The sequence below is a fragment of the Phoenix dactylifera genome, chromosome 1 (genome assembly GCF_051530095.1).
Source record: "Phoenix dactylifera cultivar Ajwa chromosome 1, Ajwa_hap1_PhDact_Kaust_v1.1, whole genome shotgun sequence".
NCBI classification, from domain to species: Eukaryota; Viridiplantae; Streptophyta; class Magnoliopsida; order Arecales; family Arecaceae; genus Phoenix; species Phoenix dactylifera.
Genome location: NC_143190.1, coordinates 47,032,246 through 47,303,169, shown reverse-complemented (window position 1 = coordinate 47,303,169; position 270,924 = coordinate 47,032,246). Strand labels below are relative to the sequence as shown.

Genomic DNA, 270,924 nt, shown 5'->3' with positions numbered 1-270,924 from the left:
CGTGGAGGCAAGTATATAAAGCAAAGGATTTCCAAATGGAACACCATACCTGGTGGCTTTATATCGTGGAGAGTTGTATATCTCTCAATAGCCGCCACAACATCTATGGAGACAGATGGTTGTCCGATATCTAAAAGCGATGTGCCGTTTAAGCTATGCCCAGGGCTGGTGCAGCGGATTTAGGATAGGGCTGGAGGGTGTCATCTCTTTCTATGTTAGACATGTCGGTATTGTGCTTTATGCTAGTCTACCTCATGTCCAATACTGTTATTCTTAAAATAGTGCTGATGGGGGTTGAGCAGTTTTTTTGGAATTTTATGGGATTCGTACGGTGGTGGCCACGGGGTGCACTTGTTAACTTGAGAGAGAGTTTGCATGCCGACCCGCGAGGAAGGATTGGGGGTGCAATCTCTCCTAGAGATATCATGGTGGCTTAGGCTGGCTTGAGCCACGCACTACGAAATCTACCGGTCAGCTCGATTATATTGAAGAGTGACTCGGCCGCCGTGATCAGCTGGATCCAGGATGGCCTGAGTGGCGGTGGAGGGGGACACCACTTGCTTTAGGATATTTGGGCGATGGTGAGTGATTGGGTGGTCTTTCAGGCTAAGCATATATTCAAAGAGGCTAATGGGGCAGCGGATTAGGTGGCTTCTTATGTGACCTGCCATTTTGGGGACGTTCTATGGGTTGGAGAGGCCGAGTTGCCTAAGACACTTTAAGAATTGTTGTTTTCTAAATTTATTGGATATATCCATTCTTAAAATTTATGAAATGCCCTTTTTTTAAAAAAAAAATCATCTTTATAATTAGATGACCATTCCAATGCTTCTTTTCGCCATGCATAAACTGAACCAACAATTGGGATAAGCACGAAAATGAAAGCTTCGATAAATACAGATATACCCAATACATCGAAACTCATTGCCCATGGATAAAGAAAGACCGTTTCAATATCAAAAGCAACAAAAACTAGAGCAAAGGTGGTATCCACATATTGGCATGGGAGATGGTGTGTCAGCCGACCAGGTTCGGGGGCTTGGGGGTGCAGTCCCTGTTGGCGAGGCGGGAGGCCCTAGCAGCTCGCCATGTTGCTAGATTTGTGATGGAGCCCGACAGTATGTGGTCTTCATTGATGAGGGCCAAGTATGGTGGACTCTTTTAGGATAGTCTTGGCATTAGTAGCTCATTTTGACTTAGAGCTACATCAGATAGATGTGAAAACGGCTTTCTTGAATGGTGATCTCAAGGAAATAGTATACATGGATCAGCCTAAAGGATTTTCATCTAAGGATAGTCATCTGGTTTGCAAATTAAGGAAATCCATATATGGACTTAAGCAGGCTTCTCGCCAATGGTATATCAAGTGTCATAATATTGTTACTTCGAATGGTTTTACGGAGAACATTGTTGATCAGTGTATATACCTTAAGGTCAGTGGGAGTAAATATATCTTTCTAGTCCTATATATGGATGATATTTTAATTACAACCAGTGACTTGGGTTTGCTACGTGGAACTAATGATTTTCTTTCTAAACTTTTTGAGATAAAGGATTTGGGTGAAGCCTCATACGTCATTGGCATAGAGATTCATAGAGATAGATCTCGAAGGATATTGGGATTGTCTTAAAAGGCCTACATCGAAGAGTTTTAGAAAGATTTAATATGAAGATTTGTTCACCTTCAGTAGCACCCATTATCAAAGGAGACAAATTTAGTTTAAGACAATTACCACAAAACAGTTTGGAATTGGAGCATATAAAAGACATACCTTATGCTTCTATAGTTGGTAGTTTGATGTATGCTCAAGTATGTACTCATTTAGACATTACATTTGTAGTAGGAATATTGGAAAGATACCGAAGCAATCCAAGGCAGGAACATTGGAAAGTTGCTAATAAAGTGCTGCGGTGTTTATAAGGAACCAAGAACTTCAACCTTACTTATAGATATACGGATTCCTTGGAGGTTGTCGGATATCCAGATTCAGATTTTGCTGGATGTTCGGATACAAGGAAGTTTATAACTGCTTCATCAATTACAGAAGCAGAATTTGTTGCATGCTATGAAGCAACTTCACCGGCTAGCAGGACTAAAGGTCCTTGATTCTATATTAAGGCCAATAAAGATCTATTATGATAATTTGGCTGCAATTTTCTTTTCTAAGAATAACAAAAGTGGCAACCATAATAAGCACATAGATATAAATTTATTTGGTTTTGAGAGATAAAGTAAGATCTGGAGATGTGTTCATTGAACATATCCATATTGAGCTGATGATTGCTGATCCCATGACTAAAGCACTGCCGGCTAAAGTTTATATTGATCATGTGAATCATATGGGACTTATTAGCTCATTTGATGTATGATCTTTTCCTCTCATTTTTCCATTCGCATTTTGTGCAAAATGCTTACAGCTTTGATATATGACTATGGTTGTGTACATAAAGTTTATTTTTGTCATGTATGGTATCTTTTGATACATAAAGAAAGGACCCTAAGGGATTATTATTTAGTCATTCGGTAAGATATGGATATATCTTATAAAGTATACATCAATAAATACCTTAAATTGTAATACATGGAAGAAAATATCTTCATAATAAAATATAACCGCTATGATTTATGTAATAGTATTTGTTGATTAAGTTACATGATTGGATAAATTTAATTTATGGCCATACTACAGTTTTATCACCATTATATCACGTGGACCAAGTAGGAGAATATTAGCACGTCTCTTAATTCTAGGAGACTTGATGTGGCCCACTTGATCGAGCTTATCCCACATCAAGATAAACCTCGTTTAATTGGTGATTAAGTCCAATCAAGAAAGAGGTTATATGGAGTTTATCTTATATGGTAGTTTCTGTGATGGATGGAAACTAATTAGAGATAAACCTTAAAGATAAAGATCTGGATCCCTAATCTAGCACTATAAATAGCCTGTGGATACTCAAGTCTTCCATAGGTTGTAAGCTCCGGATCTCCTCTCTCTTCTGCAGGTCTCTTCTTTCTCATGAGGTCTTCTCTCTTTGTGGTATGACAACTACGTGCTTAAACAACGTAGGCGGAGGCCAGTAAAAAATTATTTATTTATTATTCTGCTACAGTTAATCCAACAAAACATCCTTCAATCTCCTCACGTTTCTTTCCCTCTCATCACCGACAGGGGCAGAGATGGAAACCGAAGCGTTTCCTTATAGGTTCTATAGGGGCATAAGGCTGTACTGGCGCAGGAGGAAGTATCAAAGGGTGGATGGTTCGGGCTCGGGCTCCGGGAAGAAGGCTGCGAGGGCGACGAGATTTGGGTCGAGTCGGGGAGCGAACCGCCGGTTCTGGAGGATCCGCCGAGTTTTCAGGATCCGGATTAAGATCCCGTCGCCGGTCCGGCTGATGGCCCGGCTCAGGGACGCGTACGTTAACGTCATGCTGGGGCTGGCCGGGAAGGAGTCGGCCTGGGCGCTCCCCAACGGACCGGAGGCTCTCTGGGCCAAACGGATCCCCAAGCGCCGGCCGGTCCGACTCGAGCCGGGCACCTACTTTGAGCAGAGGCTCATACTGGAGATCTACAAGTCCTTAGCGGCTTCCGGGGAGCTGGCCGCCTTTTGATGCTGGAAATCTCTCAACATTTGAAGTCGGGGAAAACCTCTCCACAGTTAGGGGTTGCTTATTTTTCTCTTTTTCCTGCCTTTTTTGTTCTCTCTCATGTTTAGGTAACTAATTAAGCCTGCGAGGCTGGGGGAATAAAGCTAGAGAACGCAGTTAATGTTGGGTTATGATGGACCATTTTAAGGTGATAAGGTCCTTCTATGTAGAGAATGTATAAATTAAGCATCCTTTTGCTGATGCCCGAGCTTAAAGGAAGTTGAGTTTGGCAAGAAGGCTGAGTCGTTCCAATTTGACTGGTGAAGTGCACCAAAATGGAGTAAACGTAATGATGTTTTCGTAAACAAACTCTTGCGAGAGCTCCTTTCCTAGTTGGAAAATAAGCTAGAATTGTATTTTTCAGGTTTTGATTAATATTTTCTTTTCCGAGATTTTGCTGGGTTATACCTGTCAAGATGTAATTGTTTATATAAAACACTTTAATATTCTTTTTGTTACTTCCAAATAAAAAAAAGGGGGAGGGACGCAGTCGCTCAGGATGCCATTTTTTTCTTTTTATTTTTGTTGATTAGTCAGCTAATGTAGCCACACTGTCACATTAGCTGCATTATCTCTTAGTTGAGAAATAAATAGTAATTCTTTATCCACTCGAATTTTGAACTGTTATTTTCTCCGGCTAATGTCCTGAGCACACGATGAGGGAAAGAGCAGCGTCATATAAATGTTATATCTATAGTTTCCAAAATTGCTTTTACTAGCTTGTAACCCGTGCGATATGTGGATATGATTTTTTTTTTTCTTAAACTGATTTTGTAGTATGATGTAAGATATATTTAAACTTGGTATATTTATTTAAAGCATATCAGAAAATAAAATTATTTTAGATGTATTTTACATATTTTCCCAAAAAAAAATGGTTAGATTAGTTTTCATATAATTGGTTTGTATTTTTTTCCTACATAGAAGATTCCAAAGGTTAGCGATCAAAAAACAAAACAAAAAAAAACATCAACATCACCATTATCATAGTGGCAATACTTTAAATTTGCCTTGTCATTTTGGTTAATATCATTTTACTTCCACGCTGGAGATTTTGTAACTTATTTCCATGCTTTCTAGGTTATCATTTTATTTACCATATATTCAAATTTGCTTCATGTATCCGACATATTTCTTGTAAATATATACTCTTTGATGTAATCTAAATTAAATATAGGATTTGTTATTAACAATGACTTTATGGAGAATTCTTTATGACGTGTACTCTTGAGTACCGAAAAGCAGGACTCTCCTCTCATCATCTCATTGCGTTTCAGCCGTCCAAACAAGCTAAGAAATGGAGCTCTTTACCTCTCAAGTATATCGAAGCATCCAGCACTACTGGCGCAGAAGAGCCCGTAGAGGGTTGAAGGTTTCATCGTCGCCGAGCAAGAAGGTGAGGTTGGTGGCAATGCTTGGCAAAATTAGACAGCGAGCATGGAAACTGAAGGCGGTGGCGCGGCCGATTCGAAGGCTGCAGCCTGCAGGTTAAGGTGTTTTCGCCACTCCGGCTTCTGGCTCGGATGAGGGATGCATATGTGGATGCGATGCTGGCGTTGGCTGGTGGAGAAGGTCCGCCGAGTGTTTCGGATGGGCTACGGGAGAGGACGATCCCATGGGCTCGTCAAATGAGTGCAAGAAGAAGAGGAGAGTTCGACCGGAGGTTGATGATTCATATATACAATTCACTGGTTGCTCCTCCGGAGGTGCCTCGTAATCATTGTGTCAACTAAGTGTCCGCACCAAGTTGTGTGAAGTGAAACTCATGTACCATTTGAGACCTCAGGAAAGCACCAAGTTGTGTCATCCTTCTCATGTAAATTATTAGGTGTGTTTGTTTGCATGTAATTTTATCACACCTAAGTTGAGTTACTGTAATTTTCTTTTTTCAATGTAATGTTCTGCTCGATTTGTGTCTTATGCTTAAAAGCCGTGGTGAGAAACGTTGCAAGGGTTCTCCCAATTGATTTTTTTTTTTTATATGCTAATCATACAGGTTTTCATCTTTTCTCTTTTTCTATACTTGGAACGCTATCATGTCGCTGGATGTTGGTAAGGTCTTGATGACCTAAGCACGCGGATCTAAGATGAGGGTTGGTCTCTTTTTCCACCCGGATGACGGGATTTGTCACTATTCAGTTACCCGGGCCAAGGGCCCAATACGCAATGGCCATGACATTCGTCGCAGGCCCGCTCGTTCCGTCGTTCGCCGCAGGCCTGGGGATCCGATCGGAAAGGGCCTCACCGAGTTCAAATCGCCCGTTCGCCCTTCTTCTTCCTCAGACCCTCAGACCCCGCTTCTTCTTATTCCTCTTTCCTCCGAGTTCGTCCGTTTCGTGATTCTTCGAGTCTTCATCATCTTCAAGCCTTCAGACGCCTTGAGCTCCGGGTTTCGTCCCTTTTTCCACCCGGCGACGGCCGTGAGACGCCTTGGAGGCGGCATTGTGAGGTGGTCGATGGCGTCAACCAAAGTACCAAAACCATCTACTTCCAAATCTAGGTAGGAGATTGTAAAATTCTTGGTTTATTCTTTAAACATTCGCCTTTACCACATTTGATCGGGTGTTTGATTTGGGAAACAGGTTCCTTTGCTTCAATCGAAGAAAACCGTAGCTTTGCGGATCAACGCCTCTTCAAGTTCCTGTATTCCGTTTATTCTTCCACCTGATTTGGCTTTTGATTTCTCTGTTCTTCTCCATTCCTTTCTTGTTTAGTCTTTTTTCTAGTTGAACTCTCATCTTTGCATGTTTCTATTATTTCTTTAGAAGTCTTTAGTTTTTAATGCTGCATCTTGTTGTTTAGTTGTGAGAAACCAATTAATCTTCTGAAGGTCAGTCTAAATGATTCTATTCTTTTTTTGTACTTGATTGCTGGGGTCAAATGAGTGCACTGTAAATAGGAATGTTTGACATTACTCTGCTATTTTTTCAGTCAAATGCTAGGTATAACTATTGTTATGTAAAACTGTTCGTGAAGTTGTTGGTTCAAATGTGCATGAACACCAGGTCTTATGTGTATTCATATTACCAATTTATTTTCACTTACAACGCCGCATTATCAAAGTCTTTTCACTACGGGAGGTCAATTTAGAGGATACATACAGTTCTGCTGCTTAGTCTGCAGACTTTCGTCTAACGGCATTTTGGGTCAGCCACAACGCCATGTTTTTCAGATAACCATCTAAATTTATGCTTGCATATAAATTTATTCCTCCCATATAATTATTCTGCAGACTTTTGTTAGACACAGCTATTTTTCAGATGCTTGCATATAAATTTTTGTTTGGTGGTATAGATTAACCATCTGAATTGCCCTTCAAGCCATGTATGGCTGTTGTTCTTGATCATCAATTTTCTCCGATGACAAGCTCGATCAATGAAGATTGCAGTTTTAGAGACAAGTTAGAAATTTACGTCTGCTTAGCTCGAAGATGTTCTTGTAAATTCTTATGCCTCATTTCTTGCAATTTGAATGCAGTTGTTATACATCATGTCTTCTAGTGGGACTATTGAAGATGCAAATAGTAAATCAGATGAGCCTACAAATCAAACAAATGGGCAAAGAAAAAAGAAAAAAGCGAACATCTAAAATTTGGGATGATTTTGCAAAGTATGAAGTAGAAAAGAAAATAAGTAGGATAATTATAAAAAGAGAAGAAGCAAGATGTAATCATTGCAAAAGAACATTTAATGGAGCCAACAGTTGAGGAACAACACATTTGAAAAATCATCTTGCTAGTTGTCATCGATTTTTGAATAATGTTGATGCTAAAGGCCAACAAATATTGCAAACATCATTAACACGAGAGGATGGTACTTATTCTTTGGACATATATAAATATGACGAGAGGTTAGCCAATATTTGTTATACATGAATATCTATTTTCTATGGTTGAGCATGAAGGATTTATGGATTTTATTAAATTTTGCGGTCATCTTTTGAATTACAGAGTGGCAGAACTCTTAGAAAGGGGATTATGGAGACATATTTAGAGGAGAGAAAAAAAGGTCTATGTATGTTTGGTCCACTTTCTTTCTGGATAAGTGCAACTATGGATTTATGGACTTCTAGACAAAATAAGTTTTATTTGTGTGTGACATCACATTTTATTGATGATGATTGGATTTTGAAAAAGAAAATAATTAATCTTATGCATGTGGGAGGAATACATATGGGAGCCAATTTGTGCAACACATTTATTGAAAATATGATTGATTGGAACATTGATCGTAAGTTATTTGTATTCACCTTGGACACTGATTGTGCCAATGGTGTTTGTGTTAGGAAAATTGTGGAAAGACTTTAAGAAACACATGTATGTAATGGCCAATTCTTTCATGTGAGATGTGCTGCATATATTATTAATTTAGTTGTGCAAGATGAACTGAAAAGATTAATGTGGCAATTGAAAATATCCAAAAAATGGTGAAGATCATTCGAAGCTCTCCACACAGTTTGAGGAGTTTAAGAAAAGGGCTAAAGAATGTAATTTGGAGACATGCAGAGGTTTGCCCTTTGATGTCCCTACATGGTGGAACTCTACATATATGATGCTTAGGGATACTTGTCACTACAAGAAGGCCTTCAAGAGATTACAGTGCTTTGATCCTTATAGATTCGATATGCGTCCAACATATGATCAATGAAAAGAGGCAAAAGTACTCTGTCAAGCTTTCAAAAATTTCTATAACATCACTGAGCTCCTTTCGGCCACAACATATCCAATTGCAAATCTCTTTTTTCAAAAATTTTATGAAATCCAGTTGCAAATTGTTGAATGGTGCACAACTTCTAAAGATCACCTTTTTCTTTCTATGGTATTATCTATGAAGGAAAAGTTTAACAAATATTGGCAGGAATCTAATCTTGTGGTAGCGGTGGGTTCATTCTTATGTCTTCGCTATAAAATGAAGATGGTGAAATTTTATTACTCACATATCTATCCTTTGAATGGAGAAAAAGATGTCAGTGATATTCATAATATCATTTGGAGGCTTTATAGTGAGTATGAAAGAAAATTTTCTTCCTTTTCTATTCCACTTATGCATGATATTGGTTCATCAAGAGATAGTGGATATATTTTTGATGAGTTTGATGAGATGGAAGAACGAAAAAGAAGGTTCACACAATTTATGAAGGAGAATGCACAGCAGGAACAAGTTAAAATAGATTTGGATATATATATGGAGGAACCTGTATGGCCATGGGTTGAAGGTGATGTCTTTGATATTTTAGCCTGGTGGAAATCTAGTGGCTCAAAGTATCCTATCTTAGCTTGGATTGCAAAAGATATTTTGGCAATTTCAGTATCTATGGTAGCATCGGAATCAGCATTTAGCATAGGTGGACGAGTGACAAATGTATTCCGAAGTTCATTAAATCTTGATATTGTTGAAGCTGTGATCTGTCTTCAAGAGTGGCTAACATCGGAGAAAAAAGTTAATTTGTTGTATTTTGCATAACATTTTTATAAAATTTAATTTATTTATAGTACTTTATTAGTTATTTTTTCATTTTGTTTTACGTACTATTGCTTCTATTATTTGTGATCTTGATTCTCCTGCTGTGTCGGATAGCTATTCTATCTCTGTTGAAGACTCAAACAAATGAACATCAATTCATATACTATGTTAAGGTAAATGTTTATGATACAAAGTTTTAAAAAAATAGTTATTATTTTTGTTTATATATGTTGAAACTTTTATACTAAGATCATCATTTTTATTGTAGGGTGATTGGAGCATTGAAGATTGTCACACGATGTCATTCAATTAAATGGAACTATTCTACTTATTAGTTTATAAAAATTTGCTAAAGATATTTGTGTTGGGATGTATTTGAAGTTTATCTTTGAATGAGATTAACTTTTTCTTTAAAGCTTGTGAAACTTTTGGTGATGAGTATGTTGTAAGTTATCAAGGGTTAATGTGTTATGGAACTTGTTTTTGATGATATGGAGGTATTTTTTTATGACAAATGACCGGCCCTCTCCCACGAATATGACAAATGCCCGTGTCTTCTGATAGAGAAAGGTCAGTTCCATCGCCTTTTCAATATATTCTTGGTTTTCTTGATGTGGGTATTGGAGTTCTTGATTTTGGGTTTGATAGGGCATGTGTTTTCTTGCATAATTTAAGCATAAAAATTGGTGGCTTTAGCGGTCGGGCTGATTTTATTTGCTCATGTTTGCAGAATTTGCCGTTTTTAGGTTGATTTTTGATTGTTTTTTTCTTTTCTTGGGGTTTGATTTAGTGTATAAGCTGTTGAAATTTTTGGGGGTTTAGGGTTTTTGGTGATTAGTTGTTGCCTTTTGTGTATGCTAATTTTAGGGTGGCTTGAATTTATTTGCTTGTCTGTCACTTGTTTGGTGTGTGTGGATGCTGGCTTGCATATGTATATTGACACAAATAATGTTGTTCTTATCTCCTCTGGTATGCTGTAGTCTATAAAGCAAAGAATAGACTCATTCATAATTTCATGGTGTATTTGCCTACGTGTGCATGCCTTTATGATTTTGTGTGAATACACACACTTAAAATAATGTGAGTTCTAATATACTTCCGAGTGTGTGCCATAATAGTCCACTATAGGACATGTTATCAGGTTATTCTGTTCAACCGATATCATCTTAGACATTATTATTTCAGATATCAATGAAAATTTTTGAATTAGACTGTTTTCATGTGCAGCATGCATTTATAATTTTGTATAGTGAGCACCACTGAAGGTCCCATGGCTTTTGTATTCTCTCTCTCTCTCTCTATATATATATATACAGGAATTAGATTGTAATTTAACAAAATAGGTGGCTGAAGAGTGCACCAAGTATCTCTCATTACCTCTTGAGCTTTCCATTCAATGAATGCCCTCCGCTGTTAAAGTTCATACATGTATATCCAGATTGATTGCTTGCATTCACAGATTAGCAGAACTTATTTTTTAGTTTGTCAAATTCTAGAAATATGCCCCTATTTGATTAATATGTTGTCCACCCTGTTATCAGTATTGTGCTGGTCCATTTGCTGTCAGTCCTCGTTAAGTGCCCCTCATCACGAGTTATTTGGTTTGATGCTAACAGATATTTAGCCGAACTGCTGGCTATAGACAGAAATTGGTACCATTTACTCAAGTGCTGCCATTTTGCAGCAGGCTTTTAGATCGAGGTATGTGGTTCCTTTGCTTCTGCCAGTTACATAAAGTCCACTAGCTTAATTGGTCATTATATTGCCTTGCGATTTCCTATGTTGTTGTTTGGTGAAATGGTGGGTCAACATTGTTGCATTATGGGTCATACTTGTCATTATTTGTGGGATTCTCCCTTTGCTTCTGCCTGTTACATGAAGTGCACTTGGTTAATTGGCCATTATATTGGTTTGTGATTTCCTTTTTTCTTATTTGGTGAAATGATGAGTCAACATTGTCGCATTGAGTATGGGCCATGCTTGCCATTATTGCGGGATTCTCACTAAAATAGTATTTGTAGCCATTTTGTTTACAAGTCTTTGAATTTTTACCTTCCATGCTCATTCCATCAGTCAGGTTTTTGGCAAATTGCTTTTAATGTGATTTTACTTTGATTACTTCTTCCTCCTCTACTTTATATTATGTGCCAATAAAATATTCAAATTTGGATGCAAAAAAAAGAAGATTCATATTATCTTTTCTTTATGATCATGTCCTTATTATTAGCTCTCATCATTAAATTTTGCTCAAAAATTGGTTAATATTTAAAAAAATATCTAATTTATATCCATACTCGGATAAAAAAATATGGATATGTTTAATATTTGATTCGTATCCGTAATCATGTATGACAAATATGAATATACTTAATATCCGATTTATATTCGTATCCATTTAGAACAAATATAGATATCAATTTTGATATATCTGTATCTGTATTTTTATTCGTTGAAAAATATGGATATATCAATATCCGATCCATTTTCGGCCCTATTTGATCATAGTGCAATTCAAAATAGGAAAATTCAAATTAGGTTTAGCAATAGCAAGGGTTGAATTGCCAAAAGTAATAATTGTACCACTGAGTTTTATCCTTTTCCAGCCTCATTGAGAAATAGGTCGCAAAAGCTCGACATCCCTGTTTGGCTTTCCATCATTAATGATGCTCTTTTAACCTTTAATTTGGATATTTGCTCTAAAATTTTGCTAATTGATAGTTAAATGGGATTTGCATAATTTTCTTTACTTGCTATTGCATTTAGGAAGAGAGGAGAACAACCATATTTTCTCTTTTACCGCTGAATCACACACGCTTGCTTCTCAGCACGTTCTCTTTTTGTCTCAGGATTGATCAACTACCAAAGTAGTGTTGCAAATGGATTGGGCGTTGGATTGAGGTATGTATGATCCCAACTTGAGGTCTTGATTTTGGAGCTAGACCCCCCTTACTAGTTAATTAGGTCAGGTCATATTAGGTCCATAGAAAAGATTTTAGATCCAAGAGGTTATTAGGGTCGAATTGGGGACAAGCATCATCCAGGCCTAATCCAAGATTAGACGTACTGAACATATAAATTTATGAACTATAACTTAAAAAGATCTATTAATATTCTTGAGAATAGGATAAATAATAATTCATTATAACAATTAATAAATCCTTAAATATAATTGAATGAATGTCGGTTGGAGGAAATGTGTTGTTGAGATAAACATAGAGCGATTGATTAAATAAGATTTCATTAATTCAGTGAATTTGGGAAATCATTTAGAGTAACAAAGAAAGGGGGTTTATATAATTGAAGTTCTTGGGCCGGGCTGAATCGGATCTAGGCCAAGTTAAATCCATTGTTTCTTAACTAAACTAATCCTGGATGATACACGGGCTAGGCAGCATTGGATTGGGTTGAAAAATACAAAATCTAGATCCGATCTGGTTCTCAAGTTGGATCTATATTTTTGACACCAATCCGAACCAAGGATCTTCAAATATGGATAGGGCCAAGTGGCAGGTGTACCCATTTTATTTGCAACCCTACTGCTATACCTCGCCAACAGCATAGTTTTCTAATTTTCCTTTGTCGGTTGTCTCCACCTTAGTCCTCTCTCACCTCTGAATTGAGTTGCAGCAGCTACGGTCAGTTGTTAACTAGCTGTGGGATATGCTGCTGGAGCTCTTGTAGGATAGCCGTGATTCTAATTCTACCTCATCTTCGCCATGGAATATGGTGGACGTGTGCTGCAGGTCGAGCTCATTTCGTTCTCACTTTGCAGTCAAAGTTGATTTTTTTGGTTAGCATTCTAAAATTCATTCTTTTTTCTCAGTACATGAGCCAAATATATCATGTTCAAAGCGGGGGAAAAGGTATTCAAAACCATACAAGGTACAAAGTAGTTGTCATGCTACTAACTTCCAACCACACTATATTAAACCCGATCGCCTTATGCAGGCAGCAAACTTTATTACCAAGGTCAGGTCAAAGATTAGCTTGATTCATGGTTCCAGTCCGGTTGATTGCTTCTCGGGACGGGCCGTGACTTGACACCCGAAAACTAGGGAGGTTATGATCAGGCCTCACAGCTTTGTTTCAATTTTAAACAATTCAAGCCTTGAAGTGTTGAGCAATACTAAATATGGTCTACGCACAGGAAGCAGTCAAAAAGTCGGATATAGACTATTGACCAGTCTGGCCATTCGCAATGCATGAACCCCAGCACAAGTATAAACACTCACCAGGCACAAAAATCCCCACCATGGTTAGTCTCTTCTAATCTCGGTAGTAGAAGAAGAACAAAAAATGGAGGCTGTGTCTCGGATCATTCAGTCCTACTGGCGCCGGAGGACGTATCAGAGACTCGAGGGGATGTCTGTGCTGAGGCAAAAGAACGTCGGAGCAATCAGGCTCAGAAGGCGACGACGTCGACGATCGAAGACAGGGCAGCTTTTTGTCGGGCTGAGACTCAAGGTCTGGTCACCGCCCGGCCTGCTGACCTGGTTGAAGGATGCCCATGTGGACGCCATTCTTCGGTTGGTAGGGCGGGACGGGGTGGTCAGGATGGGCTATGGGGGAGGAGGATTCCTAAGGCCCGTCGGTCGGGTGTAAGGCCCGGGGATTTCGAGAGAAGCAAGGCAGTCCATACATACAACTCCGTTACTGCTGCTTCATAGAAATTATAAATGTTTGCTTATGCCTTGGATTTTATTTCTTATGCTTCTTTTCTCTTATGATTTTCGTTTTGAAACTAATCTTGTTAATTAAGGAGATTCAACTGGTCTTTTTAGTGGATCTCTATATGCTTACTGCCGGGGAATTGAAAGGTTGATACCCCATTTAATTGGGGTTTTTTTTTTTAAACCTCCCCGTAATGCTGGGAACAGCCTTCTGGGCTGTTGGATTTAGAATGAAATTAGATTCTCCGATTGGCCTTCATTTCTCGATGACCATGAAGAAATCGTGTTGTAAGGTGGGAATTGGTTGAGTTGGTAAAGTCTCTCATGATAGATTAAAGTCCTTCGTTTGAAAATGAGTTTCATTTTTTTTTGCTTTTTTGGTTTTGGCTTTTGTTCTTCTCGTATGTAAGCACAGGCATATATTTATGGTTGCATACTTGTTTTTGGCAATCGAACTTGAGAGGCACCACATAAAAAAGATTACGATCGCATGTAAGATAAGGGCGCAATTTAGGATCCATCATGCAGTGAATAGTATGGAGCTTTTACTAGATGCGATCCACAAAGGACTTTGAGATTCATGTCTTGGACATGACCACTTTGGCTTGCCAATAACGTCATCTGCATTATTTACCAGGCATGAATATTGAACTTTGTCGTGCGTTTCACCTACTCTAATGTGACCTCATTGTTATGCAGCAAGAACGTCCAAAACATGCATGAATAAGTTTTGTTTGTTTGCACCCTACTCTAACATAAACTCAATTTTTATGCAGCAAGAACCTGAACAGCATGAATAATATACAACATATATAATTTTTTGTCTACCTACCTTAAAACATGAAGGATATGCTTACATGTTTAGATCAGCTAGAGTTCAAACATTTGGAAATGTTGGTAAGGTTAAAGTGGCCATTTTTCTCTGGATCATTGGATGGGTACTAGCAAAGATATAGAGGTTAAGGCTCAAAGGAAGCATGCTAGCTTGTTTCTGAGGTAAGGCCCGAATTGGGATCATGTTAGATGGCAGATAGAAATGCTACAAGTACACTAGCTTGTTTCTTGAGGTATGGCACAAAGAATTGGAGCCATGCTAAATAACATTTCTGAACTCTGTTCTAATTTGTTTGCAAATCAAACCTTGCCCAAGTAATAATAATCAAACCTTGCAAATCAGACAGAATCACGGGGTGGGTCCTCGCATCTTTTTCTTTATAAAGAAATCGAATCTTTTTCTATCAAGATAACTTTAGCCTTGCCTCTCCGTTAACACGTGGTGTTTCAGACAGAATCAAATGAATCGAAAAGTAAGCGACCCGTACCCACTTCTCCACCAAAATGGCGTGATTTTGTTGGTTGCTTAAAATTACGGACTTAACCTCCCCCACGCGTAGAAGCGCCAAATAAAAAAATCCCCAAAAGAGAATCACCCCCTCTTCCACTTTCGTTCCCCGGTCACCGGAACTCACCTCCCGCTCCGTTCCGCCCAACCCTTTAAACTTCTACTATAAAACTATATCTAAGTCTCCTCTCCCTCTCTCTCTCTCTCTCTCGCTCTCTCTCATATCTTCCTCTTCTCCTCCTCCGTTGGATGGTCTCTTACCGACGGTTCGTGTTATTTGTCTAATCCGAGAGCAAAAGAAGGGGGGAGAAAGAGAGGAGAGATGGGGATGGAAAGTGGAGATGCGGGAGAAGGAGCTCCGTATCTCCTCCTCCTGGAAGACCAGATCAGAGACAACGCCGATTCCGACGATTCTCGGCTTCGGCAGCTCGGTTACAAGCAGGAACTCAGTCGCCGCCTCTCGTACGTTTACCAGCCTCCATTATTCCCATCCTATTCTCTCTCTCTCTCTCTTCAATTTCTTCATTTAATTGCTATAAAACACATTCTATAGATCTTCCCCCTTATTTTTTTTTTTAAAAAAAAACATTCATAAACTCTAGATTTTTTTTCCCCCAATTTTTCCTCATATGAGGTTCAATCACCTTACTAGAAGGTTCACGACGTAGCTGTCGTGCCACGTGACAGGATGAAATTGGTGGTTTATGCTGCTTTCTGTAAACCTGACCAATCCGTCGTGCCACGTAGCGCCCCGGTGGCAAGGGGAAAAAGCTCGATATTTGAGGTCGAGGTCGGATCTCGCACCCGCATGCAAATCTCCATGCGACCGAGCCGGGGTAGCATTGATTTCTTGCACACGAATTGTGTCGCCCTGTGCTGAGCATCAGATTGGGTCAGTATGAGTAAGTCAATAGTTGGAGCCGTGCCCGCAATGTCAGCCGTCCTATAGCGATGGGACGAAGTAGATAGAAAAGGAGAACCCCTTGCGTTCGCGTACACTTCTCATTAGGGCTGGAAGTGGGCCGGGCCGGGTCGGGCCAAACCCCTACCCAAGCCCGGCCCGAATTTTTTTCCCGGGCTTCGGGCCGGGCCGGGGCCCGAAAAATTTTTAAGGAACAAGGCCTGAGCCCGGCCCGAGCCCGGCCCGAGCCCATTTGGGCCGGCCCAGTTGGGCCCTGACCTGGGCCGGCCCGTTTGGGCCAGCTCGTTTGGGCCAGCCCGATCCCGAGCCCGGCCCGATCAAAGTTCATGTGCACAGGTATGAGTTTTTGAATCTAACCGGACAATCTCAGAACATGAACAAGGATTTTCTGGTATATATTGACTTTCACCATTTGTTCATATAAACATTTAAATGACGATCAGTTCAACCAGCAAGGCACATAATCTACCTTGAAGACTACAGATTTAATGACATGATTCAAGTATAAATTAATTAAAAAGTATAGAAGATCAAGTAGATATGGAGATTAGTAAAAAAATAATATTTTAGGCACCACAGTCCACAGAGGAAGGAGGAGAAGAGGATAAGTAATTACCTCTTTCTCGGCAGGTCGGTCAGCGCCACAGAGGAAGGAGGAGAAGAGGATCGGGGCCGGTCGGTCAGCGCCGGAGAGGAGGGAGAAGGAAAGGAGAAACGCCTGGTCGAATGGTCGATCTGTTTTTTTTAAATACCCTTATATCAATAGATTATCAAGGAGAAGGACCGTTGATTCCTATCAAGACTCAAGAGAGAATAGAACAAGGTAAAGCACCAAGAGAGAATAGATTATCCAAAAAACCCTAATCTGAGAGCCGACTAGAGCCGATGCACCTCAAGTGACGATCAATTTTGGCGGTGAGGGGGTTGAGCCTGGAGGAGAAGGGAGATGAGGGCGACGATCCGAGACGATTGGCACTCGGTGAGTCGGCGACGACGACGATCCGAGAAGGGAGCGGAGAAACCCTAGCCGACGACGACGAGCCTCCACCGCTCTCGTCTCGCCTCTGCACTCGACAAGCCGCTGCCGACGACGACGACTGGTGAGAAACCCTAGACGACGATGAGCCTCCACGCCTCCACTGGACCACCGTCTCCGGCTCTCCGCGTCTCGGTCTCGCGGCTCTCCGCTCTCGCCTCTGCAAATCACGACTCGTCAAACAAAACCCCAAAAATCCCCCTAAGTCGCGACTCGCGACTGGCTCGGGCCGTCTGCCCGTCTTCGATCTTGTTCGGGCTGGCATTGGGCCCGGGCTCGGGCTGGGCCCGGGCCGGGCCAATGGAAAACCCGAGCCCGGCCCGAAATAGAATTGGGCTTAAGTTTTCAGCCCGAGCCCGGCCTGAAATTCATTGGGTTTAACCCATAGCCCGGCCCGCAGGCAGCCCGATCCGATGGGCTTCGGGCCGGCCCGAGCCCACTTCCAGCCCTACTTCTCATGGATGTGATAGAGATCATAGTCGTCCAACTGCGCTGGGATGCTGATTGGTATATGGTGGGCGCGCACATGGGAATTGGGTTCGTTGGCCGACGTTGCCGCAAAGTGCGCCTGTTAGTTGAGGGTGCAGGTGGGTCAAGGCGGGATCTGAATTGATATAGAGTTGGGATCTAAGATTTAGACGAAATTGGTGTGTCTAGACTGGGCAAATAAAGTCCCATTAGGCTATCACGATTGGAATAGAGTGAGCTTATCTTGGATTACTCAGTCCAACACTACCTCTTTAGGGTATGTTGGGATAATCCAGTGAGGATCATGAAACTACAAATCAAGACAAACGTATATTTAGGAGTATCATGCGGGTTTGTGTTTAGTCTCACATCGGTTATTTATTGGATAAATATTGGGTACTCATACAGGATCAAGAAGCCTAAATAATACCTTCCGATTAGCTATTTTGGGTGAGGTCCTGAGTTGTTACAAATAGTATCAGAAGAGATCAGGCTTATAATCTATATGGACTAGAGGACACTGTAGCACAGATCCATTGGGGCTGACCACAGGCCGGTCGTGGTGCTTCTGATTAGATTTGAATGGATTTGAACCTTTAGTCTGACGAGGACGTCAAGACTTAAAATGGAGGAGTATATGAGGACCCGTGCGAGCGTGTATTTAATCCCACATTGGTCATTCGTTGGGTAGATCTTGGATTTTCATATAGGATTAAGAAACCCAAATAATACCTTTCGGCTCGATTTTTTTGGTGAGGTCCTAGGTTGTTACAATATTCGTAGAATTCTCAGGAATAGCATCAGAGTGGGCTGGCCCGAATCCTATAGAAAGAAAAAAAAAATCTCTCATCAGACTTCTCGTCCACATCAACCGGATCTCTTTTAGTCCATTCATATAAAATGGGGAAAAAAATTAATGAGGTCTTTTTTCTTCATATAGGAATCGGACCAGCCCACTCTAAAATTTTTTTTATGAATTCTGTGAATATAGGTCTGGCCCGGTCTGTGTTCCTGCGAATCATATAGAATCGCACGGGATTATCCAAATAGGCCCTTATTTGGATTATTAGTCAATTGGTTTTAGCACTTACCTAGGCCATATAGCTGACCCTGGCTTGGACTCAAGGCACTTAAATATAATCCACAAGCCAAACTCTGGCCATGTACGGCCGTATGAGAAAAGGGCCTAAACCCACACTTCAAAATGTCAGGTTTACGCCATAAATTACCAGCAAGGCAATGGAAATTCCTCATCTCAACCGTCAATGATCCAAGCGACTGCGACTACACTTTTCAAAAGTGGATTACCGAGGGGAGAATTAATATATTTTCTGGAGTTGCCAAATTATAATCTGTTACGTTGCAAATTCTTAAATTAGTGATGCGCAGCAAGGCAGTCTTATCCTGAACTTTCATGAATAAAAGGTCAGACCAGTGTAGAACCCAAAACTAAATTAGGCTGACTAGGGTTGTTTGATGGTTACAAGGCCTTGTAACAAAATATGCTAGGTTATTTGCAAGAGTTCTACTCCTTTATATATGTCAATTGCATGCATTTAATCTAAAATGCGTCACATAGTTGTGTGGTTTCCACCTTGGAGCTGAGTTGAAACCCCTAATCCCTCCTTTTTTGGTTGCAACAGGGTCAGCATTGCATGCCTTGTGTCTTTAATCCAAGCAATACGAACAATGCATTTGGTCCTGTGGTCTTCAAATTAGATTGATTGAAGAAAATTCTAGCTACTTATAGAATGCTGTGGAATGAAGATAGCAAGAATTTTCAGACTCTGAAATTTTACTCCACGAATCCATATTGAAGTCGTGGAAGAGACCCCTTGATGAGCAGTATTCTTAGACCTTAGCCTATTGGATGACTATTAGATCCAAAAGCTTAAAACGTTAGAAAAGGGGTCAACAATATATATCAGGCCTTAATTAATCTCTAAACTACACCTTGTATTCCACCACGGTCCTCTCGAACGCGCGTTCCCTGTAGAAAATAGCTAGTATCAGTCATTAGTTCTTGGAGAAGCTGGTAGATTAAATGTAAACTTTGCATTTACTATTAGAGGCTGTGATGTTGAATAATGTTTGTGCAGGGCGATATCCAATTTTTCTGTCACATTTTCCATAATATCAATCCTCACGGGCATAACAACACTGTTTAACACTGGCCTCGCATTTGGAGGACCAGCGACCATGATCTATGGATGGCCCATAGCTGGTGGATTCACTCTGGTGGTTGGCCTTGCTATGGCTGAGATCTGCTCTGCCTATCCTACCTCTGGTGGACTCTATTTTTGGAGTGCTAAGCTCTGTGGAGACCAGTGGGGACCTTTTGCTTCATGGATCACTGGCTGGTGAGTCTGCATATTTCCCTTTATCCAGCTTTGAAAATTTTCTTTGAAGTTTGGTTGGTGAAATTTTGCTACGCGATGAGAGTTAGTTCTTTGCATCAATACACATTTTCAGAGAACAAGTAGTCTAGGTTCACCATAGGTTTAATCATCTATGCACCTGTTATTTTATATTTACACATAAATCATCTAATATTTATTGGTGCTTATATACCAACATTTCCAAGTGCTAAAATTATGATTGTACATCTGATTTATGTAGATGGAAATTCATGTCTTGAATCTATAGACTGCATCTTGAGTATGGTGACAGATCTTTTTTTTCTTTTTGAATAAAAAGTGTCTTGTGACACTATTTTATAGATTAATGAATTTTATATAATATTGCAAATAAGCTGATATTTGTGCATATGGAATCAAAGCAACAGCCTTTTTCAAGGGGCTATTACGGATCTATGGTTATTGTATTTGATCTCATAAATGGGTGCAGTGTTAGCTGAGTTAAAAGGGGGACAGGTTAGGTCTAAAGCTACTTTTCAGCTTGGGATGTGCATAGTTCCCTGGAATGTATAGAGCTTAACAACAATTCTTCTGCCGCACAGTTGAGGACCTCATGGTTGGATGATCTCCATGCCTCTCTCAGGGGATCACAGCCCTTCAGAGAGGTAATAAGAAAGTTCATATCCTTAAGGATGCATCCACTGGAATGGCGTCCCTTGGAATCCAGATGTAACTCTTTGGCCATCCTAAGAGAATATACATGTATATCTACCCACCCACATACATACATACATACCTACATATACGTATGTATATGTGTGTGCATGTATGTGTGTATATTAGGTTTGGATGCCTCTAGATACTTTCTAGTCAAAACCAACAAAGAAGCTGTCAAAATAAAAATCAGCACCGTGACCTGGGTTATAAAAATACTTCGAGAATAAAAACTTTTTACTTTTCAAGATCTCTTGCCTATACATTGAGCCATGAAAAAAAAATGAATAGTAAAAATTAGCTAGTGATCAAAAACATAGTATAAATCATATAAATTGCTAAATTTAAAACATTGATCTTGATCTAAATATTTTAAAATATATTAGATTTCATTCAACTTGAATATGTTTAAACTAGATCGAATTGGAACATGATATCAAATATATTAAATTTCATTCAACTTGAATATGTTTAAACTAGATCAAATTGGAACATGATATCACGATTTTGAAATTGTCAATTTAATTTTCATTTAATGCATGGGTAGAAGATCTCAAAATACATGATCTTTGGTTTTTAGTCAAATATAAATGTCATAAATCATAATCAACAGTGCTGATTTTATTTGGAAAGGTCAAAACTTTTGGAGCCAAATCCTCTCATTAACATCCTAGCTTAACTCTCTCTCCATCTAAATATATAATGTCTAATGTGGATATGTTCTACTATGTCATCCGTCAGGGAATTAAGTAGTTGCACATGCTAACTGTCAGATTGGGTAAGACTGCTCATCGGCAAGGGCTCCAAATTAGTCAAAACTTCACTAGATAATACATCGCATGAATCTTTTAGGCACTCGTGCTAGTATAGCTGATTTTGTAGCAACTCGAGACCTCATCCAAAAAGACTAGCTGAAAAGTATTATTTGGGTTCCTTAATTTTGTGTAAATATTCAAGATTTATCCAGCGAATAACCGATATAAGACTAAACACACACTTGCACGGGTTCTCACATACTTCTTTCCTTGCATTTAAGTCCTGACGTTCTTGTCAGGATTCAAATTTAATCATAAGCATCACGATCGGTCTGTAGTCAGGCTCAATGAATTTATGTTGCAGTGTCTCTTAGTCCACATAGGTTATGGGCCAAATTCGCTCTGATACTATTTGTAATAATTCAGGACTCCACCTAAAAAAGTTAACCAAAAGATATTATTTGGGTTTCTTAATCTTGTACAAGTATTGAAGATATATCCAACGAATAACAACTAAACACTTCCTCACAAATTTTCTTTCTAGTTTAGGTCCTCACCGCTTCCCGGAATAAAAATGAAGCTTTTGTTAAGCTTTCAACTAGTTAGTCTGGTTTCTTGTCATCTTTCATTAAATCTTTTGTGGTCACTGATGCATGCTACTGCTGCAAGTTCTTATATCATCCCCCAAGTCGAGCGTTTCCATATATATGTTATCCATGTTTATAATTTGTTGACATACTGACATCTACTAGCCAAACTATTCTTCATCATTAGTATGCTGTAACTAGCTTTTGTTCTCAGATGTCTCTGATACCCTTTGGCTGAGGAAAAGGACTTGTAGGTTCCATCATGCTGAAAACTTTCTTAATCCTCAAAATTTTGCCAGTCCAATCTTCAATTGCTTGTGGTGGACATTTTCCTTGGATTTAAATTTTTTTTATTCCAATTTCAGAATTGACTGTAATGGTATTTTGAACAATGAACGGACCATAATAGTCGTCCTCATAAGCTGATTGTTTCTCTTCTATGCCTGACCTCATCTTCTTGGAACTGTCTGTCTAGTCCAAGTGTTGTTAAATTAATGAAACATTAGGAATATAATACCATGCAGACTTTTCAAGTGCAGTATTTTAGTCATTACTCTAGATCATAGAGATATTATCGCCCTTATCAACAAAAGAAGTCTTACTCATGTCACATGGATGATTGTTACCTTAAGACTTTTATAACATCGATCTTGGATCGTCACAAAACCATGCCCACCAAACTCTTTGGGGCATTTGGTGACCTAAATGGGACCGTCATGGTGATCATGGTGATCTATGATCACAGATGATTAGAGATGCTATTTAAGATAATTTATAATACGATTATATATCGGCAATGATCTATCGTGCATGAATTCTAAAAAGGTCACATGCAAAACAAAGTGATCGGAACGAACTTAGTTTAGAAAAATCATTATATCAAAAATGGGTATGATCACATATGATTAAAGATGCTATTTAAGATAATTTATAATACGATTATATATCGGCAATGATCTATCGTGCATGAATTCTAAAAAGGTCACATGCAAAACAAAGTGATCGGAATGAACTTAGTTTAGAAAAATCATCATATCAAAATGGGCATCGCCAAAGAGAAACCTCCACAAGCTATGACTTTATATGAACTTGGTTATCAAACATAGGAATTGCATGTTTCTTGCCTGCGCTGCAAGAAAGTAGGAGCAAATTGCAGGTTCATTTTTTATTTGAGAAACTCATAAAAATTGGCTCATAGTGGCTGGTGGCTAAACCTCACTCTTATGATTCAGGCCGTGGCAGTCCAAATTTGAACTGGTCTTGCAGAAGACCGCATTAGAAAAAGGCCCTTTACAATTTCTGGTAGAAAAACAAGGCACGTGGGAGATTCTACTACCTGTCACGTTTCCTCCTAGTTATCATAAAGTCAATATATCTCGCTCCTGTGGCGCCCAAAATCTGGCGGCCTATCTTCTTAGGCGATCAATATCATCAAACATACCTTCGATGGCTCTGATCCCTTAACCTAAATTGGGGACCTCACATGTGGGCATATCCTTGGTGGCCCGATAATAAAAGCAGTGCCATTGGGATTTGGGGCAGCCGATTAAAGCCCATGCTATCTGGATCACTCTGGACCCGGCTATCGCAATCTCATTCCCCGAGCTCAGGTCCTTTACCATATATAATTCCCGTCAATGTCTCTCGACACCCTATAAAAAATCCACGACTTTGTGCCAGCCTTTCAAAGATTCTCCTATCAATCAATCTAGGCCTCCACGTTTCGGCCCCTCATTGCTTGCTTCGATTGGCCCGAGAAAACCTCCAAATAGGAATACTGTAGATGGAGGAAAAGATACAGTGGTGAGAAATGAAAGAGAGGCCGGTCAGAGTCTTCGGCTGTATTTGGATTCCTAAATGATACTTGTCAACAACCCTCCCGCTTGGATTATTGGAGTTCTGGGAGGCGGAAAGAGCTCAGGGAAGCGTAGGTTGGTCTCTTCCCTTCTTTTACCCCTAACCATCTCTCGTTCTTCGAAGGGAGCGTCCTTCTGGTGGTCATAGAGAGATGGTCTGGGGAAAGGATGCGACAAATGGCTCCACAAGGAGTGATGTCGACTCCTCCATGGATACCGGGCATTCTCGCCTCCACGAGCTTGGTTACAAGCAGGAGCTCAAACGCGATCTCTCGTAATTATCTCGACTCAAATGCTCGGTTCCTTGCTTGGGTTGCATTCTTTTTTGTGGGTGTGTGTGTGTCTTTTGGATTCATGGGTAGTGTTGGGGAATTGCAGGGTGTTGTCCAACTTCGCCTTCTCATTTTCGATCATATCAGTGCTCACTGGTATCACCACCCTTTACAACACCGGTCTGAAGTTTGGAGGGCCTGTAGCCATGACATACGGGTGGTTTATCGCTGGGTTCTTTACAATGATTGTTGGCCTTTCGATGGCGGAAATCTGCTCATCATACCCGACATCTGGCGGCCTGTACTACTGGAGTGCTAAGCTCTCGGGGAACGAGTGGGCACCCTTTGCTTCCTGGATGACTGGCTGGTACTACTATTGGATCTGGCTGTTTGGTCTCTCTTTCTTTGTTGAACTGCTTGTTTTTGTATTGAATTGCCATTCCTCTGGGAGGATTTCTGCTTCTTGTTTCCCCCCCCCCCCCCACCTATAATACCATTCCTTTCCTTGGAATTGTTTGGGGTGTAGAAAACTCTTTGTGCTATATAGGATGTGTTGCACAGAAGCCCGCAACTAGAACCTGGATAGTGTTTTAATTGAATAATTTTCTACCAAAGAGCCTGCAATTTTAGTTGCTGATATTGCTTGATGATCCTGAAGAATACTGATTTTATTACCAATTAGAGCTATTAACCAGTCATTCTTGTGGAGAACTTGGTCTCCAATTGATCCAATGAGCATTAACATAGAGTGGACAAACAAACACCTGTCAACAATGGGAATCAATATATCAAATTGCTAGTTTCTTTCAGGAAATACCATGACTTCCCTGGTTGCGTAGGAGTGGTGGAACCATTTGCTGCTTAATTCAATCTTTTCAGTTATCCAAAGTACACAGGCAAGAGTATAGGATAAATAATTTAGTTATTGGATGTTCGACATTCCACCACTGGATAAGAAGTTTGATTCATGTTACAACAAAAGTTAAGATTGTGCATATCTGGCAAAATAATTTTTTATCTCTTTTTAGTTCTCATTTTAAAATCTCTCTATATCTATGTTTTATTTCCTTGCATGAAAAGAGGTTCGTGAATTTTACAATTTAGATGCCTGTCTAAAGTGCATGTGACTCCCAACTTTTGTACTTACTCCATGCAACAAAGGCAGTTGAGACTTGTCAGTCATTAGATTCTCTGCAAAGCTTATATTGACAGATGGATGTAATATTTTTAGTATACTAGTTCCACCACCACCTCTTTTTCGAGAGATCAGTGGAACCAGACCCTCTATCTGCTGCATCTTAGTGGTTATCTTTGTCCGCCTGTTAGATTCCCTTTCACCTTTTATATTTGGTAGGACTGGTAATGGAGTATATAAAGCAAAATAGTTGTCATGCATCGATCTTAAAACTTGAACTGAAAATGCTGCATGATATGAGCAAAATTGGTCTCTTTTAGGCCAAAAATACATTTGACTGTGTTCTTGTAGGCTAGAGGCTTGCTTAAGCAATAGATTCTGAGAATGATGCAAAATTGTATCATTTTGTAACAGATGTTACAATATAAAATCTGCTACTAGAAATGTTTCAAGTGAAAAGGTGACTTAGAGCTTTTGGTATATCTAACAAAATTGAGTTTGCAAAGGCTTGAAAGATAAGCCATTTTTATGTGTTTATTTTGAAATGGAAAATAATTTTTTTTTGTTGGCATATGACCATGTAATCCATTAGATTAGTGCTCTCTCTGTGAGATAATAATTTCTATTGATTTTCATGCAGGTTTAACATTGTTGGACAGGTAATACCAGAAGTTATTGGGTTTGAAGTTCAAAGCCTTTATTGTCCAGTGGAGAGCATACCTCAACTGGAGCTAAACAATCCTTTTATATTCTTCTGAGCAGTTAAAGAAATTTCTGTTTTGCAGTGGGCAGTCACTACTAGTATAGATTTCTCACTTGCACAACTATTGCAAGTAATTATCCTACTTAGCACTGGTGGAAACAATGGAGGAGGATACCTGGCTTCTAAATATGTGGTCATCGGGTTTCATGGGGGAATTCTGCTGATTCATGCCATAATAAACAGTCTATCAATTACCTGGTTATCTTTCTTTGGACAGCTTGCGGCTATCTGGAATGTCTTAGGTAGGATTATACTTTCCATTTTTCATTTTTTTAAGGTCATCAGAGAGATTGAAACAATCTTCCACTTGGTTACCAAATGAAGTTGTTCTCTTCAGGTGTCTTTGTCCTTATGATCCTTATACCAACTGTTGCTACTGAGAGGGCCAGTGCAGATTTTGTGTTTTCTCATTTCAACACTGAAAATGATGCTGGAATCCACAGCAAGCTATACATTTTTGTCTTGGGACTCTTGATGAGTCAATACACACTGACAGGATATGATGCATCTGCTCATATGGTAAGAATTATTCCTGTAGTGTTTTACTATGCTCATGTTAGATATTCGATTTATCACCTAGTTAATGACTATACCTTCATAATTGACACATCCTACTAGATTTACCATACTTTGGCATTATTTCCACCGAATCCCCTTTCTTCTGTCGTAAGGAGATAGTCCTTTTTCATCACTTCCATCTTAAATCTTCTCAAATCATTTCTTCTCAAAGCATCTAACTTCAGATCTAAGTTCTCTTACTTTGACATAAATTAATTTAAAGCCCAAAATTTGTTTTTCTTTTCCTTCATCTACTATCATATACTCATGTACTTATGTTATATTAATCTTGGCTGTTTCATAAAGATCTTATGCAAATGTTAAATTGGTTCTTTAGCATATATCTTTTTTCCCCAGACAGAGGAAACTAAAAACGCAGATAAGAATGGACCAAAAGGAATAATCAGTGCCATTGGCGTATCAATCATTGCAGGCTGGGGTTATCTGCTTGGCATCACATTTGCAGTTAACAACATTCCATATCTTTTGAGCACCGACAATGATGCTGGAGGTTATGCAATTGCAGAAGTTTTCTACCTTGCCTTTAAGAGTAGATATGGAAATGGTGTAGGTGGCATCATTTGCTTGGGAGTTGTTGCTGTTGCTATATTTTTTTGTGGTATGAGCTCAGTAACAAGCAACTCTAGGTAAACATGACTTATATGCTAATTAATATCTGAAATGTTTATCTATTATTTCTCTCTTAAAAGGGGTTAATCCGAGTCGATTTATTTTTGTTTGTTGGCTCTAATTTTTAATTATTAGATGCCAAAAAATTATTGTTTGACTGTTTCCTCAAATTTAGGATGGCGTATGCATTCTCAAGAGATGGAGCAATGCCGCTATCGTCATTGTGGCATAAAGTGAACAAGCAAGATGTACCATTAAATGCAGTTTGGCTCTCAGCATTTATATCTTTCTGTATGGCTTTGACGGTAATGACTTTTCTCTTGATCTGCCTTGTTTGTTTAAGGTCGCCCACTTTCTGGTTTCATCATGCATGTATTAGGACTACGATTGAAATATTATTTGGATATAGCTTGTGTTTCATGCACATGCAATCATGGAATAACCTAGCCCCCAGATGCTAAGAGGTTGCATGTTACTGGTGCTTAATTCTTCCAACAGAATCATATCAAAATTGTAGGTATCGTAACATTTGAAAAAACAAAGACCTGCACGAGTTACAGTGTCAAATTTGGATTCTTGGAGATCAATGCCTTGTTAATTTCGCTGCAATAATGCTTGCAAATATTTAAGGTGATTGCCTGAATCTTTTATTTCTAGCATCAGATTTTTTGCCCCTAAATATGTATTCAAGTTTCGATACTCTGTTTGGAACAATCATCACCTGCATTTGCATAAATTGACATTGGCATTTTGTCAAATGAAGTGTTCTTTCTTCCATAACTCACCTAGTTTCCCAATCTCAGTCTCCTAAATTGTGAACCTGTAGGCCTGGACTTTGCACTAACTGTTTAGCAACAGAGCCCTCCAAATGTGACATGCAGTAAAAGAACCCCCTCAAATTTTGCTTAGCTTATTACTTAACGAGTATCCAAAATCACCTTATTTAGAAGTCATCTGCTGTTAATGGACTGGCTAAACTGGCGAGGGTTCAGATCCATGGTGAGAATGTGCCTTCAAATAGTACTTGCATACAAAACTACACATGCAAACACAGACCAGTCTCATGAAATTTTCAGTTAATGACTGAAAGCAACAGAAGAGAACCAAAGGTTATATCTGATTCAACTGCCCTAGCCCCCTCAAAGAGAGGAAAAGGGGGTAAGGTGGAGAAAGAAAGAAGAGGGTTATGCGAGAATTATCGATTATTTACGTAGATGTTTGCATGGTATAAGTTCTATTATTTGTTTTCTTGATTTTGTTATGGAATTCCTGCAAGTCTCATGATTTCTTTTGGATGCGCATTCTCACTACTTGTAAGTGTAAGAATCCCTGCTCAATGACTTATCTCTTTTCTCATATCCTTTTTTTACAGTCTCTTGGAAGCTTAGTAGCATTCCAGGCTATGGTGTCAATAGCTACAATTGGACTCTACATTGCTTATGCTTTGCCTATCTTCTTCCGGGTGACCCTAGCACGCAAATCTTTTGTTCCAGGCCCCTTCAACCTTGGCAGGTATGGGATACTAGTGGGTTGGGTTGCTGTCCTCTGGGTTGCAACAATCACAGTACTATTTTCGCTTCCTGTTGCGTATCCCATAACAAAGGATACTCTCAATTACACTCCAGTTGCTGTGGGTGGCCTATTCATCCTCTCAGTGTCATCATGGATTCTGAGTGCAAGACACTGGTTCAAAGGCCCTATAACAAATATAGATACATGAATAGAGAAGTGGTGTTATTATGTATTTGTGAAGCACATGAATGAAGAATTAATTGCTTAAATTGTCTTTTCCTTTGATGTACCTGATTGTGTGTTTGGTGTTCCAAATTAGGATTTCCATGATCTTATTTTGCTTTTCATGGTTCCTAAGCAGCAGCTGTCTCAGGGACAGGAAACCTCAAATGTGAATTATATCTACATTAGGGAGAGTTTTCTCCAATGGTTTACTTATGCTTTTATGCACTTGGCTAGGTCCAAATCTTCTAATTTGACACACTAATACTAATCTGATTGCATTTTTACATATAGTTTTCAATATCATCATGCTTAATTTGACTTATGATATAATGATAGAAGGCTATCTTAATCCTACCCAGAGTATACCTCCTGATCTTGGAAATGATATGCCACAGCTTCTTCTTTAGAAAAGAGAGAGAGAGAAGCTAGAAGGTAGGTTTCCTAACCTTTTTCTAAAAGTAATTTGTTGATTTTTTCTTCTTGTAAAAGCATTTTTTAGATACCAAGCATGCCGTATAAGACTTTTTAACTTGAACTATTTTTAAGTTCAATTTAGATCTATGTTGGTATGGGCTGCACAACAGTAACATTACCTTTTTCGTAACATTATATTTGGTGGATGGTTGTAATCTCACGTTAGAAAGGAGTTTGGGAAGATTGTTGTGATTTCTATGCAATTTATTGTTATGATACATAACTGTAATAATGCTTAACAAACAAATATAGTCATGAATGTTGTCCGAGTTGCAGAAGATGATGGATGTATATATTATCCTATAATAAGGAGGATTGAGAAGGGATAGGTGGATTTTCTTAGGAACTAACAACGAAACAAAAGGTTACACTCTGAAAAGAACAAAATCGCTATAGTTTTCTCAAGTACGATGCAAATTACGATGCTGCCTCCATTGCTTAGAAAATAGCAGAATGATCTCGTGAAAATCACCGTCAATCTTCATCCGAAAAAAAAAAAACACAATACATACCACCTCAAACAACATGCAATGGTGACCTCTGTTTCACATTTAATTTTGGCTGATTCTTGGCTCTGGGCTTCTCAATTTGGGATCATGAGGGAAGCTATTGACTGCTGGTTCTATTCCTATAACCATGACCTCTGCTCCGGATACAGAGCGGCAGCTCGGTGGTGTGTTCAAGCTCTACATCACTTTACAATCTCTTCTATATGGCTCAAAGGCGTCTCAAAGACAAATTATCTCTTGGCTAACAAGAGCACAAAGCATGTGACGCTTTCGACCATAACCTTGAGAATCTGATCCATCTATGCTTCCAGGAATAAAAATGAAGTTTTTATTAAGCTTACAACTAGTTAGTCTGGTTTCTTCTCATCTTTCTTCAAATCTTTTGTGGGCACTGATGCTTGCTACTGCTGCAAGTTTTTATATCATCCCCCAAGTCGAGCATTTCCATATATATGTTATCCATGCTTATAATTTGTTGACCATCTACCAGCCAAACTATTCTTCATCATTAGTAAACTGTAACTAGCTTTTGTTCTCAGATGTCTCTGGTACCCTTTGGCTGAGGAAAAGGACTCGTAGGTTCCATCATGCTGAAAACAGACTTATTCCTCAAAATTTTGCCAGTCCAATCTTCAATTACTTGTGGTGGACATTTTCCTTGGATTTAATTTTTTTTATTCTAATTTCAGAATTGACTGTAATGGTATTTTGAACTATGAACGGACCACAATAGTTATTCTCATAAGCTGATTGTTTCTCTTCTCTGCCTGACCTCATCTTCTTGGAGCTCTCTCGCTGTCTTGTCCAAGTATTGTTAAATTAATGAAACATTAGGAATATAATACCATGCAGGCTTTTCAAGTGCAGTATTTTACTCAACCAAAAAAAAGTCTTCCTCATGTCATATGGACGATCATCACCTTAGACTTTCATAACATCGAACTCCTTATCTTTGGATGGTCACAAAATCATGCCCACCAAAATCATTGGGGCATTTGGTGACCTAAATGGGACCATCAGGGTGATCTCAGATCGTAGATGATTAGAGATGCTATTTAAATCACTTATAATACGATTATGTATTGGCAATGAAGTATCGTGCGTGAATTGTGATCGAAAGAAAAATCATTATATCAAAAAGGGTTATCGGAACCTGCACATCCGGGTATCGAGAGAGAACAAACCCTCCCCGCAAGGTGCTCCCCGAAAAGCTGACCCAGCTTAGCCTCATCCCACTCACCCCCTCCGAGGACAAGGAGATCACAAACACACAGGCCCTCTGCTACCTCGACACTAACCATAGTCGGCCAAAGCCGCAAGGGGAGGGCATCCACCCACGGATCACCAGCCACATCAATGCTCCGCTCATCGCCTATCAGCCATCTAGTATACGCAAGGGCAGTGGGCAAGTACCTCGCTATCTCTCGCTACAGGAAAGAGCATCTCCGCCCTCCACAGGCCGATGTCTCGGGACCCATTCCCCCATAACGGGCTACCATGGTCTGACTCCAGAAGCCCTGCGGCTCTAACAAGAAACGACCAACATGCCGGGCAATGAGCACTTCCCGCTGCTCCAGGAGAGAGAGTACCCCAAGATCACCCTCGCTGGAAGGAAGGCAAACACTCTTCCAAGCCACTAGGTGCATCCCATGACCACCTCCATGCGAGCCCCATAGAAAGCTCCGAAGTAATCACTTAATCTTCAACAACACTGTCTTTGGCACCACCATGTTCGCCATGTGATAGATGGGCATGGAGCCTAGAACAGATCTAATCAACGTCAATCTTTCCATCATCTATAGAGATGCTGCCCGCCATCCCTCCAGCCTATTCTGGACCCGTTGCACCAAACCAGTGCACTCAGAAACTCTCAACCTCCTACCAGTGATGATACCCAGATAGCTCTAGGTCCCGGCCTGCTCCGGCATCTCCAGAATCCTCCGGATCTCCCGTCTAACTCCAAGTGATGTGCTAGGGCTAAAGAAAATGGTAGACTTTTGGAAGTTCACTCTCTACCCAGACGCAACACAGTAGTCGGCCAGTACTCTACTGAAAGCCTGTGCGTCCGCCACCCGCACTCTAGTCAAGAGAAAACAGTCATCGGCAAAGAGTAAGTGAGATATCGGCTGGGCTCCTAGAGCTGCGACGTAGGCCGCCAGCTCCTGATCAGCACACGCAACCTGCAGTGCTCGAGACATGACATCAGAGCAAATGATGAACAAGTACGGAGATAACGGGCATCCCTATCGAAGCTCTATGGCGGACTTGAAAAAGGAGGATGGTGGGCCGTTGACCAAGATAGAAAACTTCGGTCCCCAAACATACTCCAGCATCCAATCAATCTAGATGTCATGAAAACCAAAACTCTCCAAAGCTCGTCTAAGGAAGCTCCACTTGATTCTGTTATAAGCTCGCTCTATGTCCAGCTTGATTTGAAGATCTCACATTCTTCATTATTAATATACTGTAATTAGCTTTTGTTCTCAGATATCTTTGATGAGGAAAAGGACTTGTAGGTTCCGTCATGCTGAAAACAGACTTATTCCTCAAAATTTTGCCAGTCCAATCTTCAATTACTTGTGGTGGACATTTTCCTTGGATTTATTTTTTTTATTCTAATTTCAGAATTGATTGTGATGGTATTTTGAACGATGAACGGACCATAATAGTCGTCCTCAGAAGCTGATTGTTTTTCTTCTATGCCCGACCTCATCTTCTTGGAACTGTCTCGTTGTCTAGTCCAAGTGTTGTTAAATTAATGAAACATTAGGAATATAATACCATGCAGGCTTTTCAAGTGCAGTATTTTACTCAACCAAGAAAAAGTCTTCCTCGTGTCACATGGACGATCGTCACCTTAGACTTTCATAACATCGAACTCCTTATCTTTGGATGGCCACAAAATCATGCCCACCAAAATCGTTGGGGCATTTGGTGACCTAAATGGGACCATCAGGGCGATCTAAGATCATACATGATTAGAGATGCTATTTAAATCATTTATAATATGATTATGTATCGGCAATAAAGTATCGTGCGTGAATTGTGATCGAAAGAAAAATCATTATTATCGCGAAAGAGAAACCTCCACAAGCGCTGACTTTATATGAGCTTGGTTATCAAGCATAGGAATTGCACGGTTTTTGCATGCGCTGCAAGAATGTAGGAGCAAATTGCAGGTCCATTTTTGATTGGAGAAACTCATAGAAATATAGCCATCTTATAGAATTGTTCATTGGCTCATAGTGGTTGGTGGTTAAACCTCTCTCTTATGATTTAGGCCATGGCAGTCCAAATTTCAACAGGTATTGCAGAACGCCGCATTAGAAAAAGGCGTAGAGCATGATTGCATCCAATCCAAAGGGCCATCTATGCCAACATTGTTCCATAGCTGAACCCCTAGAAATTCTTAGGCCCTCTACAATTTCGGGTAGAAAAACAAGGCATGTTCGAGACTCTACTACCTCACACGTTTCCTCCTAGCTATCATAAAGTCAATATATCTCGCTCTTGTACTGCCCAATATCTGGTGAACTGGTTGAACTATGGCCGATCTTCTTAGGAGATCAGTATCATCAAACATACCTTCGATGGCTCTGATCCCTTAACCTAAATTTAGGACCTCACATGGGGGCGTATCCTTGGTGGCCGATAATAAAACCAGTGTCATTTGCATTTGGGGCAGCCAATTAAAGCCCATGCTATCAGGATCACTCTGGACCCGGCTAGACGAATCTCATTCCCCAATCCCCACCCAAACTGGCGAGCTTATATCATTTACCATAAATTATAATTCCCGTCAATATCTCTCGACACCATATAAAAAATCCATGGCTTTGTGCCGGCCATACAACAGCCACAGGGATCCGTTTGCTTGGGGATTCCTAACGTATTCTCCTACCATATTCTACTCACTGCCATAATTCAAAGATTCTCCTATCAATCAATATAGCCCTCCATGTTTCGGCCCATCATTACTTGCTTCGGTTGGCTTCTCGTCTGACCGGAGCCCGATGCGACAGGAGGGTGAGTGCGTCAAACTTCGTGTGACTCCTGGACCTTTCATCAAACAACTCGGATCCACGGGAGATGGGTGACCATAACACCAATGTGACAAGGGAGACGATGGTGGATGAGGGTCGCAGAGCAAGATCGACGGAGGGGTCGTCTGGAAGCGAAGATCGGCTGCTCCTGAGGGTGGCCAGATGCTTCCTTCGTAGTCGACGGTGGCTCAACAATCGGCACGAACCAATCACCGAATTTTAGAGGCAGAACTCGAGATCCTCCAACAGCACTTCATAGAGGTACTCAAGTTGCCGTTGAAGCTGATGGAGAAGTCCAGAAGGGTGTGGTCTTCAAAGGTGGTGATTGTTCGTAGTCTGGGGCGGCGAGTCCTGGTGGAGTGGGTCGCCTGAGAGCTGTGCCTCAGGGGCAAGCTCGACTACTAGGTGAAGGTGTTTTCGATGACGGAGGAGCACCATACCTTCCGATTCAAGAGCAAGGGAGACCGAGACTTGGCACTAGCCAGCGGCCCGTAGCTAGTGGCGGGCCAGCTATCGGCCATGGAGAGGCGGGTGCCGAACTTCATTCCTGGCATCAACTCGGTGAACCGGGTGGTGGTGTGGATCCAGCTCCCTTGTCTTCCTCTAGAATACTGGGAGAAGAACTCGATCCTAGATATCGCGGCGGTGGCAACCAGCCGTTGGCCCTAGACAGCTTCACCAACCAGCTTCAGAAGCTCGGGTATGCTAGGGTTAAGGTGGAATTTAATACCCTAGACTCCTTCATACCGAGCATCTTCATCAAAAGAGAGTCACAGAACTTCTGGCAAGCTTTCGTCTACAAGAACCTGGCGGCATTCTACTATGGATGTGCCCGAATTGGCCATGTGGAATGCAAGTGTCGGCATTCTTTCCTCGTGCCGACTTTGATGGAGGGAGCTAGAGCCAAGTTGTCTCTGGTGCCCATGGTCATGGAGGCCCCTTTGGAGATGCTGGCTCAAGTGGAGATGAAGGGGTCTGTGGAGTGATTGATCATAACACTATTTGATTTTGATGAGATCAAAGCATTTGAGTATATCTTATGCTTACTAATGAATTCAATCTAGTGTTTCAGTGAAAATCTTATAAATTTATGGTTAAGTGCGTCTAGACTTGGTTCAAGATATTTTGGATAAGTTAAGAAGTCAAGTTGAACCAAAGTCTGAGACTCGAGTCGACTCCGGGATATTACGAGTCGACTCCAAGCGTATCAGAAGCACTGGCACAGGCTCGAGTCGACTCCGGAACATTACGAGTCGACTCCGACTGAGAACAGACAGATGAACAGAAAGACTCAATTCAAAACCTGTCAACGAGTCGACTCCTGAAGAGCGCGAGTCGACTCCGAAGCTTGCCGAGTCGACTCTGGAGTAGTATGAGTCGACTCCAGGGAGTTACAGACAAAAAGTCAGAGAGCAATTTTCGACCCTGAGAGCCGAGTCGACTCCTGAGGAACGCGAGTCGACTCCGATGGTTGGCAGGTCGACTCCAAAGAAAGCTAGAGTCGACTCTCAGTGTTATACTAGGCAAAAGTCAGAGAGCAGTTTTCGGACACTGAGATCCGAGTCGACTCCCGCAATGCCCGAGTCGACTTCGAGACAGCGCGACCCCAAAAAGACAGAAGACCGAATTGTTGTCTCTGAGACGCGAGTCGACTCCAAGACAGCTCGAGTCGACTCCAAGGCAGCGCTACACCAAAAAGACAGAAGGCTGTGTTTCGGAAACTGAGAGCCGAGTCGACTCCGGAACAGCTCGAGTCGACTCCAAGACTGGACGAGCCAAAAGACAGAAGATCGGGAGTTCGGGCTCTGAGCGCCGAGTCGACTCCCAGTATTTCCAAGTCGACTCGAGTGGGCCAAGTTGAAGAATAGCTCTGTGGATTTCATGGGATGAGCCGACTCCAAAAATGCCAAGTCAGCTCCAGATTTTGGCGAGTCGACTCCGGGTTAAGTCGAGTCGACTCCCAGTCGAGAAGCTCACTTTAATTCAAATCCGGAACAGTTGTCGAGCCGACTCCAGAAAAGCATGAGTCGACTCCCGCTACAGCCGAGTCGACTCCAGATCGCGCGAGTCGACTCCGACCCCAACGGACACATTGTCAGGATGTGCAGAGTGTGCAGAACGGCTAGTAAAGTGAGTCTAATGGCTAGTTTCCGTGGAAAATGGCTTAAATAGCCACAGAGGACTGTAGCAAAGTAGAGAAGCAACATTCCACTCAAAGAAAACAAGAATCCTTCATCTGCAAACGATTTTTCAACGGAAAAGAAGGAAGAGCACCATTAACTCCATTCAACCGACTCTTTCCAGCATTAAAGAAGTCTCCTCCAGCCTTCAAGTCTTCCAGACATTCAAGAGGAGATAGAAAGTTCAAGAAGCCCTTCTCTACTCCAACTCAAACGTGTTTGAGGGCTCTAAACTTCTCTCTTAGTTATATCGCTGTATATCTGCTTTTTAGAAGCTCTATTTTTCTGTTTGTCTTTGTTCTTTCCATTTGGTCTTTACTTGATTCAATCAGGGGATTGAATCAAGGGTGTATAGGTTTGTTGGTGAGCCTAGGTTGAAACCAACGGTGTAAGGGTTCGATTGTGATTTCGAGAAAACAATCGGGGTGGTTCTAGTCGGTGAGCCTGGAAAAACCGACCGAGTTCGTTGTGACCTCGTAAAACAACAAGTTTGGTTGTGAGCTTGTAAAACAACCGGCTGTAATCCGAAGGGTTATAGTGAATTCCCAAGTGAGGTTTGGGGAGTGGACGTAGGAGCAAGGGTTAGCTCCGAACCACTATAAAATCCTTGTGTTTGTGATTGTTTGTGTATCTCCTTTACTTTCATTTCATTCACAGCACATAGCATCTAATTAATCAACTTGCAAAAAGTGTTAATTAGTATTTCGCAAATCAAATAATTGTAATAATTATTTTAAAACCTAATTCACCCCCCCTCTTGGGTTGTTTATCTGGGTAACAAGTGGTATCAGAGCAGGAACTCTTTTACCCAAAGAGTAAAAGATCAAAATGACAACCCCATTTGGATCTTCCCACATTGAGGGCCAATCCACCCAAAGACCCCCATTCTTTAATGGATCCGACTACTCATATTGGAAGGCTAGGATGAGAATATTTATCCAAGCCCAAGACTATGAGATGTGGATCATTATATTAAATGGACCATACATCCCATCCATCTATGTAGAGGGTGTCACTGTACCCAAACTTGAAAAGGATTGGGATGACCATGACATGAGGAAGGCACAACTCAATGCCAAAGCAATGAATATGCTTTACTGTGCATTAGATAGGAATGAATTCAATAGGGTCTCTACTTGCAATTCTGCAAAAGAGATTTGGGATAGACTTGAGGTGACCCATAAGGGCACGAATCAAGTCAAAGAATCCAAAATAAATATATTGGTTCATAAGTATGAACTATTTAAGATGAATTCTAATGAAACAATCACTTGCATGTTCACTAGATTTACTGACATTGTCAATGGCCTAAAAAGCCTTGGCAAAAATTATACTAACAGTGAGCTTGTCAGGAAGATTCTTCGCTGTCTACCAAGGTCATGGGAAGCCAAAGTGACAGCTATCCAAGAAGCCAAGGACTTGAACAAGCTTCCACTTGAGGAGCTTCTTGGATCTCTAATGACGCACGAGCTCACCATGAAACAACATAATGAAGAGGAGTCCTCTCACAAGAAAAAGGTAATAGCATTAAAATCGGTGTCTACTAACAAAGACTTGTCTTGCAGCAGTAGCAGTGAAGAGGAAGATAATGAGGGAGATGATGATGAGGCTCTCCTTGTAAGAAAATTCAGAAGATTCATCAACCGAAAGAAATCTTCACATCAAAGGAGAGGCCCCTCAAGTTCCTATCACAAGGATAAAAGTAAGGAAAGGAAAAATGAGGGGATCGGATGTTATGAGTGTAAGAAGCCGGGGCACTTCAGAGCTGAGTGTCCTTTGCTGAAGAAGGGGAGCAAGCACAAGAAAAAAAAAGTCCTCGTCTCCACCCTATCGGACTCCGATACATCTTCATCATCATCAAATGAGGAGCAAGAAGAAAAGGCCAATATTTGTTTTATGGCTAACGACAATGAGGTAATATCCGGAACACATTTAGATTTTACTTTCGATGAATTATATGATGCTTTCAATGAATTAATGGATGAATACAAGACAATAAACCTTAAAAACAAAGAATTAAAAGTAACTAACCAAACACATCTCCGTAAGTATGATACATTAGTTAAGGATAAAGATGTTCTTATTAAAAAAAATGCGGAACTTAAAACAAGCAACCAAATCTTGATACAAAAGAATAATACCTTAACTAAAGATAATGAAAGGCTGAACAAAGAAATATTAGAACTTAAAAACAATAAATATATCTTAAATGAGAGTCTCACAAAAGAACTAAATGATCTAAAAACAGAAAAACAAAAATTGACACTAGATCTTGAAAAATACAAGCTTTTTGTAGAACGATTTACATATAGCTCAGAAAAATTAGAGATGATACTTAGTAGTCAATGAGCTGTATTCAATAGAGCTGGTTTAGGGTATAAACCTAACAATAGGCAAAAACTCCTTAGTAATTTCTTTGTTAAAGCAGGAGAAAACAAAACTAAGAAAATAACATGTTTTTGCTGTGGAACATTAGGACACAAAGCAAATGTATGTGATTTTAGAAAATGAAAAACCAAAAGAAAAATTAAAAGGGTTTGGGTTCCAAAAGGAACCAACATTACTAACCATGAAGGACCCAAGAAAACTTGGGTACCTAAAACTGTATGATTTGCTTGTGTAGGAGTGTCTTGCAGCCAAGGACAACAAAAATTGTTGGTACTTGGATAGTGGCTGCTCAAGACACATGACGGGTGACAAAGATCAATTCTTCACCCTTGAAGCTAAGAAGGGAGGTGCTGTGATGTTTAGAGACAATAACCAAGGTCACATCATTGGTATAGGTAAGGTACAAATTATCCCTTCAACCTTTATTGATAATGTTCGATATGTTGATGGTCTTAAGCATAATTTACTTAGCATTAGTCAATTGTGTGATAAAGGTTTTGATGTTTTGTTCAAACCATCACTATGCATCATAACCAACTCAAGTGACAATAGTTTAGTTTTTAAAGGAATAAGACGTGGAAATGTGTATGTTGTAGACCTTGAGGATCTTGCCAAACATAACCCATGTTTAGTTGTTAATGAAACTAAGGATAATGATGCTAGTTGGTTATGGCACCGTAAGTTAGGGCATGCAAACATGGACACAATATCTAAACTAGTTAAAAGAGATTCCGTGATAGGTTTGCCAAAACTAAAGTTTGAAAAGAATAAAATATGTGAAGCTTGTCAATATGGCAAACAATCAAGGAACTCCTTTAAATTCATAAAGTGTGTCTCTACCCCTAGACCTCTAGAACTACTACACATGGATCTATTCGGACCAACTAGAACCACAAGTCTAGGTGGAAATAAATTTGGTCTAGTTATTGTAGATGATTTTTCTAGATACACTTGGGTCATGTTCTTAGCTCATAAAGATCAAGCATTTTCAGTGTTTAAGAAATTTCATAAGGAAGTAACCAATGCTAGAGATACTTCAGTCATAGCTATTAGAAGTGACCATGGTACCGAATTTGAAAATCATTTATTTGATGAGTTTTGTAGTAAAAAGGGAATAACTCATAATTTTTCTGCACCTAGGACACCACAACAAAATGGAGTTGTGGAGAGGAAAAATAGAACTCTAGAGAAAATGGCTAGAACTATGTTGTGTGAAAGTAACCTCCCTAAGTACTTCTGGGGAGAAGCCATCAATACTTCATGTCATATATTAAATAGAGTTTTATTGAGACCCATTATAAAGAAAACACCTTATGAATTTTGGAAAAACAGAAAACCAAAGGTAAATTACTTTCATGTTTTTGGATGTAGGTGTTTTGTTCATAATAATGGGAAAGATAATCTAGAAAAATTTGACTCTAAATCTGATGAGGGTATATTCTTGGGGTACTCTACAACTAGTAAAGCCTATAGAGTCTTTAATAAAAGAACCCTAGTTATAGAAGAATCCATACATGTTGTTTTTGATGATTCTAGTGATACCTCATCTAGTAAGAGAGTTAATCTTGATGATGATGCTGAAATTTTTGAAGAAAAGATAGATGAGATGACATTACAAGATGATAATCAAAAATTAATTGGAGGTGCATCATCAAGCCAAGAGGCTATTATGGATCATGGGCTGACTAAGGCTTGGAGGTTTGCTCACGGGCATCTTAAGGAATTAATTCTAGATGATCCATCTCAACCTGTTAGGACTAGAGCATCTCTTAGGAACTTAAACAATCATCTAGCTTTCGTCTCACATTTTGAGCCCAAACACATAGAAGAAGCTGAAAAAGATGTAAATTGGATAAATGCAATGCAAGAAGAATTAAATCAATTTACTAGAAACAAGGTATGGAATCTAATTGAAAGACCTTCTGAATATTCAATCATAGGTACCAAATGGATATATAAAAACAAACTTGATGAAAATAGAATTGTAATAAGGAATAAGGCTAGACTAGTAGCAAAGGGGTATAATCAAGAAGAAGGTATAGATTTTGATGAAACCTTTGCACCTGTAACTAGACTCGAGGCAATTAGATTATTATTAGCATTTGCATGCTCTAAGGATTTCAAATTATTTCAAATGGATGTAAAAAGTGCATTTTTAAATGGGTATATTAATGAGGAGGTATATGTAGAACAACCTCCTGGTTTTAAAAATCATCAATACCCTAATCATGTGTATAAACTGAATAAAGCACCTTATGGTTTGAAACAAGCACCTAGAGCATGGTATGAGAGGCTTAGCAAATTCTTACTAGAACATGAGTTCTCTAGGGGAAATGTAGATACAACATTGTTTCTAAAGAAGAAAAACAAAGATATGTTATTAGTGCAGATTTATGTTGATGATATTATTTTCGGTGCTACTAACAATCGCCTATGCGAAGAATTTGCTGACTTGATGCAGAGTGAGTTTGAGATGAGCATGATGGGAGAGCTAAACTATTTTCTCGGGCTTCAAATCAAACAATCTGAAGAAGGCATCTTCATCAATCAAGCCAAATACATCAAGGAGATGCTTAAGAAGTTTGATATGGAAGGAAACAAGTCAATCAGCACACCCATGAGCTCATCATGCAAATTAGATCAAGATGAATCAGGTAAATCTGTAGATCAAAAGTTATATAGAGGTATGATAGGATCTTTATTGTATCTCACTGCAAGTAGACCTGATATCATGTTTAGTGTTTGCATGTGTGCTAGATATCAGTCTAATCCTAAGGAATCTCATCTAATTGCAGTCAAGAGAATCTTTAAATACCTAATAGGAACAAAAAATATAGGTCTATGGTATTCTAAAGAATCTAGTCTGGACTTAATAGGATATACAAATTCAGACTTTGCTGGATGTAAACTTGATAGAAAAAGCACCAGCGGGTCATGTCAATTTCTAGGAGAAAACTTAATCTCATGGTTTAGCAAGAAACAAAACTCGATTGCATTATCTACTGCTGAAGCTGAATATGTTGCAGCCGGGAGTTGTTGTGCTCAAATCATATGGATCAAACAACAATTGGAAAATTATGGCATTAAACAAGATAAAATTCCCATTAATTGTGATAATACAAGTGCCATTAATCTAACTAAAAATCCAATTCAGCATTCAAGAACTAAACATATTGAGATAAGACATCACTTCATAAGAGATCATGTAATGAATGGTGATGTGACACTTCAATTTGTTTGCACTGATGATCAATTAGCTGATATCTTCACAAAACTCTTGAGTGAAGAGAGATTTAGTGTGCTTAGGAGAGGATTAGGAGTGATTGATCCATCCTAGTGATATTTTCTTCTAGCTCATTGATTTTGATGATTAGATTGTGCTAAATATAGTGTTTCTTATCTATGATCATCAAATCAGATCATAACTTAGTGATTTTCCCTCATTCGGCACGAAAATAGCATGATTTTTAGGTGCGTGCCAGAGTTCGAGACGACTCGAGTAAGTTTTAGAGTCGGCTCGTAAGGGGGAGTCGACTCGCACATATACGGGAGTCGACTCGAGATCAATGGCAGCATAAGGGAGTCGACTCGCATATAGTCGGGAGTCGACTCGAGGTCAATAGGCGCATAAGGGGAGTCGACTTGCGCATATTTTGGAGTCGACTCGAGGTCGAGTCGACTCGAGACTTACAGGAGTCGACTCGCGGTCGGGATCCGAGTTTTTAACCCTAATCCAAGCGTTTAATCAATACTTCTATTCACCGCCGCCACTGTTCACAAACCCTAGAGCCGACTCCGACAACATCTCCGACCGTCCTTAGGGCTTTTCCGTCGACCTTCTTCCGTCCCTTAGGTGTTTTCCTCATCCCTAGGTCAACCATGCCCCGTAAGTCAGTTGTCCCGAGCCGGAAGAGGCCCCAACCCGCGACCGGTGCCGAGCGATGTTCCAAAGCTCGGAACGATCCCGTGAGGCCACAACCTCCGGCTCGTTCCCCGCCGAGGGCGGTTCCCTCGCGACCGTGCGCCGGAAAGGCGGTCTCCACCGGGAGATACGTCGACTTTGACTATCTCTCCCGGGAGGGCTTCACCATAGGGGAGAGGTTGAGGGCCCAGGATTTAGAGTTCTTTTGTTCCTTAGATCTCCCCACATACCCAGGTCTAGTTAGGAAGTTTTATGGAACTGTGCGTAGGGGCAATGGTGGGATAGAGGGAACCGTAGCCGGTGTCCCATTATTTATTTTCGAGGATTTCATAGCTCAAATCCTCCATCTTCCCCAAGTAGGGGTATCTCCTACACACCCTGAGGATAGGACTGAGGCCCTTACGGCCATTTTAGGGAGTCCACCCCAGTCCCCCTTAGATGAGGTGTCCGCTAGCTCACTTTCTGTTGAGATGCGGCTCCTCCTGAGCATCATTTCTAGGTCATTGTTCCCTAAGACCGGCCGATTTGATTTTGTGTCTGAGAAGGACCTAGCCCTCATGTACTACATTCTCCAGGACACCCCTATCAACTTCCCCAAGATGATCTATAGATACTTATGTGAGCCACTAGATAGACCTAGGCTCACCCTCCCTTATGGGATGATGTACACACTTATGTTTAGGGAGTCCGAGATTCCTATTCCTGAGGGGGAACCCTCTTGCGCATTGCGATGGACAGATCGCATGCGTGAGGGAACCCTACACAGGATGGAGTTTCGTAAGGTAGAGGAAACTTGGGTCAGGAAACCATCTTCCTCCACACCTACTACCAGACATTCCCCCAGTCCAGATTTTAATTCAGACTTCCCTACCTTTCCCTCCACCTCAGCTCCCACCACCTCAGCCGGACCCTCCTCCTCAGCTCCACCTACTCAGCCCATGGAGGTTCGGATTTCTCCTGAGCAGCTCCGAGAGTTGCGGCAGGAGATTGTTAGAGATCTTCGGGACGACCTGCTGAGGGAGCTCCGAGGTCCAGCCCCTGCACCCTCCTCTGCGTTGGTTCCCACCTTATCAGCCGTGACCGAGATGACGGCTCATCTGAGGGAGGAGATCTTCAACGTAAGGAGCCTGATACAAGCCCAGTTCTCCAACATGAGCGATGTCACGAGCAACACTCGGAAGATGCGCGATGACATCCGACACGATATGAGGACTACTAGTCAGGGGGCCGAGTGCTTGGCGAATGTGCTGATCGCCAAGCTGGACACACTTCAGGAGACTCTGACCGAGCTCTCCACGACACATAGCAGGGCCACCTCGGCCATTATCTCCCAGCTAGGGAATGTTGTGGACGGGGTCGATCTCCTCATGGAGCAAAACAGATTGAGAGGAGGAGCCACATCCTCGAGGAGACCCTAGCTGATTTGGTTTTATTTTGACATGTATTTTCTGCTTTACTTATTGTATTCACAAATGTACTTACATATACATCAATACAATGAGTAGACAAATTCTCTTCAATATTGTGCAAATTGATCTCTGCTTGCTTGTGTGTTCTACTCACTTCCTTTTTGATACGATGACAAAAAGGGGGAGAATATATTTAATAGATATGTAAAAGGAAAAAGAAAATCAATAAAAAGGAAAACTTTTAAAACACACAATAATTTGTTCTAAGTGGATTCAATACCTCGAGGCTCATTATCTGTCTGTTGGGGCTCCTAATGGAGTAATCTCCAGAATCTATTCAAGGGATATTCGGAGATTAGTTGAATCCTACTCAAGAACAAAGTGACAGATTTTTCCTCTAAAAACCAAAAATTTAAGTTCAAAAGCTTCAATGCATTAAAAGAAAATTCAGAGAATCAAAACAAGTTGAATGCATATGTTGAGGGGGAGAATCTGAACTTTTAAGAAAGCAAAATCATTAAAGACATATAAGCCAAACAATTGATTGCATGACATGAAGGCTTATATAATTCCAAATGAAAGGGGGAGCTTTAACTCCAAAATTTATTGTTTCACACCTTTCAAGTTTGGATAAATTAAATAACCAGACACTTGAATTCATTTCAAAATTTTATCAATAAATTTCCTTGTGTGTTGCGCAATTCACTGTACATATACTCAATGTTTTGTCATCATCAAAAAGGGGGAGATTGTGGAGTGATTGATCATAACCCTATTTGATTTTGATGAGATCAAAGCATTTGAGTATATCTTATGCTTACTAATGAATTCAATCTAGTGTTTCAGCGAAAATCTTATAAATTTATGGTTAAGTGCGTCTAGACTTGGTTCAAGATATTTTGGATAAGTTAAGAAGTTAAGTTGAACCAAAGTCTGAGACTCGAGTCGACTCCGGGATATTACGAGTCGACTCCAAGCGTATCAGAAGCACTGGCACAGGCTCGAGTCGACTCCGGAACATTACGAGTCGACTCCGACTGAGAACAGACAGATGAACAGAAAGACTCAATTCAAAACCTGTCAACGAGTCGACTCCTGAAGAGCGCGAGTCGACTCCGAAGCTTGCCGAGTCGACTCTGGAGTAGTAAGAGTCGACTCCAAGGAGTTACAGACAAAAAGTCAGAGAGCAATTTTCGACCCTGAGAGCCGAGTCGACTCCTGAGGAACGCGAGTCGACTCCGATGGTTGGCAGGTCGACTCCAAAGAAAGCTAGAGTCGACTCTCAGTGTTATACTAGGCAAAAGTCAGAGAGCAGTTTTCGGACACTGAGATCCGAGTCAACTCCCGCAATGCCCGAGTCGACTCCGAGACAGCGCGACCTCAAAAAGATAGAAGACCGAATTATTGTCTCTGAGACGCGAGTCGACTCCAAGACAGCTCGAGTCGACTCCAAGGCAGCGCTACACCAAAAAGACAGAAGGCTGTGTTTCGGAAACTGAGAGCCGAGTCAACTCCGGAACAGCTCGAGTCGACTCCAAGACTGGACGAGCCAAAAGACAGAAGATCGGGAGTTCGGGCTCTGAGCGCCGAGTCGACTCCCAGTATTTCCGAGTCGACTCGAGTGGGCCAAGTTGAAGAATAGCTCTGTGGATTTCATGGGATGAGCCGACTCCAAAAATGCCAGGTTAGCTCCAGGTTTTGGCGAGTCGACTCCGGGTTAAGTCGAGTCGACTCCCAGTCGAGAAGCTCACTTTAATTCAAATCCGGAACAGTTGTCGAGCCGACTCCAGAAAAGCATGAGTCGACTCCCGCTACAGCCGAGTCGACTCCAGATCGTGCGAGTCGACTCCGACCCCAACGGACACATTGTCAGGATGTGCAGAGTGTGCAGAACGGCTAGTAAAGTGAGTCTAACGGCTAGTTTCCGTGGGGAATGGCTTAAATAGCCACAGAGGACTGTAGCAAAGTAGAGAAGCAACATTCCACTCAAAGAAAACAAGAATCCTTCATCTGCAAATGATTTTTCAACGGAAAAGAAGGAAGAGCACCATTAACTCCATTCAACCGACTCTTCCCAGCATTAAAGAAGTCTCCTCCAGCCTTCAAGTCTTCCAGACATTCAAGAGGAGACAGAAAGTTCAAGAAGCCCTTCTCTACTCCAACTCAAACGTGTTTGAGGGCTCTAAACTTCTCTCTTAGTTATATCGCTGTATATCTGCTTTTTAGAAGCTCTATTTTTCTGTTTGTCTTTGTTCTTTCCATTTGGTCTTTACTTGATTCAATCAGGGGATTGAATCAAGGGTGTATAGGTTTGTTGGTGAGCCTAGGTTGAAACCAACGGTGTAAGGGTTCGATTGTGATCCCGGAAAAACAATCGGGGTAGTTCTAGTCGGTGAGCCTGGGAAAACCGACCGAGTTCGTTGTGACCTCGTAAAACAACAAGTTTGGTTGTGAGCTTGTAAAACAACCGGCTGTAATCCGAGGGGTTATGGTGAATTCCCAAGTGAGGTTTGGGGAGTGGACGTAGGAGCAAGGGTTAGCTCCGAACCACTATAAAATCCTTGTGTTTGTGATTGTTTGTGTATCTCTCTTACTTTCATTTCATTCACAGCACATAGCATCTAATTAATCAACTTGCAAAAAGTGTTAATTAGTATTTCGCAAATCAAATAATTGTAATAATTATTTTAAAACCTAATTCACCCCCCTCTTGGGTTGTTTATCTGGGCAACAGGGTCCGATTAGGCTGTTGCCCAGTCTTCAGGCCATGGTTATCCACCAACCAAATCCGATAATCGAGGGCAACCAATGCTTGGATCCGACCGGGGAGGATGACCATTTCCTCCTCCAAGTCAGCCTCGGGTTCATCCTCCACCTACTCTAGGCCCAGTTCCCTTAGGAATCGACCGAGTTCTCCCGAGTCACCACCGAATTTGGATGGGTGGTAGAAGCCCACCAAGGTGGCTCAGAGGAGATCACTGGAGAAGGGGGTCCCGGCCGGAGGCTCGGTGACTTCAAGCGATGAGGTGAGTCAGCTCACTTTGGGTACTGAGTCCCGTCCAATTCAAGGCAGTGGTACGGGTCGGGCCCAAGCATTGGGCTTGCTGGGTTGGGCTGAGGCCGTTAGGCCGGCACTGTTATGGTGGAGGCTGGTTCTGGGCTAGGCCTGATTCGAAAGGAGAGTCGAACGGTGGAGTTTGGGCTAGGCCTTCTGCAGCACATATCCCTTGGCTAAGGTGAGGGATTTTGGGTTCCTAGAGCCAACTTCGATCGCCAACGGAGCAAGAGCCCCCTCCCTCTTCTTAAGCGGTGTTCGCCTGGACCACCGGGGCCGAGGCAGTGGGCGGCAGTGAGGCCAAGCAAGGCAGGATCGATAGCTCTTCCCCATGACTTTTGGAGGCGGACCTAATGGCGGTGCACGGGGGAGGGCTCGCAACTTTGGCCGATGGTGCCTCCGATGCCGACAGTGCCAACTGTGGATCGGAGAAAGGTGTCTATGGAGGCACCCAACCTTGGGGGGATGATGGAAGCCGAGACGGCTGTGGTGGAGCGGGAGGGCAAAAATGAGAGCACAGTGCCCTCCCGGGCCCAGATCGGGCCAATCATGGCTAGGTGGTTATTCAGTTGAAGTGGGCCTTGTAGCGGCCAGACGGGAGGCGGAGTCGGAAGAAGAAGTGCCTGGGGCTACGGTGGAGGCGGGGCCTAAGAGAGAGGGCCACCCCCCCCCCACCCAATATACTGAATAAAGATTCTACTGTAGAATTATCGCGGGGGGGGGGGGGGGGGGCAGGAAGTTTTCTTTTAGCTCGGCCTTTCATAGACTAGTGCACCTACATGGCCCAGAGGTGTGCATGCTATTTGAAACATGGCTGTCAGGAAGGAGTCTCCAGCGTGCAAGGCAAGCCCTACCTAGATCTTGGAGATTTTATGCAGTGAAATCCCAAGGGTTGTCAAGTGGAATTATTATGACTTGGAGACAAAGAAGTTGTAATTTTGACATTTTCCATAAGTGTAACCAACGGGTTATTATGGTAATTTCAGAAGAAAATGGGCTTCCATGGATCTTATATGCAGTCTATACCAGCACTGGCTACAGGGAGAAGAGGGCGCTATGGGGTGAGGTAGCTAGTCTGATTCAGCAGAGATACCCAACAGTGGTCGCAAAGGACTTCAATAGTATTGATGACCCTCAAGAGAAGCGAAGAGATAAAGCCTTCACCAACAAGATTGAAATCAGAGAGTTCTAGAATTGCATCAAGGTCAATGGCTTCGTTGACCTTTGGTTCACCGGACCGAGATTTATCTGGTGCAACAACATGTCGGGCCAAGCGAGAGTATGGAAGAGGATCGACATAGTGTTTACCATAGCCGGCTGGATCCAGAGATGTCCGGACTATCGGATGAGCCACTTGCCCCAAATAGCATCGGATCGCTACCCTGTCCTAGTTAGTTCTTTGACCTTTACCCCTTATTGCAGTCCGTGGTGAGAGATTTTAGCGACTAGGCATGCGGCAAGGAATCTCCTATAACTTGAGAGTTTTTGGTGCATCTTGATGAGGGCCAAGTACGAAAATCTGGCTGTTGGGCCTGACTTTCGCACCGGGCGTCGTGGCTCTTTCATTTGGAGGGAGATTTTTGTCTGTGCTCTAATGGTGCACCCTTCGATCATATGGGCGATTGAGGATGGGCGAGCTATTGATGATCTGGAGGACAGATGGATGACAGAGTAGCCACTCGGCTGGTGGCCTATCATGATCGACCCGAGGTGCCTGACCGGATGTAGAGTCTGTGATATGATCATCCCAGGGGAAAGAAGGTGGAATGAGGGCCTTGTTCATTGTGCCTTTGGGGAGTAGTTGGCCAAGAGAGTCATGGCACTACCGATGCCCACAGGGGAGACCGTAGATATGAGGGTATGGAGAGCGACTGGGAGGTCGAAGGTAAGTGTCCAACACCTACATGACCTAGTCAGAGGGGGGATGACTCGATGGATTGATGGGGGTTGGATCTGGAGGGTGCATATCCACCCCTGTGTCGCATTGTTTATTTGGAAGGTGGCAGGGTGATGTTTGCCAACTAGGGGCATGCTGGCTAGGAGGGGAGTGAGAGTCAATTCAGTTTGCGAGGGGTGCCCTGATGTGGAAGAGTCTATTAGTCATGTTATTTTTAGATGCTCACGAGCGGCTCAGATTTAGGGGTACGCTATAGCTTCACCCAGTACGTTGCAGGTTACAGCATCGACTGAGAACTTTTTAGGCCATCTGAAAGAGTCCTTGCGGAGGCCCAGTATTGTGAAGTGCAGTATCAGATGTGCCTACATGGCCTATCACATATGACTGGACAGAAATATCTAGATCTTTAAGGACAGAAGGGTGCATCCGAGGACAATGGTAGACAGAGCATTACTTGATGCGGTTGAGATCACTAGTACTACTATGGTGGTTTTACCTGGGTCAGCTAGGGATATCTAGGACTCTCACTCAACTTTTATAGCGACCATAATTACTTTTGTCTCTTAGGAGTTTCTACCCCCTCGCTTTCTTAAGGTAAACTTTGATGGCAATATTTCTGAGAGTGGAGGCAGAGAAGAAGTGGGTTTTGTGATCAGAGATAATGACTTCAGACTCATCGCAGCCAGAGGTCGGCGTATTTTCGATGTGACTGTCATTAGAGCAGGCCTGAGAGCTGCATGGAAAGGTATCACCCATGCGAGACAAGTTCTCGATGCAGACAACATCTACCTTGAATGAGACTCGGCTATGGAGAGGGTCGACAGAGTGTTTACCATAGCCGGCTGGATTTAGAGATGCTCGGACTATCGGGGGAGCCACTTGCCCCGGATAGCATCGGACTGCTATCCTGTCCTAGTTAGTTCCTCGACCTTTACCCCTTATTACAGTCCGTAGTGAGAGATTTTAGCGACTAGGCATGCAGCAAGGTATCTCCTAGAACTCGAGAGTTTTTGGTGCATCTTGATAAGGGCCAAGTACAGAATCCAGCTGTTGGGCCTGACTTCCACACCAGGCGTCATGGCTCTTTCATTTAGAGGAAGATTTGTGCATGTGCTCCAACGGTGCACCCTTCGATCATATGGGCGATTGGGGACGGGCAGGCTATTGATGATCTGGAGGACAGATGGATGACAGAGCAGCCACTCGGCTGGTAGCCTATCATGATCGACCCGAGGTGCCTGATCGGATGCAGAGTCTGTGATATGATCATCCCAAGGGAAAGAAGATGGAATGAGGGCCTTATTCATTGTGCCTTTAGGGAGTAGCTAGCTGAGAGGGTCTTGGCACTACCGATGCCCACAGGGGAGACCACAGATATGAGGGTATGGAGAGCATCTGGGAGGTCGAAGGTAAGTATCCAAGACCTACATGACCTAGTCAGAGGCGGGATGAATCGACGGATTGATGGGGGTTGGATCCGGAGGGTGCATATCCACCCCTGTGTTACCTTGTTTATTTGAAAGGCATGGGGATGTTTGCCAACTAGGGGCATGCCGGCTAGGAGGGGAGTGAGAGCTAGTTCAATTTGCGAGGGGTGCCCTGATGTGGAAGAGTCTATCAGTCATATTATTTTTAGATGCCCACGGGCGGCTTAGATTTAGGGGTACGCTATGGCTTCACTCAGTACGTTGCAGGTTACAGCATCAATGGAGGACTTTTTAGGCCATCTGAATGAGTCCTTGCAAAGGCCTAGTATTGTGGAGTGCGGTATCAGATGTGCCTATATGGCCTATCACATATGGCTGGACAGAAATGTCTAGATTTTCAAGGACAGAAGGGTGCACCCGAGGACAATGGTAGACAAAGCATTACTTTATGCTGTTGAGATCACCAGTACTACTATGGTGGTTTTACCTGGGTTGGCTAGGCATATCTAGGACTCTCAGTGAACTTTTGCAGCGACCAGAATTGCTTTTGTCTCTTGGGAGTTTCTACCCCCTCGCTTTCTTAAGATAAACTTTGATGGCAATATTGCTAAGAGTGGAGGCAGAGGAAAAGTGGGCTTTGTGATCAGAGATAATGACTCTAAACTCGTCGCAGTCGAGGGTCGGCGTATTTTCGATGTGACTGTCATTAGAGCAGACCTGAGAGCTGCATGGAAGAGTATCATTCATGCGAAACTAGTTTTCGGTACAAATAATATCTACTTTGAATGAGATTTGACTATGATGATTGAGTGAATTCAAGACAAGTATAATAACGATGATCGTCGTGCCTCCAAATATGTGTAGGCCTCCGAGTGGGTTTGGGCGCTTATTGCTGCTGACTGGTCACGTTTCTTTTCTTCTCCGTCAACTTCTCTGATGGAGGAAAAGATACGGTGGTGAGAAACAAGAGAGGCCGGTCGGAGTTTTTGGCTGTATTTGGAGTTCGCACCACTGGGCAAAAGATTCCTATATGATACAAATATCTTTTGAGCAGGTTGCAACCTACTTGTCAACACCCCTTTTACTTGGATTATTGGAGTTCTGGGAGACGGAAAGAGCTCGGGGAAGCATAGGTTGGTCTCTTATTTTACCCCTAACCATCTCTTGTTCCTCGAAGGGAGCGTCCTTCTGGTGGTCATAGAGAGATGGTCAGGGGAAAGGATGGGACCAATGGCTCCACAAGGAGTGATGTCAACTCCTCCATGGATACCGGGCATGCTCGCCTCCAGGAGCTTGGTTACAAGCAGGAGCTCAAGCGCGATCTCTCGTAATTATCTCGACTCAAATGCTCGGTTCCTTGCTTGGGTTGCATTTTTGTGTGTGTGTGTGTGTGTTTTGGATTCATGGGTAGTGTTGGGGAATTGCAGGGTGTTGTCCAACTTCGCCTTCTCACTTTCGATCATATCAGTGCTCACTGGTATCACCACCCTTTACAACACCGGTCTGAAGTTTGGAGGGACTGTAGCCATGACATTCGGGTGGTTTATCGCTGGGTTCTTTACAATGATTGTTGGCCTTTCGATGGCGGAAATCTGCTCATCATACCCGACATCTGGCGGTCTGTACTACTGGAGTGCTAAGCTCTCGGGGAACGAGTGGGCACCATTTGCTTCCTGGATGACTGGCTGGTACTACTATTGGTTATGGCTGTTTGGTCTCTGTTTCTTCGTTGAACTGCTTGTTTTTGTATTGAATTGCCATTCCTTTGGGAGGATTGCTGCTTGTGTTATTTCCTTGCATGAAAAGAGGTTCGTGAATTTTACAATTTAGATGCCTGTCCAAAGTGCATGTGACTCCCAACTTTTATACTTACTCCATTCAATAGATTCTTGTTCTTGTAGGCTAGAGGCTTGCTTAAGCAATAGATTCTGAGAATGATGCAAAACTGTATCATTTTGTAGCAGATGTTACAATATAATATCTGCTACCAGAAATGTTTCAAGTGAAAAGGTGACTTAGAGCTTTTGGTATAACTAAAAAAATTGAGTCTGCAAAGGCTTGAAAGATAAGCCATTTTTATGCATTTATTTTGAAATGAATTTTTTTTTTTTTTTGGGTTAGCATATGACCATATAATCCATTAGATTAGTGCTCTCTCTGTGAGCTAATAATTTCTATTGATTTTCATGCAGGTTTAACATTGTTGGACTGGTAATACCAGAAATTATTTGGTTTGAAGTTCAAAGCCTCTATGGTCCAGTGGAGAGCATACCTCAACTGGAGCTAAACAATCATTTTATAATCTTCTGAGCAGTTAAAGAAATTTCTGTTTTGCAGTGGGCAGGCACTACTAGTGTAGATTTCTCACTTGCACAACTATTGCAAGTAATTATCTTACTTAGCACTGGTGGAAACAATGGAGGAGGATACCTGGCTTCCAAATATGTCGTCATTGGGTTTCATGGTGGAATTCTGCTGATTCATGCCATAATAAACAGTCTGTCAATTACCTGGTTATCTTTCTTTGGACAGCTTGCAGCTATCTGGAATGTCTTAGGTAGGACTATACTTCCCATTTTTCAATTTTTCTAAGGTCATCAGAGAGATTGAAACAATATTCCACTTGGTTACCTAATAAAGTTGTTCTCTTCAGGTGTCTTTGTCCTTATGATACTTATACCAACTGTTGCTACTGAGAGGGCCAGTGCAGATTTTGTGTTTTCTCATTTCACACCGAAAAAGATGCTGGAATCCACAGCAAGCTATACATTTTTGTTTTGGGACTCTTGATGAGTCAATACACACTGACAGGATATGATGCATCTGCTCATATGGTAAGAATTATTCCTGTAGTGTTTTACTTTGCTCACGTTAGATATTATTAGATTTATCAACTAGTTAATGACTATACCTTCATAATTGACACATATCCAACTAGATTTACCATACTCTGGCATTATTTCCACCGTGTCCCCTTTCTTCTGTCGTAAGGAGATAGTCCTTTTTCATCACTTCCATCTTAAACCTTCTCAAAGCATCTAACTTCAGATCCAAGTTCTCTTACTTTGACATAAATTAATTTAAAGCCCAAAATTTGTTTTTCGTTTCCTTCATCTACTATCATATGTTCATGTCTATTAATTTTGGTTGTTTCGTAAAGATCTTATGCAAATGTTAATTGGTTCTTTATCATATATCTTTTTTTGCCAGACAGAGGAAACTAAAAATGCAGATAAGAATGGACCAAAAGGAATAATCAGTGCCATTGGCGTATCAATCATTGCAGGCTGGGGCTATCTGCTTGGCATCACATTTGCAGTTAAGAACATTCCATATCTTTTGAGCACCGACAATGATGCTGGAGGCTATGCAATTGCAGAAGTTTTCTACCTTGCCTTTAAGAGTAGATATGGCAGTGGTGTAGGTGGCATCATTTGCTTGGGAATTGTTGCTGTTGCTATATTTTTTTGTGGTATAAGCTTAGTGACAAGCAACTCTAGGTAAACATGACTTTTATTCTAATTAATATCTGAAATGTTTATCTATTATTTCTCTCTTAAAAGGGATTAAATCCGAGTCGATTTATTTTTGTTTTTTGCCTTTAGATTTTAATCATTAGATGCCAAAAAATTATTGTTTGACTGTTTCCTCAAATTTAGGATGGCATATGCATTCTCAAGAGATGGAGCAATGCCGCTATCATCATTGTGGCATAAAGTGAACAAGCAAGAAGTACCATTAAATGCAGTTTGGCTCTCAGCATTTATATCTTTCTGTATGGCTTTTACGGTAATGAATTTTCTGTTGATCTGCCTTGTTTGTTTAAGGTCGCCCACTTTCTAGTTTCATCATGCATATATTTTGACTACGATTGAAATATTATTTGGATATAGCTTGTGTATCATGCACATGCAATTATGGAATAACCTAGCCCCTAGATGCTAAGAAGTCACAAGTTACTGGTGCTTAATTCTTCCAACGGAATCATATCAAAATTTTAGGTATTGTAACATATGAAAAAACAAAGACCAGCACGAGTTACAGTGTCAAATTTGGATCCTTGAAGATCGATGCCTTGTTAATTTCGCTGCAATAATGCTTGCAAATATTTAAGGGGATTACCTGTATCTTTTATTTCTAGCATCAGATTTTTCGCCCCTAAATATGTGTTCAAGTTTTGCTACTCTGTTTGGCACAATGATCACCTGCATTTGCGTAAACTGACATTGGCATTTTGTCAAATGAAGTGTTTCTTTCTTCCATAACTCAGTTTCCCAATCTCAGTCTCCTAAATTGTGAACCTATAGCCCTGGACTCTGGACTAACAGTCATTGTTTAGCAACAGAGCACTCTAAATGTGACATGCAGCAAAAGAACCCCCTCAAATTTTGCTTAGCTTATTACCTAACGGGTATACAAAATCACCTTATTTAGAAGTCATCTGCTGCTAATGGACTGGCTAAACTGGCCAGGGAATCAGGTTCAGATCCATGGTGAGAATGTGCCTTCAAACAGTACTTGCATACAAAACTACACATGCAAACGCAGACCGGTCTCATGAAATTTTCAGTAAATGACTGAAAGCAACAGAACAGAATCAAAGGTTATATCCGATTCAACCACCCTTGCTCCCTCAAAGAGAGGAAAAGGGGGTAGGTGGAGAAAGAAAGAAGAGCGTTATACGAGAATCATCAATTATTTACGTAGATGTTTGCATGGTATAAGTTATATTATTTGTTTTCTCGATTTTGTTATGGAATTCCTGCAAGTCCCATGATTTTGCATGGTATAAGTTCTATTATTTGTTTTCTCGATTTTGTTATGGAATTCCTGCAAGTCCCATGATTTCTTTTGGATGCGCATTCTCACTCCTTGTAAGTGTAAGAATCCCTGCTCAATGGCTTATCTCTTTTCTCATATCCTTTCTTAACACTCTTGGAAGCTTAGTAGCATTCCAGGCTATGGCGTCAATAGCTACAATTGCACTCTACATTGCTTATGCTTTGCCCATCTTCTTCCGGGTGACCGTAGCACGCAAATCCTTTGTTCCAGGCCCCTTCAACCTCGGCAGGTATGGGATACTAGTGGGTTGGGTTGCTGTCCTCTGGATTGCAACAATCACGGTACTATTTTCGCTTCCTGTTGCTTATCCCATAACAAAGGATACTCTCAATTACACTCCAGTTGCTGTGGGTGGCCTATTCATCCTCACTGTGTCGTCATGGATTCTGAGTGCAAGACACTGGTTCAAAGGCCCCATAACAAATATAGATACATGAATAGAGAAGAGGTGTTATTTTGTATTTGTGAAGCACAAGAATGAAGTATTAATTGCTTAAATTGTCTCCTCCTTTGATGTACCTGATTGTGTATTTGGTGTTCCAAGTTAGGATTTCCATGATCTTATTTTGCTTTTCATGGTTCCTAAGCAGCAGCTGTTTCAGGGACAGGGCACCTCAAATGTGAATTATACCTACATTAGAAAGAGAGTTTTCTCCAATGGTTTACTTGTGCTTTTATGCACTTGGCTAGGTCCATGTCTTCTAATTTGACACACTAGTACTAATCTGATTGCATTTTTACATTTATTTTTCAATATCATCATGATTAATTTGACTTATGATATAATGATAAAAAGGCTATCTTAATCCTACCCAGAATATACCTCCTTATCTTGGAAATGATGTGCCACAGCTTCTGCTTTAGAAAAGAGAGAGAGAGAAGCTAGAAGGTAGATTTCCTAACCTTTCTTTAAAAGAAATTTGTTGACTTTTTCTTCTTGTAAAATCACTTTTTAGATGATTTTACCAAACACTTTTTGTTGAATCAGGAAGAACTCTAGTATTTGGAACTGGTCTTGAAGCATGAATTAACACTGTCCTTAAGCAAATTTTGCCCCACTATGTTGCTGTTGGTGATCCAGCAAATTCGCTCTAGGATACAACAAAACCAAAATAGAATCCTAGCCAGCAAAACTAGGATTCCCCATAACAACGAAATGAAATATTTATGTAGAAGAAGTTATATAATTCTGTGAAGGATATTGGCAATTTATAACCCTGTTATTTTGTGCAAAACGGATAAAAAACTGCCAATATAAATTTTATTGCCTCCACAACTTAGTGCCAAGTGCCAATCTTTGATAATATAATATTGGCTTTCCCTCCACAACTTCCCACCAAAAAGTTACTTTAACATGTGTAGGATATGAATGCTTATAAAGCTATCTAAAAAATTCTACACAAGCAATGTGGGACTAAAACCCCTCTCAACATTACAAATTATTAAAGGAAGGAGACTTCCAACACTTTTTTCCCTTGAAAGTGCTTTCTTTCTTTTAAAGTCAATAAAAAAACTATTTTTTAAGCAATACCAAGCATGCCTATAAGACTTTTTTTTGAACTATTTTTAAGTTCAATTTAGATCAATGTTTGATGGAGAACAGCTGCAAGAAGGAGAGTGACAAGAACCCACCAGGAGACCTGCCCTAGGAACCCTTGAATCAATTTGCTATACTTGCCCCGAGATTGCTAGAAAAACAAGTTGTAGGAGATCAGATTAGAACTCTAAGGAAACTAAGTCCTTAAAACCCTAATCCTTGAAGACGCCACAAAGGTTGATCACTCCCTTTGATAAGTCAGAATTTTGTATTCTAATCCAAGAACACAAAAGAGCATAGCAAAGCTTGCCAACACTTTAATTCATTCATAATAATCCCTTGGTTACATATGGCAGCCTTTATATAGGCTTCAAACTAAGCTATTGGAAAGGACACCATCCCCTTTCCAAGGCAATAAGTAAAAAACATTTTCCAAGTCACAACTTCCAAGTTACAACTTCAAAATAATAAATGACACAACTTTCAAGGTTCCTAACTACGAAGTACATGAATAACTTAGGAAAAACGAGTTGACAAGTCAAAACTTCATGTACAGGTAATTAGGAACACAACAAGACTCAAGCCCAAAAGTACCCACGAAAAATGGGCCTAAATAGCATCTCCACGTGGATCAGCCTTGTTTAATGGCTCCAAGCTTTGTTCTTCAGCATTTACTATGTAAAGATAAGTGATCAATCTTGGTGAAGCCTTAGAGTCTTCTAGAGCAGCCTCCTTCTCTTGAATTTCCATGACTAGTCCATATAAAGCTTCTTTCATTTGTTTTGCCCTTGCTCTAGTCATTGGACCTCCAATTCCTTGTAATGGATCTTTGGAATTAGCTTGAACCATTCGGCCAGCCCCTTGATCTCTATCATTCCCTCCCTCCTCGAAAGGATTCGTCCTCGAATCACCTACATCAAATAAGGATAAATCAGCAACATTAAAAGTAGCACTAATATTACTATAGTTGCTTGGCAAATCCAGCTTGTAGGCGTTGTCATTGATCCTCTCTAAGACTTGAAAAGGTCCATCTCCTCTAGGCTGTAGTTTGGATTTTCGTTGTGTTAGAAACCGTTCTTTCCTCATATGCACCCAGACCCAATCACCAGGTTCAAAAACAATCTTCACACGTCCTTTGTTGGCTTGCTTAGCATATTGCTCATTCTTCTTTTCAATGTTAGCCCGAACCTTGGCATGTAAATCCTTCACAAATTCTGCCTTTTGCTTTCCATTAAGATTAGCACGTTCTTTAGTAGGCAAAGATAGAATATCCAAGGGAGTTAAAGGATTAAAGCCATAGACAACTTCAAAAGGTGAAAATGAAGTAGAAGAATGAACAGTTCTGTTGTATGCAAACTCAATGTGTGGTAAACATTTTTCCCATTGCCTTAAGTTCTTTTGAATGATGGTACGTAACAAAGTAGTGAGTGTCCTATTAACTACTTCAGTTTGTCCATCCGTTTGAGGATGTGCAACAGTAGAAAATAAGAGTTTAGTTCCTAATTTATTCCACAAGGTGCGCCAAAAATGACTTAGGAACTTCACATCTCTATCACTAACAATTGTCTTAGGCAAACCATGCAAACGAACTATGTCTTTAAAGAACAAGTCAGCAATATGTATTGCATCATTGGTTTTAGAACATGCAATGAAATGAGCCATTTTGCTAAATCTATCAACAACAACAAATATGCTGTCCTTTCCACTTTGAGACCTTGGTAATCCTAAAACAAAATCCATAGAAATATCAATCCAAGGTTGGTTAGGCACGGGTAAAGGTGTATACAAGCCATGTGGTAAAACTTTAGATTTCGCTTGTCTACATGTAATGCATTTATCATAAACAGCTTGCACATCATGCTTCATGTTAGGCCAATAAAAATGTTCATGCAAGATATCTAAAGTCTTTTGCACACCAAAATGTCCCATCAGACCACCCCCATGAGTTTCTCTGACAAGCAATTCACGGATAGAACAAATAGGCACACACAACTGATTTTTCTTAAATAGAAATCCGTCATGCCTATAATACTCACCAGATGCACTCTTTTTGCATGTATTCCATGTTTGGCAGAAATCAGAATCATTGGCATACAAGTCCTTAATCAATTCAAAACCAAGTAACTTAGTTTGCAAGGTAGTAAGTAAAGCATACCTTCGAGACAACGCGTCAGCAACGATATTTTCTTTTCCATGTTTGTACTTGATGAAATAAGGAAATGTTTCTATGAACTCCAGCCACTTAGCATGCCTCTTATTAAGCTTACCCTGGGATTTCAAGAACTTCAAGCTCTCATGATCAGAATGAATGATGAATTCCCTCGGCCACAAGTAATGCTGCCATGTTTGAAGAGTTCTCACTAATGCATAAAGTTCTTTGTCATATGTTGGATAATTCAAGGCTGCCCCACTTAGCTTTTCACTAAAATAAGCAATTGGTTTGGAATCTTGCATCAAAACAGCTCCTATTCCAATTCCGGATGCATCACATTCAACTTCAAAAGCTTTATCAAAGTTAGGCAAACTTAACAAAGGTGCATTAGTTAGCTTATCTTTCAAATCAGTGAAAGCTTGTTCATGCTGATCATTCCACTTAAAAACAACATTCTTTTTAACAAGTTCATTTAAAGGTGCAGCAATAGAACTGAAATTTTTAACAAACCTTCGATAAAAACTTGCTAAACCATGAAAACTTCTTACCTCGTTCGCATTCTTAGGTGTAGGCCAGTCCCTAATTGCCTTCACCTTCTCCTCATCCATGCTAATACCTTGAGAACTAACAACAAAACCAAGAAATACAACAGATTCCATGCAAAATGTACACTTCTTAAGATTAGCATATAATTGGTGTTCTCTCAATTTGCTAAAAACAGCATGCAAATGTTGTTCATGTTCATCCAAGTTCTTACTATAGACTAAAATATCATCAAAGTAAACTACCACAAATTGACCTATGAAAGCACGCAAAACATGATTCATCAATCTCATGAAAGTACTAGGTGCATTAGTTAAACCAAAAGGCATCACTAACCACTCATACAATCCATATTTAGTTTTGAATGATGTCTTCCATTCATCTCCCTCTTTCATACGAATTTGATAGTAGCCATTTCTCAAATCAATTTTAGAAAACAAACAAGAGCCATGTAATTCATCAAGCATATCATCTAATCTTGGGATAGGATGTCTATACTTAACTGTTATTTTGTTGATGGCTCGGCAATCCACACACATGCGCCATGTTCCATCTTTCTTTGGGACTAGGATGACAGGAACCGAACATGGGCTAAGACTTTCTCTGACAATTCCCTTTTTCACCAGCTCATCCACTTGTCTTTGGATTTCCTTTGTTTCTTCGGGATTAGCTCTATATGCAGGTCTGTTTGGAATGGTAGAACCGGGCATGAAGTCTATTTGATGCTCAATGCCTCTTAAGGGTGGTAGTCCATTAGGAATCTCTTTTGGAAATATGTCCTCAAATTCCTGCAATAAAGTCACAACAACACTAGGCAAGGAGGGGTTAAGATCGTTAGTAGAAAGATAAACATCCTTGTACATAAGTACAAGTAGTTGCTGTCTTGAGAACATAACACTTTTAACCTCATTTTTTTCAGCAAACACACTCATTTTTTTACTTTTCTCTTTTTTTTGAATACTTTTCTCTCTGCTCTCAATCTCACTCCTTTCATTTGCATTTTTTCTCTCGGACTCACCTTCTCTCTTTTTACACTCTCTCGCTATCCGAATCTGATCTTCATAAGCTTGCAAAGGTTTGAGAGGGGTTAGGACTACAGTGCGGTTGTTCATCATAAAAGAATAATGGTTTTTGTATCCATTGTGTGTAACCTTCCTATCAAACTGCCATGGTCGTCCAAGCAAAATATGACTAGCATGCATTGGTGCCACATCACAAAGAATCTCATCTGTGTATTTGCCAATTGAAAATGAAACGAGCACTTGCTTGTTTACCCTCACTTCTCCACATTCATTTAACCATTGCAACTTGTATGGATTAGGATGCTTCATGGTGGGTAACTCCAGCTTATCTACTAACAAAGTACTAGCAACATTAGTGCAGCTTCCGCTATCAATAATCATGGTACATACCTTTTCCTTCACATGACATCTAGTATGGAAAATATGTTCACGTTGCTCCTTATCACCATCATCCTTAGGCTGGATGCTTAGTGCTCTTCTTGTCACCAACATATCTCCATGTACAGGTTCTTCAATGTCAATATCACTGCAATTTTCTAAGGGTGGCATCTCATCCTCACTTGAACTAGCACTTTCAATGTCACCATTCTCCAACATAATCATAATCCTCTTGTTTGGGCATTGGGAAGCAATATGCCCAAATCCTTGGCACCTAAAACACTTAACATTACGTGATTTAGAAGAAGTGTTAGTTTTGGTTTTACCTTTTGAAATAGCAACCGAATCTTTTGGCTTTGCATCTTCTTTTGTTTTTGAGGCAGATTTGTTATCCTTCCAATTAGACTTCCATGTGGAACTAGAAGCCAAACCCGATTTGGATCCTTTGGACTTGATTTGCTTTTCTATTTTGATGGCCTTGTGCAACAGCTCCTCCATCTCCACATAGTGTTGCAATTCAACCACATCAGCAACCTCTTTGTTTAAGCGTCCAATAAATCTTGCCATGGTAGCCTCTCGATCTTCCTCTATATTAGCTTTAATCATTGCCATCTCCATTTCTTTATAATAGTCTTCCACACTCATGGAGCCTTGAACCAGCCCTTGTAACTTTCTATGTAAATCTCTATAGTAATGGCTAGGTACAAATCTCTTGCGCATTACCAATTTCATATCTTCCCATGACCGAATTGCCCTTGATCCCACCATATGCTTGCATAATCCGTGAACTCAACGGCTGCCAATTTCACCTTTTTCTCATTTGAATAGTTGTGACAATCAAACACATGTTCAACTTTTCTCTCCCATTCCAAGTAAAGTTCGGGATCATTCTTTCCTTGAAAGATAGGAATCTTCATCTTGATGCTGCCCAGATTATTATCTTTTGAATCATCGGCCTTCTTTCCCCTTCTAGAGTAAGATTCATAATCTAAATCTTCTTCATCATCTTCAAACATCTGCCCCCTCAAAGGTTTGATTCTGCTTGGTGATTCCAAATCATCCATTCGTGCACCAAGCTTAGTAAGTTGATCAGCAATGGCTTTCATCCATAACTTCATATCAACATCTGGTTGTTCACTACCTCCACTACTCATCTTTGTATGCTGCAATCAAAAGATTAGTATAAACAGAATAGGTCCTCACACACTCCTCTCTCGGGTGGACACTCTTTTATGGCTTTTTCTTGATGATGAACTCACACTCTTGCCTTTTACCACTCAAGCCAGCCCTCTTTATGTTCTTGAAAGAATCAAAATCAACAAATCACAAGAGCGATCAGATGGATGGTGGCAAATCTCCAAGAAAATCAGAATTTTAAGGACTTCGATGAGGCAAATGGTACTCACAAGAAAAATTGTCTTAAAGCATCAAGAACATAAGAAGACTTCAAAAGAAAGTAAAGGATATGTAATAGAAACAACTAGAAAGCAAGGAGAAATAAGAACAAGCTAAGCAGCCTTGTAATACGTAAAACGGTCTTGTAACAAGTGAAACAACCTTGCAACAAGGGGTCTTCAGCTTTGCAACAAGTGAAACAGCCTTGTAATTAATGCCCCTTAATCAATAACCTTCTTTCTTTCTTTCTTTCTTTCTTTCTTTTCTTTTCTTTTTTTTTTCGTTTTTTTTTTCGTCTTTTTTTTTTTTTTTTTGAATCAAACTAAGTAACAGAAGATTAAAGAACAAAACAGATTAGAGGAAACAAGAAACACAAGGAACTGAAAAAAAAAAACAGAAATAAGAGAACGAACAAAGAAACTTAAAGAAATAAAATAAGAACAAAGGAACAAAGATGATAAAGGATAAGTAACCTGATTTCAAGAACCAAAGCTCTGATACCAAATGACAAGAACCCACCAGGAGACCTGCCCTAGGAACCCTTGAATCAATTTGCTATACTTGCCCCGAGATTGCTAAAAAACAAGTTGTAGGAGATCAGATTAGAACTCTAAGGAAACTAAGTCCTTAAAACCCTAATCCTTGAAGACGCCACAAAGGTTGATCACTCCCTTTGATAAGTCAGAATTTTGTATTCTAATCCAAGAACACAAAAGAGCATAGCAAAGCTTGCCAACACTTTAATTCATTCATAATAATCCCTTGGTTACATATGGCAGCCTTTATATAGGCTTCAAACTAAGCTATTGGAAAGGACACCATCCCCTTTCCAAGGCAATAAGTAAAAAATGTTTTCCAAGTCACAACTTCCAAGTTACAACTTCAAAATAATAAATGACACAACTTTCAAGGTTCCTAACTACGAAGTACATGAATAACTTAGGAAAAACGAGTTGACAAGTCAAAACTTCATGTACAAGTAATTAGGAACACAAGAAGACTCAAGCCCAAAAGTACCCACGAAAAATGGGCCTAAATAGCATCTCCACGTGGATCAGCCTTGTTTAATGGCTCCAAGCTTTGTTCTTCAGCATTTACTATGTAAAGATAAGTGATCAATCTTGGTGAAGCCTTAGAGTCTTCTAGAGCAGCCTCCTTCTCTTGAATTTCCATGACTAGTCCATATAAAGCTTCTTTCATTTGTTTTGCCCTTGCTCTAGTCATTGGACCTCCAATTCCTTGTAATGGATCTTTGGAATTAGCTTGAACCATTCGGCCAGCCCCTTGATCTCTATCAGAGAGGGAAGGGGAAGAAGAGGTGGAGGAGGAAGAAGAGGAGAAGAAGAGGAGGGGGAAGAAGAAAACCAGAAGGCTAATTTTCATTCATCATTCATCAAAATCCTAAACATGAGGATGGACCCATATATATAGGGTCACAAAATAACAAATCAACCCCTACCAATAAAACAATTCCAAAAAGATCCTATGACATTATGCAAATAAACCCAAATGACAATATGCAAACAAACCCAATCAACATAAAATAAATCCAACTAAAATAAATCAATCTAAAATAAAATCAGGCTGGCTGAATCGGCTGAGACCCGCTGAGCTGGCTGGATCCTGTGGCGACTGGCTGACCTGGCACTGGTGTCCGCACCAACTCTCTCCGGGTGGAAAGAAGTCGACCTCGACGAAAGCGGCCCAGTAAAGCTCCGGTAATACTCCAACAAGTCCGGGTCAATCGGCGGTCTCTCTTTGTGCTGGATCCAAGTATAACCGGACTTTGGTCGTCCACGCCAACGAACCAAAAAATGCTGAATGCCTCCATCACTATCAAAAACTATTTGCTCGGCTAAAATAAAATCAATATACTCTTTTTGTGCTCGATGGAGGAGAAAAGGAAACGAAAATGGCATGCAATCAATAATAGGATGAACATCGGGCGCAGGAGAGTGTGCAGCAAAAGAGTCAACAGGGATTGCAACCAAATCTTTAATATTAAGAGTAAGGCTATGACCAAAATCAAATGGAAAGTCAATGGCATAGGCGTCAGTGCCATTCTTATGCAACACCCTCAATGGTCCAATACTAAGAGACTGCAGTTCCTTAAGACGGATCATTACGTAACCCCAAATTTGAAATTCTTTAGCATGGAAATCAGCTTGCATCTTATATTGAGCAGTACATGCATTAATGTCCTTATGGATTTCCTGATGCAACTTATGAATATGTTGTGCAAATGCATATGCAGGCTCAGAAATCCTAACATCAGTTTTGATGGGTTGTGCGAGGGCATATCCAACTACACTCATGGTGGACTAGTCAGACTCGCTATTTGACTGTGCAAGCGAGCTAGGCATAGTGTGGGTGCATCCTAGGGTTTCAAGTTTGTCATCACACTCTTCCTCAATGTCCTGAATATCATCGAAGTTCGATTCATAGACTTGCTCCTCTAAGTCATATGCGTCACCTGCCAGCTCTTGCTGAGCAATAACGAAAAAATTGTTAGCGCATTGGGAGACAACGTGACCAAAACCTTGACATTTGTAACACCGAATTTTGGAATGTGGTTTGGAAGATTCACCAAGAATTTCCTTGCCGTTAGTGTCTCGGCTTGGGACATGGGCAGTAGGAGGGGGCCTAGGAGTAGTGGACCCTACAGAAGGTTTGGGCCTTGAGGAATTAGGGCATGCGGAAGTGCTCCGTGTGTCAGGGCACCTTACAAATGTGGATTTAGTGTTCCATCGATTAAGGAGATCATCTTGGTAGTTACGGGGTAGGTATTTTTCTTTAAGTCTCTCTTTCATCTCTACCCAATTAGTTATTATATATTGATATCTCCTAGTTAACAGTTGTTCAATGTCTTGCTAGAAAAGCTTAGCTTGACCAATGAGCTTCATTCTGGCAAATCAGACCTTCTTGTTGTCAGACAAATTATACCACTCAAAGAAATGGTCCATTTCATGTAACCAGTCTGAAAAAAAATTTGGGTCAAGACGACCGTCAAAAGTGGGGGCTTCAACCGTAATGCCTCTCATTACATATTCTTTAGGGTCACGAGATTCTCTGAGCTCTATGTTATGTCGGTAACCTCTATCAATATTATGGAAGGGACCAGGTCCTCTAGGATGAGGGTAGGCATGATGACGACCTGAAACAGACCTATTCCCAAAATTGCCCTGCTGAACAGAGCCTTGTTGTTTTAAGATATGTTCTAGGGTCTCGTCCCCTTCAAGACCCGGTAAATGGGAGGCACTGGGTTCCTTGGGTTCAATAACCCTCTGAATTGAAGCCTTAATTGAATCAAGTCGGGCATTATTGGCTTGGACTTGAATATTAGTGTCTTAGATAGCTTTTAATAGAGCTTTGATTTTGGAATCCATATCTAATTGGGACTCAGAATGAGATGCGACACGACCACTACGTAGATGCATGAAAGTAATTTGAAATTGCAAAGTATATGCTCAATATAATCAAAAGCTAACTCTAGCAATTGAAATTGGCTTTAAATTACGTAACAAATTCAGGTAAGTAGTTGCAGTCAAATAGTACTAGTTTTCAGTGTGTTGCAGGACTGCACAGAGCCTCAAAGAACTCCCAAAGATTAGGTAGTTCTATAATTAATAACAAAGATAGGCCACTACTAGGGTTTTGGTGTTGTCTGTAGTGGATGTTGTGAAATTTTCAAGGAGTAATATCAATAGAGCACTTAAGAGTTAATTGATACTAAATTTAGAGAAACAAATAGAATTTCCAGCAAGAGAAGAACCTGACTTGGGTTGGGGCGACGATCAGGGGCGTGGTTGCAGTTGATGGACTCTCCAATTGGCGAATCGAATATGACTTCAGCAATTTACAAACTTGACAATTTAATTGGTGGGTCTGTAGGAAATTGGCCTGATGGCCTATTGGGCCTAATGGTGTGGGTTTGTATAAGAAAAGGCCTGTTGGGCCCTTAAATTGAATAAGGGGGGAGAAGGAATTGGTGAAGGGCTTGATGGTTGTGGGCCTGATAATTTGGGCCCGAGTAGTGCGGTCGATGGAGGGCTACAGGCCTGATGGATTAGAAGAGGGGGAATTTTGGTGTGATGGGCCCGAGGGCCTGGTGTGAAGCAAAGGAGTGGGAGGATGGGGGTGGTGGTGGTGATGGCCGGCGGAAGCAAGGGCGATAGAGGAGGCGGGGGCGGCAGCGGTGCTGCGGGGAGGCGGAGCTCGGACGGCGACGGCGGAGGCAGGTGCGGCTGGAGACGGAGACGGCAAGGGCGAGCGATGCTGCGGGCGGTCGCGAAGGGTGGAGCGGCGCTGCAGACGGCCGCGGAAGAAGGGCGGCGCAGCGTGCGAGCGGAGGAAGGGGATCCGAAGGGAGGACTCAGCGGCGGCGGGAGATGGAGTGGCAGAGCGGCAAAGGGGAGGCGGCGCTCGGGCGGTGATGGTGGAGGTAGAACAGCGAGGTGGCGTTGGCGGGCGAAGCGACGCCGGGGGAAGGTCAGGGACGAAGAAAATGATCGGTATGTTTGTTTTTGTTTTTTTTCTCTCTTTTTTTTTCCTTTTTCTTTCTTCTTTTTTTTTCTTTTTTTTTCTTTTTTTCCTTTTTTCTTTTCTCAACAAGCACGTGCAGTCACCTACACTTTTTTTTTTTTGAAACGGATTCAGGTTGAGGATGGCAGGTTAGTGGATCTTACCTGTGAAGCTGTCCGTCTTCAACCTCCGATGAACCCGATGGATCGCGCCTGATTTCGCGGCGATGGTTGGGGGGAGGTTTGCGCCGGTGGAGGAGCGTGCTGGGACGGCATCGAGTGGAGCAGCGGCGTTGTTCTCCTGGATCCGGCCACGGACGGTGGCAGCAGGATGCGGCCGAGGGCTTCTGTGGAGACGGGGTGGTTTCCGATGGCGAACCGGCGGCGCTGCGAGGTGGAGGCGGTGGTTGGCACACACGGGGAGCAGGGCTTTGGAATTCTGCTTTGGAAGAAGAAAGGATCGGGACCCCTTTTCAGATGGGGAGCAGTCTGAGAGAGGAAGAGACAGCAGTCCAAGATGTTTTATTGCTCCAATAAACTGGGTCGGGGCTTTGGCAACAGGGGCAAAGCCAACCTGGCTCTGATACCAAAGCTGATGTAGAACAACTGCAGGAAGGAGAGGGAAGGGGAAGAAGAGGAGGAAGAGGAGGAGGAAGAAGAAGAGGAGAAGAAGAAGACAAGGAGGCTAATTTTCATTCATCATTCATCAAAACCCTAAACATGAGGATGGACCCATATATATAGGGTCACAAAATAAAAAATAAACCCCTACCAATAAAACAATTCCAAAAAGACCCTATGACATTATGCAAATAAACCCAAATGACAATATGCAAACAAACTCAATCAACATAAAATAAATCCAACTAAAATAAATCAATCTAAAATAAAATCAGACTGGGACCAGCTGAGTTGGCTGGATCCCGTGGCGACTGACTGACCTGGCACTGGTGTCCGCACCAATGTTGGTATGGGCTGCACAACAGTAACATTACATTTTTCATAATATTATATTTGGCGGATGGTTGTAATCTCACGTTAGGAAGGAGTTTGGGAAGATTGTTGTGATTTCTATGCATTTTATTGTTATGATACATAACTGTAATAATGCTTAGCAAACAAATATAGTCATGAATGTTGTCCGAGTTGCAGAAGAAGTTGGATGTATATATTATCCTATAATAAGGAGAATTGAGAAGAGATTAGGTGGATTTTGTTATGAACTAACAACCAAAAAGGTTCCACTGAAAAGAGCAAAATCACTGTAGTGTTCTCAAGTATGATGCAATTTAAGATGCTGCCTCCATTGCTTAGAAAATGGCAGAATGATCTCGCGAAAAAGACCATCGATCTTCATCAAAAAAAAAAAAAAAACAACTCAATACATACCACCTCAAACAACTTGCAATGGCGACCTCTGTTTCATATTTAATTTTGGCTGATTCTTGGCTCTGGGCTTCTTCTTCTATAACCATGCGTATCGTCGCTTAAAAGTTTTAACTTTTAACGGATTTGTGTGCCGGCTTCTCAATTTGGGATCATGAGGGCTGGTTCCATTCCTATAACCATGACCTCTGCTCCGGATACAGAGCGGCAGCTCGGTGGTGTGTTCAAGGTCTACATCACTCTACAGTCTCTTCTATATGGCTCAAAGGCGTCTCAAAGACAAATTATCTCTTGGCTAACAAGAGCACAAAGCATGTGACGCTTTCGACCATAACCTTGAGAATCTGATCCATCTCTACTTCCAGGAATAAGAATGAAGCTTTTGTTAAGCTTACAACTAGTTAGTCTGGTTTCTTGTCATCTTTCTTTAAATCTTTTGTGGTCACTGATGCTTGCTACTGCTGCAAGTTTTTATATCATCCCCCAAGTCGAGCATTTCCATATATATGTCATCCATGTTTATAATTTGTTGACATACTGACATCTACGAGCCAAACTATTCTTCATCATTAGTATACTGTAACTAGCTTTTGTTCTCAGACGTCTTTGATACCCTTTGGCCGAGGAAAAGGTCTTGTAGGTTCCATCATGCTGAAAACTTTCTTATTCCTCAAAATTTTGCCGGTCCAGTCTTCAATTACTTGTGGCGGACATTTTCCTTGGATTTAACTTTTTTTTATTCTAATTTCAGAGTTGACTGGAATGGTATTTTGAACAATGAACGGACCATAATAGTCGTCTCATAAGCTGATTGTTTGTCTTTTATGCCTGACCTCATCTTCTTGGAACTGTCTCTCTGTCTGGTCCAAGTGTTGTTAAATTAAAGAAACATTGGGAATATCCATGCAGGCTTTTCAAGTGCAGTATTTTAGGCATTACTCAACATATTGCCCTTATCAACAAAAAAAGTCTTCCTCCTGTCACATGGATGATTGTCACCTTAGACTTTCATAACATCAAACTCCTTATCTTTGGATAGCCAGAATATCATGTTCACCAAACTCTCTGGGGCATTTGGTGACCTAAATGGGACCATCATGATGATCTAAAATCAAGGATGATTAGAGATGCTATTTAAGATAATTTATAATATGATTATGTATCAGCAATAATCTATTGTGCATGAATTCTAAAAAAGTCGCATGCAAAACAAAGTGATTGAAACAAAGTAAGTTTAGAAAAATCATTATATCAAAAATGGGCATCGCCAAAGAGAAACCTCCACAAGTGCCGACTTTATATGAGCTTGGTTATCAAACATAGGAATTGCACGGTTTTTGCATGCGCTGCAAGAAAGTAGGAGCAAATTGCAGGTAAATTTTTGATTTGAGAAACTCATAAAAATATGGCCATCTTATAGAATTGTTCATTGGCTCATAGTGGTTGGTGGTTAAACCTCATTCTTATGATTCAGGCCATGGCAGTCCAAATTTAAACAGGTCTTGCAGAACGCCGCATTAGAAAAAGGCGAAGAGCATGATTGTCTCCAATCTAAAGGGCCAACTATGGCACATTGCTCCATAGCTGGACCCTTAGAAAATCTGGTGAACTGGTTGACCTATGGTCCACCTTCTTAGGCGATCAATATCATCAAACATACATTTGATGACTCTGATCCCTTAAACTAAATTTGGGACCTCATATGTGGGCATATCCTTGGTGGCCGATAATAAAACCAGTGCCATTTGGATTTGGGGCAGCCAATTAAAGCCCATGCTATAAGGATTTCTACGAAACTGGCGAGCTTATGTCCTTTACCATACGTAATTCCCATTGATATCACTCGACACCCTATAAAAAATCCACAGCTTTATGCCGGCCATACAACAGCGATAGGGATCCATTTGCTTGGGGATTCCTAATATATTATCTTACCATATTCTACTCACTACCATAATTCAAAGATTCTCTTATCAATCAATCTAGCCCTCCACATTTCGGTCCATCAGTACTTGCTTCGATTGGCTTCTCGTTTGATTGGAGCCTAGTGCGACCGAATGGTGAGTGCGTCAAACTTCGTGCGACTTCTAGGACCTTTCATCAAACACCTAGGGATCCATTGTAGATGGGTGATCGGAACACCAATGATGAGGAAGACGGTGGTGGACGAGGGTTGCAGAGCGAGATCGGCGAAGGGGCCGTTTGGAAGCGAAGATCGGCCGCTCCCAAGGGTGGCCGAGATGCTTTCCTCGTGGTCGATGGTGGTGCAGCAACCGGCATGGACCAACCACCAGATATCAGAGAAGGAGCTTGAGATCCTCCAGCATCACTTCACGGAGGTACTCGAGTTGCCGTCGGAGCGGGTGGAGAAGTCTAGAAGGGTGTGGTCTTCAATGACGTTGATTGTTCGCAGTCTGGGGTGGTGAGTCCCGGCGAAGTGAGTAGCTTGGGAGCTACGTCTCGGGGCAAGCTCGACTATGAGGTTGAGGCACTCCCGATGGCAGAGGTGCACCATACCTTCTAATTCAAGAGCGAGGACGACCAGGACTCGGTACTGGCCAATGACCCATGGCTAGTGGTGTGCCAGCTACTGGCCATGGATATGTGGGTGCCGGACTTCGTTTCCGGCATCAACTCAGTGAACCGGGTGGTGGTGTGGATCCAGCTCCATTGTCTCCCTCTAGAAAACTAGGAGGACACTCGATCCTGGATATCGTGGCGGCGGCTGGCCAGCTGCTGGCCCTATATTGCTTCACCGACCAGCTTCAGAAACTCAGGTATGCCAGGGTTAAGGTAGAACTCAATGCCCTAAACCCCCTCAAAATAGGCGTCTTCATCAAAAGGGAGTCGCAGAACTTCTAGTGGACTTTCGTATATGAGAACCTGTCGGCTTTCTGCTATGGATGTGCCCGGATCGACCATGTGGAAGGCTAGTGTCGGAATTCTTCCCCCGTGCCAACTTTGATGGAGGAAGCTGAGCCAGGTCGTCTCCGGTGCCCATGGTCGTGGAGACCACCACGGAGATGCTGACTCAACTAGAGATGGAGAGGTCCGACCGGGGCCGCCACCCGGTCTTTAGGCTATGGTTGGTCACCAACCGAATCTAGCAATTGAGGGCAGCCAATGCTAGGATCCGACCAAGGAGGATGACTGTTTCCGCCCATGAGTCGACCTCAGGTCCGTCTTCCACCCACTCTAGGCCGAGTTTCCGTAGGAACCGACCGAGTTATCCCGAGTCGCCATCGAATTCAGATGGATGACAGAAGCCCACCAAGGTGGCTCAGAGAAGATCGCCAGAGAAGGGGGTTCTGGCCGATGATTCGGCGACTTCAAGCGATGAGGTGAGTCAGCTCGCTCTGGGCATTGAGTCTGATCTGATTCAAAGCAATGGTATGGTCGAGCCTAAGCATTGGGCCTGCTAGGTTTAGCTGAGGCAGTCCAGGCCGACACCGTTATGGTAGAGGCTGGTTTCGGGCTCGACCCAATGAAGTGAGCCAGGAGCCCACCCAAGGCTTGGTCGGAGGACGGGCTGCCGGAGGTTGGGTTGGGCCTTTAAAGCACACCCAAGGCCCGTGCAAAGGGCAGGCCGGTGGAGGTTGGGCTAGGCCTCCAACAGCCTTCATCTTCTTCTTCAAACGAAGGGCCCTCATTTTCTACAGGAGGGCGCGATCTCTAGCAGCACGGGAGCCCTCCGCCCGCTCGTAAGGCTTTGGCTGTTGGGACCATCAGGGGAAAAGGATCGAATGGTGGTGAGGTCGAACGGGCTGGGGTCGGTGGTCGACCGAAGAACCAGAAGAAGAGTCAGACGATGGAGTCTGGGCCGAACCTTCTGCGGCCCGTGTCTCCTAGCTCAAGCGAGGGAGTTTGGGTTCCTGGAGGCGATAGTGATCGCCAACAAATCAGGAGCCCCCTCCCTCTTCTCAAGCAGTGTTCGCCTAGACCACTGGGGCTGAGGCGGTGGGCAGTGGCGAGGCTAAGCAAAGTGGGATCGGCGACTCTTCCCCACGGCTTCCAGAGGTGAACCTAGTGGTGATGTACGAGGGAGGGCTAGCAGCTTCGGCGGGTGGCGCTGCCGATGCTGGTGCCGAGGGCCGGCAATGCCAATTGTGGCCCGAGAAAAGGTGGCTATGGAGGTGCCCGACCTTGGGGGGATGACAGAAGCCGAGACGACTGTGGTAGAGAGGGAGGGCAAATATGAGAGCATAGTGCCCTCTCAGGATGGGTTAGGCCCAATACGGGCCGATCATGGGAGGTGGTTCTTCAGCTGATGCGGGCCTTACATGGGCCAGACAGGAGGTGGGGGTCGAAAGAAGGAGTGGCTGGGGCTACGGTGAAGGCGGGACCTGAGGGAGAGAGTCAGAGATAGGTGCTATGGGGTGAGGTAATCAGCAGAGATACCCAACGGTGGTCGCGGGGGACTTCAATTGTATTGATGGCCCTCAGGAGAAGCGAGGGGTAAGGCCTTCACCAACAAGATTGAAGTCAGAGAGTTCCATAATTTCATTATGGCCAATAGCTTGGTTGACCTTGGGTTCATCGGGCCGAGATTTACCTAGTGCAACAATAGGTTGGGCCAAGTGAGAGTATGGGAGAGGATCGATAGATTGTTTGACACAGCCAGCTGGATCTAGAGATACTCGGATTATCGGGTGAGCCACCTGCCTCAGATAGCATCGGACAATTGCCCTATCCTAGTTAGTACCTCGACCTTTACCTCTTATCGCAGTCCATTTCGATTTGAGAAGATTTGGATCTCTTATCCTCGGTCATGGTATGTTGTGCGGAAGGCATGACAGATGTCAGTACGGGGGGATGTAATGTACAGGGTGACCCGCAAACAGAGATGACCAAATGCCGGCTACGTAGGTGGAATCGGAAAGAGGTGGGGAACATTTTCAAAATGGTGGAGGAGGCAGAAGCCTCTATAGCTAATCTCCAGTCTCGAGAAGAATAGAGGGGGAGCTTGACTGAAGAAAAATAGGAGAGGCTCATGGTGCAGTTATTCATACACCACTTACTCCTTCGACAGCAAGAGATCCTTTGGAGACAGAAATCGAGGATATCGTGGATTATGGAGAGGGACCAAAATACTAGATTCTTCCACCAATCGACAATCATCTAGAGACAAAGAAATAAAATTAACAACATTAGGGATAGTAGTGGGCAGATGATAGATGACTGGTCTGTTCTTTCAATTTTAAAAATAAACCATGCAATAGCACGTATCCTGTAGGATAGTGATTATGGGTGTCGGTCCATAGGGATTGAAGAATAAGTTATTTTTCTTTTAAAAATAAATCAAGAAGAAGGATTTGCTAACTTGATTTAACTAAATTAAACTATGAGTACGAATTAGAATTTATCAGAGTAAATAGATCTAGAATTTGGAATCCACCACATAGCATTACATCAGGGACTGTGTTCTTAATTTTTGTCTTTTGGAGAGGCATGCAATTTGGCTACAAGCCTTTTAAAATAAAAACATAAAGAGTTTTAGGAAGATCAATCTTCGGTATAGCATGAAGTGTCTACCTAAGTGTGCTAATCTAGGGTGCAGTTGTTGACCCCCTAATGGATTTTGATGAATACAAAATACTAGAGTATAATTTCATTTATCTTAATAATTTACTTGAGAATTTTAGGTGTTTAATTAAGAATATTGTTAAGAAATGTCTAGGCAAGTTTCCATAATTTTTATGAATTTATTGAAGAATTTTTTAAGTTGAAGAAAACAGATCAGGGACAGCCGAGACGTCTCCGGTTTGTCCCAGAGACGTCTCTGGCACAAACAGAAAGAATTGGCACGTCGGAAGACGTCCCCGGCACCTGGCGAGGCGTCTCGCAGGGTCGGAGTCGACTCTCTCAGTAGCGGAGTCGACTCTCTCAGTGGCGGCAGAAAGGCTGATTTCAAGAGATGCACGCGAGCCGTCTCCACAGGACGAGGAGTCGTCCCCGCAAGTAAAAAGCAGACTTCCCGAGTCGTCCCCGAGGTAGCGGAGTCGGCTCTCTCAGGGTATTCCAGAGGATGTCTTTTTCAGTGATAAGGCAGCGGAGACGTCCCCTGAAAGAGCGGAGTCGACTCTCTCAGAGAATTCCAGAAGACATGTTTTTCGGAGATATAACGGCGGAGTCGTCTCCAAGGCAGCGGAGTCGTCCCCATGCAAAAAGCGCAAACAAGCCGAGACATCCCCGTAAAGCGCCGAGGCGACCCTCTCAGAAAAACAGAAAAACAAGGATTCAAACCGTTCATCATCGGAGTCGCCCCCGTAAAGCGCCGAGTCGACCCCAAACATCGTCAAAAGTAAAATCTTACAGCCGAGACGTCTCGCGATGAAGCGGAGACGTCTCCGGAGCGCTTGGGACGCGACTGACAACTTTTGCAGGTTTGGTTTGAATTTCAAATCTCTTTAACTTTATCTCTAACGGCTATATTTGCTTTTTGGGTTATAAAAGGGAGCTCTTAAGTGCTTTCCAACAACTTCTCAAAAACCCAACACAAGATCATTCAAGAGAGAAGAAAGAAAAAGAGGTTCAAGGGAGTTAGTGCATTCAAGTGAAGAAATCAAGTGCCTTCAAGCTTCCCAAGTGATTTCGTGCTCAACTACTCTCTTCCGCTAGGCATTCAAAGCTCACATTCAAGCCAACGCGATCCACATCGGAAGAACCACCATTTCCCACGCTTCCAACGGCTAAAAGGGTTCTTCCGGGTTTCATTGTTTATCATTGTTATATTTGCTTATTTAGAGCTTTCAAATCTTTTGTAAAACTTTTTCAATATTGTGCTTGTTCCAGTCAAGGGACTTGGAACAAGGGAAAGGCGTCCCAAGCCTAGGTGAAATTGGGGGTTTTAGGGTTCGTTGTTAGCCCGGTGTAAAACAACGAGTTGGGTAGTGCATTCGCAAAACTACCGTACTGTAATGTTGGATTATAGTGGAAATTCCCAAAGGTGCTTTGGGGAGTGGATGTAGGAGCAGTGGAAGCTCCGAACCACTATAAAAGCTTGTGTTTGCGATTGTCTGTTTTCATACCTTTATTTTTACTTTAGCTTATACATTTGTGTGTTTTATTAGACAAAAAGTTTTAAAACACCCAATTCACCCCCCTCTTGGGTGACCATCTCTGGGCAACAAGTGGTATCAGAGCGGGTGCTCTGTATATTTCTTGAAGACCTAACCGTCTTAGCTAAAGATCTAGATGGCAACACCCTTCAACAATGTTCCTGCTGAGGGGCAGGCAACCAATAGACCTCCACTCTTCAATGGGACAAATTATACCTATTGGAAGACTAGAATGAGGATCTTTATTCAAGCACAAGATTATGCCTTGTGGAGGGTTATAGTTAAGGGACCACAAGAACCATCTCACATGGTTAATGGCATTCAAGTTCCCAAACCTGAGGAGGATTGGGATGAGAATGATAATAGGATGGTTCAACTCAACTCTAGAGCCATGAACTCATTATTTTGTGCTCTAGATGTGAATGAGTTCAATAGAGTTTCAACCTGTACTTCTGCCAAGGAAATATGGGATAGACTTGAAGTTACCCACGAGGGTACAAATCAAGTCAAAGAATCTAAAGTGAACATTCTAGTTCACAAATATGAGCTATTTAAGATGGAACCCAATGAAACCATCACATGCATGTTCACACGTTTCACCGACATAATAAATGGTTTAAAGAGTTTGGGTAAATCTTATACTAATCAAGAACTTGTGAGCAAAATTCTCAGGTCTTTGCCGAAAGCTTGGGAAGCGAAGGTCACGGCGATTGTAGAAGCCAAAGACCTCAACACATTGGCACTCGAACAGCTATTGGGCTCATTGATGACGCATGAGCTGACAATGAAGCAACATGAAGAAGATGCGCCAAAGAAGAAGACAATCGCACTCAAGGCTACTTCGAGTGTGTGTGAAGAAGAAAGTAGTGAGAGTAAAGAAGAAAGCGAAGATGAGGACTTGGGTTTAATAGTAAGGAAATTTAAGAAATTCATGAGAAGAAAGAAACCCTTCCCAAGAAAGAAGTTTGGAGGGAGAAATGATTGGGAAAAGGAAAAAGAAAAAGAAAGAGACCCAATCATATGCTATGATTGCAAGAGACCGGGACACATTCGTTCCGAATGCCCTCAACAAAAGAAGCACTTTGGAAAGAAGAAGAAGAAGGCATTGAAAGCAACGTGGGATGATAGTGACACATCCTCCTCCGAGGAAGAGAAGGAAGAAACCGCCAACTTGTGCTTCATGGCATTCGAAGATGACGAGGTATGTCAAAACTCAACTATAAATTTTACTTTAGAAGAATTGTATGAAGCTTTTCAAGAACTTATGAGTGATTGTAGTATGTTAGGAGCAAAGAATAAAGAATTAAAAGCCTCCAATCTAAAACTAAAGGATGATATTAAAAATCTATTAATTGAGAAAGAGAGCGTTGAAAATGTTAACACCATTGATCTAGAAAATAAAAATTCAAAACTTAGCATTGAAAATGAAACGGCAAAAATACTAATTAAGGAATTAAATCTAAAAGTAAAATCCCTACTCGATAATAATACCTCACTTGCACGACATGTTGAATCCCTTAAAAAGGATAAGGAAGAACTAGTTAAAGAAAATTTGAATCTTAAGAATGAGGTACATAAGTACAAACCAATTGTTGAAAAATTTACACAAAGCTCTGAAAAATTAAGTCTTATTCTTTCAAATCAAAGAGCTGTTTTTAATAAAGCCGGATTAGGATATAAAACTAACAAGCAACAAAAGTATCTAAAGAATTTCTTTGTGAAAGCAAAAGATGTCAAAACTGAAAAACCTACATGCTTTCATTGTGGAAAAAGTGGACATAAAGCTTACTCTTGTATTCAAAGAAAGATCCAAACAAACAAGAGTACATTTGTAAAAGCTAAAAACATAACTAAAGTATGGGTGCCTAAGGGAACCAACTACACTAACCACGAAGGACCCAAGAAAACTTGGGTACCTAAGAGCTTCACATGATCATTTTGCAGGTATGCCTTGCAGCCGAGAATAAAAAGAGAATGTGGTATCTTGATAGTGGTTGCTCAAGGCATATGACCGGTGACAAGAGTCTCTTCGTCACCTTGAAATCAAAAGAAGGAGGAGTAGTCACATTTGGAGACAATGCAAAAGGTCAAATCATTGGTGTTGGTAAAATCTCCATATCACCCTCCTCATTTATTGACAATGTATTGTTAGTTAATGGACTAAAACATAATTTATTAAGTATAAGTCAATTTTGTGACAAGGGTTTTAAAGTGTCATTTGAATCTTCACTATGCATAATTAGTAGTCCAGTTGACAATGAGATCATACTTACGGGACATAGGCATGGAAATGTTTATATGGTAGATCTTGATGATCTCACCATGAAGGATGGCCAATGTCTTGTAGCCATGGATCCCAAAGTTAATGAGACTAGTTGGTTATGGCATCGTAGGTTAGGGCATGCTAGCATGGATTTAATTTCTAAATTGATTACCAAAGATCTAGTCAAAGGACTACCAAAAATAGACTTTGAAAAGAACAAAATTTGTGCTGCATGCCAATTAGGGAAACAAACAAGAAGTTCTTTCAAGTCTAAGAACATAGTCTCAACATCAAAACCCCTAGAACTAATTCACATGGATTTGTTTGGACCCACTAGAACTGCTAGTCTAGGGGGTAAGAAATTTGGTCTTGTAATTGTTGATGATTTTTCACGTTTTACATGGGTTTCATTTCTTGCACATAAAGATGAGTCCTTTCCCGCTTTTATCAAGTTTCATAATAGAATTTCGAATGAACTCAATCTTAAACTAAAAGCAATTAGGAGTGATCATGGTACCGAGTTTGAAAATCAGCACTTTGAAAAGTTTTGTGACGAAAATGGTATCAATCACAATTTCTCGGCCCCTAGAACACCCCAACAAAATGGGGTGGTAGAAAGGAAGAATCGCACACTAGCAGATATGGCTCGTACCATGTTGTGCGAATCGGATCTACCAAAATACTTTTGGGCTGAAGCAATAAATACTGCATGTCACATTTTAAACCGTGCATTAGTTAGATCTATTTTAAAGAAAACACCCTATGAGTTAATGAAAAATAAGAAGCCCAATATAAGCTACTTTCATGTGTTCGGTTGTAGGTGTTTTATTTTAAACAATGGAAAGGACAATCTAAGTAAATTTAGTGCCAAATCAGATGAGGGGATCTTCTTAGGTTATTCCTCATCTAGTAGAGCATACAGGGTCTTCAACAAGAGAACTCTCGTTGTTGAAGAATCCATACATGTTGTCTTTGATGAAGCTAATGGAGATTCTTCTAGAAAAGAAGAAGATAATGATGCAGGTATACTTGAAGACAGAATGAAGGAGTTCTCCATACAAGACAAACAACTTGAGGATGAAGTCAAGAAAGATACAATTCAGCAAGATGAAGAAGATCAACCCCAAGCAACAAATCAAGATCTTCCGAGGGAATGGAGGTATGCACATGGTCATCCAAGGGATCTAATCCTTGGTGATCCCTCGCAAGGGGTAAGAACAAGATCCTCTCTAAGAAATACTAGTAATTATCTTGCTTTCGTTTCACAAATAGAGCCTAAATCACTAGAAGAAGCCGAAAAAGATGATAATTGGATGAATGCTATGCAAGAGGAATTAAATCAATTTGAAAGAAATCAAGTTTGGACTTTGATGAAAAGACCCCCTAATGTTTCAATTATAGGCACCAAATGGGTATATAGAAATAAACTAGATGAAGATGGAGTAGTAATAAGAAACAAAGCTAGGCTAGTGGCCAAAGGCTATAATCAGGAGGAAGGAATAGATTTTGATGAAACTTTTGCTCCTGTTGCTAGGTTAGAGGCTATTAGACTACTTTTGGCATATGCATGCTTCATGGACTTTAAACTCTATCAAATGGATGTAAAAAGTGCATTTCTAAATGGTTATATAATGGAGGAAGTTTATGTAGGACAACCTCCAGGCTTTGAAAACCACTTACATCCAGATTACGTTTATAAATTGCATAAAGCATTGTATGGGCTTAAGCAAGCTCCTAGGGCATGGTATGAAAGATTAAGTAATTTTCTAATTGAAAATAAATTTAAGAGAGGAAATGTAGACAAAACCCTCTTCATTAAAAGAAAAGGAAATGACTTATTGCTTATGCAAATTTATGTGGATGATATAATTTTTGGTGCTACTAATGATAGTCTTTGTCAAGAGTTTGCCAAGCTTATGCAGGGAGAATTTGAAATGAGCATGATGGGTGAGCTCAACTTCTTCCTTGGGCTACAAATAAAACAATCAGAGGAAGGCATCTTCATCAGTCAATCCAAATATATCAAGGAAATGTTGGAAAAATTCAAGATGAAGGATGCAAAGAAAATTAGCACACCCATGGGCTCAAGTTGCAAGCTTGACAAAGATGAAAAAGGTAAAAGTATAGACTGCAAATTGTACAGAGGTATGATAGGCTCTTTACTTTATCTTACTGCTAGTAGGCCAGATATATTATTCAGTGTTTGCATGTGTGCTAGATACCAAGCATGTCCTAAGGAATCACACTTGCAAGCTGTTAAAAGAATTTTTAGATATCTAGTAGGGACATCTAATGTAGGCTTATGGTATTCTAAACAATCTGACATAAATTTAATTGCTTATTCCGATGCTGATTTTGCCGGGTGCAAACTCGACAGAAAAAGCACAAGTGGCACATGTCAATTCTTGGGTGCTAATTTGGTTTCTTGGTTTAGCAAGAAACAGAATTCAGTCACCTTGTCCACAGCTGAGGTTGAATACATTGCAGCTGGAAGCTGTTGTGCCCAAGTTCTTTGGATTAAGCAACAACTTGAAGACTTCGGTATCAAAATGGACAACATACCAATTAAATGTGATAATACAAGTGCAATCAATTTAACAAAAAATCCTGTCCAACACTCTAAATCAAAGCATATAGAAATTAGGCATCACTTTATTAGGGATCATGTGCTGAAAAATGATGTGATGATTGAATATGTATGTACTGAAAATCAATTGGCCGATATCTTTACAAAGCTCCTTTGTAAAGATAGGTTCAACTTCTTAAGGAATGCTTTGAGCTTGTATGATCCTAGCAAATAAATTCAACTTGTATTGCAATGCTTTGCTACTCAAGCTAGTAATCCACCTCAAGGTCAACATAAGTGAAAGCATAATCCATCTAAGCTAAATGACGAACTGTTTGACTTTCCGGAGGATGGTTACCCTCCCTTGGACTCTTCATAGAGATATTTTCAGAGCCTATTTCATAGGTATTCGAAATTTGGTCAAACATTCCTCATTTCAACATTAATAATTCAAAAATCATTATCAAACCTCTATAGGATGTATTATTAAGGGGGAGGATCACAAACAAACTCATTCTGTATTCACCAAAAGAAATCATATTGATTAGTGTGATTAAATGAAACAAATTAGGAAAAGATAAAAATCAGTCTGAAATTTTTCAGTGCCGGAGACGTCTCTGGCAAATCGCAGAGACGTCCCCCCGGCGAGACGTCTCGCCTTAGTCGCGGAGACGTCTCGGGGACCGAACGAGGGTTTTTAAAATAGGTCGAAACAGCTCGAGCCGACCCGAGCTATCCCCTTCATCCCCAACAAAAACAAAAACAAAAACCCTAGCCTCCATTTTCTCTCCAACACAAACCCTAGCCTCTTTCTCCTCATTTTCCTAGGTTTTCCATTCAATGGCACCTAAAAGAGCTAGGAGGACTGGTGGGAGGCGTCCTAGGGCAGCGACCGACGGTGAGGAACGGAGGGAAGAGCCTTCCGCGCCGTCTCCTCCGGTTGCTCCGCCAACCGCGACCATTTCCTGTGCGAATCGCACAGTAACCACTGGAAGGTACATAGATTTTCATTTTCTAGATAGTGAGGGGTTCTCTATTGGAGAGAGACTCCGTGCCCAAGGTTGGGAACACCTTTGTACACTCAATACATCGACCTACCCCGGCCTGGTTAGAGAACTATTTAGCAATATGGCCTTAGGGGACTTAGGGTACACTGCATATGTCCGGGGGACATTGGTAGAAATTAATGAGGATGTCCTATCTAGTGTCTTGCAAATTCCTAAAGACGGTGAGGCTCCGACCTCACATCCCCAAAGGGAAATAGCCCTAAACTTGCTTTTAGGACGAGAGGACTGCGGCCCTCTCGATGTAGTTAACTCCCAAGACCTGAATGCCGAGATGAGACTCCTTTTGAGTATTGTCAACCGAGTCTTATTTCCTAAAACCGGCCGCTTTGATTTTGTTTCGGAGCGAGACCTAGTTATCATGCACCACATCCTACTAGGGATTCCCCTAAACCTCCCTAGACTTATGTTGAACTACATTGCTACATGTCATAGGTATTCTAGGTTTAGCATACCTTATGGGATGATCCTTACCCTACTCTTCAAACATTTCAAAGTACCCATTCCAGAAAATGAGCCTGCAAAACCCTTGAGAAACACCGACTATTATAATGAGAGCACAATGCGAAGAATGGAGTTTCACAAGGTAGATGGGTCATGGGTCAAGGTACCAAAGAGAAAAGCTCAAACCCTAGAGCCTGAGATCCCACTTCAGGAGCCTGATCACCACTCTCCTCCACATAGCCACATGGACTTTCCTGATGTACCCTCCAGCTCAGCTGGACCTTCCACATACATACCACCACCTCCTCCAGTCAGTGGGCCCTACTCCCTATCAGAAGACCAGATGCGCACTTTAGCATCTGTTATTTGCCAGCAGATGAGGGAGGAGATGAGATCGATGATCTCTACTGAGTTGGCCCCCATCAGAGCCTCACATGAAGGGATTCTACAAGAGCTGAAGGAAATTAGAGCTCAGATAGAAGCTACAGCGCAAGAACTAGTTAGTGTGAATGCCACCCAAGCCTTCAGATCAATTGAGCTACAAGACAGCTTGAGGACCATTTCAAATAGCCTTCAAGAACTGACAAGCCCTGGAGGTAATGTGGGCACTGTGGTTGCCCAACTTCGAGGAAGAATTGAAAGGGCAAGCATTGAATTTGAAGCACTAGTGGCAGCCTTTCATCAGTCCCAGGGAGAGCAGTTCAAAACATTACTAGATTCCATCAATGCATTTATAGATGCAGCTTGTAGGGCTTATAAGCAATGTCGCCGATGAGGGACATTTTGTAGACATCTAGGGTTCTTCTTTTGTAAACCCTAGGCTCATTTTGAAATACTTTTTGTATTAGAAATGAATACTTGTAATGATCTCCTCTTTTAACTTTGTAATGACTTCAAAGGTTTACAATGATATATGAATGACATACAATTTCTTTTGAAACCTTGTGTACATTTCTGACTCTGTGTATGTGATTCTATGATGTGCCTTAAAGATCTCATAACATACTTTAAGTGCTCAAATTTGACACAATTTATGAATGCATACAAAACAGGGGGAGCACATCTTGTGGTAACTATTTTAAACAAAAAGAGGAGTCTGAAATGAATTCCAGAACAAAGGGGGAGTGGTATGAATGACTGAATTCATTAATAAAAATAACTTGGACAGGGGGAGCAATAACTTGAATACCCTTGAGTGGTTCATGGTACTATGCTGAATTTTACTAGAAAGTATGCTTTAAGCACCTAAGGATAATTTGTCCCCTTCATTGTTGATGACAAAAAAGGGGAGTAGAAAAACACATTTGTAGAACCAATATATGAAATGCAAAATACAAAATTTACAATCATACTCGAAAGTTGAATTAGAAGAGTTAAAATTGAAGAATATTGGCTTTAAGATAATTGCCCTTCTGGAAAAGAAAGGGGGAGTCAAAAAGAAACTTAGCTCTCAATTGTCTTTAGCATCCATCTACATTTTAACTTGATTGAAATTCAGTAGATATGCTAAAATTGCCTAAGAGCTATTAAGATCAATTTTATGCATAAGGATAGAACTGAAAATTGACTATTTTGAATTATGCACATTGTATCTAGCTCTAATCAAAACATTAGACTTGTACATCTGATCAAATACTGTGTATATGTTTAAATTTCGAATTTTGCATATACTCAGTGTTTTGTCATCATCAAAAAGGGAAAGATTGTTGACCTCCTAATGGATTTTGATGAATACAAAACACTAGAGTATAATTCCATTTATCTTAACAATTTACTTGAGAATTTTAGGTGTTTAATTAAGAATATTGTTAAGAAATGTCTAGGCAAGTTTCCATAATTTTTATGAATTTATTGAAGAATTTTTTAAGTTGAAGAAAACAGATCAGGGACAGCCGAGACGTCTCCGGTTTGTCCCAGAGACGTCTCTGGCACAAACAGGAAGAACTGGCACGTCGGGAGACGTCCCCGGCACCTGGCGAGGCGTCTCGCAGGGTCGGAGTCGACTCTCTCAGTAGCGGAGTCGACTCTCTCAGTGGCGGCAGAAAGGCTGATTTCAAGAGATGCGCGCGAGCCGTCTCCACAGGACGAGGAGTCGTCCCCGCAAGTAAAAAGCAGACTTCCCGAGTCGTCCCCGAGGTAGCGGAGTCGGCTCTCTCAGGGTATTCCAGAGGATGTCTTTTTCAGTGATAAGGCAGCGGAGACGTCCCCTGAAAGAGCGGAGTCGACTCTCTCAGAGAATTCCAGAAGACATATTTTTCGGAGATATAACGGCGGAGTCGTCCCCAAGGCAGCGGAGTCGTCCCCATGCAAAAAGCGCAAACAAGCCGAGACGTCCCCGTAAAGCGCCGAGGCGACCCTCTCAGAAAAACAGAAAAACAAGAATTCAAACCGTTCATCATCGGAGTCGCCCCCGTAAAGTGCCGAGTCGACCCCAAACATCGTCAAAAGTAAAATCTTACAGCCGAGACGTCTCGCGATGAAGCGGAGACGTCTCCGGAGCGCCTGGGACGCGACTGACAACTTTTGCAAGTTTGGTTTGAATTTCAAATCTCTTTAACTTTATCTCTAACGGCTATATTTGCTTTTTGGGCTATAAAAGGGAGCTCTTAAGTGCTTTCCAACAACTTCTCAAAAATCCAACACAAGATCATTCAAGAGAGAAGAAAGAAAAAGAGGTTCAAGGGAGTTAGTGCATTCAAGTGAAGAAATCAAGTGCCTTCAAGCTTCCCAAGTGATTTCGTGCTCAACTACTCTCTTCCGCTAGGCATTCAAAGCTCACATTCAAGCCAACGCGATCCACATCGGAAGAACCACCATTTCCCACGCTTCCAACGGCTAAAACGGTTCTTCCGGGTTTCATTGTTTATCATTGTTATATTTGCTTATTTAGAGCTTTCAAATCTTTTGTAAAACTTTTTCAATATTGTGCTTGTTCCAGTCAAGGGACTTGGAACAAGGGAAAGGCGTCCCAAGCCTAGATGAAATTGGGGGTTTTAGGGTTCGTTGTTAGCCCGGTGTAAAACAACGAGTTGGGTAGTGCACTCGCAAAACTACCGTACTGTAATCTTGGATTATAGTGGAAATTTCCAAAGGTGCTTTGGGGAGTGGATGTAGGAGCAGTGAAAGCTCCGAACCACTATAAAAGCTTGTGTTTGCGATTGTCTGTTTTCATACCTTTATTTTTACTTTAGCTCATACATTTGTGTGTTTTATTAGACAAAAAGTTTTAAAACACCCAATTCACCCCCCCTCTTGGGTGACCATCTCTGGGCAACAGCAGCACACCTCATCTTTCTAGGTATGGATCATCTTAGACTACTTTAGCAAACATGAATAGTAAATGGCATGCTCAAGGTTTAAACATCATAAAAGAAATATTTTATTGAAGATAAGAATTTAAACAAGCTCCAAAATAATAAAAAAAAGTAAGAACTACAATGCCCTGATACATTGCTAGAGCTTCATCCAGCCCTAGATTGGACGTTTAGCCGAGCATGGCTTCCGGACGACCTCCCATCTTCAAATGAAAGTCTTCCGCTCCCATTCGGCTCCCTCTATTCCCAAAATATCCAAAATACTCTCTCTCCCCCCTCCTTTCTTTTTTTTTATTTCTTTTCTCTGGTTCTCGGCTCTCTTCTTCTCTTCACCAAAACAGGGTCTCCCCTGTTTCTTTCGAACCGAGCTTCCCCCCCCTCCTCTAAACCGAGCTCTCCCCTCTCTTATATAGGTCTCTCCTCTCTTGGTGAAGCCAGCCATGAATCCAAAGGGAGCGGACGTTTGATCCTTGGGCGAAATGCACATCATCGGCTGGATCACGGGAGCTAGTCGTGGAGGAGTGATCCATGGAAGATGAATACGGACGGGAGAAGGGGCTGAATGCTAGGCTGCTATGATTCTGGGGCGTGATGCTGGAGGGTAGATTGCGGACGAAAAGGATGAAGGGCTGGATTTTGGGCTTGATTTGCAGATGCTGGTGAGTGCGGACTGGATCCGGGATTTGGGGATTTTGAATCCGGAGGAGACGCGGACGGTGATGGCGAAAAACAGGATGCTGGTCGCTGGTGTGGATCCGTGGAAGGAATCATGCTTCATTGCTTTCCTTCTTTGGACCATTGGCTGCTGGGAAGAGGGCTGGCCGCGGGATCGATGGAGGAGTGGTCGCAGGCGGAACACCCGGGGATGAAGACGATGCCGTGGCTACCTGGATGCGGAAGACGCTTGGCTGGATGCATCGCGGGAGAAGAGGAATGGAAGGCTGGTGGGAGCCGATCACGGCTTGGAGCTGGGAATCGATCGCGGAGGATTTGGGAGCGTTGCTTTGAAACGAGGATCTGGGTGTGCTGGGGAGGATTTGAAATCAACGGCATAAAGGTCTCCCCTGTTTCAGCTAGTAAAGAAAGGATGGCAAGTCCGTTGGATGGCTGCTGATCTGGGAAGGATAGGAGAATTGGCTTTAGATTTGAGGTGGGTCATGATCATTGACTTGTCCTCGAGTCCAACATCATTTAAATTTAATTCTCGCTAAACTGCTTTAGACTGAACTCGACCAGATAAAATAAACAAGACCGTGACTTAATAAGAAGGGTTAATCAAACATTTTTCCCATACAAAAATAATTAATTATAACTTTCAATCTACTCAGGACCAAAACCCATTTAATTATAACCTTAGCTTGATTACAACTCTATCAGGTTACCAAACTAGGTCAAAACAAGATTGCAACCAAGAGAGAGACAAGTTCAGAGTCTGGTTTAAGAAAAGAATTATCTACTTCTTACTATATTTTAAATTTATTTAAATGATTATTCAATTTTATGGTAAAATACGTATTTATCAGTTTAAGAACATTGATAAGTGCTATGAAAAGATAACTAAATTATAAATTATTCAGCACTTATCAATGACTCAGATACCATTAGGAGGATACTGGAGTAGTTTTTCATATCCAGGTGGACGGACCAGTTAGGTAGCAGGGGGTCACCTAACGAGCCTGCACCACTGATGAGGGTATCAGAGGAAGAGAATGCATTGTTGGTCAGGCCGATCTCAGCAATAAAAGTCCAAGAGGCTCTCTGGTCTTTAATCGAAGACAAGACCCCGGGGTCGGACGGTTTTCCTCAAGTCTTCTTCAGAAGGTAGTGGCATATTATCAGGCAGGATGTGGCCATGGCTATCCAGCAATTCTTTATTTCTACAAAGATGCCTCATGACTGAAAGCATACCTTCATCACTCTGATTTTGAAGAGGTAGGGCGCCATAGAACCAAGCCACTACTAACAGATCAGCCTATGCACTACTTTGTATAAAACCATTGCGAAGATCTTGGTGAAGAGGTTGAGGGGTATCTTGCCCAGGCTCACCAGTCCTGAGCAGGGGGCTTTTGTTGGTGGACGAAGCATCATCGACGATGTTCTTATAGCCCATGAGTTCATGTTCGACCTCGGGAGAGCTTTAGGTTAGAGGAGTCTAATGGGTATCAAACTTAACAAACAGAGGCTATGATAGAATGAGCTGGAATTTTTTGACTCACTCCTTGGAGAGCTTCGGATTTTAGTGGATCAGATGGATTTTGAGGTGCATTCGGGCTCCTTCCTTTGCCATTCTGGTGAATGCATGCCCATGCAGTTTTTTGAGTCCTCCGTCGATCTGCGTCAGGGTTGTCCGCTCTCGCCCCTTTTTCATCATCTGTGTAGATGCACTGCCCAAATCGCTCTGGTATGCTTTTGAGATTCAGGTTGTGGAGGTTTATAGGCTGATGGCTGATTCTATCCAGATCTCGCATCTGTTGTTTGCCGATAATTGTATGCTTCTGGCCCGAGCGACAAGACAGTCAACATAGGCAATTCGAAGGATTTTAGAGGAGTACTATGGGGCTTTCGAGCAATAAGTTAATCTGGCCAAGTAAGCTATTTGCTTCAGCCTGAGGATCAAGCCACGGTTGAAGGCAACTATCATGGAGATTCTAAGTGTGGGTGAGCAGGGGCACCATGAGATATCTTAGGGTTCCCGTTACTGGTCGTCGCCTTCGTGGAGGGGTATTCTCAACCATCGAGCAAAGCATCAGACACAGGCTGGAGGAGTGGCAGACAAGCGCTCTATCTATGATGAGTAGAGTCACTCTTGTTCGGTTAGTACTCAACTCGATCCTGGTTTATATGCTGTCCAACACCGTCGTGCCTCTGGAACCACTAAGGACTCTAGAGCAGTTGTTCAAGAGTTCTATCTAGGAAAGATGAGAGGGAAGGAGCAGTATTCACCTACTAGCATGGGATGTGATCTGTCAGCCAACTAGTAGTGGAGGGATGGGCATTCACTCCTTGATTGCGAGGCGAGAGATTCTGGCAACCAGGTATCTCCTAGAACCTGAGAGTTTTTTGTGCATCTTGATGAGGGCCAAGTACGAGGGATCCGGTCGTTGGACCTGACTTTCGCATTGGGCGTCACAGCTCTTTCATTTAGAGGAGATTTGTGCCCATGCTCCGACGGTGCACATTTCTATTAGATGGGCAATTGGGGATGGGTGGACTATTAATGTTCTGGAGGACATATGGCTGACAGAGCAACCATTTGGCTGGTGGCCTACCATGATCGACCCGGGGTGCCTTGCTAGTTGTAAGTCTGTGATCTGATTTTCCTAAAGGAGAGAAGATGGAATGAGGGTCTTGTTCGTCGTGCCTTTGGGGATCCGTTGGCTGAGAGGATTTTGGCAACATATATACCCACAAAGGAGACTGCAGATAAGAGGGTATGGAGAGCGACTGGGAGGTCGAACATAAGTGCCCAAGACCTATATGACCTGGTTAGAGGAGGGACGACTCCACGAATTGATGGGGGTTGGATCTGGAGAATGCGTATCCACCCCTGTGTTGCCTTGTTCATTTGGAAGGTGACATAGGAATGCTTGCCGACCAGAGGCGTGCTGGCTAAAAGAGGAATGAGAGTCACTTCACTTTATGAGGGGTGCCTTGACATATAGGAGTCTATCAGTCATGTTCTTTTTAGATGCCCACAGGCGGCTCAGATTTAAGGATGCGCTATAGCTTCACATAGTACGTTATAGGTTACGACCTTGATGAAGGAATTCTTAGGCCATCTGAAGGAGTCCTTGCGGAGGCCCAGCACTGTGGAGTGGGATATCAAATATGCCTACGTGGTCTATCACATATAGCCGGACAAAAATGCCTAAATCTTTGAGGACAGAAGAGTGCACCCGAGGACCGTGGTGGATAAAGCACCCACTTCATGTTGTTGAAATCACTAGTACTACTACAGTGGTTTTACTTAGGTTGGCTAGGGATATCTAGGACTACCACTCAACTTTTGCAGTGACCATGATTACTTTTGTCTCCTATAGGCCTCACCCCAACTTTTTTAAGGTAAACTTTGATGGCAATATTTCTAAGGGCGGAGGCAGAGGAGGGTGGGCTTTGTGATCCGAGATCATGACTTTAGACTTGTCGCAGCCGCGGGTCCGCGTATTTTTCATGCGACTGTCATCGAAGCAGAGTTAAGAGTTGCATTGGAGGGCATCACCCATGCAAGGCTAGTTCTCGGTGCATATAGCATTTACTTGAAGGAGACTCGGCTATCGTGATCGAGTGGATTCAAGGTCAGTACAGCAATGACGACCGGCACTTGCTGCTTCAAGACATATGCAGGCTTTCGAGAGGATTTGGCTCCTTTCGGGCCACTTTTTCTTTCAGAAGGCGAACAATGTTGTTGGCTGGGTCGCCTTCTATACTGCACATTATCGAGGAGAGATTCTCTAAGGAAGTCATAAGTCTATTTCTTTTCTTCTTCGTCAAATTTTTTTAATTTTATTAATTATACTCGCGCTCAATCAATCGGTGTGAGCCGCCATTGTGGAAATAAATAATAATAATAATAATAATAAAGTCAAAAGGAAGTGTAGACGGAGTAAAAGATACGGTGGTGAGAAACCGACGAGAGGTTGGTCAGAGTCTTCGGCTATATCTGGAGTTCGCACCGGTGGGCAAGAGATTCCTATATGATAGAAAGATCTTTTGAGCGGGTTGCAATCTACTTGTCAACACCCCTCCCACCTGGATTATTGGAGTTCTGGGAGACGGAGCGAGCTCAGGGAAGCGCAGGTTGGTCTCTTCTTTTACCCCTAACCATCTCTCGTTCTTCGAAGGAAGCGTCCTTATTCTGGTGGTCATATAGAGAGATGGTCTGGGGAAAGGATGGGACCAATGGCTCCACAAGGAGTGATGTCGACTCCTCCATGGATACCGGGCATGCTCGCCTCCACGAGCTTGGCTACAAGCAGGAGCTCAAACGCGATCTCTCGTAATTATCTCGACTCAAATGCTCGGTTCCTTGCTTGGGTTGCATTTGTGTGTGTGCGTGCGTGTGTGTTTTGGATTCATGGGTAGCGTTGGGGAATTGCAGGGTGTTGTCCAACTTCGCCTTCTCATTTTCGATCTTATCAGTGCTCACTGGTATCACCACCCTTTACAACACCGGTCTGAAGTTTGGAGGGCCTGTAGCCATGACATACGGGTGGTTTATCGCTGGGTTCTTTACAATGATTGTTGGCCTTTCGATGGCGGAAATCTGCTCATCATACCCGACATCTGGCGGTCTGTACTACTGGAGTGCTAAGCTCTCGGGGAACAAGTGGGGCCCATTTGCTTCCTGGATTACTGGCTGGTACTACTATTGGTTATGGCTGTTTGGTCTCTGTTTCTTTGTTTTATTGCTGTTTGTTGTTTGGGGTGTAGAAAACTCTTTGTGCTATATAGGATGTGTTGCACAGAAGCCAGCAATTAGAACCTGGATAGTTTTTGAATTGAATAATTTTCTTCCAAAGAGCTTGCAATTTTAGTTGCTGATATTGCTTGTTGATCCTAAAGACTACTGATTTTATTACCAAGTAGAGCTATTAGCCAGTCATTCTTAGGGGGAACTTGGTCTCCAATTGATCCAATGAGCATTAGCATAGAGTGGACAAACAAATACCTGTCAACAATGGGAATCAATATATCAAATTGCTAGTTTCTTTCAGGAAATACCATGACTTCCCTGGTTGCGTAGGAGTGGTGTAACCATTTGCTGCTTAATTCAATCTCTTCAGTTATCGGATCTATGACATTCCAAAGTACACAGGCAATAAAATAAGATAAATAATTTAGTTATTGGATGTTTGACATTCCACCACTGGATAAGAAGTTTGATTCATGTTGCAGCAAAAGTTAAGATTTTTGGTTCTCGTTTTAAAATCTCTATATCTACGTGTTATTGCCTTGCATGAAAAGAGGTTCTTGATTTTTACAGTTTAGACGCCTGTCTAAAGTGCATGTGACTCCCAACTTTTATACTTACTCCATCCAACAAAGGCAGTTGAGACTTGTCAGTCATGAGATTCTCTCCAAAGCTTATATTGAAAGATGGATGTAATAGTTTTAGTATACTAGTTTGGATGTGACTTGTGAGTGATTCAATGTGGACATTTACAGGGCGTACCAATTCGGTACTGGTACCCAATACGGATGGCGTATAAACACTCGGTATAACAAAAAAATTTCGTACTGTACCATACCGATACTATGCTAGCGTTGCACCGATACGGGGTCCGGTACCGAGATGGCGAACTTTGCTTTCAACTTTAAATTTGGTAGGACCGGTAAAGGAGTATACAAAGCAGAATAGTTGTCATGCATTGATCTTAAAGCTTGAACTGAAACTGCTGCATGATATGAGCAAATTGGTCTCTTTTAGGCCAAAAATTCATTTGGACTGTATTCTTGTAGGCTAGAGGCTTGCTTAAGCAATAGATTCTGAGAATGATGCAAAACTGTATCATTTTGTAACAGATGTTACAATATAATATCTGCTACTAGAAATGTTTCAGGTGAAAAGGTGACTTAGAGCTTTTGGTTTATCTAAAAAAATTGAGTTTGCAAAGGCTTGAAAGATAAGCCATTTTTATGCATTTATTTTGAAATGAAATAAATTAAAAAAAATTGTTAGCATATGACCATATAATCCATTAGATTAGTGCTCTCTCTGTGAGCTAATAATTTCTATTGATTTTCATGCAGGTTTAACATTGTTGGACAGGTAATACCAGAAGTTATTTGGTTTGAAGTTCAAAGCCTCTATTGTCCAGTGGAGAGCATACCTCAACTGGAGCTAAACAACCCTTTTATATTCTTCTGAGCAGTTAAAAAATTTCTGTTTTGCAGTGGGCAGGCACTACTAGTATAGATTTCTCACTTGCACAACTATTGCAAGTAATTATCTTACTTAGCACTGGTGGAAACCATGGAGGAGGATACCTGGCTTCCAAGTATGTGGTCATCGGGTTTCATGGGGGGATTCTGCTGATTCATGCCATAATAAACAGTCTGTCAATTACCTGGTTATCTTTCTTTGGACAGCTTGCAGCTATCTGGAATGTCTTAGGTAGGACCATACTTCCCATTTTTAAATTTTTCTAAGGTCATCAGAGAGATTGAAACAATATTCCACTTGGTTACCTAATGAAGTTGTTCTCTTCAGGTGTCTTTGTCCTTATGATCCTTATACCAGCTGTTGCTACTGAGAGGGCCAGTGCAGATTTTGTGTTTTCTCATTTCAACACCGAAAATGATGCTGGAATCCACAGCAAACTATACATTTTTGTTTTGGGACTCTTGTTAAGTATATACACATTGGCAGGATATGATGCATCTGCTCATATGGTAAGAATTATTCCTGTAGGGCTCGTTTGGTTCGCAGGAAAACGAGGGGGGAAAGTGTGGTCAACGGGAAAGTAATGAAATGCCTCTTGTTTGGTTGGAGTTTTCAAAGGAGAGAGATGGAAAAGTTGTATTCCCATGGGAATATGATTCCCACATTTCATGGGAAAGTCTTTCCCATGAGAAACATGGGAAAGTTACTTTCCCATGAGGTGGGAATCACTCCTTTTTTTATTTTTTCCCAAAAAGACCCTTCAGCATTAAAGAAGCATTAAAGAGGCATTAAAGACCTAATTTTTATTAAGGGCATAATAGGAATTATACATAACTTTCCTAGGAAAGTGGATGGTCAACCAAATATAAGCACTTTGGAAATTAGTCACTTTCCCATGGTTAACCAAACATGTCAAAAGTACTTTCCTAGGTATCCTCTTTCTAGGAATCTGATTCCCAGGAATCATATTCCTAGGAGGGAAAATACTTCCCGCGAACCAAACGAGCCCGTAGTGTTTTACTTTGCTCATGTTAGATATTAGATTTATCAAGAAGTTAATGACTATACCTTCATAATTGATACATATCCAACTAGATTTGCCATACTTTGGCATTATTTCCACTGAATCCTCTTTCTTCTGTCGTAAGGAGATAGTCCTTCTTCATCACTTCCATCTTAAATCTTCTCAAAGCATCTAACTTCAGATATAAGTTCTCTTACTTTGACATAAATTAATCTAAAGCCCAAAATTTGGTTTTCTTTTCCTTCATCTACTATCATATCCTCATGTTCTATTAATCTTGGTTGTTTCATAAAGATCTTATGCAAATGTTAAATTGGTTCTTTAGCATATATCTTTTTTTCCCAGACGGAGGAAACTAAAAACGCAGATAAGAATGGACCAAAAGGAATAATCAGTGCCATTGGCATATCAATCATTACAGGCTGGGGTTATCTGCTTGGCATCACATTTGCAGTTAAGAACATTCCATATCTTTTGAGCACTGACAATGATGCTGGAGGTTATGCAATTGCAGAAGTTTTCTACCTTGCCTTTAAGAGTAGATATGGCAGTGGTGTAGGTGGCATCATTTGCTTGGGAATTGTTGCTGTTGCTATATTTTTTTGTGGTATAAGCGCAGTGACAAGCAACTCTAGGTAAACATGACTTTTATTCTAATTAATATCTGAAATGTTTATCTATTATTTCTCTCTTAAAAGGGATTAAATCCGAGTCGATTTATTTTTGTTTTTTGCCTTTAGATTTTAATCATTAGATGCCAAAAAATTATTGTTTGACTGTTTCCTCAAATTTAGGATGGCATATGCATTCTCAAGAGATGGAGCAATGCCGCTATCATCATTGTGGCATAAAGTGAACAAGCAAGAAGTACCATTAAATGCAGTTTGGCTCTCAGCATTTATATCTTTCTGTATGGCTTTGACGGTAATGAATTTTCTGTTGATCTGCCTTGTTTGTTTAAGCTCGCCCACTTTCTGGTTTCATCATGCATATATTATGACTATGATTGAAATATTACTTGGATATAGCTTGTGTATCATGCACATGCAATCATGGAATAACCTAGCCCCTAGATGATAAGAGGTCACAAGTTACTGGTGCTTAATTCTTCCAACGGAATCATATCAAAATTTTAGGTGTTGTAACATATGAAAAAACAAATACCTGCACGAGTTACAGTGTCAAATTTGGATCCTTGGAGATTGATGCCTTGTTAACTTCCCTGCTATAATGCTTGCAATTATTTAAGGGGATTACCTGTATCTTTTATTTCTAGCATCAGATTTTTCGCCCCTAAATATGTGTTCAAGTTTTGCTACTCTGTTTGGCACAATGGTCACCTGCATTTGCGTAAATTGACATTGGCATTTTGTCAAATGAAGTGTTTCTTTCTTCCATAACTCAGTTTCCCAATGTCAGTCTCCTAAATTGTGAACCTGTAGCCCTGGACTCTGGACTAACAGTCATTGTTTAGCAACAGAGCACTCTAAATGTGACATGCAGCAAAAGAACCCCCTCAAATTTTGCTTAGCTTATTACCTAACGGGTATACAAAATCACCTTATTTAGAAGTCATCTGCTGCTAATGGACTGGCTAAACTGGCCAGGGAATCAGGTTCAGATCCATGGTGAGAATGTGCCTTCAAACAGTACTTGCATACAAAACTACACATGCAAACGCAGACCGGTCTCATGAAATTTTCAGTAAATGACTGAAAGCAACAGAACAGAATCAAAGGTTATATCCGATTCAACCACCCTTGCTCCCTCAAAGAGAGGAAAAGGGGGTAGGTGGAGAAAGAAAGAAGAGCGTTATACGAGAATCATCAATTATTTACGTAGATGTTTGCATGGTATAAGTTATATTATTTGTTTTCTCGATTTTGTTATGGAATTCCTGCAAGTCCCATGATTTTGCATGGTATAAGTTCTATTATTTGTTTTCTCGATTTTGTTATGGAATTCCTGCAAGTCCCATGATTTCTTTTGGATGCGCATTCTCACTCCTTGTAAGTGTAAGAATCCCTGCTCAATGGCTTATCTCTTTTCTCATATCCTTTCTTAACAGTCTCTTGGAAGCTTAGTAGCATTCCAGGCTATGGCGTCAATAGCTACAATTGCACTCTACATTGCTTATGCTTTGCCCATCTTCTTCCGGGTGACCGTAGCACGCAAATCTTTTGTTCCAGGCCCCTTCAACCTCGGCAGGTATGGGATACTAGTGGGTTGGGTTGCTGTCCTCTGGGTTGCAACAATCACGGTACTATTTTCGCTTCCTGTTGCTTATCCCATAACCAAGGATACTCTCAATTACACTCCAGTTGCTGTGGGTGGCCTAGTCATCCTCACAGTGTCATCATGGATTCTGAGTGCAAGACACTGGTTCAAAGGCCCCATAACAAATATAGATACATGAATGGAGAAGAGGTGTTATTTTGTATTTGTGAAGCACATGAATGAAGTATTAATTGCTTAAATTGTCTCCTCCTTTGATGTACCTGATTGTGTATTTGGTGTTCCAAGTTAGGATTTCCATGATCTTATTTTGCTTTTCATGGTTCCTAAGCAGCAGCTGTTTCAGGGACAGGAAACCTCAAATGTGAATTATATCCACATCAGAGAGAGTTTTCTCTAATGGTTTACTTATGCTTTTATGCACTTGGCTAGGTCCATATCTTCTAATTTGACACACTAATACTAATCTGATTGCTTAACAAACAAATATAGTCATGAATGTTGTCCGAGTTGCAGAAGATGACGGATGTATATATGATCCTATAATAAGGAGGATTGAGAAGGAATAGGTGAATTTTGTTACGAACTAACAACGAAACAAAAGGTTCCACTCTGAAAAGAACAAAATCGCTATAGTGTTCTCAACTATGATGCAAATTAAGATGCTGCCTCCATTGCTTAGAAAATGGCAGAATGATCTCACGAAAAAGACCGTCAATCTTCATCAAAAAATAAATAAATAAATAAATCACGTCTATGCTTAACAGGACCCTCGCGGAAGGTTACTCACATCCAGTCTGAAGGAAAAATCACATGGCAGATGCTACAGCAAACATGGCTTGTAATCTTCACTCAACTACTTTCTGGACTCAAATCGCTTAGAAAGAGCAGATACACCATGCAGTATCACAAGTTCCAAACCTTCTTATTTGAGCAAGTCTTACATGTATTTCATGCATGATAACATCTTGAGTGAAAAGGCTATGCTTCATCCCGTTATTTATACCAAAAGAGGAGGAGAAGAAAAAAAAAAAGCACAAGCCTATGCTTCATGTTGATACAATTTATCTGCATAAAAGTGGTCCAAGTATCACAAGGTGCACATCTCCTGAGGCTCTATTTTTTTTTTGTTTTTTGCTAAACCAAAAGGAGAAGGGGGGAGGAAGGGACGAGCCTAGCCCCGCATAGCAGTCCCCATTGGGCCTCCATCCTACCAGGAGAATGTTCGATGCAGACAGAAATGACCGTGTGTTGCGCACCCCGACCGGTTTTACTCATATCCTTCCCATCCGTGGGCCTAGCTCAGATACCCTTTTGGGCTCCGACATGAACTCTCTGTGTGAGTACGTTACATCTGACACCACCGAGGCTACCAGCGGATCAGTAGCCCTTCCAAACTCCGTTTCTGAGCAGGCAGCATTCGGTCTCTACAATTTAATCGACGTCCGTGCATTTCGAATTCGGAATCACTTGAAAGTAAGGCCTTGTTCCAATGGGCTACCACCTCAGTGGCCCTGAGGCATTGTTAATCCGCCAGCATCTTGAATGGGATATGTTAACCCGCCAGCATGCATTTTTAAGGATCTGCTCAAGAATGTAAATCTTAGCGTGTGGGCATCCAGCATTGACATGACTTATTCTTAAATATACGATTCAATCCACGAATCCAGCATAAATTCACGATTCTATTACCCTGGTCAAAGAAGAATCTTTATGAGATTCATGCTCCGTCACTTGCATCGTTGCATCATCGCAAGTGCATTGCACTTCCCTCACGTTCGATATGAAATTAGGAAAACATTCCTTGTTTCTTCCCCCCAAATCGTCGGCCGCGAGCGCGCAGCCACCTCCCGCCGCCACCACCGCTTCGGTTCAGCGAACGTTTCGACGCCAAATAGCCGTCTCCCCCTTGGAACGCTATCAATTCGTCGCCAGTGGTTTGCGAATTACTGTGCTCTCTGCTTCCCTTGTGGCTAAATTTTCTAGGTTTTTTCCCCTCCCTCAGTTTTCCATCTCTTTCTCCTTTGATTCGTTCGGCAGGATGAGCCTGGAAAAGAGCTCGAGCCTCTCTTCGATTACAGCCGTGTCCAGCCCACGGATTTCCCCTCCTTCGATGGTCTTTTCTCTTCCTCTCCCTCTTCTCTCGTCGAAGATTTCTTTTTTCTTTTTAGTTTTTCTGGTGTTTTCTCACTTCTAGGGTTTGATTGGCAGATGACGATCTGGATTCGGTTCCAATTTTTCCTGGGATGAAGAGGAAGAAGACCGCCGATCGTACACTGAGTTGCATCTTGTTCAGATTAGGGTTTTTTGTCGTTTTGTGGAAGTTTTGGGTCCGTTAGATTCTTCTTTTTTTTGATTTTTTTGAATTTTTAGGATGGGAAGGTGAACCAAACCGAAAGGATGTTGTTGTTTTAGATGATGATGATAATGATGAGAAGGGTGGAAAGGAGAGAAAAGATGAGGATTGGTTGCCTCCACCACCGAGGATCCCCAGTTCAAGATTGGCATTGCAAGAGGATAAGACTCTTCGCGAACTGAGGTATACTTGGAACCACACTTATTTTTGCTCTTCAAGAACTTTTCATTTTGTCTAAATATTTAATCTTGGACCTTTTGATAGCTTCATACATTATCTTGCTCGGCCTGTTTCACCTGTTTCTTTGGCTTCTTTGTACCTTGGTGATGAAACCAGCTTCCTGTATCAATAGTAGTTCATATTCCTTCTTCGAGTCTTCTTGCATGTCTAGAGTTTTGCTTTGAGTAGAATGTCATTTACAGAGTGTCTTTTCTTCACATTATCTAACCCTCTGTCATTCCATCTTAGAATCTTCATGAAACCTCATTCTTCAACCCTGTTCTTGCTCCCATTAGGTTCTTTTTACTGTTAGATTTTGAAGCCCCTAAAGCTTCATATTTTATGCCTGACTTCAAGTTCTTAAGCTCTCTGATCCCTTTCTTGGTTCTGCTAGGATTGATAGTAGGCTTTTTTTTATCCCCATCTCTCTACCTTACCAGTTGCAGTATAATCCCAGGCAAAAGGAACATAGGAGTGGACGATTCAACCATCAGATGCCCGATTCAAGGGGATGGGACTTTATAGGTGGGGCTAGTTTATTTAAAAGATGGTAATCTTTCAGAGATGAATAAGGCAAAATTGTGCACATATTGGAGGGTTGATATCAAACTAACTGCTGGTAGTCAAATTTGCTTATTCCTTAATGGAGCTTTCTCAACTTTGAGTAGCCTTGTAGTTTTCTGGACTGATTGTTTGGTCTTTAATATTTAACATTCGCAGACCTTAAAGATCTTAGTTTATAGTAAAACTGCAATCTTCATGATAGTTATTATGACAAAAGAGGATTTGCAGAATTTTTTTAACAACTAAATTAAAGATCTTCTTTTCCCTTTCCTATGTAATTCCTTCTCCTGCAGTATGCGGACTGTTGTGCCTAGGGTGATTTAGTTGCTTGTATCGTTCCCTTTTTTGGGGGATCTGAAGAATTTTCACCCTATAGTTCTAAGAATTTGCACAAATTTTTTGGAAGCTCAATGAGTGGCTTTGTATTTCTAATATCAGATGGTCTTCAGCAAGCTATTAATAGTGGCTTTCAAGTAATCAATGAACATTGATTATTGGCATATTTGATTGTTGAATCGGGAAAATGCGAGCACCTAGAATCATCTTTTTCTTGTTATCAGTATCCGGCTTCAATAACTAAACAGTGTTTCAAAACCTTTTAATCAAATTTGGTCAAAGTTGGTCATTGATGTGGTGGGAATTGCAAACATTATAGCTGGCAAATATTTACAAGAATGTAAATAGTCCATTTGAAGACCATGTGAACATCAAGCTAGATGAACCTGCTTTCTGAAATAGCATTGACAAAAGTGACCTAATCATTTGTGATTGATTGAAACAGTGTGACAGTGATCTGAATTCAGGTTGAAGGAGAATGATACACCAAATTATAGACTGGAACCATGACAATAAGAAAGAAGAGACCTATAAGAAAGATCTTGTTCACCTATTGATGGCTTAAATTCATTTCCGTTTTTATGTATACAGAAATTTCATAGTTGAAATACATTATGAATGTTGTTGCTCATACTAACATCCTATGAAGTAACATGTCTTTATAAACCCAACATGGTGAATCATTCAACTTAATTCAGTACTCTGGCAAGTATATCGTATTATAACCTGGGTACTGTTAGGTTTCTTACAAAACTACAAAATTTTTGATGATGTGTTGCTAAAAATTTATGTTTCTATTGGAGCCATGATATCCTGGGTCAAAGAGATGCCATAGTTTTACAATTTGAAGTGTAAGAAGTTCTATACAATATTGTTGTCTTTCTTAAGTGTCATGCGAGGGTAAGCCTTGGGAGTCACAAGTCTAAAAGATGGAAATAGCTTCTCTGCATGCAATGTAAGGCTGCGTACATCTGACCCTTCCCAGATCCTGCAGTGGCGAGAACCTCATGCATTGGAGTGCCCTTTTTTCATAAGTATCATGTGTAAGTCAGAAATACTGGTGTTATAGACACCCCTGGCAGTACCACTTTTTATTTTTGAGCACTGCTAAACAACCTCCAGAATGCATGTGGAATGGGTGCAATTTTTTTTCTTTTTTTCTTGTGTTTGTATGTGTTGGTGAGGGATTACATGGGGGATCGTGGTGTTTTCTGGTGCCAAAATGCTTATTGTGCTCTCAGCAGTTCAAAGCAGAACCAGTTGATGCCCATTCAGTTTACATGCTGGGGTCCGATCTAAATAAGTGAGGATGTCCAGTAGACTACCAAGATGACAAGATTAAATCTTCATTTTCCACATCCATACATACATTTGTATAATTTCCTTGGTAAATCTCTGTATTGCTATAGGTAGTAACGGCATGCATCCTCTATGTGCACCTGAACAAGCCCAAGTGACATTCTCAGCTTATTCAGGCTAAGAGAAGAAGATTCCTATTCCTACCAAAATCCAATTCTTCCGGACAGATACTATAATAAACTTCTTGTCTAGGAGAATCTAGCCAAACATAACTGCCCAGATCCCCCTTGCTGCCACTTTACTGAAGATCTCAGATAACCGTGGACCACCTTGCTGCCCACTTTACTTGTGGTCTCAGGTAACCATGAACCCCCTGCTGATCTGTTGCTCCTTCCCTCATTCCATTTGACTGAATTACTTGAGATTCCTGTGCCCATAAGAAATCTCGGAGCCACCTATTAATAGTAATGGAACCCTGTGCAAAATCGAAGGACAACAGGTAGTTTGCACGCAGGCAAAACTTCTTCATGAAAGATTGGAGTCAAAGGCTAGACACATGCCCTTCATTGCTTTGGGGGATCCTGGTCTACTAAGAAAAATCGTCCTGCTGTTTACATGGTTGGGAAGCCCTGGTGCTTATGGCTTGAACAAAACCGCTGGGTCTTCTCCAATAAAACCAATGAACTCTTTTGGGACTGGACTTTGTATGCCCCTGATAAACTTGCCAATTCCATTGCCTGGGTCTCTTCTCGCCCCCTTCCCCATTTACATCCTCTCGCTCCTCTTTCTTTTCCTCTCTGAGAATTCTTGTACCTCCTTCATTTTCTTAATGAAAGCTGGGTGGGCTTTTCAGTTTTTCCCTGCCTTGCTGTGAGAGAGAAAAAGGAGAGAGAGGAGCTGCTTTATTTCATTGATTCTGTAAGGAAGCTCTAATTTGATGTTTGATTATCACTAATAACACCTTTTATAGCATTACTAGGATTTGATTAACATATTAGTGGAATTATTCTTCAATACTAATTAATATATAAAATCTGTATCATGTTTAGCTACATAACTGAGCATCTCTCCAAAACTCACTTGACCCTGAAGTTTTAAGTATTCCAATTGATAGAGAGGAATTCTGAAAGAGGAAAAACTTCTTTGAGGCATCTGAGATTTACATTTAATGCCTTGCATATGCACTTCAAGGGATCAGCATCCTTGTTTTTGTAGACATTAAGTCTTTATATATGGAACTATCAATTGGTCTCTATGTCACGTCGTGGATGACACTCTGGGCTCAATTTTGAATAAAGCTGACAGGATGAAGACTTAAATTTCCGCTTTCATGTGGTGTTCTTGTATAGAAATTTCAGAGTAATCTATTTTTGTTTATGTGATCATCATTCAGCTTTTTTAAGTCTTCAGATCTACTCTTTTGATAGCTCGTGTTACTACAAGCATTTTTTAATTCTGATGTATCCTGCCAAATATGGATGTTAGGATCTTGTTAATTTTTTTTTTTCCAATACTCAATAACTAGTCCATAGATTTAGGTTCCTGGTTTATAAAAAATAAAGTTTCCTCTATAATCATCTAAGTCAAAATATTTATAATCATTATGTGATTTGTTTCTAATTTTCAGCATTATGTTTAAAGAAAATAGATATACTTTGATGCAACAATATGTATTTCTTAATTATCCTTAATGTTATAACTGATTAAAATGTCCTATTTATTTAGACTACAGAAGCAGGAGTTGGTATCGTTAGCTCAATCGGCTCGGGATGTGTTGAGAGCAGTAGTGGAGTCTGCCAGAAGTGAACTTAGTAGTTCTGGGAATGATGCAGAAGCCAAAGGGAATCAGTCATCAAACCACAAGTTGAAAGAAAGAAAATTGTTATATCTATTCAGGGAAATGATGGACAAAAGCAGTTCTGTGTTTATTCGGTACTACTTTCAACATGGTTCTATGTTAATTTTAGTTCTACATTTCTATCTAGTGTTTGTATGTTTTAAGGGCACATTTTATATTATTGAGCTATGTTGAATTGTTAATACAGGAGCCAAAATTTTAGCACATATGCATTGGATTTGTTTACAGTTTCTTGAGGAAAGAAAGGGGCTCATGCTATTAGAATAATATCTAATGGCTCATCATGTTTGTAGTCTCATTGAACTCAGATTGTCGAATACTAGTATATAAATGTTCTGTACTCCTTGGGCAGCTACAACAGAACTTTTTTCCCCATCTCCATTTGTGCTTTAATGTCATAATTAACTGCCAGAGTAAAGACGTTGGACCGATAGGAGGGTGTGCTTGTCTATGATAATGGACCTTGAGTGCCACTATTTGTAGATTTTGATTGAATTTAACTATGGTGTTCAATGTCAGAAGTCATGAGTGATTTTGTGGATTAAAGATTAGGGAAGCTTTCTTGGTTTGCCCTATGGTTTAGAAAATGGGATTTGGTAGATTACTCTAGAAGCTTTAGGGCTTTTAGAAGGTTCCTTGAGGTCGATCCAGAGAGAATTTTGAGTAACAGTGAAAGTTTCTGCAAACCTTATATTAGAGTGCTACTTTAATATATTTAATGTGTAACGAGGGTTCAACACTACAGAAAAAGGATATGTAGAATTCTTATAGAATCAGAAGTAAAAGAGTTGGGTCGAAAATTCAGTCAGACTCTACATATACTGAATGAGAAAAGCATTAGGCAATAGTGATGAAGTGAAAAGAAAACAGAGAAGGAAGAAGGAAAAGAGTTACTAGGGAGAAGAGTGAATAGCTTAACTTCTCCACTTCTTTGTTTTGTTTGATCAAACTACAATGTGTTGTCACTGTCAGTTACATATGCGGACTATTTATGTTTTGTCCTCATTCTATACCTTGTTTCCCCTCTGATTCATCTGGGTTACATCTGTATATGTTTTAACACTCAATATCATGAATTATGACCTGGTGATGCTGCACAATTAGGACATTAAACCATTCTATGTATCATTATTATTTCTAGCATTGGCTACAAAATTAGATGCAGGGTATAGAAACAATTGTAAACCAATGACTTACGACCATGCAGGACTTCCTTCTTGGTTGGCGGTCCTAAAATTAATGTCACAATGTAAATCCATGTCCCTAGAATCAGTAATTTCTATGTGCATAAAATTTGAGGTTGCCTTATATTACTATTACTATCCCCTTTTTATCTTGAACTTGATGTTGTTCACCAAACTTTTCGATCATTTTCCTAATTATATTGTTAAAATCATGGTTTGCCATACTAAATAGTGTATAGATTTATTAATAAAAAACCTTCACCCAATTTTGAATTGTCGAAACAAGAACTTTATGTCAGAGTAGAAGCCCCAAAAGGAAAATTAGGAATTTATTTGATAGGGGATAATAGCATTTTCCCCTGGAGATGGAGAATTCATCCATTGCCCCATACTGGTAGCAAATGGATACTCGGTTTGAAGGGCATATCAAGCATTGGTACCATGAACCGACCCATACCAACATTGTACCGGAATGGTACTAGTATGGGTAATGAAACCGGTACCGCTAACCATGTCAAATGACTAACAATTGAACTGCTGACCTCACACCATAGTGCATTTCCTTAAATTTCTTAAGTCAGATGTTGGTAACAAAACCTATACCACTAACCATGTCGAATGACTAATGATTGAACTGCTGACCTCACATCATAGTGCATTTCCTTAAATTTAATTAAAATGTTTTTTGTGCTTGAGGAATTCATGCATCTTCCTACAAAGTTTCTTCATAGTTGATATTTCCTGCTGCTCCTTATTATAAAATTCTCGTACCTTGATAATTATCTGATATTTCAGTCATAACTTCTAGTTCATTGTGTGTGTTCTTATGTGCGTGGGCGGGGTGTGGTTGGGCTCTTTGTATGTGGATGGGGTGAAGTTGGGCTTCGATACTGTTTCATGTGTCTCATGCCTCTTTTCATCAAGCAAATCTGCACTTATTTCTGAAAATACTTGTGGAGAGCTAAGTTACACAGCATACTATTGGCCAAACACTTTTGGCAAATCTTCAATCCCTCCAATGGGCATTCTGCCTGTGAAGGGCCTGCCACTGCATGTCGCCTTTTATCCCAAACAGGGATTACTTTGATTCTGATTGTAATTGCCATGGATTGGTGAAATTGTATATTTATGTCAATTGCTTCTTGCTGAATTGTTAAGATTGTGTGTTACTTTCTCGTCAGACTTGGTACTTTGTTTTCCCTATCTTCACGTTAAGATGTATCGCCTTTGATCTTCATGCTCTGGAAATTCAATCGTTTGTTCAGTGACTTGATGTTTTTCTAAAGCTGATAACCTTTATGGTAATTAAATTCTTGTTTATCGTAGGATGACAAGTTTGAGAAGCTCTTTAAAATGTACACTGAGAAGGGTCAGCTCAAGCTTGAAAACTTGGTCTTTTGTTTTGATGGAGATAAATTAAGCCCAAATGAAACACCAGAAGGCCTTGGCTTGGAGAATGATGATATACCCGAAGTTCATGTAAAGTCATGTTCGAGTTTTAAGATCAGAAGTTTGTCTTACTTCCCTATTCTGCAATGTTGAAGTCATGCTAACATAGAAAATATTTGGAATCACAGTCCGCCTGATTCTAGTGTTAAATTTTGGGGGGTTTTATTATTTTCTTTTGTTTTTGGATATAATGTCTTCTGTATATGAATGAAGCTGATAGGAAAAAAAAATGGATGGTATTTGTTGAAATGGCAGTTATTGTTTGTGGCTTTTGTGAAACCACGAGGAAGTATATCAGTTTCTCTTCTTTTTTTTTTTTGATGATGATGGTGATCTTCTCTACATTGCGGTAACATATTCATATTTCTTGTTCTTTATTTTTTTGTCCCTTGTTTTAGATTTACTTGTGACTGTTCTGGAGTAAGCCATTTGTGATTTTTTTTTTTTTTTGAAAAAGAAAAGACATATTGGTGTATGCTTAGCCCATCACACGGCTAATTCCAGATTCAAGTTTTCCTCCAAATGCAAGTAAGATTTCCTCAGCTGTTGTGCCTGAGCATCGTAGATCATCATCCATCACCGTATAAAAGAGAATTTTTAACACGATACCCCCATGGTTCCACATTACAACTCCGAGAAGTGCATGCGTGATTGAATAAAAGTTAATCACTTGAACATGGGAGGAACTGGTTGTCGGTTTGATCCAACTGGGCAAGCAGGGTATAATTTAAGATGGAGATTCTGTTCAACATATCGAAATTTTCAGTTCACAAGGCAGTGATTGACGTGGTTCTGCACAACATGCTCTGGTGCGAGTAAAGTGTAGACTGGCATTGATCAGGTGAAGTAAGGTCTGGCCGCATCCAGCGTGTGAGTTGTCGTTGTACCAAAAAAAAAAAAGAAGAAGAAGAAGAAGAAGAAGAAGAAGAAGAAGAAGAAGAAGAAGAAGAAGAAGAAGAAGAAGAAGAAGAAGAGGAGGAGGTAAGGTCAAAACATATGGTGTACACGCAAAAAATACTTAGAACACTTTTATAAATATAATCACAAGTAAGGTCATCGCCTACGGCCAACCAAGTTTGATTCGCCAAAGGAAATTATACCACACACCTAGCTGAGAGGATCTATTCTATTCCGATACCAGGATATGTGGAGCCAAATATCAGGATGTGGGGTACCTCGTGTCAGGCCAGTGTTAGATTGGGTGATCTCTCCCGTGTTATCCAGCTGGAGCATAAGCCGGGGCCGGATTGTACTTGGATCTAGAGGTCCGGGCTCCACCCCAAGGCAGCCCTCTTCTTATGGAAGGTGATTTGGGATCGCCTTCCGACGAGAGCAGTGCTGAGCAGGTGTGGCTGGGGGCTCCCCACAAAGTGAGGGACATGTGGAGCTAAGGAGTCGATGGATCATGTGCTTTTCCAGTGCACGTGGGCGAAGTCGACACGGCAATGGTCAGGAATCCCGTAGGAGGCTTGGAGTACGAGGACACAGTTTCTACAGGTAATGAGATAGTGGTTAGCCAGTTTGCGGACTTGTCAGGAGGCTATTAGAGCAACTTGCACGGCACATCAGATCTGGCTGGCAAAGAACGCTCGTATCTTCGGCGAGCGCGGGGTGTCACCGAGGTTTGTTACGGAGTTTGCTCGGGCATAGGCCATGGAGATCAGGTCCACCCACCTTTTGGATAGACCTTTGTTAGCTTGAGACACCTGGGGTTTCCTCTCTACTTCGGCAGCTCCTCAGACGGTGTTTTTCACTTGAGAGCTCTCATCCCCGAGCTTCCACGAGGTCAACTTCGATGGGTCGGTGCTGGATGGCGGTACGCGTTGTGGTGCAACTTTTGTGATACAAGATCCGTACTCCAGGGTGGTGGCGGCGGGTGGCTGCCAGTTGTTTGACACGTCGGTTCCAGGGCAGAGTTGCGAATAGCCTGGGCGGGCCTTCACATGCGCGGGTGTTGCTGCAGGCCAGTTCGATCATTCTGGAAGGCGACTCGGCCACAGTCATCGGATGGATTCGGAGGGGGTCGAGGGGTGAGAGCACAGACTAACCCTTGGTCCGGGACATAGGGATGATAATGAGAGATGGGAGGGCCTTCCAGACCAAGCATATATTCAGGGAAGCCAACGGGGTGGCTGACTGGGTGGCTGCCTACGCAGCCTACTACTCAGGGTATATCCTTTGGTCCTGGGAGGGGGAGTTGTCATTGGTACTCTGCGAACTATTGTATTTTGATTTTATTGGGTATATTCGTACACGTACTGTATGAAGCACCCGTTTTAATCATTAAAAAAAAAAAAAAAAAAAAAAAAAAGAAAAAAAAGAAGAAGAAGAAGAAGAAGAAGAAGAAGAAGAAGAAAGAAGGAAGGAAGGAGGAAACTATACCACTTATTTTTGTTGTTGAGTTTTAATGCACTTTCTTTGCTGATAGTATGCACCTTTTCTCTTTCAGGCAGGTGCTTGGATAGAAAAATTGGAGAACCATGGATGAGCGCAACAACTGATGCAAACGTCAGCTCATACAAGTGACGAAGTGTGTTGCGTGCATCGCCAATGGTCGATCAAAAATATAGGCGAAGCCATCATCGCCAAGTGTGGTTAAAAATTATGGTAGGCTTATAAATATGGTCATTGTGATTAAACATGTAGGCTTTTATAATTTGGTCTCTTTCAATCTCACCCTTTTGAAAACGATTTCAAATTTTTCCTACAGATTCCACCTCCAAAATCCACGTATTGCTGCTCGGAATTGTACGAAGTCTACGTCTACCGATGTTGAAGACCTACGTCAACTGTATGCAGTCCATCGCTCTCGCCTTCCGTTATTGTTTTATGATCCCATAACTAAACTGATTGGAATTGGTAAACAACGCACCTAAAGTTCGCTTAGGCGTCGCACGGACGACCCATAACCTACAAGGCGGCGTTCCTCGCCCTTCTCCCTGACTACATCCTCCGTTTAAATTTGAACGCGAAACAGTCTCCTCCGCCAATCATTAGCCAATGCTCAACCCAGTACACATCGGACCCACAACTTTTACCCTTCTTTCGCTTTGTTGTAGAGTTGAAGCACAAAGCTGGTTCGATGGAAGTGGTACGAGAGAGATGGGCCCGAGTTGGTTAAAGATTTGACGAGGAAGCAAACATGATAGCCCCATCCTTTTCTATTCCTCTTTATAAGATGGCTAAATAGCTTTGGAACACAATGGTAGCTCGGAGGTCAGAGCCTTCCAAGCAAAGCAAACATAATCATAAGGTGCCCCCACCCCCTAACCGCAGTCCTGACCAGCCCAATTAAACCCTCCCAATGTGGCCCCACCATAACCTTCTCCTGTCCCCTACCATGATATCTACGGTGTATGGGGGTGATTGGCCCCTCCTAGGTTTTGGTCACAATGAGTACCTCAACTGTCGACTATCCCATATATCCTACTCATTCCTACAAATCAAGAATTTAGTACCATAGTTTTTCTAAAAAAAAGGGCCCTCACTTACTCATTGTGGCTCTTGCATGCAATCAGTGCTGGTGTAATTTAGATATTCCATGCAAATGGATCACTTTACGAGATGACGCTTCTTCTCGCTGGTGCAACAAGCTGCGGTTTGGATGACTCATGGGAACAATATCAAGTTATATGTGCAAAAGACCATTCCAGTTTTTTAACACACATGCGATTGCTTGATCACAACCTATAACCAATTTTAAGATGAATATGCAGGATCATCTTTGTTCACATTCCATCATGCATGATTATGTAAGATCACAATGGTCTTTCACACGAAAGATCTAAGTCAATTCTTTGAGGGAGTTCTTCGAGATACAGTGATGGTTTTAGACTTTTAGTTTGTACAACCATATTTTAGAATTATAAATATTGCATGATAGAGATATAATAGCATTCGAGAGGCATTTCTAAATTAATTATTCTTCTTTTCCTATGGTAACAGTTACAATTGTAGCAATGCCATCGGCCATCACTTGTGACCGATTAATCCTTTGATGTTTTGAATTAAAATGAATATCCCTGGATGTTACTGTAGGAAGTAACAGTGATAAAATCGTTGCCCAAATATTGTAATATCATATTTTTGATAAATAAACTCGTGTACTACTTTATCTTGTAAGCCTCCAATCATTTGGACTGTATCTTTGGTAGAAAAAATGATTATTTTTTTTCAAAATATAAACCGTTGGATCATATTTTGTACATATTTCAAAGCAGTCCGAACTCTCTCCTAACTTTTTCTTTCATCTCCCTGCATCGCGAGAAAAAAAAAATAAAAAATCATTTCTTTGCGCGAAAGGTACAACCCGAACCCGCCTCCGAAATGCTATACCAGCCGTTCTAGCGTGGTGACCGAAGTGATTTACTATTTACAGCCAGGAAAAGCTGCGGCAGAAGCTGACAGGATCCGATTCGTTCCGCTGCGGACGTGACTTCAGTTATCATTCGCCCATTTTTTTTCCTCTTCCGGCCGTAAAATTCGAAAACATATTCTTTATCGCAATAAAGATCTAAAACAAGTACAACGCTAATAATTTCTGATAAAGGGCACGCGATCGGATGGTAGGGCCTCTCTCAATCCGACCCGTCCATTTCTATAAACGGGTTGCAGGACCCGCCATCACCCGGCAGTGCGCCCAACTCTTTGAACGGTTCGGATCGAAACGGTCCCCTGGAAGACCCGCGAGAGCCTTGAAATTACTAAAATGCCCGGACAGCCGCTCCACTATTGCACGCCATCTTCGAGGGCATTGTCGTAATCGTCTCCGGAATTCTGTTACGCCACGTCAGCACACGGTGATTCCGTCCCATGTCCAGAGACGACAGGGAGCGGGACGCGAAGAACTCTCTCCCTCTCCTCGGCACCGAGCATGCTTCCGCTACCACTCTCGCTATATATATTCCCTCTCTTCCCATTTCTTGAAACCCTGTGCAACCCCCCTCCCCCGCTTCTCTCCTCTGTTCGCATCTCTTCTCCTCTCTCCTCCCTTCTCTTCTCAACTACTTCTGTGTCTCCTCTTGGTTCAGGTGAGCTGCCGGAGAACCCATCTACTGCTATGTTCTTGTTGAGAATTATCTATTTCTATCGATTTTTACGTGTAATTTTTATGAAGAATTCTAGTTTTGCATCATGATCTATAGCTAGTTCAATCCATCTGCATCGCAGATCGCATCTAAAATGTTGTCTATTTGATGTAATTTGTTGTTGTTTTTGAACATTACTGGATGATTGGTTCATCTCCGATGATGGATTTTTGCTCTTTGTTTAGCTGGGAGAGCGAAGTAGATGTGCTCTTTTTTCCGTTTTCTATTGTTTTTTTATTAAGCATCGGATTAGATGAGAGTTCTCTGCGTTTTGCATTCTATTAGATCCATGATCTTATGTTCTTTTCTTCGTTAATCTGAATCTATTTTCTTTCTTTTCATCTAAAAATCTTTGATCGTACTATCGGTGGGCCCTGGAAAAATAGTTTTCGTGATTTTTTTTCTTTTTTGGGGGTATATTTTACTGAAGTTCTCTGCGAATGGCCATCTATCGCTTCCCGGTAAAAAGTGCGATCCGGATTTTATTTGGTTTCTGTTGATTTTTTTTCTTTTCTTCGATTTTTTACCGTCTCCGTTGGCAGAGACAGTAGCCGACAAGATGCAGCAGGAGCTGGTGACACCCACCAATGGCGACCGCCTCAGGTCTGCCCCTTTCCTATCTCCAGATCGACGGCTCTCCTGTGGAGATTTCTTCTGGCCCTATACGTCGGTTATCTCAACAACGGAAAAGACAACGACTCGCATGACCCAGCCCCCTGCCTCCGGGTCCCTGTCGCTCGCCCCATCCACCGTCTCCTTCGACGAGGATGTCCCCACCGCCCCTGAGAACCGCCTCTACCTCGCCCGCCTTACCCTCCAGTACCGCGAGATCGCCGAGCTATACGATCTGTGTCTCTCCCACCTCCAGGACGCGGCCCAGGAGGCGGAGACCCTCCGGCAGGAAAATGCCAAGCTCCGGATCGCCAACAGCGACCTCGCAAAGCGCCTGAACCTCCTGTCCGGGAATCAAAGCGGGCGGATCGCGTCCCCCGCCGCCGTCGGCCATCCCGCGCTGTCGATCGTGGACGAGTTCCGCCGCCTCGGCCTCGGGGAACCGCCGGCGGAGACCAGCCCGACGAGTGTGCTGGCGTTCCAGGAGAACCGGTTCGCGAGGCGGGCCGCGGAGAAGCGGGTTCTGCGCCTGCCCAAGAGCGTATCCGTCCGGTCCAACGGGTCCCTCAAGCTGAACCAGGGCGTCTTGACCGCCAATGGCAACGGCCGGCTTCGCGTCTCGAGCCCTGTCATGGTCGGTTCGGTGAGTCCCCTTCCTCCAGCCAGCTCCGCACTGAAGCTTTCTTGTGCACGTAGTGAAGTTTGTTAGAATTATTTCGTATTTTCATAAACGAAATCCCCACAAAGAAATGGTCAGATGTGTACGATATTTTCTTTGTTTTCAATTTTATCCGTTCATTCCGTCGAACGGACTCATCTGATCGTTTTCTCTGCACCCCAAACTCTGGTACATGGGAAGAAGCAAGCATCGCCCTTAGAAGCGTCTCCTAAAGAAACGAGATCTAAGCAATTAACTCACGATTAATAATAACGATAACATGCTGGGTTGGTTAGAATGTTATCCGAGCATTTCAGTGTCGTCCATATATATATATATATATATATTTGTTTGAGAAAAGTGTTCGTCCGTATGACCGTATAATATATTTTACTATGTCGATAGCGAGAGGACGGTGCCCTCAAATTTTTGTTATTATATGTCATTTTTATAATTAACGGTTATTCAAGAATTAAAAAAGGACTATACTACCAAATTTCCAAACACAGGAATAACGTCTGATGATTATATAATCCATTCGACGACTGTTCAGATTCGATCTGCTGATAGCTCAAAAATAATGATTTTACAGTCATAGACGTTTTTTTGAAAGGAAAAAGATTTTTATGGAAGATAGTATCGGAAGTATAGTTTGTTTATGGATTCATCTCACAGCCCTAAATTTATTTATCTCACTGCCTTAAATTTGTTTGCCGGTCTGATTGTTGATTTATCTGTATAAATGCATTCTTCATGTGTTTGAACAGGAGCAGCAAAAGGTGTACGTCGGGGGGGAGAGCAAGAAGAAGGGGGAAAGAGGAGGCCGAGAGGAGGATGAAGAGGGTGGAGAAGCACTGGAAATGGAGGTGTACAACCAGGGAATGTTCAAGACGGAGCTGTGCAACAAGTGGGAGGAGAGCGGGGAGTGCCCCTATGGCGAGCACTGCCAGTTCGCCCACGGCATCACCGAGCTCCGCCCTGTCATCCGCCACCCCCGCTACAAGACCGAGGTCTGCCGCATGATCCTCGCCGGCGACACCTGCCCCTACGGACACCGCTGCCACTTTCGCCACACCTTCTCCCCCTCCGACGGCTTCCTCCTCCGCCCTTCACAATAATTCTTATCTACCATCATCATCATGATAAAATAATTATAAAAAAAACCCAGCAAACAGATGCTCTAAAGTCCTCTCCCCCATCCCATTTCGCATAATTGATAAAGAAGCGGAAAAAATAACAACACTTAAATCAATGGTGCGGCATGTGTGTGTGTGTATATGGATAGAGAAGACCATTAATGTGGAGGTATGTATATAAAGCAAAGGATTTCCACACGGAACACCATATTTGGTGGCTTTGTTAGTAATTTGCTCGGTATATATCCCTTCTGATCATGATGATATCTATATATGTAAGTATCAGTAATTAATGGTTAAGGATGATAAATATCATAGAGGTGTTTAAAAAAAAAGTAGGTTAGGGCGGATAGCTCGGCCATCAGGGATTTTATTTTCTCACTTTTATATGTTCCATTACTCTCATATCCTACCTATCATATGTTGATTCTGGAGCGGGTGAAAATTCTCCTGTTGATCTGTAGGTGGCGGGGGACAGGGGGAGAGTGAGATGGCAGGCTGTGTTTCTCACTTTTCTTTGTTTTGCAGTTTCTTGACCTTTCTAATTACTCCAAACTTCTTCACCAACCTCTTGTAATGCTTGAGAGGCATGGTTTACCTGACATAAAAGAATATTTCCAATCATGCTCCTCTGTCCGCGGTATTTAATCTTTTAGTCTGTTTATCGAAAATTGAGGATGATTGATTTAGTGTTGCTCGATCTAGGCGGTTTAATGCAAAAAGCTGGATGGCAATCGGTTTGTTCTTGTGATGAGATCTTAATCATGTACTGGAGTATTACCAGGCTGGGCCACCAAGACCAGTTCAAATAATGATGCTGTAAGTCGGGCATAAATTTAATATGGGCCTTTGTTAAGTCCTTGGGCATATGTTGCTTGCATTTATATAATTGGATCTGGCGCTAGAAGCGTAGGTTCAAAACATAACAAAACCTAACTGGATAGTCTTCTCATATGTTTTACTGGGCTGGTCCACCAAGACCAGTTTAAATCATGATGCAGTAAGTTGGGCTTAAAATTAGAAATGGGTTCGTGAGAAAAAATTTATGTGATTAGTTCTGCATTTTTTAAAAAGCCGAAGCTTAGCTAATAGTTTTAGGATGTTTGGTTGACTATAGAAAAGTAGCATGGTAAGCTTAGTTTTCTTTACTTGAGCATTAACTTTCCCAGGAAAATTGTATAAAAAATCTTTTCTGCCCTCAATAAACTGATTTTAAAGAGTTAAAGGACATAAGCTAGTTGGATTAGAAGTATTTCTTGAAAAAAAAGGATTTTTTCTTGGTTTCTAGCCCATGGAAAAGTTAGTTTCCCATGTCCAACATGGGTTTCCATTTCCCATGGAGGGTGGGAAACTTATTCCCTCTTATTGAAACCTCCAACAAAATATAAGTTACATTGTCATTTTCTCGTCAACCATACTTTCTCCCTCCTCTTCCTGCAAACCAGAGGTCTGACTCATTTGGTTTGCTAAATGAATTCCACCTCACTGGAATATGTTTTTTGCGAAGTTAATGCCTAAATATATTATACTTAGAAAAATAATTTTGGCATGTTTTGTTGATAATAGAAAAGTGCATAAGCCCATTTTTTTAGAGTAACTTTCATTTGGTCGAGCTCTACTTTTGTAAAAAAGTTGTATAAAATATTTTTTGTGCCCTTAGTAAATTAATTACAAGAAAAAAAATAATATAGACCACTAAGGTACAAGCATTTCTGGAAAAAACAAATCTACCTTAAGTCTCCGCCCATGAGAAAATGGGTTTCTATGTCACACGAGTTTTTATTCTTATGGAAGTTAGAAAACTTATTCCCCTAAAAAGACTGTTGTCCTATCTGTCTCATTTGAAACCTGCAACTACATATAAGTCATTTTATCATTTTCGCCGACCATCCTTTCCATGCTCTTCCCGCCAACCAAACATGTCGATATTATGGGCCTTGCATTGTCGGTTATTGTCATTGCTGCGCTTGTGGTTATGGCCCTCTTATTGGTTATATGGGTTCCTTTGTCTGCACATTGGGCCTGACCCTCTTTATCTCCTACGTGCTTGAGGGCAAGGCTGCCTCAGTGTCTCATTAGCATATATTCGGAAGTCTTTTATGAGCTGTTTCTTGTCAAAGAATATTATTTGTTTTGACATTTCAATACTTCCAAGATTAGTTGTCCATGGTTTACAAAATATGTTCTCGCAATACAAATTAATTGTTGCAACTTGGAATCCTTGTTGAATGTCAAAAGTTGGACTACTAGACCAGATCATCGTTGATGTCAGCTCAAAACAAATCATATCTATTACAATAAGTTCAATAGAGATGTTTGTCATCCCCACAAAGAAGGTAATAGTTGGGCGGAAGCATTGCAACCTACACCGAGGGACCAGGAGGGGACTCTCACGGAGTTCAATAGGCGGTCTTCTCTGACATCACTCTTGCCCCATCAAATTTGAAGGGGATCAAGACTGATACCTTTGGTTGTTCTCTAATTCATAATGAGAAAAAAAATGTTTGCCACTTACCTGAAACCATGTCGAGCCTTCAGAAATCTGAATCATCTGAAGTCATACAATGCAGGAAAACAAAATAGATGTCATGGTTATTCCTCTTCAAACAACTTTTTTAGCAGTGCGAAATTGTACAGTCCGATTATCAGAAAGAGAAACGACACGGACCGTCCAGATCAATTTTATTATCGGCTTGATATTTATGCTCATGCTTCTATGATGGTGATCTGATTATCTTATATAAAATATAAGGATGCATAGTTGGACTGGGCTATAGAAAGCTCGACCTGGGATATCTGGCCCAAGCTCGGCCGAATCCATAACCCAACATAAATGGGCCGAAGTTTAGCCCAACAAGCTACTGGCGAGCTCGGATAGAATGCGAGCCAGTCCAAATCAGTAAGAAACTAAAATTTATATAAAAAAAAACACTCGCATTTTCTCTCCATTCCAAATTTGAATCAGTAATCTGTGTATCCTTAATTAGAAAAATAATTCCTGGAATGGCTAATGTTTTTACCTGTAAGAAAGATAATTATTAGTAATATATTATATATGCAGCATAAGTATTGGTGCAGGCTAGGTTGGACCATCGGGCTAATAAATCTTTGGCTGAAGCTTGGCTTGATTATAAATCAGGCCCAAAGTTTGTGACACAGAGCTCTATCCAATCCATAGAAATATTGGTCCAACCTTCTCATGTGAGTTGGATGAAGATCATAGGTTGGCTCGGCCCGGTCTGCATCCATAATAAAATTAAAATAGAGAAAAACTAATATATAAAATTATATTATCCCAGAATTATGAAATGAAAAAAATTCACAGTTAAGTCGCTTAGCTTACTTTAATCACTTTCGCTACGTTGGCGAAGGAAAATTTCATTTATTACTATTAGCGAACAACCTGCCTAAGTAGAGAGCCCCCTTTTTTATTTTCTGAAAAAATGTTATAGGCCATGACAAACAATACGTTTCTCAATTCCACGATTACATACCCTATTTATGTTTTGCAACCATGCATCTTGGTAGATATACCTCTTCTGAAATCATGAGCTTAAGTTGCATTGGGTATCATTATAATTTTTCTTTGAAAACAAATTAGAAATAGAAACTATATTTCCATTTTTTAAAGATTTTTGGCCACAGGAAATATGTTTGTTTTATTTAAAAAATAATAATAAGAGGAGCTGCTCGACCAATTTGAGAAAACCGTGCTAAGAGGAGCCGATGGGGAGCTCGAGTATCTCAATGGCTTCATGATCGGGGTGCTCGCTGAGGATCTCGAGGATGGAGGAGGTCTGGGCAATGTTGAAGATGGTGGTGGCTGTAATGGAGTCCTATCATGGCCGCTCAGATGGTCGTATGGCTAGCAAGTGATGTTGTTGTTGTTGTTGCCAGTAGGGCGGTTAAAAAATTGAGGGAGAGGAGGTGGCTCTAACGAAGAAGATCTATGGCGAACTCAATTTGGCTATCAGTTGGGTGAGAAAAGCTTGTTGGAGTTTTAACTTAAAAAAATAATTTTAAAAAATAAATAAACCAGCCTTATTTCCTAAGTTTTAGATGGTTTAAAAACTTTAAAATACTTATCATTTTCTTCGTATGCTTTTTTCAGAAGAGTTGCAACTCTTCAAAGAAGAAAATTGGTTCCGATTTTCATAGGGATGCGAGGTGATTCCATATAGATCTCTTCATTTAGATCTTCATTTAGGAATGCAGTCTTCACATCTATTTGAAGAATGATCAACTTATGGATGGAAGTAATAGCAAGAAAGATTCGTTGTAAATGGACGAGGACAAACTTTGCAAACTTGTTAAGTCCCTATACGGCCCAAAACGTGTACCTAAAAATGGCATTAAAAAAATGAATAAAACCATCATTTCCTTTGGTTTCTCTATTAATGATAATGACAAGTGTGTCTATTCCAAAATCATCAACGATGATTGTGTGTTTCTTTGTTTATACATCGATGATATTCTGATCTCTGGAACTTCTCTTAAAATCATATGTAAGATCAAGAAATCTTTTCAAATTATTTTGATATAAAAGATTTAGGTAAAGTTGATATCATCTTATGGATAAAATTGATCAGATCTCCTGAAGGGATTGCTCTCTTCCTTGCTCATTCCATCAAGAAAATAATGTAAAAATTTAGTTACTCTGATCAAAAATCTATATCTACCTCTATAATCTAAGTATTTATCTCAAAAAAAATTAAGTGAACCAATTGAGCAAATCAGATACTTCCAAATCATAAGTTCTCTCCTATATGTGGCAAACAAGACAGGTCTTAATATTGCCTTTGCTGCAGGGAGACTAAGTAGATATACTGAAAATCCAAATCAATCTCGTTGGTCAGTCGTTGAAAGGATATTCCAATATCTTAAGGGAACCCTTGATTTATCTCTCTTTTGCACTAGATAACCTGAGGTGGTTGCGGGCTACAGTAATGCAAATTGGATTACTGATTCTCTTGATCTTAAATCAACCACCTAATATCTCTTTCTTCCTAACGATACTGTCATTGCTTGGGGATCATTCAAATAAACTATTATATCTCAGAGCACCATAGAGGCTAAGTTGATTGCTTTAGATGCCACATGTACTGAGGCAGATTGATTAAAAATCTTATCACAAAACTACCTTTAGTACCTAAGTCAGTTTTGGCCATATTAATCCATTGTGTTAATAAGGCCGCAAATCAAAAAATTACTAACAAAAAGATGAACCGGCATATCCGCATTCATCATAAATTTGAATGACAACTCAAAATGAGAAATATCATTTTCTTTGAATTTGTCAAGTCTAAGAAAAACTCGTCAAATTATTTAACCAAGGGTTTGTCTAAGAGTGGAATCCTAGAATCATCGAGGGAGAAGGGGCTTAATCCTACTATTTGGTCATCAATAGTGGATACCCAACCTTTGTGATTGGAGATTTCAAAAGAAATGTTCAATATGGTAGAAATAAAGCTAATTAAGTGATTGTGTCACAGCACATTTGTTGGAGTATATTTCTTTCCATCCATATGATGAGTGCTCTTACTGGTGACAAAAAATATATATTGAAAAAGTTGAGTTATACTTTTCATGAGTCTAAGAGAGAAAATCTGTAGGCTATTAGGTCACAAATACTCTTGGAGGACTTACCTATATGAGAATTGTCACATAGATCGTGACTAGGTGTTTGGGCTAACCTTAATAAAATTCTCGTAAAAAATCAAGGTACTAAGTACAAAGTTTTTAAATGGCGCTAACCGCATAAATACCCAATTGATTGGTACTATGTGTGATAAGTAGAAGTCTAAGTCAAATAACGTAGTTCAAGGTCTAAGCTATTATAGTTCCTTTAGATAGATACTATCAGCACAAAGTGGGGTTTAAGTCCATGAGACACCTCATCCATTGCACAGTATAAGTTGCCCACGTTTTTTTCATTATTTTTTCAAAATTTTAATTTTTTATGGGGAATTATTCGAGTTTCAACTTAGAAAAAAGATTTAATCTTTTTTAAAAAATAAATTAGCCTTATCCCCTAAATTTTAAATGGTTTAAAAACTTTAAAATACTTCTCTCTTTTTTTTTTATTTGAATCATCATGTACTTAAAAAATGCTGCACCATATTGATCACTGAACAAAATCTATAAATAGATTTTGGGTCCAGGATTACTAAATCCATATTACCACTTCTCTTTTTTTCGAGATAACACAGAATTTTTCTCTTTTTTTTTCTCTTTTTCAAGCCCCTTTCATTTTTTTTTTCTATCTGGGCATCTGAAGAAGTCGGTCGAGTCAAAGCTTCCATAGTGATTGTGCTCATTAGAGGACAATCAAACTAAGCTGAGTTGTTGTACCTTAGGGACGAGATCGTCCTAGCCTCTATGTAGTGGCAAATTAGATGCCTCAATCAAAGCAAACTCTTTTCAATCATCTGATTTTATTATAGTATATTATTTTTTTATAATTGTTGTGGTTCAAATCTGGCCCGAGGGTGACCACGTTGGAGGAGTCGAGGGAGCTGCCGATGAGTGGAAGAAGAGGACGAGCGCCATCTCCCGCATGGCAGCCGACCTGCACAAACCCTTACCGGTGGGGTTCCGGTGAGGGCCCTCCAACGCTCAAGTTAGAGTGGATATGGTTGGTCCAGCCAAAAAAAAAGTCCCTTTTACATTATCTTACGGGGCTATTTATAGTCTCTGTAGAGGTGTCCAGGTGGCGGAGATATGGCCCGTTCCCATCATGAGTGGGGATGGCGTGCAGTCAGAGCTTGCTTGTGGCGCACGGTGCAGTCCGTTCTTGGGAACGGTGAGGCGTTGACAGTCGTAGCAGGATATGATCCCTGGTTGATATATCGTGACATAACGGGCAAGCCTTCTGAGCTCGGCCTTCTGAGGTTGGCTTTCTGAGCTCGGTCTTCTGAGCTCGGTTCGACTAAAATTGGATGACTTATGCCGAAAAATAGGACGATTCAATTTCCCCCCTAATAATAATTTTATAAAATAAAAATATAATATTTTTAAATAAAATATTTTTATTAAAGTTAACGTGCTCCACAGCAGTGTTTTGCTCCATGATGTGTTTGAGGCAAATATAAAAAAAGTCGGGACGGAGACCATGAAGATGGGAGGTAGAGTTGGGCAACGGGCCGTGCCGGGCCGGCCCGGCCCAGGCCCACCGGGCCCGAGGTCTAAACGGGCCGTACCGGGCACGGCCCGTTCAGCACGGAACGGCAGCCCGGCCCGGCCCCAGGCCCGTTTATTGACGGGCCGGGCACGGCACGAGACGGGCCGTGCCTGGCACGGCCCATTTGGACCCGTTGCGGGCCGTGCCTGGCACGGCCCGTCTGGTGAGGGGGGGAGAAAAATAGCCGTTTCCAATGGCTATTTTAGGAAAATTCCAATTTTACCCCTCCCAACAGTCCAAAACGACTAAATTGAGGGGTATTTTGGGAAAAACAAATTTTTGGGCTTCTATAAATAGCCCTTTTCTCCCTCATTGCACACCAAACCAACTGTTCTCTCCTTCTCTACTACTATTATTTCTCTCTTCTAAAGTGCTCTTCTAGCAATTTAATTTTTAGTTTGCATTTAGCAAGTGTTCAAGTGCTACACAAGAGGAGGTTCCTGTTGAGAAGAGAAGGTCACTCCTGTTGAGAGCACAAGAGGAAGCTCAGAATCTCGGCTCTGCCTCTGCCCTCCGACCCTCTACTCAATTCCTCCTTGTGGTTAGTTTTTATTTTTTGAATTCATCAATTTAGATATGTCATCTTTTGAGGAAAGTCAGTTTGGCATTCCTCCTGTTTCTGAGGGAGAAGAAACTAATCCCCAACCCCATGTTCCTAGTTCCTCTAGAACTAGTGAACCGAGTGAAGATCAAACCTCTTCTCGTAAGAGGACTAGTGCTGTATGGAATGAATTTGATAGAGTTATGGTTGATGGAGTCTGGAAAGCTAAATGTAAAAAATGTGCCAAACTTTATAGTTGTAGTAGTAGTGGGGAAACAGGGCATTTAAAAAGACATCAAGAGAGTCATAGGATGCATGATTCTCATGCTCAAACTCAAAGTACCCTTAATATACAAGGGGGATTACTTGTAGGTAATTTTGCATATAATCATGAAAATCAAAGAAAAGCACTTGTAAAATGGATAGTTAAGGATGAATTACCTTTTAGTTTATGTGAATCTTTTAATTTTGAAGAATATGTTCAATTAAACCTACAACCTGCTTACAAAAGAACTAGTAGGCGTACATTTAGAAGAGTAGATATGACTAACTTTTTAGAAATGAAACAAAGTTTAATTGAAACACTTTCTACTTTAAATGTAAAAATTTCATTAACTTCTGATATTTGGTCAGCATTTGTAGGTAGTAATTGTTTTATTGCCATTACTGCTCATTATATTGATAATGATTGGCAATTAAATATTGCTTTTCGTGCTTTTGATTTTTCACATTCTGGGCAACAAATTTCAAATATCATTTATCAAACTGTATGTTCATATAATATTAATGATAAAATTATGTCTATTACTTTTGATAATGCATCTAATAATAATTCTGCTGTTGCATTATTAAAAGACTCATTGCATCCCATGTTAGATGGAAATTTATTGCATATTAGATGTGCATGTCATATCTTAAATCTTTCTGTTCAAGCTGGCATGGGCATGATTCAAGATGTGATTGGTAAAATTAGAAATGCAGTTTCTTTTATTCATGCTTCAAGATCAAGACTTCAAGAATTTAAGGAACTATGTATAAATCATGGTAAACGTTTTAAAAAATTTAAACTTGATGTAATTACTCGTTGGAACTCAACATATAGCATGATACATGATGCATACCCATATAAAAACTTATTAAGTGCATATATTAATGATCGGGGATTAGGCTTTACATTGACTGAAACTGATTGGAATAAAGGAAAAATTTTGGAAGATTTTTTGCTTAGTTTTTATAATGCTACCAATGTTCTTTCTGGTATTTATTATCCAACTTCATGTTCATTTTTACAACAAGCATATATAATTAGTCAAAAATTTGCAGAACATAGATATGATGATGTTTTAATGCCTATTATTGACCTAATGGAATCTAAATGGAATGAGTATTGGGACAAGATATGTCCTATGCATAACTTAGCTGCTGTATTTGATCCTAGAGTTAAATTGAATGGCGTGCTAATTTTACTTGATGCATACTGTGAAAATATGATTAAAGATCCTGAACCTGCTAAAAATGAGGTAAAACAACTTCTTTATGATATTTATGCTATATATGATGAAAAAATTCGTGGATCTAGAACACAAATACAAACCTCTATTTCTTCTTCTAGTAGTTCTCGTTCGTCATCTATTTTTTCATTCATTGCATAGAGAAGACACACACATGCTTCAAGTTTATCTTCATCTTCTTCATCTTTAAATAGTGAACTAGAATTTTATTTACGAAATGATCTTCAGTTTGCATATGATGAAAATCAAATAGAGAATCTAGATGTATTATCTTGGTGGAAGAGTGTTAGAAATCAATATCCTGTTATGTCTGCAATTGCACGCGATATTTTAGCTGTGCCGATGTCTACGGTAGCATCGGAATCCGCTTTTAGTGCAGGTCGGCGTGTTCTTGACGAAAAGAGAAGTAGGATGACGGGCGAAACGGTGGAGATGCTTCTCTGCTTCAAAGATTGGTTGGATGCTGAGGCAAGACTTCAAGATAAAGGTGGACATAATACAACATCCTCTGATGATGATGATACAAACACTACTGAAGACTGAAGAGTGAATACTGATTCACTGAATCACTGATGATTAGTAAGATTTCTTAATTTTTTATAATTGTACATTTTTATTGTATTCTGGAGGTCAGACCAAGGTCCAAACCTCGGCCCTTTCTTATTGTATTCTGGAGGTCAGACCAAGGTCCAAACCTCCCTTCATGTACCATTTTGATTTAAATTAATAAACTGGTAGGGGTCTATGCCAAACCCCCCACCATTAAGGTGGCTTTATATTCATAAATCCTTAGTTTTCAATATTTATTAATTTATTAAAAAAATTTATGAAGCATTAATTTTTATTGGGCCGGGCCGGGCCAGGCTCGGACCGTGCCAGGCCCGCGGGCCAGCCCGGCCCAGGCCCTTATGGGCCGTGCCGGGCTGGCCCGCGGGCCGTGCCGTGCCGTGCTTGGCCCGCGGGCCTAGAGCGGGCCGTGCCGGCCCAGGCCCAAAGCGGGCCGTGCCGGGCTCGGCCCGCGGGCCAGTAACCTGTGACCCAGCACGACCCCCTTAAATGGGCCGTGCCGGGCTCGGCCCGCGGGCCAGTAACCTGTGACCCAGCACGACCCCCTTAAATGGGCTGTGCCAGGCACGGCCCGGCACTGTAGCTATCGGGCCGTGCCAGGCACGGCCCGCTTCGTGCCGGGCCGTGCCGGGCCGTGGGCGGCCCGGCCTAGTGCCCAACTCTAATGGGAGGGTAGATGAAAATATTTTTTTTTTATTTTTTAAAAAAATAATAAAAATTATTTTTAAAAATAAAAATAAAATAATCAAATATATTTTTATAGTGAATTCCATATTTTTGTTTAAAAAAAAGTTACCAAACAAAACCTTCGCAAGTAAGTGTCTTTAAAACTCGTAACGCAAGCAACTTATCAACCGCTCTAATTTTAGGTTTCCATTGGTTGTTTAAAAATATTGGAATAAAATAAATATTATAAGCGCTATAGTATCTTACATGCTCATCGTTTGCTTAAAACTGTCTAAACTGAAATCATTTAATGTGATCAAACAATAATTATATAATGTCATTATTGTTATTGCGAGCAATGTGATCTCTGTCTCTCCCAATAAAGTCTTGGTGACAGCTGGTCACGCAAATCGGCATCCAACTCTTTCCGCTTTTTTAAACCGCTTTATCTGTTTGTCTCCACTTTCCACTCTGCTGACGAGATCCCATCGCAGAGCCCAAGAAAACCACTTGGACCGTGGTTTTCTCAAAACCAGGGGCGAGTAGGCTGTTTTACAAACCCACCCGGCCGCCCATCCAATATATTAAATATGGAGAGCTGAGGCTTCCCCCTCTCGCCGGAGAGAGCTCGGATGGGCGCCGGAAGGGAGGGGCGGATGAGTTTATTTGAAGCTATTGGAGTGGGGATGGTGTGGAATATCTTCTTTTCCCTGAGTTTTTTTTTCTTTCTATCGTCGAAAAAAGAGGCTCTGGGTTTGAAGTATTTTCCAATACCTCCCATTCCAATGGCTTCAAGTTTCTCCTTCCTCTCCCTTTCGGTCTTCAAAGGAAGTATTGAGAGATGTAGGGAGACACTTTTGTCCCCTTGTTTTTGTATTGTTGGAGGAAGTGGAGGAGGGAGAGGAAGCATGGGTTTCCGAAACCTGTGGGAATGGGGGAATTGGGGAATTCTCCTGGCTCTGGGTATGCGGGTACTTCCCAATCCCACCCATTCCTACTGTTTTTTGGAGCTCCTTCCTTTCCCAATCCACTGTATGGATGTACAGATTGATCAATCTTTTTAGCTTCTCTTGTACGTTGATTCTTATTTTAACTGGTGATGAGTTCTCGGCAGCATGTCGCCCTTTATTTGTGAGTTTTCCCCCTCATATTTAGAAAAGTGGTGGCCATTTTCAATTCCTCTTGTTTTGACCAAGAAGTTACCAGTCTCTTATGTGATTCTAATTTACTAGCGGTTTGATGTTTCACGAAGGTTCTTGGTTGAGTGAGTTTGTGTAAATTTCTTTGAACTAATTTTGTTTCTCTCTCTGCCTCAAAGGGAAAGGGATGATTTGAATTGCTGTAATCCCGATATTCGGTGGAAACGTATTTTTCGGGGGGTCTCCGGGATTTTTTTCCTTTTTATGTGAAATGATAAGTTTAATCTCTTTGTGCGCTAAGAGTTCGTGGTTTAAAATACCTACAGACATGAGAGGGTTGAGGGCTCCTCCACCACTCTCATGTGCCAAGGAGAATCCTAACTATTTTCATTTATTATTTTCTGATCATACTGAACTTTTTATTTTATATTTATAATGTTTTACAAAATTTTGTTCTCTTGTTTTTGATGATAAATTTTTGTTAGTATGCTGGCTTAGACACGTCACCATGAAAAAACAATTGATTAACTCATGAGGCATGTTGTTGCATGCATTGGATGTATTAAGGAATGCTCTTTATAATGTATAAAGGAGAGATAATAAGGTTGGAATAATTGAAGATATATTTGCAATACTATACTGATTTAAATCACTGAAGAGGAATGTCTATATCTAATTGCAAAAAGAATGTAATTGACTGCGCAAAGCGTCATGAAAATTGGAAACGTTGAAGTTGTTGACTTCTGATAGAATTTGTGCATAGTTGTTCTGTAGTTGCTGACGAACGTATTGGGCGATGGATTACAAAAGCCTGGTCTCTGGGGGAAGGTTTCAGTCGCTTGAGAAAGTTTTTGATCACTCAGGATGGAGTCAGCTGTAGGACGAACCAATGCTCAAGTCTACTCGTGGAAGGATTCTGTCGGATCAAAGTTGAAATCATGGTTTCTTATCCTTACTTGCAGGGTACTAAAAGGAGAGGTTCTTCCCCCTTTTAACTCCAATTGGATGGAGCAAGGGGCTGTCGATTCTGGCGATCTTTCAGGGAAACTTCATGTTGGGGCAGTCATTGTCGAACTTTCTCATAAATCAATTTGTATGTGAATTTCTCGACTTTTCATAAACCCACTTGGTCTCAGGACCTATTTTGTTCCGAGTCTCGAATTGTTTTGAAGGAAACCTTGAGCAAACCGTCTTCTACATCAACGGTCACCGAGTGATCTTGCTGCTTCTATAGCTTTACGCGCCCGGGTAAATCCCACTGTAATTTTGCTTCTTAATGGTTAAAGGCTGTGTGGGCGCTTCTCTGGGTGTCTCTTATGATAATCATAATGACAACTACTTGGCGATTGCAATCGCTTTCTTTTCTAAATCCAGTCTTGGAAAGCAAGCAAAAGAGATGGAACTTGGCGACTGATGCTTCTAAGCTCATCAAATAATTCAGCCAATTATCCTTGAACATGAGGAGAAAGATCAAACAATGTATGTCGCACCCTAAAAAGTAGATCCAAAACCAAGATGGGGCATGAATTCTTTGCATCTAACCGGTCTGTCGGAATTTAGTTGAGTAGGTATTAGGTTTGAAGTATGTTGTTTGGGACGGCTGATGCCTCAGAAAGAGAAATTATTGATGCCTTTATTAATTATCTGGATTGGAAGTAGTATGATTTTGTGGATTGATAGCCGTTACGTTGTTTCTGGTTAACCTGACTCAGGCCTATCACGGCAGCTGATAAAAAATATCGCTACAATTGGATAATTATTTGAGAAATTTAATCTAATCATGAGGCAAATGTGCACCATTATGTATGTAGCTTGCACTATTTTTATAATTTAATAATCTTTTTCAGAAAAAAAAAGTGAGGGCTCCCTGCCGCTCGACAACCCAACTTAGTTGGTATTTAAATTTTGAACTTAATCTAATCATAATTTAAATTTCAAAATGGTAAGTGATTTTTATAATCTTAGTTATCTAATGGTTCTATCCTGTATTTTTAAGTTACAAAATCCCTATAATCTAAAAATTAGCTCTTAAGAATAATCTAGTCATGAATCAATTAAGTAGCATACTGTATGTGGGCTAGGAAATCACTATAATACGGTAAAAAATTGATAAATATAATCTTATTATAATTTAATTCTAAATACATATTGTTCTGGTTAGCCAAATCAGAATCAGTCCAGGGTTAATCTAATTATAATTTATGTTTCAAAATAAATTTAGGACTTAAATGCCGTTCTCGCCCGATCGATTGGATTTTAAGAGATGGCTCGACTCAACTATGCATCGACTGAGTTGTGCGGCTCTAAAATCAAATACATTGGAAATTTCAGGTCAGGCTTGGTCCGGTGAAGATGTATTGAACTAGAAGCGGAACCTATTAACGTAGACTTGACTTAGGGCTAACTAATTGGTTGGTTTGCTTGCATAATATTTGTTTTACTTTGTACTCTTCAATTTTTAAACTACCGGTACATGAAACCTAATGCTATTCTTTGTCTGAACGGAGGAGAAAAGAGTCACAGTAATCAGATGATGGAATATTTTTGGAGTCATTTTTAGGTTAATATATCATTTTAATCTAATCCATGATGGTTACCAAATCACTAAAAGAAGCACTTTTTCTATTCACATCCATACGAGCCCGATTGGTTCGTGGAAAAGGAATAAGAAAAAGTATAGTCAACAAAAAAAAGTAAAAAGCTACCTCTTATTTGATAAGAGTTTTCAAAAAAGAGAGATAAAAAAGTTGTATTTTCTTGAAAATTTGATTTTAATATTTAATGAAAAAAAAATTTTCATGAAAAACATGAAAAAATTTCTTTTTTGTGAGTTGGAAATAAAAATATTTTTATTTTTTTTCCAAAAAGACTCTTCAACTATCATTATTTGATCCAAAGTATTAAAAACTTCATTTTTACTAAAGATATAATCGGAATTACATATAATTTTTTCAAAAAAGTGAATAGTCAACCAAACATAAATATTCTCGAAATCTGTTATTTTTCTATAATCAACCAAAAATGCTAAAAGTATCTTCTCATATATTCTTTTTCGATGGATCTGCTTTTCAAAAATAATATTTCTGTAAGAAAAAATACTTTCTACGTAGACTTCTGAGCGGTCATATTCTTAATCAAGATCATACACTAATCCAGTCCGCAGAATGCTTTATACTATAATTTACACATAAAACAATAAAGTCATGCATGTTCATAAATAACCAACATATACAAAAACAACAATGAGTATAAATATAAGAAAAAGACAGTGCATAAATAGTATTTAGTTAACTAGAAAGCCGGAATGGATGGCAGGTCTAATTAAACCCCAAAATCCATACAAGGCTTTATTACACATGAAAAATACTTTTTGACAGACCAGTATTGTTATTAAACATAAGTCAAGCTCCTAACAAAGCAAGAAAGCAAGCATTAGCTTTCGGAAATCGAACGTGTGCTAAAAGTTGAAAAACACATCAGTCTAATACACTATAATTGTAAAAATAAAATAAAATAAACACATATGATATCTAGTTATCTCTAAAAGATTCATAATTGTTAATAGTTATATTAATTATTTAAATTTATTAATTAATTTTGTTTATATATATATAACAAATAATATTTAAAAAGTTTTATTATTTTTTTAATTTATTATATATATATATATATATATATATATATTTTTTTTTTTTTTTTTTGCGTGGAGAAGGAGGGAGGAGAATTAACCTTTCTTCCATCAGAAAATATCAACCTAACCACCCTGATGGAAATAAAGCTGCACTACTGCCACGGTGATTTAATTTATTATATTCAAAATAATGATGGTCACGGTCTGGATAAAATAAAAACCGGAGACAGCTTAAAAGGAACGCTTCATGTTGGAATGCTCGCCGTTTCCTACGGCCACGTGTTTGCTGCCCATCCTTATCTCCGCGACTCTACCCGTTTACTTACGCGACACGTAAAGCGGTTTTATGGGAAAACAAGGGGCGGCAATAGTGGTTTTAGGAAACCGGCACCCCACACCGACCATTTCTTTATATCTCGAGAGGAGGGGGAGGGGTTGGTGGGGAAAGGGGAAGAGGGATTGGGGGAAGGGGAGCCGGTTCTCTCGAAGCCCTTGGGATGGGGCTGGTTTGGAAAACGCTCTCTCCTTTACGTTCCTAAGGAGCTTAGGGTTTGCAGCGTTTTCCAATACCTCCCATGCCAAATGTTTCGAGTCATCCCTCCCTCTCCCTTGCTGCCTTTTTGTGCCTTTCGAGTTGGAGATGGCGGATCTCTCTCGTTTATTGAGTCGAGGTGGAAGTGGGCGATGGGAAAGGAAGTTATGGGTTCCTAAGAGCTGTGGGAATGGGGGCATCAGGAAATCCTTCTCTTCTCTTGCCGCGTACCGCTTGGGAAGATGAGGTGTTTGGGTATTTGCCGATGCCTCCCATTCCTACTGTTTTTATGAGCTCCTTCCTCTCCCTTCTCACTGATTTGATCTTTTGTGGTTCTTTTTCTATTTCTCTCCTTTTTTTTTTTGATTTGTGCGTTACTTTGGCCAATTTGTGGGATTGGACTATAAACCTGCCAAATAAGCGTTTGGGTTTGTTTTCAGGGCATGCAAGAAAACATCCTTTCAAAAGTTTGATTCAGTGTTGAAGCAAGCTTTTTTGGTTGTCTTCTATTATTTTCGGATCTCCATAACGACGGAAAAAAATTCATTTTTAGACTGCGTTTGGAAGTTAATCCAGATTAACTTTGCGCGAGAAAATTGTTTAACTCATCAATTTATTTCTTATTTACCTGAAATAAACGGATTAGAAAATTTGAAGTTTATTTATCAATTTATTTTTGTCCATGTTCCGAAAAACATTGAGTGGACGAATCATCGAGAAAAATTCCTGTCTTATATCTTAAGCTCCTTCCTGTACTATTCAGAAAGATTATTTGTAAAAAGGTGGTTAAAATAGTCGGATTGGGCCACTGGTGATAAAAGGTCGGAATAAGAAATTTTGGGAGGAAAAAAACCGGATTTGTACTGAAGGAGATTCTACTGTCCGCAAGCAAATTAGGTTGTCTTGCCATGCGATGCAACATAATAATGAGACCTTGAAGTCCTGGATCTAAATGCGGGAGGTTTTTTTTTTTTGGGTGTTTCGGTACAGTACATTCTAGGCAGCTAGAAAACGGTCACAATTCAAGGTTGGTAGAAAACGACCGTAAAATTGCTTAATTATCTGAGACGGGCATTTCCCCCTTCCCCTATCAAAATTTGTGATTTCCTTTTGGTTTTTATTTGTTAAATCACGCTGCACGCCTAGGGTTTGAGCATGTATGCGAGGAGAGAATAAACGGCGCTGATGAGGAGTGAGTTTATCTCCATTTACCATCAAAACTAACCAGAATGGAGTGGGTTTATCATCATTACTTTGGAAAAAGATTACCCCATTTCGATAGTGGCGAGAGTGAGAATTGGGTTATAGTGAAGGTTCGCTGTTCCCGGTGGTCGGTGCGTCAAGGTTGACCTACGTATTGCTGGGTAATTGATGGTCCATAAAAAATCTTTTCTATAATTTTTTTAACATCTTTAATTTTTCTCAGGATGGTCAATCTCATGTAATCTTAAGTAATTTCTCTAACATCTTTATTTCTTCTCTGGTTGAAATGAATCTCCAGAAATCTCTTACGGCAGTTGTAAAATTTTAGTACTTTAGTATTGGTTGAAGCTTGTGATTTGAAAGACTTCAAATTTGTAGTTTAATGAGAGATCTGTCGATAATTTTATAGTATATATTCTAATAAGTTTGAAGTCGTAGAAGCCGTTAAAGTAGGTCGGAGGTAAAACTCCCATAGAATCGGGAACTCGCCGCACGCTATATAAGGCTGGGGGGTGGATGGCCGAGGCGAACGTTAGAGCGACGCGCTGGGGGGCACAACCCTAGATGGCGTCGCCGCCTCCTCCACCGCCATTGCCGTTGGCGGTTGCGTTCTCCTCTCGACCTCGGCGGAGCCACCTCTAGACGTTGCTTTCTTCTCCGCTTCGCGTCCAGCCTTTCACCTCATCGCGCAACCCTGCCAAGCATTAGGACGCCTTCCACAAACACTACCAGAATAATCTCTCAACCTTGCCCTCGCCCCCCTCCTTTCTTTCTTCGTGATTCTTGGGTCTTCGATTGATAAGGATTCTTGGGCACGGTTCCTCAATAATCGAGACTACTTGGATTTTGGGGAATGATTGGGGACACCCCTTCTATGTTACTTTAATCACCTTGGGGAATGATCTGTTCTTGGAAGTTTTAGATTCTTGGATACCAAGATATCAGGATTTCTTTCGTTTTACCCAGGTAATCGGTGAAAAGTATTTGGAATTTTAGATTCTTGGGAGGTTATGAGCATCTTGACTTCATTTCTTGTACTATTGATTTTAATATGATAAGCCTTCTTTCTCTCTTTTTGGGTGGTTTTCTTGTTATATACTTCGAATAACATACTACTACCGAAAGATGCACCTTTTTAGCCCTTTTTTTTGGCTGTTAAAACTGAGTTGATGAGGTAGGGATGATGTATCTAGGTATTTGATCTGGGCGGCTTAATACGTTAATATAACCTAATTGCGGTGATTTTTAATAAGCTTTGTGCTGTGTTCTGATGGATGTTTGGTTGGAGGATCTGCCTTATATTTGATCATATCTTCCATTGCAGATGCTTGTCTAATTATCAGTTGTTTTCTGCACTGCGTCATCTTGATTTGTCTTTCATATTGCTTATTTGCTGTAAGAAGTGATCTATTTGCTAGAACTGAAGGTGGAAGCATGGCTTTATTTCCTCCGGCAATTCTCAATATTGCATAATTGTTTTTCCTCTAAAGCATGTCGTTATTGGAACTCCAAAGATCATATAGTTTTTCTTTAGTAATTTGATTATCTGATTATTTTCTGTAGTTGTCTTTTTATAGAAAAAATATGTCAATCGATGATAAATTTGTTCTCTGATATTTTTGATATGTCAATTTGGATGTTCTTTAGATCATCTTAAATGCTAAGTACAACTACTTCACAGTCTCAATGAACGAAGCCTTTTTAATGTAGAAAAAGGTTAAAGATGTTAAAACAATAAGACAAGCTCAAGTTTATCCTGATTACATCTAAAGATAGAAATTGTATAATATTTTTTAAAATTGTATCTTTAAGGTTCCTCTCATCATAGCTTCTATGAAGAAAAGTTAGTTTTCTTTTAAGTAGGCAAAGTTCATTTTGAGAAAGAAATTCAGGAAGAAGGTTAGCTTTTGTCTATTGAAATCAGATGTCATTTTGTTAGATTAAGAAGTAATAGTTTTAGTGATGGCTGCGGTCTTATAATCTGATAACATGCTACTTAGTTCGTGTAATGCACACATGTCAGGAGTAATTTCATGGGTTGTTGATCTGTCCGAGTGTACTCTCATAACTCTATGTTGTTCGTACTCTGAGGACATTGCTAATCACGACCTCATTTTATCCATTTAACCGGCCTTTCACCTATCACACCTACACCTCCTTGACCAATTGGAATCAAGATCCCTCTCTTTCCTCTCCCGGTCCCTCCATAAGTGCCAGGTCTTCTATTTTATGTTATGTGGCCACATAATTGGTCCGGTCTTGGGTATTATGGGTAATGTGGTGTTTGAGTTAGGGTTTCCAAGGTGTAGTGCGCCCCCTATTTTCCTAAGCATTCGTCTAAACTCTTCTAGTTCCACATCTAATGAGAAAATGTCTATCCTTATTGTTTTTTTCTACTCTAAACTCCTTGTGGGGAGGGCAAGCTCCATGTCTGTAAATGCATCTTTAATAAATAAACCTCCCTTACTTTAGCTGTTACTCTCTTTTTAAGGGAAGAAGAATGTTAAGTTGAATAAGACAAAATAAAGAATCACTCCATTTCCATTTTGACTTACCAAAGTCTAAAAACTATAATTTTCTTTTTGCTCCATTCCCTATTTCTGTCTAGAACCATTTGACAATCTTAGTCTGAAATTTATTGCTGGAGTAATTTCACTTCTTGCTTTTCTTTCACCAAAATGATGAATTTTTAGAAGAATAGTAGAAGGATGGGCACATGCATCTTTGTTTGGTATTGGATTTTTTTTATTTTTTAATTTCATACACTTTCTGTCATTCTGAGTGCTTTTTATATTGTGTATCTTATTTTTTCTGTTTATCCTGTTTTACATTTTTTTTAAATTACTATTTATTTTTAGTTGTTGCTCTTTTTTGTCTTTAGTTTTGTAAATTTTTTGTTTTTTTAATTTGTTTTTGGGTATTCTATTTTCAGTTTAGTTTTTTATTTGTTTGTTTAATTTTGGGGACTGAATTATATTGATTTTGGTTTTATATACTTATTTGGAATTTCGTTTTATTTTATTTCTGAAAAAGTATGGCTGTATTGGCACCTCTAGTCATGCAAAAAGTTCCTTAGGCTACATGATAGAGGGGATTGGTCCGGTTTTTGAGGCTTTGGTTAAATAAATGGGTGCTACAACTTGTGGCATATTGCATGAGGAACCTTTGGTGTGGCAATGGTTGTGCATGATGTTTTTAATTAAAAATTGAGTTTTAATTTTTTAATATTTTCTCATTTTCTTTTCTTTTCCATCATTATTATCCGTTTGCAAATTCAGTTTCTGTTTTTGTTTCATTTTCTTTTATTTTCTTATTTTGGTTTCATCTTGTTTTTCTTTTGATTTTTCCTCAGATTTATTTTTGTCATACGTATATATATTTACTCGTCCAGTTTTTATCATTTTTCTTATTTATTTGGAATTACAGTTTTTTTTTAAAAAAAGAATAATGGTTCAGGTGCCACTTGCCTATATAAAAAGTTTCTCATGCCACATGTTAGAGGGCAATAGATGCCATTTATGAAGGGTTGACCAATTTATGTGGGGTTATTCAAATAACAATGTGCGATCTCAATGCCATGTTGGTGTAAAGAAACTATGTAGTAGACTCGTGTCCAATGGTATTTATCTTTTAAAACTCTCGTTTTATATTTCTTTTTTCTGCATTTTCTGTTGATTTTCTGCTTTAATTTATACTTTATTTTCTTTTAAATCTACTTTCTGTTTTGATTTGTTTAGTTTTCAGTTTATTTTGTTTTTCTTTTGTAATTTAGATCTGTAATATGGTTTTATATATTTTTGTCTGGTATTTCATTTCATTTTATTTTATGAAAGAGTGATGGTGCAGGGGGTTACTCAATCACGCAAAACTTTCCTCCTGTTGTGTGGTATAGGGGTTGGTGCAATTTAGTGCAGGTCAAGGCGATTTAGGAGTGGGGTTGGCCAATAGTGACGTTCCATGCTTGTGCCATGTAGGCACAGGAAATCTTATGTGTTACATTACCAGTGTCACATAGCATTCCATAAATTCAGTTTTGTTTTTCCTATTCTTTATTTTTTTATATATTTTTTACTATCATCTGTTTCCTATTCACAAATTTTAGTTTGTTTTTGTTACTTAGTCTTAGGATCTTCTTTTGTTATTTATTTGGATTTTCTCTTTAAATTATGAAAGATTAGTGCCACGGATGAAGGCTTTCACAAAATTCCTTATCCTATGCGGTAGAAGGGATGTGCAATTCTCGGGGCTGGTGCAACTGAAGAGGGATTGGACAAATAATAATGTGCCATGTCGTGCCACATCAGTTATAGGAACTTTTCATGTGAGAGAATGGCATCTCATAGCCTTTCCCTTTGAAACTTCAGTTTCATAGGTGCCTTGTTGTTCTATTTGTTTGTATTTTCTGTTTATTTTTCCATTTCAAATTTTCCACTTTTACAAATTCTGTTGTGCTTTTTTATTTGTTTTCATCTTATTATTTTTCTGTTTATTTTATTTTGTATGCGTAACTGTTGTATGTTTGTTTGAATTTCATTTTATTTTTATATTTTTTTGGAAGGAATAATGTTGTGGGTGGTAGTTTGATCACAAATTGTTCCTTGTGCCACATGGTATAGAAGATTGTTGATATTCAGGGGTGCTGGTGCAGTACATAAGAGATCGGTCGGATAATGATGGGCCATGCTAGTGCCCCCCTTGGAAACTTCTTGCATGCTAGTGATTCCCTATAACAAATTTCATTTTGCATTTTATATTTTCTTTTTTATTCATGTTTAATGTCTGTTTTCTGTTTATTTTTCATCTTTATTTCACTACGACGTTTGTTTCTATTAGTTTTTATTTATTGAATTCTTCTTTTATTTTACTTTGTTTTGTTATTTAGTTTTTATATGTATTCGATTTTCTTTGGTTTATTTTTGTATCTTTTTTAATTTAATTTTGTGATCTTGTTGGATTTGTGCTCTATAGCTGTCCCTTTATGTGATGAGAAAAGGCTTTGATAATGATGATGATGGTGACATGAGATACAAACTACCATCATTCTTTTTGTTTAACCGAAGGCATCTTTTCACTCCCCCACTTCTAATGCAATTTTAGCAACAATTAATAATAAGAAATTACAATATTTTAGAACAGACTGAATGGGTGCATTCCATAGAAGTTCTCAGTCCATTTATTACTTTTTGACTTGGCCGTGGAATTGATGGTGGAGGACTTGTAGCCATCCTTTAAGTGATGTAAATGTTTTTTAATGCTTTGACATATCAAAACTATCTCATGAATCAATCTCTGTTGTATGATGGATAAGATTATTAAGGACATTGTGGTCCTATTAAGGATTCTATAATTGAATTTTTGAATAAAGTTGCACGACACAGTTCTTATTACCATTGTTTTACTCAACTTGCGAATTACAGAATGAATCTGTCGATTTGGAATCACAGGACAATTGATGTAACAATTGATGAATCAAGAACTTTCAATTGAACTAAACTAATCCTGTCAATTGTTTTTTTCTTACTGTTACTGTTGTATATGAGAAAAAGGGGAAAGAATCACCCTTCCTCTGTTGGATATGTATGTAGTATGGTTCTGTCTTTCAAAAGGGATAATGATAATTCATCAAGGTGGAATTCTATTTATCAGGTTCCTACTCAAAACGGAGTACAACCCTATTTTTGGTTTATAACGTTTGAGATTTTCAATGCTTTTCTTTGATGATACCTTTGCTTCTTATCTAACATTGCTTCGTGAAGTTGATGCTCGCTTCATCCAGTTGATGCTCCCTTTATCCCAGATTGGTTGTGCTGTCCATTCCAGCAGCATTTCCAGATTTTTCCCCCTCATGCTTGGGATATCTCACCTCTAGCAAGTGCACTGGTTAAGGTGTGAACTTTTGCTAATGAGAACTATATTTTCTTAAATAGATTTGGAGAGCCATACAGCAGCCTATATTGGTACACTGGATTTTTCCCTTTTTTATCTTGTATTTGTGATGTTCTGCTATTCTGTGACTATCTTATGTTTGAGTTGAACATGCTTATTCAGGTAGATCTGTATTTGTAGAAAGTTTTAATAGAAGGTAAAAGGACAATCATCATGTTGGATCATTACCTGTGCTTTTTGTACTGACTGTGCGACAGATACAGTTGTTTTGCTGAATGGTTAGAATGATGTAAATGGTCAGCCGGAGCTAATTGGCATATAGTGATGTTCATTAAGTAATGCTGGATTTGAGAGACGTGCATCCACATTTCTTGGTAGTTATGATGCTTGTGGGTCCTGTTTTGCGGTTGGTTTTTACCATAGCATAAAGTTCTGCAACTCTGGTTCTTTCTTGCTAGCTATGATGTTTTTTCTCATGTAACCATGTTTTTTTAGTAGTGCTATAATATCAGTATTCCTTTTTCTTAAGCTTCTATGTGGTTCAGATGGATTTTGTTTATAAATAGAGTCTTCTGACCAATAGAGCAACAGACGGATGCTGATATTAGTTAAATCTTAGTCCTTTTAGCAGATTCTTTTTGTGTTTCAGACATTGTTTTGTTAGTCATGATGGTTTTTCTCATTCAACGATGCCTTCTATTAGTGTTACCATATTAATATTCTTTTTTCTTGTATGCTTCCATGTGGTTCTGATAGATTTTGTTTACGAATGGAGTCTTCTTCTGATCAATAGAGCAATGAACAATATGGTGATATCAGTTTATCAAACCTAGTCCTTTCAGCTGATTCCTTTTTAGTTTAGTCATTTGCTTGGGTGCGGAGAATTCTTTGTACTCCAGATTTACAGCACATGAGATTCTTCATAGCAACAAGGCAAATGATGGTTCAGGGAGTAGAGCTAACAAGACCTTCACAGCATGCTTTATAATGCTAACAAGGTTGATTAGCACTGAGATCCCATGATGCTCAGTTTATTTGACATTGATTTTTTTGGAACTTGTGGTATTCCAATTAGACCAGGAGTCTTTGGTCAGTTGGGAAAGTGGCAATCACTGATTTTTAACAGAGAGTAGGCACCATGCAGCACATCTCAGTGCCTTGTTAGTATATAGATATTGTCAAGTACCTCCATTATATTTTTGAATTCCAACACTAGTTTCTCAAATGGTAATTCATAGTGATTTGTTTAACTTCTTGTTGAATGCTTTCTTTAATTTTGAAATAATTGATGACATTCACTGTTGATGAATAAAAACTTGTTGAAACTCTTGATTGCCTGTCTCCTCTGCCTGACTGAAGTTTGAAGTCAGACCATCTGATTGTGGGATTATGCTAGATTCATTAAGTATTACTTTTTGTCAAGAATTATATCTGATGATGGGATACTTCAGCACTACTTTGTGCTTTTAGAGACGTTACCTTAGTGTGTACGTAATATTTGAAACTTTTCTTGATTTAGCCTACAAACACTAACCTACTGGTAATGTCCTGGTGGGATTTGATCAGGCCTTTTCAAGGTTTGCGGCTTTAGGTATATTAGAGGAGGTTCTGGGTTTATTAGGTATATTAGAGAAGGATTAAGTGGCGGGGAGCGGGGGGCTGGGGAGAGGGATCTTTTACTAGCAAGGGTCCAGGGGTTATCATCAAGCAAGCAAGGTCCTTATATGGAATTAGATTTTTTTTTCATTAGTCACTTCATTGGAACTTGGAAGCCAAACTGTTTCTTTTATATTTTTTTCTTTTAAAACATGTAACTGCAATAATGACGCTTCCGAATGGCGAAGCCTGAGCGCAATTAGATTGTCTAAAGCCACCCCCCCCCCCCCCCCCCCCCCCCCCCCCCCCACAAGTCTTCCTGATTAAATTTTTAGAGCACGATAACTGCACTCAGCATTTATTTAGTGGCACTGTGTATACTTTTTGTGATACACCCCCCCCCCCCCCCCCCCCCCCCCCCCCGCCCCCGGCGGCACTGTGGTATACTTTATTGTGATATCATGTTTCTTTTGATTGTGGTCGTGATCGCACGATGTACAATCTCTATCGTTTTGGATCCCTTAAGTGCATTTTTCATGGGTTCTGGATTGGTTCGAGTTTTGCATGTATATTGGTTTTATGAAGGATGAGTTCCGTTTGTAACTTAATTATAATTTGAGTTATCTTGTCATGAATATTGAGAAATCGAATGCAATGCTAAGAAGATTCTGTACACAGTATGACACCCTAAGTTGTGTTGTGTACCTAGCTGTCTCTTAAGTTTCTGCTTCTTATGCTATTCTCTAATGAATAGCATAGTATATTCTGAGTTACTGAAAATACGATAGGCTTTAAGAAATTGTCTGGTGATGACAATGGCGTAATTCCTAGATTACAATCTTGTCTGTGAAATATCATCTGCTATATGCTTTTGATATATATATATATATATATATATATGTGTATATATATATATATATATATATGTATATATATATATATGTGTATATATATATATATATGTATATATATATATATGTATATGTATATATATGTATATATATATATATATATATATGTATATATATATATATATATATATATGTATAAACATTGAAAAGTTCCCAAATCGCTATAATAAAAATGAACAGATCTGATTGAAATAATTCTTTTGCTGGCTTCGATAAACTCTTGCTCTTCGATTGTTTGAACAAAAAGTTCAAATGGAATCCAAGCTAAACCATAATAGTACTATCTTCATTAGAGAATTAGTTGTAACTGGGTAAGTACTAGCATCTTAGTTTACTTTAAAGACTGTCAAGATAAAAAATTTGTGGATTCACTTTTAGGTTCAGTTGAGTTGCCCTAAGTAATGGACCAATATTATTTGAATACTTATCCAGTTTTTTCTATGTCACTGTCAGATCACAGCACATTGATGGTGGTAATGTTGACAAACATTAGGATATGACTTGTGGACTGGAGTTGGGTTGAACTCACTTCTGAAAAATTGATGTCATTGCAGGTGGCTGATCCAAAACTATTTTTAGTCGCTCCTGAACATCAGCATATGTGATGCGCGCGAGACCCCAGGAGGCATCAACCGAATAAAAAAGAAACATAAAAAAATGAGCAATTAGAGTTGCATATATAGGGTGGAGAGTTGGGAGAGAGCAGAAATTTATCAAGGAGTAGAGGCGTTGTCATGTCAAAGTAGTAGAAGTAATATGATGGGAATTCTTGTGGGCTTCACTCATCTCTAATTATTTTTCTACCTCAACTTCAGGAGCACCTTTTGAATTGGAGCGGATTGTTTGTGCGCCTAACAAAACACGACTTTGCATGTTCTCTTAACAAGGATAAAGAAGTACAAGAGATTGAAGTGGAAGTGTATTCGTCAAATCTAGTCTAACGTATGCTGATTGTTTGAATCACGACCATCAATGAAATCCATCTTTAGAACAAACTATATTGTGCTTAAAGAAACAGATGAAGGGAATATGGTAAATAGTATTGAATTCAGTCTACCCAAAGACTTGCCATTTGCACTGTCATGGCTTGTGAAGGGTAATCCATTCGCTCCTGCAAATCGACCAATAACGTCCTTTACTTTCTGCATAATCTACTATAGGATCGATGAAGAATCGACCTAGCGGATTTAAGCTCATAATAGCAACCACGTGAGCACACAGAAAAACCCTTCTGTAAGCATGAGTCAAGAGTGAAGGATATTTATTTTGGAGTCTTCCCAATGACATAAGACCCCTAGAGACCTTAGAGTTTCTAAGCAAATGAGAAAAGATAATGAAGTTCTAATTTGGACAAATTGTCATCTGTATGGACAAAATGATAATCCTAAACAATATCTCCTTCAATAAACAATATCTCCTTCATTTCATTTTCGGTTCATGGTGGTCATTGATAGTAATTCAATAAGTTTTATGATGGATTAGGTTGCCCAATTTCTTTGCAACTGCTAATCTTAAATCACTAATGACTCTTAAGGCTCCTAACCGGGGCTTGACTTTGAACACCCTTTTTTTTCTTCAAACAAAGACTTTGAACACCCTATTCACATTTCAATTTTTTAGTACAGGAAGTCTTGACCTGAACCGGTAGCTAAAGTCATTATGGGCTGAACCAGTAATGGGGCTGAACATCCAATGGCATGAGGCATGGCAATCTAGAAAAGGAGGACATTATACCCGTCAAAACCTATAGGCACATACAACTACAGCTTAGCAATAGCACTATATTAGGAGGTGGGTCTAGGTTCAAACCGTAGGAGGTGTTTGATCTTGTTTGTTCTCATATCGTTTTGTTGATTAAGCTTTAAATCGACAAAGAAACCAATTGCGATCTATGTTTACCACACCCATCTTGTACGTGAAAAAGAAAGTTGTAAAGCTACCTTTGCATCTTTCAAATTGGGAAGAAAGCTGGATGAACTCTTTTTTTTTTTTTTGGTGGTAAACCGGCTTCTCACTACATACGACGATGAGAGAGCCTAGAACTATCGCAAAGCAAAATACGATGTAATGCCTGCGGCACATGATCGGAGGGATCCCAAAATACAAAACCAGAATGGTGGGCTGCATAGGAGGCGATCCAGTCCGCAGCCCTGTTTGCCTTCCGAAACACATGTAAAATCCGAAGTAAATCTAACTCCCCCCATGCTTCGGAAGTCTCGGAGTAATGGGTGTAAGTTCGACCTGGCCTGTCGGCAGCGAATCCAGTTCACCACTGTGGTCGAGTCACCCTCTAAAAGAATTCGTCTGGCACCCAATGTACGCGGCATGGGAGGGTCTTGTATATGATGAACTCTTGACTAAACTATTTTCCATGCTAACAAGGAAAGGTGATGGTGCGGACTGCCATACGTAGTTGCAAGACTGTATCAAACATTGATGCGAAGAGTAGTTTAGGGCCATCAAACAATTTAGTCTTTCTTTATGTGTTCCTTTTAATTGTAAATATTAAACTAGAGAAAATGCGGGTGCAACATGTTTCTGCTGTCTCCAGATATCCCATACTGCAATTGCAGAAGTTACTTCTCCATTCTATGTCGTTAAAGGAATAGGAATTTGTGGGTTTCATTGGTTACTCCTAATGTTTCAACTGAGGTTCGGAAGGACCTCAATTTCCCCTTCAGAGATGGATCTCAAGTACCTGTGAATTGGCTGCAGATTAGAAGTTAAACGACTAACAAAACAGATAGTTTCCATAGGGTCTACATGTTAAAATAACAGTAAAACAAAGAATGGGCCCTGAGTTTTCCTTTTAAAAATTCTGAGTGGTGACATTCATTTCATTATGTATTTTAAAGTTGATGGAAAAAGTAGCATGCTTCCACCATTTCTCAAAGTATAGTGACTTCCCGTTCAAGGGAAAGCTGGATCCGTGTTCGGCGGTCAAGCAGCAGAAGTCAAATATCAAATATTTTATGTATTTCAGAAGGCTACTTTATCTATAAAAGGATTGTTAAATCCAGTTTGTTTTGAAGGAAGTGAAACATAGATCAAGATGTCAAGTCCGTCCTTCCTCCGTTCGCTGCTTCTTCTTGTGTTAATTGCTGCATTTTATGCAATACAATTTGGATTGGTGTATGGTGGTAGGTTCAAAGCTCCAGGTTTTTCTATATTGAAAAAGAGAGAACCCCGAAGTTCCTCGCATAGTCGCAAATCCTTATATTCTCATTAGCAAGCCTTCCATATGTTCTTAAGTTTGCATAGCATGTTTGATTCCTTTTTATTTTGATCAGATTGAAAGTGGCTGCACATAAGCCCGCGTCTGTTTGTTTTGCAGAGATTAAGGCGAGGAAGCTGGGAGATAGAGTTGGTACAGGCCCTGCTGCTCCGAAACCAAATCATCCAATTTCTTGGCATCCCCCACCTGGAGCTTAGAACCAACTCCAAGTGATAATTGTTTTGTTTGAATATTCTCAGAAGGGATGTTAATTCACTTCTCTAAGTGATAATTCACTGTGTGATTCCCTTTTCCACTAGTGTTTGTTCTCTGTTTGTCCTTCACCGACTTCTCTTCTTCCTTTTTTTTCTCCTTTATATATATATATATATATTGTTCAAGATAAAAAGGGATGTCAATGTCTATCATGTTGGTTTCTGATATTGATGCAAGCTGAAATAACTATAGATGAACCATGGGGCCTAGCTATAACAAAACTGTGGCTATCTCTAAGATAGCAAGTGGAACTATGGCTAGAATGGTGCAAGCGACCTGTTGCAATGGTTGCAAATGTTGATAAATGATGAGGCTGGTGGAAGAGTGTTTTGTTTCCCAAACGGAAAAACTTGCATTCACCAATGCGCTCTTGATGTATCATAAGACAGAGTACTGCTGTTGTGATAGGATCAAAACTCTGGTCCATTAACCCATCATACTTCCTTTTTTTCCTTTTTTCGATACACACCCATCATATTCTTTGAACAACCTAATTGGCATCCTGTCAACTGATTTAAATGGCTCAGTTCTTCTTGGTTCTATCCTCTTGCAGAAATGGACAGTACCCTAACTCCGTTCTCGCAACATCATTGAGAACAAATTTGCAATCATACAGGTTACTTGAATACTGCTATCATCTCATTATCTATCAAAGTTATTTTTGTCGGCTATTTATCTCTCAGATGCGAAAACCATGCATTATCATGCTTCCTCTGGTCAAGAGGCTGTTTCTTCTTCATACAATTAGGGTGAGCCAGGCTAGACCTGGTTTTGGCATCACCAAAAAGCGAGCCATATTTGATCAGGATTAAAACTTGAATGCAACTCTGATCCACTTCAGCTCACTCCTGCTTGAATTGGTCAGGATTATTTAATCGATCCATCTCGCCACGATCTATACAGGCCAAAGTTTGTTCTTGAGCCATGTCTGTTAAAATGTCAACAGGAAATAGTCATGAGCAATTGCCATGATCATTTATAGATTTCTTTTAACAAACAGATGCGAACCTGTAATTATATAATACGACTCTCAAACCCAACCAGCCTGACCTGCTTATAAAACCTAATCGAATTCTTTTTTGAATAGATAGATATATCTTTTATGGTTAGGTGGAGATGCGGCCAGTTTGTTGGTTAGGTTGTGACTTGGCCAGCTGTTGACCATACCAAATCCATCTGACTTGCACCCTTGAACACGATTCAGCTGCTCCTCAACAAAAAAACGAATATTCGACCTGCTTCGCGGTTGAAAGCTATAGAACAAATATATCTTCAATAAAATGATAGAACAATTTTAGTCCACAAATGGCGAAATGAAGCGCTGTTCAGATTTTTGTGTACCTAATCACACCAATGAACAGGTCCAGTGGTCGCATTACATAATACATAAGGCAAAACAATATCCAAATCCCCTGCTATGTCTGCACCCCACTAGTTCCGCTTAAGCTCAACTAACAAATGAAAGATGGATCAAAAATATATAAACACGAATCAGTTGATTTTTGTATTGCACAGTTTTTTTTTAGCGGAAACAGATGATTCATACAAATCTAGTATCGATACATCTAATAAGATCAGAAAACAGCAAGTTTTGGAGCACACTAGACATCTTGAAACTACCATCCATTTTCTTGCTTAAATTGAGATAATCAAAGAACAGGTTAGGTCTAAATTTGAATATCCTGGAGTAGTTGGAGCAAAGTTATAGGATTTAGATTGTTATATTCATAGGTCAAGTCAAATTATATTTATTTGTTCTCTTCAGAATAATTATTTACGATTTAATCATTTTCATGAAGCAAATGAAAGAGATCGAGTCTCAACTACCTCCAATCTAATCCCAGCTGACGCCAAATGATCTTGGAACAACCCAATCCCTTCCTCCCTTCTCTCCCCCTCTCTCTCATGACAGCAAGCTCTTATATCCCGGGTCTAGAACAGCCAAAGCACCAACTCGTGGAATACTGCTCTATTTCCGTGCATACACCTCACGGAAGAATTCGGAAGACATGGCAAACGAGCAAGCGACTTCCACCGGGATTCACTACATTTCAAGCTGTGTAGTTCGACCATCATCCCATAACAAAGAAGCAGCAAGAGAGCAAGGGTGGCGCCAGCGGCAGCGGCTAATCCATCTCACTCCTTGGGATCTCCGGTTGCTCCCCATAGATTACATCCAGAAAGGCATTCTCCTTCCCAAACCCCCAACCCCCGTCATTCCCGGCCTCATATCCTCCCTCTCTCTCGTCCTCGACCACTTCTATCCCCTCGCCGGCCGTCTCACCACCATCAACCACGACACCACGCCGCCATCTCTCTCGGTCGCCATCGAATGCAACGACGAAGGAGTTGAATTCATCCATGCCGCCGCCCCAAGCATAACCACGGCTGACATCTTGACCCCTCGCTTTATCCCCAGCATCACCCAGTCTTTCTTCCCCTTGAATGGAGCAATCAACCACGACGGTCACTCCCTCCCCCTCCTCGCCGTCCGCGTCACAGAGCTGGCCGATGGCATCTTCATCGGCTGCGCTCTCAACCATGCGGTCGCCGATGGCACCTCCTTCTGGCACTTCCTCAACTCGTGGTCGGAGATCTCGCGAACCGGCTGCCGCGTCCCACAGATTTCTAGGCCGCCAATGCTGAACCGCTGGTTCCACGACTCATGCTCCCCTCCCATCCATCTACCTGTTTATAAGCGCGAAGACTTCATTAAGATATATCCTTCATCCCAGCTCAGTGAAGCTTTCTTCCATTTCTCGGCGCAAACTATCGCGAAGCTCAAACTCAGAGCCAACATGGAAATGAACACGGATCGCATATCTTCACTCCAAGCACTGCTAGCTCTCGTCTGGCGATCCGTGCTTCGTGCTCAAAGGCTTCCACCTAACGAGAAAACTAGCTATCGCGTGACAGTAAACTATCGACCGAGGTTAGAGCCACCATTGCCGGGCGGATATTTTGGAAACACCATTATAGGGGTTCCAACGACAGCCTCCGCAGGGGAGGTGCTGCACCGGGGTTTGGGATGGGCAGCATCGTTATTGAACCAGATGGTGGCCTCCCAGACCAATGACATAATTCAGAATTGGCTGGAATCATGGAGTCAGAATCCCACCTTTCTATATTTTAAGGAAACGAAGGTTGGTACCATAGTCACAGGTAGCTCGCCAAGGTTTGATGTCAATGGGAATGACTTTGGATGGGGGAGACCGATTGCAGTCCGAAGTGGTGGTTCAAACAAGGTGGATGGAACCATATCTGTCTTTCCTGGGAGTGAAGAAGGGAGTATGGCTTTGGATGTGTGCCTTTCATCCCATGCAATGAATTTATTGCTTGAGGACAAGGAGTTCATGGAAAATGTTACCTAAATATTAATTACATGTTCTTGATAAGAAAAGTTAAGTCAGGATATTGTATGTTACGTTGTTTGCAAAGAACAAGTGGAGATCATGGAGCACCTTTGAATAATTTCAGGAATTTGCAAACATTTCTGATAAGTATTATTGACTAATATATTGTAAAGTGTAAGGTCTGCCACATGGTTTTTTATTGTTCTAAAACTGGTGCTCATGTTTGGAGATTGCTTGATTTGAATTAGTTCTGTCGGATATTTTGCTTTGTCAACCATGCAATGGCAGCGACGGCGCCTCTTTCTAGCATATCCAAATCTCTTCGGCTTGAAGATCACATTAACCATCGACGCCTGCAATTTGGCACGTCAATTCTGTTAGTTGATCTTTCAACCTTTGTCACTGCAAGCTGAAGAAACTCTGGAAGCCATTCAATATTTAGATCTTGAAATTGAGCTTTAATCATGTTTCTAATTTTTGCTTTTGCTTAACCTTTTTTCTTTAACACTAGTTTGTTAAAAGATATATAACACCCTAACGTACGTCTGCTAGAACTACTGAAAAAGATTTGTCAAAAATGTAGGTAGGGTTTTGGCAAACAAAAGAGAGAAGATTTTAGATGGTTCGCCAAAAAATGGGCTACAATAGTTTATAATTGAGAGATCCACTACAGTAAGAGAAGTACAGATAAAACTCATTGGTATGCTTATCCATTGGAGATGATAACCTGCTCCCCTGGACCCTTCTCCTAATATAACATTAGAAGACATAAAAAGACACTATTAATGAGGGTTGTCAATTAGTGAATTAGTTATCGAAGTCTTCGGTGGTTGATACCAAGGACTAGAGTTCTTGTCCTGTCTTCACTCTAATTTTGGCCCAATTTTTGTCTAGATTTGCCTATCCTAAATTTAGAGGGAAGAGGAAGAGGGAGGGATAGAAGGCTCTCTCTCTATATATATATATTAGAAATCATGAGAAAAATATGCCTCTTTTTTTTCTTTTTTTTTTTTGAGAAAGAGGGAGAAAAGTCCACCCAATTTCTTAAAAATTAAAAATATATAAGAAAAAAAGAGAATACAAACATATTTTTGTTTTCAAAATATTGGAAGATCTGCAATGCAGCTACGAGGTATTTGATGTTTCATAACCTTATTACAAATTGGCTAAAGTAGTGAGCCATAATCAAATGTAGGACGTTAGCCAGAGCTAACGGGCTCAACTCGCCACCCATGGTTGAGCACCACCTGTTTGCGGAAGCTAATATATTCCAGGCTCACATAGGGTCGGTCCAACTCTTAGGTGAGGCGGTTGCCTAAAGCTCTGGCCCAAAGAAGGCCTACTGCAGAGAAGGCCTTAAAGATAAAATAGAAAAAAAAAAAGATCTCTCTTAATGAGTTCGCCTTAGGCCATCCTCTTGCAGAGAATGCCTCAGAGATAAAAGGAAAAGAAGAAAAGCCCCTTTTAGTGAATTCGTCTTAGACCCTCAAATGCATTAAGCCGCTTCTGAGCTTGCCGGTAGATGAGTGCCGCATACCATTTCCCATGAAACACTCAGATCTCGCCGCCGTCCCCTTTGGTGGATCCCATTAATCATTGATGGATGATTGATTAGATATTAGACAAGTGGATTCCTAACCATTCGTTCTATCACCTAAGATTAATTAAGGGCTTCGCTCACTTAAATGGACATAGATGGGTGAAGTATGAACCGGAGAGGATCCAAATCTCTTGGAAGTGGGAAGGCTCGGAGGCCATGGTCGATGCACGTGCAGGGAGACTAGTCCTTGCACGTTGCTTGGGTCAGCACCGTGCTAAGACTTCCAACTTCATTAAATCGCCATGGATTCGCTTGGTTCGAGGAAAAGAAAAAAAAAATAGTCAACAAAAAAAAATGCTTCATATCTAATTGAAATTTTTAAAAAATAAAAATAAAATAGTATTTTTTTTAAAAATAATAATATAAAAATATCATATAGGGTATAGAAAAGTTCAATTTTTATCTGTTGGGATTAAGATATTTTATTTTTCCAAAATATCTTTAAGCTTTTAGATAGAATAGGATAATGCCTTTCTTTTTATTAGGAGCATAACAGGAAGTTTATACAACTTTTCCAAAAAAGCCAATGCTTGACAAAACATAAGACACTTTTCATGGTCAACCAAATATTACAAAACTATTTTTCAAGGCACTATAAGCACAAGCATCAGCTTCATAGAAGAAATATTTTAGTGAGAAATTTTTTTCGTGAACCAAATAAGTCCTAAATATTTGTAGCCAAGATTATTTGTGGTACACCTTGCATGCTACAGAGTACTATGCATCTCTGAATAGCTGCCATCAAAAAAATAAACAGTCATGAAACAACATGCGGCATGTATGACATAGCGCGTTCTTGTGGACTACCTTGTTTGATGGTTGCAGCCATTCTCGATTGTAAAGCACTCTGTGGTACCGTGTGCCCTGCAGAGGATCCGTGCTTATATATTTGACAGATAAATATGAGTAAAGAATATTAGGAATTAAGTGTTCTCTCTCTCTCTCTCTCTCTCTCTCTCTCTCTCTCTTTATATATATATATATATATATATATATATATATATATATATATATATATATATATATATATATATATCCATCTACCTATTGGTAGATAGAAAGGGGACACGTCTAAAGTTTGGTAAACGATGGATCCGTGGAATTCTATACATCTGACCGTGGAATATCGCATACAGAAAGTCTGGTCATGCTGTTGAAATCTTTAATTTGAATGGAGAATTGATTGACAAATAGAATCTTTCATAGGCACAAATGGGTGAAGTTTGATTATAAAGTTTATGACCATAATAAAATTGCTAATTTAATAAAAAAATTGAGCAAAGACCACGAGAGGAGTGACTAGTATATTAGCTATCATCTCTGGATTCGAGGTATCCGTTTACTTGGAAAGGAAGAAGATGGGGCTCTCTTCGGTAGCAAAATTTCTCCTCTTTCTATTGCTGTTTGGTACTTTCATTGCCATGAATTTTGAGCTTGTTTATGGAGATGGTAAGTAGCAATTGTCGACTCCATTTATCATTCTCTGTTCCTTTTGTAACAACTAAACTATAATTTTGACTGAAAGTGTTTTATTACCTTTAAAAATTTAGGTTTCGCAAATATGAACGGAAGGATGCTAGGTGGGAGACATGGACTGGGGCCAACGCCACCGTATGCTCCTCCAGCTCCGGTGCCAAGACAAGTAATCAATAAATGAAAGAAACAATAGTAGATGATAATTGCTATTAGATTGCTGCAGTGAAATCAGGTTTATTATATCAAGGTTCCTCTATTATTTTTTTCAGAAAATAAGCAAGCAGCCTTTTAAATGTAGAGTTGCAACCGGTTGAAAGGGCTCAGAGAGTTGTATTTCCGAAGCGAGCTGCTTCGTATAAATTAATACTTTCTCCCATGCTCTCTCTCTTTCTTTTTTTCTTCTTCTTTGTGTGCACTCTCTCTCTCTTCTTCATCTTTACGTGCATGCGTGCGTGTATATTATATCAACATTCTTCTATTATTTTTTTCAGAAAAAATTGTAAGCAGCCTTTTAAATCTTCCATGCTCGCTTTCTGTTTTCTTCTTCTTCTTCTTCTGTGTGCGCACGTGCGTACATGCATGTGTATATGTGTGTGTGCATGTTTGAGCGTGCGTGTACGTGTGTGCGTGTTTTGAGACGAGAGAGGGGTTATAATCCCTACCCTTCCCATATATCAACCTGCGCCCAGACCAGCTCGACGAAGCCTAGGAAGTCCTCGGATAGTGGCGGGGTGTCCATAAAAGGGGACGAAATAAGGGTCAATAACCATGTGGAATGGAAGTATGGAACCCCTGCCCCTTTTCTTAAGCGTCAAGGGATCCTCCAGTCTGAACTATAGTTTTGTAGTTCTTTTCTTACTTTAAAATCCCTTTTTCTTTTGTTCATACGGTAAAGTGGATTTGTTAGCATAACTAGATTTCAGTTCCCTTTATTCTAAAATAAAAAAAGAAAATAACTAAGCAAATATGTTGGTCATGCAGGACATATTCATATGATGAATCCACATGCATGCAGATCGTATTTGCTATAAAGGCTATTCAGTATAGTTTTATAATTTCATTTTCTTGTCTCAACTGTATCCTATATTTTTTCTTTGTAAACCGGATGAATTGAATCATTCAAGTATAGATACATTAGAAAATAAAATATTCAAAAACTGAGTAGAAAGAAGTATTGAAGAATGATCCTATGATGTAGTCTTAGTATGGTTGGCCGCATAAGCGGTCATCTAATTAGCAGCACCATCTGCTTCCTTGTATATATATCATAACTTAAAAAGAGTAATGTACACATCATTTGCCAGCAAATTTATAAAGCGTATAAAGTCTAGCATTAACAGAAGTTGGATCTAAAAGTAATCTGGTAATCGTCAAGGAGTCCTCTCTAAATAAATGTGCGAAGCCTCAAAATCTATGTAGCATAAATTAGTCCCTCCCATGTCGCATACAATGCTATCATTAGAAGTATATATTATATCTTTAAAATTGTTATATCATGTAATATATTAGAAAATTAAAATATATTAAATATCAATCTAGAAACAACTACAATCCTGTGACAGTAATAGGCTTGCTATGGATGCATTGATCAGGATGGAGAAGCTATCATTTAAACCATATGTTTCTTGTGTTGCGAGCAAGTTCTTTGGAATGAAATACATAAGGTGTTGGAGTGAACAACGACGCCACCTCTAGGTTAGATTATAAGAATGAGTTTTATATCATTCTAAATTACAACAATTTAAGACAAAGATAGTTATTTTAAGAATGGTAAAAGGCATTTTTTACGTAAGAAATGAATCCCGAATATCTTGGAGAAAGATGCATGGTAATTCTACGAATATGACAGGAAATCTTTTTGAGCAGATTATGAATAAACATCAGTGCTTTTATACAATTTTAAGGATGAATAATGCTTCATCCTTTTTGTCAGCATTTCCAGTCAGCTTGATTGGGCCAGCGTAATCTTTCCTAGCCCAGGAATGGTTGGCATTCGGCTTGCAAAAGATTTTCAAGACATAAAATCTTCTATGTTTCTTGTTTCATTGTTAATATGTCTCCTCTATGGATTCCTTTTTTAATTTGATAATCTAGGCCTGAGCTCTCTGTCGATGTTGAGTACTTGGAAGACTACTGATCAATAACCCCGTTGATGATGAGTGTTTTTGGTTATCTAATTATTAACCTATCATCTTCAGTAGAAAGCAAAGTTGGAGTATGCATATCATGAAGCAGAAGGAAGAAAGTTACATGGTATATTTATATCATTCTTAGGGGTCCACCTAAACTTTCTTCATGAACCTACTTGAATATTCTTTTTTCCCTGATTCCCCTCTTCTTGTGATAACTTGGAGCTCAGGAAGATGGCATGCCTGCGTACAAAAAGGCCTCACCTTTTCAACAGAAGAGTAAGGCCCTTCGCCAAACCATGTAATAAACTAACAAATTCAATCATTTCTTATAATTAACTAATGATAGATATGGCGGGATTATAGCGTCCCATTTCCAGAAACAAGGCGATTAGTACTTTTTGTCTGCTTTATCGTGGAAGAAGACTTGATTGCTTAAATTGAGACATGGTTGGAAGCCTCCCTAACATTTCATAGATCAACTAAAGAAGTGGATGGAGAGCCCTTTGTCGACCAGTTCATCAGTCTTGCTGGTCTTAGTTGCTTCATTATTGCGAGGATCCGTGCAGGCGTGTATTTAGTCTCGCATCAGTTATTTGCTGAGTAGATCTTAGGTACTTATATAGGATCAAAGAATCCAAATAATGCCTTCCAGCTACCCATAGCCTATGTGGACTAGGGAATACTGCAAATAGTATCAGAATGAACCCAATTGTTACAAATAGTATCAACACGAACTCGCCTCATAGCCTATGTAAACTAGGAGACAATGCAACACGGGTTCATGAAATCTAACTATAGGCCGATCGTGATGCTTATGATTAGATTTGAATAGATCTTAACCCTTAATCTGACAAGAATATCGCGATTTAAAGAAAAAAAAAATGTGAGAACCTATGTGGGCGTGTATTTAGTCCCATATTGGTTATTTGCCGAGACGATCTTGAGTACTTATACAGGACTAAGGATTCCAAAACATATCTTAAATATTTTCTGACTAGCCATTTGGGTTGAGGTCATGGGTTGATACAGTTATATGCCATGGAAGGATGGTTGTCTGATGGAGGTCAGTTTGCTAGCTCGTTTAGCTACTTCGAAGGATGAAATTTTAGAGGTGCACTCTTATCAGAGATTGGACCGTCGCTTTTTATTTATACCTTTTCAATTTTACAGAAGCGATGTTGCATCCTTTTATTATTCACACGACATCTTCTATATGCGACATCTCAGGTAAGGACCATGCCTCAAGTTTTGTCCAGCTTTACTGCAACCACCAGGCAGAATGCCATAGCATCGCTCAGATCAAGATGGGGTTTTGCCCATTGCTTTGGTTGAGCAACGCCACGGGTATTACGACCTTTCGTTGGCTTCCACTAAAGTAGGTGGCAGCGATGCTGCCACTATAATGGATGTGGTGGTCGCTGGTCGAAAAGTAACGCCTCCGCAGTTTTACCATGCATGGGACTAATTTTAACTTTTATACCATCCCATTTTTACTCTCAAATTCTCTCTCATCCCCCCCCCCCCCCCCCCCCCCCCATACTAATTTTAGATTCTCTTTATTATTCCTCTCCACCCACCATTGTCGTTCATTTTATAGAAAAAAAAATAATATATATATATAAGAAAATGATCGGCTAGATCCGGTGCCGGTAGGCCATGTCAGATCGCTTGGTGGAGGAATTAGATTCATTTTAGGTCTCGCATGTGTTTCGAGAGGCAAACAATGCTGCGAACTGTATGGCCGACTATGCAGGCCACCACTCTGGATTTGTATTATGAGATAGTTCCGATCGTGTACCGCAAGCATTAGATTGTGTTTTGTCTTGTGATTGCTTTGAGCTTTCTCACGGCCGAGTATAGTGAGATGCCGGTTCACCAAAAAAAAAAAGAAAAAGAAAAAGAAAGGATGGGGAGTTTGTGATGTGGTTGTTGAGAAAATTACCTCAAATTTATTTTCTTAATTATCATAGTAATTATTCACCTCACAACAAAGATATGTCATTGTGGATTTCTAGTCCCTTTTATCTGGTAAAACACATGCTAACTACTCCCATTCAGGGAGTTATTCTTTTGACCAATACAAATTGTATTAAGTCAAAGTTAGCATGCAATTTTCAAAAAGAGGATTGACGTTTTGAAGAAAGTATTCCCCTAACAAATATGACTTCAATTTAAGGATTTCTAGATCAAAATAATCCTAATTGGGTTTTTATTAGTTAATCATTGGATCGTTGGCTAGTGTGTCAAAATTTACCAACGCAAGCCCTTCGCCATCTGACGTAGAAACCAACCAAAGTGTTCATGGATAGGTGACCTAATCTGACTACATTACGAAGATACACAGTCCGAGCTCCATTTATACTTCTAATAACTCCATCCGTTGTGGATTCAATGAGTAATTTCATATGCAGGTCCTTCTCTTTTCACATTTCTAATTTTTAGAAAAATTCCAATTATTTCATACGACCGATTGAGTCGTGGTGCAGAGGGATCGTTGGGCTTCAAATGAAGCACTAGATCATATTATTGGATGCTCAAATTTCAAATGGGACTTCATAATTACAGTCTTCAAGTATGATAGCTGATACTGACTAAATCTGAAACAAATCTAACCAACATCAAAACAATGAATAACTCTGATAACAAAACAACACACCTGCAAGAAATCATGGCAGAATGCTCAACATCGGGACTCATTTGGTATGCCAACTGATGAAGAAAATACTGGAGACCTCGATCTCGGGTTTGAGCGACTTTTCTATCTCCAGACATAAGCCAAGGCGAATGACTTCGGCTATAAATGAGAAGTCGCAAGCCACGGAAAATAATTGACACATGTCGACAATGAGTGACAACCCCAACAATCGACAGTTCTGATAGTCTGTGATCATGGCAGCCTCATATTCCGCATCAGACCTGCACCACACTCTGCCTATACGAACTGACTCCAGCGCCATGGCCGTACCATCGGCCACTAGCTGGGATTATTGTAAGTTACGTCGGTCTAGGTAACGATAAGGTTAGCTTCTCTATATAAGAGGAACAACTTAGAAATTTGATGTACGCAACATGCTACCTTTCTCACAGAGGTCTGTTGAAATCTATTTTTTTTATATTGATGCCTTATTATTCTGATTTAAACATCGAAGGGTTCATCAAAAAATTTTCGGTAAGTAGATTTCTTCTAGACCACCTAACAAAGGGTCCAATATTCCAACTAATCTGCTCAGTCCGTCAACAATTGACCTTGTCTTAGTCCGGCGGCAACGCTAACTTTCATCAATTGTTGTGCACTCATAGTAAGCATAATTACCTAGGATTATCCACGGTTTGTTTTGCTCCAATAGAAGAGCATGATTGCCTAGGATTCAGAAAAGAGAGTACCGATCTTAGAAAAAAATGGCATCATTCGCACAAATAGGTTTGTCACTATTTGATGCTTAAAGCAAAAGCTGTCCGCTCGCAAACATCAGGTGGTGAATGTCAGAGTCCACTTCCCTCCATTAAAGAGGACGTAACCAAGCACACGACACAGGGTCGGACCCATCAGTCCATATACCACACTGATCAACCAAGAAAGGGATGAGACATCCTTCCCTGTTCCAGGTTCAAGGTACGGCTACCTTCACTGTCCTCCCACATTAAAGAATCATTAAGAAGAAATAAATAAAGGCCCAACTTGGCCTGCCAAATCTAGTCTAGCTTGCTGAATATTCCCTGCCCCAGCGTTAACAACCCAAATACATGGAATTCAAATCCAATCCAACACCAAAACACAAGCAACCACCTTTGTAAGAGAAAAAGACAAGTCTTAGTTAACTAGTAGTAATATATATATATATTATAGTAAATACTTGAAGAAGTCTTTTGGGAGAATTACAGGACAAGTGTAAGCGATGCATTCCCAGCACCAAATCCCTCACATATAACCCCCATCCCTAGACTACGAATGCATCCATTACAACCCATGTTCGACATAGTTTAAAGCAAAAGAAAACAGGAGAAAGTAGACCACCAAAAAAAAAAAAAAAGGACATCAAGAGAGAGAGAGAGAGAAGAGTGATAAGATACCTAGAGATCGGACCACGAACCTCGATTCCCCGCAGTGCAATGTATTCTCCAGGCTCTACTTGGAGTGGGAAGTAGAGGAGAGGAGAGGGCAACTGCAAAGTCTTGCTTCTTTTTTTTTCCTTTTTTGTTGTTGTTTTCTCTTTGGCTTTCTTCGTATGCCTTCAGAGTTGGCGCATATACACAGGGAAGAAGCCCTCCTCTGATGGCAACCTCTGTAGCCACCCCCAGGGTCCCTTAATTTTGGCCAGAATTCCATGGCTTCCATGAAGAGAAGAAGAAGAAGAAGAAAAGGCTTTGGCAAGAAAAAAAAAACAAAAACTGGAGAAAAAGAAAAGTTCGAGTGGGGATGTCTGAGGAGAAGGTTTTGAAGGATGGAAGAAAGGAATTTAAGGGCGAAGGAAGCAGGGGACAAGTAGGGTCGGTATATATTTAGGTGGGCCCTTTTTTTTCTTTTTGGCAATGCTGTGTGGATTTTTAAGGGGGCAAGTTTGTGGGAAATGTAAAACGCACCTACTCGGATTTCAAAGCAATGTATGGTGAGTGTTCATACGTATGTGGGGAAATATTTTCTTAAGGGGAAATAAAATAAGCCAAAATTATAAAGGGTAGAGAAGGGTGGACTGGCTTTTGCTCTGCTGACCACATATTATGAAGCCGGTTATCCAACTCTAGTATAAAAAAATATAAAATATATAAATAAATTTATTCTATTCTATTAGCTTAAATTTTTAGAACAAGTGGTGATTGTTATCAGAGGGATAATTAGTGATTATAACATCAAGAATCGCCCAATTCGGACCAAATCAGTACTCGTGGATTTTTAGAATATTATCCTTATAACATATGTTCCATCTACATCTGGTTTGCTTAAATTTATAGGATTATTATTTAATACTTAGTATAAATTTGATATTGCTATATTTTTAATGATTTATATATAATATTATATATTTGTGTTACTTAGGTATTATTTATATGAATTACTTTTTTATTGCCTCACGATTGAGTTGCCAATCCACTCGGATCATTGGGATCCAAGTTTATTGACTGATTTCAGCTGGGATTTGGCCCTTTTTTTCATTTTGTTTCAGGGTGCTCATATATGCTATGTTTCACTCGAAGTTGATACATTGGTATTATTATGTTGAGTAATGAGTGTGTAATCAGTAGAGACATAGATGGTGCGTCATTGCGTGCCAAGATAACTGAGCTTCAAGATCTGTCATTTTACAAAATTTTTGCCAATTTCATTGAATCTTTTATGCATATGGTGGAAAATATTGACTGCGACGTGGAAAAATTAGCTAAGTTTTGAATTTTATGATTTTTCTCGGATGCAAAATAGTTTTTGTTGGGATAAAGATATTTGAATGGAGAAAAAGAAGAGAGAGGAAACAAGCGCCCCTGAAAACTGAATTTACTTGCTTGTCTAACAAACTGCGACATAATATGGAATTGTTAACCCCTTTTCACTTTGTAGTCGTCAATGCCAATTGGTAAAATAACTATCACCACTTGTTTTCTATGGTTGTTGAAATAGGTTGCGCTTAAACATATCTTAGTATCAAAATAGTTTTCATTTATTTCTTGTTGAGGATAGTTTTGCCAACCGATTTTGGTATTTTATTGAGAACTTTGATTGTTGATTATTGTACATTTCGTTGGAAGGAAAGGTTGTGCTTAGCGAGGTAGATCTCTTGTTGCATTTAGTAGACTTTACCAATATAGATGGGGTATTACGAGGTAAATATATGCAAAAAATGCAAGATGGTTTATCCTAGTTGATTATTCAAACTAATTTTCATGTTCGAACTGACCTAGAGGATCACTAGACTCAATATAAAAATACTTTGACCACTACAAATAGGGTTGGATAGAATTCAGGAGCAAGATCCGCCACATCAGAAGCCAAGTTGCTGGCCAAATTATTAAAGGCTATAACTAGGTCATACGATGCCCAATTTCGATGATTTTTTTTTCTGAATTCAAATAACCTTTCGAGATCTATAATTTGATGCTGGTAATCATATCCAAATTCTATCATTTGAATTCTAAAATAGACAAGTCAAAGAAAAAAAATTTCGGAAAAGATTTTGGTCGGACGTATCTCCTAATCCAAATGAAATCAGAGAAAATGACAGAAATTAAAGTTAATGTAGAAGACGAGATTTACCTCCAATAGAATTTTAGCCTTTTCAAGCTCATGTATAAGAACGGATCTCACTGTTATAAATAGGAGCTATGTACCTCGATTTTATGATCATCAATGAAAAAAAGAGAGACAAAAACCCAATTTTAGTAACTTTTCCAAAAAAAAAAAAATTAGAAATTCGAGTTGAGCAAGTTAAGAAATTTTTTTCTTCTCTCTGATCTGATCAAGAATAGAGGTCAACTTACTTAAATATTTTCCTCTTATATAATAGAATCATTTAATTATTTTTTATTGTTAACAATCCATCTTGATGCAAGAGTGAGAAATAATCACAATGCATCTTGATTTGGCTGCACACCATGCATTTTGAAACCATTAGCTAATAACGCTAGCTTGTTGAAGCAATGGTAGTTGTTTAGAGTAAAAGTAGTTAAAGTAATTCTTGCAAGTATTTAATCAAAGAAATATTCGGAGTCTTAATATTAAATCCATATTTGTCAAAAGGTTGTTTTCACAATTTTTGTCCCGTCCTTGCAAAAAGATTAATTGCCGTGGATCAATAACAGAAAGTTTCGTAGTTACGATGGAGAGCAATTGCCATGTTATATACCATCACCTTCGCCAATTAAATTGTCTAGAAATAAATAATTATATGTTTCAACTGTTACAATTCAAAATGGCTCCCCTTCCAAAAAAAAAAAAAAAAAATCATTTGATAGAATAACCCGTTACCATCCGTTAACATCATCAATTAACTATTTGAAACCTTGAGCAGACCAAACGAATATCTAGCTAATATAAGACAAAGACCAAGAGTATGCAAGTCTCCCAGCATATATGCCCCAGGATTCTTGATGTTGTGTTTGACATCCGAGCTAAGGTTAGAAGAAGTGCAGCAACGGCCAATTAGAGACGACAAGCCCCAATCTAAGGAAAATGGTATAGAAAAGCATGGGCTAGTGGTCAAATTAAGAGATTCTCTCCTTTATCGGGAAGACTCCTTCAGGCACCACCATCCAAAGAGAAAGCCCCACTTGTCATCTGTACTGATTTCTATGACAATTCTTTTGATTAAGCCTTAGATTTCTCCCTTAATCCTACGTACGAGAGCCCATTAATTATACCTTGGCCACCGTTTACGTCATGGGCACGCGTCAATCACGTCAAAAATGGTCATTATTTTAAGCCCCAACGTGGGCTTCGGTGGGAGATATAAATAGAATAGTCTAATCATTGGGTACTCGAAGGACCTTCCCATGCAACCGCCCCCTGGCCTGCGACACGTGTCCTGGCTTGCCGGGCGGAGGCGCGGCACGGCGCGGCGCGTGGGCCTCGGAGCGCGCGCGGGAGGCGCACGCTAAGGCCCCCACCCCGGGGACCATCTCCGCCGTTCCCGACCCACCAATGGTGGGGATCGTCTTAAGGTAACATTCATTCTTCCCTCTACGCTCGCCGATGGTTGTTCCCATCCATTAGGGTGGCACTATGGTCAGATCGAACCAAATATGGGTTAAGGTTGGATCCACGGTAGGTAAAAATTTTTTCAACCCGAGTTTAATTTGTTTATTGAATAGGCCAAAAATTTGAATTCAAATATGATCGTTTTGTTAAGCAAATAATTTAATTTGATCTGCAACAAGTTGAAACGAGTTAAATGAATTAAATGGTTAAGCATAGCTATCCCAACCATCAATGCTCATAAAAGTTGTTATGAGGGTTAGAGATTGTGTTTGGAGGTACATGGTTTGCTAAGTCGATTTAGCTGCAATTGGGACTCGGTTTGAATCATTCAACTTTTATGCGGGGTGTAGACTTGGAGGTCCGGTGTCAATTAAGATAGCCTAAGATAGATGAGTGGCATGGATATTACAAATTTTATGGCTCAATTGAGCTAATCGATTTAACTAGAATCGGCTCAAGAAATCCATCGTTGTTGAGTAAAGTTAGCCTAAGCTTTGTTAAGACACATGCACGTTACAATAGTTCAACTTCGTTGGTTCATGATTAATTATAATAGTTGGATCATGTTGAATCATATTCTTTGGTGTTAGGGGGTTGTTAGTCCTCTAAATATCTCTGTTATTTTTTCAGCTTACTCAGAAAGAGAACATAGAAGTAAGAAGCCTCTTCGCCAAATCCAACGATCTCTCCTATCATATAAAGATGGCAACCAAGCCGTTTTCCCTGTTTGTGATGAGCTGGATACCAAGCTGAAAAATTTAAGCCTCTTGCAATCGCAAATATACCAACAAAAGACCTGTTTTAAGCGCTAATAGTATCTGGATAACAAGCAAATTAGACCTTTCCTATAATATAACGTTTTTATTTTTAGAGTCATTGTGTGGTTGTTTGCTAATATAATTGGGATGCATTTGGTTCATAACCAAAATTAGAATTGGAATTGAAATAGATTGGAAATGAAAACGGAATTGCTATATTTTCTGACGCTTCTAGTTCGTGACTGGAATTGGAACGAGACTTAAATATTAGGAGAGAGTTGGGATTGAATTTTGAGGGAGCGAGACATTCACATTTTTTCTGAAATCAAAATAGGAATGTGACTCTCTTTAATCCAATGGCTATAATGAGAGTCACTTATTTTCATTTCCATTCTAAACCCTCACTCCTTCTAATCAAACATATTCTTGGTGTAGCCGTAGCTTGAATGCTATATAGATGAATAAAAATGAATAGTCAAGCTTGAGCCGAAGAAAGAGCAAGCAACCATTGTATATTTAATAAGTATTTTTTTTTTACTTTTTTTGTTCCAGAAAATATTATCAAACATTGTATGAGTTGATTTTCCATCCATGTGCATATTTTTTGTCATAAATAGTTTTACTTTTTAAAATGAAAATGATAATAATTAAAAATTTTCATTTGTACTTGCTGCATTAACACATCCAATGCGACCCCCCCTTTTGTATATCAATTGAAAGACAATAAAATCTAGAATAAATTGGAGAACTGCAAGAGATCTCCTGCCGTCTGTAGTTTCGTAATCCAAAAGTAAGATTATTATGTTAAATAGTTTTAGCTCATTATCCATTAATAATGAAACAAGATTTTTGTCGGACTACTTTTAGCAATAATTTCCTAAAAATTGACTAAATAACCTAATTCTACTTGGGAATTGTTGATTGTCATATTGCATTGGATCACACTTAGCATAATCAAATAGATTTAAATGTCTGATGTTAGATGTCTAAAACATAAACCCCACTGTTGTGATGAATCCTCCGTTTTGGGTTAGATTAGACTCAAATAAAACCAAAAGAACATAATCTAGATTTTTTCACCTCTTTTTTACATCTCCAACACTAGCTAAAAGTAGACACATATTTATCAACTTTAAAAATAATAATAAAAACAACAACATGAGGATCCATAGCTATCTTTGCTTCTCACCAGTAGAACTTTGTATCTTCCTATGCTTCCTTCACTATGTTTCATGCCTAGAAATTAAAATTTGATAATTTCTTCTTTTCATAATAATAAATAAAGATATGGATGTTGAGAATAATTGCGTATCCTTGTTTTTTAGTAGTGGAGAAAAAAGAGAGACAGAGAGAGTGAGACTTATCTTTCTTGGTGAGAAGTAAGAGAAAGACAATTTTTTATAATAAAATATTTTTTCTTGCTCTTAATTATTTTTCTTCTGGTATCTCTTTGTTGTTTTTGTTTGAGCATTTATTTTAGATCTTGGGCCGGCACGATCTACTCGGCATAGCGTGCTGTTCTACAGATTAGATGGGTAGGTGAAGGTTGGTAAGTACATCAGTCTTTTATCATGAATTTGAAGAAAAAATTATTCGGTGGACAAGGTTCATTATGAACCTAAGGCAATAACATCTCCATTTGGTGAACTCAAGCAGGGCCCCTGCCTGTGGTGATGCGATCACACGCACATCTCTTTACTTCCGCCCCCACCACAAGATGTCTGTTGTGATTGGTGGATCCCAACGTGCTTCTACGAATGTTGAGCTTTCCCAGTTGCTTGCCTGCCTGCCCCATAGACTTTGTTTTATGGTCCCCTTCCACTGCTTCTCGATGTCCTTGTTTAGGTGGAGGGGTTCAAGTGGGTCCGATAAACACGTATGAGAAAACGCGACTTGATTTGGACTTGAGAGATATGCAAAATCTTTACTAGTGTGTTCGGTCGGGTCCTGTCCCAAGGTTCAACCTCCAAAGACGTCAGGTAAGCGATAGGAGTGGTCAGCTCAGCCAAACTTTTACTTAAAATTCCCGTCAGCTAAGACCACAAATGGGTCGGATTGACCTGTGATGTAACTCGGCCTGATCTTCTTAAACCCGATCCAATCCGATTTAAAAGACCCATGATACTAAGTCGGGTTCTAAAATTGGACCAGTTCTATTTTCCGAGTCGATTCTAAATAAATTTATTATACAAATATAAAGTATGATAATATATTTCTACTATAATTTTGAATTATCATTGAATAATAATAGGACAATAATATGATTAATAATGTATTATAATACAATATATCGTAAATATAATATATGTAATATTAATATAATATACTATTATAGATATAATATTGATATAATATATTGACAGCATAATGATATATTAATTTTTCTAGTTGGACTGAAGGGTATTTTTGTCTCCAAATTTTAGTTTAAGATCACCATCCTGGGATGGTTTATATACCCAACCTCAAGAACGGATGTTCTGTCATTAGGTTGGGCAGCGATTTGAGGAGTGGGGATAATTTGGATCACTGGCACGTGGGATCACCATGGTGCAATCAAATACGGTGATCTCCTTATCACCACCTACATCACCCTTAATCTTGAAATGATCAACCCATACCAAACGCCTAACATTAAAGGATTTTAAAAGAAAGGAACGAAACCTAAACAACATATGCCCCTACTTAAGTAACCATAGGGCTTTAAAAATTTGTGATCACTCGAATCAAAAGCATGGCTTGGTAGAGTAGATTAAAATATTATTGATGGATCCTAAAAGAGAAAAAAATCCATTTTAAAGCATTTTACAAGCGGTAGCTAGTAAATTTTAAGTTGGTATAATGCTTATTATATATGTCAAATGTAAAGAGTGCACATCTAGTGAAATACAATTCACAAAGATTCTGTGAAAAAAGGTTTTGTGAAATATATAATTATGTTTGTGTGCAATTAAGATTCTATGAAATAAAGATAAAGATGTTCTTTGTAAAATTTATTGAATGAGGATTTTATTAATGAATTCTTTGTCAAATTAGAAAGGTGTCAAGGTTTTATTCATACAATTCATAAAAATGAAACAGTTATAAATTTAAGAAAGATACAAATGCTAGGTCAATGAATTTAAGGAAACAGGCTAGCATGTTAAGGTTCCAATCTTTTAAAGATTGGAATGTTGGATAGTAATGGAGATGATGTAATAAGAGAAAACAGGAAAAAAAATAGAATCTTGATGGTATTGAGTGAAACATGTGACAAAAAAACAATGAGAGGTAAAGGGACAAAGAAGCATATTAGACAAGATGGAATTAGAGACTAAACTAATTCAAAATGAAGCGATAGAAAATTAATTAAAATAATATGGACAAGTGCAATAAAGAATTTAGAAGGTTCCTACAAATAGAGGTATAGAAGTATATTCGAAAACCTTAAGAATGAATCGAAAACCTTATATAACAAGGATGAAAGTTTTCGAAAATGATTTGAAAAGTTGCAATGACATTACATGTAGTCAAGAAAAAAATATCAAAACATAGAAGGTTCCATTGCCAACTAGCAAGCATTTATAATATAGACAACATGAGATTTCAAAGTCTGGCATGTGGCAACATGCAACATGGTAAGAATGGATGTGATGTAGATTTTCATCAAAGAATTAATTTTTACGTTTGGCATTGTAAGATAAATACAGCCTAAATTTTGATAGGTTCACTTTTGCTATTTTTCTCAGTGAGAGTAGACTGATTTAAAGTTGCGATATTTTTAATTGCCTAAATAGAAAGAGTTATTAAAAGAATGAAATTGAGGACCACAAGTACTCATTTATGGTGGTGTTCTTCTCCTACCTTCTCTAAGAAAAAAAAAGAAAGCATCATGAATGGAATGACTTTATGACCCTAGATTTGGCCTTAATATTAGAAATGTACATGCATTACTTTTCGAGGATATGTGTCACTCATCAATTAAAAATGAGTGGGATGCAAGGTAGGTAGCACCATGGTGTTATGTGAATAGTATCTATTGAGGGAAATACAATAAAAGGACAAAGCCAATCGGACTGAGGCATGGAAATCTCGCTCTCTTTAAGAAGATTTAAGCCCTCTGCGATTGGCAAAGCCTAAAACCCAATGCAGCAGAAAACACTACGACTTGTCTTTTCCAGAATACAACAATTAGACGATCGCACAAGTAGTCAAGCCCAAAGCTCCACCAAAGAAACACTATTCTTTGCCGAGAACTCTCTCAAAGTATTTTTGTGAGTAAAATGAAGTGATATCGTATATATTTGGAATGAAGGGGGAGAAGGGTTTATATAGAGAGTTTGGAACTGTGAATTTATAAGAGTAATTTCCATTCATCTCTCCAAATACATGAACCTTTCATCTCTCCAAATATATGAACCCTTCATCTCCCCAATGCATGAACCTTTCATCTCTCCAAATACATGAACCTTTTATCTCCCCAAATACATGAACCATTAAATACGTGAAGCCCATAAATGATATAAATATTAAACTTTAATATTAAAATGCACCAACAGTATCTAACCTTCACCCTAGAATAGTACATCCATCCTTAGAAGTGCACTGAATCTCGATCATTGTATATAATGAATCCCCTAGTAAACCAATTTGGATCATGGTACCCAAAATGGGGGGACTAAAATTAAATGGGGATGTTAAGGAAATCTAGTATATATTCGAAGAATCTAAGGGAAATCGATCCCTAACCTTGGTTTGACTACAAGGATACGCATTAGCCATCCAGGCCAATAAAAGAACAGTTGGCTGGAATTGCTGATGTACAGCTGTTGCAAGCAAGATATCTTTCACCGTTCCCCAATTTCTAAATCTACAAATAGCTCACAAGGGATGCTATATGTTCTGAAAAACAGGGGATTTTCAAAATGAAGTCGTCATCTCTAGAGGTCTTCATCGTTTTCTCTCTCCTCTTCTCAATTCTAGTCACCTCTTCGGCCTGGTCTGTGCCAACCTCCCATTTCCGAGTAAAAGGTTGGTTAATTTCTTCCTCTCTCCATTGAAACATATATGTTTGCAGTTGTAACATGTTCTCATTAAGATTGTCCAAATAACTTCAGGTAAGAATGTAGTAGCTGAGAGGGCTTCCCAAGGTGCTGAAGGCATTGCAAGGTTGTCACCTTTTACACCGCCAGCACCGAAGGCTAACGGGCATCGTGACCCTCCTCCCGTTATGAATCCATGAGAGCAAAGGATGCCAAAGTGATTGCTAAGTCACTTGTCTCCCTTGTTTACTTCCATCTTGTAGAACTTGATCACTTCTCCAAATAAATATGATCAAGAAGAAGGGATGCATTCATGCGTTGGCCCTTTAAGAGGCTCTGTTCTAAATGTTTTATGAGCATCGCTTGCTGATCAGTTGATGTCTTGTCTTGTTGCGCATTAAGTTCAAAGAGAAACCAATCAGCAGGCTGTGGTTTAATTGAAGTTTCCTGATGCTGCATTTTGGACATCTGTTCGAGTATATGGATTACCAATTGGGTCCGCTTCGATCATCTAAGCTTGACTGCTCCAATAGCCATTCGATCCAATCAAGTTGCAACGACCAGTAATTAGCGTAGAATGTAGCTAGAGAGCTAAGATAGCGTCAACAAAATCTTAGATTCCCCAATATGGCTACTGCTAAATCTTTGACTGCACCCCAGCCGATCCAATTCCCTCGAGAAAGTGGTCCAATTTTGGTTCGAACCATGTTGACAAGATCAGCTGAAGGGCAAAGTATCTTCGTTTAAACCATGTTGACAATATCTTCGCATGCAAGTACTATTCTAGTGAAGGAGAAAAAGAAGAAAGAGAACAATCCCTTAGAAATGATGTGAATGCAATTACACTTGATCAAATTGCAGTCTGATCATTACTCTCTTGACCGAGAGGAAGCTTGATTTCAGATAACGTCTGGGAAATCTTGCTATCACGACAGGTTAGCCTATTAGATATTTCGAACGGCTTGCTTTTTCATTGGATCCTCGGCTGCGTTTGGTAGCAAGGTGACAGCTATCTCGCCAAATGCTTAAAAATGGCTGAAAATAGAATTATTTGGATGAAGAGTTGCCCTACTAATCCATATCGGTGTACACTGATCGTACCATACCATACCAGCACCAAACCGTTACATAATATGGGGAATATACCGAATGTCGGTATGCCTAACGTACAGATACGGTAATAAAATAGTACTGATCCAGGGTTCAATATCAAAATAGCAAACTTTGATTTGGATAAAGTGATTTATTTACATAATTCTATTCTGCCAAACTATTTTTATAAAATTACTGCATGGATAGAGGAAATTTATCCTTTCTAAAAATGATTTTACCATCATCCTCTTGTTAAACATACCAAAAAGTGGACCGGCAATTTCATCCTTGCGAAAAAATCCAAATAATCACAAAACTCATGTACTCACTTATTTCTCCACTTATCCCTCTTACAAACAATAAAAAGGAACTTATTTCATGGAATAGACTATCCCTTCTATAGTAGAAGGGATAACCCTCCAAAAGTTATCCCTTATATCAAATGCAGGCTTAGAGTTACGTAGGATCGCAATCTCATCCAGCCAAGAATTGACATAATCAAGTCAAGCTAGAGAACGGCTAATTAGGCTACCCTACACCAAAGCAGCTCTTTTTGAAATCCTTGTTGACCGCTATTACAGTTAGAACGGCCATTTATGTTCAAATTGTCCTAGATTGGAGTTATTTGCATAATACATAAGGACAGATGCAATGGTCATCATTTATTGGCATTGATACAGACTAAAGAAGCATGCATACATATAATTGGAAACAACAGCAATGAGAGGCCCAAAAAAAAAAAAAAGAATCCCTTAGATTTTTGGTGGCTCTCTCTCTCTCTCTCTCTCTCTCTCTCTCTCTCTCTCTCTCTCTCTATATATATATATATATATATATATATATAAAGGACCCTCATTAGGGAACAAGAGAGTGTAAAACTATGATAAATCTGGCAAAGGTTGGGAAAAGAAATCCTAAGATGGTGTCTGAATGCCAGTTAAATTGTGGGTAAGAAGGATTATTTGTTTAACCAGCCAAACGCCATCCAAAATGTGATGAATAACTTAAATCAATCAACGGCTAAAAAAGGTATTAAACTTGGGTAACTTATTTCTGGGGAAAGGGTGAAATAAAGTTGACAACACAAAGCTTTCCCTCTCTTTACTTTTCACTCTGGGACAACTTTACCCCACCAGCTATGGGAATATTAACCAAAAAGTAAATAACTTTATTTGCTGTGTAGCTGGTTAGGGGATGCACATGCATGGTTCAATCTATTTAGGAGATGGTCAGCTATTCTTCGCTTAGACTGCACAAAGCCTAGAAAGTTGCAATTGGCAGAGTAAAGAACCCTTCATTGATAGCCAAAGAATACAGCCTTTGGAGATTTTCTATGATGATGGTCCTTGGGGTAGTAGGCAGGGGTATAATTATTCCTCAAAATTTAGATAAAGGACCCTCATTAGTGAACAACACAGTGTAAAACTATGATAAATCTTGCAAAGGTTCGGAAAAGAAATCCTAAGATGGTGTCTGAATGCCAGTTAAATTGTGGGTAAGAAGGATTATTTGTTTAACCAGCCAAACGCCATCCAAAATGTGATGAATAACTTTGCCCAATCAACGGCCCAAAAAGGTGTTTAACTTGGGTAACTTATTTCTGGGGAGAGGGTGAAATAAAGTTGACAACACAAAGCTTTTCCCTCTCTTTACTTTTCACTCTGGGACAACTTTACCCCACTAACTATGGGAATACTAACCAAAAAGTAAATAACTTTATTTGCTGGGTAGCTGGTTAGGGGATGGATATGCATGGTTGAACCTATTTAGGAGATGGTTAGCTATTCTGCACTGCATAAAAGTTATTTGAACAAAGCCTAGAAAGTTGAAATTGGCAGAGTAAAGAACCCTTCATTAATAGCCAAAGAATACAGCCTTGGGAGATTTTCTATCATGATGGTCCTTGGGGTTGTAGGCAGGGGTATAATTATTCCTAAAAAAAAAAAAACAGGGGTACAATTGGGTGAGACTCGGTGACCCATAAACTCAACAGGTAGCGGTCTAGTAGGAGGGGAAAAAAAGAAAAAGAAAGGAGAACTATGTAGGAATTATGCACCAAGTCATAAACCCCCCTAAAAGAAAAAAGAGGAAAAAGAAAAAACATGACATCTATGTAGGACAATAGGGAAAACTGCATTAGAGGAAAGAAAACAAGGAAAATCACTACTATTGTTGCGATATATCTATTTCCCTGCAATCAATAAAGAGGCTCCAAAATTCATAACAGTAACCACGCCCAAAGCCAATATCCCCATAGCAGACAAAGACACCAAGTTGAAACTTTCATACTCAGAAAGGATAAGAAGCTAGATCTACTGCAGCGGAAATAGGCCGAACTCTGAGGTAGGTAGAAGTTCCACGCCTCAACCATGAGGGCCACCAGGGACCCTCTCATTGGCAGCAGGCGCAGGTGGCGCAAACGCCGCTTCCCTCGCCATCCTCACATGCCCTCGCGAGCTCGAAGCAACATCTCCGCCTATATACATCAATCACCCAACGCAAAGTCTCATGCCATAATTGATCCCATCAAAAAGGCTAAATTTCCCTTGAAGACAGTAAGAGAACGAGCAGATCCATACCTGTGCTTGGGTGATCGCAGCTTGGAATTTCCCTTGATAGAGATGGAGAGATTATGAGAGCTGAGAAGAGGAGAGCAATCAAAGAGAGGGAAAAGGCCACCTTAGGGGCGGACTGCTCCATGAGACTTTTGGGCACCTTCAGAGTTCGGTCGATGGTGAGCCCCCGGTGCCCTCAAATAGAGGACAGCAAGTGGTTTCCTCGAAGCCCTCCAAAGTTCTAGATCTCCAAATCCAACACGAATCTATGTGTAAACGGGTCATTCATTTTCTTCAGTCCAAATCCTTTACCTAGGTGTAATGGAAACAGACCATTTGGGTCGTCGGATAGAGACCTTCCTTGAGTGGGTGCTTCCAATTTCCTACCTACACTAACCAACCGATTGACTGTATAAAAATAGTCGGTCTCCTCAATTATCATCACTGAAACCAGGGGTTGTTCGAAAATTAGTACATATAATAATGAAGCTGAAGCAGATGGGCCGATGGGAACTAGCTTCCTTACAGACTAGGAAGTCGCCACTTTTCTTTTTGGAACAGTTCGTGTGCTTCCATGGTAGACAGCGGCGCAACTATATCAAACCCGTGAATCCCAGTAGATTGCAACAGCAATTCACAGGACCAACAGATTCCCATTGCATCTGAATCCTGATGCAAACTAAAATCAATCCCCAAAATATTCTAGAAAAAAAAAATTGCGGGTTTTCACTTCTTTGATTACCTAGTTGTTTCTGAACTACTTATTGTTTGGCTGATATGTTTTAAGGGTCACTTATTTAATATCTTGCATGTGTAAACAGAAGGAATTTCAAAAGATCTAAAAATTACCAAGCTTTATACATGGTAGTTAGACGATTGATGTCTTAATTCACTTTATTTCAGACAGACTTGTCTCTGGAGATCATGCATGAACAAATCCTCTTCTTCTGCAGTATGTATTTTCCTTCATGAAGTATCCCACTTTAGTTACCAAAATAAATACCACACTTCTCCTTCCTACATGCTCATCCACATGCACTTTGCAACAGGGATGCCATCGAACATATTGCTTGGGATTGCATTTCATTCTTTGGCTTCATACAAAGTTTCATACTACTTGAGAAAATCTGTGGAACTATTTAATAAAATCTAAAGTTCTCACTGGAAGACACAACAATGGATCTATGAATCCACGCCACATCTGAAGCTCCAACATCAATGACAATATGATACAAAACAAAATGGACTGGTTGCGAAAACACTTTTTATTTTAACTAGTTGATGGTGTATGTTTCTTATTTATTCCTTAAAGCTTGGAAGATCAGAAATGAGATATTGCTATAAAGTTGGGCAATATCTTTTTGCTAGCAATAAAATTGTGTTTTTCAGGCTCTTTTTTCTCATTATTTATGTACTGGACTTTCACCTTTACACCACTATGCAGGCAATTTCGATTGCCTCCAATCTGATGTGTTTTGAATCTGTTAAACATCCTTCCGTGTTTGCATAATATATCACCTTTCCCACATCAGACCATACCATCCGTAAGGGAGAAAACAACTCACAAGGTATTGTCTTGTTAATGATCTCATTTACTTATTTCTACAGATTAAGATTTTGCTAACGGTCCTTGCCTTTGAATGGGTCGAGAAACCTATCATCATCTTAGCAGTAAATGTGAAACAAGATTGAACAGATAATGCACTCCACAAAGTGTACCGTGCTCACTCCATAGCAAGGAACATGGTGTCATTGTATAGATCATTTTGCAATCCAGAAATCTAAAATAAAATGTGAGATGGAAGACAAGACTATAAAAGAGCATTGCCCAAAAAAAAAAAGAAGAAGAAGAAGAAGAAATATTCTATTAGAACAACCTGGAGGTCTAGTCAAAAGAGATAAATGGACCTTAACATTAGTTTAAGGACACCAAGAGATTGCGTTGTTAGAACTTAAAAAGAATTCATATAACAAGTATTGAGATAAGGCAATTCATATATTTGCATAGGAGGGGCACACCATACTGACACAACGATCCAGATTTAATAAGATCTTGAACTTTAGATTACCCAAAAATATAAAGAGAAGAAGGAATTTCCAAGCTCAATGATATGATCTACAATTTCAGTTGAAAGATAGGTCACCCACTAGATATTATGTGACCTTTTTACAACCATGTCAGATTTAAAGGCTCAACCTTGGTCCGAACTAACCTTCCATGGTCCAAATATGATATCGATTACTGAAGTCATTTGTAGATCTTCCAGCATTAACCTGCAGGTACCTTTTCTGGATAGACCAGATATCAATTTTTTTTATGGATTTTACCTTCTTACCAAGAATGGTTGAAGGTAGAAATGCAAAATTTATAGAGTTTACTATTTCTTGCATGGTTTGAATCTAATGGCAATCTTAAATATTAAGAGCCTATCAGGATGATTGGGCTGAAAATCCTATGGGATTCATGGGTCGGGATCTTTTTTCCTCCCAATGGGATTTGGGCCGGCCCACTCCAAAGCTACTCCTGGATATTTATAAATATAAGCCTAGCCCAGCCTATAATCTCATAATTTTGCTGGTTGTACTAGTCCAACCCACAAATTTCATAAGCATCTTTCTCCCTCCCAATGAGATTTGGGCCGGCCTACTCCAAGCTACTCCTAGGTACTTATAAATGTAGACCTAGCCCAGCCTATAATTCCATAATTTTGCTGGTTATACTGGCCTAACCCACAAATCCCAAAGGATTTTCAGCCCAATCATCCAAACAAGCCCTAAGTCACATGAAAATATAAGAATAACAAAATGTTGTATTGCCAGGTGATTGCAATTGTTCCACTATTTCTTATGATATTTTTTTAGGAAAAAAGGAGGTAAAAGGTTTCCAAAATGTTTAGATCCATATATCCTTTCAGTTCTGATGCATTGCCTTTTTTTAATGTGTCTACTGGAAATAATGTTGCTTAGTTGGCATCAAAAAATATAGCAGTATAGAAACAAATTGTATTCTATTAGACAAACACCAGGAGGTCTATTCTTGTTTTGAACAACTAAATACCTCAAATCCCACTGTAGGACATCTCTCTTGTAGAGAGGAAAATATCAAGAGGCTTGGACATTAAGTTGATCAATGGAGCATAGGCTTGAGAGGATGTGCCCTAAGTTTTGACAGATCCAGATTTGCATCCAGCTCTTCATCTACTTCTCCCACAACACTTCTGCAAACGATTGGGAAACATGTTAAGAAGACCCACTTGGTTGACAAAATGAAAGAAACAAGCTAGGAAAACAAATTTTTAAGCTGTCAGTATTTAAAAACAAGAAAAAAAACAAAACGTACATGTTATCACCCCTTATAATATACAGTCCTAAAACAAGTTGTTGAACACCTTCCTGCCAAGAACGCACAGAAATAGTTGGTCAGAGCAATATGATTCTGAATGTGTAAGAAATAGTTGAATTTAGAATATGCTCCAATCAGCAGTTTCACAACGTAGAAAAGATTCAGCTAGTTGCTAAAAGCAGAGGCTTCGCAAGTAAGCAGAAAAGCATTTTTGTTTTTGGCTTTGCATACCAAAGTCTCTATTTTAGTGAAATAACAAAAGAGAAATCTTTTCCTAAGTCATGAAATTAAGAAAGCCATTTTATCTAGATACCAACTGACTAGTTCTCCCTAAGAAGTACATCAGAAGTCTTGATTTTCTTGTTGTTGCATGCTGCTACATCAGATAATGCTGTAAGTTTGCAAGCCAACAAAATGCTTGTTCCCCCAAAAGCACTGCATTTACTGCATTATGTGTGCAAGCACATCTTCAACCTCTTGTGGAGTTCACGAATGTTTGCTGAACTTTCACCTTGCGCGCGCGCGCGCATACACACACGAGAGGAGAGAGAGAGAGAGAGAGAGAGAGAGAGAGAGAAAAGAAGATCAAATCTAGTTAAATTCAGGAATCAGGTCACTCTGATGCAGGCCAGCTGTAGAGGAGGAAAATTAAATAAAACTATAAACACTTTGTTTCCTGATCAAAAAAATCAGTGAACAGGAATAATGAATTTTGTTAATTGAAAATAAACCATGCATGCATTTTAGAAAAAAGTTGAAGAAAAAATTGATTTCCAGTAAATATATCAATCAAGAAAAGGATTAAATAAGAAGTTAATGATGAGAGGAGCAAGAACAAAAAAGAAGGGTGATACAAAGTACAGAAATCTTAAAAGAAGAAACAAACAGGAGTCCTAAAAAAAGAAACAACCTTTCTTTCATTTCTTTCACTCAATCATCCAAAAAGAGCTAAAGGTTGACAGACCCTCTCTCTCCTCTCTCTGTTCGTGTGTGTGTGTGTGTGTGTGTGAGAGAGAGAGAGAGAGACAATGGCCCATTAGTGGGCCATTTGACTTTAGAGAACATATTATGCCACATCACCAGATAACCTAAGCCCTCTATTGACTACTGAGATGTTACCAATTTAACCACTAACAACTTTCTAGACCATAAATAAAAAGGAAAAAAACAATCAAGTGCATGAGGACCACCTAGATACTTCGTTGCCCTTGCATGCGTCATCCCCCCTCCCCTACTTTTGTTGCTACCATCACCGCCTCAACCTTACAAAAAATTGAGAAAAAAGGTTGAAAAGGGAACCACAATGGTAAACTTGATGATATTTGATTAGGATCTTCAAGAAAGACCAACATAAGTTTGTTTTTGACAGGGAATTTACCCTCAATAGATTTAAATCATGAAGAATTCTTTAGGATAGCATATTATAGTATTATTTGGCTCAACTGTTATGCCAACAGCCAATAGCTGTTGACGTCATGCAATTTTTGGTCACATGAGATTATTCCCAATAATATTATGACTAAATTTGGCACTTGAGACAAAATAGGCAATCTGGGAGTGTCAGCTAAGGTAGTCATTTAAGTTAAACTGAAATGTACATCTGCCAAATAGTGCCATTCAACATAGCTATTGCAGCTTGCTGTTCATTCAATGACACCTCAGAATTTATCTTTGCAGGAATTTGGAACCTCCACTAACCTGTTTTCCATTGCATATGCATAAAATGCACCTTAAAATGGTGGTCTCATAAACCAATATGTTATCATGCCTAGCATTATCCATCTTAACTGATGCATGCAAGGACCCAGCTAGATTTTTGTCCTTCGTTCTGTTATCTCCTGGATATACCACCAGTTGGCTTCGAGTGCCAGAAAGACCATGTAGACACTCATGCAGTGCATCAACATGATCCTTGTTACATTCAATGCATCAAATACAAAATTTAAGGCTTCAAATTTGATGTAAACGTTTGTAGATTAGAACTGGATCAAGGGCTTCAGGTTATTATAGTTTCAGATCCAAAACTGAAATCAATTTGGCAGCAAAACACAACAAGAGAGGGTTTCTCTTTTTTGTATTGCTTTAAGAAGATTCAAAGGAGTTGGGAATTCTTATGGAGAACTTTGGATACAAACCAGAAATCTGGCAAGCATAAAGTTCATATTCTTAAGCTGAAAATAGTATATCTATAGATGTGGTTCCACCATGCATAAAATCAAGCAGGCATTTTTGAAATCAAATGCTTGACAAATCTACATTAGCAGTGGAATCAGAACAGCCGAAATAAAATATTCCAGCAAAAAACATGCAAAAATAATGTAAAACAAGAAGAAGCTAGAAAAGAGGAAGAAAAGATAAGTTAAAGAATAAAAGGGAAAAAGATATGCTGAGGGCACCAAACTAGCTTGAAGAAAAGAAGCCTTTACATGCATGCATATAATGTCCAATCAATATCTCAAAACACAGAGCAAGGTCATAAAAAAGAAACTGTAACTCATAATTTTGTCCCTAAACTACCCTTATGTGGCTAACTTAAATAAGAGGAATGTGGGTAAGGATAGACACAATAACCCTCACCCCACCCCCACCCCCTTCTGAAGCATTGCCTGTCCACTTCATCAAGTTCCCTCCACTGGAGACCAAGGTGACATAATAAACCCGTCCATTCTCCATCAATGAGGTACAAAAAAATAAATTAACCAAGGCAAAAAAAAGAAAGCATCAAAATCAATGATAAATGGTCCATATATTGACTTCTAACAATCTGATCTCCCACCTCTGATGCCTGATGATGAATTTAATGACTTGACCTTCTACATGCATCAAATGAACTTAGGGAGAAACTCCTTCAGACTATTGACTAAAATATCACAATAACCTTACAGATGTTCTCATGAAAGGCTAATTGGTATGTAGAATTCTGGCTTAGTACATTTGTTGGTTGTGAGTGTCAAGGTTTGAGATGCATAAGCCATGTATTTGGTTTTAAACAAGTGCTATACAACTAGATTTCTACTCGATGGTATCTTAATCATCACTGAAGATCGTGCTAGTGAGTCCATGAAGACTAGACAACTTTCAAGGAATACTCTTGCTTGTGTCCTTTATAACATCCTCAAATCTTTTTTTGTCAGTAATTAACCTAGTGATTTAAAGATGTCTTCAGGCTGCTCATCTGGCCCCTTGATCATGGGTTTCCAACTGATATTTAGGGAAGAATATGAGGAACATTACAAACATATGACCTATGCAAAAACCTTTTCTTTAGCATTCTTCACAAGAAATCTACCCAAAACTAGTTGAATATACCATCATCTATTGACAATACAGAAACAGAAGCCAGCAATAATATTGCTGCCCTTATTTAAATCCCACTATTAGAATCAACTGCAATTCAAAATACTTAAATAGTCGATTCGAAAACAGCAAATGTCCAAAGACAATCAAAAGATTTCCTGATCCACAATCGTGCAAAAAATCTGAAAATGCAACACTCTAATGGAAATTCATGCATTTGAAACAAAACTCATAATATGTACAAATGAAAAAAGCAAGAGGGCAAACCTTTGTAGAGTAAACCCGTTCATGTGACTCATCAAGAATGATATTGGTAGCTTGGTCAAACCCTTTTAAAATTCCCTAAAAAAAAGAAAGGAATAAAAGGATTATCATTATCATGATGAAAGGTGGAGATATAGGTCCTGACTAATGTTATATTCTTACATTTAGAACCAACTCTACAGAACCAATAATCTATGGCCAAACATGCAGGAATCAGGAAAGTTGCAGATGGTAAAGCATCTAAAAAAAGGAAGAACAAAAATAAGGCAATTACAAGTAACAGAGAGAGAGAGAGATAGACAGAGATAGAGAGAATCAACATTTGTGAGAAGTTCAGTTGTCAAACATGTAAAGCATCTAAAAAAAGGAAGAAAAAAAATAACAGAATTACAAGTAACACACACAGAGAGAGAGAGAGAGAGAAGATAATCAAAACTTATGTATACTTTAGATGAAAAGTTAATAATATATCCAAAAATTCCCAAAATTTTAAAATGTTTATCCAAAAATAAAATATCATACTTACCACAATATGTCGTCCATCATTTGTAATGACTGATATGGTCTCTGCAAGGTTAAAAGAAAATAAGAGATCAATGGAGTTTCAAAAAACATTCAGTACCGCACCATCTAGACGTAGCAATTAACACATTAATGTTGCTCAAAATATTGAGACTTAATACATGTGGTAATTAAGATTTTAATCAATAAAATATCGATTATTGGGCACATACGATCTACTAGTGACTGAAGTCCAGGACCAGACGACATCATAGGAATTCAATAAATTGCAAGATATCTGATTGTCTGGCAGAATGGTTTCAATTGTTCTTCGCACCACTGTACACAAAGCAAAAAACCATAGGATGCAGGTTAGATATCCATAAAAAGGATATTTATTATCGGTCCATATCATTTCACAATAATACCTTCACTTTCACCATCCCACATAACATGGTTTAAACAGTAGCTAGATAACTTGCCATTGTCAATAAGTGAAAAAGTGAAAATAAAAAACTAAATCAGGGAAATCAGAAGCTTGTGATCTAGCAAAACGAAATTGAAGAAAACTCTTAAAATGAAGGTTAAAGAAAAAGTAAGAGGGTAAACAAAAATAATAAAAAACATAGACATTACAGGAGCAATAGTCAGGGAAATTAAATATTTAAAAAACGTGGCCATTTATTCAAATAAAAAAATGGTTGCACTCCCAAGCAGAACTACAAATTATTCAATTAAATCACCATGTACCGAATCTATAATCAGTATATCCAAATACAAAGAATTAAAACTCTGCACATTCATTATTATATCATTAGAGTGCACCAACCTCTGGGATTTTATTTTAGTAGTACTTAAGTGGAACAGTTATCTTTTAGGCAATACATATGGGTTATAGAAAAGTTGGAACACAAACTCGAAGCAGAAGCAGAACTGTTGCTCATGCTCTGTTATCCTTTCTTCAAACATTTTTAATCTATCAAAATAGTAAAATACTATAGAAGAGCAGAATTTGATCCTCCGTTTGGCTCCTGGACCTCTGCTTCCCCATGCATCTTTTGCCTCTCTTTCTACTATGTCAATCCATTCATCAACCAATTCCCATATAACGCCTAGTGATAGTTTTAAGCCTCTCTCCACTTCTTTACTATTTTACCTTAAAAAAAACCGATTCTCCCTGCTTCAAGATTTCACAATCCATTACCTCTAAATAACATCAAGACCACAAGGCTACGACTACATTTTTTATCATACTGTACACATCTTTAGCTGTCTATGTTTCAAAAAGCTCGGTAGGCGCGTAGCGGACAAGGGGTTTGGTTCATGGCGCACAAACACCATGGACGGCGACTTCATCCCATCACTGACCGTTAATATATATTTAAAATTTTACCTTATTAAGTATGCAATAGACAATATTCCACAGGAACTCGATGCAAAGAAAAGGAAATAATGAGGGAAAAATCCATAAGTAACAAAGAAATGCGAAATTGGAGGTACGATTAGTGAATTAATGATCAATTGCACATTTAAGTAACAAAATTAACCAATCTTATTCACATCGAGCTTGAATAACAGCGCAAAATTAATTGGTTGTTTCATCATTTCTTGCGAAGTCGCTAACATTATCCCATATAATTCCAGAAATCAAAAACAGATGAAAGGAGCTTCAGGAGAATCACAAAGAAAAAGCAGAATAAAAAGATTTAAAAAAAACGAATTTACCTGCTCACGGTGGCGGAGCGCAAGAGGCTTCTTCACTCCCGTTCGTCGCCCACGCTTTCCCTCTCTGCGTTTGCGCCGGCTAGGGCTCAATCCGTCGGCTCGTGCGAGAGGGAATATAAGGGTCCGAACCGGGTCCTAATAAGGTTACACGCTAGAGATTGGCCCCACCGGTTCATTTAGAGGCCGGCTCGATCCGCCACGTCCCAGCCGCTATATCGCGTATAAAAATTATACGGAGCGCCGCCCTTTATACTGATGTATAATATGTAAGGGCTCCGTATGCTTGTCCGAAGCCAGAATCTTAAAGCATATTTGAGCCCCTTATGCGATGAATTTATATGATCCCTCCCCATTACATTGTCCGATATGTTTCGGAACTCTCGGGTTCTCTCCTAAGGGCTCGTTTGGCTCGCGGAAAGTATTTTTCCTTCTAGGAATATGATTCCTGAGAAGAAGATTCTTAAGAAGAGAATGTCTGAGAATGTATTTTTGGCTGTTTGGTTAAACATGGAAAAGTGATAGATTTCCAGAGTGCTTATATTTCGTTGACCATCCACTTTCCTGGAAAAGTTATGTGTAACTCCTATTACTCTTAATAAAAATTAGGTCTTTAATGCCTCTTTAATGTTGAAGGGCCTTTTTAGGAAAAAAATAAAAATATAGTGATTCCCGCCTCATGGGAAAGTAACTTTTCCATGTTTCTCATGAAAAAGATTTTCCCATAAAATGTGGGAATCATATTCCCATGAGAATACAACTTTTCTATCTCTCTTCTTTGAAAACTCCAACCAAACAAGAGGCATCTCATTACTTTCCTGTTGACCACACTTTTTTCCTTCTTTTTTCGCGAACCAAACGAGCCCTACAAGTATTACGGACAATTCCAATCCAGAATATTGTATGCTCAGCCCATCAACTATATCAATCGGTGCTAAATGAGTCAAGTAGGGTGATCACTACTTGTTATATCATTTCAAATATTTGGCTAGCTAGAAATGCAGGTTGTTTTGATAATATGAATCAAGGCCCGCTAATCACTATTATGAAAGCTGTAGTTGAGTATACCTGCGCCATACTATTTAGAGGATTGAGATAGCCAAGGAAACCTGGGATTTCTATCTTGCAATTTGTGCATCTTCTAGGATAATTCATTTCACCTGGGAGTCCCACCTCTTGAAAGTCTCGAGATTAATTTTGATGGTAGCATGTGGGACAAAGGCGCGGATGGAGGAGCTGGGTATGTGATTTGTCATCGGGTATCTTTCCTGGTGGCTGCTGAAGGAGTTTACATTTATGATATTACCGTTCCACTTGTGGAGGTGAGAGCTGCATGAGAGGGATTGATTTATGCAGTTACAGTCTTGAAATCCCCTAGTATATTATATTGGAGGGGAACTCAAAGACCATGATTGGGTGGTTGACTCGAGGGTCGTCCAACCTGGGCTTCTCTCACCCCAATCTCAAGGATATGATGAACGTTATTTCTACTCTGCGATATTTTGAGATTGTTCACATCTATAGGAAGGCAAATGTGGTAGTTGATTTATGTAGTTACGGTCTTGAAAGCTCCTAACATTATATTGGAGGAGAACACAAAGATCATGATTTGGTAGTTCATTGGAGCGTCGTCCGATCTAGTCTTCTCTCACCCCAATCTCGAGGATATGATGAAGGTTTTTCCTACTCTCAAATATTTTGAGGTCGTTCACATCTATAAGGAGGCAAACATGGTAGGTGACTGGGTAGCCTTGCATGCAGCAAACCATCCTGGATCAATTGTGATGTTTTTCATGCTAATTCCATGACCGTGTTTAATCAAGGGCCATCTAATCATACTGCCTCAAAAAAAAAAAAAAAAGAAGAAGCATGAATTGCTCGCCAAATATCAATATATCTTGGTGATACTATCAATGTCATTCAGCTTATGGACCGTACATTATATAATAATTGCTTCTTACAATCATCAAGGTTATTGGTCAAGTGGGATCAATTACATGTTCAAAATTCTAAACCATATCTCTTGCTTTGGACTCTCATTCTTTCTTTTGCATGAAACATCTCAAGACTCGCAGTATGGATGTTCCATGATTTCTTTTTCTAATTTCCTTGATTTTGTCAGCTATTGATACAAGAATTATAGAATATGATGGGTGCCTTTTTTTTCCTGAAAGGCCATCTAAAAATTTATCAAGTAAATAAATCCCCTTCCAAAAGTACAACAAGCCTTACAAAGGGTCGGAACTTAAAACATTTACATGAAAGATGGTGGAAGGAAGGCAGGAAAAAAAAGAGAAGCAACTCAGGTGACAATCATATGTTCTTTGCCTTTGGGTTTCAAGAGAGTTGTCCAAGGCGATATATCATAAAACAAATATCCTCCAAACCTCTTCTATTATTTTAGTTGTGAAGATGGATAATCTCACATTACCCTCGAACCTAATCCACCAACAAGTTGCATTGGCCTAGTAGTATCGCGTTCTAGTATCAAGAACATATGCGGTGGTCTGGGCCTAGCCCAAACTGGCATTGGGTTCAATATTTGCATCTAAGTAGGCCCAAACATAACTTGGCCTGGATTTGCCAAAACCTAGATCCTTTACGCTTGCTCTGATTCCCGAATTAGATGGGGAAAAAAATAGAGGGAGAGAGACCCGGAGGTAGAGGGAGAGATTAGGCGCACAGATGCATGCGCACATGTGCACACGTACACACACGCGCGTGCGCGCACAAAGAGAGAGAGAAAGAGAGATAGATAGAGAGAGAGAGGCCTTTCAAATGTCCGATCTTCAGTTTGTTATACAAACCACCAAAACTCTACTTACAACTAATGGTTGATCAATTTGCTCCAATTCTATCATAAGCTAGATTAGTTGTTTCTAACACTATCTCTACCATCACTAATCTCACTAGGGTCTAGAACATTAGAAAATAATACTATGAAAAAAAAGTCAAAATGACACGATACACCAGGTATTTTATAGTTCAACAAAATTGCTTATACACACAAAGGGCACAATCAATACTCTTTTCAATTAACTTAGAAAAATAGCGAGCAACAAATCTTATAGGACAAGGTTCACAAGAATAATTAGTACTTAAGGATGCCCCCACAATCCTCTCTATTTATAGCATAGCCAACAGTGAAAATTGTTTATGTCACAACCAATTGGGCTCATATGGAACCTACAATGAATCTCCAAAAACCGATACATCCACTACCAACAACAAAAAGAAAAAAGCATATAAATTGGATCTTAATTAGATAAAACCTATGTGCCCAAATTAGTTGGAGCTACCAAATATTTGAACCCGCATGCTCGGTCCAGACATAGGGATTTCAAGAGCCGGTCATGTATACTTATTAAATTAAGAATGTCCAAGATCTAGATCTCGATCCTGTCGAGCCTATTAAATACAATTAGTATATAGGTTGAAGGTTGTAGTAAATAATGAACTCTTAACATCCAAGGTAAAGACTTCATCATGAGGATTAGTATTGAACTAAGATTGGTGTTAGATTAGCAAAACGGGCATCAAACAAATGTGATGCACATGCAAGATTTTAAGTAAAAGAAAATGGTAATGGTTGCTCAAATAAGATAATGGCGCCACAATTTTATGGCTTAGAAGTAAAAAAAAAAAAAAGTCATCTGATGGTGCTAATTAAATGGATATACATAAATTCAAGGTCCATAGGTTAAAAATCTTGGGAAAAAAGCTGACGGCAGCATGAGGATTTAAGATGCTGGAACCCAGCAAGCAGGTGAAATGCCATTATGAGTACCTTCAAGGGAAAGTAAATGATTGGGGCCGGGCCATCAAGAGCAGGTGGCTCTCGTCACAGTGAGATGGATGGAGCCAAGCACCACCACAGGCACGCGAAAATATCTCCTCGAACAACGCCGGTAGCACCGTCACAAAGCCCGTGGTACGGTCCCATCAACTTGGACCTTATCGTCTCGTGACCAAACGTTGAATTATTGAATCTTTATTAACTGTATCACTAAAAGATCTCGCGGCAACTTTTGGTGCGACTTTATTAATTAAAATTTTTTATATATACAGCGCGAGCTCACACCATACACATACGGCAGAAAAATCAAAAGGTTAACAAGTTGTCTGCGTTTTGTCTGCGTTTGTGCCTGTCAGCACTCTTCTAAATTCAATCGATCATCATAGTTGCATCACTCTTAAGCGTAGGCGCTGCCATCTCACTAAAACCCGCAGGTGATAGTAAATGCTTAACTATAGTCTTTAAACCGACCATCTCAAGCGCCCCATCTGTTAGATTTTTATTAAATAATGATTAAAAGTTTTCATACTTAAAATATATATACTATACATTTATGTTAATAAGGGAGTTTGGCTTGGTGGTTGGTGTGTTGTTTGAGTGGGAATGAGATAACAGGTTCGATTCCCATTCCCTCCTTTTTATTTCTATTACGTAAAGCTTGGTTTTCTTGTGCTCTTTGGGATGTTCCCTCCTTGTCCGAGCCGAGCTCGGTTCTCTTGTGCTCGTTGGGCCTGTGCTTGTCCGAGCCGAGGTTCTCTGCAGCCGAGCTGGGCATGTGCTTGTCCGAGCCGAGGTTCTCTGCAGCCGAGCTGTGCCTGTGCTTGTCCAAGCGAAGGTTCTTTGCGCATGTGCTTGTGCTCGCTGGGCCCTGCCCCTGTTTGTGTGCCTGTGCTCGTCCGACCCACCTCAACTGAAGCCAAGGGCGGCCCAATACATTTGGAGGCCTAAGGCGAACTCATTAAAAGAGGCCTTTTTTATTATTATTTAAATAATAAATTTTTTTTAATAAGTATAAAAATATTTTAAAATTTTTATTTAAAAATAATTCGTCTAGCTTTTTGAGAAGCAAAATTACTAATTAAACTTTTATACTCAAGATCCATTAAAATACTATTTTCAATCGATAATATAGCTAATCCATTTAATCTTTCTTGTGACATAGTTGATCGCAAATAAGATTTTATCAATTTTAATTTTGAAAAACTTCTTTCAGCAGAAGCAACTGTTACAGGTATTTAAAAATAATTCGTCTAGCTTTTTCTTTTTTTTTTGAGTTTTTCATACCCACAGTCATATTTTCTATTAGACATTTTAATCTATAAATAATATTATCAAACTAAGCAATTAAAAAAACACCACAAATAAATCAAAATATAAAAAACTTGATTGTGTCAAGAAAAACAAACTCGAGTCCGACAAGTAGTGCCGAACTTAATTGTGTCGAGAAGAGGCCGAATAGTGCCGAACTCGACGGCGAGAAGAGGCCGAACCGCCGAAGTCACAACCAACCTACATTTGGATCCAAAAAAAAATCAATTTAACTTGACTAAATAAAAATTAATTGGATCAAAAGATTAATTAGTAAAGTAAACTAGCTTAAGAGCTAACAGAGGAGGACGGTGGATTAGATTCTCACCGGGAATTGGGATCAGTGACAGTGATTCAGTAATTTCAGTGGGAAATTGGATGCTCACGGTCCAACGGACTGACAGAGGACGGTGGGCTGGGCAGTGACGGCGTCCACTGTGACGCAGTGTCAGTGTGTCACAGAGACACAGACTCACAGTGGATGGTGGGCTTGGAGTGAGCCGAGCTGCCGACTGCCGAGTGCCGAGGAGCGGAGGAGGCCGGAGCGGCGGAGCCCGGAGATCGGAGGATCCGAGGACGGCGAGGAGAGCTGGAGTCTGGAGAGGACTCCTCAGTCTCCTCTCAGAGGAGATCCGGCCGGCGGCTAGCCACTCGCCGGGTCTTCCGTCGGCTGAAGCCCGAAGGTTGGAGGACTGAGGAGTGAGGAGCCGAGGACGGCGACGTCGGGCGTCGGCCAGGAGAGGAGATCCAGCCGGCGGTCCAAGAGCTGGAGTCTGGAGAGGAGATCCGGCCGACGGGTTCTGCCTTCTTGGAGCCGGAGGAGGAGGACCGAGCCACCGAGGACGGTGGACTTTAGAGCGGAGCCGACTAGCCGAGGAGGCGAGGAGGCCAGAGGCCCGGAGCCCGGAGGCCGGAGGTCGGAGCCTCGGAGGAGCCGAGGACGACGAGTCGTCGGAGTCGACGAGGACAGATGGAGCGGTGCTGCGACTGCGAGCGTGCGACGGTGCGAGTCTGCCGAAAACTGGAGAAGGGGGATTGGGATTTGGGAGAACTGAGAAGGGGGGAGAGAAGGTCCGACCGTCCGAAGGAGGGAGGAAATACCCATAACCCGTTGCAGCTCGGTACTGGTGCTCTGGTAGCCGTCGCCTCGCCCACTGCCCAGCACCCAGCTACGACTGTCACAGTGTCACTCTAGGCTCTAGCCATCGCCCATCGGAGACCGGAGACGGATGGGAAAGGGAAAGGCAGAGCCGCAGAAGGCTACGGTCCGCTGGGTCATGGGTGGGTGTCAAGGACTCAAGGAGTTCCAGACTTCCATCCCGGCTTAAAAAAAAAAAAAAAAACTATGCTGTGGTTCCATGGGTCGGGGGCCTTCCATGGGCCGGGGGCCTTAGGCGACCGCCTCAGTCGCCTAAGGCCCGAGCCGGCCCTGACTGAAGCGCGAAGAGCCGAGGCCGAGGTCGGACCACAGGTGTGATGAGCCCAGAGGAGCCGAGGTCGGACAACAGGTACGATGAGCCAAGAGGTGCGTGGGCCGTGCCTCGCACCCATAGCACGAGGAGCCACGTCGCTTCCTCTTTAGCACCTCTTCGCAACCAACCTCGCATCCGCTGGCCATACTCCCAGTGTTTTTTCAAACTTTCTTACCGGTTTCGACCGTTGGATCGTTTTTGGGTCGCGTCTGTCCCGAAGAAGTCTATAAATAGACCTCTTCGGATTAGACAGTATATAGAAAATTGAAAACAGAGAACTTCTATTCTTCCTGTTTGCTGTTTTTCTTTCAATCAACGGGCTTGCTGCATACTGATTCTGGGTTCGAAGGCTTCTTTGATCCGTGCAAATCATTGAGGCAGAAGGAACAATGCGAGAGGCTGTTGTATCTCAGGAGTAGAACGCCATCTAAGCCTAGTGCACTGTAAGGCGGCGAAATCTACTTCAAGAAAAGTGACCAACATACCACGCCTCAGCATCTCGGGTTCCATTTTTCCACTTTCTCTATTTATTTTCTCTAAGCCTATTTCTGCGTATTATTTATTGAAGTAGAGTATTATAGATTTAAAATTTTCTGGGACAGTATATTCCCAACATTCTTGAAGTAGATTTCTTCCTACATATAATAGGCTAGTACTTAGAGTTACCCCAATGGCCAATGCAAGTGACCCGGTTCCTCCTGAAAAACTTAATGGAAATAACTTTAAACGTTGGAGACAGAAGATGGAAATCTTCTTAACCACACTTGGGTTATTTTCCATAATCTTTGACTCTCCTCCAAATGAGGAAGAGAATGAACCAGCTAGAACTTGTAATTTGGAGGAATTTAAGAAGAAAGACTACCTGTGTAGGAGAAGGATTCTGTCCTATCTTACTGATCCCCTTTTTGATGTCTACTGCACTTTTAAAACCTCCAAGGAGATTTGGGATGATCTTAATAAGAAATATGGTATCCAAGATGCCGGAATGGACAAGTATGCTGCTAGTCAATTCCTGTCTTATAAGATGGTTGACACCAAGCCCGTAGTTGACCAAGCCCATGAGTTAACAGTGATTTATCATGAATTAGGCTTAAGGGGAATGGGAATAACTGAGAGCCTTCAAGTTGCTTGTACCATTGATAAGCTCCCACCTTCTTGGAAAGACTTTGGGTTATCCCTGAAACATAAAACCGAGGATATGACAATGAAAACCCTATTGTCTGCCATTAGGATCCAAGAACAACACCTTGAGAAAGATAATGAGCAACTCATGAATCCTGAGCTTCTAACCAAGGTGAACTTTGTAGAAGGCCAGAATAAGACCCATAAGTTCAAGAACTCCAAATTTGAAAAGGGTGGACCTGGAAACAAAAGAAAACTTATGAAGCCAAAACACCATATCAATAAGAATGATCGGAAGCCGATTTGCTACAATTGTGGGAAACTCGGTCATATGGCTCGAGTATGCCGGATGAAGAAGAAGAAGTATCAGAACTATGAACATGCGCCTTCTCAACCTGCAAATCCACAAACCAACATGGTGCTATCCAGTACTGGTCTTACTAGTACTGATGATCGGTATGTAACTTTAAGTCCAGAATTAAATTTGGCAATTTGCTCTACCGATTGGTTAGTGGATACAGGTGCGAATGTTCATATGTGTACTGATCATACCCTTTTTACTACTTATCAGGTCCGGAGCGGCCTAACAGTAACTATGGGGAACTCCACCTCGGCACGAGTGCTTGAAACTGGAAAAGTACTTCTAAGGCTTACGTCTGGAAATGTGCTTACACTATTTAATGTGTACCATGTGCCCGATGGAAGGAGAAATCTGATCAGTGGATCTCTTCTAAATAGGAGTGGTTATTCTTTGTTATTTCAATCTAAGAAAGTGATTATAACAAAGAATGGAACATTTGTAGGCAAAGGCTATGAGTGTGATGGCTTGTATATAATAAATAATGTATCTTTGGATTTTCCTTCTGATAACAATAATAAAATTGTGCTTTCAATATGTTCTTCATCTCTTTGGCATGCTAGATTAGGACATGTGAATAATAATACTATTAAAAGAATGATTAGCTCTGGTTTATTGCCTAATGTTTCATTAAATGAAAAGGAAAGGTGTCAAATTTGTGTTCAATCTAAACAACCTAGAAAACCATTTAAAATAGTAAATAGAAATTCAACTTTATTAGAATTAATACATTCAGATGTATGTGATCTAAATGGAACTTTGACTAAAGGGGGTAGAAGGTATTTCATTACCTTCATAGATGATTATTCTAAGTATTGTCAAGTTTATTTAATGAAATCTAAAGATGAAGCATTTGAGATGTTTAAGACTTATAAATCTTTAGTAGAAAATCAACTTGACAAGAGAATAAAGATTCTCAGGTCAGACAGAGGAGGAGAATACACCTCTAATAACTTGAATGAATTCTGTAGAGTTAATGGAATTCTACATGAAGTTACACCTCCCTATTCACCTCAGTCTAATGGAGTGGCTGAAAGGAAAAATAGGACTCTGCAAAATATGGTAAGATCTTTGCTTGCCAACTCAGGTTTACCTGAGGTTTGGTGGGGGGAAGCAATGCTTACTGCATATTTCCTGCTTAATAGGGTTCTATTTAAAGGTTCTAATAAATCTCCTTATGAACTTTGGAAAGGAAGAAAACCTAACCTAAACTTTGTAAAAGTTTGGGGTTGTTTGGCTAAGGTTAATATTCCTTTAATCAAGAAAAGAAAATTAGGACCTAATACTTTTGATGCTGTGTTTCTTGGTTATTCTCTTAATAGTGTTACTTATAGGTTCTTAGTCATTAATTCTGATATTAATGGCATAGATAAGAATACTATAATTGAATATAAAGATGCTTCTTTCTTTGAAGACATTTTTCCATTTAAGGATAAAATAGAAAAGCATGTAATAGATAGATCTAATGATGCATCTTGTAGTTCGCCATCTAATTCTCTAATTATTCCTAATAATGAAAATGAAAATGAACTTAATGATATTAATGAACTTGGTAAAGGAAAAAGAATTAGGAAAAAGAAAGATTTTGGATCTGATTTCTATACTTTTATGGTTGAAGATGATCCTAAAACTTATAAAGATGCTATGAATTCATTAGATTCTATGTTTTGGAAGGAAGCTATTAATAGTGAAATGAATTCACTTATGACCAATAAAACATGGTTTTTAACTGACTTACCACCTGGTAGTAAGGCTATAGATTGTAAATGGATATTTAAGAAGAAATTAAGACCTGATGGTTCTATTGAAAAATATAAAGCAAGATTAGTTGCTAAGGGCTTTTCTCAGAAAGAGGGTATTGACTACTTTGATACATATTCTCCTGTAACTAGGATAACCACAATTCGTACTTTAATTGCACTGGCTTCAATCCATAATTTGATAATTCATCAAATGGATGTCAAGACTGCCTTCCTTCATGGTGATTTAGAGGAAGAGATCTATATGGATCAGCCAGAGGGATATGTGGCTCAAGGACATGAAAGAAAAGTTTGTAGGTTAGTCAAATCCCTCTATGGTTTAAAACAAGCTCCTAAGCAATGGCATAGGAAATTTGATAAAATAATTGTTTCTTATGGCTTTAAAGCAAATGAATCAGATAAGTGCTTATATTCAAAGTTAGAAAATGATTCATGTATTATCTTGTGTTTATATATTGATGATATTTTAATTTTTGGTACTGATATGAATATGGTGACTGATATCAAAACTTTCTTGTCTAATAATTTTGATATGAAAGATTTAGGTCAGGCAGAGGTAATTCTTGGTAACAGGATTACCAGAATACCTGATGGTATAATTTTTGATCAATCACAATATATTGAGAAAATATTGAAGAAATTTGATAAGTACAACTGTAAACTAGTGAGTACACCTTATGAGCATGGTTTGAACTTGAAGTGCAATAAAGGTGATCCAGTGGCCCAAGAGAAATATGCTCAAATTATTGGGACACTGATGTATGTTGCAAATACAAGTAGACCTGACATTTCTTATGCTATAGGAAAGCTCAGTAGGTTTAATAGTTGCCCTAGTCTTAGTCACTGGGAAGCACTGGATAGAGTACTTAGATACTTGAGAGGTACCATGTATTATGGTTTACATTACTCAAGATTTCCCGCTGTACTTGAAGGATACAGTGATGCTAGTTGGATCACTGATTCAGTGAATCGAAAAGGAACTAGTGGATACATATTCATGTTGGGTGGTGCAGCTGTTGCTTGGAGATCATTCAAACAAACTGTGATCACAAGATCCACTATGGAGGCTGAGATTGTAGCCTTAGATTCTGCAAGTCAAGAAGCAGAATGGTTTAAGAATCTTATGTCTGAAATACCTATTATGGAAAAGCCTATATCTGCTATCTCTTTGTTATGTGATAATGAAGCTGCAATTAATACTTGTAGAAATACTGAGTATAACAAGAGAAACAGAAGACACATTAGTGTGAGACATAAGACTATTAGATACCTAATTAAAAATGGTATCATAACTTTGGAATTTGTTGGATCTAAAGATAACCTAGCAGATCCTTTAACTAAAGGACTGGCTAGAAGCAAAGTCATAGAAACATCAAAGGGGATGGGACTGAAACCCATAAGGAATCATTGACAATGGCAACCCAACCTATTCTGACTGGAGATCCCAAGATGAAAGGTTCAACGGAAAAAACAAGTTGTTTAATGATTAGTTAGCACTATTATAAAATGACTTTATGTCATTTGGTCTCTCCCTGTGATGTGAGTGCTAAATACAGCAGAGGTATACGGAAGAGTTTAAAACTCTGAATGAGTCCGAGTCTATGGCAAGGTGCCGTGCTGCGAGCACCCTTGGAGGACTCACCTATGTGAGTGTGACTGTGTGGCCGCAGTCTATGGGGATAAGGGTTTAACCCCTAGAGCACTCATGAAACTGAGATATTGGTGCATAAGGCCAGAAAAAGCACCACCTATAATGAACCCAGTATTTGCATTTGTCATGGGTGAAGTATATAGAAATCTGAACCAAAGAATTTGGTTCAAAGCTTTTTAGCTACCACTATACCTTTCAGATGAAAATATACTTTCACTAGGTAAAGGTTCAAAGCCGCAAGCTACCTTTATTGAAGTCGTGACATAAACAAGCCCAGTTTGACTATTTTTTTTTATTTTATAAAGTTTTGAAAACATTTTAATCAGGTGGGGGAATGTTAGATTTTTATTAAATAATGATTAAAAGTTTTCATACTTAAAATATATATATTATACATATATGTTAATAAGGGAGTTTGGCTTGGTGGTTGGTGTGTTGTTTGAGTGGGGATGAGATAACAGGTTCGATTCCCATTCCCTCCTTTTTATTTCTATTACGTAAAGCTTGGTTTTCTTGTGCTCTTTGGGATGTTCCCTCCTTGTCCGAGCCGAGCTCGGTTCTCTTGTGCTCGTTGGGCCTGTGCTTGTCCGAGCCGAGGTTCTCTGCAGCCGAGCTGGGCATGTGCTTGTCCGAGCCGAGGTTCTCTGCAGCCGAGCTGTGCCTGTGCTTGTCCGAGCGAAGGTTCTTTGCGCATGTGCTTGTGCTCGCTGGGCCCTGCCCCTGCTTGTCCAAGGTTTTGTGTGCCTGTGCTCGTCCGACCCACCTCAACTGAAGCGCGAAGAGCCGAGGCCGAGGTCGGACCACAGGTGTGATGAGCCCAGAGGAGCCGAGGTCGGACAACGGGTACGATGAGCCAAGAGGTGCGTGGGCCGTGCCTAGCACCCATAGCACGAGGAGCCACGTCGCTTCCTCGTTAGCACCTCTTCGCAACCAACCTCGCATCCGCTGGCCATACTCCCAGTGTTTTTTCAAACTTTCTTACCGGTTTCGACCGTTGGATCGTTTTTGGGTCGCGTCTGTCCCGAAGAAGTCTATAAATAGACCTCTTCGGATTAGACAGTATATAGAAAATTGAAAACAGAGAACTTCTATTCTTCCTGTTTGCTGTTTTTCTTTCAATCAACGGGCTTGCTGCATACTGATTCTGGGTTCGAAGGCTTCTTTGATCCGTGCAAATCATTGAGGCAGAAGGAACAGTGCGAGAGGTTGTTGTATCTCAGGAGTAGAACGCCATCTAAGCCTAGTGCACTGTAAGGCGGCGAAATCTACTTCAAGGAAAGTGACCAACATACCACGCCTCAGCATCTCGGGTTCCATTTTTTCACTTTCTCTATTTATTTTCTCTAAGCCTATTTCTGCGTATTATTTATTGAAGTAGAGTATTATAAATTTAAAATTTTCTGGGACAGTATATTCCCAACACCTTCGGCGTTCGATTGCGACTTAGACTACACCAGCCTCTACCGCGGACGAGCCTTGCTGACTTGGGCCACATCGACCTCCGCCAACAGGTTGTCTCTAGGACCAATCTTGCAAAAATAATATTCCTCTTCGAGTAGCTCGCAGCTCAACACCACTGGCTGGCTGTATTTTTTTTCTGTTGCAATGAGTCTAGGCTCATGATCTCTTATCATAAAACTTATTCAATCTCTATTTCCAACGCTAGCAATACTGTTATCGAAATTGACCACCACGAAAATGAATTTTGCTTATAAAAGGTATGGCTTCAGCTCAATCGTTTCACGTCGGACCGAACGATGGCATAACCATGTGGATGATGCGACGGATGCCCGGGGGACCTTGGCTACCCGGAGGGGGACAGAAGGGAACATCGAAGTCCAGCATTATACTAGCTATTAACCAACTATTTCAGTGGTTTTCATTCATCATCATGCACCGTCGTGGAAGAGCAGCAATAATTTCGTCAAAGGTTGAGGGCCCTGTCTTTTTTTTTTGTAAAAAAAAGAGAGACATAAAATATGAGGAAGTAAGGCGCTTCTCCCGAGGATTTTATTAGATTTTGATTATGATAGCACGGCTGAGGGCCCTGTCAAACAAGGCCAAGTTGCGACAAGGCGACGTCCCAACTTCAGCCACTTCCTCGTGAACCTGTAGCCATGATTCTGTGCTTCGCTTCCAAACGGCAGAACTTGTCGTGCCACAGCAATCCAAATGCTACATCATCATGATTTAAGAATGCCGGAAATTATACCCCCACCACATAATTATATAATTGCGAATCACAGCCACTCGTTTCTATAAATTTTATTTATCAAGTACTGGAGCTGAAATTAGATAAGATACAAATCGGATATAGTATATCTATTTTTATAATTACAAGCATCTATAACTTCTCTACTCATTTATATTTCTCTTGCATGCTGAATTGTGAGATTTAGTTGAAAGCCAGCTTCGATGGGCTAATGTAACTTTCTATGTGCATGTAGCGGAGGATCCAAAACATTTCGGAAGATGATTTTACTTATTTCTGATATTTATGAATAATAGCTTGGAAAACTTTCTTCTATCAATCTCTAGAGGCATTCTCTACCTAAATGTGCATGCTGCTATGTTTTCCTAGAAACCTCCTCAGAAAGGTTGTAAACTGAATTTTAGGTTTTGGGTTAATTTCAGACCAAATTATCATCTTTGTTCTCAACAATCCTTTAAAAATCATGCTTTATATATAGTCGTTCTAGATTCGTTTTAAAGCATTTTGCTCTCTGGCTGTCTTTTCACTCATGAACTCTATGCATGAAGGTTTTGCACATAGAATACCTTGGTGCATTCAATGTTAATGGCATCTCAATGTATTTCTCAAAACATTGTACGTGCATCTTTGAATGGTTGACAAAAGTGGGCGGAGAGAAGTTTAAGGAGCCAACCGACCCTATAGTATCCAACATGGGACGGATGAGATTCAAGAGTATCTAAATAAATCTCATAAAATATTAAAATAAAAATATTAAAATAAAAATGTAATATAAGAATATTACCATTTTTTTGCATAAAAAACCATTATTACTTCTTATTATAACATAAATAAAAGTAATCGTGAATTAACTATTCTTGAAGAGTTTGTGGAAAAATTATTGAATATAGTGACACCCAAAATTTAAATTTTAAATATCTTTAACAATAAAAATTTAGAAATATCATAGTAAATAAATTAAATTCATTTTTTATTTTTGGTAAAAATTATTTTTTAATAAAAATAATGATTAAAATATGAATATTAAAATGTACATCAAGCACTTATTGATATGAATGTACATTAATAAGTTAAATAAACAATTCTTATTTAATAACAATAAATAAAATGTAGCTTGGTGGTTAAGAGATGAATTCAGCAAATAGCGATTGAAACTTTAAGAGCACTTACATATTTTGTATTGTTTTCCTCTATCTACAAGATATTCGATCTTCCATATAACCCCTTTAATCTATTGTTTAAACGTTTCAGATAATATATTCATTCACCAATGATTTCATATAGTAATAAGCTTGACTATTTGGATAAGGAGTGAAAGATATTTTCATATTTTATTTAATCAAATTCATATATACGCCACAATCGTATCGATCCAAAGGTTAAGACCTTCTCTTTGATACATGCGTGGATTCCAAGTATGGTCTTATAATCATGGTCGACAAAGTTTTCAAAATAAAAGATGCCTTAAAACGCGATGATTAGATAAAACTAACCAATCAAAACATCTCTATTGGCATCGATGAAGCACACCTGATGGAGTCCATCTTTTGAACAGCTCCATAAGTCTCCACATCCGACACGAACACGCCAATGTATATATTATTCTACGTCTATGAATCGGGTGGCGACACGTTACTTTGCATCGTCACCAATATCCATGCGTGTCGGCTCATGATAAAGGCCCGATTAGAACAAAACATCATCACAATGATTAAAAAAATAGAAAGAATGTGGTCACTACTGTCCTCCAGTTGATGAGAAGATTCTTGGCCAACCTACCTTCCCAAGTCCCTACCCTAAAAGGGAAGATTCCATCAAGCCGCTGGAGTCCAAATTACCTCACGACGCCACCTTACATCTCCATGAAAAAAGCGAAAACGGACACTGCCATCCCCTTACTCCATTTCCTCATGCACGAGGTCCTGCAATTATGACACTCATGGAGATTTTTTTTTGGGCTCGTGCTGCATGCAATATGAACTGCTGGCAACTATAAGCTGCCCTCATACGCTATACGAAGTCATTCTATGAGATGTCACACTGAAATGTTATCGAGTTTTATATGATTTTTCTGTTTTATACTTATCGATGTGATTATCACTCGGAACAAGAAGAAAACTACAGAAGCTAGCTATAAAATTTTCTTGGTTGATATTTTTGTATTACTTCAGCATTGACATTTGAGCTTGTTTAGATATAAAGCAAGCACTTAGAACACTTAAAGGCTTCCAAATACAAGTTCATGAGTTGAATAACATGCATGCTGAGCTCAAGCGTAAAATGAGCCAAGCCTGAATTTGAATATCTCTTCCGCGTGACTAGTTGACGAGCAGCTCAAAAAAGCCCTCCTTTCTTTTGCAGCATGACATGCATGAATGAGGATACACAGATATTATGGCCAAAACCATAAAGATCACGCCTGAGTGGTTAACTTTTATGTACGCCTCTCGAGTGGAGCGTCGTTCATCGAACTCAGACGCCACTTGACTTTGGTGCGGGTTCCACAAGCCAAGTGGAACAAAGGATAACGGAGAGGTGGTCCATCGGGAGCCAAAGGCTGCAAAAGGTGTACGTGCTTGTTCCATGTTCCAAAAAAACTTTTGCGCCGCAGAATACGGTACCATTATTAGTTCATATTCCAAAAAGAATAAGAATTATTCATCTTCGAGATGGATGAAGCAGCAGCTATTCATTATGGTACCATATTCTGTGGTGCAAAAGTTGTACTGTAGAGGATCCGAAGTCAGAGAGGCCCCGGGGGTCACGACACATGGACCAACTGGGGCCCCCGCCCCATTATGCTTCTGAAACGGACGGATGGAGCAGTGTAAAATAGAGATGGGATAGGAAGATAAGGTGCAGGTGGGAAAGCTTGGAGTTTGCCATGCTTCTGGGCTAGTTGCATGAATCGCCCATATCCCTAACGCAATCCTCTTTAACGTATTGACTCCATGTGGGCCCACTCCTTTCAGTACGTGGCCCCACCATGCATATTACATCTTCCTTCAGCTGTCCGATCCACCTAAAAACTTTTGCAAGTCGGTGCATGCACCATCAGCTAATCATGGTGCATGGAATCGGGGCAAAACCAGGAGAAATATACTCCCTTTGCACTTGAGTCACCGTTCTACCTCACACCCTTCTATAAATGGGAGGGTGTGGAAGACTCCTTTTGGTACTTGTAGGCTTCAAGACTCTTTTTTGTATACATATTTTCTTTCTAGTCCAATTCCATTTGTTCATCTGTTTTCTCTATTCTGCAATCATCCTGCTGCTCTTGTTGTCAGCAAGAGGGGAAAGGAGCCATCCGGTGATGCTGTTGACAGAAGATAGAGAGCACAGATGATGGCATGCGCACTTTGCATCTCACTCCTTTGTGCTCTCTATGCTTCTGTCATCACCTTCGGCCCCTTGCTGAATCCACTTTAATTAGTACTTGAATGATTTTGACTGCACTGATGTTGTATGTATTTCATTCCAGAGTATATTGAGAAAGGCTTCGATCGAATGCTGGAGCAAAAGCTTCAGGGACCTACCATTAGTTCCTCTGGTTTGGCTGTTATTTAGTTTTATGCTTATGGCTTGGTTGTTCTTTAACTTCTTTGCTTCCAAGTTCTTTCTCTTCTTCTTTGACTTTGGGCTTGTTCTTTTAAATTATCATAGCTGATGTTTGGCAAAGTACTTTTAATTCTTACATATTTATCTTTCAGTTATCATGTTTAAGGTTTTGCTGCTATCGTGAAAATATTCTGATGCAGCTGCTATCTCAAGTTGCTGGGACTGACACCTCTCCCAGGACGATAACTTCCTATCTACTACGATAATGGGAATTCTGGGGGATGGCGTCTCCACCCCCAAGTTATCCTTCAACTCCATCTTCATGTGCACTGGACATGCAACTCAGCACGACATAACCCTTTAATATAGAACTTAAATCAATATTAAAGAGCACGAGAATGCCTTAAGATGCTAATTTCTCACTCCAAAAGGGAGGAAGAAACCTAAGGGACCTCATAGTACAATTCATAAAAAAATCCTAGTAGAGAACTTGTGCTTCGATGATTTTGTTATGGCAGGTATTTAACTTTGTTCTCATTTCTGAACTTGAACTTCCATTAGGGTGATCGCGATCTTTCAGCTGATAGTTTCAACTAACTGCTCAATATTTCAGATCCTTAAAATTAATGACAATTTATGCGAGTGAGATTAGCATTCATCACCTGAAGGCATCCTGATGATGAGTCCAAGAACAACATCTCTCCCAGATGCTTGCTTGTAATCTTGGTTCAAATAGTACCATGACTTGAAACATCTAATTAAATGAAACTGACTATACGTTGACCTTCATGTAGGGATCTCCCTTTCCTCCTTATTTCATGAATTGTCGAGTTGTTGGTTGGTTTGTAGATCATCTTCGATTTTTCTTGTTTACCCCAGTTTTAATGGACTCTTTGTTTAATTTTTTTTTAATTGAAAGTGGTGGCTTAGTTTAGATAGTTATGATATAGTTATGATATCTGATTAACGTGAGACTGGCTTCTATTATAACTTTTCTTGTTAGCAGCTTAGTTGTATTAATATTGTTTAAATGCGTATGAAGATGCGAAGCAATATCCATTCCCCCCACCCCACCCCCTTCTCTCCAGTTTCATTTTGGTACTTCTAGAAGAACATCTAGCTATACATAAACAAAGCAAACCTACATTCTACCTCCATTGATCTTATGAAATATTCAGTAGCAGGAACATATATGGCGTATACACTAACAGAGTAAACTTATGCTTGGATCATCTCGAGCAAAAGAAAGGAAAAGAGTTGGGAATCTGTCTTTTCGATTAGAATGGAATTTTGTCTGAGCACTGTATAGTGAAGAAATTAATGCGGCAAAGGCAGTGCGAAGTGGTGGCTGTTGCCAGTGGGTAAGTCACCAGCCGCAAAGATAAAAATTGTCCAGTTCCTAGGCATGCACCGGGAATGGTGGTCTCAGCAAAGATTCCCATGGCCAAGTAAAAAGCATCGGTTTGAGCTAGGTAGCTCTTCTTCTTCTTTATATATGTATATATATATATTTATCTTATTGAATGAATTGGTCGGGAGCTGAACAACATTGATCTCTCCCATTTCATATTGCTTAAATGTGTGAATTTTTTAGCCAAAAAAAAAAAGAAGAGAAGAGAGTGAGTGTCAGTATGATGTGCGACGCAAACTTGAAATAGACGGGATTACGTTACACTCTGAACATATCAGGAGTTAGAATGAGTTGTTCTCGAGACCTTAGCATGAAAGTAACAAGAAAAGATAGGTCGAGATAGTTTTCTTTGAAAGATTTGTGATGGCATTCAAGATGATATTCTAAGTTTGCCTAAAAGAAAATGACAATTCAAAGCTAATGTTATCATAATTGAAGGTTGGGATCCAATTAATCTAGTCTGCAAGTGTTACAAGAATTGCAACAACAATATTGTATCATTCTCTTGGTAAACAATAGCTATAAAGTTTTTTCTCCTTTCTCTGGGTAGTAAAAATCCATAAAAATGGGAGATCTCAACTGTTCTTCTCGAGAGAGATGACTTTTTTCTTCGTTGAAGCCACACTCAACTCTAGCTCTATAAAAATAAAATTAATATGGATAGAAATTCTTCATGTTAACATCAATTCAATCAAACGTAACACTAGCTTGGATTTCAATGTTTTCTTCGAAGATTTCTATGCAAAAATTGACAGCCTTGAATCCTCCCCCAAATAACTTAAAGCTCAAATTGTAAGGGATGAAATTGCCGAGATGAAATCCCACACCTATACAAAAGACTGGTCCATAGCATACATAGTTTGGCTTGTGTTCTTTTTTGAGTTCCAAGTATGGCTACTTTATGCAACTCAGTAACACAACTAGCAGAACTTTTCGTACCAAAATTAGTGATGCTCCAGGCACCATGACCTAGTCTATCATTAACATTATACTTCACTTTGTGAAGCCTTGATCCTTTTTGGTTGTTTTTCAGTGTTTCCACGTCCTACGTCTTAGATTTTTAAGTTGGTCATGCTGGTTATAAGAGTCCAAGAATCTTGCACGAGGATAGCATGGCAAGAGCACCAGACATCTCACTGGGCATTAGTCATTAAGATGGGGAATACTCCAGCAAATTATACCCTCTATATGGCGTGTGCCAATGTGGCCGTGCACCATGCCAATGATCTTGTATCTTGCTGTTCGTGGAGCAATCACAGAGACAAGCACATGATGAATAGGGCTCACAAGAAGGAGATAAGGTGATTGACATGGTGCAGGGCCACTTGGTTCATGGGGTATAGGGTATAATTTCTTGTAGACAAGGTGATTGTGTTATCCTAACTTTTAGCTAGATATCTGGAGATGCTAGCCTCCTGGATAAGGTTCGACGTTAAACAGGACATGCGAACATTTTTATATGATAATAGACTAGAGCCTAGTGAAGAATATATATCCAAAACATATATCAGGCTTATGTAGGCCACGGGCATTGCTGGGTTCACAGACCCTGCAAGACGGCATTTGACAATGTCTGATCTTGTACTCCATGGATGACATATTGTACTCCATGGTAATTTTATAAGCCTTATCCACAGCTCAGCCTTCTCCCTCTGATCATTTATCTGTCGCATTAAAACCGTGTGTCCCCATGGGCATACAAAAAATGCTCGACTGACTCAAAAATATCATTCAAAGGTCGCAGAGCTGGTGTGGTGGATTGCAACTGCTCTCTTCTGAATCGGCGTCGTAAAGTGAACCATGAAATGAAGCAAAGTGATTGGTGGAATTTACCCGATGAGTGACTTTTCTTAGTGATTTTTTTTTTTTTTGAATTATTGTAGCATTGCTCATTCGCATACTATATTCCTAGTAATTTTCTTCTTCTTCTTCTTCTTTTCTGTGCAAAAACTAGTCAGAAATGCCAGTAAAAGTGAAGGATTAGGTGTCAAACTTCCAGTATTTTTCGCTGTTGGTTTCTCATAAGCAAATATATAATCTCGTTAACCGTATCGACATTAATCAAACGTACGTAGAACCAGGTTTAAGTTCCATAACCTTTTCACTCTTACCCTCTACAGGCGATTACATGATATACAAATACATATATGATGATTCAAAACTCGAATAACCTTAAAGCAAAATATTTCAATCCTTCATGCAGTATGTGAAGCGCCCGTCGGAAGTTTATATAGCTTCACCTACGTGCATCTCATGCGGCAAATTTGAGTATGGAGATAAAGAACTCAATGATCATTGAGTTTTAACCAGCCTTCATGCAACTGTAAGGAACCAATTAGCGGGAAGTAATCATGCATCCTCCCTGGCCTCCTCCTCATCCCCACCAAAAGAATCGTGCAGGTCTCGCGTGTACTCCGTTGTGGTGTCCAAGAAATACAGCAAGCAGCAGATCACCACAGAACTAACCAACATGGGAACCGGCCCAAAAATCCAAACGAACAGAGTGAACGACGCGTAGAACGCCCTCAAGCCGAGGGACCAGAAGAAGCTCCCCCGGTTGAGACTCCTGGCGACGTAGGCGACGGAGACGCCGCCGTCCCTCAATGCACCGGTGGTGGCCGGCACGACAAGAAGGAAGCTGACATGGGCGTAGTAGCGGATGGACTGAACGATGCAGAGGAAGGCGAGGATGAAGCAGAGGGAGATGGCGAAGAACTTCACCGACGCGATGCGGGCCGTCTTGTTGCCATAGACCAACAAAGAGGCGGCCGCCGAGCTGGTGGTGGAGGCGCCGACGAAGACGCTGATGAGGGAAGCGAGGGTGATGGCGGTGGTGGCCAGTACTGTGGATGCCATGATGTTGTTGCGCAGTGTTTGCACCGCGAGAACACCGTTCTTCAGTGGGTCCTGGTAATACAAGCAGGAACAATGAGAAAAAGGCTTGTTCATTGGCTCATTGCATGAGAAACGTTATCATTTGTTTGTTTTTTTTTTTTTTTCCGCAAGGCAAATGGCTGGGCCCAGGATGTTTAAAACCTTTCAGAACGTTAAATTTGGCCCACAAGCCGGCTCTTTCATTCAACTCTATGAGACTGCTCGATTGGGCCCATGGTCCGACCCAAAAGTGAAAAATAAATAAAATAAAATTGAGCACATGATATAAAACAGAGGTTCGGAGGTAGATTTTTTTTTTTTTCATGACATTAATCATTGAATCATATCTAGCAGATTTAAAAGCACTTCAAATTTTTTCTTTTTCTGTCTGCATGAATTATTGCAGGATTCAATGGTGCTCATCTGAAAAAAGATGGATCATCCTTGAAGTTTATATAGAAAAATAATTAATATGGTAGTGATTATGTATGTCCATATTATATTACAGCAGCCCTGGTAAAACTAACATAATATTTTTAAATTAAATTAATAGGACAAGATGAAGAATATGTTGATAAGAAATATCAGTTTGATTTTGGTGCACTGGAATAGGATGTCGGCGTTTGATAGATACTTTTCAATAATGAGAACTCACCCCCGAGTCGCCTTGTTTATGTGGAAGGTGGCTTAGAGGTGTTTACTTACTAGTGGAGTTTTGGTGAGGCGAGGAGTGAGAATCCCTGCCGGATGTGGAGCTTGCTAGCCGATCGAGGCGTTCATTTACCATATTCTTTTTGAGTGCCCGAGAGCCAGTCAAATATGGAGATGTGCTTCAGCTCAGCCTGACCAGAGGCAAATGTAGGCGTCCACCGAGGAGTTCCTACGACATTTGGAGGCCTCAGCTCGAGAGTCCGGACGGAAGGAGAGGGGGACTCGTGATGCCTACCTGGCCTATCATTCCTGGCTGGATAGTAATACACGAATTTTCGACGGCGATAGCCCCCACTCGAGGATGGTGGCGGACCGAGCTCTACGGCATGCGGCGGAGATCACCGGCACCATTGAGGCTTTACCTACTGAGTTGGTCAGGGACATCTGGGGCCTCCATTCTGCTCTTGCAGTGTCCAGGATGATATTGGTATCCTAGGTGCCTCCACCCCCTAGCTATCTCAAGGTGAACTTCGATGGGAGCGTAGCAGAGGACGGAAACAGCGGAGGTATGGGATTTGTCATTAGGGATCACGATGCTAGACTCGTGGTGGCAGGTGGGCGGAGGATTTTTAACTCGTCAGTAGTGGCCGCTGAGCTTCGGGCGGCTTTAGAGGGTGTCTCCTATGCGAGGCGGGTACTAGGTGCTGGTCGTATCCTCCTCGAGGGGAATTCGACCATAGTGATTGAGTGGATCCGGAAATGGGGGTGCTTAGTCGAAAACCAGCCGCTGATTTTGAATTTTAGGAAAAGTTTGTCCCAACTCTCAACTCAAAAATCTCGGAATTTCCCGCTCTACATTTCCTTGTCACCTTTTCCTCGGTACTTAGCTGACAATTCTCTAAGTGATGGCGCATGGACACATTTCTTTGGTTCCCCATCAACTCCACTGAACGAAAAGGGGTTCCCCGGAGATGACTAGCTTCAAGATCACAGTTGCGTTAAAAACCCGTTTGCAGACCGTAGTTTTCTTTCTCTACATAGAAGTATAGCATCCTTAATGGTAGGCATGTTCCTTCTTTAATATTGTCCATCAAAGTCATGCATTCGACTTGCTGAAGATAATGAACACTTAGCAAAATAAAAGCTAGTGAATTATAGTGATGGAACCCCGGCCTCTACCACAATCTTAGGTTCCAGGGTTAACACAGTTGCATATTTGTCATTGAATGGCATAATTGGCCATCTATGTGATCGCTAAGTGCCATATAAAAATTGAAGCATCTACTGAATCGAACATCCATCATTCTGATTCACTTAATAATCAACTCTTGGCAAGTGTGGAATGGATGTTTTGAGACTTCGTTCATTATCAATCCTCTTTCTATTACATGCTGCAATACCAATTGATGAAATTGTCAAACACATGACATGAATTCTTTCTAACACCTAATGTAACAACTCAGGACCTCACCTAAAAAAAGCTACCCGGAAAGTATTATTTGGACTTCTTGATCCTGTATAAGTACCGAAGATCTACCCAGCGAATAATTGATGTGAGATTAAGTACACGCCCATACGGAACTTCACATACTCTCTCCGTTCAAGCCCTAACGTTCTCGTGAGGCTAAAGATTCAAATCCATTCAAATCTAATTACAAATACTACGATCAGCTTATGGTCACCCCTATGGATCCGTGCTGTAGTATCTTCTAGCCAACATAGGTTATTCATTGAATAAAACCAATATTGGCTCAGAGCATCTAAATCCAACATCTACGCCGAACCCATCATTAGCTATATACTACTAAAACTCTTATACAAATTGCTAGTTGCTAGCGCGAACTCCAAGCCTGAACCATCTTCAGTTCCTACTGATCCTATTTGCCTGAAGAGAGAAAAATAAAAACAAAGCTATATGAGCGACATAGCTCAATAAATAAACTTTTCACTACCTTACCGGATCAAGTATAAGTTTTTTTATATCAATGCATCATTTAAAGAAAATAAAAAATATTACAAAATAGAGCATTTCGTAGTACAATATATTAAAACAAGTTATAAAGCCAATCATGCATACATAAATTAGTCATAAAACATAATTTCTGGTATATAGTATAAAATTATAAATCATTTATCATTTACTACTCTCATACTAAAGCTAAGATCACTATCATACCCATGATAGGAGCGTAATCGACAAACACCAACTACTATTACCCATTGGCAGGGGCATATGCCAACTACGATTACCTATTGGCAGGGTCGTATGTCAACTACTATTACCTACTGGCAGGATCATATGCCAACTACTATAACCCGCTAGTAGGGTCGTAAAAATTGAATATTGATTTATCCAACTTTTAGGGGCCATACATAACTATCTAAGAGTCTTTTTGTCATAATTGTTAAGACAACTTTCTTAAGTCATTTTTTCTAAAACATATTTTCTTAAATCATACATGAATAAAACATGATTTTTTTTTTGCATGAATACCCTCCTAAATATCGAATTTTACATGAATACCCTTTCAAAATTAATATTTACATGTAAACCTTCGTAAAATATTTAGTTTGCTATTCTACCATTTTTATCCTTATTTTTGTATATATACCCATATCATCTAACATCGTTAAAAAATTAACAGTTTCAAATTAAAATGACTAAAATATCCTTAATAGGTAGATGTGCAAAAAAAAACATGGCGATCGCGAGAGAGAACAAAAAAATAATTTTAAAATTTTTAATTTTATTTTTAATTAAAATAAATATGATTTTTATTAACGGTGTTAGAAGAACCGTTACATTGGGGCATTTATGTAACAATAGTGTTTTATAAGGGTACAAAAACAAATATAAATTCTAAGAGGATATTCATGCAAATTTAAATCTTTCGAAGAATATTTATACAAAAAACTCATAAAATATTAAATAGTTTTATAGAGTTCATAGCCCATAAACATTTAACAATAAAATAATTATGAAATTATTTCTTTCACAACAAAAATATAATTTCATAAATATGGAGTTCATAGTTTATATATAGTGCTTAGCGGTAAAACAATCATGGATTCATTAATTCGCATTAAATCATGAGTTTCATAATATTGTATGCTTGATCCTTAATTTTAAAAAAAATAATATCATCAATATTTAACACTATTTTCATATTTTCATAATACTAGAGAAATAAATAGAAATTTGCAAACTAGTAAGGTACCTTTGTTCGCCTAAGAATTTCTAGATTTAGTTGAACAACTCCGTTGTACCTATCAAAATTATTTTAAAATAAATTACTTATTATTCACCATTTAACATCTAATTAAAACCTCTAAGCAACCCTAAATGGACTTAGGCAGACTTCAGGTCCCAATTGGGTAAGTCGGATCTGTATCTACAAATTCAATAGAGAAAGAATGGTTGTACCAAGGATGGAACCTCTCTCTCTTGATTTTATTTATTTATTTATTTATTTATTTTTCTCATTTTTTCCTCTCTTTTTTTTTTTTTTTTCTTTCTTTTTTTTTTCTTTTCTTCTTCTTCCTTTCTTTTTCTCCTTTTCTTCTCCCTCACCGCACTCCCCTATTTTCTTCGGTGGAAAGAAGGGCGGTCTAAACCCTCCCCCCACTGAGAAGCAGGAGAGGGAAGGAAGGCCTCTGGCCTGACAACAACTGTGGCCAAGGACCGGTAAGTGTTCTTCCCCTCTTCTTCTTCTCTTCTTCTTTCTTCTTCTTTTTTCTCTCTATTGCTCTTCATCGCGTACAAGAGGGGAAGGAGTGAAAAGGGCCTCCGGGCCGTCGACGACTGCGACCGAGGAATATGGGAACGACCACCATGTAAGCGGTCTTCTTCTTCTTCTACTGCTTCTTTTGCTTCTTCTTCTCGCGGCCCTTTGCCAGATTCCGGCCTATTGAAAAAGAAGAAAGAGAGAGGAGATTTGTATTTCTGCCTGTCTATTACAATATATAGGAGCAATCTTTATATAGACTAGGAGGTTGACAAAGTTTGGTAAGGCCGACTAAGTTTGGCACAATCAATCACAAATCAATCAAGGTGAAATTTGGTAAGGCCAACTAAGTTGGCACAATCAATCACAAATCAAGATCCTAATCAATCATATGATTTTAACATCCCCTCTCAAACTCAAAGTAGTAAAGTAGACACCAACTTGAGTTTGGAAACAAAAGATCGCAAGATGCCAGGAGTATGAGCTTTGGTGAAGACGTTCGCAACGAAGATATATCTCAGAGAGAAGGCAATCGAAGCTCAACGATGCTTGTAGACAAAAGCACCATAAAAGAAGAGCCAGAGACCTCGAATTGGATGATGAAGCAGTCGAGGGAGGGCGACCCCCCTACCCATGGGCCAGGACCTCCTCATGTTGGGCATGCTGAGTCAGCCACGGCCGTGGGACACACATGAGGGCCTAAGGAGAGGCCCAAATGGGGTCTTCCGGTTCAGCTCTCCGACCCCGACCTTGGGTGAGCAGTTGTGGGTTGCCCTAGGTAGGAGCGAGGCAGGGGCCACCCTGTGATCCACTTGGAGGGGAGTCTGGCCGAGACACTGATGCCACGAGAGGGTGCGGCAGGGGCACAGCTGGTTCGAGCACCCCGTAAGGGAGCCACACACGCGGGAGGCAGTGGCGACCACGCAACGGGCAAAGTAATGGTCCGTAGGGCAAATGTGGACCACCCAACTATCGTGCAACAGGTCAAGGCGGTAGTTATGCGTGTCATCTCTGGTGCATGCGATGAGGATGAGCAGGCGGGCGGCTTGCCCTGCAAGCTTGAGGCAGAACCCATGGCCTAGGGGGAGGATGAGTCTGAGGACGACTATGCGGATTGTGGTCCATGAAGATCCTTGCCTGGAATTGCAGGAGGGCGGCCAAGCCGTCTTTCATGTCTTCCTTCAAGCAGTTAGTGCAGGTCCATTATCCGAAGATCTGATTATCTGGTGATGGGCTCAGCCAATCTGAGGCGGCACCTGAGGAGGGACTAGGAGACCAATGCAGTCGATTTCCAAAGGCTATCGGGTGGCATTTTGGTCCTATGGAGGCGAGGGATGGCGACAGTTGATGTCTTCCACAACTGCCCCCAACAGGTAGTTATGATTGTTTCGGAACCTGACGCTGATCTGTGGATGTTGTGTAGTGTGTATGCGAGCACGAATTATAGGGTTAGGAGAGTCCTCTAGCATGAGATCACCAACCTGGCCACCCAAGGTATTTTGACGGTGGTCGTAGGTGACTTTAATTGTATCCAGAATGCTAATGATAAGAGGGCAGGGGTGGCTTTCATGGATAGAGTGGACAGGAGGGAGTTTCGTAATTTTGTGTCACGAAACGGCCAGATAGACTTAGGTTTCTCAGGGCCACGGTTCACTTGGTGCAATAATCAAGCTAGCAGTGCTAGGGTTTAGGAGCGATTAGATAGGGCCTTTGCGTCTCTAGACTAGATCCTCCGCTTTCTTACCTGTTGATTTAGTCATTTACCCCGGATCGCATCGGACCATTGCCCTTTGCTGATCTTCACATTATCGGGACCTTGTCATCATAGCCCCTTCTGCTTTGAGAAAGTTTGGCTATCGTACCCTCAGTCTTGGGATATTGTCTGCAATACTTGGTGTGTCCTAGTGCGAGAGGATGTAATGCAACGAGTCTCGCATAAACTAGAGTTGATCAAGAAGCATCTTCGTTGTTGGAACCGCAAGGTTGTGGGCAACATCTTCCGAAGATTGGAGGGGTGGAGACCGAAATTGCTGAGTTGCAAAGGAAAGAGGACCTTGGGGGCGCGCTCCTGGAGGATGATATGGTCAACCTTTGGGGGCTTCTTGCGACTCACCACTCACTATTATGGCAGCATGAGATTTTATGGCGTCAGAAGTCTCGAATCCAGTGGGTCTGATCAACCCCTACCAATGTATATAGTGTATAAATATGAAGATTGACATTTGTATTTACAATTTCCTGGATCTATCCCCTTCAATTAACTTTACAAAATGGAAGGGAAAATATGAAGACCAAATATGTCCACTACCAATCGCATAGTCAAAGAGAAAGGAGGCGTGATTGAGTAAGTGAGAAGCGTGGTTCTCGGAGTAACCACGGTACAAGTCTTAGGTTGGCCTACTAAAAAAGTGTCTTTCTAAGGAATGGGCTGATACAGGTTCAGAAAGATGGAAGAATATGGCAACTTAGGCTGCGGAACTGAATGATAGGTAGTTTTCTTCTTTAAAAAGTGACTCGCATAAAAATGTCGGGCTGGCTGCTCTCAACGACAGGGTGGGAATGAGATGCTGGGAGATGGTAAGTGAGGGCGATCGCAATACTAGATTCTTTCATCGAATGACGGTTATTAGAAGACAGCAGAACATGATTCACTCATTGCGAGATGGGTCCGACCATCGGGTGGAAGGGGAGCCTGCCGTCAGACGGGTCTTGCTTGACTTCTCTCGCGCCCGATGGACGGAGGATGAGGACTTTGCTGATGAAGGCTAACTTCTAAAGGTGGATGTGGGTATTGATGATGATGATGATAATGCTACCCTGGTCCAGCCAGTGTCAGAACAGGAGGTGCTGGAGGCAATCAGGGCTCTGGCAGCGGACAAGGCTTCTGGACCTAATGGTTTTCCCCCTTTCTTCTTTCGATAGTACTAGGGTATCATTCGGAGAGCAGTGGTAGAGGCTACTTAGTGCTTCTTCACCCGAGCAGCGATGCCTGATGATTGGAAGGCCACCTTCATCACGCTTATACCGAAGCGTCAGGATGCGGCAGAGCTTTATCACTTCAGGCTCATTAGTTTGTACACAATCCTGTACAAGGTTGTAGCAAGGATAATGGTGGGCAGGATGAAGCCCTTGTGGTCGGGCATCATCAGTCCGGAGCAGGGGGTTTTTGTAGCTGGCAGAAACATCTCCCACAATGTTATGTTAGCTCGGGAGATGATGTGGGATCTTCAGCGGGCATGGAAGCGGCAAAGCTTGATGGCAGTCAAGCTGGAGGGTTACGGTTTCCACAGACGATGGATTGGATGGGTCCTAAGGTGTGTCCAGGGGCCTAAGTTCTCTATCTTGGTCAACGGCACACTGTCATCTGTCTTCGAGTCCACCATGGGGTTGCATTAGGGATGTCCCTTATCTTCATACTTATTCATTATTTGTGCTGATGTTTTGTCTCTTGCTTTGCAGGGCATGTGTGCCAGCCGGGAGCTGGAGGCCTATGTTGCAGCACCGGAGGCTGGACCTATTTTCTATTTACTTTTTGCTGACGACTGCCTTCTCCTGGCTAGGGCGCGGGTTTCTGATGCATGGGTCCCCCGCAGGGTGTTGGTGGGTTACTGCGCGGCATCCTGGCAAAGAGTAAACTTTCTGAAGTCAGCCATTCATTTTAGCCCTAGCTTGGAGAACAGAGTCAGACGAGAGATTCGGAGGATACTGTAAATACCAGAGTAGAAGGGGATCCGGAGCTACCTAGGAGTCCCCATCTCAGGTCGGAGACTACGGATGGCAGAGTGCTCGGGTTTGGTGCAGCAGATCCAGAGCAGGTTGGAGGGATGGAGGATGTCCTCTCTCTCCATGATGGTTGAAGGGTTCCGGCATGTCATAATGCGCAGCGGAAGCTAGGGATTTTAAAAATTTCTTAATAAAGTCCCTATACATGAAACCCTTTTAAGCCTAGATCACCTTAATAATTATAATCGAATGATATAATATAAATGCAGAATTAGTAGAATACCTCAAACGCTAATCCAAAGTGTACAATCTCCACGAGGCGTCCAAGTGTCCGCCTTCCAATGGTGATCCACACGAAAACTTGATCAAGACTTTAGCTCCAAAGACTTTTGATCCTTAATGCAGAATTCTTCTAAAGAACTCAATTGGCTTGCTTTCTTTCCTCTCTAATTTTTCTTTCACTTTCTAAAATTACTTCTAATATTTTTTATCCTAAAGAAGACCTCCTTGTCTTGGCTTAGGACATCTTAGAAGCAATGCTAGAAAGAGACACTCTTGTAAGAAATAAGAGATGAGGGAGAGAGAGAGTTGGATTGGAATCGGGGATGAATTAAATCACCGGGAGCGATTTCCTTTTATAGATGGCGTGGGGATGCATCACCAAAAGATGCATCCCATCCACACATCCTTCAGATGGGGCGTGATAAGAGGAGTGTAGGCCCCACAAAAATAGGAAGAGGCGTATTCATGAAGAGGCATGATAAGATGAAGCACTAAATAAGGCGCTTCATTCTTATCCAAACGCCATGTGGTCCCCTCCCTTCTCAATAGGGGCAACCCTTGTCCATTAATCAAAGCCTTGATGATGATCCAAAGGCCTTAATTGATGGCGCCATATATCCCTTAGACGTGATGAAGAGAGAGGAATTAAATGGATAAGATCAAAGGGTGTCTTTCATCCTTATCCATTTAAAGCTCACGCCTCACTTCTCTTCACGCCATCAGATGTTGACCAAGTCAACATCACAAGTCCATCACGCCTCACAACTTTTGATGCATCTCCATATGATCCAAGGGCTTAGGATCAAGGCGCCATCATGAAGGGGAATTAAGTGATCATCCAACGGTTCTAGGATGATCCAATGGTTTTCCTTCATGGCGCCATCCAATCATCCCATTATATCTTCATCTAATGGCTGATGAAGATTCAATGATCATGATTTAAAGCCACATCTAACCCAATCCAATTGGGTTTAAACCAATTCACCATTATGTCTTTATCCAACGGTAGATCAAGATCTAACGGTCTAAATTGAATGATTTATCAAATCTAATTCAATTAGACTCAAAATAAGCCAATTAGGTGCCAACTCTTAGCTAACCCATATTAGAACATGATCTAATCAAATTAGATCAATTAAGAATCAGATTCGAATCCAATTCGAATCAGATTCGAATCCAATTCGAATCAGATTCGAATCCAATTCGAATCAGATTCGAATCCAATTCGAATCAGGAGCTAAGGATTTACAACACCTGCTAGGATGTCTATCTTGCAAACATGATCTAATCCAATTAGACCCTTGATAAGTTTTCTTGTGTGTGACCCATTGGGTTCCATACTTAGCCAGCAATAGGTGTGAGTGCGAGTTGACCCAACTTGATTAGAACTCTTCTAATCGATTTAAGTCCAAACTACGCGAACCCAAACTTAACAATTAGAATCCTTTCTAATTGGTGATCGAATTAAACTCTTTAATTCGATCAAACCTATAAGACAAGATTGACGTCTAGCAACGTATCATGTCTACCCGAAAAATATAAAATTTGGTAGAAATACCAAAAATACCCTTCAGTGGCAAGTTACCGTGCAATTCAATCCTTTAATCAAACTGCATCCCGAATATGTATATGAGTATGAACATATGTCAAACTCGATTTCATATTCATATCTTTTTCAATCTTTTAATGATAATTCGAATAATAAAACATTAGAAACTCTTTCTAATTTTCATTCTGCTTTGATCAAAGGCTCCCTGAATTATCATATGATTAGAATAAATAGGATGCGATCTTCTCTTACTAGAAGTGATTAATTCCTTGTTGACCTACTCATAACCTTCGCACACAATCCACCATATACAGAAGACCTCGTACACAACTTACTGTCATGAATGAGTGTAAACCAAAATATGGATTTATGTGCACAAGATACTATGGTGATCTCAGGTCAAAGGATCAGTTGGACAACTTCCACTAAGAGAATCATCTTTTGACATGTAAGTAAAACTTCATAAGATTTCTCTTTGTAGGTCAATTCAGTGAACTCATTCCTCTAATGAGCACCCACATCTTTGTATTAGTGTCTCCACACAAGTGATTGTGAGATCAATCATCCTCTGCATCGAGCATACATAAGATGTGCCAGTCTTTCCGGTAAACATTGATCCCCGACTCAAGATACCAATGACTGAAAATATTTAAGATTAGGATTTTAGAATTTTAGGTCTCACTAGTATGATCTCATCATAGCCTCAAAACCATTGCCCTAATCTAAGGGGTTTATCACAAATATAATCAACAGCAAATGATAAAACACAATGCCTTTATTCATAATTAAATGTCATGTACATAATTTGGAAAATCAAAAGAAAACTCTTCGTAATACATATTGCGATTGGCTTGTAGGGCATCTACTCTTTCAATGGTGAGATTGACACTAGTCAGATCAGTGTTGGGGTCCGTGCCAGTATATCTCATGGCCAACACTATGGTATCGAGACAACTCTATTGAAGATCGAGCAACTTCTTCGAAACTTCTTATGGGGGTCACACGGCGGAGGCCATAGGGTGCATTTGGTGGCCTGGGAGCAGATCTGCCTCCCCCCCAGTGAGGGTGGTTTGGGGGTGCAGTCTCTTCTCGAGAGGCACGAGGCTTTCCATTGCTCAGCATGCAGTTCGGTTCATGTTAGAGCCACATGGGCTTTGGAGTCAGGTGATGGCAGCCAGATATGGTCGAGGGAGCTCAACGGGGGTGGCACGGAGTGGTCGTAGAGTCTCCTTCTTGTGGCGGAAGATTGAGAGGTACTTGTCGTTCGCGTAGGCGAACATTAGGTGGCTGATAGACGATGGGCGAAGCATCGATGTGACCGGTGATCCATGGTTGGATACCCTTTTTCTGAGGAGCTGGCCGACCACGGTTCATACTGAGGTAGCCAAAGGGTTGCAAGTGTGTGACCTCCTAGCACTGAGAGGGGCAAACTGGAATGAGACTAGGGTACGACAGCTGTTCAGGGTACACCTTGCTGAGGCTCAGCCCGGTAAAAGCTCGGCTCGAGCTCGGTTTGTTAGTCAAACGAGCCCAAGCCCGAGCCCAAAATGAAGCCCATTTAGACTCAAGCTCGAACCCGAGCTCGAGCCCATTTGGGCTCATGACTTAACCATTTTTGACTCTCCCCCCGAACCACCCCCCACCCTCTCCTCTGAATATTGCTCTCAAGAGTCCGACTCTCTGACCTGGATCTCAGCTCGCCTCCTTCGACGACCTCCCCCACGCCTCCCTCGACGTCGTCGACGACCTCCTCCATGCCTCCCTCGGCTCCCCGACTTGGATCTTAGCTTGCCTCCCTCGACGACCTCCTCCATGCCTCCCTCGACTCCCCGACCTAGATCTCAGCCTGCCTCCCTCGACGACTTCCTCCACGCCTCCCTCGGCTCCCGGACCTGGATCTCAGCCTGCCTCCCTTGACGACCTCCTCCACGCCTCCCACAACGACCTCCTCTAGATCCCCCAGGCCCAGGACCCTCTTTACCGCCCCGCCTCGCCAATCGACCTCCTCCACGCCTCCCTCGACGACCTCCTCCATGCCTCCCTCGACGACCTCCTCCAGATCCCCCAGGCCCAGGACCCTCTTTACCGTCCTGCCTCGCCGATCGACCTCCTCCACGCCTCCCTCGATGATCTATTCCAGATCCCCCAGGCCCAGGACCCTCTCCGCCGCCCCGCCTCACCCAGATCGACCTCCTTCATGCCTCCCTCGACGGCCTCCTCCAGATCCCCCAGGCCCAGGACCCTCTCCGCCGCCCCGCCTCCGCCCTCTAGACCGACAGTCTCCCTCGCCCACCTCAACCTCCTCCGCCCTTTAGGCCCACCCCGCCGCCGCTGCCTCGCTCGCCCGCCTCGACCTCCTCCGCCGAGGGCTTCCGTGCCTCCGAGCTCGCCGCTGCCTGCCCCAACCTCCGCCACCTCCTCGCCCCCTGCGTCTTCCCTCCTCCACCTCGTCGACCCCTCCACCCTCTCCTCCGCCTGCCCCATCCTCATCCCCATCCTCGTCCCTGAGCTTGGGCTCGAGCTCGAGCTCGTAATTGAAACGGGCTTTACAAGCCCGAGCACGAGCCCGAGATTCTGTGAAACGAGCCGAGCCCGAGCCTGAGGCTCGGCTCGTTAACCGGCCTAAGGCTTGGGCTCGGCTCGGCTCGGCTCGTTAACAGGCCTAACCTCGTGCAAAACTAGTGTCAGATTGGGAGACCTCTCCCAAGTTATGCAGTGGGAACACGAGCCAGGGCCGGACTGCACTTGGGTCTGGAGATCCGGGCTTCACCCGAGGGCAACACTCTTCTTATAGAAGGTGATATTGGACCGCCTTTCGATGAGAGCAGTGCTGAGTATGCGTGGCTTGGGGATCCCCGCTGAGTACGAGACGTGCAATGTTGAGGAGACAGTGGACCACGTGCTATTCCAGTGCACATGGGCGATGTTGACATGGCAGTGGGCAGGAATTCCGTAAGAGGCCTGGAGTCAGAGGCTGTAGTTTCTACAGGTGATACGACAGTGGTTAGGCAGTTCGCTGACACGTCAGGAGACCATTAGAGCGACTTGCACAGTGCATCAGATCTGACTGGCAAGGAACGCTCGTACGTTCGGAGAGTGCCAAGATTTCTTATGGAGTACGCTCGAGTGAAGGCGATAGAGATCAGGCCCGTCCTTTCTTCAGATGGATCTTTGATAGCTCGAGATACCTGGGGTTCCCTCTCTGCTCAAGCAACTCCTCAAACGGTATTCTTCACCTAGGAGCCCCCACCTCCGAGCTTTCTCAAGGTCAATTTTGACGAGTCGGTGCTGGATGGAGGTGAGCAGGGAGGTGTGGGCTTTGTTATATGGAACCCGCATTTCATGGTAGTGATAGCAGGCGAATGCCAGTTGTTTGACAAGTCGATTCTCGAGGCAGAGTTGCGGGTTGCCTGAGCGAGTCTTCGACATGTGCGACAGGTGTTACAGGCCAATTCGGTTATCTTGGAGGGCGATTCAGCCACGGTGATCAGATGAATTTAGAAGGGTCCGAGGGGCGAGAGCACAGACCACCCCCTGATCCAGGATATAGGGATGATGACGAGGGATGGGATAGCCTTTCAGGCCAAGCATGTATTTAGAGAGGCCAACAGGATGGCTGACTAGGTGGCTGCCTCTGCAGCTCACTACTCAGTGTACACCCTGTGGTTAGATGAAGGAAAGCTGCCACGGGCACTTCGTGAGTTTATGCTTTTTGATTTTATTAGGCGTATTCGTACCCACATTGTATGAAGAACCCGTCAAAAAAAAAGAGAGCCAAGTGCAGTAAATAAAATTGGAGATTGAAGACTGGGGCGATGCCATGCAGATGCATGCCTCCATGATCGAGAGCAAGATCGCGCCTGCCAAATTTACCTGTCCAATTGCTGACGGTATGGTTTGACACGCCGCTGCTGGAAGTTTGGAACGAGATCACACCTGCTAATTTTACCCACTAAATTTCTGACGGTACGGTTTGACGCGCCATTGCTGAGGTTTGGAATGAGATCACGCCTACTAATTTTATCTGTCAAATTTCTGACGGTATGGTTGATGCGCCGCTGCTAGAGTTTGGAATGAGATCGCACCTGCCAAATTTATCCGCCAAGCTTCTGACGGTACAATTTGACACGCCGCTGCTGGAGTTTGGAATGAGATCACGTCTGCCAAATTTACCGGTCAAATTTCTAACGGTATAGTTTGATGCGCGGCTGCTACAGTTACGGAGCACTAAAAAACAGGTGCTCAGGAAGCTTGACTCCCTCAACGGGAGCATGGTGCTTACGGAGCTTAACTCCCTCGTCTTCAGAGGAACAGAATCTGACAACGATCTCCCAGGCCTTGTGCTAATCCGACCACAGCATACCGGAGCAGAGGCTGTTATTTCTCTCCTCGCTCATCACAATTTTTCCAAGTAATTATCCACACAGCAGGGATTCGAGAGGCCGCATCTGGGGAGAACCACTTCATCCAAGGCATGCACCTTTCATGCTTGAGGGTGTGATTTGTCCCCAGCATTGAACTGGTTCGCTCGTCCATTGGCTTCAACCAAAACCAAAGCAGTGCCCACCATGAGCGGATGGCCTTCACCGAAGAGACCTGCTTTGGTGAAGTGGGCATGGATCCAACGGCTAGCAGTCGGATCTCCGGCCTGAGAGCATGCCGCGAGGAGAGAACGCAAGCTAACGTGGCTAAGATTTCTTACTAAAGTGTCAGGGAAGAGCATCTGATAAAGAAGAGAAAGCGCTCTTCTGGGAAGCCCTGCTTCGATACAGGCAGCGACCATGACCGTCTACGAGACGTCGTTCTTCTGGCACATTCGGTACCGACAAGATTGCCATTGAATCAAGCATGAGATCTGGTGAGGAGCGATCCCGATCTTCTGGCTGATGACGGCCTGGAACTTCTTGAAGCCGAGGACGGAGCCACTGCAACCAGGGAGCACACGGAGGGCACGGAAAGAAAGAGTTGTTTCATTTTAGAAAATAATAATAAAAAGAAAAACACATCCAAGTGGGCTGGCAGCGCCCCCTTCTGATCGAAAACCAAACGAAAAATAATGAAAAAAATAACAAAAGGCAATTAAAGGGAAAAAGAAGAAAGAAAGGAAGCTAGAATTTTATCAGGATCTCGATCAGAAGAAAGGGGCTTTGAAAGCCGCCGAGGCTGAAATCCTGGCTACCCCACAAACGAGACAGGAGAAACAGAGGATCTGGGAGCGACGATGACTACAAAAAAATATGGAAGAGAAGACGACAGTAGGTTACGTGATCGGTGGCTGTATTACCATGTTGAAAAAGAAGAAAGAGTGAAGAGATTTGTATTTCTGCCTGTCTATTACAATGTATATGAGCCGCCTTTATATAGACTAGGAGGCTGAAAAAGTTTGGTAAGGCCGACTAAGTTTGGCACAATCAATCACAAATCAAGATCCTAATTAATCATAGGATTTTAACACGGTCATTGCCGGTCGATCGGAAAGTGGAAGAGGCAAGGGAGGAGATGGGAAGGGAACGGGAGACCTTACCTTGCTTCGGTGAGGCGTTGCGATCCTGAGTCTCGGTGGCACAAGCAAGGGCACGGTAAGCCCAAGAAAAGGAAGGAAGAAGGGAAGAGAGAAAGAAAGAGAGGGAGAAGAAAGATGGAGGAGGGAGAAGGAAGGAGAAAGGAGGTGGCGGATCGGATAGATGATCGAGGGTTTTTATAACCCCGAAAGAAGGGGATAAGCTCGAACGCAACGGCCGTAATGGCTGGCCGTTTGGCGGTTGCAATCGCCTCTAACGGCCACCGGCCGTTGGCACCGGCTGCGACAGCCATTCAAACCATTCGAAAAGCAGGGGATCATAATCCTTTATTTCTAAAAGCTCTTGAATCAAAGCCCATTAGGCCTGCCAACTTTGGTCCAAGCCAAGCAGCAGACCTGGTTCTTACACCTTAAGTGACAAAAGTATGCATGCACGTGAATGATTGCAGTCATCACAGCTTCCTCTCAAAGCTCGTTGCACATGCCAAACTCCGTGACTCGTAGAAAAAGAACAATTCTACAGTAACTCGGAAAAATCAATCAAGGAGCCACTCAGTTGTCCTTTTTTTTCGCTCATCAATCACGTTGCTTCGTTAAATGCACTGTTCTCGATGCCAGTGCAAGGAGACCCGTGAGAGATTACAGCTGCCGTAGGTTCACTTTGGTCGCATCCATCACTTTACCGACCTGTCGCATGGTGGAAGATTCTCCTCCACAAGGTGGTAACAGAACACCCATTAGCCTCCTAAAATGAACCAAGGAACACCCCTCCTCCAACACCTGGAACCCCAAATTTTGCTCCTAGAATTGAGAATTCTCTATACTGCATCCTTTGATGCTTTGAGCTAAAGTAGTAGAGGGATGCAATCAACAGCACTTTCTTAATACAATCTTTTTCAAATTGAACCGGGGTGATCAATTACACCTGGAAACTGTGACTGCTTCGTCAATTGTTAGCAGGCTTACTCGATGAGAATGTCCAAGAAATCTATCTATCGGATTAGCCTCTTGATATGGAAATTCCCCCAAAAGAAGTGAAGCGAACCAAGACAAATAGATGCATAGAGAAGAGAAGATGGGAGAAACTCACGGCCATCATGGCTCTGACCCAGCGTTGCCTGGCGAGGGCGTTGAGGCCGATGACGGTGCGCTTTGGATGCCGGAGTATGGTGAGAAGGAGCCACGAGTGGTAGGTAGCCAACACCAAGAGACCCAAGGGAACAAGCACCAGGTCCCAGTACTTCTCCTCCATAGCCCTTCTCTCTCTCTCTCTCTTTCTCTCTCTCTCGGGGTCTTGAGCAGAGGACAAGGATGGGCACCGCACCGTATACCTAAGAGACCCAAACGGTGTGAACGAACAGAAAGTAGCGAGCAACTCCACCGCACTCCTCGAGGGAAAAGAACAAGCCGTTGCTATTGATGGTATTGGAATATGGGAATGCAGAGGGATTGGGTCTGCGCCCTTTTGGATAGGAGTGTAACTCGGTTGAGTTCACTCAAATCTAGCCTGATCCGAGCTACAGTTTGAAAACAGAATGGCCAATATATATCTAACTGTGTTGGACTAGCTCGGAAGACAACGATCCAACGGACAGGGATTTGATCGGACCTAGGTTGAGACTTCCAATTCGAACCGACGAAGCTAAAGTTTATTTGTATTAATAAAGTTTCCAACCAGGCCGGCTTAAAAGCTGGCTCGGTCGATTTAAATCTAATGAACCCAACTTGATCCAACACGAAATGTATGCGCGTTGAAAAATTTAGTATTGGATTAGGTTCGGGATTGGGTAATTGAGTCCATTGTCAGGTTTGAGTCGCATTGCTGAAGTTGGTCTTAAGTTGGTGCAATGTTCCCGTATAAAGTGGCTTTGTCCTTAGAGAAAAGCGCAACGTTTTCTTTTCTTATTTACCTTCTAAAACCAAAAGTTCAACCATATTCCAATATAAAGTGGCTCTGTCCTTACATAGAAGAGTCCAATCACCAGAGAAGAATTAGCGTGCGTGGAAATTATTCATGGATAAGGTATGAATGCGTAGAAAGAATTTTCCAACATGCCCGTGAAGTTTGCCCGCACGAAACACCCCAAATCATACGGCATCAGGCACGAGACAGATTCCAGACCTCTTTCTTACAGGGAGACACCGTTTAGGAGAAACGCAGGCAACAAATCTGGAAGGAGAAATTTATGTTCATCTTCGCATTGCCACTGTAGGATGTGCTGAAATGATTAATACAGGAAATATTAAATTGCTCATACATGCATGATGCTATCACTCATATCTTGTAAGTCATCCTTATTTCACTGGATGGGAAAAATTAATTTTCCTGATACCATTGCTCATGGTGGGAGGGAGGGAGAACTTGCAAAATCATACTTTCAACAGTACCATGCCAATAACAACTTTTATTTCCAGTTTTTAGGTGTTTTGGACTGAGTAATTATATCTCTTAAATAGTTATTCTAAAAAGTAGGCAATTACTTGAGCTAGTTAGCAACTCCTACATTGCCAACTTATGGAACCGATAATCAAGTCACCGTAAATTTCAATCATCGAGGTCTTCTTTCAACAAGAATAACATCTAGAACCGATAATCAAGTCACCGTAAATTTCAATCATCAAGGGCTGCTTTCAACAAGAATAACATCTAGCAACAGTCTTCTCTAATTTATAAATAAATTAACAGGTTTAATTCAACAGAGGATAGAAAATGAGGACTTTGCTGCAATCCTCGTCTTAGAGTAAAATAAGAAAGATGACATTACTTATATCAAGCAAACAAGCCAGAGGGTTTCTCCTCATCAAGTGCCTGCTAAATAGCGATAACGATAGCTTTCAGCAGGAATGCATTTTGATTAGCCATTTAATGAATACCATCCGTTCTGCATCACCTTCAGGTAATAATCAAACGCTCCCCTTGCTCAGAATATGTGAACAATGTCATAAGCAAACCTGAGTACGTTAAAGATCTTGCAACTGAAAGGCTGAAGTATTGTATCTATCATGTCATTAAATTTGTACGTATCATGTCATTATACAGTTACATGAGACAGCATGGATGGGAGGACAGCTGGGTTTCTCCAAGGAACAAGTCGGTCAAGCAGATGAGAAATGCTAACACAACTCTCAGACACAAGATACACAGAAATGTGTAACCTTCCTATTGCTCCTCAAACAACAAGTAACAGCTAGAAAAGGAGCAATAGAAGTGCTACACATTGGTTTTGACCTTTTTCTCAGTTGTCAGTGGTACCCTAGCACTGTTCTGTAAGGAATTATTAATCAAGGGGGTACATGAGACAACTGAGGATAACCTGATTTTGAAGGAAATTACTGAATAAATGGTAGTGGGAAATATAAATCCAACAAAACAAGCCAGTAAAAAATGTGTAAAAGATGCAATTATGAGCATAAAGTTTCTACCCTGATTAGAGGATACGTCCAGAACAGCACGAACGACTGCAAGCATAAAACTAACATAATATTAGAGACAACGTTTAGTAGTATCAAGCAAAAAAAAGTAAGGCTGAGATACAAACATGGCAAACATTAATATGAACAAAAGCTAGCTGGAAATAAAAATGATCAAGCACAAACTAGTTGATTCTTTTAAAAGACTCATTTAATCAACATTTTTTCAGATAGGACTCTAGAAAAGTCCTTTCACATATTATAACCTCACCATTTCAGAGTCATTTTATACTTAATTCAAATCAGAATATACCCCTTTGTATACTAATCTTGACAACGGGATACCTGCCATCTATATCAGTATTCATTATACAGATTTTGAACTGTCATTTAAATTTCCAAATTCAAAGTGGTTCCATTCGAGCTAATTCATATTAGCAGTAATTCTAAGTATTCTAACATCATATTCAAAATTATCTAACATTCAACCTGAATTTCCCAAGATCCTTCAATTCGATCCCAGATTTATGCTGTAAAGCATGAATTCAGTGTTCTTAAAGAAACTGATCAAACAAAGGACGAGTCTCTACTTATGCTTTTCAAAAATACATAATTTTTGCGAGCAGCTTTTCAAGAAATTAAGAAAAAAATGGGTGGCAGGGATCATGACCATCATAGCTATGCAATGGTCGCCCTTACACATCGATTTCTTGCTGTTCTTGGCTCGATGTACATAAATCCTTCCTCCACAAAGTTCCCAGTAGCAAAGAATCTGGATCCTCACTGGATCGGGATTGGACTGGAGAGGTCCAATCTCTAAATCACAGCCATCCATCTGTTGCAGAAAGGCCATGATTGAAAGGGCCCCATGCAGTGCATGGGCCAGCAGGCTGCATGATGCCCCATGGGGCACTCTCCATCTCCAACCTCCTCTTCTTTAACCCTAAAGAATTAATCAACAATTTCCTTCTCTGAAGACAAATTAGGGCTTCCAAGGAGAAAATGGGGGCTACAGAGATAATATGAGATTTGTGTGTGTGTGTGTGTGTGTGTGTGAGAGAGAGAGAGAGAGAGAGAGAGAGAGAGGCTTACTGGAAGTGGCAGAAGGGTGGTGGTCATATGGATCTTGGGGAAAATCACTACCGACAGTTGGGATGAATGGGATAGAACAGAAAGTTTGCTGCTTCAACAACTTAGATGTGGAGAACTGGTACTAAGGCCAAGGGCATCCAAAGAAACCCCATTGGATCTAGATGACCACTATTTGCTATCTCCAGTTTTCTTTCTTCTCGAACCAAATACTTGGAGAGATGTTTGAATTTGATTCTTGTGTATGCGTCCATGCAATACTGGTTATTAGCTGTACTCTTCCCAAACTATGGATAGCAAGCAATAAGATCAGTTGCAACCTTAATCTAATACTCTCTTTGGGTCCTGTCTTACATTGTAGGCCATCCTTAGGCGGTCTGGAATCACAACCTCTACTTACAAGGGGAAAGAGAAAAAGACAACCTAACCTCAAGACTTTTAACCATACATAACCTAGTTTTGATGGACTTATCAGTTTCTGTTCAACACACCAAAATCGGTCGAAACTATACTAAAATTTGAGTTTCAGCTAAAATTGGCCAAAACTGCAGAACTCGAGCAATAAAAAACACTCCAAACAAACTTTAGACCGCATTATCAAAATAGGTACAAAGATTATATAGAAATCTGATACATTCTCTTAAATTTTAACATTTAATACAGATTATTTGTTCCACACACTATAACCCCTTTTTTCCCTAAACCAAAAGATCCTCAAATGACAAAGAATACATTTTTTATCTCCATATTTTCTACCTCTATTTTTAGCTTACTGCCTGAATTTGTTCTTGCAATGAAGAGGGATGAACCTTTTCTAACGGTTTGAAGAATTCATCCTTTTAGTAGGCCTTAGTTGTGTAATAGGGGGCACATAAAGCCAAGAAAATTGTGTTTTACAAATAAGCGTGGCTATCCACTTATCAGGGCAAAGTAGTCATTTGTCCATAATAAAGGTCAAATAATTAGTTTTCCAAGAACGGTTGTCAAGTTATCGGACCATAGACCGTAGCTCATATATGTGGGTGAGCTTGTGCATTCTGATATATCAAGTGGAGAAACCAGTAAATCAAGTGGAGAAACAAGGTGATAGTACAAGTTGTTGGTGCTTGTGTTGCCTTTATGGCATGGCATAGTGTAACAGAGTCCCGCAAGACATCCAAGTCTAATTAAAACATCATTCAGAAATTCATATTAGATAGCAGTAAATCCCACAGAAAGATTTGTCTATCAGGTTGTAGAACAAGGGAAGTACTTATTGGTATTTTCATAGATGTGTTCTGCGGGTTACATTTCTAATTTCAAATTCTAAATACATTGTTGCCCAGCTGCAGACCTAAAGCCAATAAAAAGCTTTACTGGAGTCAAACCATCAACTGTATTAAGCTACCAACAAAAGTTTGGAGTTCCTATTAGGCTAAGAGGTCGCAAGCAAAAAGACATGATATCATAAACTCCTAGGAAATGGCATATGATATTGCATTCATGTATTAGGCAGATGGAAGAAATTATAATTTATCAAGCAATAAGACTTAAACATGATCCATCAGGAAGATATCAGGCACATGTTTTGGCGTAGTTATTAGATTTGCTTAAAAGACAATTGGCTAGGAAAAATATGACAGTTCATGTATTATAAAAGCAATTATAAACTTGCATTCTTAGCTATATTATAAACTGAGGAACTCCACAAGTAGCCAATATAAATGAGTTAGAATCATACCATGAGGCCACCCAGAAATCCATCAATTACAATTCTGTTCCAACAATCAAAGTATTTGTGGGTCGAAAATTTTGCCTTCGCTGCAAATCCCAAAGAAGCGGTTGCCATAATTAAGAAATAAAGAACAAAGCCCATCAAGCCAGTAAATCCCCAAATTCCAGCAACCACTCCGCCAATGATAGACAAGAAGGTACGACTGCAGAGACAGAAGTGAATTGTTCAATTTTCTGTTAGATGGTGTCTCGTGCCTTTTAGGAAGCAAAATAGCGAACCCAATCCCAGTTTTTGATGGACAAGGGATCTAACTGCTATATCAGCTTGAACTTAACAATAATCTTATTTTGAAGTACACCAACCTTTACTCTTACTCATATAAAGCAATAAGGTAAATTTACAAGAAACAACTCGCAAAATTTTCATATAATTTAAATGAAAAATGAATAAAAAATATGTCCAAGTTGTCACAGTAATCATTATTAGTTTCTTGCCCAGAGCATTCTAAACATAAACTTACACATTTCACATCACTGCACAAAATGGATGCCATGCTCAACAGAAACCCAAAAAAATGTTTTCCATTTCACCCATGGAAGTTTGCACTTAAATTTCTAAGAACATCATTATGGCAAATTTTTAGTCCTTCACTTCTGTTTCTTGAATAAAAAATGACTTTTTTATTTGGTAGACTCTCCAATATACTTTTATCATTTGCATCTACTAGATCTATGACATTCCAGGAAAAAATCTTCATCAGCTCCAGAGATTTTTCCCACTATCCATTACATTATTTCTCCTCCCTGCTCTCCAAAGTTGTGTGGTTATTTTTCCTGTTTCTTCCAAATGTTCTGATGCAAACCATAGCTTGAATACCTTGCCCCTATTCTCTCCTCGCTAAACCACTCCAAATCTAAAATTATCAAAGTCATCCCCTACTTGATCATATGGATGGGAAGATCTACTTATGCAATTTTTCAAGAAAGAGTCGTCTCATTTCCTTACTTCTTCGTTCTTTCGAATTCATTCACTTCGACGGCTGGTTCTGAACACCGCGTCACCTACTTTCTTACTTACTAATCGTTGTTACCACCCCTACTAAACTCCCATAGCACCGAATAAAACCTCTCTTAGAAAGTAGGGGCGCGCTAGCTGCGAAGAAAACGCTTACACAATATAGATATAGGGGCGCGCTAGCCCTCTACTAGTAAAGACTTTTCCCTTTACTATGAAATTCAGGTTTTTGGAATTGATTTTGATCAACCGAGTACCGAGCAAAAATGACTTGCTTTACTAACAGCAGCATGGATATTGAATGAATGATTTAGGACCTAGAAACTAAAGACATGATCAGGTGCTAGTAGGATAGCTGGGTGCCTGGGCACTTGCTTGTCTTATTACTGTTACCTCTCCCTAATTGACTACAAAGTGTATGTGACAAACCAACTAGAAAGGCTAGTATTGTAGTACCTGATTCCCTCTGGCAACACTCATAGGACCAAAGAAAAGGAAAGTCTGCTGGTCAAAGGTCATGGGGTTTTGGAGTTTGGTTTATAAGCAATAGGTGCATGTCAAGGTTTGGAATGCACATAGTTTATTGGAGCTTCTTATCCCTTGGACATGGCTAGACAAGATCTCTGATCTAACATCAACCTTATGTTACCATTTTTGAAGCCAATCAGCATGAATTAAAAAAATTCAAAAAAGAGAAAATCTAATTCATAATTAGATATAAATAAATGGTAGTCTTGAGTGTTATACTTATTTTTAAAACAATAAGGAGTTAAATCAACAACCAATGGGCAAATTCTCAATTTCATAACTATTCAAAGACTAAATAAACATGAAATTAACCATGCTAAAAGAAAACAAAAGAAAAGAAAACACAGGTTCTGTTAATTCAACCCACAAACTATATAATTCTCTCACCTGCAACCAGGGACCAACCAAATAACCCCGTTCACTCTTGTAGTTGACCTTGGACATTTTTAATTTTTGGAAAAACATAAACATAGGCCTTTAAGCATTGCAGGAAATTGGGGGTACTAACTGAAAAAAATGATGAAGGCGCTCAAATCAATCCTCAAGCAATTCAAATTGTAATATGATTCCCATCACTGAAACTTCAATTTTTAGGGTCTATTTAATTGCCAAGTAAAGAATGGAAGAAAAGAAAATCCAAGGACAAAAGGATGCTGTAAGAAGTTTTAGATTTTTTTGATGCCTGATTGAGCTAACAAAATGGTATAGCAAGTTGAACAGTTAGTACTTGGGTAAGTTTGACCTAACCTACTTTCATTTGGCTTTTCTCAAGAGATAACAACCTAAAATGAAGAAAAAAAAATTATACCTTCTAGGAAAAACCTTAAACCTTCATTTTTCTCTTTATTTTCTCTCTTGAAATTTTCTTTTATTTGCCGAACAATTGAATAGAAGATTTTCCTTTAACTTTCTTTTGTTTTATTTTCTCAATAACCAAATAGAGTCGTAAGCACCATAACTCATGTGGTCACAAATTCAAGTTCAGGACATCTACTTGCCTAAAATTAATGTGTGTACATTTTGTAATGCCACTGAAAAAGCTACTCTGTATAACCCATAATTACATACTACCCCATAATGACTATTAAAGGCTTCTTGTAACAAAAATATGAAAATAAGGCCCTTCAAATAAATTGTCCCATATTAATTATAAAACAAAATCTAAAAGCCTGATCCCTCATCTATCATTTAGATAACATATTGAATATTCCATTATGCTACCACATTGATAGGGCTTACTATTTCCGTGCATCTTGCCCTTCCTCTCTTCATAAAACTACCGCATCCATTACCAAGATGAACCTTCAATGAAGGAATCTCAACAATAAACCAGGTGAGCAGTGGCCACAACCTTCCTCCATTGGAGGAGGTCCCAGGTTCAAGTCTTGAGAGGTTCATTCCGGTACTTGAGCTTGGTTATTTTCAGTAGGGTGGGCCTTTCTCCCCAATCCTGTCCTTCCTTTTCTCAGACAAACAAAAAAGAAGCCTCTCAACATACAACTAGTTATATCATCTGTTTGCGACATTTTTGGACATGATGCGTCATCTACAAATTACAGAAAATTCCTGATGCTCCTTGGAAGCATTCAAGAAGTTTTTAACTTAGAATTTATTCCTAGGGATAATTGTAACACCTTAATCAAACCTCGCATTCTTCCCTAAGCATGAAAAGAAATTAGTTTATTAGGCAATGCAACTTCATAGACCACCTACCTCCTATTTTATTATGCTTAATCTTCATCGACAGAACTACTCCTAAAAAGTTTAATTATGGGGATTTGAGATTGGTGTTGGGCCATCAAATGAACGAACAGGATCCAGATGAAGTATATAGTTCTGTTTTTAATACTTAAATTCTAAAAATATGATACGATTACAATAAGCTTATTCAATTAAGGAGGGTTGTTTTAAGTTCTGGATCCCACCTGTTTGCTACATACCCAAAAGAAAATTGAACTGTATTACTTATCTTATCCTCCAAATCAAAGAAAAGGGCATGACACATTATTTTATAGCAATTGCTAAAGAGGAGTTTGATTAAAGTCTTATGTAAGGTCATGCTTTCCTTCCATGGGATGAATTTTTAAGATTAGCTTTCTAAATCAGTTTTTAGGGGCAAATAAAAGTTTCAATGAATTTCAGAATATATAAAGAATATTTATAGAAGACTATCAGTTTCATTCTTCACGGATTCACGGAAAGGATTCTAATATTTATGAGATGCTAACAACCAATCCTTAACATACTGAAGCCCGTGATTAAAGTTCAAGATGGGATATGTGCCACCTCAATATATTTCATCACTCTCTAACTTTCTTGCTTCCATTTGGGCATAAAATTGAGATTTTACCGACTTGTAAAATGTAGAAGTACCCTGAATGGGAAATATTTAGGTTATCATAGTGCCGGTCACACTTACAAAAGCATTGATCAGCCTAGTGATAACAAAGGGCTCGTTTGGTTCGCGGGAAAAGAAGGGGGGAAAGTGTGGTCAACGGGAAAGTAATGAGATGCCTCTTGTTTGGTTGGAGTTTTCAAAGGAGAGAGAAGGGAAAGTGGTATTCCCATGGGAATGTGATTCCCACATTTCATGGGAAAGTCTTTCCCATGAGAAACATGGGAAAGTTACTTTCCCATGAGGCGGGAATCACTCCATTTTTACTTTTTCCCAAAAAGTCCCTTCAGCATTAAAGAAGCATTAAAGAGGCATTAAAAACCTAATTTTTATTAAGGGCATAATAGGAATTATATATAACTTTCCTAGGAAAGTGGATGGCCAACCAAACATAAGCACCTTGGAAATTTGTCACTTTTCCATTGTCAACCAAACATGCCAAAAGTACTTTCCTAGGCATCCTCTTCCTAGGAATTTGTTTCTCAGGAATCATATTTCTAGGAAGGAAAATGCTTCCCGCGAACCAAACGAGCCCAAATTGTGCATTAAATTACGGGGCAAGACCACATATGCAGGTAGATTACCTGTATCATTTTGCTAAAATGATGCCATGGTTGTTGTCCATTTGTATACAGATTTGCCAACTAAGTTTCTCTTTGCATTTCCTGCTCAAGGAGCTTGTACCTACGTTCTATCTCCTTGTCAAAGGACTAAGAAATCCTTTGTTTTAAATTCTATTTTATACAATGGTTTCTATTTTTTCAGGTCAATTGACCATTCGTGATGAGCTATTTAAAGAAATCTTTCGTTGTATGGCCTCTAAAGCTTCTGCGAATATATTTCCTTTGAGTTTTCACAGAGGAACCATTCTCAAAGACAAATTTTAAGCCTAAGCTTTTCCATGATGTGTGATCTACCTAATTCCTATCACAATGCTCACCTCTATACCTTTTCCCATAATATGACCCATCTACTATTTCCTACAGTCTGGTTTCTAAAATTCTCTCCAATCTTATTCTTCAACCATCTGTTCTCTTAAATCATTATTGTTTTATTAAGCCCCTAACCTTCACTTCATAGAACCAATTGATCCTAGAAACTTTCTAACTCGTCCTAATACTTGTTCTCTAACTATCCCCTAAAGCTTCATAGGAAGAAGCAAGCTGAAGAAAGGCACGAGAAAGAGTTGATACTCCCCTCTTCCACAATTAGGTGAAGACCAGGAGGGCCGTCCACCTCACGTCAACCTTCCACTTCCCTCCTCTCGATAGGTCCTAGGTGGGTGGACGAGTGCAACCCAGAACAGCCGGATGAGCCTCAGCCTCCAAACGCTCTGCCTAGATCTCGTATTTTCCACGTAGCTCGTCGGTCAAACCAATGATTCTCTTCTCAAAGTAATAGAGAGAGTTTTTTCCGGTATGTAGTGTAGTTCCGCGAGCTAGGAGCGCATCATCATTATAATGACCAAAAAGAAGACTCTGAAAATGTCCATTATTTACAGAAATATGAAACCCCTAAAAAGAGATAATGTTGGATCCATGTAACTAGTAAAAAGCAGTCTAGGTCCAAACGAGTAGATCGTAATTATATTACCTGAATTACAGGGGCTCCTAGGAGGCAAAATTAGCATAGACCAGTACACAGAGAGGAAAGCTTAAAAGTTTCAACCCTTGAGAGCATAGACTACATATTTTTTAGCGCACGCAGAGTAAAAGAACAAAACTCTTATAAGACAGCAGTGCACAAAGTTACACTCAGCAATCACTGCTAACGAGAACAAGGACGACTGGTACGTATCACGAATTAGCATGTGAAACTTGAATTTATAGAGGCAATATTCACTCGTGAAACATGGATCTATTTCTGAGTTGACGTTAGGGGTTGAGATTGGACCTGTAGTAGATGGATTTCATGTTGCTCTGTAGATTCTCGGCATTGAAGATGGGCATATCATCGCCATCTTCGCCGGATCTCTTCTCAGAAGCTCTCCCATCTTCATGCACCGCCATTGCCGCTTCCCTCTTCACCAGTATCAATTGGCAGGAGGAAAATCACAAGAAAAATAAAATAAAGAGAGACAAATATTTTTCCGAGGAAATCGAAGAGAGAATTGGGCAAGGGGCAAGGAATCAGGGCTAGGATCGGGGTTAGGGTTTTTGAAGTGTTCCTGCCTCGGTCCCAAAAATCGTCGCTCGCACTCGGGGTTCTCTCCCGTCCGGCTGCAACACTGAGATAAAGAGGAGGAAGGGCGGAGTCGCGGAGACCACCTGCGATTCCACGATGGAGCCCAACGGATCGAATTAGGGCCGGTTCTTGATCCGAGTCCGGTCCGTTAAATTGCAAAACCCGATCCGATAATCCAATGGCTCAGCAAGGGCCTGCGGAAGCTGCCATTGGCTGCACGGGAAAAATGACTTACAAGGCCTATTTGGATAGTTCTGCTTACATTCTCTTATTTTTTTTATTTTTTATTTTTTTTTTACTTTAACGGGTTAATCTTACAATACATGTATGAGTATACCTAATAAAATCAGAAAATACAATCTCACGAAGTGCCCGAGGCAACTCCCCCTCTCCTGACCACAGGGTACTTTCTGAATGGTTAGCACATAAGCAGCCACCCAATCGACAGCCCCGTTGGCCTCTCTAAATACATGCTTGGCCTGAAAGGCCCCACCATCCCTTGTCATCATCCAGATGTTCCGGAGCAAAAGGTGGTCCGAGCTCGCATCCCTCAATCCCACTGGATCCAACTGATCACTGTGGCCAAGTTACCCTCCAAGATGACCGAACTGGCCTGTAGTACTCACCTCGCATGTCGAAGGCACGCCCAGGCAGCCCTCAACTCCGCTCGAGAGATCGAAATGTCGAATAATTGATCAAATCTGAAATGACCTCTGTTTCATACTACTATCTCGACATAAAATCTCATGTTATAAAAAAAACAATAATGGCAACCGCCCGCTGCCACCACCCTGGAGTATAGATCTCGTATAACAAAACCCGCACCTCCTCTCGTGCCTCCATCCAAAACAAACCTGTCAAAGTTGACCTTGAGAAAACTTGAGGGTGGGGGCTCCCAGGTGAAAAACACCATCTGAAAAGCTGCCTGAGCAGAAAGGAAATCCCAGGTATCCCGAGCTATCAAAGGTCCATCAGAAAGAAAATTGTGACTAATCTCTGCCGCTTGCACCCGGGCGTGCTCCGCCATAAACCTCAATGACAACCTACGCTCACCAAAAGTACAAGCATTTCTTGCCAACCAAATTTGATACACTGGGCTCGTTTGGTTCGCGGGTAAAAAAGGGGGAAAAGTGTGGTCAACGGAAAAGTAATGGGATGTCTCTTATTTGGTTAGAGTTTTCAAAGGAGAGAGATGGAAAAGTTGCATTCCCATGGGAATATGATTCTCACATTTCATGGGAAAGTCTTTCTATGAGAAACATGGGAAAGTTACTTTCCCATGAGACGGAAATAACTCTATTTTTATTTTTTTCCAAAAAGGCCCTTCAGCATTAAAGAAGCATTAAAGACCTAATTTTTATTAAGGGTATAATAGGAATTATACATAACTTTCCTAGGAAAGTGGATGGTCAACCAAACATAAGCACTTTGGAAATCTGTCACTTTTCCATGATCAACCAAACATGCCAAAAGTACTTTCCTAGGTATTCTCTTCTTAGGAATCTGCTTCCTAGGAATCATATTCCTAGGAGGAAAAATACTTCCTGCAAACCAAATGAGCCCGCTATGTAAGTCACACTAACAGCCTCCTAGCGTGTCTGTGGACTACCCGACCACTGGCGAATCACCTGTAAGAACTGCATCCTCTGACTCCAGGCCTCCCGTGGAGTTCCTGCCCACTGTCATGTCAACCTCGCCCATGTGCATTAAAATAGCATGTGGTTCACCGTCTCATCAACACCACACCTCCCGCACTTGGGGGATCCTCAAACCATATATACTCAACACTACTCTCATTGGAAGGCATTCCCAAATCACCTTCCATAAAAAGAGTGCTGCCCTCGAGTAAAGCTCGAACCTCCAGATCCAAGTGCAGTCCAGCCCTAGCTCATGCTCTCGCTGGATAACACGGGAGAGATCCCCCAACCTAATGCTAGTCCTGCACGAGGTGCCCCAAACTCTAATATCTGGTCCCGCACAACCCAGGACCAAGAGGGACCGGACCCTCTCGGCAAGATGCGCCCTAAACAACTATCGTAGCCTGGTCTCATCCCACTCTGCCCCTCCTGGTACTAGGAAGTCGCACACCCGCCTTCCCTCTATTGCCACAGCATCAACCATGGTCGGCCACCTCTTCAAGGGAAGGGCATCTATCCATGGGTCGCCGGCCATGTCGATGCTCCGCCCATCACCTATCAGCCACCTAGTGTTTGCCGAAGCGGTGAGCAGGTACCTTCCGATCTCTTGTCACATGAAAGAAACTCTGTGACCACTGAGTGTCACCCCCTCTGAGCCCCCACGACCATATATGGCTACCATCACCTGGCTCCAACATAAATCAGACTGCATGCTAAGCAATGAGCACCTCACGCCTCTCTAGGAGCGACTGCACCCCCAGACCGCCCTCTTTGGGGGGAGGCAGACACTCTCCCGGGCCACCAAGTGCACCCCACGGCCCCCTCTATGTGACCCCCACAAGAAGCTCCGAAGAAGCCGCTCAATTCTCATCAGAACCGTCTTCGGTACCACTGTGTTGGCCATAAGATAGACTGGCATGGATCCCAGCACTGATCTGACCAGTGTCAACCTGCCCATCATGAAGAGAGAGGCCACTCTCCAACCCTCCAACCTGCTCTGGACGCGCTGTACCAAACCGAAGCACCTACCACCTGAAGTCTCTTGCCTGAGATGGGAACTCCCAAGTAGCTCCAGGTCTCCTCCTGCTCTGGCATCTACAATATTCTCCAGATCTCCTGTCTGACTCTTCTCTCCATGCTCGGGCTGAAATAAATAGCCAACTTCAGAAAGTTCATTCTCTGCCCCGATGCCACGCAGTAATCTGCCAATACCCTACTAAGGACCTGTGCATCAAAAGCCTGTGCCCTGGCCAAAAGAAAACAGTCATCAGCGAAAAGTAAATGGGAGATGGGTTGGGCCCCTGGAGCTTGAACATAGGCTTCCAACTTCCGACTAACACACGCAACCTGCAAAGCACGAGACAAAGCATCAAGACAAATAATAAACAAGTGTGGAGATAAGGGATATCCCTAACGAAGCTCCATAATGGACTCAAAGAAAGCTGACAGTATGCCGTTGACCAAAATAGGAAACTTAGGCCCCCGGACGCACCCCAAAACCCATTCAATCCATGTCCTATAGAATCCAAAGCTCTCCAGCGCTCGCCTCAGAAAACTCCACCTGATTTTGTCATAAGCTTTTTCTATGTCCAACTTGATTGCCATCAGGCTTCGCCGCTTTAGTGCCCACTGAAGATTTCACATCATTTTCTGGACCAGCATTATGTTATGGGAGATATTTCTACCGGCCACAAAAGCCCCTTGCTCCTAACTGATAATGTCAGGCAACAAGGGCTTCATCCTACCTACTATTATTCTTGCCACAACTTTGTATAGGATTGTACATAGGCTGATGGGCCTCAAATGACTAGGCTCCACCACATCCTACTGCTTCGATATCAGCATGATAAAGGTGGCCTTCCAGTCCTAGGGCATCGCTGCCTAAGCGAAGAAGCACTGAACAGCCTCCACCACTGCCTCCCGAATGATGCCCTAGTATTTTTGGAAGAAAAAGGGGGAAACCCCGTTAGGTCCAGAGGTCTTGTCCTTTGCCAGAGCCTAGACTGCCTCCTGTACCTTCTTTTCTGATACTGGCTGAACCAAGATTGCATTATCATTGGCACCAATTCCCATATCTACCCTCGGGGGTTGGCCTGCATCACCAAAGTCTTCGTCCTCCGTCCATCGGGAACGGAAGAAGTCAAGCAAGACCTATCTGATGGTAGGCTCCCCCTCCACCCTCTAGCTCAACCCATCTCGCAAGGAGTGAATCATGCTCCGTTGCCTCCTGATAGCCGTCGTCCGATGAAAAAAATCTGGTGTTACGATCTCCCTCACTTGCCCACTAGATTTGAGACTTCTGTTGCTAGAAGGTCTTGTGCTGCCATAGTAGTCAGTGGTGAGTGGCAAGGAGCCCTTGTAGGTCAACCATATCAGCCTCCAGGAGTGCACCCCCTAAACCTTCTTTCTTTTGCAACTCAACGATTGCGATCTCCACCCCTTCTAGCCTCCTGAAAATGTTACCCATGACCTCGCAGTTCCATCGGTGAAGGCGCCTCTTGGTCAACTCCAGTTTACGCAAAACTTTTTGCATTGCATCCCCTTGACCCGACATACGCCAGGCCGCACAGACAATATCCCAGGATTGAGGGTACGCTAGCCAAACCTTCTCAAAGTGGAAGGGGCTATGATGGCTTGGACCTGATGATGTAAAAATCAGCAAAGGGTAATGGTCTGAAGCGATCCGAGGTAAATGACTGACTCGACGGGTGAAAAAGTGGAGGATCCAATCCGGAGATGCAATGGCCCTATCCAACCACTTCCAAACCCTAGCTCTACCAAACTAATTGTTACACCAAGTGAATCGCGGCCCTGAGAACCCCAGGTCCACTAGGCCGTTTCGCGACACAAAGTCATGGAACTCCCTTCTATCCACTCTGTCAGTGAAGGTCACCCCTCCCCTCTTATCACTTGCGTTCTGGATACAGTTGAAATCACCTACTACCACCGTCGGGATACCTAGGCAATTAGGTTGGTAATCTCATACCAGAGGACTCTCCTGACCCTGTAATCCGTGCTTGCATATACTCTGCATAACACCTATGGATCAGCATTAGGTTCTAAAACTACCATAACTACTTGTTGAGGATAATTGTGGAAGACATCCACTATCGGCACTCCTCGCCTCCACAAGACTAGAATGCCTCCAGACAGCCCCCAAGATTCCACTGTATAGGACTCCCAGTCGCTCCCCAGTTGGCGTCGCAGCCGACTAAGCCCGTCGTTGGATAATCGGGTTTTGCAAAGCAAACAAATCTCCGGACAATTAACCTACACCAATTGCTTAAAGGATGATATAAAGGACGGCTTAGCCATCCCCCTACAATTCCATGCAAGAATCCTCTGGGCCACGGGATCTGTCTCAAACTCGCGTGCCCAGCTGCTCCACTGATCGTCCTCCTCACTCGCACCGGAGACGACCCACATCGCCGCCGCCTTAACCCATTGCACTACAGTTGGGTGATCCACAACTGCCCTATCGACAGCTCCTTTGGCCGCAGCACAGTCACCACTGCCTCCCGCGTGCGTGCCTATCTCCCAAGGGGCTTGGGTCGACCAAGCCCCTACTGCACCCTCTCCTAGCCTCAGCGGCTCGACCGCACTCAACCCCTAGGTCACAGGGCAGCCTACCCGCTCAAGGCCTCCTGCCTCGCTGGACTCTCCATGTAGCTCTGTTGCACTCAAGGTGAAACCCTGCTGCTCTCCCAGTGCTGGGGTCGGTGAGCCAAACCAGAATACCCCGTCTAGGCCCTACCCTAGGCCCTCATGCGTGCCCCACACACCTGGCACACACGGCATGCTCGGATAACTAAAGGGGTCCTAGATTGGGGCAGGGAGGTCCCCATCGACCCTGAGTCCAGCCCCACGCTGGGTGGGTTGTACCCAAAAGGCCCAGCTGGTGCCCTCGCAAGCCTGACCGAGGTCGGCCTGCAAGCGGGCTCGCTGGCAGCTTGCTCTCCATGGCCCGGCGCAGCCTAGGCCTACAGGCCCGGCTCGATTGGGGCCTGCTGGCCCGGGTGCACGGCACCCCGTCCTTTGGGGCCAAGTGCGCTAGGTCGGCCCAAGGTGGCGCCCTTGGCAAACCCACTGGCCCTAAGCCGGGGTCGCACGGGGTGCCTTGCCCCATGCTCGATGCCCTCCGATGGATCGAGGCCTGCGCTACCAGCTCGGGCCTCGAAGCCCGAACCCGTGCCCAAGCCCACGAGCGCCCAGGTTTCTAGGCTGCTTATTGGACTGGGCTTGGGCTGCACCCACCCCGCTAGGCCCTGGGCCAGCCCGCAATGTGACCGAGCCAGCTCCCGACACGCTTCCGGTGTTGGGTCCGGGGGCCTCCAGGTCGGCCTGACCCCCGAGTGACTCGTTGGTCGAGTCAATTCGGAAGCTGCCGAAGTGCCCGGAGTCCAACCCGCCCTTTTCACCGATGAGGTCAGGCATGCCATCGGAGAGAGCAGCCGAGTCGAAGACGACTCAGCCACAGGTTCAAGCGCGGTCGCCTTCCTCAGCCGCTGCGATCGGTCCTCCCTCGGGAGCCTGCGCCGCGTCGCCACCATCTAGGGGCCACAGACCGGCCCTTGGCCCTCCTCCTTAGCACTGGGAGGCGACACTTCGGAGGCGGCTTCGAGGTCCACCACAACAGGGGGCACGCCCCCTTTCGCCCGATAGGGTACAGGGACCGGCAGGCCGCCGTCGGGTGCCCGATCCTCCCACGCCTTGAGCATAACTTACGTAAATTTTCGAAGACGAAGGGCTACCATCGCACCTTCATCTTTCCCTAAATTCGTACCCCCAGTAAGAGGGGTTCGGTGGCATCGATCGCCACCTTCACTCTGGCGAACCCCATCGCCCGCCTTTATTCGGTGACCACATCCACAGCGATTGACTGCCCCGCCTGGGCCGCGATTTGGAGGATGGTTGAAGTCGACCAATATTCTGGCGAAAAAGTTGGGGTAGCCGAAGCTACACCACCACGGTTTTCACGGCATCCTCCCTGGGCTCAAAGTCCGAAACCTATGGTTCCATGGTGAGGAGCTGCCTCGCCACCACCCACGGGCCCTCACTGAGGGCCCGGTCCCGGTCCGCCGTCGACCAAAACCTCAGAGCGAGGTAGTTAGCCGTGAGTGGTACGGCCACTACCTTCGCCAACTTACCTCGAGTGGCCACGTCTTTGGCCACCCAATCCGTCGGGACTCGGCAGCCAAGGTTGCGGACCACCACCGATAGCCCCTACCACTCCTGGCGTGCCATCATGATCGATTTCTCCGGCAGCGTCAGCATTGCCGGAAAACGGCAGCTTAGTCGTTCCACCTTTGCGACAGTGGGCCAGTGAGTCACCTACGGCCCCGACCTTACTCGGGCACCAGAGCTCTCCCCATGCCCAATGTTCACCTTACTGTGTCCTCTCGCTACCCCATCCATCGTCTTCCCCGCCAGCTGCTTCCCCTTCCGATCCATAAGGGTGATTCCACCGCCCGTGCCGGACTGGCCAACGGAGGCAACCACCTCTTCCAACCCCACTTGCATGGAGAGTACTTGGAGTTGCCCCTTGCAAGGAAGAAAACTGGCTAGCGGTTGAGTCGAAGACTTCCCTAAATCGTTGACCAGCCCGTGGAGCTCCGGCCGAAATGCCCTTCAGCCTCCACCAGGTGCACAGAGCCACTCGCTTGCCACCCAAAAAGCTTTAAGTCTAGCCGGCCACGGAGCCCACCAAGAGGAACCGTTCCGCAACACTTCGCCTTGGGCGACAACCGCCTCGCTGAACACTTCACCGGTGACAAACTAGCCGTTAGGCACACACTAAAGCTTTCTCTCCTCTCGGAGGAGATTTCTCACTCCTCAAAGTTTCTTACTCTAAAACTAGCTGTTAGCACTTTTCTGCAACACTGCATCCTACTGGATTACATAGAATTATCCAAACAAACCCTTAGTCTATAGGTGATCCACCAACATTGGGTAGAATTTTTTGCCCATTTAGACATGGCCCCGCCCCATCCACAAATTCAGCAAGAAATCCAATCTAATCCTATTGTATTATCCAAAAACAAGAATATATCTTAAAAGATATATCTATGAGGATCCGTGCAGGCATGTATTTAGTCCCATATCGGTTATTCGCTAGATAGATCTTAGGTACTTATACAGGATTAAGGAATCCAAATAATACATTCTGGCTAGCCATTTTAAATAAGGTCCTAGGTTGTTACCAATGGTATTAGAGTAGACCTAACTCATAACCTATATGGACTAGAGGACACTTATCCATTGAAGCTGACCACGGGCTGATCATGGTACTTGTGATTAGATTTGAATGGATTTAAACCCTTAGCCTGACGAGAACGTCAGAGCTTAAACAGGAAGAATATGTGAGGACCCCTGTGGGCGTGTATTTAGTCCTACATCGGTTATTTTCTAGATAGATCTTGGGTGCTTATACAGCATTAAGAAACACAAATAATACCTTCTGGCTAGCCATTTTGGGTGAGATACTAGGTTGTTACAATATCAATAAGAATGATTTATAAAGGGTTGTCATGCTTTTTTATTTTTTTGTTGATAAATTTTATTTAGTTTACTAAATATGAAGGAATAGGAATTTTATAAGAGTGTCAATGAGTGCACTTGAGCCTTAAAAAATGGATTGAATGCAGATCTAATCCTCCTATATCCATATTTGCATCCACAAATTTCAATAAATATGAATATACATAAGAATATTAAACATATGCTAAAATTAGTGTCTATATTTGTGCTAAATTGGTGTAGATCATTAAGCATATCCATAATTGCCCCAAATAGATATAGATACAATTCGGATATTAGTTGTATCCATATTTTTTTCTATCCAAATACGAATATAAGGTAGATATTATTCTCATATAAATTGAATATTTAGCTAAATTAATATGACAACTAATATTAATTGTATAATCATAGAGAATGGAAACATAATTTACTACACAAATTGAGCCTAAATAACTAAGGATTTAAAGCATAGTTGTTAAACCTACATAGAAATTAATCATGTCAAGGGTCTAAATCACTAGTTCGGCAGATGTATATTAAAATATAAAAGATTAAATAATTTAAAATAAAAAATAACATAAAAATATTAATAAAAAAAATTTACATCAAATACTATCGTTACTTTTTATTTATAGTATAAGTCAAAATAATGATAGTTTATAAAGCTTGTACGAAAAAATATGTAGATTGTAGAAATACATAGAAGTAATCAATATTTTCAAAAAAATTTAGTGATAAAATTTTGAAAATATCATAGAGAATATTTTTTTCATTTTTATCAAAGTGAAAAGGATTTATTTTTCTATAAAAAAATAATTAAAATATAAAATACCACTATATGTATAAAATGATTATTTAATGACTTACATATATCTGAATAAATAATGTAAAACATCCAGATAAACTGGAACTCATATATTAGCTGGTGGTTAGGTACCTGATGTTTAAGTGGGAGCTCACTTTTCTGAATCTTATCCGAATCCAATCCGATTCAAATACGAAAATAGATGCGGTCTAACCTATTTTCAGCCTTAAGTTAAAAGGGTGGGAACTAATATAATTTGTAAAGTCATTGGGGTTTTCTATAATGATATAGATTTGTATCCCACTTACACTTGATCTTAGTTGATTTTCCTCCTACCATGGTCCCAAAAAATTAAAAGGAAAAATAAGAGGGCTATGCTATGGATTAAGAGTTTTGCGTATTTGGTCAATAATGTTGCTCGGATGGAGGAATAAGTGGCATTCTTTTTTTTATAAATAAAAATACCCCTCTACCAAATATGATAAAAATTAGCTAAGATTTTCAGATTTTTCAATTCGGCACATAAGCATTAGGCCCGATAGGGGGAAAAATGGACCGTCCAGCCCATAACTAAAAGGCCGTCCAGTTTTGGCCCAGTAAACATTAACGACGATCGATGAATCTTCACCTCGGCCCATGGCCAGTTCGTCCTCGGAACTCCGTCGAAAGCTCCACCAACTCCAGACAATCACCAACCCCAGCGATACATAGCATACGCTCCGACCCTCGAGCTCGGAGCGCTCCTTTGAGTACACCTCGGAATTCGAAAAACCGAGCCACTCCCAGTCTCCGCCAAGCCGACCTCGTGAAACGCATAACGCGACTACTAAACGAATTTGGCCTCATCAATGACCACATCCATGTGCGGGCCTACGTCCACCTACGTAGCCGTACTCCACCACACTGCCGTGTCATGTCTCCATAACCGGCCAACAGCAGACAGACAGCACCTTGACTACTCCAGCCATATCCTGCTGCGATTGACAACGCCCTACCATTCTTAAGAATGGGCCATACCATACATCACCAGCCTACCTGAGCTGCACGCCATCCGGCTCAGAGCCATGCCCCCTCATAATGGGGACAGACAGTGCCTCCGTCACTTGGGCCACTCCACCGAGGCTATAAATAGCTCGGTCAGGTAATTTCTAAGGGACCTTTTTGGCTGGACTAAATTTACCCACTCTAATTTGATCGTCGGAGGGCCCTCACTAGGAAAACCAGTGAGGCTTTGTGTAGGTCTGCGGCTGTTGCGTAGGAGGTGGCTCCCGTCTTCCCCTTTCTAGCACCGGCGGCTCCCTCGGCTCCACCGGCGTGGTCACCCTTGGGCCAGATTTGAACCACAACAATTTTGGCGCTAGAAGGAGGGCCTGGATCGTGATCACAAGGATAATGAGCCAAGGGGCCCCAAATGCGACGAGCGGCCGGGAGTCAATGCCTGACTGCTCTCTCCAAGGTCCACCTCCTGCATCACACCTCCTTGCGGACCAAACCTCTCAAATCCAACTAGAGCAGTTTTACTTGCTCGCCTAGCAAGTCCATACCCTGGCCGTGGTTATCCAAACCCTTCATCCGGCTGGAGCTCCGTCAATCACTGAACTCGACAAAAAGGTCGAGGAAGCGGGGCAACAAATTCAAGTGCTTTGGGATCAGATCGCGGAACTCCGTGAGGAGTGTTATCGATCGAGGAGCAGGTCCCCCCCAAGATTTGGGAAACATCTCTCCCATCGGAGTTTTGAGGAGTATACTCCTCTTACGTCCTTTCGAGCCCAAATCTTCATGGAAATTGAGGGTTGCGGCTACCTCCAATTTCCTCCGAAGATGCGACCATCCAAGGCACGGAAGCGAGCAGGCAAGTACTGCCGCTTCCATAGAGACCACGGCCACGATACGGAGGATTGCTATCAGCTCCGTAATAGGAACGAAGTAATCGTCCACCAGGGCCATCTGAGCCGATTCGTTCGCGGGCCAACCAACAGAGAGGAACCTGAGGGGCAGACTTCGGGACCATCTGACGGACCCGATGACAGACGCCCCAGTGCCGGCACCACTAATACTCCGCCAAAGAGCCTCACGTTGATGACACCCTGGCCCCAAGGGGCCGAGGAGAGGCCATGCTCACCGGCCCAAGGCTGGTAATCCCAGATGTAAATTACTCCCCCAAGGAAGGACCTTAGCCTCCCTCAGATCAGGGCTTTCTCCCTTAGGCCGTAATCTAATGAAGTTATCTTCCGAAATTCTCCCAAAGTGTCTCTAAAGTATCCTAGAAAGCTCGACACACGTTTCATATCCCGGCAGCACGAGTCGTACACCAGCGACTTTATGAGACCCCCCCCCCGAGCTCGACTTGGGGGCCATCTACAAAGTCACCCTTTAAGCTCGGCGTGGAGTGCCCTGCGGCATCAACAAGGAGCCGAGGAATAGCACCTCCGTCCGCAGGATTCTACGAGTTCACCCCTGATCTGAGTGGGGGGCATCTACAAAGTCACCCTTTGAGCTCGGCTCGGGGTGCCCTACGGCATCAACGGGGAGCCAAGGAAGAGCACCTTCGTCCGCAGGATTCTACGAGTTCACCCCTGATCTGAGTGGGGGGCATCATCCCTGTCCGCAAAACGTTCGAATAAATGTTTATCCCCGAACTTATTATTTCCGAGGTGGCTTCGGATGGATTTCTAAGTCTCGAGGTGGCTTCAGCCCCTCGAGCGGGCTTCTATGTTCGGGTAGATGTTTATCTCCGAAATTATTATTTCCGAAGTGGCTTTGACCCCTCGGGTAGATTTCTAAGTCTCGAGGTGGCTTCGGCCCCTCGGATGGATTTCTAAGTCTCGAGGTAGCTTCGGCCCCTCGAGCGGGCTTCTACGTTCGGATAGATATTTATCTCCAAACTTATTATTTCCGAGGTGGCTTCGGCCCCTCGGATGAATTTCTAAGTCTCGAGGTGGCTTCGGCCCCTCAAGTGGATTTCTAAGTCTCAAGGTGGCTTCGGCCCCTTGGGCGGGCTTCTACGTTCGGGTAGATGTTTATCCCCGAACTCATTATTCAAGGGTGGCTCCGGCCTCTCGGATGGATTTTTAAGTCTCGAGGCGGCTTCGACCCCTCGAGCAGGTTTATACGTTCGGATAGATGCTTATCCCCGAACTCATTGCTCCCGAGGTGGCTTCGGCCCCTCGGGTGGATTTCTAAGTCTCGAGGTAGCTTCGACCCCTCGAGCGGGCTTCTACGTTCGGGTACATGTTTATCCCCAAACTCATTATTTCCGAGGTAGCTTCGGCCCCTCGGGTGAATTTTTAAGTTTCGAGGCGGCTTCGGCCCCTCGAGCGGGCCTCTACGTTCGGGTAGATGTTAATCCCTGAACTTATTATTCCAGAAGTGGATTTCTAAGTCTTGATGTGGCTTCGGCCCTTCGAGCGGGCTTCTATGTTCGGGTAGATGTTTATCCCCAAACTTATTATTTTCGAGGTGGCTTCGGCCCCTCGGATGGATTTCTAAGTCTCGAGGCGGCTTCAATCCCTCGAGCAGGTTTTTACGTTCAGGTAGATGCTTATCCCCGAACTTATTGCTTCCGAGGTGGCTTCGGCCCCTCGGGTGGATTTCTGAGTCTCGAAGTGGCTTCGGCCCCTCGAGCAAGCTTCTACGTTTGGATAGATGTTTATCTCCGAACTCATTATTTACGCGATGGCTCCGGCCCCTCGGGTGGATTTCTAAGTTTCGAGGCGGCTTCGGCCCCTCGAGTAAGTTTTTACGTTCGGAAAGATGCTTATCCCCAAACTTATTGCTCCTGGGGTGGCTTCAGCCCCTCGGATAGATTTCTAAGTCTCAAGGTGGCTTCGGCCCCTCGAGCGGGCTTCTACGTTCAGGTAGATGTTTATCTCCGAACTTATTATTTCTGAAGTGGCTTCGGCCCCTCGGATGGAAATCTAAGTCTCGAGGTGGCTTCGGCCCCTCGAGCGGGCTTCTAAGTTCAGGTAGATGTTTATCTTCGAACTCATTTACGAGATGGCTTCGGCCCTTCGGGTAGATTTCTAAGTCTCGAGGTGGCTTCGGCCCCTCGAGCGGGCTTCTACGTTTGGATAGATGTTTATCCCCGAACTTATTATTTCCGAGGCGGCTTCGGCCCCTCGAGTGGACTTCTACGTTCGGGTAGATATTTATCCCTGAACTTATTATTTCTGAGGTGGCTTCGGCTCCTCGGGTGGATTTCTAAGTCTCAAGGTGGCTTCGGCCCCTCGAGCGGGCTTTTACGTTCGGATAGATGTTTAACCCCGAACTCATTATTCACGAGGTGGCTTCGGCCCCTCGGGTGAATTTCTAAGTCTCGAGATAGCTTCGGCCCCTCGAGCAGGCTTCTACGTTTGGATAGATATTTATCCCCGAACTTATTATTCCCGAGGTGGCTTCGGCCCCTCAGGTGGATTTCTAAGTCTCGAGGCGGCTTCGGCTCCTCGAGCAGATTTCTACGTTCGGATAGATGCTTATCTCCAAATTTATTGCCCCCGAGGTAGCTTCGGCCCCTCGGGTGGATTTCTAAGTCTTGAGGTGGCTTTGGCCCCTCGAGCGGGCTTGTACGTTCGGGTAGATGTTTATCCCCAAACTCATTATTCCAAAGGTGGCGCCGGCCCCTCGGGTGGATTTCTAAGTTTCGAGGCGGATTCAACCCCTCGAGCAGGTTTATACGTTCGGGTAGATGCTTATCCCCGAACCCATTGCTCTCGAGGTGGCTTCAGCCCCTCGGGTGGATTTCTAAGTCTCGATGTAGCTTCGGCCTCTCAAGCGGGCTTCTACGTTCGGGTAGATGTTTATCCCCGAACTCATTATTTCCGAGGTGGCTTCGGCCCCTCGGGTGGATTTGTAAGTCTCAAGGTGGCTTCGGCCCCTCGAGCGGGCTTCTATGTTCGGATAGATGTTTATCCCCAAACTCATTATTTCCGAAGTGGCTTCGGCCCCTTGGGTGGATTTCTAAGTCTCGAGGTAGCTTCGGCCCCTCAAGCGGACTTTTTACATTCGAGTAGATGTTTATCTCGGAACTTATTATTTCTGAGGTGGCTTCGGCCCCTCGGGTAGATTTCTAAGTGTCTAGGCGGCTTCGGCCCCTCGAGCGGACCTCTACGTTCGGATAGATGTTTATCCCCGAACTTATTATTTCCGAAGTGGCTTCGGCCCTTCGGGTGGATTTCTAAATCTCGAGGCGGCTTCGGCCCCTCGAGCGGGCTTCTATGTTCGGGTAGATGTTTATCCCCAAACTTATTATTCCCGCAGTGGCTTCGACCCCTCAGGTGGATTTCTAAATCTCGAGGCAGCTTTGACCCCTCGAGAAGGTTTCTACGTTTGGATAGATGCTTATCCCCGAACTTATTGCTCCCGAGGTGGCTTCGGATCTTTGGGTGGATTTCTAAGTCTCGAGGTGGCTTCGGCCCCTCGAGCGGACTTTTACGTTCGGGTTGATGTTTATCCCCAAACTCATTATTCCCAATGTGGCTCCGGCCCCTCGGGTGGATTTCTAAGTCTCGAGGCGGCTTCGGCCCCTCGAGTAGATTTCTACGTTCGGATAGATGCATATCCCTGAACTTATTGCTTCCGAGGTGGCTTTGGCCCCTTGGTAGATTTCTATGTCTCGAGGCGGCTTCGGCCCCTCGAGTGGGCTTCTACGTTCAGGTAGATGTTTATCCCTGAACTTATTATTTCTGAGGTGGCTTCGGCCCCTCGGGTAGATTTCTAAGTCTCAAGGTGGCTTCGACCTCTCGAGCGGGCTTTTACGTTCGGGTAGATGTTTAACCCCGAACTCATTATTCACGAGGTGACTTCGGCCCCTCGGGTGGATATCTAAGTCTCGAGATGACTTCGGCCCCTCGAGCGGGCTTCTACGTTTGGATAGATGTTTATCCCCAAACTTATTATTCCCAAGGTGGCTTCGGCCCCTCGGATGGATTTCTAAGTCTCGAGGTGGCTTCGGCAACTCGAGCGGGCTTATACGTTCGGATAGATTTTTATCCCCGAACTCATTATTTCCGAGGTGGCTTCGGCCCCTCAAGTAGATTTCTAAGTCTCGAGGTGGCTTTGGCCCCTCGAACGGGCTTCTACGATCGGGTAGATGTTTATCCCTGAACTTATTATTTCCGAAGTGGCTTCGGCCCCTCGAGTGGATTTCTAAGTCTCGAGGTGGCTCCGGCCCCTCAAGCGGGCTTCTACGATCGGGTAGATGTTTATCCCCGAACTTATTATTCCCGAAGTGGCTTCGGCCCCTCGAATGGATTTCTAAGTCTCGAGGTGGCTTTGGCCCCTCGAGCAGGTTTCTACGTTTGGGTAGATGTTTATCCCCGAACTTATTATTTTCGAGGTGGTTTCGGCCCCTCGGGTGGATTTCTAAGTCTCGAGGTGGCTTCAGCCCCGCAAGCGGACTTCTATGTTCGTGTAGATTTTTATCCCCGAACTTATTATTTTCACGGTGGCTTCAGCCCCTCGGATGGATTTCTAAGTCTCGAGGTGGCTTCGGTCCCTCGAGCGGGCTTCAACATTCGGGTGGATGTTTATCCCCGAACTTATTATTCCCGAAGTGGTTTCGGCCCCTCGAGTGGATTTCTTAGTCTCGAGGTGGCTTCGGCCCTTCGAGCGGGTTTCTACGTTCGGGTAGATGTTTATCCCCGAACTTATTATTTCCGAGGTGGCTTCGACCCCTCGGGTGGATTTTTAAGTCTCGAGGTGGCTTCAGCCCCTCGAGCGGACTTCTACGTTTGGGTAGATATTTATCCTCGAACTTATTATTTACGATGTGGCTTCGGCCTCTCGGGTGGATTTCTAAGTCTCGAGGCGGCTTCGGCCCCTCGAGTGGGTGTTTACGTTCGGGTAGATGCTTATCCCCGATTTTATTGCTCCCGAGGTGGCTTTGGCCCCTCGGGTGGATTTCTAAGTCTCAAGGTGGCTTCGGCCCCTTGAGCGGACTTCTACGTTCGAGTAGATATTTATCCCCGAACTTATTATTCCCGAAGTTGCTTCGGCCCCTTGGGTGGATTTCTAAGTCTCGAGGTGGCTTCGGCCCCTCAGCTGGCTTTTACGTTCGGGTAGATGTTTATCCCCGAACTTATTGCTCCCGAGGTGGCTTCGGCCCCTCGGGTGGATTTCTAAGTCTCGAGGTGGCTTCGGCCCCTCGAGCAGGCTTCTATGTTCGGGTAGATATTTATCCCTGAACTCATTATTCTCGAGGTGGCTTCGACCCCTCGGGTGGATTCCTAAGTTTCGAGGTAGCTTCGGGCCCTCGAGCGGGCTTTTATGTTCGGATAGATGTTTATCCCCAAACTTATTATTTTCGAGGTGGCTTCGGCCCCTCGGATGGATTTCTAAGTCTCGAGGCGGCTTCGGCCCCTCGGGTAGGTTTCTACATTCGGGTAAATGCTTATCCCCGAACTTATTTCTCCCGAGGTGGCTTCGGCCCCTCGGGTGGATTTTTAAGTCTCGAGGTGGCTTTGGCCCCTCGAGCGGGCTTCTACGTTCATGTAGATGTTTATCCCCGAACTTATTATTTCCAAGGTTGCTTCGGCCCCTTGGGTGGATTTCTAAGTCTCGAGGTGGCTTCGGCCCCTCGAGCGGGCTTCTACGTTCCGGTAGATATTTATACCCGGACTTGTTATTCCCGAGGTAGCTTCGACCCCTCGGATGGATTTCTAAGTCTCGAGGTGGCTTCGGCCCCTCGAACGGGCTTCTACGTTCGGGTAGATGTTTATCCCCGAACTTATTATTCCAAGGTGGCTTCGGCCCCTCGGGTGGATTTCTAAGTCTCGAGGCGGCTTCGGCCCCTCGGGTAGGTTTCTACGTTCGGGTAAATGCTTATCCCCGAACTTATTTCTCCCGAGGTGGCTTCGGCCCCTCGGATGGATATTTAAGTCTCGAGGTGGCTTTGGCCCCTCGAGCGGGCTTCTACATTCATGTAGATGTTTATCCCCAAACTTATTATTTTCGAAGTTGCTTCGGTCCCTCGGGTGGATTTCTAAGTTTCGAGGTGGCTTCGGCCCCTCGAGCGGGCTTCTACGTTCCGGTAGATATTTATACCCGAACTTGTTATTCCCGAGGTAGCTTCGACCCCTCGGGTGGATTTCTAAGTCTCGAGGTGGCTTTGGCCCCTCGAGCGGGCTTCTACCTTCGGGTAGATGTTTATCCCCGAACTTATTATTTCCGAAGTGGCTTCGGCCCTCGGATGGATTTCTATGTCTCGAGGTGGCTTCGGCCCCTCGAGCGAGCTTCTACGTTTGGATAGATGTTTATCCCCGAATTTATTGCTCCCGAGGTGGCTTCGGCCCCTCGGGTGGATTTCTAAGTTTCGAGGTGGCTTCGGCCCCTCGAGTGAATTTTTACGTTCGGGTAGATGCTTATCCCCGAATTTATTGCTCCCGAGGTGGTTTCGGCCCCTCGGATGAATTTCTAAGTTTCGAGGCGACTTCGGCCCCTCGAGCAGGTTTCTACGTTCGGGTAGATATTTATCTCCAAACTTATTGCTCCCGAGGTGGCTTCAGCCCCTCGGGTGGATTTCTAAGTTTCGAGATGGCTTTGGCTCCTCGAGTGAATTTCTACGTTCGAATAGATGCTTATCCCCGAACTTATTGCTCCCGAGGTGGCTTCAACCCCTCGGGTGGATTTCTAAGTTTCGAGGTGGCTTCGGCCCCTCGAGTGAATTTTTACATTCGGATAGATGCTTATCCCTGAACTTACTATCCCCGAACTCACCCACGCCCCTGGGTTAACAAAAGCCCCCGGATGGGCTTCTATTCTTAAAATAATTTATGATCGTTTCTTTCGCTCTCCCGGGCAAGGCTTAAAGCTACCCACGCTATTAAATGAAGAGCTACGAGCTCGTCTCACATGAGGTTTATTCTAGGGGTGTACCAAACTCAAAGTTCCTCCAAGTACTAAGTGCAGCTCCTGCTATGTAAAATGGGCCTGGGTTTGGGTCACATAATTCGAATCTTAATATCCAAGCACGAGGCTGAGCGGACTCAAAACACTTGCTGAAAGAAAAAGGGATTTTATTGACAGAAAAGGCCGAAGGCCAAGTACAAGAACACACGACCTCATGGTCGAAAGAATTACAAAGGGCCTAAACGGCCAGCCTTATAAAAATAAGAATAAAAAGCAATTGACATGGACGACCTCCGCATTAATATCAGCCACGGCCTCTGGCTCAGTTGCAACCTCGGGAGCACCGTCCCTGCCTGCTGCGGTGGCTTTAGCTCCAGCACCGGCATCGGGAATGACTGATGATTCCATCCCGTTGGCACTTTCGGAGGCAATCTCCGGCCCGGCCTCGCCAGCGACTTCGGCAGCGTCCTCTTCCTCCTCAGCAGTCCCATCCATGTTCGGTTCAAGGCTGCTAAGGTCGACTCCAGAGCAGAGCTGCTGAACTTGGAAACGACAATTGTCGAAACCTTGGGCCATGGCGGCAGCAGCCCCTTCCGCCAGTTTGGTGATATATTCTCCCAACTGACGAAATTTCTCAACGGCCTCACAGGCAAATGATTCCACCAGGCCCTCTGGCCGATCTTTAGCTCCCGCTCTTCCGCCTCACCCCGAAGGCGGGTTAGAGCGGCTTCGAGCTCAGCAATATGGCTGGCTGAGGAGGAGCGGTCTCGGGAGTGCTCAGCCTCCATTACTTGGATCTGAGCTAGCTTATCCTTTATTACGGCCTCGGAAATATGTACCTTCTTCTTGGTCTTCCGAAGTCGTTGTACAGCAGCAGCAGCTTTCTCCTCGACTTCATGCCGCTGTTGCTCGATGGTTACCGCCAGGCTTCCTGCTGACGTTGCACAGCGGACACCGCTCGGCCTTCAGCCTCTTGTCTTCGGAGCTCGGCATGTTCCATCCTCATCCGAAGCGCCGTTAGCTCCTCCCGGTCGGCAAGCATGTTGGACATCAACACGTCGACCACGTGAAGAGACTGGCACAGAAAGAGAAGTGTCAGCAAAAGTTAAACGTCCACGAAAGAAACAAACAAAGAGCAGAAGGACGACATCACTTACCCATATGCTCGCCGAGTAGACATGATGGACGAGGTCGCCAAGATCATCCTCCATTAAGGTGCGGTCGTGTGGAAGCATGATGCTACGCACGAGCCTGCGAGCAACCTCTTCGAACCTGAGGGCCGAATCGCCCTCAGGTCTGCGCCGTGATGGTTTCCCGCCAGACTAGGGGAGCATCGGCTCAGTCCTTGCCAAGGCCGACGCTTCGGAGAAGGTCGCGGCCCCGATGCATAACGAGACCCTGGAGGGGACTGAGGTCCCGGGCTCACACCTAGGTTCGGAATTCGGCCCGGGTGGCTGGATTATCGCGGCAACCTTCGGGACTTGGTCGGCTGGTGCGACCGCCTCTTGGGTAGGAAGATCTCCCCTAGTCATTGACTGGGGCACCTCGGCCTCTCCTACGGGCCCCCGGCTAGGCCCGGCCAAAGCAGGAGCAACAACCTCGGACTCTCCCTGCCCGACCTCAAGGCCGAAAGAGATTCTTGCCTTCTTTGGCCTCCCCTCAAGATGGACCCCTTCGGGGGTGGCTCTCTTCCTCTTACATATGGCCACCAGTGTCTTGGTATTGAAAATCATCCCTGCGATATCTGAAGACAAAAAGTTTTGTCAGCATCCCCAACGTAAGAAGGAAAGAAGAAAAAATCAAATTGCTCTTACCCTCGGGACGAGCCGAGCTCAAGCCAAGATTCACCAAGGCCTCCTCGCTGAGCAGGTCGGTGAGCTGAGGGGTTTCTTTCAGTCCGAGCAAACTATCTAAGGTTTTCTGCTCAGATTGTGACAACTGCGGGAGCTTATTATTCACCGAGGCCAGCGGAAAGCTCCAGGTCGGATTAAATCCCCACGACCGCTCGGAGGAGATGTAGAAAAAATTGTCCTTCCATCCATGGATGGAAGTGGGTAGGCCTCCAAATAGCTTGCGGCCTCCTCGAGGGGAGAAATTCCACCATCCTTTATCTACAGGGTTGCCTTTCAATATGAAGTAACTCCTGTAAACATTCACCGGGGGGGCAAGCCATGTGCTAAGCAGAGGGCGAGAAAACCGATTATCAGCCTCCATGAGTTTGGGGCAAGCTGCGCAAGCACCAGGTCGTACGTCGTCAAAAGCTTGCCTACAAACCCATGAAGAGAAAACCTCAGCCCTGCTTGGAGTGTATCTACATACACTCCGACCCAACCGTTAGGGGGGTTGGTAACTCGGCCCCCAAGATCCGGGAGTTCAAGGACGAACTCCGGAGGAATGAAAAATCGGGCTCGAACCGAGCCCAGATCCTCATCGGTCATGAGCGAGCCGGTTCCATACGGGCTTGGGCCCACCTCAAATCCGACCTCTTCCACCTCAGAAGAAGCCGGAGTTCGCGATGTACCTACATCGAACATTGATGCCCTCATCGGCAAGTCCATTGCCCAGGTTTTAAGACTGAAGAAAAAAGGAGGAGGAAGACGAAAAACTCTCCAAACAACCGAAAGAAAGGATAATATGCCTACCCGAAGGCTCGCCGGAAAAAGACAGATGAGCGAAGAAGGAGAATGGCCCCCGGAAGAGGAAGACAACGGGTGGCGCAAAAGCCCGGAAGAAAATTCCAACACTCCAGTGACGGCGGCTAGATCAGGAACAAGGGGAGGGCCAAGCAACGACCCTATGACCCCTTCTTCAGGCCTTAGATAGGCCACCGCAGCAGCTCCGATCGGGCAACTCAAATAATCATACAGGCCAGAATTCGCCATATGGCGAGCCCTAAGACGGCCTCAACAAATCTCTCCGAATCGCCTCACTAAATGCGAATCATTATGGAAGGCGCTCCGGAGCTCGAAATATTGATGATTGACCTCCCGCCTTCCGCCGGATGAGACGCTTCGAATAAGAGAGCATTAATGGCCGACTCTTCATGCTCCGCCAGACAGAATGCTTCACGGGACGGGGAATTAATGATCGAAACCCTCCTCATCCCAATTCAACCACTCTCCAGGAAGGAACGCCCATATATAATCCTGAAAAATTTTTGTGGCAAATTCCACCCCAGAAAATCTAACGGCTCGGACGCCCCCAAGTCCGACGTTGAGCTCTCGACCAAGAAGTGCGCCAAGGCATACCCAGTTCGATGCGCGCCTCTATTTGTTTATATAACTAAAGTACTGGATGACCAGGAGTCTAACTACTTCCATCGTCCGAGCAGCAAGGCAGCCCGACCTCGGAAGTGGGGGGCAAATGATAGGGGGGAAATGGACCGTCCAGCCCACAACTAAAAGGCCGTCCAGTTTCGGCCCAGTAAACATTAACGACGATCGGATGAATCTTCACCTCGGCCCAGGGCCAGTTCATCCTCGAAACTCTGCCGAAAGCTCCACCAACTCCAGACAATCGCCAACCCCAGCGATATACAGCATACGCTCCGATCCTCGAGCTCGGAGCACTCCCTAGAGTACACCTTGGAACTCAGAAAACCGAGCCATTCCTAGTCTTCACTAAGCCGACCTCGTCAAATGCATGACACGACTACTTAACGAGCTCAGCCTCGTCAACGACCACATCCATGTGCGGGCCTACGCTCACCTACGTGGCCGTACTCCACCACACTGCCGTGTCATGTCTCCATAACTGGCCAACAGCAGTCAGACGGCACCTTAACTACTCTGGCCATACCCTATTGTGACTGTCAACGCCCTATTGTTCTTAAGAACGGGCTGTACCGCACGTCACCAGCCTACCTGAGCTGCACGCCATCCGGCTCAGAGCCATGCCCCCTCATAATGGGGACTGACAGTACCTCCGTCACCTGGGCCACTCCACCGAGGCTATAAATAGCTCGGTCAAGTAATTTCTATGGGACCTTTTTGGCTGGACCAAATTTACCCACTATAACTTGATCATCGGAGGGCCCTTACTGGAAAAATCGGTGAGGCTTTATGCAGATCCGTGGCCGTCGCGCAGGAGGTGGCTCCCGTCTTTCCCTTCCCAGCACCAGCGGCTCCGTCAGCTCCACCAGCTTGGTCACCCTTGGGCCAAATTTGAACCACAACAAGGCCTATAAATCTCAACAACTTCAATGCTGAATCTCAATAGTTTCTTTGCCCTCTTCCCCAACCCTTCCTCCTGCACCAATCTGCCATGCACCATAAACCCTGCCTCTACCAGTATGGTAAATCTTTGAATGGTTAACATAATAGAGTTAAAGGTATAAATGACTTTTCTAATACAAATGATATTGTGAATATAAATTAGCTGGTCCATAATAGGATTGTAAATTCTATAGATCGTACTGGCCCGTAGATATGCACATGCTTGTTAATATGGACGACGGCTCTTCTAAATGAGTCACGACTATTCTTAAATAAGTCATATCTTTCATGTGACCTACCGGTCAGCTCTAAAAAAAAAGATGGCATTGGTATTTGCATAGACAATTATAGCAACAATCATGCTGGAGGTAAGCTTCCATATACAACATAGTAATTTACCAGATCACTAAACCTTATTCGGGTAGTATCACCTCAAGCCTTGACAATTAAAAAAAGGAGCTACTGTAGAAGATGTTTAGTAGAAATAACAAAAAATAAAATTCAACAGCAACAACATAATAGTTTATTCAAACAAATAGAAAATTATGATGTTATAAGCTATACTTCACATTACAAACTAATAAATGAAGGCAAACTCCATGTCCATCGTTTTTTATAATTTTTCAAAGGTGGAAACTTCCATATCCATCAACTTAACCTCGAAGTTATGTTATACATATTAACAAGTCAATAGAGAAAATGAGACAGATAGGAGGAAGAGAATTATCAAGTCAATAGAAAAAAATGAGATAGATAGGAGGACGAGAATTATCAATGAGACTAAGATTATTCAAATTTTTGGTACAAGGAAATATCCAATCAAACTATCCACTCAAAATAAAAAGGAAAATAAAAGTTAATAGTAACAACAGAATATCTCTAACACCACAAGCTCCAATCCAACAAATGTATATGCATATATAGATTGAGTTGGGTCAGGTCCAATTACCCGACCCCTCAACCTAGTCCTGACGTAATCCAATGGGGTCTCGAAAAATCAGATCCGAAGCTGGCTCAATCCTATCTAAAACATGAATCCAACCTCAAGTTAACCGAGACCGAAGCGCACCCCGACCAAGGAAAACAAACTTGAGCAAAGAATATTAGGACCCCCAAGTTAACCAATAACAATGGTCTTCCAAATATCTCAAGTCAATGAAGGAACGGCATGCGCATATATACAACCCCAAGTTTTAAACAACCAATTAAAAATGCATTCGATCCCAGAGAAAAATACTCAACTGATCCTTTACAAGGACTAGCCTGCAATTGATCCACATGTTAAACTGTTTCCATCAAAAGCAGAAGATTTCAAAGCATTCTACCAAAAGTGGCTTTATCCCTGCAAAATGTTTCCTGACCTATTACTTGGAAATTTCAGTTCTTCACCAACATATTGCTTATTCAGCACAATAATGATATTCCTAAAAGAATTCTGCATCCTTATAGATGCATTTGCAAATCCATTAAGTTGCACATAGCCATGGCCATCCGTTCATAAAAGTGGTGCTGCTATTTAAGAATCCCTACTTAAAATATTACGACTGGATTTTGACAAAAATAACTCATAAATAAATAATCTAGCATTTACAAATATCCTTCAAACTACAACCATCTCAGAAGGGGGCAAGGCTAGTAGAACTACAGAAAATTACAACAGCAACTCCTTAAGATCTGAAAGAACAAGGATGCTATTTTACAACCACCCAATCTAAATGACAAACAAAAAAATCGCTTAGATGATGGATCCTCCACTCCGAAGGAATGCCTGTTGAAGATACACAAAGGACATATTATTGTAATACCCAAGCGCTGTAACTTCTTGTTAATTTTACAATATGCTCAGAACGCATGGTAGCGAAACAAAGTGAGAATGAACTATAAAAAGATGAAGCAAAATACGGCCAAGAATAAGAAATAGAAGAAACAAGGTGAGAATGTAACCAGCTTGGTAGCAGCAACTGAGTGACGCTGCCTTTCATTCTTTTCACGCTGACACTCACCACACCAGCTAGAAAAATCCTTCTGATATTTTTTCATCTCCCTAAAAACTGAACTGTAAACACAATGAATTTAGTTAGTAGACCACGTCTGTAAATTGCATTTCATAAAAGATTACTGGAAGTTAAAGGAAATATAACATAAAAAAGACAAAATATATGATAAACATAAAAGAAGCAAGAAGATCACTGATTTTAATTAGCATGCACGCATCATGATTTTTGAGCAGATGCCAAGAATATTTGTCTCAAAAGTTAAGAGCTGAGTACATATTCTCTCTCTCACACACACACATGCACACATCCAGTGGCTCCTTGCATCTCGTTGTGAAGATATGCCCCAGAAGAAGACTGGTATCATCACTAACCTAACTAAAGAATTACCATTGAGGCCATGTCTGGAATGGGGAAAGAAATCAAAGTAACTAGAAAGTTTAAGAAAATCTACACAGCACACTGCCGTGGAAAAGAAATACAATCCCAGAACACAATGGCTCTTAGCTATCTGTCAGCTGCTTCAGCATACTATTGCTCCTAAATAGTACCAAATGCTGTACTGAAGAATATGTAACTAGATGGTCATGAACTGAATGTTAGCCACAAGAACTGAAATTCAGATCAACTGAGAGGGGTAATTGGGACTTCAAATTATTCAAGATAGTTATGAGACAATCAACTGCAGCACATTCCAATTCTCCTTCAAAAGGACAGACCAAAAAAACATATAAGCTCATCAATATAAACATTGACTGGAAAACAAAAACAAATAATAATAAGCAGAAACCTTCATGTGGGGCTCATCATTAATATGCAGTAAAAATCTCGCTCATTAATGTAACAATTATGAACCAACAGATCAAGTTAACCTTATAATAGTGAAAATAAGAGGCAATCATGCTCATTACTATCTCCCCCAACATTTAACCTGCCTGGCAAGGTTAACCCTCATAAGAAAAAGTCAGCGAGGTATTTGAGAAAATTACACGTGCCCAGGCAAACGCATGCGCAAACAAATGATACACATGGATGCACGTGTATCATGATAAATTAAGTGGGCCTGATAAATTAAGGATCCAAAAGTTTGAACATGAAATACAATATTTAAAGTGCTCAAAAACAAAAACAAAACAAAACAAAAAACTTCCATGCTTTGACAGTCTATTGCCTATGAATCAAGTGGAGATAAAAATGGAGAATATCAATAAAATTAATGTATTAGTGGCCTAGAGACGACACCCCTCCTCTCGTTGGGGAAATTCTGGGTTCAAGTCTTCAGTGGTGCATCCCAAGTATTTTGACCTGGGTAATAAATCTTGGGTGGGGCTTCCTTTCTCTCTCAAAAAATATTGTAAAGTCTATAAACTAGAAATCCAAATCATCGATCTTGATCCAGAAAGATTAGAGCACATAAATAATAATCCAACTACTTGATGCTTCTAAGTTTTAAATCATATGTCAAATCCAAAAAATTATCATGCCACTGATTTTCCCTTTTGAAACAACTTGATGCATATATGGGAATTTTCCAGAACTTTTGATTTTTGTTTTCTAGACATTTAGATGCTGTATATCATGTTTAATGGTGCAGCTTTTCAATTTAGACATTTTATTGTCAAATTTGCATCAGTATGGTTGAAGCTTCAACCTTAGCAATACAAAATCAATAATCAGAATATTGAGGATCCATGCCATCGATCATCAGCTACATTTTTGAAATCCTTATAACCAAAGCTACATGTTTTCGAGAATTTTTACATATGCATCCAAGGGACTCAACACAAGCCAAAACAAGTTGCATGTTGAATATATTACTGGTAACATAAAATGAAAACCCAAACTGTTGATCACCATATATTAATATATACATCTTAAAAGCATAATAAAACTAAGATTCAACGGATTTAGAAGCTTCTAAACCATGAATTAATTTTATTAAGAAAACAGTGTGTTTCAAGATCACCTAATGCATAAGTACAAACCTACAAAACAAATGATTTATGTGTCTAATCATTTAAGACACTGTAGAATATTTAAGAGTGTTGAGTTTCAATACAGATGTTCCATCATTTATCGGCATTAGTGGGATTGAGACTAAAATTCCATCAAACACACACACATGCACATATATTGACAGATATAGAAAATCTTCAGCTTACAGACACTTCTTTAAACAACCTAAGTCTTCAAATAAATGTGGAAATCTCTCAATTAGGTACCATTAGTTCTATATTTATTAGTATGCAACAAGGTCTCAACTACCAATATCAATGATTCAATACCCACACTGTAGACATGATCAAAGCCAGCCCAGCCTGCCTGACCTGTTCCACCAGCCCAAATTCTAGGCAGGCCTGGGCATGCATTTTGGCGCGTTGGGCCAGGCCAAGCTCAAGTTGAGTCAAAAGTACAAAGACCCAACCCTGCCTGGCCCAACTATCATTCAAAAATATATATTTAATACTTAAAAAGTTAAGACTCTAATCCCGAATTTCAACTCTTATCCTTTCCTACACACTGTATCCCTGTCAGCATTTTTCTTATTTCTTCCTTTCCTAGCATCTTTCTCACTCCTCCCTCTCCCATAATCTCTATCTCTATCCCCCCCCCCTCTTTTTTTCTCACTTTCATCCCCTTTCGTGCTACCTCTCTCCCTCTCTCATGTTGGTGTCAAGCGTAGGGGAATGGACCACCATGGTTGGCAGCTTGTGCATTTTCGGGTTGGGCCAGGCCCAGTGCATGCCTTAACCTTCTATTGTCAAGCCAGACTCGGGCTCCAAAAATTATGCCCAAAACAAAGCGAGGCTTAAGCCCAGTTCTGTTGCTCTTGATTCGCGGCTTGGCCTGACTTGAGCCCAGCTCAATACAATGGATGCACATGTCTACTGTAGTGGCACCCAACTGTTATGAGCGTACCAAGTGTCGACACAAGACTCCAATCCAGAACCTAGTGCTGAAACAAGGGGCACACCATTGCGGCACTTAAAAAGTACCCTACAAATCCAGTATGGTATGCCGCACATGGACCAATATGGTAAAGTATGTAAAGTCATACATACAACGTGTAGATGTGAAATGTTTATCCACATAAAATAAACTACTAAGACAACTGATTTAATTTATCATAAAAAGTTTATCTTGAAAAAAGAAAAGAAAAAAGAGTTGCATATCCATTAGACATCTTTAAATCATGACCCTATTCTAATGATAGCTTGCAAGGTTAGCAAATATTATAAGCTTTATCTACTTATAGCTCAAATCAACTTTAGATATAGCTTGAAGCCTTGAGCCAAACAAAAATCCACAGATATGTAAACAGTCCTTACAACCTGCTATATAGATCATCCAACTCATTACTTTGCAATAGCATATAGCAGATGCCTCCATTTTCTTGATGCTTAAGAGAACTGATTTGCCCACATGATTTCATCCAAATAGCTCTCAAACATATAATTGATAATATACCATCTTCCCTTCAAAGTTAACATTCCAATTCAAATTGTAAGCACAAATTCAGGTGTAATAAAAGTATTACTCTCTTTTAATTACTTCAACTTATTAAGAATAGAAACGTTGCTAGCAAAGAGCATGTTTCAGGGATTTGTTAATTATCTTTCTGCAACAGAAGCTCTGGATCCATGTTCAACAACTCCAGAGAACATATAATATTATATATGACTTATCTTCTTTCTAAAGTAAAAGACTCAAAAAAAAAATTGTTAGAGATCCTGCGAAGATTTTGAGCAGATGGAGAAATATAACATGTTGCATATTACTTCATAGACACAACAAAGTGAACTACAAAGACATATAAATATGAGAAACTACTGCAGATCATTGAAGGATCCAGAATTAGCATAAGACTAGTCTTAGCACTAAAAAAACATAGTTTAGTTAAGAGCTTGATAATAAACAACAATTACAAGTCTCCCTCTCAGCAGAAAACAATGATCTCTAACTGATTTATTAGCCAGAATTGAAGCATAGTGGCTTCATCATATTTTGTGTTATTAATGCACAAACCTTCATAACATCATCCCTGGTTGTAAACGGGAATGGTTATAGGTGGCCCATCTATCAGGACCAAACATACCAATATATTGTACTATGCCATTTTTCTCTCCTCTTTCCAGAATATCCTTTGATCTCTTCTTTATCAGTTTTTGTAGATCTTGCATAACATTCCAGCTAAACAAAGTTTTTGAAAGGATCAAAAAAACATGACAGGCCAAAGAAAACAGTCATTTATTTGAGACTCCACCGAACAATGTCCAAAAACTGATTGTGCAAATCAGTAGATATCTTACTGGAAATAAGCCTCACATAACAAGAGTGAAAATGCAAGAGAGGGCGAGGGTACCTTCTGCACCACAAAAGCAAATTGATCCTATGTCCAGATGTTGTGGCACGGGCACCATGTCGATGACGACCACGATGAAGTATAGCTTGACCAGGGACATGGGAATAGTCTAAGATTTCCTGAGAATGAAGCAAGATCACTATCACAAAGCGATACAGAAATAAAGGTTAGGTAGCTTCATCTTCAGTGGAAGATAGAATTTAACATGATGACTGCCAATGAAAATTACATTCTAAGTTATTTACAACAACAATATGATAAAATTAAGATAACCAAAATTAAAAATGCATAAGCAATAATTTAAATAAAAAGAAAACAAGATATCATTACGAGGAAAGGTCTGATGTTAATACAACATAACATGCTGCATCAAATCGCAGACAAGCTTGTTAAAATGCAACATATTACTTCTGTTTTCAGTTTATATTACTGTGCTGCAAGAACATACAATAGCCATCATCTATCTGCTAAATATGCAAGATACACTACTCTTAAGCCATGAATTTGTTGCCGTGAAAGTTTATAACAACTTATTACATCAGATAGAAGGTTATAAAACTTGGTATCTATTGCAGTTTCAGTCCTCTAAATAGAGTTTTGATTTCAATAGTTCCGGATTCAACAACTCCAAGCAAAGTACGCCATTTAACGAAACCCATACTAGTGCCACCTATTACTATCAGTACGCCCGGTATGTGAGCCGATTCAGCGTACCGAGTGTCGCTACGCTCTCCGTACCATATACCAGTACCGTACCGGTATGGTATCATTCGGTACACTCCGTACCACTCGGTTCGATACACTCCGTACCGCTTGGTTCGGTATAATATGGCATACATTAGCTCCAAATTTTAGAACTTCAGTAAAAATAGTTACCAAAATGAAAAACTAAAAAATTTAATAAAAAGATCAAGAAAAGTTATTTTACATCATATTTTTGTGTTTTGAGTTATCTACGATTGCAACTTGTGTTGTCTGGGTAATTTCAGGCTGAAAGTAAACTGTTTATTTTGTGTCTTTGAATTATTTCTGCAAGCACACTTAATGTTAGTTGAATCTAATATTAAGCTACCAAAATGTAACAATAAAACATTCAAATTAAATGTTCAGAACATGACTATTCATTCTTACAAAACTCTCTAAACTGATTTACATTAAAAAACTTAGCCTTCGTTACCATCACCTTTGTATCTTATGAAAAAATTATATATGTCATATAGTGTTAGCTGGGACATATGAACTGGGCAAAGCACAGCACGATGCTACACATATTGTGCAAACGCAGGCATGATCTGTAAATTCAGTCAAGGCCTTCCTCATTAAATATCTATCAATAGATCATGTTTTCTTAAACTGTATACTTTCTTAAGTTTTGGCACCAGATCAGTTCCCATCAGATTTTTTTGACCATACATAATTACTTATTTACAATTGCCTCAGATTCTGGATATACATAGAAATATTGCAGAAAACTAATCAGAGTATCAGACAGTATATATCATTGCCGAGCCAACTCATATTCCATATTATCTCTCAGAAAATATTTGCTATGATACATTAACATACCTCAGGTTGGGTGTCTGAGTTTACATGTTTGTCACATCGAACGCCTCGAAAAAATAATTCACCACCAGAAAATTGCTTGCCCAAGCATACATTTAGTGTGATTTCTGAGTCATCCACATGGAAACCTACAATTCAAGATGAAACAATTTAAAAAAAGAAGAGTCTAAAGGTATTATACTAATTACATATCTCACTCTCCACAAACTCACAGGCAATCAAGAGAGAGAAAAGGGGGGAAGATATTAAAAAAGAAACTGAAACAAGCCGACAGTACACGATAATCAAAAAAAAATAGGTTATGATATTCATGTTCATGTGACAATAGTTAAAAAAAACACACTAATCTGTAAATTTTGATTTCTCGAATCCAGGTGTCTCTAATATTCTGCAGAATTGAACATTTTAAGGATCAAAAGTTGAGGATGATGAGCATTGCAGCAATACAAGGGAGAAAAAATCATAACCATATGCAAAATTCTGTTGAAACTTATAATTCTTTTGGCAGTTAACCACATGTAGTTCTATCAAAAAAATAATAAGTGGCATATGAACAACAACAAAGAAACCTGAACTCGAGCAAACCTTAAGTCAGAAGAGTGCACACCAATCAGAAGATCACATTGCCAAGAAAAATAGACACAAATACTTAGGAAACAAGGAGAGATGCACGTGATGTCCAACAGACAATAAAAACCCAACCAATATAAAAATTCCACCAGTTCAGTCACTTCTTCCAAGTTCTACACCAAACACTGAATGACTTGTTTGCTGACTAAGAATCATGACTAACTTCAAATGTGCAGATCATTCCTTCCACAAAATCCAACACATTGCATACGGGAGAACCATGATGACCAAACTAAGGCTGGAAATCAGCCAAGCTATTCTTGAAGAACTAAAGCACAGCTTGCTTATTGGCTTTTCAAAGCTCATTTGGTCAGAATCAAGCTGACCAAAACATTATCAGCTTGCAAAAGTAATTACAGGCTGGAGCTTGGCTTGAGAATCAGCTCATTTAAGCAATGCAATAGCCATGCCTGAACAAACATAACCGAAATCAACTCGAGCCTGAACAAGCAAAACAAACATAATTAGCCTTGTTATAGCCAAGCTGAGCCCAGATAACCCAAAGCTGAGCCCATTTGCAGCCCTAGATCGAATAGCTAGCTTACAGCTATCCCTGGATTGCTTTTTTAATGGACTAAATAAAAGAACCTCTAACATGTCAGGCAGGCCACTTCTTACTGCAAACAATATCATGATAAATGACCCTAATTAGAACTTTCTGATAGTCAGACTGTATCTCTTCAGCAATCAATTACCTCTGTAAAATAGAAGTAGGAGATGATACATGCCTGTTCCACACTATCAAATTAGAATAAAGGGACTTCACCATGTCAACTTGTCAAGCCCTATGCCTTATAGTGTCTGAACAACCCAAATCTGCCCGTGGAATTCATAGACAACATCATCACTCACAAACTAATAAAAACTACTAAGAAACTCCTGGTTTTCGTACAGCTAAGTAACTTCTGCCCCTCACAAAGTAAATCCTTTCAATGCTTTTCCACATTAGGCACTAAACAGAGATGTTGTTTCTTTCCATAATCAGCTTCCTTCATGTATAAAATATGCAAATGACAGTATTTAAACCACAAATCCCAAGAAAACCATTGAGGTATCAAATTGTTCTTAGAAGGAAGCTAAAAAAAAAAACTCTTCTTATATTGACCTGACAAAAAAATGACAGCCAATGCATGATAACATTGCAAGGTCTAGAAAGGGTTAGATGTACGCAACCTTACCCCAGCATACATAGAGGCTGTTTTCGCATTTCAAATCCATGAGTTGATATAACAAGAAAATAAATCAACAGATAAATTTAATCAGACCATGTTGAAAAAAAGAACCTGTTACAATTTCATGTGACACCAAATTTGAATTCTATCAGCTTTTCACCTTTTTGTCCAGTCATTCATTGTTTTATATTCGTCCATTGAAAGCAAACTACAAAAGATTAAAATCTCCTTGGCAAATATGTCAGAGAACACTTCGTATACTTAACAAGCATATAGCAACTAAGAAACAGTATTCGACAGAAACCTCACATCCCGCCGTCACCCTTTAATACAGTCTCTTTAGTTGAAAACAATCCTTTCCCAACAAAATCACTGAACCTCTAACCAATTAGCATGACTCACAACCCTTTGTTATGGTTAACTTCCGAATACAAAGATTTGTAGCATTTTCTTCGTTCAGCTTCCTCTCTGTCCTTTCTTAGCAGTCTCAAGTAAGTATTCCCTAGATCACAAATCATTATCTGTTGTGTCCAGATTTGTTATGAATCCTTCAAGAACAATGGGCATTTTCTTGACCTTCTCTATCATGCTCTTGTCACTCCAATTATCGGTGGCCTCTGCATCAATGCAAATCAATACATCAACTAGCATTTACTTTCCCAATATTCTGGAATTTCTCATTTACATAATTCTTAGGACATGTTTAATTTCCAACTCTTATTACAAGCAAGTAGTAGTTTAACAAATTCAAAGCACATAATCAATACCAATAAACAGTGCATGTATGCACTGACAATCAAGCATTTCTAACATCTAAAACATTCAAGAAGAAAAAGACCAAACATGATGAATAGAGTGTGAGAAAAAAACAAATAGCCCTGCTTCTTTCTAAATTCAGGAAGGATGGTCTGAGATGCAGTATATCCTGGGTGATTCCCAATATCTAACATATGAACACAACTAAGGACCTATTTGGTATTGCTTCTGTTTTCTATTTTTGTTTTCAAAGTCATAAGAAGAAAAGTGAACTAGCAGAGATACATGTACAATGAAACCTTTTTGTTTTTTCAAGTTGTCTGTAAAATCTTTAGAACTTTTGGTAGCAGAGATCTATTGCTTTCAGAAATGAAAGTAAAAGCAAGGAATAGCAGAAGTTTTTTTTTGCACATGCTATTGTCGACATCGATCGCCATGTGATATTTCACTAATTTGTAGAGAAACAAAAACACAAAAACAACAATGACACCAAACAGGCCCTACCTAATCCTTGGAAGACTGTTGTGGATAAACAAAAAAAAAAGCCAAATGTACGTGTTATTCCTTACTACAAGAATATACGAATAAGAAAACTATCACCCTGTGCAAGCCATGTCTGTTGGATCAAACAATATTGAAACTGTACAGCCTTCATTTACCTAACTAGGTTGTTCAACTTGCGGAATAGAATATGCACCAGAAAGAGAAATTATGCTCAATAAACGTGTTCATGTTCACTTACCTAACTCAACATCCTTGTCTTTTCCATACTCAACCACAAAGCCATGATGTGAGTCTAGTGTTGATCCACCAACCTCAGGAAAAAATACTGCCAACCCAAGAAAAAAAAGGTTTTTTTCTTAAAAAAATGAAGGTTATGACATGTTGATCACTAGTTTTTGTCATAAAATAAATGTAAAAAGCTGACATATCCATCACCTTTAGATATGGGACAAATGAATTCTTCCATAAGCTTGTTAAGCATAGGTTCCAGACCAAAATCATCAAGAACAGCACCATACTTGTTCATTGTATTTGGTCTCATTATCTTGAACTTGACTGCATTGACCCACTTTTCGAAATTTTCCACCTAATAAATAGATATGATATGCATAAAAAGGTCAAGTATACAAGTGTTGTAGAGAGTGTTCAATAGAAAAGCATTTTCTCATGTCATGGTGCTGCAGCAAAAATGGGGAGTACCTCATCTAATAAGAACTCACAGAAGTTCGGCTGAAGCATAGCAAATGTATAAACTCCAGGGGAGGGTTCTGACATTATGTTTCTGAAACTCTCTTCTGTGTTGTCGCTGATTGCTTTAATAAATGATGGCACGAAAAAAGTTGTGGGTTCTATGTTGTATAACTCACTATGTAGAGGCTGTTAATGTAAAAAAAGCAAGAGAACACCATAAATTTTTCAGACATGATATGAAAATACTTTACAGCAAGCCAACATCACTTTAACTCATAGTTAATGCAATTATATATCATCATCAAAGTGAATAAGAAGCTGTATCTTAACAGCATCCATCACATTCCAATGGAAGCATAATGTGGTTAACCAGGAAATCAGTCATCACCTATCATACATACATCTGTCAAAGTTGAACCTTTATTACTCAAAGTTCAGTAATTCATTATCATTGCTATATTCCCCAAGTTTTTCTTCTTTATGTTTTATAAACTGCAAGGGAAACTACTGCAAGTACTACAAAAATGACAACTCTGCTGAATTCACCAAAATTTCCTCATATATATTCAATACCCATATAATTTCTGAATTTCATAAACTTTTCAATCTTCATCCTGCCCACATATTTTTAGTGTACCACATATGGTAAAAATGACCAGCAGATGAAACCCAGTTTAGGCTGCTATCAAGAATATCAACAAATTGCATTGTGATTTATGGCATAGTAAAAGAAATGGCAATACATAGTCATAAAGCCAATACCACATCACTTAGGAAATTGTTGGGTAGATTTTGCAAGAAGATATTTTCTAACATTATCCATATCAATTTGGAGATAACACTTAAGAAATTGCCAAACGACGTACTTTGGTGGGCATTATGGAAGCAAGGGCACTTAAGTAGGCACCCATAAATTGTTGAGGACATGCAATGACACTTGCAGTTAACATTAGGCCATCCCTTAAAATGAATAGATAAAAGATTTTCGAGAAGCAACCGCGCAGCAATAATTATTTAAAATGTGCTGCTAGTTGCTGAGATAATGATAGAATGGAATGCTAAATCAAGAACTAGAGAGACAAGCCTGGGTTAAGGGCTTAAAATTTTGTAAAACTCGAACAAATTAAATAATATGCAGTTCTAGTAATAATAGGAACGAAAAAGGCCCCAACTGGATCCCCATTTCAAAATATGATTTCATTTGTTATATTGGATATGCTAAACGTTGAAAGATGGACAGGGACATCCAATGGATTATAGCCTGGTAAATGATGTGGCATGCTGATGTGATGCTCTTATCACAAGAAAATTTCTGCTAAGATCATAGTAAAGCCTAGAACGCATGGAATGCCGTACCATCCGGTACGTACCGGTCCGGTCCTAGACCGGTACCGGAACCACTAAAAAACCGGTATTTTTCGGTTTTTTAGCCGAACCGGCCGGTACGGAGCCCGAACCGACCGGTACGGAGCCCGTACCGGCCGGTTCGGAGCCTCGTACCGGTGCGAACCGTCCGGTTCCCACCGGTACAATTTTTTTTTTTTAGAACCACAGCGCCTCGCGCTGTGGTTTTTGAAACCACTGCGTACTGGCCGGTACGGTACCGGTACCGGCCGGTACGGTACCGGTACCGGCCGGTACGGTACCGGTACCGGCCGGTACGTACCGGACCAAACCGGTACCGTACCGGACCAAACCGGTACCGTACCGGACCAAACCGGTACCGTACCGGACCAAACCGGTACCGTACCGGTCCGGCCGGCCACCGGTACGCCGATCGGTACCGGTATGGCGGACCTTGCTAGAACGTATTGTTGAATGATTCACTGTGATGAATGCATCGAAAGACTAGAAAAATGTAATCAAGCTTGAACTCTCTAAGGAATTGTGGCAGGTTAGATTTATAGCAATTGCAAAATGGTTGGTAAAGAATCATTAGGTACAGGAATCAAGGTTTTGAATACCAATACCAAGCCCCTAGTGTTTTCAGAACTATACAATACCAATACAATACCGGTGGCAACGGTCTCCAAAACTAACAGCTTAAAAAAAGAAAAAAGAAAAACTATCTGTACACACAAGGTATGGCCGACCATCAATATGCACCAGTATGGAACAATACAACAATACATACCGGTGCACAGGGTTTCGATGTCCTAACACCCATATGATGCCTGCCTGTTTCATGTCGGAACGATACTGCAGGGCGTATCATCCTGTTCCGGCAATTTTTAATCCATGAACCTCATATTTAGGGAAGCCCTAGTAAGGAGACCAACTTGAGTCCATCATAAATGGTTAGGAAAGAAAGAGGAACATCCCTGAATAAAGAGTAACTTCAAGCATAAAAAAGCAAAGCTGTATAAAAACGAGGACTCGGGAGTACCTAGAAAGCATTTTCCATTTATTTTAAATAATATAGCTTTACATTTGGTCCTTCCATTTCACAAAATAACAAAGTATATGTAGTCGAGAATCAAAAAAAAAAGATAAAATAAATGATATATTATTGAACTAAGTTTAATCTTGATAAAAGTAGCAACAAAAAATGCTTAACTGAAATGAGGATTGAAGCTTATGGAAGAGTTAGTAGGAGTGAAACCAAAAATCCAAAGCTTGTGTAGTGCCTACTCAAACAAGGCCACTGAACAAGACTACAAAGTTTGCGTAGCACCTTACGACAAAGATCCAAACTACTCAAACAAGGCCTATGATAATGTCAATGGAGATTGCCATGAACTCTGAAAAAGCCTAGAGTAAAAAAGGTTGTAGCTTTACGATAAATACTTGGCACAGAAGGATTTACAAACTCAAACAAGGCCTATGATAGTGTCAATGGAGATTGCCATGAACTCTGAAAAAGCCTAAAGTGAAAACGGTTAAAGTTTTACGATAAATACTTGGCACAGAAGGCTTTACAAAAACAAAAAAAACCCAAAGCATTGTGCAAAGTTTGACGATTATGGTTTAATACAGTAACATAATCTATAACCATATTATAAAATTGTAGAATATCACACAAAGATTCCATCTGTCAGCTTTTATTCCCAATTTGACATTATTTTTTTATTCAAAAAATAGAAAGTAGCAATTTCTAATGGCATGTATATATGCAGCAAATATGAAAGATATGCCTTTTTTCTCATCCATTTTCTCATGTCTTGAGAGCCCGCCTCTACTTTTCATCCCAAAACAGCCAATCTCTTTGGCAACTACAAAAATCAACTAGAGTGACTATTTCTTTTTAAATTTATTATGTTCTCTTTAATTTTTAGTCCAATTCATTACTAAACCTAATAATGCAAGAGCACCACTTAGATTGTGATTTTGGAAATAATTTGGCTTTTAATTCAACCAGTTTCCAAACTCTACCAAATTCTAGCTTATGTTTGGATGCGAGTCCCTCTTAATCCAAGCCATCACCCCCTCTCTTTCCTGAATTTGCACTCTTCTCTCTCCCTCTTCATGGATGCACGAATGCATGCATATGCATGTACATATACATATAACTCCCCTCTCATCCTCCATAATCCACACTATTCACCCCCTTGACCTTTCCTAAACTAACTCCATAATATACATATAATTTCCCTCTCTTCCTCTCTATAATTCACACCACTCTCCCCCTTGAACTTTTCTAAATTAAAGGATTAAACTTATTTAATATCTCTCTAATCAATACATCATCCCATCTCCTCTTAATCCATAGCAATACCATCCCTCCTAAATTGAAAGTGGATACTTGTCACTTTGTATTGCATTTTCTAATTAGATCTCAAAAATCAGTCTTTTTTTTATTTTTTTGTTTTATAATTAATTTTTTGTTTTAGTTGATAGTTGACTAATATTTAAATTCGTACTCATATTTTTATCATTTTTCTCTAAATTCCACCTACTTAATTACTAGTATTACTAAAATGTCAATCATTACAGTGCTTAATAATAAGTTTGACATCCTTGAGCCATATGAATGTTGCAAGACTCAATCTAATTAACTAAATATGCATGTTCCCTGCAGTTCAAGTCAGGAAATGCAGCAAGCATGGAAGATTGCCATTATATGAATGTATTGTAAGAACAATTGGAAACTACATAGATATGAACCAATAATTCAAGAAAACAACCAATTTATAACGGTGATCTTCAACAAAAAAACCCAAAGCTTCATGCCAAAAGAACATGGCCCTCACCTATAGGTCATCCATGGTCATTTTGATCGTATAGCATGCCAAAAGAGGAGGGGAAATAACCCTACTTTAGTATGAGTTTACTGTGAGGAGTTTTAACTGCCAAAGTTCAAGAACCATCATATTTTCCAGCCCTTTAAGAAATTAGAAGTTGAACGTGTAGAATGATTTGAATCCAATTCACTTCATAATCACTCAACATACAAAAGAAAAATAATTGAACAAAAACACAAGCTCCTATTTGTCATTCACAAAAGAACAAGAGCACCAAGATATGTAGCATTAAACAAGAAACTAATGAAGCTGTCTGTATCCACAGAAACTGGCCAGAAAGTAATATATCATAATATATTACATATTACAATGAGCAAATTCTTGGTTGCTATGAACTAAGTTCAGGAACAGATGCAAAAGAAATACTGAAAAGTCTATATAGATCTTCTGATTCAAGTAACTAGATTTCCAGAACAACATCAAGCTGAAAAGATTTCCTTGGACACAAGGAAGCAAAAACCTACCTGCAAAGTTGATCAAACATGTCCGACAATAACATTAAGAGAAACTATCCCTCAAGATCAAAAAGCATAAAAAATTAAGCACAAAACACATTCAGAGGATGAACCTGATATGCTGACATTATCTTCTGCCTGTATTCTTTGTGTCTCTGAACCTGATACAGTAAGAAGTTATTATTATCTGTTGAGCTGGAAAATTATTTACCTTAGCTAAAAAGTATGATCAGAAATTGAAAATAGAAGTCAAAAATCTAAGAGGATCGAAGTGAACTAACAAGCCTAGCATTTTAAAACACAGAGATGGTTTACACATGAAATCCTTCATGTCAATCAATACGAGGACATGAGCAAATTTGTATTTCAAGTATTTTAATAAAAGTACCGCTGACTCAGGACTTTGCATTTTAGTGAGATCATTGATGCATCTAGCATGTTAAGGAACCAAAGCCACCAGGCTGCAAGTCAACCATAAAAAAATGATATATTTCAATTTTTATTCCCCACTGTTGTATCCATACACCACGATATCAAAAGTAACTCCTTAGCTTGTTGCTTCGGCCAGCTTGGAAAGCACCAACCCGGAGTTCCTGCATCGAGATCTAGTATTTAAAATCCATGCCATGTCTGATGGACATATGTGTTTTTACCCAAATCATACTCATGAAGGTACAGACCAAGGTTTGAAGTTTTGGCCGAAACAGATCCAATGAATTCGGATGAGCTTGAAACTGACTGAAACTTTTTATTTTTTGTTTCATAAGTAAATAGTGCCACATCTGTTTTTAAGGCTCTAATGATCTAATCCATGTTATTTTTATTTAAACTTTATCAGTAAAGTGGGTAAGATGCAATCTTGATGTGTGTTTTTAAGTTATAGAAAAATTGCAATGTGTAGCAGTAATGATGTTTATGCATGTCTAGGAGCTTTGATGTTAATTTGGAAAGTGACATATGTTATCAATTTTATGCTCTTGTATGCTTGCCTTTTTTGTTTATGCATGATTGAGTGACATTCGGTGTTTTAGTCAATACATTAGTACATTCATGTGATATGAGTAATGTGTTAAGCTTCAACAAAATTTAATTTCAGTCCAAATAACATAAATTATGACTCTAGATGATGTAAAATAAAATAAGATGTTGTAGAAACTTGTCTTGGTTTGTTTTTTTTTTAATATTCAAGTTTATTTTGATTCTTTTGACCAAAACTCTAAAACTCAGAGCGAAACTGATAAAACCACCAAAACTGTGGAAACCAAAACTCTACCACAGGGACCAAAACCGAATCCGAGATTTAAAACCTGGTGTAGATCTCTTTGACCTCCCACTTTATCCTACATGGGAAATATCATCTTAGCATTCCCACGATGAGTTTTCATGTGTACTATGCACATCATTTCTCATAGCTGTATGTGTATTTGCTAGCATTGAATTACACATAAGTAGGTCAATGATGAGTGTTTGACTTTTTGGTTCTTTTTTAATTTGTATGATAAATGAAAGTAACCCCCAGAAAAGTAAATGTGACATAATATAATTTCAGCATTTCTATTTTCATTCTGATAAAATAGTACCACCAAAACAATCTATAACTAAAATCAAATGCAGCGAAGTAGGTGGGAGAGGAAATAAACCTTACCTCCCACAAAATATCTAGACATGAACTACTTAGACAATAGGATTGTATAAAGTAGCAAATTCATATCAAGAAAATGTCAGAAGCATAACACAAAAAAATATTGCACAGGCCCCCCAAGTTCTCAAAGCCATGCCTAAATGCACTAACAACCATGGGAAAAAAGATATTTCCAACCTAAAATTCACCAAAAAATGTAATCATCCTAATTTTCTCGTTGAACCATTCAGCTGTTATTTAGTTATTCAGTTGTAAATAAGTTATCTCACACTCCTTCCAATCACATCAGACTCCTTGCCTCTTATTTTTTAAAAAAACTGTAATCTATTTTATGAAACTGATTATTTGATCCCTTATTTACAAATATAATATCTTACTATCCTCACAATCCATTAAGAGTCCTTGATTTTAGTTAAGAATTATATGTTTCAAATTATTTCACAGTAGAGTGGCGCATATGGAATAATTTTCTACAACAGATATTCTTGCATATATCACCTGACTTCCCATCCCTTAATTAGTCATAATATCATAGTTGTCGAATAGCCAGACAACTCTGGGCAAGACTATCATATAACCTAGGTGCCAGGTGGTCACTAGGCACTAAGATGATAGACCAAGCTTCTTATTAGAAAATTATCATTCATTCAATCACTTCTTATATCTTTAGACCCTTCAAAAAGCAGCATATTACTTGCCTCAAGGCATGGGAGATGATACATTGCACAATCACCCATTAAAAATTAAAAATACCTAAGATATATCGGAATATGTAAAACATATTTAAGAATGAAAATTAAAATATCAGTTGATTTAGCTCAAATGGTATAGATTGCTGAAGTGGTTTAGCTTTGACTGAAAGACCTTCAAGTGTCATTTGTTTGACGCTTGATATAAGATTTTTAAAAGTATCAACCATTGTTGGAAGACTTTCGGGGGTCCTTATATCAAATCAAAGGATCAAGCTCATTGTTGGACGAGTTCAACTCACTCATTGTTGGAAGAGTTCAACTCTCTTCCAATTTTCAAAAGTAGCTACCAAAAACTTCATAAGTATCCACGTATCCAATACATATCCAACTCGGATACATATCTGACATGAATTTTTGGAGCTGGATTTAAGTGTCCAAATAAACATTAATTCATGCACCATGGAGTCCCTTAAGCCTATCCAAATCACATCAACAACTATGAGAATATTCTCTTCTAACTAGTACATGTGAATTCATATAATTTTTTTTCGAAGATGATTCTTATCATTCCATTAAAGCAACTTATATTTTTCTAATTTCAGATACAAGATGTTCTGTTATCCATCCAAAAGAAGCTTGAGGCCAAAATCCACACAGTAGAAAGCATTTAACAAAAAAAATGCATTAGTCATCATTTTATAATTATTTTACATGTCTTAGATTCAATATATGGTGAAGCTTGAGTGTTTCAAAAAGCAAAAAGTACCCATGCTTGTGGCCTAAAATAATCCAAAATTCTGTTTAAAAGAACATCTTCTATTTCTGAATGTGTTAAAGTTATAAGTTGATCTGGAGAAACTTTTCGATCCTGGTGTGTAAAGCATCTATCATCATAAGCCATTAGAAATATTATAACATTGCGAAATGAAGAACATAGAACTACTTCTGAATAATTATGGGTGGACTTCAAACTCTTACCATTTGCACTTCTTTCCCTCCCTCTCTAGAAATTAATTCCTACTAATTAGTATAAGTATGGCAAACCGCAACACTGACAAAATATGGCAATACAATTCGCTGAATGGCAATATAATTCATTGAACCTTGAGCTAAAGTCTTTGTTTGAATCACCACAGCAACTTTGGGTTTAAATTTCCTGGATACCTAAGTTTTATATCTAAGTAACTAACCATTGTTTATTATACTACATCAAACATGTGCAAAAAAACTCAAGAGACAAAATACATTTGTGAATATGCTGAGATCCCAGCAACATCCTAACTAGGAGACAATCCCATATGCTCCATTGGAGCGGATTAAATCAATTGATCCTTCAATTCACCAAAACCCATCTATAAACTATAGATAAACACAATTCCTATCCATAGATTTGAATGTAAATCAACCAAAGGTGCTGCAATTTTTTCACCGATCAAAACACTCTCGAGTCTCGAATTTCCTTTTAAATCAGATATCTTCCAATGTCTAATACTGCTCCCAAATCCATTCTACAATATGCTGAGATCAAACGGTTAGATGGTCCAGATCTCCAGTCTGGCACATGGATTGCTGCTCGATGGCCGAGAATTCCCAGCAAGTTGTCCTGCCGGCTATCAGACAGGCTGGCGAATTCTTTTTGCTAGTAATCAGGACAAACCAAGTCTACAAGGGCATTTCCGTCATTCACCATTGAAAGTAATTCAAAATAAAAAAAATAAGCACAGCGATCCGCGCAAAACTAGCAACGGAACCCTAACTTCAGAAACCCTAATCGGGGAAGCAAGAGGAGAGAAAGGGAAGAGACGAGAGAAAAGGCTCACCCTGGTTCGCTCCCCCTCGGGCAAGTACCTAGCGAGGATCTCCTTCATGAACTGGATCTTGGCGTCGCGCGGCACCTCGAGCATCGTCGGGGGGAGGTGCCGCTCCAGCGAGCTGAAGATGGACGGATCGAACTCCGTCTCCAGGTCGTCGTACCGCTCCGGCTTGTGCTCTGTGTTCGGGTTCAGTCGGAGACGGCGGTCGCCGTAAGTCGGCCGGCCCGTCCGCGGCGCCACCGCCACAGCCACCGCCCCGTTCCCATTCCCGTTCCCCGCCGGTGGGTCCTCCCTCCTCTCAACGGCGCCGTCCAGGGACATCGTTCCAACAGCAGAAGCCCGCAGTGGGGCGGGGACTCGGAGGAGTTCACTGCTCGCCTGCCATCTCGGATGAGAATTCTGAATGGAAGTTAGAGAAGATTAGGGTTATGGTTAGGGTTAGGGTTTGGAAGGGGGGCTTCGTTAGAGTCTTAGAGAACAGAAATGCAATCAGGGTTTGGTGAGAGGTTGGGATGGGAGTGGTAGAGGCATGGAGCACGTGTGGCATTTTTTCACGTCGTTGCGATATGGACGGGTTTCGTTAATGCCACCTCTTCCGTCGGAAATAACGCGAATTGCCCTTTGCGTCGGATACACGGGAAATCATCAGCTGCTTGTACGGACGCTCCTACCTGTAGCGGATGGGAAAGCGGGTCGTGGTGGGCATTAGGGTTTTGAAGGAGAGAGGAGGGTGGGATTTCCAGACTGTATGGAGACAAACAGCAGAGAGCTTTTCAAGTTAACAGAAATCTGACATGTGTGCAATATCTTTTGTCAAGTGATGTGCCGGACTCCTGAAAGTGAAGACTTTAAACATGGTATTTAATAGAGAGAGTTTTTCTTTTAAAAAGGGGGCCCACGTGGTGTTTTTTAATAGCATCTGGAGGCCGATTCTCTGAATCTCCATCCACCGCAGGGGCGGCCCAATACAATTGGGGGCTAAGACGAACTCATTAGAAGAAATCTTTTTTATTATTATTTAAATAATAAATTTTTTTTAATAAGTATAAAAATATTTTAAAATTTTTATTTAAAAATAATTCGCCTAGCTTTTTGAGAAGCAAAATTACTAATTAAACTTTTATACTCAAGATCCATTAAAATACTATTTTCAATCGATAATATAGCTAATCCATTTAATCTTTCTTGTGACATAGTTGATCGCAAATAAGATTTTATCAACTTTAATTTTGAAAAACTTCTTTCAGCAGAAGCAACTGTTACAGGTATTGTTAATAATATCCTATATGCAATGCATGCATTTGGAAAAGAATCTGTTTTTTTTATGAAACTTAAAATATCAATAGGAGTACTAGTTTCTGTTTGTAAAAATTCTTTTAAAATTTTTAACTCTGAAAACATATCAATACCATCAATATCAGAATATTCACCATGCTTTAAAAAGTTTTCAAGATTAAGGCAACACTTTTTCAAATCATCTTCATTCAAAGATTTTAACTTTCTAAAATTAAACAAAAAACCAAAAACATTTTCATATATAGTAAATTGTTCAAACCTATTTTGAATTGAAAAAATAGCTTGATCTACTATATATAAAAAGTAATCAATTCTAAAAGATTCTTCAGCTGATCTTGTTATCTCATCATCATTATTTTCATCAAAATATTTTTTTCTACGGATCATACGTTTTTCACGAAATATAGGTTCTATTTCCATTTCATTTGCAATTTCTTTAGATGAATTCAAAGCATTCATGAATCCATTTTTCCTATAACTTTTCAAATAAGAAAGAAGACCTTTTAATTGATCTATAGCAACATCAATATGCATGTCTTCATATTGTAAAATCTTACTAACTGAGTTAACAGCAAACAATATATCGTACCAAATATTCATGCCTAATAAAAATTCAAAATTTTCAATCTCATATGTAGCTAAACATGTGGCTTCACTCTTTGTTTTAGGATCTTCACTAGTTTCCGCTAATTGAACTAAGGCATCTCTTATTTTAGGAGCTTGGTTTTTAATTGCTTTGACACTTTCAATACGACTTTCCCAACGTGTTTGTGACAAGGGTTTAAGAGTTAATGTGGATATATTATTTTGTAAAATTTTACATCGTTTTGTAGAAGAAGAAAATAAGGTATAAATTCGTTGTATCACTCCAAAAAAAGATATAGCCTTAGGACATGAGTTAGCAATATCACATAATACTAAATTTAAGTTATGACATCCACATGGTGTGTAAAACACTCTAGGATTTATATCTAATAATCTTCTTTGTACACCTTGATGTTTTCCTTTCATATTAGATCCGTTGTCATACCCTTGTCCTCTTATATCATTAACCTCAAGTTTATGTTTTTCTATTATATTTATAAGTTCATTAAAAAGACCCTTTCCAGATGTATCATCTACTTCTAAAAATTCTAAAAAATATTCTTCTACTTTTACTGGACTTGTTGAAGTATCTACACATCTTAAAACTAGGGTCATTTGTTTCTGATGGCTTGCATCAGGAGTGCAATCAAGTATTACAGAAAAGTATTTTGCTTCTTTAATCTTTTTAATTATTATAGCTTTAATTTCAGATGCTAATATTTGAATCAATTCATTTTGAATATTATGACCTAAATAATGATTGTGAATTTCACCATGTTGAATGTGTCGAATATGTTCTTGCATTACTGGATCAAATTCTGAAATCGTTTCAATAAAACTTAGAAAATTTCCGTTATTGCTTTAATAGATCTTTTCATTCTTTCCTCGAAATGCTAAATTATTTTTTGCAAGATTTTTTACGACAGCAATAATTCTCAATAGAACTTTTTTCCAATGATCCTTCTCTTGGTTTATTTGTTCTTGAAGACTTTTATCAATTGTATTATTTTTTAGCAATCTCACTTCTAAATCAATCCATCTATTCATGCTAATGATATGTTCATTAGTTGTTTCATGACTTTTAAGCTTGATACCTAGATTTTTCCAATCCTCACTTCCTTCATTGACTAATTGACTCGTGCTAGGCTTTGAATTAAATAATTTACAACAAAAACAATATACTCTATCCAAATCTTTCGAATACACTAACCATCTTCTATCATATTTTTCACCATTAGGTAACTTACGAATGTAATATATCGTAGAGAAGTGTCTATTGTTTTCATCCTTAGAAAAATAAAAATCATAATCTCTAATTGGACCTCTTTCCACCATTAGATCTCTAAATTTTGTATCAATATTTTTCCATTGACCAGGATCATAAAAATTTGTAGAAATAGAACTAGTTCCACAATCTTTTTTCTTGTTTATCTTATCTCCATCTGATTCTTCATTGTGCTCTTCACTAGATATTGTTTCACTAGCAATCTCATTTTTTAACTCTATTTCGGGTGTCTGTTCTGTTGCTAATTCCTAAGTTGAATTTGATGTGGCATTTTGTTTGTTTGTAACAACAAATCTATCTAGAGCTCCTTTTTGAGATTGAATGAGTTTATCGATTTTTCTTTTTTTTTTGAGTTTTTCATACCCACAGTCATATTTTCTATTAGACATTTTAATCTATAAATAATATTATCAAACTAAGCAATTAAAAAAACACCACAAATAAATCAAAATATAAAGAACTTGATTGTGTCAAGAAAAACAAACTCGGGTTCGACAAGTAGTGCCGAACTTAATTGTGTCGAGAAGAGGCCGAATAGTGCCAAACTCGACTGCGAGAAGAGGCCGAACCGCCGAAGTCACAACCAACCTACATTTGGACCCAAAAAAAAATCAATTCTACTGTCTCTAACTTGACTAAATAAAAATTAATTGGATCAAAAGATTA

At 40.7% G+C, this 270,924-nt stretch overlaps 10 protein-coding genes, 2 long non-coding RNA genes and 2 pseudogenes across 30 annotated transcripts; 9 read left to right on the top strand and 5 right to left on the bottom strand.

Moving 5' to 3' along the window:
* Nucleotides 1–3,181: 3,181 nt before the first annotated feature.
* Nucleotides 3,182–3,613, top strand: LOC103705677 (uncharacterized). The gene has a single exon (XM_008789483.4). It carries the CDS (start codon nucleotides 3,182–3,184, stop codon nucleotides 3,611–3,613), a length of 432 nt encoding a protein of 143 aa, XP_008787705.3.
* Nucleotides 3,614–5,797: 2,184 nt separating this feature from the next.
* LOC148715344 (uncharacterized) lies at nucleotides 5,798–14,608 on the top strand. 7 transcript variants are annotated; one of them, XR_015968650.2, is made up of 8 exons: nucleotides 5,798–6,149; nucleotides 6,232–6,292; nucleotides 9,226–9,284; nucleotides 9,380–9,681; nucleotides 10,728–10,812; nucleotides 11,958–12,854; nucleotides 12,935–12,993; nucleotides 13,060–14,608. It is a non-coding gene; the product is annotated as an uncharacterized LOC148715344 (long non-coding RNA). The 7 variants fall into 7 exon arrangements; XR_015968648.2 differs by having other exon boundaries at nucleotides 5,810–6,149; nucleotides 6,232–9,284; nucleotides 13,060–13,170; nucleotides 13,266–14,593; XR_015968632.2 differs by having other exon boundaries at nucleotides 5,810–6,149; nucleotides 6,232–9,284; nucleotides 13,060–13,170; nucleotides 13,259–14,593.
* Nucleotides 14,609–15,189: 581 nt separating this feature from the next.
* LOC103705651 (amino-acid permease BAT1 homolog) lies at nucleotides 15,190–29,146 on the top strand. Of its 3 annotated transcripts, none has more exons than XM_039125651.3 (8): nucleotides 15,190–15,585; nucleotides 19,649–19,909; nucleotides 25,866–25,884; nucleotides 26,011–26,230; nucleotides 26,326–26,507; nucleotides 26,904–27,193; nucleotides 27,352–27,481; nucleotides 28,549–29,146. In XM_039125651.3, the coding sequence occupies exons 1-8, from the start codon at nucleotides 15,446–15,448 to the stop codon at nucleotides 28,894–28,896; spliced, it is 1,590 nt and encodes a 529-aa protein (XP_038981579.3). In that variant the 5' UTR covers nucleotides 15,190–15,445; the 3' UTR covers nucleotides 28,897–29,146. The 3 variants fall into 3 exon arrangements, with proteins under 3 accessions (XP_038981579.3, XP_038981580.3, XP_038981581.3); XM_039125652.3 differs by lacking the exons at nucleotides 15,190–15,585; nucleotides 19,649–19,909 and adding exons at nucleotides 23,624–24,092; nucleotides 24,197–24,457; XM_039125653.3 differs by lacking the exons at nucleotides 15,190–15,585; nucleotides 19,649–19,909 and adding an exon at nucleotides 23,660–24,092.
* A 21,935-nt stretch (nucleotides 29,147–51,081) lies between these two features.
* Nucleotides 51,082–55,543, top strand: LOC103698351 (amino-acid permease BAT1 homolog; annotated as a pseudogene). Its single transcript, XR_016396122.1, has 8 exons — nucleotides 51,082–51,544; nucleotides 51,645–51,905; nucleotides 52,410–52,428; nucleotides 52,555–52,774; nucleotides 52,871–53,051; nucleotides 53,428–53,717; nucleotides 53,877–54,005; nucleotides 55,148–55,543. The product of XR_016396122.1 is annotated as an amino-acid permease BAT1 homolog (transcript).
* Nucleotides 55,544–89,239: 33,696 nt separating this feature from the next.
* Nucleotides 89,240–95,085, top strand: LOC120110639 (amino-acid permease BAT1 homolog). The gene is made up of 8 exons (XM_088703998.2): nucleotides 89,240–89,697; nucleotides 89,800–90,060; nucleotides 91,452–91,470; nucleotides 91,596–91,815; nucleotides 91,912–92,093; nucleotides 92,954–93,243; nucleotides 93,403–93,532; nucleotides 94,677–95,085. Exons 1-8 carry the CDS (start codon nucleotides 89,396–89,398, stop codon nucleotides 95,022–95,024), a joined length of 1,752 nt encoding a protein of 583 aa, XP_088560124.2. The 5' UTR covers nucleotides 89,240–89,395; the 3' UTR covers nucleotides 95,025–95,085.
* A 1,792-nt stretch (nucleotides 95,086–96,877) lies between these two features.
* On the top strand, nucleotides 96,878–105,011 carry LOC120103927 (uncharacterized; annotated as a pseudogene). The gene is made up of 4 exons (XR_015970972.2): nucleotides 96,878–96,959; nucleotides 97,055–97,382; nucleotides 101,343–101,549; nucleotides 103,986–105,011. The product of XR_015970972.2 is annotated as an uncharacterized LOC120103927 (transcript).
* Nucleotides 105,012–108,947: 3,936 nt separating this feature from the next.
* On the top strand, nucleotides 108,948–113,812 carry LOC103705676 (zinc finger CCCH domain-containing protein 9-like). Of its 2 annotated transcripts, none has more exons than XM_039125656.3 (3): nucleotides 108,948–109,138; nucleotides 109,738–110,450; nucleotides 111,233–113,812. In XM_039125656.3, exons 1-3 carry the CDS (start codon nucleotides 108,982–108,984, stop codon nucleotides 111,581–111,583), a joined length of 1,221 nt encoding a protein of 406 aa, XP_038981584.3. In that variant the 5' UTR covers nucleotides 108,948–108,981; the 3' UTR covers nucleotides 111,584–113,812. The 2 variants fall into 2 exon arrangements, with proteins under 2 accessions (XP_038981584.3, XP_088560118.2); XM_088703992.2 differs by having other exon boundaries at nucleotides 108,970–109,138; nucleotides 109,744–110,450.
* Nucleotides 113,813–122,680: 8,868 nt separating this feature from the next.
* LOC149768706 (uncharacterized) lies at nucleotides 122,681–124,574 on the top strand. The gene is made up of 2 exons (XR_016396120.1): nucleotides 122,681–123,197; nucleotides 123,969–124,574. It is a non-coding gene; the product is annotated as an uncharacterized LOC149768706 (long non-coding RNA).
* A 2,693-nt stretch (nucleotides 124,575–127,267) lies between these two features.
* On the top strand, nucleotides 127,268–144,017 carry LOC103705674 (putative acetyltransferase At3g50280). 4 transcript variants are annotated; one of them, XM_089924702.1, is made up of 3 exons: nucleotides 127,268–134,457; nucleotides 137,519–140,104; nucleotides 140,299–144,017. In XM_089924702.1, the coding sequence occupies exon 3, from the start codon at nucleotides 142,464–142,466 to the stop codon at nucleotides 143,823–143,825; it is 1,362 nt and encodes a 453-aa protein (XP_089780828.1). In that variant the 5' UTR covers nucleotides 127,268–134,457; nucleotides 137,519–140,104; nucleotides 140,299–142,463; the 3' UTR covers nucleotides 143,826–144,017. The 4 variants fall into 4 exon arrangements, with proteins under 4 accessions (XP_089780828.1, XP_089780829.1, XP_089780826.1 ...); XM_089924703.1 differs by lacking the exon at nucleotides 137,519–140,104 and having other exon boundaries at nucleotides 127,275–134,457; XM_089924700.1 differs by lacking the exon at nucleotides 127,268–134,457 and having other exon boundaries at nucleotides 136,464–140,104.
* Nucleotides 144,018–154,375: 10,358 nt separating this feature from the next.
* LOC103705642 (2-oxoglutarate and iron-dependent oxygenase domain-containing protein CP2-like) lies at nucleotides 154,376–267,777 on the bottom strand. 3 transcript variants are annotated; one of them, XM_008789455.5, is made up of 9 exons: nucleotides 267,099–267,777; nucleotides 263,058–263,105; nucleotides 258,258–258,434; nucleotides 257,994–258,144; nucleotides 257,797–257,883; nucleotides 254,500–254,624; nucleotides 252,934–253,052; nucleotides 248,521–248,632; nucleotides 248,126–248,344 (listed from the first exon to the last, which is right to left on the bottom strand). In XM_008789455.5, the coding sequence occupies exons 1-9, from the start codon at nucleotides 267,411–267,413 to the stop codon at nucleotides 248,312–248,314; spliced, it is 1,167 nt and encodes a 388-aa protein (XP_008787677.2). In that variant the 5' UTR covers nucleotides 267,414–267,777; the 3' UTR covers nucleotides 248,126–248,311. The 3 variants fall into 3 exon arrangements, with proteins under 3 accessions (XP_088560095.2, XP_008787677.2, XP_088560096.1); XM_088703969.2 differs by lacking the exons at nucleotides 248,126–248,344; nucleotides 248,521–248,632 and adding an exon at nucleotides 154,376–154,502; XM_088703970.2 differs by lacking the exons at nucleotides 263,058–263,105; nucleotides 267,099–267,777 and adding an exon at nucleotides 260,383–262,889.
* Nucleotides 165,704–175,384, bottom strand: LSM8 (Small nuclear ribonucleoprotein family protein). Of its 2 annotated transcripts, XM_089924693.1 has the most exons (8): nucleotides 175,253–175,384; nucleotides 173,761–173,866; nucleotides 173,553–173,593; nucleotides 173,030–173,104; nucleotides 169,463–169,515; nucleotides 166,649–169,340; nucleotides 166,147–166,566; nucleotides 165,704–166,043 (listed from the first exon to the last, which is right to left on the bottom strand). In XM_089924693.1, exons 2-6 carry the CDS (start codon nucleotides 173,798–173,800, stop codon nucleotides 169,250–169,252), a joined length of 300 nt encoding a protein of 99 aa, XP_089780819.1. In that variant the 5' UTR covers nucleotides 173,801–173,866; nucleotides 175,253–175,384; the 3' UTR covers nucleotides 165,704–166,043; nucleotides 166,147–166,566; nucleotides 166,649–169,249. The 2 variants fall into 2 exon arrangements, with proteins under 2 accessions (XP_089780819.1, XP_008787680.1); XM_008789458.5 differs by having other exon boundaries at nucleotides 166,147–169,340.
* On the bottom strand, nucleotides 195,913–213,617 carry LOC103705643 (transmembrane protein, putative (Protein of unknown function, DUF599)). Its single transcript, XM_039125658.3, has 2 exons — nucleotides 213,313–213,617; nucleotides 195,913–196,804 (listed from the first exon to the last, which is right to left on the bottom strand). The coding sequence occupies exons 1-2, from the start codon at nucleotides 213,472–213,474 to the stop codon at nucleotides 196,247–196,249; spliced, it is 720 nt and encodes a 239-aa protein (XP_038981586.3). The 5' UTR covers nucleotides 213,475–213,617; the 3' UTR covers nucleotides 195,913–196,246.
* Nucleotides 214,869–224,656, bottom strand: LOC103723914 (uncharacterized). 2 transcript variants are annotated; one of them, XM_039125659.2, is made up of 4 exons: nucleotides 224,267–224,656; nucleotides 218,443–218,638; nucleotides 215,662–215,695; nucleotides 214,869–215,174 (listed from the first exon to the last, which is right to left on the bottom strand). In XM_039125659.2, exons 1-4 carry the CDS (start codon nucleotides 224,380–224,382, stop codon nucleotides 215,116–215,118), a joined length of 405 nt encoding a protein of 134 aa, XP_038981587.1. In that variant the 5' UTR covers nucleotides 224,383–224,656; the 3' UTR covers nucleotides 214,869–215,115. The 2 variants fall into 2 exon arrangements, with proteins under 2 accessions (XP_038981587.1, XP_038981588.1); XM_039125660.2 differs by having other exon boundaries at nucleotides 215,662–215,681; nucleotides 224,267–224,648.
* A 700-nt stretch (nucleotides 267,778–268,477) lies between the features above and the next one.
* On the bottom strand, nucleotides 268,478–270,678 carry LOC148715343 (uncharacterized). Its single transcript, XM_089925628.1, has 2 exons — nucleotides 268,620–270,678; nucleotides 268,478–268,483 (listed from the first exon to the last, which is right to left on the bottom strand). Exons 1-2 carry the CDS (start codon nucleotides 269,775–269,777, stop codon nucleotides 268,478–268,480), a joined length of 1,164 nt encoding a protein of 387 aa, XP_089781754.1. The 5' UTR covers nucleotides 269,778–270,678.
* Nucleotides 270,679–270,924: the final 246 nt, after the last annotated feature.

Bases quoted from the DNA above. Each gene is read 5' to 3' on its own strand.
- LOC103705651 (XM_039125651.3), top strand. From the start codon at position 15,446: ATGGGGATGGAAAGTGGAGATGCGGGAGAAGGAGCTCCGTATCTCCTC. The intron at 27,194-27,351 runs GTAAACATGACT...CCTCAAATTTAG, and splicing joins TCAGTAACAAGCAACTCTAG to GATGGCGTATGCATTCTCAA. The intron at 27,482-28,548 runs GTAATGACTTTT...CTTTTTTTACAG, and splicing joins CTTTCTGTATGGCTTTGACG to TCTCTTGGAAGCTTAGTAGC.
- LOC120110639 (XM_088703998.2), top strand. From the start codon at position 89,396: ATGATAGAAAGATCTTTTGAGCGGGTTGCAATCTACTTGTCAACACCC. The intron at 93,244-93,402 runs GTAAACATGACT...CCTCAAATTTAG, and splicing joins GCAGTGACAAGCAACTCTAG to GATGGCATATGCATTCTCAA. The intron at 93,533-94,676 runs GTAATGAATTTT...CTTTCTTAACAG, and splicing joins CTTTCTGTATGGCTTTGACG to TCTCTTGGAAGCTTAGTAGC.
- LOC103705677 (XM_008789483.4), top strand. From the start codon at position 3,182: ATGGAAACCGAAGCGTTTCCTTATAGGTTCTATAGGGGCATAAGGCTG.
- LOC103705643 (XM_039125658.3), bottom strand. From the start codon at position 213,474: ATGGAGGAGAAGTACTGGGACCTGGTGCTTGTTCCCTTGGGTCTCTTG. The intron at 196,805-213,312 runs GTGAGTTTCTCC...TTGTATTACCAG, and splicing joins GGGTCAGAGCCATGATGGCC to GACCCACTGAAGAACGGTGT.
- LOC148715343 (XM_089925628.1), bottom strand. From the start codon at position 269,777: ATGCAAGAACATATTCGACACATTCAACATGGTGAAATTCACAATCAT.
- LOC103705676 (XM_039125656.3), top strand. From the start codon at position 108,982: ATGCTTCCGCTACCACTCTCGCTATATATATTCCCTCTCTTCCCATTT. The intron at 109,139-109,737 runs GTGAGCTGCCGG...CTCCGTTGGCAG, and splicing joins TGTGTCTCCTCTTGGTTCAG to AGACAGTAGCCGACAAGATG. The intron at 110,451-111,232 runs GTGAGTCCCCTT...GTGTTTGAACAG, and splicing joins GCCCTGTCATGGTCGGTTCG to GAGCAGCAAAAGGTGTACGT.
- LOC103705642 (XM_008789455.5), bottom strand. From the start codon at position 267,413: ATGTCCCTGGACGGCGCCGTTGAGAGGAGGGAGGACCCACCGGCGGGG. The intron at 258,435-263,057 runs GTTCATCCTCTG...TTACATTAACAG, and splicing joins AGATAATGTCAGCATATCAG to CCTCTACATAGTGAGTTATA. The intron at 248,633-252,933 runs GTACCCTCGCCC...TTGTGTTTACAG, and splicing joins TTGCTTTTGTGGTGCAGAAG to TTCAGTTTTTAGGGAGATGA.
- LOC103705674 (XM_089924702.1), top strand. From the start codon at position 142,464: ATGGCAAACGAGCAAGCGACTTCCACCGGGATTCACTACATTTCAAGC.
- LSM8 (XM_008789458.5), bottom strand. From the start codon at position 173,800: ATGATGTCGTCTGGTCCTGGACTTCAGTCACTAGTAGATC. The intron at 173,594-173,760 runs GTATGTGCCCAA...TTAACCTTGCAG, and splicing joins ACTTCAGTCACTAGTAGATC to AGACCATATCAGTCATTACA. The intron at 169,341-169,462 runs GTACGTTTTGTT...AATCGTTTGCAG, and splicing joins ATTATAAGGGGTGATAACAT to AAGTGTTGTGGGAGAAGTAG.
- LOC103723914 (XM_039125659.2), bottom strand. From the start codon at position 224,382: ATGGCGGTGCATGAAGATGGGAGAGCTTCTGAGAAGAGATCCGGCGAA. The intron at 218,639-224,266 runs GTCCAATCTCAA...CTGTCTCTGCAG, and splicing joins ATGAAATCCATCTACTACAG to TCGTACCTTCTTGTCTATCA. The intron at 215,696-218,442 runs GTATGATTCTAA...ATATTATGTTAG, and splicing joins GATTTCTGGGTGGCCTCATG to TTTTATGCTTGCAGTCGTTC.